This window comes from Canis lupus, chromosome 12, assembly GCF_048164855.1.
Source record: "Canis lupus baileyi chromosome 12, mCanLup2.hap1, whole genome shotgun sequence".
Lineage (NCBI taxonomy): Eukaryota > Metazoa > Chordata > Mammalia > Carnivora > Canidae > Canis > Canis lupus.
This window is the reverse complement of record NC_132849.1, coordinates 6,437,858-6,726,215: the sequence shown is the minus strand read 5'-3', so window position 1 is coordinate 6,726,215 and position 288,358 is coordinate 6,437,858. Positions and strand designations below refer to the sequence as shown.

The following is a 288,358-nucleotide window of genomic DNA, read 5'->3' as shown; positions in this document are numbered from 1 at the left end:
GAGGTATCTACCAGTGGCTAAGGAAGAAGAGTCACCTACCCATTAACCTTTATGATGAGTTCAGGGCTTAGTATGACTATTTTCTCAGACCCTGAGTCTTGAGGCATGCCCCAAACTAAAGATCTGCTTTGGTGCTGTGCATCAAAACTGCTCCACAGGGAGGTCATCATAGTAGAGGAGAGAATATGGGACATGCCACAGAATGTGTAATGAAAAATTGATTGTGGTGATGGATATGTAAGCTTAAATAGTCTAAAAGCAATTGAATTATACACTTTGGTGTATAAGTGTTAAGCTAATGGTGCATCCCTGGGAGCAACACAGAAAAGCAGCTCAATACATTCCTTCTTGACCTGTATAACCAAAGGAACTCTAGGTCTAGAAAATGTAAGCCTGACTTGAATTACCACAGTAGAGAATCTAGGTCAGGATCAACTCAAAGACCCAGAGCCCACTGAGTGGAAGGAAGACAAAGATATTGCCACAGTATGTGCTACAAATCTTTCCAGCCTTTCCCAAGTGGGCCTTCCTATAACTATTTCCCAGGCAACTGTACACTGTGGGGGAAGGAAATTTCTAGACATTTTCAGAGATTACTGAACACTGGCTCTGAGCTAAACCAGGAGGACCCAGAATACCACTCTAACACATAAGCCAGGGTGGAATCTTTTGGGGAGGTATGTTATAAGGCATCAGGGTAGGTGGTATCAGGGTTTTTAAATAAAGGGTATCAGGATACGAGGCTTTACCTCAGGCTTTCTGCCTGACCAAGATGGTAAGAAGGAAATACATGGAATTTGGGGCTTTGTTCATATCACAATAGTCCCAGTAGATCACAAACACATCCCATTTCCCCACCATGTTCCTGAGTATATACTGGGAATGAAGATACTAAAATACTATTTGAAGTGTATAATTCAATAGCTTTTAGACTATTTAAGCTTTAAGCTTATATTAAGCTAAGCACCACAATCAATTTTTCATTACACTTTCTGTGGCACGTCCCATATGCTCTCCTCTACTATGATGACCTCCCTATGGAGCAGTTTCGATGCACAGCACCAAAGCAGATCTTTAGTTTGGGGCTTGCCTCAAGACTCAGGGTCTGAGAAAATAGTCATACTAAGCCCTGAACTCATCATAAAGGTTAATGGGTAGGTGACTCTTCTTCCTTAGCCACTGGTAGATACCTCATTTTTGCATACAGCTCCAGGAGGGAGGGTAGAGTTCTTCTAACTTCCTTTTTTAGGTATCAGCTTACTCAGGAATTCTGATTCAAACCCATTGCCAGGAATGGGGCTACCAACAGGAACACTGGCCTTTATTTATCCTTGCTTGGGTATCAAAACTGTAGTTTTGATGATGTTTATGTATTTTCTCTTTCTGTGGATCATGAGGCTCCAGTCCTTGCCTAGGTTCTTTCCATATATTTTCTTCTCCTCTTTTAGGGTGACAACTTTATTTCTGGTTCATGAAGAATTCTCTTTCTAGTGCTTTACATTTAAATGTTCTATTTATCATATGTGATGTGGAATGAAAGTGTGAGGTTCAGCCTATGCTCAATCCACCCCATTGCTATAGAATTGGTAAATGCTTTTCCAAACAAACTTCTGGCAGTCTTCTCAGATGCTCAAGGTGTTTATCCTATCCTCAACAACCCAGGATGCTCCCAAAAGCATCCCCTATGCTTTGTACCATCATCTCTACAGAGTAGGTTCTCTGGAAGCAGAAGGTTTTTGCAGTCTTGATGCAAGACCCCTGTGGAACTGAAGGACTAATCTTATCTTTCCAATACACTTACAGGCCAGAACTATTCCTGTCCTTTAACTCACTCATTAGCATAAGAAAGTGTGTGCAGGGGAGATGGGTGGGATCTCATCGTGGGCTGCTATCTACCTGCGTCTACAAATACCTCCCTCTCTGATTTTCCAAGACAGAAGGGACAGAAAGAAGCTCATTAAGGTCATACCTGGAGTGGAACAGAGCACCAGACTAGAAGGGAGACATGTGATTTTAACTGATTATATCATAACTAGCTCTGAAGCTAGTGGAAATCGCTTTGTTGTCTTAGCTTCTATGGGAATAATTATAACAGCAGTTTATTATGGCACATTGCTTTCTTTTTTCATTCATGTAGCATGTATTTCAGAGATAGCCTGGCCCATTCTAGTCCCAACTCTACCACTAACTCTAAATCACTTGATGACTAAGGGCAGCTCACACATGATGGGAACTCCATGAGTACAGATTTTAACTAAAAGAAAATTTAGAAGTTGCTAACAGAGCTATCCGAAGATAGGCTGGGTAGTCTTGAGAATGGCATAATAATAGCTAACATTTATTTAGTAATCATTTGGTATTAGGTATTATTTGCTTAAATTACTTTTCATAGCAATCCTATGAATTAGATACTATCATACCATTTCATAGAGGAGAAACAAGAGCTCAAAAACTAGTGTAAGTAGAAAACTGGGCTCTGACCCCACATCTGTGAAATCAAGCTAACTAATCCTAACCATTTTGCTGTTTTGCCAATAGATGTGCTCAGAAAAACCTGGATAACTGTTGGCAGGCAGGGGAGGGATCACAGCTTCAATTAGGAGGTTGGGCTGGGTGACTGCTCAACACTGAATTTCTATAACTCTTCATTCTCCAGGGCTCAGTTTCCTGGAAAGTAAGACTTGAATTTGATTGCTAGAGGCTACTTTCTGTTTTAAAAATCCTATAATACATGTGCTAGAGACAGAGGGTGATAGAAAGAAATGTCATATATACTCTATTATGTTGCAAGGTTTAGTTGGGAAGACAAATCATGTGTGCATGAACCGAGCTGCCCATGGCCCAGTGCTCTGCTGGATTGGCAGAGAAAGTCAGCAGTATAGACAGAAAGTGTTGGAAGGAATGAGCAGAGGGATTGGAATGGCAGGGTCTAAGTGGGTGCCAGGAAAAGGAAACAGAAAGTGTGCATGTTTGAAAAGCCAGGCATGCTTCTTGAAAGCTTAGCTGCCATCTGAGCAGTTCTATCCATGCCCTGACAGCTCCCAGCCCCTGAAGTCAGAGGGTACCTTTCAGTCTTCCTAACCAGCCAAACTGCCCTGGCCTTTCCAAACTCAATACCTCCTCTCCTGGTCTCCTGATGAAGGCTGAGAGAAAGGCCACCATCACTTTGGCTGCCTCCCACCCCCATAAGCCCTTTAGGTGAAGGGCTGCTATAAATATTAAGATAAGAGGCCATTCCAGGTGTGTGTGTGTGTGTGTGTGTGTGTGTGTGTGTGTGAGAGAGCAACTTTTTATTTTCCCCAAATCTCGAGACTGTTTTAGGGATGGAGAAGAAGAAAGACAAATTAGTGATGGTGATGTCTTTGATTAACTGGGGAAGAGAAAATAATTTCTTTCTATACTTTTAATTTGCTTTCCTACTAAAAAGTTGAACAAAAGTAGGAGGTTGTTATGATTTGTGGATGGGAGAGCAGACTTGTCCTGGAAAGAGGGACGTAGGGGCATGAGAGCAGCAACCAGCGTGGATATTTCCTAGGCAGAACTTCCAAAACCCCTGCTTGGGAAAGGGGAACTCTTTGGATAAACCATTGTAGATTCTCATGGTATCTGTTGGAGCATGGTTACATTTTCACACTAAATGGAAGTTTCCATCAGTGCTGTGCACAACCAGTACAAGGAGTAGAAGGAAATGCCCTTTGGAAACTAGTTTGTAGATAAAGCAAGGCAGTGAAAGACAGTATGGAATCCAGGGAAATTAAAGTGAATGACTTTGGTTCAACCTGGCAGATGTTTTCTGGCATCTTTTGCCTACCCATCCCTGCCTAAATGCTGTGAGGCACAGAGTCTTAGAGGTAAGATCTATCCAGGCAGAAAAGACTAACACACAAGAAACTATGGGAATCTCTATAAATGCTGAACAGAAATGCCAGGATTTTTGACCTACATTCCTATGCTGTACTTGTTCTAGAAGTGAAGTATTGCTACTAACCTTGACGTTCCAGGCTTGGTCTGAATGCTATATAATTTTGAGTTGAGTGAGGACAGCTAGAGTTCAAGTAAGAATCATTGGTTCAATCAAGATTCCCCAGGGAGCAGAGTCTGAGGCAGAGACTGATGTGCTAACACTTTATTAAGATGTACAGTTCCAGGAGCAAGAGTGGGACCAAGGGGAGAGAGGCAGGGAAGGAGGCAGAGCCAATAGGGAGTTATATTATGGAGCTGGGCACTGCTAAGTAGGCCCAGCTGTTCAATCTAAGTTACTATACCCTGGAGAAATGCTAAGAACCAGGTCTCAGAACCACCGGGGTGGTAGGGATGGGGTGGAGGAAGCGCTTCTGTCCACTCCTGGTCAGAGGTTTGCCCTTTATTACACAGATTAATCAACAGTTCTGGGTTGTTCATTTGTTGGATAGGTGCTGAGGAGAGTTCTACCACTGTGTCAGTAAGGGAAATCTGGAGGGGTGTCAGATGCACCTGTGTAAGGTTGGTCCTCACCCATGGGCAGCTGGAACAAGAGGCAGGTGGCAAGAATATTCGAAGTGATACCAAAAAAGGGATCTACAATACCCATTGTCCTTCTACTGTATAATAATCACCGTCTTACCACAGATTTCCTCCCCAGGCCCTGGCGCTGCATGAGGTACAGAGCAGACCCACATTATATTTGTGTTAACTAAATGAATGGAATGAATTTTGTTGAAATAAATAAATAAATGGTCACACAGACCTGAAATCACTTCATTATCCCTGGCTTCCTTCTCCTACCACCATCCTCACCGTATACCTAGTTCCCATGGTTGAGGCTCTGTCTATGTTCTCTCATTTCATCCCTGGTTCAAAAGGGAGCCTCATGGTTGACCACAGCCTCCCAGCCTCCAGGGTCTATTCCCTGCAGCCCAGGGATGCAAGCTCCTGCCTCTAGTCAACCTCAAAGGATGCTGATCATTCATCCCACTCCCCAGATGCCCAAACAAACTCAGTAGTTCCTTACTGTCTACAGAGTGAAAGGTACACTCAAGCAATTTCCACAAGTGCACTTCCCACCTCCTGGCCTCATCTTCCCCTCCTGGTTCCTTGTAGCTCCTGGAACATACCATCTTATTCATCTTTCACAGCCAATTTCAAATGGCACTTACTCTATGAAGCTTTTCCTGCGAATATTTCCCTCTCCCCAGGTCCTCACCTTGAACTGAGGGCCTGCACTGCCATTCCTCTAGCCACATTCAGCTTTTCCCTTGGAATATGCAATGGTTCTCTTCTCCTACTGGGTCTGAGCACCTGGGGGCTCTCCTATGGGTATGCTCTTGAGCCGTCCAAACAGGGCCGGCCTGTGAACCTGACCTAATATAGAGCAAGGGCTTCCCACACTCACTCCAGTGCTTGGCCACATCCAGAGGTGCAGCTGGCTGACCATCTACTGTCTCAGAGTCAGCAGCCACAACCCTATGGTGGGTGCCTCCTGCTAATCTTATTCCATTTAAGGGTGGCACTCAGAACCCAAATAAAGACAGATTTTCCCAGGCATGAGAACTGCGGAAATGAAGAGAGGCAGCTCCCAGCAGTCACCCCAAGGGAGCACCAAATTTAGCTTGAAGGTTGAACATAAATACATTTAAAATTTTTTAATTATAAAAATAACATGATAACATTAAAATAGTTTAGAAATAAGGGAATTAAAGCATTCCCACAGATCCGCTGTACTGGCACAACTGCTTTCATTTTTGTTTGTTTCTTTCAAATCTTTGTTCTTTTAATTTTTTTTCAGGTCACATTTAACTATTTTTTTATTTAAATTCAATTAGCCAACATAAAGTCCATTCTTAGTTTCAGATATAGTGTGTAATGATTTATCAGTTGGGCATAACACCCAGTGCTCTTCATATCATGTGCCCTCCTTAATGCCCATCACCCAGTTACCCCATCCCTCCACCCACCTCCTGTCTAGCAATCGTTAGTTTGTTTCCTAGAGTTAAGAGTCTCTCATGGTTTTTCTCCCTCTCTGATGACAGTTTTCCTTCATTCTTTTAAGTGCCTACTTTACACATAATAATCGTGGTATGGGTACAATCTTGTATCTTGCTTTTTTACATAAAAATATATGATAAGCACTTAAGAGAAGCATGCTGTAGACAAAGAGATGAGTGTTTGAATCACACTTCTGCCACCAACTAGCCCTGTAGGTTACTGAATCTGTTTCCTTATCTGGTAAGAGGGCGGGGGGGGGGGGGGGAGGGGGTCAAATGACCTCATAGGATTATTATAAGGATGAAATGATAACTCATAAAGTTAGCACAGGGCCTAGAAAATAACACTTAACAATTCCAAGTTTGTTTCATAATTATTACCAAAATATACGGGGTAGTTTTTTTTAATTGATTTTTACCCAGCTAATGGCATCCTAAACAGTTTTGACATTGGTTTCCAAATGTACAGTTTTGGCTTAAACATTGTAAGCTTAACCCGCTCCAAGTAATATTTTGATCCATTCAAAGAAAAGTCCCAGGAAAGCATACAACAACTTTCCACCCTCATCTGAATGCCCACTATTGTTTGAAGGCAGGCTATGGGATTTAGCTAGGCCGGGCTGCAGAGCCCAGTGCAAGAGCTCTCCTGGGTGGCTTCTTGCACAGCGGCTCTCCAGCTCTCCGGCTCTCTCCGTTTCTTTCAGAGGAAGCCCTTGTTAGCAAGTAAATGTGCCCCATCCTATAGGGCCTTGAGTCAGAATAATGGAAAATCAGCTAGGTTAAAGGGCTTAAGCCTTGTTTCCTGCCCATGACTTCCCAGTGCTGTGTTAGCCTTCCCTGTGGTTGAAAGAGGCACCAACTTGGGATGATTTCAGAGCAGTATCAGATCCACTTGCCAAAAATCATCTCCCCACCTACCACAATGCTTGATGAGGTACCTGGAAGTCTCACTATTGATCATTCCTTAGATTTATGACTTTGAAGGCATCTAGGAAGTCATATATGTTGCCGTCAATAAATGTATTTAGCAACACCTCACTGTAATTCTGATAATAGTCACCCATCTTGTACTCTGTTCAAGACTCTGTCCTGATGCATTGCCTAGTAACCCAGTCCCTCAGGTGAAGCTGAGCTTTGCCCATGTCAACCCTCTTCTCTGAGTCTGGATGCCCAACTCCAAAAAACCCAGATCAGGGCAGTTACCCTGCTGCCTGGAGTCTTGCACAACTTCTGTGGTCTGGCTTCCGTGCTGCTGTGCTCTTCAAACTTCCTCACTGACCCCACCTCTGTGCACTTGATGTCTCATTGATTTGACTCCTTCTGATGCCAGGACTCCTCCAGACCACACCCCTGCTGGTTCTTTCCCAGCCCCCTCTATTCAGTCTTCTGCCCACCAGCCTGGACTCTAGGCAATGGGCCCAATTTAGAAGGCCCCACGCACGTTACAAGAATCAATTATGGTGGAAATAATAGTTGCAATGTCAAATAGCGCTTTTTAGAAAGTTGACATATGATATTTAGTTGTTTTAATTAAGAACTCCCTTCTTTTCTTTGAGTAAAGAGACTTTTACTGAAATAGTATGTGTGCTTTATAACAGTTGGTGCCACGTGGTGTTGTTTTAAGTGCCGCTTGAATTCTTTGTCTTTCAAGATTGTTGGATCAAACTGAAGTCAGGTCACTTGTATTCTGGGGTTTTCTGGAAGAAACTTGGGTTCTCCTCTGGGTTGTTCTAGTCATCATTGGCTGGCATCTTCTCAGCTGTCAGATCTCACTCAGCCTCAATGATACTTCCTTAATGCCCATCCTCTCTGAGGAACGTCCCTCCTCCACCTTTGTTAGCATCTTTATCTGTTTCCTTCTCCGCACTTATCACAATTTGTAATTATTTTGTTTACTTACTTGTGTTAGGGCGTTTTTCCTATTAGACTGTAAGCTCCAAAAGACGGGAATCATATGTTTTATCAAATCGCATTCCTGAAAACTGACATAGTGACCAGTCGAAAGTGGGTGCTCAATAGATGTTTATTGAGTGAAATTTTTCTCTTTTCCAACTGAAAGAACAATAAAAAAAACTATAGATCCTACTCATTTCTGATGACCGTCAAGTAAGTAAGGAGAGGAAGAACTATTCATCCCATTCTATTTACATATCTATCATTTGTAAATTCTTCTCATTGTTCAATCCTTGGACCCACCACAGGGACTTCTGGTATCCACAGGAGGATTGGGAAGTGGGAAGCTTATTTTCAGCACCCCCTCCAAACTCACTGTTTTCTTCATCTGCATATCGTGAAAGCAATCCTTCATGAGACTTGCGAGGTGCCCAGTGCCCTCATTCTTCTGTTTTTCTGCCTGCTGGGTAAATTTGCTATTAAGAAGAAATCTGAAATTCATTCATACTATGATTCTTCATAAGAGTGTTATTAGCATTTAAGCACTGAGATACTTTAACCACAGTAATGAAACACTCGTGGTAGAAATTCTGATCTTATCTGGCACTGGAGGGAAGAAATTAGGAAAGGGGACTGCAGGGGCCTACAACCCAGAGTGTGCTCACCATATTACCACACAGCTAACCCTCCTCAGTGGTGAACTTTTAAAGGGAAGAGGAAGAGAAAATGAGAGCAGATACATGAGGTTGTAATCATACTCACTGTAAAATAAGTCCCTTAGCTTTTGCTGTCTGGGTGTAATACAAATTGTTAAGTGTTAATAGCTATGTTTATAAAACCATGAGATGCACTGCTTCTTTTCTAGGAGAAAAAATGGATCTCAGATGCTTTTTCCACTTGAACGACTCAGGCACCTCTGGGCTGAACACCTTGCCCTTGAACAGATGCCAGGTACACCCCGAGTCTCAAGTCTGTTGTCATAAGAGGTGTTCTATGATCTCCTTGCAAGCACTTTAAAAGAGCTTTCTTGCCCTGATGAACAACACTGATTGGTAGTTAAGATAATACAAAATTCTGCACGTGTTCCCCAGCCTCTGTTTCTCTAGGAAATAGCACCCATGTGTTGCTCAAGGGCTAGGTGGTCCCTTGACCCTTTGTTTGGAACAGGAATAATTTCTCCCCTTCCAAAGAGATGTGCTCTCAATTGGAGAGGCCAATGAGAAGCTGCCACTGTCATGGAAATTTCTTGGGTCTCATTTTCCATGTCTGTAAAATAGGAACACCAAGAACCAGTTGACAGAGTCATCCTTGAGGTCTTCCCTTGTCTAAAACTCCACCCTCTTAAGGCCGGTCAGGTGTTGTCTTCCATGTGGTTTTGTCATACTTTCATTTCCTGGAACCTGTGGTTCTTAGAATGGATAATAAATGAATTCTCATTTAATTCTATTCCAATTGTTTCCTCTGCCTTAATCTGAGTTGATTTGACCTGAGTTAATCTGACCAGGTAGATGTGAATTCCATAAGGGGAAGTTGTGGAATCATCTATAGACATTCCAGGTTTTCAAATACAATGTATTCAACATAATAATGAAAATAATAAAGATAATGATGACAACAATGTCAGTGATTACCATTTAGTGACATTTAATGACATTTAGTGACAGGCACTCTAATGAACTCTTCACAGTTTCTCATTTAACAACCCAACAATGGGCAGCCCCCTTGGCCCAGCGGTTTAGCGCCACCTTCAGCCGGGGGTGTGATCAAGTCCCACGTCAGGCTCCCTGCAGGGAGCCTGCTTCTCCCTCTGCCTGTGTCTCTGCCTCTCTCTCTCTCTCTGTGTCTGTCATGAATAAATAAATAAAATATTAAAAAAAAAAACCAACAACATATATATTCTGAGCCTCAATATACAAATGAGAAAAGCAGGGTTCAGAGATTAAGTAGCTTGCTGGAATCCAGTTGTAAATTAGCAGCTGGGAGTTTTTAACCCTTGCATGCCTAATACCAAAGCTGTTTGCATTACTGATTGAGGGGCCGAGTCTGAGTGCTTCCCTACCCCACAAAGTCTATCATCCTTCTTTCTTTCTTTAAAAAAGATTTTATTTATCTATTCATGAGAGACACAGAGAGAAGCAGACACACAGGCAGAGGGAGAAGCAGGCTCCCCACAGGGAGTCCAATGTGGGACTCGTTCCCGGGGTTCCGGGATCACACCCTGAGACAATAGGCTCAACCGCTGAGCCACCAGGCGCCCCGCCATTTTTTTTCAAGGTCATGGCATGGAAGGGACACAAAAGAGAAATATGTACAGGGCCAAATTTTATTAAGACAAACTACATATATTATTTCCTGTTTCATTCCTGAAAGTCCCCATCACCAAGGACTGATCTCACAGGATTTCTAATCTAAGAACATTCATTTCACAAAACTCATTTCAGAGATGGAAGGAGAGTCTTTGTTTTGTTTTGTTTTGGAGACAGTCTTAATGCCAATGTCAGACAATAGATAAAAAGATGTCCTCTCCAGGGGCCTCTGATGACCAGTCATTCTTCCCTAAATGGCATCTGGGTTAGTCCCATCTACTTCTCTACCCTCATCCTTTTCTCCACCCACCAATAGCAGCCAAACATCAGCAGAGGGGCCTGGAGATGGGCAAGGGGGGCAGAGGCTGAGCCTCCTGAGCTTTCACTCTCCTCTGTCCTCTCCTCTCATCTGTGTAGGCCAATGCCACTGGCAGTAGTGAGGCTCAGCCTCTCCACCAGCTTCTGGAGGTGAGGGCAGGAAGACACAAGTTCATCCAAGGTTTTCTTTCCTTATTTCAAACTCCCTTCACCTTCACCCACTCTATCAGTGTACACACACACACACACACACACACACACATGCATTTAAAAAAGTAATCATCTCCCTTTAAATCTCAGTATCCAATTCTAAGCATCCTTTACTTTCATCCAAAATGGCAACCACCCCATTATGGATGGACTGAACAAAGAAAGCAGGCCAGTCCCTGGGAAGGCAGGGCTTTTCCACAGTCTGCAGTCACCACTGCTTTCCAGCAGTCTCATTAGGAGTACCAGGGAAACATAGGAATCTCTGTGCTCTTAAATGAGGCCCCTGCTAAGAGAGCTGGAGACTCCCTTACTGCTTCCATGCCCCTGCTAAACTCTCCAGGGAGAGAGAGATTTGGGGTCTCCATAGCTGTCATCACACCTCCTCTTGGCACTCTAAGTTGGCAGTCAAAAAGGGAAATAAATAGGAGGGAAAAACAGTTTTCCAGTATTTTCTCTTTTTTTTTTATTTTTATCTTCACAGCAGAATTATTTTTTTCCCAAAGGGAATCTGAGAAGCACAATGCCCTCTTTGTTTTAATAAGACCTGGGGAAATTCCAATGGCCTTCGTGACTGGTGATCTGGTCAGGATCTGAGAAAGGACGATGGCTTCTTGGGCACTCTGGTCAATAAGGTCTTTCGGGGAGCAGTGGGTGAACAGCTAAGGGAGAAAGGGATGGGATGGTTTCTATCATCAGGTTGAGCTGTAAAAGAGCCTCAGGATGACAGGTGGTGGCAAGGATTCCAGTGGAGCCTGTGTATATAGTCACTCTCTGGGGGAGCTTACACCCCCATGGGCTAGTTGTCACCCTGGCAGAAGTAAAGGCTGCAGCATCACCAAGATGGGACATTTGCCAGAGGTACATACCAAAGCACTTGTAAAGTTGAGGCTGCTGGTCAAGTTCCAAGGATGTCTTTTTAAGTAAGACTGGGTAGAGGGAAGGCAGCCAAGGACAGCCCAAGGCCACCTCACCGTCACTCAGGATTTAACCCATTGAGACAACAGATTCAAGAGCACATCTACTGTAAGGTCCTTGATCGATGCTCTTTATTGGCTGGGAACTTTGGGCTATTACTTGCAAGAAGAAGGGTGATCAGGTCAAGGAAGCTGTAGAAACTTGGAGACCATCTGGTATGTGGTGGCTGGTATGTAGAGAGCCATTCTATCCTTCTGGCTATCCCTCCCAGGCCAGATTTACCACTGTTCCCTTTTCTTCCTCTACCCAGTTGACTAAAGAACCCAAAAGCCTTCTACACACACTGAGTAGAGGATGGGAAGGGACAGCAGCCTGAGAGGGAAGCCATGTTTCTGCCTGCATTCACAGAGCCCTGGTCCTACCTTCTGGAATAAATGAGCAATGCCATTGGGACTTGAAGCCCAAAAGGAACAGAGCAGGTATGAGAATGAGAGATGGGGTCAGTAGGGATACATCTTCCCTCTCTGAGCTTCCTTTGTTCCCACCTGGTCCTGGTTCCCCCACATTGGAGGGTCACACTGATAGATCATCTGACCTGGCCTTGCTGCTGGCCTTGCTGAGACGGCGCTTGTCGCTCTGATAGCCATGGGGAAGGCGGTGACCTGGGGAGGCTCCATTAGGTACCTCAGGCTTCTGGGCATAACGGATATGAATGAAACCCTCCCCAGGAATTGGCTCCTGGCCTTGCACCTGCTCAGTGGCCAGATTGTCTGTGTTCTGCTGGGAAGCCATCTTGTTACTGAAGGGATTGAAGAATTTCCCCCCAGGGCCATTTTCCAGACACTGATTGAAGTCAGGGGGTGGTGTGCAGTTCTGGACTATGCCAGCCGAGGGTCCAGGAAGCTGACACTCAGCCATGCCCTGCCCAGACTTGACAAAGCGCTGTCTGAGCTTCTTCCAGCCCAGGTGGTAGAGTTCAGCCAGGCTGAGGAAGAGGGATAGTGCAGCCACAGCCAGCATGAAGACAATGAAGACATTCTTCTCTGTGGGCCGGGATACATAACAGTTGACGGGGTGGGGGCAGGGACTCCTGCGGCAGACATGCAGTGTGTCCAGGAAGATCCCATAGAGAAGGTACTGGCCCACAATGAAGGCCACCTCCATGGTAGTGCGGATCAGGATACTGCAGACATAGGTGTTGAGCAGAGTGCCCTGGAGGACAATCCTTCCATTCACTTCTTCCCAGCAGGACAGCTCTGCCTTCTCGGCCACTGGGTACTCGTAAGAGCCAGCGCCCCGGGCCTCTTTGGCCCTCTCAGCCTCCCGCAGCTTCCGCTTCTCCTGCATGCGCACCGTGTGCATGGCGTGGCCCATGTACACCAAAGATGGTGTGGACACGAAGATGATCTGCAGCACCCAGTAGCGGATGTGAGAGATGGGGAAGGCTTGGTCGTAGCAGACATTCCCACAGCCAGGCTGCATGGTATCACACTGGAAATCTGCCTGCTCATCCCCCCAGGATGACTCGGCAGCTGTGCCCAGCACCAGCATGCGGAATATGAAAAGGACAGTGAGCCAGACCTTGCCTATCACTGTGGAGTGCTTGTGTACTTCCTCCAGGAACTCGCCCAGGAAGCTCCAGTCACCCATCTTGGCTCAGCAGCAGACGGCCCCCGGGACTTCTGTAAAGGGAACAGAGAGAAAGAGAGAAGAGGAGAGGGATGCTTCTGCAAAATCTGGAGGTCCAATCATGCTCTAGGATTCCACTGATCCATTCTTTAAGAAAGTGCAGCTCATGAGTCAAATTCACCTAAAAAGCTCTCTTTTTTTTCAAACCAGCAAAGGTAAAAGGAAATATATTAGAAATTGTCATGTTAGCAAGATTAGAGTGTGATTCCCACACTTGAATGGATCTAGAAATCAACTGAAGAGCATGTTAGTGTGGGTTCTATGCTGCTACCTCCAGAGAGTCTACTTTGGGAGATCTGGGGATGCCCCTGGAACCAGGATCTGCCCCAAGCTGCTGAGGTTACTGTGAGGCAGGCAGTACAAAGACCAAGTCTGGAGAAACACTGGTAAGGTGGGAAGCACATAGGACTGCTCGCTGCCCTCATGAGTCTGGCTGTGTGTCTCACTGAGTCTGCATCCTTGCCTGTAAAAGGGGGATGGGAAACAGCTGCATCAGAGTTTTGAGGGTAAAATGAGATGCGGTACATGGGTACTGAATCATAACTCAAATATTCCTATGTTTGAATGGCTGAGGTGAAAAGAATTATTTTGGTCCAGAAGGCAGAACTAGGTGAAGAGGAGGAAGTGAGGGTAGAGTTAGCAAGTTTGGCCTCTCAGAAGGCATCTTCTAACCTTCAGAACCATCCTGAGCTATATTGGGAGGTGGCGAACAAAACCGTGTTGGGTCACACCACCTCTGGGTGCTGCAGACGAGTGCTCAGATTTCTCCAGCTGGCAGGCAGCTGGCAATGCCCATCTCCAACATCGCAGTGCAATGCAGCCATTCCTGGTGTATGACTTGCCTTGTCCTTCTGCAGAAGATCCCTGCGCACAGACCTGCTCATCCAGAATAAATGCCCCAGACCATTATGTCCCATACAGAACCTTCTGTCAGCAGGCTGTTTCCTGCTTCTTTAGCCTCATTTCCTGTCTGTCCTCATTAGTTCCTTTTTTTCCCCCCACCATGCCACATCCTGGAAGATTCCCAGGTGCCCTCTTCGAAGCCCTCCTACATGCCCTCTTACCCCTCAGAATTTAACCCTTATGGCTCCCTCCAGTGCTCCCTGCTCCTTCAAGCTGAGCCTGTCAGCTTGTCCCTGTGGTGCCCTAGGGACCCTCAGTTCCCTCCTAGCACTTGCCTTCTTGTTTTGTGGCCCCCTGTCCATCTGTGTTCTTCCAGTAGGGGCTCCTTGAGAACAGAGATTGCCTTTTCCTCTGTTTCATCATCATCACCTGGCCCAGAGCCTGACCTGTGGAGTGGGTGCTTAGTAAATCTTAGTTGAGTGAATGAAGGGTGGCACACTCTGGTGTGACAAATCAGTTCCCTAATCCTTGCCTGCATCCCATCAGCAAGGTGAAAAGGCCAGATTTCACTTTCTACACTGCGGTTAGATCTGGTCAAGTATGGCAGGAGTTTGACGTAAAGGGAGTACTCTAGAAACTATTTTTCCATTCCTGGATAAATGGAAGGTTCCTCACTGGAGGTCCCCTCCCACACACACCCCACCACCCCCACTACTTCCTGCCTATGGACAGAGCTATGTGAGCCAAGATGTCTCAGGCTGTTCTCAGAAATGCCAACCAATGCCAATGTCCTGAGGCCTCTGAATCAACTCTTGAATCTCCTACCTCCAGAATTCTTACTTAATGAGCAATAAGTGTCCTTATGGCTTAAGCCTCTAACCAATCCTAACCAACGGAATGACAGAAAGAAAGAAAGAAAGAAAGAAAAAGAAAGAAAGAAAGAAAGAAAGAAAGAAAGAAAGAAAGAAAGAAAGAAAGAAAGAAAAGACCTGAACATAAATATTTCCCTCTTGCAATCATAAAACCTCAGAATCTAATGGGACCTTAGATATTATCAAGTTCAAGCTTTGGCCTTTACATCTTTGCTGCCAATGTGCCCCTGAATCCTATCTGAACATTTTTTAGGCAAATGAGGAAGGACAGGGTAGGGTGCCATATTTCTCCGTGCTGGCATCCTTGATTCCTGAGTTGATACCTTGACAGAGACCAGCCTCCTGGTGCTATCTTTTCCCTGCCCCAGCTTCCCAACCCTGAGAGTCCACACATGAGTGGAAAGGGATTTATCTCTGTTATCCTCCATATCAAAGACCCAACAGGTGGTGAGGCCTTTCCTCTGGTTTGTGATCAGACATCTGCCCTTTCCCTTAAGTGGTGAAGGGTCCCCCTCCCTTCTGCCAAAATGTGGAAAATTGTGGTGTTTGCTCAAAGGGAAAATGGCTGATTAGATAAGAGTTCGAACCATCTGTCATCTCTTCTAGGCACGTGCATAGTGTTCAGCATCTTCAGGGTCATCCACACAGAGACCAGGATGTGTTGAGTGTCTGAGAGAGGGGAGGGGAAGAAGAGGAGGGAGAGAAGGGAAGCAGAGGGAGAGAAGGGAAGAGCAGGAGCAAAAAGAAGGAAAAGCAGAAGCTGGGAATGGAAAAAGAAAGACCAGGTAGTGGTTAGGAGAAGATAGTTTGGGGGTAGCTAAGGGGAGTTCAAATCCCTGGTAATATCTCTGAGCTTGGAGAAGTTACTGGATCTGTATCTCAGTTTCCCTAACTGCAAAGTAAGGATACTCTTATTTAGCTCATCAAGTGTTACGAGGTGATGTATAAAAAGCACTTGGCACAGTGCTCAGGATGTAAGAACTAAAGAATAAAAGGCAGGCTTTACTAGCAAAGAAAGTGTTTGGGGAGGACAAGAATGGAGGAGGAAGAAAGAAAGAGTAGAGAGAAGTGCATTACAAGGAAGAGAGAAACACGGGGAAGACCAGAAGGGAGAAAGTGAAAGGGAAACATAAATGGAAGTAAAAAAGAAACAAAAAGGAAAAAAGAGAAACAAATGTCATATTCTTCCAAAATTTGGGGCAAGTTTTCCAATCCCTGCAGTCTTTTCCCTTGATCTTCTGGCTCTGCCACTCATTCCTTGCAAGTCCCCTGGGAGGTCTAAAAATAGGGCCAGGCAAAGAATGTGACACTCTGGTCTAGTCTGCCAAGAGGCTTGATTGCTGACCCCCTCACTTGTGGTGCAAGAAATCCCACCTGGAAGAAAGGTACCAGAAAGGAACCCTGTGGAAGAGGAGAAAGACGGTTATATCAGATAGGCTGCCTCATCGGGAGGGAACAAGAGACTAGCTGACAGGGTTGGGGGGTAGACCCCCCCAACCGTGTGCCCTGGTGGCAGGAAATAGTGTGCAGGACCTCCCATTTGTGACCTCCTGGTTGACCCAGGTGAGGTCAGAGAAACTTAACATTGCTACCATGTACCAGCTGCTCAGTTTATAATATGAAAGTCAGTTTCCCGGCTACACTGCATCTCTTTGAGGCCCCTACAACCTCAGCCAAAGAAATATGTAGATTAAATACCCATTGAGTTTACTGGGTGTAGAGCGTATAAAATGCTTTGTAGATTATTATCTGTTTCTTGGCAGGAAGTGTGTTAGGAGGGGCAAAGGAAGCTGCCCATGCCATGAATAAATTCTATTAAATACAATGGTCATAATATACCTCACTGCTTTAGCTGTGATCTTCACTGGCTTCCTACTGCTAATAAAGTTCAGACTCTTTAACTTGTACTTGAGATCCTCCACAACACAGCTTCCTATCTTATTCCTTCTCCACTCACATACCCCACACTTAGGCTACATGACTCCCCATACGTGTGTACATGGCCCACACCATCTCACTTTTTTGTCTTAGCTCCTCATTCTCCCTCTGTCTATAGAGTCCTTCTTCTCTTTCATTCATCCATTTAATAGGAGTGGTTACCAGGTGTCATATAAGGCACTGAAGACACAGCAGTTAAAAAGACAAAGAGTCCCTGACTTTACTGAACTAAACTGCCTTTAAATCCCTTAATGAAGGGGAGAGATCAAACACATTGCAAAAAAGCATCATGTGTGTTAACATTAAGGAAGTATAGGGTGCTATGGGAACACATAGCAAGAGGTTGACTCTGACTTAGGGGTTGGGGGGCCTCATTAGGTCAGGGCCCTCTAAGGAGCCCTGGGTAATTGAATTCTACAGCGCTTTGCAACTGATACAAGTTCTGAAACTCCAAGGCAAAAGAGATGGTCCCTAGAACCCATATGAGAATATCCCTACTCTGTAGTTTCTTCACTCCAAAATCTCCAGCATCTACTGTCAATGTGTCATATCCTGGGACAAAACAAACACTTGGGAGAGTCACCAGGGAACTCATTTGGTAATAGTGACATGGTGCTTAGACAAGAGGGAAAGGTCCAAAGGAAGACTTTTGTGTATAATGAGCATGGATCATTTTATTCCCTTACTTTGTGTATTATATGACTACAAATAAAATTCAGGTACCTATCTTCCCAATCTAGTGTTAGCATCGTTGCCTCCCTACACAGACAAAGTTTTCAATGAAAACCACCTTAGAGGTTAACATAAACTCATAGCTAGGACCTCCTCCTCTGACCCCCCAGATCTAGGTAGAAATGGAGAAGTCTTTTCTCAAATTGATCTCAACCCATTTTGGTCTCCTAAATTATAAAGACTCCAAATTACCATTCAGGATGTAGGATACATTCTCACTTATACGTGGCCTTACACCAATTTTCCAAAATTTTCTTTCTATCAGCCAATCCACAAGTACTTTATTGAGTCCCTGCTATGTACCTACCACTGTTCTGGGTACTGAAAATAATACCTAAGAGGTATCAGACCTGGCACAGATTAAGCATTATTCAATGATATCTATGAAATTAACAAAATCAGGCATGATTCCTGCCCTCAAGCATTTAACAGCTTTTCCCTTCAAATAAGTAATTGACTTCTTAAAGTCAAAAGCCCTGTATTCTACTTTGTATTTTTATTGCATTAGGTTCTCACATTAGGTACATAATAAATGCTCTGTTAATGACTGAAAAAATGTTTGATCTAGCAGTAAGATTGCAAAGTGATCCTAGGGAGGATCAAATCGTCCTTCTTAAGTCTAGCAAAAAAAAGAAAAAGAAAACCTTACAGGGCATCTGGGTGAATCAGTCAGTTAAGTGTCCAACTCTTGATTTCAGCTCAGGTTGTGATCTCAGGGTTGTGGGATGGAGCCCTGTGTTGGGCTCTGTGCTTGGTGTCAAGCTTGCTTAAGATTCTCTCCCTCTCCCTCTGCCCCTCCCCACCTCTCTCTCTCTCTCTCTCTCCCTATCTAAAAAAAAATAATAAATAAAACTGTATACAGTTCAAGATGTGCTTCTCCTCCCTTCTCTTGTTGACTTCAAGACGACCATATTTGTTTTGTTCGTGACCGAATAGAACATAGAGACACTCTATTTTTATTGTTAAATGGAGGAATCCTCATAACCACTTTGTGGGGTGATGGTTATTGCCTCTGTTTTTGCAGAGGAGACATCTACGAAGGTAAGAGATTTGCACAAAGAAATGATGATGAATGGAGGTAGAAATTAGACCACTCCAGAGTTTCTGATCAAGTCTGATGCACACCAGAAAGTGCCCTCCATCTTTCCTCTGAGGGTGGAGCCCATCAATTCTTATGTCTCCCCACTTCAGAACTTCAAGAACTCCTTTGTCCCCTAGGGAAGTGCGTTATTTGAGACATGACTGCCATTTAATGATAAGACCTGGCGGTCAGCTTTTAAGCAATGAAGCAAATATTTATGATGCTCCCTTGATATGACCATCACTGGGTGGGAGCGCTGAGGGGGTTATGGGAAAGTACAATTCAGTTCACCTTCACAAACATTTACTGAGTGTCCACTTATTTGCTAGAAGTTAGGGACCCAAAGATCAGTAACACTCTATGTTGAAGGAATTCAGTGTCCAGTGAGGGATATAAACACAACCAAACTTGCAAATATATTGGGCTTTCCTGAAGAGGCAACCCCTGAGTAGGAGTTAGGTAGAGGTAAAGTTTGTAGAGGTGAGGAGTAGAGGGAGGTGCAGGAGAGATGGGGGCATTCCAGAAAAAGGCAACCACATAAATAAATCCACCAAGTGAATGAAAACCAGCATGGTTTTAGAGGACAATGAGCAAAACAGGGAAGTAGTCTGCAGAATAGGATGGAGGGCTTTGGAGGCCATGCCTAGGAATTTAGAGTATTTCTCAACCCCTACGATAGACCATGTTCAGTACATGACTTGTTCCTGTGGGCAGACCCTTATGGTACACAGCCCTCAAATGGGGTGGGGACATAAGGCACGGCCCAGTCAATAATCACCCTGCTGGTGGCAGCCCTTTAGTAGTAGCTGCAGCCTACACTAGGTAGGCTGACAGGTGCCACCCAGTACACTCCTAAAACAGCACCCTGTCTCTCCGGCTCAAGAAAGCATATTGCAAGTGAGCAGGGAGCTACCAGAGGGATGCCTTGAAAATTCTCTTCCTTTTATTCTATCCTCTGGAGCCACACATAGCACTTTTTCTAATTTCTTTGCCTCCCACCCCCACCCCAGGTCAGCAGCTGGGCCTTGGACTGAACTGTAAAACCATTAGGGTTTCAAACACATAATGAGAATTATTTGCTCTACTGACTGTGTATTATCTCTCTAACTCTACCCTAAGCTCCTTGAAGACAAGGCCCATATTTGTTCATCATTGTAGCCTTCCCCTAAGTCCCTGGACCCCCCTTTCCCTCTTAGTGTTTAATACTGTGCCTTGCACCTGGTAGGCTGACTCATGCACTTTTAAAAATCAACAACAGTAAACGAATTACAACATTCAGCTCACTCAAAACATCTAATGTCAGTAGATGGGCTCCCTAGGATGTGACCTTTGGGACCTGAACAATGACTGTGGTGACTAGAACACTGGAGAGACAGAAGTCACTGAGCCTTCCTTCTGCCCGAAACAAAGTCCTCGGCTCAGCCAAGCAGGACTGGGTGTATCTAGAACAGAGACACATCTGCTCACCATGGACTATTTCTTCCCTACCTCCTCCCCACAGATCACTGGGGAGCTCACCCAAGTTTGTCAAAATTAGATTATAAGACCACTCCACAGAGTCTGAGTCTAATTCTGGACAATGACACATGTTCTGTACATTATCTAACAGATCTCTGGTTCTCAATAAAGGTTGTTATTTACAGTAATAATAACAGCACTCTGGGCCCATGTTAGAATTCCACTCCTGACACAATGGAATGTGGTACAGAGCAGGGTTGACTTGCTTCCCAAGTAAGAGAATTCTGTTGTAAAAGGACCCAAAGGGCCTCACTTAAAGGATCCTTGGACAGAATATCACGTGAGTGCAACCCAGTTCAGAAAGTATTTATTGAGCTCCAGTGCTATGCCAGACATCAAAGGTGGCTTTATAAAGTAAAGCACCAAATATAACATCATCTCAGAATTCCTTTGTAACTTATTCATTAATATACATCTTTCTGATTTTCCCTCCCCCCAATAGTTTCTCACTAAAATGGGGAGAAATAGGGAAGATTGCAGAAGAAAGAGGTCTTGATCTTCAGCTACTTCAGCAATTTTGATTATCCTTGGAGATTCTCAGCTCCATTTCCCAGTTTATCTTAAGTTACATAACAAGAAACAAATCTCGGTGATAATGATAATAATAAAATTAAACTATTGAGACCTCTTTGTTTGCCAGACATTCTATGAGTTTCTTGATATATTTTTTCTCATTTGATTGTCCCCTTTATACGGGCTCAGAGAGGTTGATTAAGCAACATCACTTGAGGGGGACTTGCTGCTAAGTGGTGGAGTTGGAGACCAAACCCAGCTCTGATCTTGTCTGACAGCAATACCCCTGCCTTAACAACTGTGCTAGATTCTATCTAAATAACCTAAAGTTCCTTTTTTTTAAAAAAAAAAAAAAACCTTACCAGAGGCTGGCCACTTTGACAGAAGGTGAGTGTTGCAGGTGACTGATGGAGTTGATTTGTAAGTGCTTGGGGGGTAATTCTCACATTTAGAATTTCTACTCTTTTCCTGACTGAGGTTTGGGGTAGCCTCAGGGGAAACAACTAGGTAGGTGATACAGCTACAGCTAGTGAGCTAGGCCTTATGGTCAACTTTCTCAGAAGTCCAGTGGGGGCTTGTACCCCGGAACCTTGATCACTGAAGAGGAGAGAGGGAGACTGAGATGAGAGGAGACAGATGGAGAAGATGAAGTGTCACTTTTGTTTTCCTTTGACTCCAGCCAATGGCAGATAATTAACCTCTCCCAATTACATTATTTTATTCTAGCAAGGACAGAGTGGTTCACTCAGAAACACCCAGCTAGCAGACAATGGTTTCAAAGCCAAGGAGGTGAAAGGGAGCAAAGTGGGGAAGGAGAATTATGCTGGGATAAGTAATTTTCTTGTTAAATTGTTAGGAGAAGAAATACTTAACTGGACATGAGTAGGAGGTGGTGGCAAATGGAAATATTCGATTTTAATGAAATATTGAGAGGTTCTTATTAATTACTCCTAGAGGTTGATTAAAACCTATGCAGTTATTAATGAAAATTATATTTATGAGACACTTAGGTTTCCTTATTATTATTATTCTTTATTATTTCCACCTTCCTGTCATAGATTCATAGTATGGTGGAGCTGAAAGGAATCTAGACATTAATCAAAATCAATCCTTTATTTTAATACAAGCTGAAGACCAGGGTCCAGGGAACTTAAGTAATAGTGATAACAGATAGCACTAAATTGAGTGTTTTCCATGTGTGACACATTTACAACTATACTTTTAACCTTTATATTAACTCTGCTAGGAAAGTAGTTAGTATCCCATTTCACAGCTGAGAAAACTGAGGCTTGAAGGTCAAGTAACTTGTAGAAAGTCACACAAGTGGCAAATGCTGCATAAGTGTCTCGCAGTTGGTGTGCCTGACTCCAAAGCCTACCTTCCTGCTGTGTCTCTAAAAGGGGAAGAAAATCAAAGAGGCCCTGGCATGGACAGCTGGTGACAAACCTGTGACCTGAGTTCTGCTTGGTCTCTTAGCTCCCCAGGCAGGGCTTTTCCCACTCTCCCTTAAGAGGCCCAGGGTTTTCCTTTTAGCCCCTGGCTTATTGGCTAGCCATCCCTTGCATATGCTGTTCCTAGAATTAATGATTCCATCGAAGCCCTCAGCCCACAGTGGTCAGGATTCCCAGACTCTTCAGCATCTGCCACCATTTGGCCAGAATTCACATATAGAAAGTTATTTCCTTTTTTAGCCACTAAGTGCTCTTGGCTGCAGCAGTGTCTACTGCCGGGTTTTTGGCGGGCCAAACAACAGGCTCTGGTGTTCCATTGATGTCAAATTGTAACAAGAACAACTGAAACAAAAATCAGAGGTGGGCCCCCTGTTTCCTACGGAATAGTGGGATTCAAACCCTGCTTCCATGCTCCAGTTGTGCGTCCTTAGGCAAGTCACTTAGCCTCATAGTTTCCTCCTCATCTGAAAAAAGGGAATGTTTATTCATGGGGATTAAACAATATGTGGACGTATGGAAGCGCCCAGAACAGTATCCGACACATAGTAGACACTCAATATGTTAGTTCCTTATTTTCTAATGTTTCCAGTAAAGACTCCTCTCAAGTATGATCCAACTAGCCAACCTGATGCAGAATTTGGCAGTGCAGCAGGCTGGTTAGGGTGACACAACAAGGATGCTCACCAGACACTGGGTGGGGGAAGGTGACTGTCAGAGGTGAGGCAAACACGGGAGGTGGGGAGGATATTAATTTCACTGTGCATTTGTTATTTCACTAGGCATTCAGACCCTGGGGGACAAGAGTGGAGAAGAAGGGAGGTACAAGTCTCCACTCAAATCAGGCCCCTCTTATTCTTGTCATTGGTCCAGAGTGGTTCCAGACTTTTCTAAGTCAAGTCTTTGGGCCTGGAGATAGACTGCATACAAGTCCATACTATAAAATGTGTGCTTCGTGTAACTCCTGCCTTCTGAAATGCTGCAGCACTTTTGAATCTGATCACCACGCAGTCCAAAGGCACATCCGGAAAGTAGGTGTGAAGCTGGTTCAGTTCCTCTTGGTAGAGAAACTGGTCACTTGCGGAGAAGGGCCATCCCAACCGCTAACCACACCTGGCCTCTCCTGAAGTTCTGAATCATGAAGATGCCAGGATGGATTTTCCAGATTTTCTGGAAGTGGGACACCAGGGCGGCTCAGTGGTTGAGTGTCTCTCTTTGGTTCAGGGCATGATCCCAGACTCTGGTATTGAATCCCGCATGAGGCTCCCTGCATGGAGCCTGCTTCTCCCTCTGCCTGTGTCTCTGCCTCTCTCTCTCTCTGTCTCTCATGAATAAATAAAATCTTAAAAAAAGAAAAAGATTTTCTGGAAGTTATCTGTGAACAAGAGCCTTGAAAGAGGGGCTCTTTCGAGTCCCAGCTGTTTCTCTGTGACTCTAGATGAGACATTCCCCTCCATGAGCCTCAGTTTGCTCACACGTAAAAGAAAGCAGTCAAGCTGGATGGTTGCTAGCTCTAAGTGGCCCTTTTAGCTCTAAGTTAGAACATCTAGGGGGTTTGTGACTTGGCCAATTGTGATAATATGGCAAGTTAGTGGCAAAGCCAAAAGACAAAGCTATATTTTCTGACCCCACCTCCAGCTTAAAGATCAACAAAAGTAGTCCCAGAAAACAAAATCTGTGGTCATAAAAACCAAGCAGTACATTCTTAGAATTACATGTCATGGTGAGCCTTCACTGTGGGAAAGTTTTTACATCAAATGAGAAATGGGCTGAGGACTGAGAACCAGGCAACCTGAATTCTACCCTATTGTTCTATTGTTCATTGAGCACTTAATATATTATAGCCATTTTATTTTTTTTTTTTGAATCTTCTATTTATTTATTTGAGAGAGAAAGGGAGAATGAGAGAAAACACAAACAGGGAGAAGGAAAGGGAGAAGCAGGCTCCCCACCCAGCAGGCAGCCCAACTCCGGGCTCGATCTCAAAATGCTGAGATCATGACCTGAGCCAAAGGCAGCCACTTAACCAACTGAGCCACCCAGGTGCCCCTATAGCCATTTTCTTTCTTTCTTTTTTTTTTTTTTTTTTAGATTTTATTTATTTATTCATGAGAGACACAGAGCTTATGTCTGTGTCTGTTATGACTCCATGCAGGGACCCCGATGTGGGACTTGATCCCGAGTCTCCAGGATCATGCCCTGGGCCGAAGGAAGCACTAAACCACTGAGCCACCCAGGGATCCCTTCTATAGCCATTTTAAATACAGGTTTCCTCACTATCCAAAAAAGTAGAGTGTTCTATGAAGCCATTTGTAAGCTGAAATGGCATAAAACGAAGAAGCAATGACCATTTCATAAAAGTGAAATTTCCACCAGTGAAAGCAGGTACTGTAACATAGGTCTTTTGTAAAACCGAGGTGGGATAAAGCAAATGTTGGTTAGTGGGGAAACCTTCGTTTTATTTTACATTATTTTATTTAATCTTTATAAAATCTTACAAGAAAGGCATTTATTAATCTCTTTGGCAGATAAGAAACTGAGGCTCAGAGATATTAAATAATTTGCTCCAGGTCACACAGCTGAAATTCTAACCCAAATGTGACTCCAGATGCCCAGGCTCTTCCTTCTGCCCAATTCCTGAATTAGATAAACTCTAAGATCCCTCTGTGCTATTTTAATACCTCTGATTCTGAGACCTCCTGAGTGCCTTTCTTTATGAAGGTGACTGATTTTTTCTTGCCCAGGGTTTGCTAACATCCAGAAACAACTGAATCACAAAGTGGCATCAAGCTATCATTCTCCAAGAACCCGCAGCTTCTGACTATAGAAAGGGAGTCAGCGGGGAGATTTGAAGCTTCCTGGAAAAATGGGCATCTCTCACCTTTGGAGCCCCCAGGAGGCCAGGCTGCACTGTGGTAACCCTGCCGGCCGCCAGAGCCCAGAACCCTCCACCACACTCACCCCCCCAACAGCCAGCAGAGACGATGAGGAGCAGGTGAGCAAGTAAATGTTGCTGCCAGGAAACAAGGTGGTAGAGATACTTAAATGGAAGAAACAGGGAGGCCTAGGGAGAAACGGAGGCTCAGAAAACACAGCTGAGGATGGAAGTCAGAGGGGCCTGGGTGTGAGTGAGCAGAACAGGATGTTCTCCCAACCAAACTGACCTGACTCACTGCGTCATCCCTCGTGCGTCACTTTTCTTTTCTAGACTTTGTTTTTACTGTTAGTCAAAGAAATGGACAGGCGATCTAATGGGCCTCTTCCAGTCCTAATGGCCTAAGCCTTTTGGCAAGGATTAGAGCGCGGATAGGAGTCAGGCAGCTAGGAGACAAGAACAACAACCACTTTCAAGAGCCCAGCAAGAACATCCATGGGGTTCTAGGCCTGTGGCAAAGCAGGACAACACAATTGTGTCACTGCTGTGGCTCAATGAACTTTATGTACCTGGGTGAAGGGATGGCCAGAGGGTACCAGTTTGGAAGCCAGGGAACACACCTCCAGTTCTTCTCTGTTACGCACACCGTGATCAGGAGACTGCTCTTTGGCAGCTGCTGAGTAAGGAAAATATGTGGAGGGACGCCAGGGAAGCAGGCTCCAAACAGCCCTGCTGCCTTGGGGAACCTGCTGGAAGGTGGAAAGTTCAGAGCTGTCCCTAGGGAGCAATGAATCAGGTTCTCGAGCTGAGCCGGAACTCTGGAGGCCTTGGGCGGAAAAGATGAAGGCCCACTGGTATGAAAGTCAGGCTGGGGTGCCTATAAATACCAGCTGGTGTCCCCAGTGGTGAGCCATGCCACCTGGCAAACGAGGATACTACACCTCCACATACTGGTTTTGTCTCCTCTCCAGTTTTGCTAGATTTCACCTGGGTCTCCTGACTCCCTGTCCAGTGCTCTTCACTCTGTCCTTCCTTGTCTCTGGCCAGTCAGACCCAGTGTGCCAGAGCCCTGTGAGATGCTGAGGAGGAAACACCAGGAATCCCTCCACATGATGGCATACTGGGAGGGGGGATCAAGTTAAAAGTGAACAAGAGCACAGTAAAGATGTGAAATCTTTGTGTTGAGCTTCCCTTTTTCATGGTTTTTCATGGTATATTTGAGCCTAAGGAATCATAACCTTGTACGATGTTACTGCTGAACAGAACTGGAGGGATCTTTCCACTTCAAACCCCTCATTTTCTTTTTCTTTCTTTCTTTCTTTCTTTCTTTCTTTCTTTCTTTCTTTCTTTCTTTCTTTCTTTCCTTTTTCTTTTTCTTCTTTTTCTTTCTTTTAAAGTAGACTGTACGCTGGAGTAAACTCACAACCCTGATATCAAGACCTGAGCCGAGATCAAGAGCGGCATGCTCAACCAACTGAGCCACCGGGGTCACCTGCAAACCCCTCATTTTCTAGATGAGGAAACTGAGGCCCAGAAAGGGGAAGTGTCTGGCCCAAGGACACACAGCCACTCACGGCACCATAACCCAGGTATCTCAACCCCCAATCTGGGTTCTTTCGCCACTGGCTCACAAGAAAGGTCAGGTTGCTAACAGAAACTTTTGTGCCCTGCAGCCATCTACCTCACCCTGTACCCAGGAGGAAAGGCGACCATCAGTGGGCATCTCTCTCCACTTCCACTCTGGGTCTTCACTAGCCTCCTTCCCCCGACAGCAAGAGTGCGTGGCGGCCAGATTGCTCAGAGTACACAGCGGGGACATGATACTCTGCAGGAAACTAAGCAGGGAATATTTTTAAACCACCCAACATGCCTTAGGGGGGAAAAATCAAAACACTCCCGTAGATGCTGCAGAAAGCATTTCAAAAAAGATTCCAAGCCTAGAGGAAGCACAGTAAAACACTGATGGTTTTTGTTTTTAAAGGGCCAATTCCATCTTAACCAAACTTCTTGGAAATGGACCGCTGAGCTGCTTGGAAGATGCCCCTGGAGGGCAGCAACTCGCCAGAGGTAGACCCACTCCAAGGGCCCTCCACTCATATTTCTACAGCTCCTTATAAATCAAGTGAGTAATTTCTCTGCTGCTTCACAACCATCCTCCTCAATATATCCCAACCTCACTCTCCCAGTGACTAGTAGGGATAGAGAGAATAAGCCCCCAGGTACAGAGAAGGAGCTTTGTTGTTCTCCAGCCTGCAACTCCAGGCTCTCTCTTCTGGCTCCTTCCCATCAACTGGTAGTTTCATCTCTTAAAAGCAAATCTATCCTTACCTTTTCCTTGGTCCTCCTCTCTGGAATTTCCACAGGCTTCCCAGCCGCCTCCTCCACTGCCCACTCTTCTCAGCTCTCAGCCTGTCAGTTACTCTCTCACCCCCTTTTGACTCTGTGTCTGTCGCCCTCCCTCCTCCCACTCTTCCTACTCTTTCACTCTCCACCCCCTTCCCCCAGGTCCCTCCCTCCCTGCTCTCCCACTTGCTCTTAGAATCTTTGCTCACTTCAAAAGTTTTCTTCCCTCTACTTCCCTGCAGTCTCTTCTCACTGCTCTTTCTGGAGGAGACAAGGAGACAGAGATGTCTTTCCCACCACTCCACCGCCCTCCCTCCACTGTCATTGTCACCACAGTCCTGGCACCCTCCTTCTCCCTGGCGGGTGGGGGGGCACGCCACATTACCTCCCTAGGCTCCACAGAGCCTCCCAGGTTCCTCTGGCCATCACTGTCTTGGGGCATCAGGGGAAAACTGGCATTACCCAAGAGATCTCTTTTCTCCATCCTTTTCCTGCTGTCAGAGAAAAAGAATGTTCCTTCATGGAACAGGTCTTTTTGGGACCTCCACCCTCCAGCTAGCATTGGAAACAGTCTCACAACTCACAACTGCCAGCACCCAGAATAGACACTGGGGGTAACCAGAAAGCTCCAAAGGACAGAGAGAGGGCATTCCCACTGACCAGGATCATAAGCCTCTCTCCCCTTTCTCAAAAGGAAAGAGAGCGCCTTCTATGTGCCCAACACTGTGCTAGAATACATATATATTCAATTTTTTAAAATTTATTTATTTATGATAGTCACAGAGAGAGAGAGAGAGAGAGGCAGAGACACAGGCAGAGGGAGAAGCAGGCTCCATGCACCGGGAGCCCGATGTGGGATTCGATCCCGGGTCTCCAGGATCGCGCCCTGGGCCAAAGGCAGGCTCCAAACCCCTGCGCCATCCAGGGATCCCTATATATTCAATTTTTATTTCACTTAATCATTCCAGTTTCCAATTCTACAAGGTAGACATTCCTACATTTGAGGATATTCAATCATGGTAATCCAGTTGGCAAATGGTAGGGTTGGGATCAGAAGTTTTAGTCAAAGCCAAAATTCACTTCTGTGCTCCTAGAAAAGCATACAGGTTTCTCAGCTGGAATCCAGTGGATGGAAGTAAGCTTATCTCTTATAAGATCATATATCACAGGTAAGCAAATTTAGAAACTGAGAGGCACCTTTCCCCTCAAGCTCGCCTCATTCTCAATTCCTTAAATTAAGCACTTAGATGGACCCAGTGGGAGTGTGACAAATATCTACAACAGAGGTTGCTGTAAGTGGACTGAACAGAGACAAACCAATGACCAGGAGCCCACATGTTATGACATCAAGAAGAAATCTGCAGAGATCATCTGGAACAGCCATGGAAAGTGAGGCTCAGAGAGTCGAGGCCACTTGTCAGTGTCACGCACAGTAAAGTAGGTGGCAAAGGCAGAACCAGAACCCAGATCCGTTCCTTTGCTCCACATCATCACCATCACAAATAGCACTTTTCACACACATTCCAACATTTGGCAAAAGCTGTTTGTTTCTTTAGTGGGTGATATTTTTCATGGGTGAATAAGCTTAGGGTCGGCAAGAGGGGAAAGAATGTGGGGCCAAATCTCCTCTGTCCAGGGAGGCAGCAGCCCTATTGAAAACAAATTCTGGATTCTGGATCCCTTAGTCAAGTTTCTTTTTATTCCTTTGTAGCATCAGAGCAGAGTCTGGGGCTAACTTGTCTGGGTTTGAATCGGCAGATCTCTACCACTTACTAGCTCTGTAATACTGAGCAAGTTAACTTAACCTCTGTGCATCTCAGTTTTATAAACTGAAGATAATAACTACCTCCTAGGGTTGTCATAAGGACTAATGAATATGTGTAAAGCACTTAGGACAATGTCTGGTGCATGCTAAATGCCATGATGTGATGTCACTGCACAATCAACACAATACGATAGCAGTCTCTTCCTGCCTGTTCTTACCATGGCTGGGCCAATCTCCTAGGATAGAATTTATCATGTGAAACCATAGAGAGCTCTGATAATACCAGTTTCTTCTCCACAACAGAGATTATCCCTACACTATGGCCTTGTCCCTATATCCCAGTCACTCTATGATACCCAGGGGCTCCTGGAAACACATTATTATCTCCACCCAGAAGATTCGCTACTTAAAGAACTCATAACTCTCAGTTGAAAGATAATCTGGCGCAGCGGTTTAGCGCCTGCCTTTGGCCCAGGGCGCAATCCTGGAGACCCAGGATCGAATCCCACGTCGGGCTCCCGGTGCATGGAGCCTGCTTCTCCCTCTGCCTGTGTCTCTGCCTCTCTCTCTCTCTCTGTGTAACTATCATAAATAAATAAAAATTTTAAAAAATTAAAAAAAAAGAAAGATAATCTGGGAGCAGGGAAGATTCAGTGAAGTATTAATTCCTATATCACTGCTGATAGAAGAAGAGGTGTTGCCTCTTCTGGCTTACATTGGTTTACAAAGAGGTCTTACCCATTAAAAAAAATAAGACCAAAGTCAGAGAGGATCTGGAGAGGAAGTCAAAGAATTGGTCAACAACACCTGTAAGGGAAAGGCTGTAGAAGAGGATGGCAAAATAGGCTTCATTCAACATTTACTATGTGATAGGGTTTATGTGAGGCACTCTTCACCTTCTTCTACTTGGAGATGAAAAAACAGAGGATGACCTTCTAAAGATCATATGAACCATCTGTCAGGGTCTCCTGGATAAGGATTTGCTGGCCACTGTGGAGCAGCCTATGCTAAGTATGAGAGAAGGGCCATTTTTTTGTCCACAAGAAGCTGGCATTCTAGTCAGCTATGTAGACAAAACAATTAATATAAATGGCAGTATTCAATATGTATTTGTGCTCAATGCATGATGATATAAAAAAGTTAGGTGAGGAAAAAATGTTTTGGAAAACAGGTTCATATGGTATGATTTCTTTGTTGTGTTTTAGTGAAGGAGAAAAGGCAAGGCACATTTATTAAAGGCCTTCTATGTACTGAGCATTTTCACCTCACAACACTACAAGGTAGATAGAGCATTACTATTTCTGTATTATAAAAAAGAAAATTCAGAGAAGTTTTGTAAATTGCACAAGATTACTCAGTTAATAAGTGGAAAAAAGGCACTTTCTCACCATGGCTATAGAGGAATTCTCATGAAACCCGCTCTGGTCAGAGCGGAGGGCACAGGGCCCTCCAGGTGGGAGCAACAGGCCTGCAGATGCCACAAGAAGAATGGGCTCCAACGGCAAGAGAAACCTGTATTTGACCATGACGATGAAGGTGGCATAGCTCCATCTGAGATTTCCAGACAGAGGCAAAATCACCTTTGTACAAGTCTTTTAAAGGTGGCATTTTGAAACTACTTCTTTTTTGCTTCTCCTTAGAGGCGAGAGGGCAGATGAGGAGACTTTTCAATGTCCCCTCTACCCAATGAATCTCTGACTCCCCAAGTTTCTTTCCTAAGACACTGTAGTCCAGATGTTTAAAGATCCCCCTCCCTTAGAATCTACAACCATAACACATACAGATAAGTTCTGTCAGCATCTAATTATGAGAGTGATGAGTCCCCCATGCCTCACTGGAGGTCATAAAGAGGTAATTGGAGCCATGGTTAGTGGGCTGAGGTCACACTTCTCTGCCGGTAGAGATACAGACACCACAGGCACACGCCGTCCCCTTTAAGACATTTGCTTTCCAGATAGTGGCTAAAATGGGCAAGAACACCCTGTTCCAAGAAGCAAAAGAAACACAGACTTCCTTGCCCCTGGTGCTTTGGTCTATGAATCTACTCTCAATACATCTCAAATTTTAATCCCAAAGAAAAGCTCAAAGTCACATCCATACCTTTTGTTGGGCTTAAGGCAGATGGGATCTTTTGGGATCCCAAACTTAAGAACTCTTTTGTAGTGAGTGTGGGCAAGTGGCCTCTATGGACAGACGTGAGAAGAGGAGAGAAAAGTGGAGGAATCCAGTATCAGCCAAGCCTGACTCTCTCCCACTAAATTCAGGGCATGAAGGCAACAGCTGGATGCAGCCTCACTGGAGTTCTGGAGTCCCTGGACCAGGGATTTCATTTTATGACAAAAATAAGACCTTTGTCTAGGAGATCTTGGGATGGCCTTTGCCCTCTAGATCTGAAAGGAAGTCCTTGAAGGCAAGAAGACTGTGAATTTGATGTTATCTTGGTTATTATATCATTATATGCAACATCTAGAGTTGCAATGAATACCTTGAGCACACTTCTTTTTCCTCTAAAAAATTATGCATCCTTGGTCTATCCCCACCTACTCACCTCACAAGAACCGAGGAAGACTTGCTTTTCCTTTTTCCCCTTCTCCTTTTGAAAAGTGTTCTCAGTCACACCCAAGGTATGATACTAGGTGGTATATTGGCAAAAATAATAAAATACAAGGTCAGGAAACTTTCTACCAAATATGCCATTAACTCAGGTGCCCTCAGACAAATCATGCCAAAATAGAGGCATTTTCTTGCATATAAAATAGAGATGCAAAATCCCATGCCTGTCTTGATAATTTAGACAATAATGTTCAAAACATTTGAACATTTTGAACAATAATGTTCAAAACCTAATTCAACAACAAAGTTTACACCTCCTTCTAAATTAATGTCCAGCTTCAACATTAGCTACTAGGGTCAAATTATTATAGAAGATAAGAGTCATTTAGAAGATTAAGATTATTCCATTTCTTCAAAGTTTCATGTCACATTCAGTCAGCTAAATATTCATGGTAGAATGGATAGGACTTGGGTCAAATAACCTTGTGGGTAAGAGTACTTGGGTTCAGATCTTGGCCCTACCATTCAGCAGCTATATGACCCTCTTTTGCCATGTGGAGAACTATTTGAAACCCTAGAGTTGGTAGGGAGATTATTGTAAGCTGAAGACATTTGAGATTCATCAGACACAGGAAGAAGCCCTGTTGGAACTTCCTTTATCTGACTAAAAGCAGCAACTTCTGGGAAATGAGGCTGCCATAAATCCCCTCTTTGGAGGGAGTTGCATGGCCATGAAGAAGACAGAAAGACCACTGCACCTGCGTAAACAAACATTGTCACAAACTTTCTTATCTCTCATTTGTTCTAAAACCTCATTTGTCTTTCCTAAAGAAACCAATTTGTTCTTCCCATAGAAGCCTTTTCTCCCTCCTCCCTTTTCACTACTAAGTTTAACCTTTAACCTTTTAGTGAGCTAGCTACTTTTGTTAGTTTCCCTATGCATATGAATAAACCTCTTTTTCCCCTGTTATCTATCTTCTGTCACTTTAATTCTCAAGCCTCCAATAACTGAACATAAAGGGTAGAGGAAATTTTTTTCTGCCTGGCAGCCTCATCTGGCTTATTTTTAAAATGAGAATAATATAGTAACTATGAAACTTAGAGGTTGGTTATGGAGGCTGAATGAGATATATATCATGTTTGGAATGTAGTGAGTACTAAATAAATATTCTCTCTCATATATATAATACAGATATATATACATACCCATATAGATATAGATACATATGGGCAGCCCGGGTGGCTCAGTGGTTTAGTGCAGCCTTCAGCCCAGGGCCTGATTCTGGAGACCCAGGATCCAGTCCCACGTCAGGTTCCCTGCAGGGAGCCTGCTTCTCCCTCCCTATGTCTCTGCCTCTCTCTCTCTCTCTCTGTCTCTCATGAATAAATAAATAAAATCTTAAAAAAAAAGATATAGATATATATATACATACATATAGCATATAATGAATCCTGCATCTGTTCTGAAGATTAAAATTAAATAATAGAGGGGAAACTACTTTGAAAGAAATAATCATTTGATAAATGATTAACAATGGGAACATGGTGTTATCATTATTATAGCTATAACTATTATGCCCATCTTCATTGCCTCCTTTGAACAAGGCCACCAGATCTGGCCACATAGATTGTACACTACAGACATCCAAAGGTGTCATTCAAATGTAACCTTCCCTTTGTACCTGAGAGCACAGAACAACTGCTTTTCCAGGTGACACTACACTTCCCTCACAGCATCTCCCTCCAAAGTCTGAGGAATAGCACCTACCCTATAGAGTCATTCATTTGCTAATCATTAATTCAGTGAAGGTAAGCTGAAGACATGCTATGTGCAAGGACAGGGCATACAAAGGTAAAGGAGACGCAGGTCCCTGCCCTCACCTTGACACTTCCCATGGGTCCTGAGCAGCAATAAGTAGAATGCAATGTAGTGAGTGTAAAAGTGGGCATGTGTACAAAATGGTACAAGTGTGTTACATAGCTCCCCTTATTTATGGTTTAGCTTTCTGTGGTTTCAGTTACTTGTGGTCAGCTGTGGTCCAGAAGCAGATGATACCCCTCTGACCTATCATCAGAAGGTCAATAGCAGCCCAACACTATGTCACAGTGCCAACATCATTCACCTCACTCCATCATACAGGCATTTTATCATCTCACATTACCACAAGAAGGGTAAGTACAGTACAATACTATTTTGAGAGAGAAACCACATTCACATATTTTTGTTTCAGTATATTGTTATAATTTCTCTATTTTATTATTAGTTAATCTCTTAGTTGCCTCATTTATAAATTAAACTTTATCACAGTTATGTATGTATAGGAAAAAACATAGTATACATAGGGTTTGGTTCGATCCACAGTTTCAGGCATCCACCACTGGGGGTCTTGGTACTACTATCCCTTGGTAGTAAGGGGGCACTACTATACCAGGTTTCCTTCTTAGTGATAGTAGTAGTGGGGTAGAGGCAGAGTGGTTAACAACAGCAAAAAAATGAGAAAGTCTACTTCTCTTCAAAAATAAAAATTCCCAGAAGCACCATAATAAAAAAAAATTAACATGTCTCTGTAATGGGGCCCACACTGCTAGAGAAAGCCCGTGGGGAATCTTCTTTATTGACAAAAAGGGACCGGACACTCTGTTGAGTGTTCCCCAAATCTTTCTGGCAGGAGGAAGGTTCAAAAATAGCTCTCCTAACACTGGACCCAACCCAACCCCAACTTCGGAGTATGTGGAGGGGGGAGAGGAAAAGGGATGGAGATCTATCACTTAAACCCCATCTCCAGTGAATTTCAAATATAGACTCTTATCTAACATGAAGACTCAGTTCTCAGATGATGGACAAAAATCTGTCAACTTTAGACATAAGGCTTCTCTTTAGATCTACATGTCTCTCTCAAAGAGGCCATAACTCAGAGTCAGAAGACTGAAGATGGACCCTCAACCTTGTCCGTTACTTGTTGTGTAATCTTGGGCAAACCACTGAGCCTCAACATTCTCATCTATAAAATGGTTATAACATTGTCTTCACAAGTTTGTTCTTTGGACATTATACACCATTATTATTATTACATGCCAAGGAATGGAGGTAAGATCTCAAGAGAGAAGCAAAGGCCCAGAAGTCCCTTCCATTCCCATTTGGGGTTTGCATCCCCAGAGCTGCCTGCCCACCAGCCTCTAAGGAGCCTCTGTAACTTGTTACAGAAAGGTAATCTTATCCTGGAGCATTGTGCTACCAAGCTGGTGAGCTCAGCCCTTCCCTGGCTCCAGCATCTTAATTTGTAAAGAAGGAATTCTGAGGCTATCAGAAAGGAAGTCAAATTGTTTTCGGAAAACAATAGCCAAGTAACTACAAGTCATTAGCTTCCTCCCTGGGGCCTGAAATCAAGCATGTCTGGGTAGCTAAAAGGACTGGTAGCACTGTTTACTTAAAGACCTCTGGACAAGGCCCATAAATTAATTCCTGTGCATGACTTTCTGGAATGAGAGGAGGTGAGTCATGGAAATGGGAGAATGTCTGGGAGCGGAGAAGAGATTTCTGTTTCTTCAGAGCACAGCTAAATCCCTAATGCTAGCCTGTCTCTCCTGTTCCTCAGGGTGAGAGGAGAGTTTCATTTCGTTACAGATATGTGCCCTGTGGACATCTGCCTTTCAAGATGACCCTTAATAAGTTTCTTCCTAAAGCAGGAAACAAACAAACAAACAAACAAACAAAAACCAACTCTGTTCCTTGCCTTCCCCCTGAAGGCCTCTGGGAAGCTAGATGCTTCTCAGGCAGGGTGTTCTAGAAATTTCTGTGGACAGGCATTCCCTCAGTGACAGGAGCAGACCAAAGTTATGATCCAGAATCATGACTTCTTAGAGGGTTGTCTCTGCCACACCGATCTCAAGGACTCACAAATAACAAAACACTGGAGCTTGACAAGAACTTAAAGGGCGACTACGTCAGATGAGGACACTCAGGCCCACAGTGGTGAGGCAGCTTGTCCAAGATCAGGAGCAGAAGCCAGATCTTTCAAAGAATTGAGGAAATCTGGGGACTTCCCTTAGGGCAGAACAGACCAATTAACTGATAACAGATCCTCTGACCTCTGCTGGGTCTCTTAGCTGAAAGTCCCTGGAGTTTAACCTATTAAGAACTAAAGAAAAACACCTCTTTGCGTCCTGATACAGCTTGTCTCCAAGATCTAGTGATGACTCTAGATCCTGAAGGGTTTTGAGAGGATACGTAAAACTTTTGCTCTTAAGCTATTTTTAAACACCTCTGGCCAAATCATGAACTTGCTGATTTGGACTTTAGCCAAAGGATCTTCTATTACATGCATGGATCCCTAGAAGATTTATGGTGAGGTTCATGGGGCCTAGGAACCCCTGCATTCATACACAAAATTTTAGGGAAGAGGGACCACAGTCTTGATCTATTCACAAAGCATTCTTCATCCAGATAAAGTTAAAGATCACTGCTCTAGGTTGAGAAGTTCAAGAAAGGTTATTTTTTTACCAACCTCCAAGGTAATTGAAATGGCTGATAAATCTAACAGAGGTCAACATGACCTACCCTTTCCCTGACCTAGAAGCCTCTTATCAAACAGGTTGAAATCTGTTGCGCAGATATGAGGTGAGCTTCTCAGTCCAGTCTTCACCTGTTGGATATTAAAAGGCCCTCTGAGATCAGGTCGTCCATCCCTTCCTTTTATAACTTCTAAAGCCACACAACTACCAAAGGCCAGCACCTAACTTTAATCATGCCAAGGTCAGCACTCTTTAAGCTGCCTCATAACATTTCCTAGTATATATTAATACTTGGGGTGGGGGTGAGGAGATCACACAATAGCTTATTATTCTACAATTATGGAAATTAGGAATTATGGAGACTGAGATATACCACAATATGCCATCTACAAGGTGGAGACTAGGAAAACCAGTGATATAATTCAGTCTGAGTCTGGAGGTCTGAGAACTAGGGAAGCTGTGATGTAAGTTCCAGAATCCAATAGCCCAAAAATCAGGAGCTCCAATATCCAAATATCCAGGAGATGGATGTCCTAGCTCAAGGAGACAGAATTTGCCCTTCCTCTACTTTTTTGTTCTTTTGGGCCCTCAACAGATTAGATGATGCCTGCCCAAATTGGTAAGGGAAGAGGATCTCTTCACTTGAGTCTACTGAATCAAATGCTAATCTCTTCTGAAAACACCCTCACAGACACACCCAGATATCATGTTTCACCAGTTATCTGGGCGACCTTAGCCCAGTCAAGTTGACACATAAAATTAACCACCATAATAAGAAAAAGAGTGCTAGGGAAGACATAAATCACTAGCATAACTAGTGATCCCTGGGTGTCTCCAGCCAACTTGATCAATGAGAAGTAAAAATTTGTTAGTGGTGCCAATCTCCAAGAACCCTTCAGTCTTGAAAACCCTTTGACTAGGTGCTGGGCTAACAAATGCAGCATAAACCAAGGGATTTGTCCCTAAATTTGCAATCTTTCACAAACTAATAGGGATTTTTCAAATACTTAGTGAATAAAGAGGAAAAGGCCAAGTAGGTCTCCAAACTGAAAACAGCTGTGTCCTAAAAGCCCCAATGTAAATTGGTGATGTGCTATTTGGAGTACATTTTCCTGTAGAAATAATGTTGTAAAGTGTAGGTAGCTTCCCAGGCTAGACCCTAAAAGCTTATTTAAGGCATAATGTTGCTTAACTACAGCGCTGAGAGTACTGGAGACTCTAACAACCTAGTTAAGATGGTCTCAGGATGGGAAATAATGATGCCAAGTACTGACTAGGGACTCCAGGAATACATCCCCCTCTCTAGAGTTTCCAAAGAGTCTCTATCCCACACTACACTGAGGCTGGCATCTTCCTGCCTCCTTCTCTTCACAGAGAAGGGAAATAACATATACTTATCTCCTAATTTTGTTAATGAAAGAACTGACCCCTTCCACAATATCTCTTTCATAAAGGAATCTCTGGCCCCAGTCACAAATAGAAAGCTTTATTTTTTCTAACCCTTCTAGTGTTTTCCAAGTATCAAAAGTAAAAGCATATTATGCTTTTTGGTAGTACAGAAAAAGTGTAAACAGGACTTAAAATCCCCTATAATCACTGTTAACATATTGATACCTATTTTTATTCACCACATTTGTATCATTAAAATTTTTTTACAAAACTGAAATTGTATTATGAACATTGTCTTGTAATCTGATTTCCTTTCACTTAACAATATGTCAGGGACATTTTCTATGTTGATAGATATACATCTTCTTCACCTTTTTAATGATTATCAGGAGTATAGTGAAGGAAATGGCACCCAAAGGCAAAACAATCTGTTAATCTGTTTGTGTCTTTCTGTCTAGAAGAATGTTACCACTACACTAGAATTTGCAAAGACTGACACCTGTGTGGTACATCCTAGACTGGTATGTCTCCTATTTCCCTGGTTGAGTCCTTGGGTTACACAGTTTCCTACTCTTTGGATTTACCAACATTCATTTCACTCCCTGTTATTGGGCATTTCAATTTTTTGATACTATAAATATCACTTGTTGAAGGTAAGTAGTACCCTTTTGAATTTCTAAAACAAAGTAATTTGTGCTACTAACATATTCCCTCTCTGCCCCGAGTGAGTTACTCCATGTGATTCTGAGCCCTCATTTCAAAGCCTTGCAAACAGCTCGTGGGAAAAAGCAGAATTTCTGAACAATTCAAAACAAAACAAAAAATACTAGGCTCCCTATCAACCAACCCCTTCCCCACCACATGTAAAACACAAAAGGAAGTGGCTGGGTGAGTGGTGAATAAGTAGAGATAAGAGTGACCTTGACAGAGCCTGAGAAAACTCTGCAAAAATCTTGAGAAGGGATTTCTATGGGGAAACATGGGTAGAATTTTAAATCCTGAGCAGCTAAACAAAACTTTGTCAAAACTCTTGCCTCCTCCGTGGGGCCTGCTGCTCCCAAAACAACTATCTCCTGTGCCTCTTGCCTCCAGCCCTGCCCAGGGTTCAGTGCTCTCCAATGTATCCCTGGAATTGAACAGCAGCTCTGCCCATGGAGGCGAGGACATGTGCAAGACACAAAGGCTGATGGAACAGTGAGAGCCCAAGGAGAAAAGTGCTGATCAGGGACTTAGGAGACCTGAGCTCAGGTCCTAACTGACACTTAGAGTCAAGTGAACTTGAGAAGTCACTCATGCTCTTTGGCCCTCAGTTTCCATATTGGTAAAAAGAAGAGATTGAGTTAGATTACAGTGACTGTTCCTTCCAGTTCAGTGTCTATGATTCTAGACAATTGGTTCTCTCTATACCAAGCCAAAGCTTGGAAGAAGCTAAAGTTTGACTTGAATGCCCAACTTTATATGTGCTCTTGTAGTTGTTCTCTGGGTAGCACAAAATATGTCCTTAGACCTTTTTTATTCCAGCTGGTGGCACTGTATTGAAAACTCAAGGTCATACCAGGTAAGGAGAACAGAAGTAAGCAAACACTTGGAGGCGTGTTTCAATCAGGATGGTTTCAGCTGACAATAAGGGAAAGCCCAGGTGCTTCCAATCACACTGCCACTATACTGTGGGAAAGTAGAGGGTATGTTAATGGCAATGGATGGCCTACTCCTTACTTATCCATGTATTTATTCATTTGAAAACCCCACTGAGTTTAGTACTGTGTTGGGAACCAGATGTACAAGTGACTCAAACATGACATCTACATTAAAAGTCACCAAAACCTAAGGTGTCATAAAGTGTCTGGGGTGCCCAGACCCCTCTGAGAGCCAAATGAGTGGTGTTGCCAGCCAAGAATTCCATGGGTATGGAGAACTAGTTGGAAGAAAAATGGTGTCTTGGTTTAGCTCGCCATGTCTAGGAGGATATCCCTATATCTAGATTGCGGAGGCTGGGCAATACATGCTGTAAGTTGATGGCAGAGGCTATAAAAAGGATCAAGGTGGAGCTCTGACCTTGAAGGAAATTGAAATGAAATTAGGAACCTTGCCCGTTGGCATCTATTCACCCTATACACAAGGGTGCAGAGAGAGAAAGTCACATTCTAGTTCTGGCTTATTAACCATGGATGTGCAAGTGGCCTTATCATGATGGTTGAAGCATATACCTGACCTGAATAGGAGGGAACCTTGACGGGTATGACTGTCAAACAAATGATAATAACAGAAGCAACAATACTAACACAGTGCCAGACAGTGATCTAAGTCCTTAATACATGGTGGCTCATTGAATCTTCATAATAACTCAGTATAAGTACTAGTGCCCCCATTCTACATAGGAGGGAAGCAAGAATAGAGACTTTGTCCAGGGTCACACACTGGTTAGTGGTACAGCTAGGATTTGAATCCAGGCAGCTGATTTCAATGTCTGTGCACTCAACCACAAAATCAACTACACGACAATGTGAGAAATGCCACAGTAGAGCTAAAGTCAGAAGGCTGTAGGAACCGAGAATGGGGCAAGTCACAAAAGTGCCAGGGGAGCTCCACAGAAGGAAAGACATTGTGGTATGTCTTGAAGAGTGAGTAGAAGCTCTCCAGATGGAGAAATGGGGAGAAGTACATCTCGGGCAGTATGAGACAGCATGAGCAAAGGCATGAGGTAAGAAAGAGAGATGGCATTTTTAAAGACCACTAAATAATTCTACATTGTTAGACCAAAAGGTATGTGGGAACTTGGCTTGTAAAGAAGTCAGAGTTTAGGGCCAGATTTTTAGGAGCTTTGCAAGCCACGTTAATTTGTTCTGGAGAGAGCCAAACAACGGGATGAGTCAGGATTGTTTTCCAATTTTCAGGGACTCACAGGATGATTTCTTAGTTGCCCTATCTTGGATCACACCCAATATAAGATCACTTCTGCTTTGGCTCCCTGCTCCCTGCTTTTAGCTTCCCCACCCCCAGCAATTAGAGGCAGAGCTCAGGGCCAAGAATTTCAGTCTTACTCCCAGTCCAGGGCTGGGTGAACACATAGTTGCTTGAAGGCAGAGCTGGGCAGAACACCACAGTAGTCTTTTCCCATGGAATCCTGGGCTCCTCTCTCACCCTAAGACTGCCCAAATCCAAGAAAATCCAAATGGAATGGCAGCAAATAACTTATTTTCTTTAGAATCTCCATAAAGAGCCCTAAGAATAAGCACCTTCATCAGAAGGCTCCCTTGGACTTTGTAAGTAAAGGGATAAATAGACATTATATCTTGATTCCTCCAACAACACATCTTCCAATTCACCAGTCAATTGTCATTCTCTCGAGGACACCCCTGCAGCCTTACTAAACATCATGCATCTTTCAAGTTACTATGTTTCTACATCCAAAAGTTTCCCCTACTTATAAGTAGAATAGGCTAGACCTACTTATAGGCCTCAGGCCACCCGGTTCTTGGTGTCTCTGTGACCATTAAGAAAGAAGCTACTGGAGGTCCTGTGGCCTCCAGGGCAGAGTAACACACTCACAGCAACAATCCAACAGCAGCCCCAAAGCCCCAAGGTATGTCAGAAAGAACTCTGAGCTCAACTCAAATGCAAGCTCTGTCACTTGTGGCTGTGTGAATGGGCAAGATCCCCTTAACCTCTTCAAAGCTAAAGTCCTCATTGTAAAACAAGTATTCCTTTTATAAAAAGACTGTTCTGCCCGGGACAAATCCATCCCAATATTGTAATGAACTAATGTGTTCCAAACCACAAAGTGCCATGCAACCTATATTATTATCAGACTCTTGCTCTCCCATACCATGGGAGAGCTCTTCCAATGAGTGGAAACTATTAGGGCTTGCCAGTAGCATGTCAACAACCAGGAACAGCTTAGCATGGAGCTGTGCCCATAATTGTAGGACAGAACAGGCAAAGTGCAGGAAATATGTCAGGTCAGCTTCTGTATAAACCAGGGTGGGGACTGGTAGGGGAGGCGGGAAGTTTTTCCCACTGCTGTTGTTCCTGTATGCCTTCATGCCCATTCTCCTCCTGATCGCATCTCTATCCCCAGGCCCAGGTAGTGAAGTGGTGCTCAAAGACTCTAGAGTCCAGAAGCTGTTGGCACAGACCATCCCCAGGGGTGGGGGGAAGCCCTATAAGAGGTTTATTTGTGTTTTACTTTTGATAAAGTAATAAGGTAGACAAGTCAAAGACAGATTTGGATCTTTCTAGTTTGATCAGTTGAGATCACAAAGAGGGGCTTGGCCTGATGGGAAGAAGTCCACAGGTAGGACAGAAGGAAGTCAGGCATACTGAACCCAGAGGAAAGAGGGACATGAACAGAGCATGCTGGTATTTGAAAGACTGGCCTAAGAGGAAGATCTGCCTTATTCGGGGCAGCTCAAAAGAGTGGAGCTAGGATCTATGGTAGGAACGAGGAGAAAGAGGATGGTTAACATGAATTTAATCTTATTGGAAATCGAAGTGCTTCACAAGTATCACGACATCAAGTCTTCACAACGATACCATGAAATGGTTACTATTATTACCTTCTATTTTACAGGTGAAGAATCCAAGGCATAGAGGCTAGACAACTTGCCCAAACCACATAGTAAGTAAATGACTGAGCCAGCCTCCAAAACCAAATGTTCTAGCTTCAGAGTCCTATAAAAGCTTTCTGCCTAGTATAAGAAAGGTACTTTCAGAGGTTGTCAATTTAAAAAAGAGGGAGCTGTTTTATGGGAGTATTTAGGCTAAGGCTAAGGAGCCATTTTCATGGGATGCTTTTTTGGCAGAAAGTGTGAGAAACCAAAGCTTCCACTTTAGGCTTGGGGAGGAGGGAGAGAGAGGCTGGGGGTGGGGGAAGAAAATGGAAGGAACATGAGAGGAAAGATGGAGAGGAAGAGGAAAATGAGGAGGAGGGGGGGACATTTGTTGGAAGAATGTTGGGAGTGGAATGCAGAATAAAAAAAAAAACAAAACAATAACAACAACAACAAAAAACTTCTGAAGATTCAGATTTGAGAACCAGAAGGACTGCCTAGGATCCAGGGAACAGGAACGAATTAACCATTTCTTTGGGGCACAAATACCCAAATAAATTAGCTCTAATGGATTTCTGTCTTTTTGCCATTCTGTGAAGGATTCAAATTCCAGGAAAGAACATTCCTTCAGCCTAGCCTTGGAAAGATTGTTTAAAAAAAAAAAAACACTAATATTCGTGGTGTGTTTATTTTCTACCAGGCACTGTTATAAGCACTATATTTACACACATTTTCTTATCACAATAAACCTATGAAGAGGATACTATTTAGTTAAGAAACCGAACCACGGAGAGTTTGAGTTAGCAGTCCAAATGAGCACAGTCTAGTGGCAGAGCTGGGATCTAAGCCGAGGCCATGTGGTGCCACCATGTCATGCTCCCCCTAACATCAACAGGGAAAGAGCATGTCCCTCAAAGCAGAATTTTTTATGCTGATGAAGGAGGGGAATGGATGTGAAGAGATAAAACCCACAGATGTTCTCTTATTGCTTCGTCCTGTTAGAGGAAAAAGGGAGGACTCCTGAGGTGACTTCTAGCCAAGAATTCGACATTCAAGTCTCTGTGCTTACCCTCTGACCATTGCAAGGGGAAGATGAAAGCAAGCTAGGAGCAAAAAGAATTAAATAACAGATGTAGAACAATGAAGTTGTTAGATATCTATAACAAAAAGACCGAATGAAATGCAGATATAAGAGAATTAATAATTTCTGAACAGGAAACCCCCAAATGACAAAATTCTGAGGGAATAAAATCCAAGCCTATAAAAGCTAACTCGAAAGACAACAAAGGAAAGATTCCAAATACGGAAGAACTTTGAGAAACTGAGATCAACTGGAGAAAAGCAAAAGCCAATTTCTCACAAATACTAAAGACATGATGTGAGGCTCTAAGTATTCTAAGAGGCTAGGCTCCACTGAGGTTCAGGATGAGAATTTAGAGTCAGGCTGCTGGGGTTAAATCCTACCCCCAGCACCACCACTTGTGGTGCCTTGGGAAAGTTGCATGATCCCTCCGGGTTCCAGTGTTCTTACATGTAAAATTGTAATAATGCCTATGTCAGAGGAAGGTTGCAAGAAGAAAACAAAGTGTGAGAATGTGTTAAGCACAGTGCCTGACACAGAGCAGGTGCTTACCAAATATTAGCTAGTGGGCCACTATTTGTTAGCTCCTACAGGCCCAACAGTCTTGGGACAGCACACAGGGACCCCTTGGATTGGAGCCAGTCCCTCTTGGATTGGAATCACAAGTAGCAAGCCTAGAACAGCAGAGATCTGGACCAGCATAGGAAGCCAAGGAAGTCAGTGCTGTGAACAGATGAAGACAGGCATGGAAGGGCCCTCAACAGATAGATGCTCAGGGTTAGGAGAGGAAATAAAATCCTCATCTAAGAGTCCAGATGCTGGAGGGCCAGAAATGAGGCTCTGGAACAACATTCCACCTGAACTATAATTGTAAGAGCTCTTTGTATAACTCTCAGAAAACCCCTTTGAGATCTCCCAGGAGTCAAAGAACAGAGCCCTGGGCTGGCAATCAAGAGCCATTCTGTGGCCACAGGTAAGTCATTTATACTTTCAGGGTCTCAAGTTCCTTGTCTGAAAAACCGGGGGTGGTGATATCCACCTCAAATCACTACAGTGCAGATTAAATTAGGTGATGCCTGTAAATCTCCTGGCACATGGTAGATGCCAAATAAATAATAGCTTTCCTCCCTTCCACCCACTGTTATAAAACAAACAGTTATACATTAAACAGGGAGTCTGGTGGGGGCAGAAGAATAAGGTAAGTGGCTGCTTTTTAAACTTAATTTCCAGAACATTCCTGTGTTCCAGCAAATCCATCTCTTTGCCAGTCTCACAGTCTGGAATGACCTCCCCATTTCATCCTATCCCACCTTGTCTAGCAAAAATATTTCATCCTTCAAGGCCAAGTACAAATATCACTACCTCAAGGAACTGTTTCTGGAAATTCCCTCAGCATGTGACTTATTCTCCAGTTTTGCACGTATATCTCTCTGCTGTATGCTGTAATCAGCTTTTGAAAACAGAGACTGTCTTATACACTTTGTTATTATTCACAGTCTAGGCTACATCATGCATTTTTTTAGCACCTTACTTTCATGGGTTCTAGGGAGCATCCTGTCTGGAGTAATACCTAGTACCTCCACGTTGGCCTTACCAATACTCCATAAGAACAGAGGAGGGGCTTATCTAGTTGGGATATTTGGGAACAAGGATTGGGCATGCAAGGCCAACTTGATTGTTCAGTACAGTGGCTAGGGTCCCAAATACTGGTAGGGCCACACAAAAAAGTTTTGATTTCTTTTAAAATCAGAAGAAAAGGGGCAACTGGGTGGCTCAGTTGGTTAAGCATCTGCCTTTGGCTCAGGTCATGATCCTGGGGGTCCTGGGATGGAGCCCTACATCAGGCTCCGTGCTCAGTGGGAAACCTGCTTCTCCCTCTCCCTGTACCTGCCCTTCTCCCTGCTTGTGCTCTCTCTGTCAAGTAAATAAATAAAATATTTTTAAAAATAAAATTGGAAAAAATCTTTTAGGTTGGGTCCAACAAAAAATTATTTTTTAAGATTTATTTATTTTATTCAGAGAGAGTGAGAGGGACAGAGAGAGAGAATCCCAAGCAGAGCATGGAGCCTGACAGAGGGCTCAATCCCATGAGATCATGACCTGAGTCAAAATCAAGAGCCATACACCCAACTTACTGAGCTACCCAGGCACCCCCAAGAAAACATGTTAAAATGTAATGCTAATAAAGAAATGTAATGCTAAATTCATCCTTATGGCAATGCAAATATAATTTTTAGTATTTGTTATGGAGGAGGGGACCTCTGAAGGCAAAAGTGCCTATGACCCATAAAAGTCATGATGCAGCTCTGTGGGCATGGGTGACCCTTACTCTCTCTTCCTCATAGGGAGCTGTCTGCCATCAGTAAGCTAGCATTTAGCCTGCTCCTTCATGCTCACCATTGGACAGGGGTATAGCTATGTCCAGCATTGCTGGGTGACTGGGAAGAAAAGCCCACTGCTGTTACATACCATAGGCTAAGCCTTGACCCTTAGGCTCATCAGTAATAAATGTGATATATTGATGTCTTTCCACCTGGCTGCTGTGCCATTCTCGCCTATTTTTCCAGACTTGGATAGAAAAGGGGATGTCTTTTATTTGAACACCTGCAATCATTGTATCAATCCTTTAAGTGACCTTGTCAGGTAAATATGACCCTTAGTCAACAGATGAAGAGAATTTTCAGAATTGAGTCAAGGTCGGTTAACAAATGGGTTTGGAACCCTGTCTTTTGGACTCCAAGTTAAAGCTCCTTTCTGCCACTACATTAAGAAATTGAGTGTTGAATCAAAATGGCCAGAGGATATTTACCAGGCCCCACAGAGCTTGGTTGAGTCTTTCCCAGAATCGTTAACTTGACAATTAGAAGCTCTAGCTGAAACCTTTGACATTTGCCATTCCTTTAATAAACGCTTTATAAAGTTCTAAATCCATTTTCCTGCCATGAAGACACTTCATCTGTTGGAATATATTTTGACACTCTCTTCTGCTATCTTTATAGGAACAGACTGGGGGTAGGGGTTCTTTATTTACTAAAGTATTTAGGATATAAATATAATGTTTGATTTTCATGGAGACAGACATAAATATGAATAATAAGGTACTTCTTGAAATTAAACTTCCATTCCAGGAGGCCAACACTCAGGATTAGCCCTTTCTACTATGTCTGGTCTGTAATTAAATTTCCCCACTAAGAGATGGAAGGGAAAGAGGCTTTGGGGATGAAACTGACACATGGCTGTTCTTCTGCCATTATTCTTGGAAGACTCTGTTTCCTCTCAAACCAAAACCCAATAGATCAGGGGCCTCAGATATTTGCTAAAAGAAATGTTGTGGGAGAAAGGAATCTCCCACTTTCTTTGCCAGATGGAATTCCAAGATTGTTGGGCAAGATGAAGTAAAGGATTTGCCAGAGGAGAGTCCTTAATTTCCACCTTGGATTTGCATGCATTTCTGCCTCACCTTGTTGCTATCCACCAACCCCAACTAATTGTGAAGCTTGGCTCACCCAAGTGCCTGCAGTTCCTTCACAGCAAAGATTCAGACAAGATTAAGGCAAGCCAGATTCTGTTTTCTAAGCTAGGCTTATGTTCACAAAACATTCTACAAGATGGTTTTGCAAATACAGGTGAAGCATCTGAGCAGCCTAAGTTAGCTCTCTTTGCTGTAAGTGCCATAGACTTTGCATTCTCCTCTCTCCCTCATGTTTCATACACACATACACATTACTCTTCTTCGTCCTTTCTTCCTGTTGGACTGTGAGCTCCATGAAGGCAGGGACCATGGCTGTCTTGTTCACAGCTTTGAGCTCAGTGTGTGGCTGTAGAGAACACAGGTTAAGAACATGGGCTCAAGGGGAAGATAGACCTGGATTTGAATCCAACTGAGCTACTTAATTCATTGTAGGACTTACAGAAAGTGACTCCCTATTAGTCAGTATTCTCATCTGTAAAATGTGGGTGATAATAGTTCCTAGAAGATTAAATTAGCTCACACATATAAAGCATCCAATTGTTTTGGCCCCTGGTACTTTATAAGTGCTTATTTAGTGTATTTTCACTACTAAATGAGTATTTTGAGTAGAATTTTTAAAAACGAGATTGAGCTCAGGCAAGAAGAATGCAGAGGACTGGCCTCATTAAGGGGGATTCTTCTCCAGCCCCCTGGGATATTGCCTGATTGGCTTCTGGGGTGGGAGTGTCCTCACCAAGGAGGCCAATGAGCAGATCCTAAACAGTCCCAGGAGGAATAGCTCCTGCCATGCTCACCTTCCCTCTCCTCCTGCCCCTACTCCCACAGCAGTGGGAACTGAGACCCTTTGTTCAGTGAGACTCCTTGTTCCCGAGAAGAACCTGATCCAGAGCAAGGGAGACAAGTTCCACTCTGGAGGAAGTGTGCCCAGGTCTCTCACCTGCCCCGGGTGAACATCTCAGTCTGCGAGGCTATCAGCTCAGAGCCTGCCCCTGCTTCCCGGGTTTGTCCAGCCCTCATGGCTCTCCTGATAGTCCCCTGTGGGAACGGCTACCCTCAGAGGCCTGGGGCAGGAGTGCAGCTGAGAGGGGGGCTCTCTTTCAAATAAAGACTGGTGGTTGTGGGTGTAGGTGTGTGTGTCATGGGAGGGGCAGACTAAGATGGGGGACCTATGTAAGGGTGCCCCATATTAACATATTGAAAACTCCAATACAAATGTGATAAATTGAAGTTTGGGGGGAAAGAAAAGAAAATGCAAAGAAATGTGTTAAAGCACTCGATTGTCCTCAAAAGGCTAAATTGTCTCCACTCCAATCATAAGACTACAATCAGTCCTATGAAATGTTCAAGAAGCTCTAGAACTTAATTACAAACAAAAGTCTCTAAAGCATTACATTTAAAAACATGCACTAGGGACGCCTGGGTGGCTCAGTGGTTAAGCGCCTGCCTTCAGCTCAGGGCGTGATCCTGGAGTCCCGGGATCGAGTCCCACATGGGGCTCCCTGCATGAAGCCTGCTTCTCCCTCAGCCTGTGCCTCTGCCTCTCTCTCTCTCTGTTTTTCATGAACAAGTAAATAAAATCTTTTTTAAAAAATGCGATAAACGTTTCTTACCTTAGGAGATTTGGGGTATTCTTTCTTTGTTCAGTTACTACATCAGATATTTTGTTAGTTTTTCCTTTTGATGATTTTATCTTTATACCAATATCTGAGTTAGTGTCTTTAGATACTCTCCTTCTCACCATAGAAAGGGCTTTTTTCTTCTGATTATATATATAATACATACTCAACATAAAAAAAAATTCACAATACATAAGCCATAAGGAAAAAAGTAAAAAATTCACCTGAAATGCCACTACCTTGAAATAATAACTATTAACATTCAATGATTATATATCTATGTAATCTATACATCAATATTTATATTTGTATAGATATGCAGACACATATGTGACTTTTCATAAAAGTTGTAGATTTTCAAAAATTATGAAGACCTGTATTTTCTTCAGTGCAGTGTTCTATATATTCCTGACACAAAGATCTAGGAAATAGGGTGGTGTCTGATATGTATCTCAGTTTTATCTACCTATGTATAACTAGATATATGTATCATAAAATATCTATAAGCAAGTAGAGATTTGTATGGCTAGCTATATACAACTGCCTAAATAGAGATCAGCTTATATGACATGTGCATTTTTTTTGGCATCCTAATATGAATTCCTACATTGTCAACCAATCATCCTGTATGTATAACAAAGAATATGATCCATTTTGTTCTTTTATAAGTTTCATATATAATTTGTGATTTGTTACTTTAAAGATTAACCTAGCACATGTCACAAGGCAGTGGTAACATGGCATATATACAAACCTGAGATCATGGGGATCCCTGGGTGGCTCAGTGGTTTAGCGCTTGCCTTTGGCCCAGTGTGCGATCCTGGAGTCCCCGGATGGGGTTCCGCGTCGGGCTCCCGGCGTGGAGCCGGCTTCTCCCTCTGCCTGTGGCTCTGCCTCTCTCTCTATGTTTATCATGAATGAATGAATGAATGAATGAATGAATGAATGAATGAATGAATCTTTAAAAAAAAAAACTCTGAGATCAGGAGATCTTATGATCAGGCTCTAAACCTAGGAGACTGTTTGAAATTCAAAATCCAAAGAGTGATCGCAGCTCAAAGTAGAGCAGAACACAGGGAAAAAATGTCAACTCTGAAAGGAAACTGTGAGATCACCTACTGCAAATCACTCACTTTAGGAATGATGAAACCAGAACCCACTAAAGTGGACAGCATATCTAGTGTGGCTGAACTTCTACTGCTTTCCTGAATCATCACCCCACCTCTTTCTATCAGATTTTTGTTTCCCATTACATGTGGCAAAGCTGGTTTTCTTTTTTCCCAAAGCACATTTGCCCAGGAAATACTTGCATCTGTTTAATTCAGACATTTTCAGAGATTGAGTCAGAGGTGGAAATAGAGGAAACACGGTCCCTGAGAAATCAGATTTCATTATATCTAGAAAGGGCAGACAAGGGTAGAGGAAATAATAGTATTATAACAATTCTAACAATAGCAAGGCTGTGCAGCACTTACTGTGTTTCAAACACTGTCCTCCTACTTTAAATATTAATTTAAGCAAATAATGTACATATATTCTCAGATCCATACAACCACTCAGTGAAGCAGCCACTCTTATCCCTCCTCTCAGGAGGAAACTGAGGCATACAGAAGTTAGGAGACTTTCCAGGATTATATAGCTAGGGAGTGGCGGAGCCAGGATTATGAACTCAACAATCCAGCTCTGAATTCCAGCCTCTTGAGGACCACCCTGCATGGCCCCGCCCAGGGGCAGGAGCACAGACGTGCTGCAGGCGTGTAGCTGAGATGGTGGAAACAGAATTAATGAAGCCCTTGCTTTTGTCACCCCACATGCCTGGCAAGAGTGCAGGCGATTCCAAGGGCAGTCCTGGCCCCTCTCTCAGTTTACCCTGCCTGGGTCTGAGCCTCCTGCCCAGAGCTTCTATAACTGTTTGTTGGCCCTTTCTTGGTTCTTTGCTCCTTGTTTGTTTTTTATAACATTGAGTGAGAAGATCTTAAACATATGCAAAATTAGTCAAAATAATAAAATAAATCCCCATGTACCCAGGTCCTACCAACAAATGTTTTTAAAAACTATATTATTAATTTCATTTTTCACTCTTCTAAAATATGTTTCCATGTGTTGTATAACGTGCTTGTATATTAACACCTCATGTATTTTATAATTTATGGGTAATTAAATGAACGTACATTGCAGGGCCTGGTTATATGGCTATTAGTGATGTCAGGACATAACTGACGTGTCAAAGCGGAAATTGAGCTGGAATATCTGGGTCCTGGTTCTGGCTCCACTGCTCACTAGTGGAGTGAGTGACCTTGTACAAGTCACCTCCCTTCTCTGAACATCATCCTTCTCATCCATGAAATAGGGCTGGTAATTCTATCTACCTCTCAGGTTTGTCATGTTCAGGAATATGAAGAGCTTTACAACAGTATTGAGCCACATAAAGGTGGAGAGCAAATTAGACTAATATGAGGTGGATATCTATGGCACCAACGCTGAAAGCTGAAATCCAAGGCCAGGAGGATCAATTTGGGGATCACACCAGGAGGCATGAAGTGGAGAACCAATTGCTAACCAAAGTTACCTAGGTGGGCTTTATAATATGGCCCCTTTGTCCCTCCTGTGTATTTGAGGCAGCTCGAGTCCTAGCTGGGTGCAGGATCACTTCAGGTCAGCTGGTGCCTTTTGAGCCGCAGAGGTCATGGGATGACCGAAGAAGGGAGGCTGGGCCTCGTTTTATCTCCTCAACCCTCCTTTTTGCAGCCTAGTTGGATGTCTCCTTTGGCTGACATCTCTCCAGAATCTTCGGTGAGGAGTTCCCTACTCCAGTCCTAGCCCACAATATGGTCATCCCCAGTTACCTTGCCAGCCAGAGGGGATTTAGAGAAAGCCTTTCTGTTTTTAACACTGTGGATTCTATTGTTTAAATCATATTATAATGTTTGCCAACTTTCCTCTGACACTGCCTTATTAGGCAAGTGACTGCTTCCACTCTACCTCCAAGGACACAGAATGGGCTGGACTGGCCACCTACAGTAAGTAGAGTCAAGATGTCACCAGGGCTGGTTTCCACTGCCAGTGGAGAGAACACAAGCACACTATTGTCTCTTGATGGCCACACTGCCACCAGAAGACACCCTGCCCCACCCACTGCTGCCCAGGCTGTCCCCAGCCTCTGCAGGGGGATCAGCACCCCCCATTAATGTTCCCGCCCAGCCAGGCCCACCACTTATTTGAGGTAACAGACCTCTGTTCTGAGAGTCTCTTGGCCTCTCACAGAGGAGACACAGTGAAACAAATATAGTCCCTCTGAATAATCACAAGTCAGAGGAACAAATAAACACAGACAGACCAGCTGCCACAGCACAAGGAAGCCGGGAGTAATTGAACTTGTACACATTTTATAAGCCACTTGGAGAATATTTTTAAATTGGGATATTTCTGCCCTCGAGTCCCCCTGGGGACTTTGCTCATGGACATGCCTGACGCCTGAGAATGGCAACTTTCCACCAAGACTTATGTGTTGGGGTTACAAAGGCCACATACTCTGTATGTTTCCCCAGTGATCAAGGCTGGCAGAAACCAAAACGGCTGCAACAGGACCCAGGGAGCAGTCAGTTATATGGGCTCAAGGCTCTGGGCAGCCCATTGTTGCCATATTGGGGTATGAGATTTTTCTCCAACCCCAAATAAGGATGAACATACATCCTCAAGTATGAAGATTGTAGCCTGGGCTATTCAATCCATGACCCCATTACCGCAGGTGTTCATTTCTGCATGTGTACTCATTTAATGCATATTTATATCTCAGTTCCTGAGAAATTACTCAGCTCAATGCAAACATGACAGATGGAAAAAACAGCCTTTTGGGACTTAAAGGTTTAGGAGCTGCCGTGGCATGTGTCACAATTTTAAAATGCGTAATTTAAAAGGATCGTTTTCTTTATTATCACCAGAAGATGCTTAGTAATTACACTTGAGAAACAGTGTTCAACAGTACATTTCTTGAGCAACTACAGTGTCAGGGAGGGTTTACCAAGGTTGATAGACACAGTCTAGCCTTCAAGGAGTCCGTAGTCTAGTGGGACAAATAGGCAGATGAACCTATCGTTCTAATACAAAGAGAGAAAAAAATACTTCTAGGGAACTAGTATAATGTCTGTGAGTGCCAGAACACAGTGTGCATGGAGTGGGATTTGGACATTAGGGAATGCTTTGCAAAGGAAGTAAGAGCTGAAAAGAGGTAAGGCTAGGGAAGGGAGCAGAGACCAAGTTGAGAAGAAACCAATGCAACTACAGGGTAAAGAGGTAGTATGAGTGCTGCTCTGAAAAAATAAAACAGCACTGCATACTTGCCCTGCAAATGCAGCTTCACCATCCATTTCCTAGGCTTGCTTATTCCAATCAGACTGCTACCTGAAGACTCTCCAACATAGAAATGCTAGAATTTCCACCAGGTATATGCCTCATGGTGAGTTTTCTTCAGTATATGATGAGAGCCACAGTAAAATTTTCAGCAGAGGATAGACTGGTCTTAACCAGTAAATCTTTCCCCCAACAAACCACTGGTGGCACCTCTTGGAAATCTGGATCTTCAAGTATGCCACATGGATCTCGGTTGCCTTAATGTGAATTAGAAAATGTCCGCCTTCTTCAAAATGCTTTAATTGTCAGAGAAGCATTGCAATATATTGCTTTCATTGGAACAGATACTTTACTGCCACCTGCCAGAAAATAATCATAATATACAAATCTAGAATGCCTAAAATGTAAACGGAATCCCCTTAGATATGTCATCCAGTGCAGTGTTCAACCTGTACAACCATACATGGCAATCCTACTTCAGAGAAGGGCCAATCCATCTGCTTTGTTAAAAATGAGGCTGCTAAAAAAAAAAAAAAAAAAAAGGCTGCTAGAGACAGGCAGAGATCCAGTGTGGCAATGTTGGGGAGGAGGAAGGGTCCCTGCCAGGTGGTCCATAAAAAGACATAATGAACATAGACACTGTCCTTTGCCTTCTCTGACATCACCCAGCACTGAGGGTAAGCCTGATGTTGGGTCCTGGGAGCAATCTTTCCCTATAGGTTTTTACCCCTTGTCCACACACCTCCACCTCCACCCCACCATTTGTTGTCTAATACCTTTTGGAGACATCCTCATCTCCCTCAGTTTTTGCTCAAATGTCACCTTCTCAATGAGGCAGATTTTACCACCTTCTCTAAAACTGTAAACCCCAGCAACACCCCTCACACAAATTCTCCAGATTTATACACCTTTTGACATACTATGCATTTAATTTATTTATGATGCTTATTACCCATCTCTTCAAATAGAATGTAAGCTCTGTTAGGATAAGGGCTTGATCTGTCTCAAATCACCACTGGATCTCCAGTCCTATGAACAGCACCTGACACCATACTTGGCACTCAGTTATCAGCTAAATGAATTCCTTGTCTTCCTTTTGGTCACCACCTTGCCTGTTTCCGAGGCCTACTCTCTAAACTGCGGATTGTGGAAGCTCTTGTTCTTCTGACTCACAGTGTGATTCACCTAAGACCTAAGGCACCACCCTGCACCCCCATCAGTTTTACTCCCTGGAGCAAGGTGCTGGGCCCTATTAAAATGTCTCTGGGAGGAGATAGTATGCTAAATTAAAGTCCAACACCAGTACCTTTGGTTGGATACTTTGATGAGATTCCTTCCCATTACAATATGACTTAACAATAGCTATTTATCAAGTAGGCATTAAATTCCCTATTTTATAGATGAGAAAAGAGAAGTTCAGAAACATTAAGGAGCATGCCCCAGTCCCACAGGTAGAAAGTATCAGACCCAGGATTCAAATCTAGAATTGTCAGTGCCTAAAATGGGGAGTCAGCTGGACATGTAGCTCTTCTCAACAGTGGTGCTGTCAACTGAATATTTGTTTTTTTTTTTTGTTTTTTTTTTTTTTTTATTTATTTATGATAGTCACAGAGAGAGAGAGAGGCAGAGACACAGGCAGAGGGAGAAGCAGGCTCCATGCACCGGGAGCCCGATGTGGGATTCGATCCCGGGTCTCCAGGATCGCGCCCTGGGCCAAAGGCAGGCGCCAAACCACTGCGCCACCCAGGGATCCCTGTCAACTGAATATTTGATATGATTGGTTCACACCAGAAATTCATAATCAACATTAACCAAGTGGGCCCTATTTTTCTCTCTCCATTACACACAATTTCAATGATAAATCATTTTCATCAAGGCAGATGGTTTCATATCTGGGGAATTGAAAGCAGGGAAACCAAAACAGAATCTGTCACTGTTTAACTTGAACTTGAGAAAAAGATGGGATGGAATAAATTTCAGCCACTCAGATACTCCTTTGAGTAGGTTTGCTTTTCTCTTTTCAGTGAAGTGACAAAGCAGAGAGCTATATTGTGAGCTGTACCCTGATTCCTTAGCGCTTAGCCATTTGTTCAGTGCTTAAAAAAAGAAAAAAAAAGTTAGAGACAGGTGGGTCCAGAGGAGGCACTAGCCTTAGAGAAATGGTCCTAAATGGGCATTGTGGAGAAGCTGTACCAGGGATAGCACCAGGCACCCATTATTCATTGACTGAACAATGACAAAGTACCTGCTATCCCAGATTTAACCGGAGCACACACATACAAGAATATGCTTTGTTAAGAACCAGGTCCTACCCAAACTAAGCTCTAGAATCAGGACCAAAATGGTTGTCAGGTCCACAGGGTTCAGATCCAACATCTGGAGAGTTGTGAAAACATTAAAAGGGTTAATTTCATCCTTGCTGGAGGTAGAGAAATGTCTGTGGTTTATTCTATGGTAAATGGAGAACTTAGTTCTCCAACAGTGAAAGCCTGTTGGTAATGCACAACCCCTCTTCAGTAAGGAATCAGTGACACCTCCTAGCCCTCGGTACCAAAGGACCACCTCAGCATCTCAGTGGTTCCAGATTTCTTGTCTGTTTTCCTTATCCAGATTCTGCTGATCCTTTCCCATGTCCCACACTATGCTTATCCCAGAACGACCTGGGGGCAGGTCACTTCCTCATGTTATGACCTCATTCTTACTTTCAGGAGAATCTCAGCATCTTTACCTGGTTTGGTCTGCACATACACTGAGTACAGAGAATGTAACCTCACAGTTAATAAGGTCTGGATCCCCTCCAATACATGTGACAAACCGTTCGCTGGCATCCCTTCATCATCTTCATGTCTCTCCCTCAGCTGCCTGCCTTCTGCTCCCGGTTCTGTGCTGCCCTACCTGTAATGTAGCAGTGGGGAGAGGCCTTGAAAACCTCTTGCAAAAAGAATAATTGGCAGGTTGGCCAGAGCTGAAAATGGGTCCCATAACTGGAATATAAACTCCATGTGATTACCATTCCCCTTTGACCGAGACCACACGGGACTTCATTTCTGTTACCATTTCATGTCCCAAATTTTATGACCCAAACAGGCTGTGCATTGAGCTCTGTGGCTACAAAGATGAATATGATCCACCTCACCCTTGGGGGATTTCACAGTTTAGCTGAGGAGACAGTAAACAGATGATGACAATCCAAGGTGGGAAGGGCTTATTCCCTGGGGCAGTAGGAGGAACCCTCTGAGCCAGCGACGAGGAAGAAGAAACTTTGCAGTGGCCTTAACAACACATGACTTAACAATAGCTAACACAGTCCCGCCTAAGACCTGACAACTGAGTGCAATTCTAGCCAGAGATTTGAACTGCCCTCTCTCCGAGCTGCCCATGTTTGTCTGCATTCAGAAACAAAACACACTCTAGGAGGGTCTCATTTCCTGATATTCCTGACACCCTCCCTCAATAATTCTTAACTGTTTAGATGGTGAAGTCAAGAATGCAGACATGTAAATAAAGGAGTTTTTCAGAGAGGGGATGTTTCTGTAAGCTGGAGCGCTGGCTAGACAAGCATCAGGACAACTTGGTCCTTAACACACACTGGGAAAGCTGACAAAGATGACATTGAGCCCCTAAGTGATTCTCAGACCAGGACTGGGACCAGCAGTGACTGTGCATGGCCAGTCTCCACCCAAATCTGGTGTCACAAAATGACGTAGGTCTAAACACCAGCATTCTTCTTAAGACAAAGGAGTTAATGGGAGTGACTCTTCATTTCCTCTGCATTTCTATAGATTACTGGGAAATTGGAATCCATCTGGGAAACAGTAGCTCTGCCCCTGAGTTATGTTTTTATTTTGAGAAAGCTAATCAACTTATATGAGATAGTCTTCATATGAGCATGTTAATGCTAATAGAGGTTAATGCTCTTTCCTACCTCCTTCATGGTATTTAATGAGAATGCCTAGACATGAGCATTAGGTAAAGTTTACATGAAGGGTTTATAACAAGAAACTATGAAAATTGATGCTGATCAGCAGTTTATGTTCATCCTCTATCTATGATGTTAAGTGATTGAAACAGAAGAATCACTTGGGTTCAGATCCCAGCCCCACTACTACCTGCCTACCTGCATGAACAGGCTACCTCTTATCTTTGACCCTCAGCTCATCCATATGGTAGCAATAAAATTATTCACTTTGTAATTGTTTTCATTGTTCATTCATGTATTCGTGCCATGAATACTCATTGAACACCTACAATGTGTTATGCAACAAAAGGTAGTATACCTTTTGGGTTAAAAGCATGAACCCTAGACCCAGAATATCTGGATTGCCACTTACTAGCTGTATGACTTTAGGCAAGTCATTTAACTTCTCCATACCTCAGTGTGCCCATGCATAAAATGGATATAACAATAGTATCTACCTCATAAGGTTTATATAAACAATACACTTCTTAACCTATGTAAAGTGCTTATGATAGGGCCTGGAGCACAGCACTTTATAATACTAGCTATTTTTCTAAGTACTGCATTCCTGATTGAAACTTACATTCCATAGGAGGTAAGAGCAAGAGTCATAAATAAATAAACTATTTAATATGTAAAAAGGTGATGAGTACTGAGGGGAAAGAGCAGGAAAAGCAAGATTGTGCAGGGAGTGCATTGCAATCTTTAATGTGGTAGTTAGGGTTAAGTGTCGTTGAGAGGGGACATTTGAGCAAAGAATTGAGGAAGGTAAGGGTGTGAGTTAAGTCTGTATCTTGGGGAAAATATTGTAGCAAAGAGATTAGCTGGTACAAGAGCTCTAAGGTAGGTGTACACTTGATGTGTTTGAGAATAGTGAGTGCAGAAGAGAAAAAACTCTCTTGTATCCTCTTATATTCAGTTTCTGAGATATTGCAAATTAAACTGACAAAAGACAGATCAACAAAAGAAGAGGCAAATAAATTTTATTTGATGTTAATATTTTAACTTTGTTTTAATGTATACACAGGGGTCTTACAGAAAAGGAAATAAAAACCCAAAGAAATGGTTAGGCCTGAGAGCTTAAATATCATTTTAACAAAGAGCAATAAATTTGTGAAGTACCAAGACACAGAAAAAGGATTTGGGTTTGGAGGGGCAGTAAATGGTGGGAAGGTAGATATAAGAGGGAAACTAATGGAATATAAGGGTTATTTCAGTAAGGTTTATTATGCAGATTCAAGTTGGTCCCACTTCCAATATGAGTTGTCTTCTCTTCCTAGGGGAGATTTATGCCCTGCTTTTAGGCAGACAGAAAGAGGACAGAGAGCTCATCCTGCAACTGCTGTTTTTCAATTGTCTGCAGCTCATAATATACATGCAAAAAAATATATATGCCATATTTGGGAGGGGACATATTCTGATTTCCTTCATAAGGAAGACAGTGTGACTAGAACCAAGTAGGGGAGGGCAAGAAGCATAGGAGATGACGTCAGAATAACAAGACCAGGTAGTGTCAGAACACCTCATAGGCCGTTAAGTGGACTTTGACTTTTGCATTAAGAGAAATAGAGAGCCACTGCAGGATTTTGAGCAAAGTGACATGGTCTGACTTATACTGTCTAAAAAGATCTATTTGCAGTGCCTGGGTGACACAGTCAGTCAAGTGTCCAACTTTTGATTTCTACTCAGGTCATAATCTCAGGGTCATGAGATTGAGCCCAGTGTCTCTCTCTCTCTCTCTCTCTCTGTCTCTCCCTCCACCGCTCCCTGGCTGACTCACACACACTGTCTTTCTCTTTCTAAAAATAAATAAATAAAATATAAAAAATAAAATAAAAAGATCTATTTGACTGCCATGTGATAAAACAGACTGCAAGAAAGACCAGTTAGGAAGCTGTTGCAATAATCCAGGCAAGATATAACAAAAGTGATAGCAGTGGAGTGGTGAGAAGTGGTCAGATTCCAGACATATTTCAAAGGTAGAACCAATAGAATTTGCTGAAGGATTGGATATAAAGGAAAGTGGGAGGAATGACTCCACAGAAACATACAACTGCCATCTACTGAGATGAGGAAGACGAATTGATGGTGCAGTAGGTTTGATTGAAGGGATAGGAATTTGAGATGTTTATTAGATGTAGATATGTCAAGTAGCTAGTTTGATATACAAGTTCAGGAATGAGTGAAGTCACCAAGGAAGTGAGGATAAAGAGAAAAGAAGACCAAGGACCAAGCCATGGTTATACCAATATTAAGATGTCAGAAAGAAGGGGAAGAATTCTCAAAGAAAGTGAAAAGGAGGAAAATCCAGAGAATGTGATGTCCTGGAAGGCAGGTCAAATGTAGCCTACAGGTCATTCTAAGATGAAGATGGAAAACTAACCATGGGATTTAACAATGTGGTTGATTAATACACAAGACTTGGTCAGAGGAGTACTCAGTAAATATCAACTCTAATTATTACCCCCATTAGTAGGCTTTATCAAACACCCAATTATATCAGCAGCTCTGCTCCCATCCATCTGCCACTCAGGGTAAAAAGCTGGGTTTGCGTGAGTAGAGCTAGATCTAGCAAGCACTGGACCCAAGGGACAAGGTATTGGAATCCCACAGGGAAAGTATGGAAAACCAAGCATAAAGAACCAAAAGGAGGAATTTGAGTAAGTCAAGCTAAGGGCTGAGGGTTAGAGGGTCAAATCAAGGATAAACAGGGTATGAGCAAAGTGGCCCTGGGAAATCTCAATAAAATTTCTGATTTGGCCTCTGTGGCCTTTATGGACTGGTGAGTTCCTGCAGGGTCAGGTAGTTTTGTTTGTGGTCTTGTTTATTAAAGTATAATAAACATATAATGTTATACTAGTCTCAGGTGTACAATATGTTGATTCCATAATTCTATACAGTATTCAATGCTCACCAAAATAAGTATAGTCACCATCTGTCACCATACAACATTATTACAATATATTGACTATATTCCCTGTGCTGTACTTGCCACCTCTGTGACTTCTTTATTTTATAACTGAAAGTTTGTACCTCTTCATCATTTTTATCTATTTTGCCCGTCCTCCACCTACCTCTCCTTTGACAACCACCAGTTTATTCTCTATATTTAAGAGCCTCTTTGTTTGTGTGCTTATTTATTTGTTTTGTTTTTTAGATTCCACATATAAGTTAAATCATGTGGTATTTGTCTTCCCCTGACTTATTTCAATCAGCATCATTACAGGGTCAGGTGTCTCAAAGAGCCAGAGGCAGGAAGATAGTAAGGCACAGGCCTTTCTAGTCCTCCCTCTCTTAAGACAAAAAACAAACAAAAAAAACTTTTTAAGATTTTATTTATTTATTTATTTGAGAGTGAGAGCGAGAGAGAGCATGAGCAGGGGCAGAGGGAGAGGGGGAAGCAGACTCCACACTGAGCAGGGAGCCCAATGCGGAACTTGATCCCAGGACCCCAGAATCATGACCTGAGCCAAAGGCAGACACTTAACTGACTGAGCCACCCAGGTACCCCAACCAGAAACAAAATTAAATGCAGAGTCTTATTATATGGCTCACTATACATAACTTATATGTCATTGGCTAAGTCGTGTGCCTGAAAATAACAGTTACTAACCCAAAGCACACCAGACCATGAAGCTCTTCTTGTTCTTGTTCCTCATACTTGATTCTTAAAGGACGGGTAGCCTCAGGAATATATGTCCAAAGTCAGTCTATGTTGTGAAATTTGGGGGTTGGAAGTTGCTTCCTACCCCCTGAATCCTGCTCACTGCCCCCCAAAACTCTCTCATTTCTTGGCTCTTATCTGCTTGGGGTTTTCCAGAAGACTTGGTCTCCCATTGTTTTGTTTTGTTTTTTTTAAATTAACGATTTTATTTATTATTTATTTTTTTAAGTTTTTTTTTAAATGTTTATTTATTTATGATAGTCACACACACACACACAGAGAGGCAGAGACACAGGCAGAGGGAGAAGCAGGCTCCATGTAGGGAGCCCGACGTGGGATTCGATCCAGGGTCTCGAGGATCGCGCCCTGGGCCAAAGGCAGGCGCTAAACCGCTGCGCCACCCAGGGATCCCGGTCTCCCATTGCTAAAGCAAGGATAACTAAGGATTGAATGATGTCATGTTTGCACTTACAGGGTTTAGTACAGAGCCTGGCACATAAAGTGTCAGGAAATACTTGTTGGTGTTGCGAGTACTGTCAATCTGTTGTTAGGAGGCAGAGATGCCTGGAAAGAGGAATGCTTTAACCTTGACTCCTGGGGCAAAGGAAGGCTTTTTGAGAAGCTGCTCAGTCAGGGTGGGAACACACAGGAAGCAATAGGCAAAAAGGTGTCAGGAGACTGAGAGTTTCAGAAACACACTGTCAATAAGTCTGTACCAGCATTGCTGTTCTAACTGAAGCAGTACCGTATCTACAAGTACCAAGGTGTGGTCTTAGGCTCTGACTTTGTTGGCATTTTATCCTGCTGAATTATTCACCAGGTCATCAGGTAGCACATCTGTTCTTCTTCTCCAGCCACTACTTTCCACCTCTCACAGCCCCTTGCAAACCTCACTTATAGTTTAGACTTCAGTAAAACCCAACTCCTTGTGGTTCTCCAAGGACACCTGTAGTTATTGCCTTAACATCTTTGCTGTGCTATTCCCTTCCCTGCCCCTGCATCTGGCTGTCTTCCACTCATCCTTCAAAACTCAGCCTAGGTGTTATCTTCCCCAAAAACCTTCTTAATCATTCTTTCCAAACTGAGCACTGAGCCTTCCTCTGTGTGACCACATCACTGTACTTACTAATTTTATAGCACTTAGCACTTTTAATAACATGATCTGTTTACATGCTATCTCCCACTAGGTTTTAAACTCTTCCAGCAAAATATCTTACCTGTCACTCTCCAGCCCCAGCACAGTGGCTGCCACATGGTAGTTGCTCACCAAATATGGCAGTATATATATTTATAGGACAAAGGCAAAAAACAACAACAACAACAACATGCATTTGGGAACAAAGAATGGGGAATAAATAGCCAAGAGATTTTCATATATGTTTGGAAATAATAAAGACAAGAAAGACCAAAATTTCTCTTGTTATTTGAAAAGATTTCACAAAAAAAGGTAGTTGCTTATAGCCATTTGGAAGAAAATGAGAGACAGAGCGCATTTCAGCAGTAGGTGTGGAGTGGAGGGGTAGTTGTGGGAGAGGAAAGGAAGAAGAAAGGAAAAGAGTCAACAGGGCTTGAGAGGGAGAAAGAAGTCCAGCCTTACTCATGGGGGTGGGGGTGGGGTATCTTAGCAACTTCAGTGTCCATTACTCTCTCCCTGCAGAACACATGTAAAAGAAAGTAGCACATGACATGTGGAAGGAAGTCAGTTGGATCTACATTAGAGTGTTGCTTCTTGTCAGTTGTATAATCCTGGACAAGGTGCTTGAATTTTCTGGGCCTCCATTTCCTCACCTACAAAACTGGGTGAGAATACCCACTACACAGGGAAGTACTGGTGTGAAAATGAAATGAAATAATATTTGAAAGTGCTTAGTTAGCACAGAATCTGATCTTTTTGGTCAGATTTTGCTGCAACAACAAAGAAGCCCCAAATCTCGGTGGTTTACAACTATAAACATTTCTTTCTTGCGGACTGGACTCCACTGGTTTCCCACTTGGCTTCTCATTCAGTAGCTCATGAGGGAGGAGCAGCCACTTTCTAAGGCAAGCTGTTCTCACAGTAGAGAACGACTCCGAAGGGGACAAAGCCAAGCTATGCCACTACATCTAAATCTTAACTCTGACATGTCTGCTCATGTGACACCTATCAAAGTAAGTCCCATGGCCCAGCCCAAAGCCAGCGGGTGGGATGTCACCTGCAGAGAAGCATGGCAAACACAGGGGAACCACATAATTGTCAACAAATGAAGCAGCCTACCACACACGGCCTTCCACTGGCCACTGCCTTTGAGTCAGAAGATTCACAGGTACTTGGGAAATGCAAGTAGTCTTAGAGAAGGATGGAGATGTACTGTCCAAGGAGACAAAAGAAAAAACATGGCTATGTCCAAACCTATTTCCACTCCAACCCCACCCCTATGCCATCCCTTTCTCCACACACCTGCTTCATTGTTCCGAATTCCCAGCTAGGGTAAAGAGTGGAAAAAAGAACCGACTGTTCGAAGGGGTTTATGATAATATGTCATCTGTTAAGATCCCTCATTTCTTACTTCTCTTCCCCTCATTCACTTCCTACCAGGCAAGCTGGCCTCCATGAATCCACTAACCATGTTCTCACCTCTGGGCCTTTGCACTTGTTAGTCCATCTTCCTAGAATATACTTCCTAAGTGTCTGTATGACCTGCTCTGTTACTTCTTCAGGTCTCTGCTCAAATGCCATCTTGTTGGAGAGGCCTTCTGTATCAGTCTACTTGGGCTCCCACAGTGAAATACCAGATAGATGGGATGGGTTAAGCAACAGAAATGTATTTTCCCACAGTTCTGGAGGCTGAAGGTCAAGATCACAGTGCCAGCATGCTTGGGCTCCAGCAAAAGTTCTTTTCCTAGTTAGCAGATGGTTGCCTTCTCCGTGTGACCTCGCCTGAAAGAGAGAGGAAGAGTGTAAGCTCTCTAAAGTTTCTTCTTGCAAAGGCCCTAATCCCATCAGACCAGGTCCCTGCCCTCATGGCCAATTTATCTACCAAAGGCCCCATCTCCAAATACCAGCACATTGGGTATGGGACCAACACATGGGTTTGCAGGGACACAAACATTTAGTTCACAACACCTTCCCTGATCAACCTCAGTAAAATAACAAACTTCTTCCCAACCATCCACCCACCCCCCTTGCCCCTTACTCTGATTTACTTTTTTTCTCCATAGCATTTATCACAATATGACTTATTATATGTTTACTTATTTTTTTTGTTACTTATTATCTATCTTCCTCTTTTAGAATATAAGCTCTATGAGAGCAGGGATTGTTCACTGCTACATCTTTAGAACAGTGAGTGACTCACAACAGCTAGTCATTCAATATTTGTTGAATTAATTCCTTGGGTAAATATATGCTGTAACTTTATATAAATTAATCTAATTTAATCCTCATGGAAACTATATAAATATATATATATGGTATTTTTGAGCCTCATTTAATGGTGGGAATATTTACAGAGAGTTAAAAATAACTTGCCCGGGGTCACACAGCTTGGGGCTGCCAACACTACCACACTCCACAAGGAGACAGGCCCTTTAAGCTGCAGCTGAGACACGACAGTGCTTCTTCTGCTTTCCAGGACCAGAATGACAGCATGGAGAGGGTCTCCTATACCCTATGGGCCAACAGAGCCTCATTCCCTGGCCACTCTGTTTCCCAGGGATGGTGATGGGTAGAGAACAGAGTAGCCTCCACTGGCAGGTTGGTGTTGGGGAGAAAGTAGAAGGGGGCCACTGTACACTGTGTGTGACAATGACCAGCAGGAAGAGGATGAGCTTGGAGCACATTAGCAACACTTTTTTAATGCTTCCTCATAATTTCTTCTGTGTGCAGCATCTCTAATAATATGCCACAGCCTGTATTATCTCCTCAGAGTTTCCCTCCCTTCCTCTCTTGCTCCACATAGCTTCCCTCCTGCTCAGGCCCAAGAATGTTGTCCAGCACTAAAGGCCTTAAAGAGGCTGCATTTGTCTTTGACCCTCTCTGAACATGCTCACTTCTGGATGCAGAGGGAGACCCAAGTACTCCCCAGCCAATGATGGCCTTTTTTAAGGCTGACACATGGTTGCTTCATCCTCCATTGTCACTGGTGGCAAGAAATTGTGTTCATCCCTCCCTCTCCATGCTCCTTTTCCTTAGGGCCTTTCCCTTGTTAGATGCCACCAATAGAGAACTATAGAAATAGGAAATCACCATTATTCAACTATAAATAAATTTGATATGGATTTATTGAATACCACCATGATACTTCCTAAGTATCCACAGAGCTCACAGTGCAACAGCCCCCACCAGAGAGCCCCATGCCTTTCCTTGGATGTCATTCTATGGGGAGCTGCCCACCTGGTCCATGCACAGAGACCACTAAAATGACCAGATGCACATGCGAGATCACTTTGTCTCTCATGCTGATTCTTCACCTTCATTGAACTTGCAGGGCCAAGGGAGCCTGCAGAAGCAGTAATCACCCAGAACCAGCACCTCTCCCCAGTGGGTCCTTTCAAGGGCCTCAGAGTGGCCATGTCCCTCTCTTCCTCTGTCAACTGTTCTTTGACCCTCTAGAACACTATTTTCTGAGCTGCAAATTACAACTCATTAGTGTGTCATGAAATCAATTGAGTGGGCTGCCATCTCCATTTTTAATAAAATAAAAGAAAAAAGAAAATATCAGTGTGCATTGCATAAAGGGTAAACGTTTTGCAAAATTTTGTTTTAGTTAAGTACTCTGTGTGTGTGTGTGTGTGTGTGTGTTGAGTATTCTGGGTTGAGCATTAAGTGTATTTTTTTGCTGGGCTTATGACACAATATGCTCATAAAAGAACAGTAACTATTACAGGCTGCAGCAGAGGATCTTCCAAAGCCAAGACTGATGCTACCCACTCAATAAGTGCAAGCTGGGGGTTCCTGAATTGTGGGCTATGAACTCTGTGGGGGGGTTCCTTGCCATCTCTTCTCAGGGGTGTCAATGCATCTGCAGAGGGATTTGATTCACAAGTGAGCCTGAGCGGAGGGTTCAACAGTCTCAGAAGAGGAGAATCCTGGATGCTGAGTGCAAGGATAATGCTAAGGGGCTAGAGGCAGCAGCAAAAACAGGGAGTCTGGTGCAAAATAAGATAAAAATCCAAAGAGGAAGGTATAAGTCAGGCTTTCAGCATCTAGTGAATGTTAATACAAAGTACCATGTTAGGCACCATGGGGCATCCAAGAAATAAGAAATGCTCTGACTTTTATGAACCCATAGCACAACAGAGTTGAAAGCTAGGCAGATCTGAACAGTACAGGCAACATGTGCAAAATAGTATGTTAATTAAGAGTAGACTGGCAACTGAGATATCCTTCAGTAAGTGAGTGGATAAATGAACTGTGGCACCTTCAGGCAATGGAATATTACTCAGCACTAAAAAATAAATGAGCTACCAAGCCATAAAAAGACAGGAAGGAAACTTAAATGCATATTACTAAGTGACAGAAGCCAAATGAAAAGGCTACATATTGTATGATTCCAACTAATGACATTCTGGAAAAGGCAAACTATGGAGATGGTAAAAAGATCAGTGGTTGGTGAGGGGAGACAAAGGTAAATAGGTGGGGCACAGAGGATGTTTAGGGCAGTGAAAATAGTCTGTATGACATTATAATGATGGATATATGTCATTATACATTTGTTCAAACCCACAGTACATACAACACCAAGAGTGACCCTAATATAAACTAAGGACTTTGGGTGACATGATGTGTCAATATAGTTTCATCAGTTATAAAAAATGTATTGCTCCAGTGGAAGGTGTCAATAATGGGGGAGGCTAAGCATGTGTGGGGGCAAGAAGTACGTGGGAACTTGCTGTACCTACCACTCAATTCTGCCGCGCATTAAACACTGCTCTAAAAAATAAAGTTTATATTTTAAAAAGAAAAAGAAGGAGACCTCTTGGTTATAAACTATAGAGTGCTGGAAACAGAGTGTGTAGGCAGGAGGGATTTGAGCAAGGCTCTGAGGGATGTAGAGTTTGAATGGAGGGAAGGAAGGGCATTGGAGATCCAGGGAAAATGGAGCCAAGGCTGGGTGCCACTAGTCAGTGTGATGGGTTCTTGAGATTATGCTGACATTACTGTAGCTGGAACACATAGATTTTTTTTAAAGATTTTATTTATTTCTTTATTCATCACACACACACACACACACACACACACACACACAGAGGCAGAGACACAGGCAGAGGGAGAAGCAAGCTCCCTGCAGGGATCCTGACATGGGATTTGATCCTGGGTCTCCAGGATCACACCCTGGGCTGAAGGCGGCGCTAAACCACTGAGCCACCTGGGCTGCCCCAGAACACAGAGATTCTGAGTAGAGGCTGGCTTCAATAGGGTGAGGCAAGATTATGGGAGGTCAAGGAAATGGATTTGATATTGTAAATAAGATAAAAATCTAATATAACCCAAATGTCAGCTGCAGGAACACCGACCACTTGAAATCCAGATAAGATTGACTTGAATCTCTATTCTACATCCTGTGGAAAATTCAATGCTCTCCCCAACACGTCTACACCTTCACAGAGCTGTGGTCTCTGCTGGTTCCAGGATTAGTTCAGTTTATCAATGTTCACCTCCCAGCACATGTGGCCCCTCTTCTCACCCAGAAGTGAAAACTCGGTCCGTTCCCTTGATTGATTCACACCCCCTACAAATCCTACAAGGCCTTTGCTGACATTTTGAGGAAAATGAAGAAAGGATTTACCTTATAGCAATGCTAATGAATTACAATTTAATAGTAAAAAGTCCCTGTTCTTAAAAGGTTCCTCTGCAATTTCCCCTGAAACCCCAGGTTTCTCCCATCTAAATTGCTGAGCTGCTCCTCATACAGCCCTTTCCTCCCTCCCCCAGGCCCTGCTCCTGTCTCACACAGAGCAGTTTGGTGATACTTGGGTCTTCTTGTTTCCTGCCCACCTCATGATCCTGCTTTCCATCCCCAAGTCTATCCAGGGATTTTCTTAAATAAAGTTGTTTCCTTCCTTTTTTTTTTTTTTTAAATACTTTATTTATTTATTCATGAGAGGCAGAGAGAGACAGAGAGAGGCAGAGGGAGAAGCAGGCTCCATGTAGGGAGCCTGACATGGGACTTGATCCCAGGACTCCAGGATCACACCCTGGACCGAAGGCAGGTGCTAAACCGCTGAGCCACCCAGGGATCCCCAGTTGTTTCCTTCCTAACAGAAATTCTTATACCAGCTATTAAGATTTTTGTAAATCTGCTTCATAAGAAATGCTTCATAAGAAATGTTATAGGCAGGTATAAACACCAGCCTAAGAGGTAGAGAAACTGAATGCAGAGGACAAATAGGAGAAAGGACACAAAAAAGAGGGTGTGAAGATGATTTTGAAGTTTAAAACATTGTCAAAGGAAGGAAAAGAAATGGAGGTTAAGGAAACCCACCCAAGTCACATTTATTTTCCAGAATTTTCAGAGTTGGTTCTTTGAACTTCCACAACGAGACTGGCAGGAAGAAAGAATTTGGAGAAGGGAGTCACGCTGACACGTGGATGTTGAACTTCCAGCCAAAAGGTAAAATGAGACATCTGAATCCTGCTTGTAATCTGCAGTATGATCTCATTTAAAACACTTCCTGTTCTGGGCTTCAGTTTCCTTATCTGTACAGTAAGAAAGTCAGACTAGAGATCTCCTTTCGCATAAACTCCATAATCAGACCTTAACCTTATGTTTACAGTTTATTTGGTTTGATTGCTTTTGCAGGCTTCTTATTAAGAACAGAAGGAGGCATGCGAGAGGTCTACAATTGTGAAGTGGGGAGAATGGGGACTTCTGAAAACATGTGGCACTTAAGAGTCTGGGAATGTTGGCACATTAGCTAAAATGTTGTGTACTTATTCTGGTAGAGCTGTACTTTAATAGAAGATGATGATCCTCAGCAGAAGTGGACACCCACATTCTGAAGCTCAGCTCCTCAGGCTTATAGAAAGCTGGGAAAGGTGGTACACACTGTCACAAATAGGCCTATCATTCTAATGTCACTAACCTCACTTCAACTTCACACATCAAGAAGGGAAAAACCCAATCACTTGTTAGTCTTGAAAATCCTAACCTCTAAAAGGTTTCTCAAAGTATGTGCAGTTAGTCCAAAAGGTGCTCAAAAACCAGAGAACCTTTAATCAAATGTTCTCAGGAAGCACAATCTACCATTTAATTCTTTCTCAGCTAAACACAGTGGAGAAATGTTCTCACCCTTAAAATCCATAAGAATTATCTGCAGTGCTTGGAAGAAATGTAGTCACTCTGATGAAGTGCACATTGTATTTAGAGCACACATCTTACCTGTCTTAATTTGGGCTGCTGTAACAAATACTATAACCTGGGTAGTTTGTCAACAACAGAAATTTATCTCCCGTAGTTCTGGAAGTCAGGGATCGGTGCTCAGGTTCTGATGAAAGCCCTCCTCCGGGCTGCAGACAGCTGATTTGGCCTTGTATACTCAAGTGGCAGAAAGAGAGGTAGGTAGCTCTCTAGCCTGTTCTCAGAAGAACAATAATGCCATTCATGAAGGCTCCAGCCTCATGACCTAATTATCTTCCAGATGCCTCCCCTCCAGATATTGTCACATGGGGATTAAGATTTTAATGTATGGATTTTGAGGGGACATGCTCAGTCCATTTCACCAACTCTTTTCCCTCCTTCCTAACAGAATCCTGATCATGATCAGATAATCCTCATCACAGCCACTGGTGTCATTCATTAGGCTATTCAGAGTAAACCCAAATCATATTCAAATCATATTTTGAGAAATTCAGCTTTAAATCTATGGCAAACAACCCAGCTGTATGGGGAAAACCATGTTTCCATGAGATTGATGATCTCAATGGATTCAGGTGGATACCTCATGTGCCTTGTGCTTACCAGATTTGACTGTCAATCTAGCCTTTGTACGAAACTCAACATATCCTCTACACTTAAAAATTTCTCTTCTTTAAAGTTATTTATGATGGCTTAACATCCTAGGAACTAAATAGCTGGAAATGTTGGTTATAGATGTATTTTTTTCATTCTATCCTTCCAGGGTAATGTGGGAGGATTTCCTGAATTCCACACTACATCATGGAGAAAGTGCACAGTAGTAAAGTTATTTTAGAATCTCAAGACTCTCTAGGGGCTAATCCAATCACTCAGTCCCCATCTATTGATCTAAATAACCTCAAAGAACAGTGAATACTGCAGCTGTTCTTGCTTAGTAGGATCACAGAGCCTAACTTCCTCTCCTAAGCAAACAAAGGCCAAGGATTCTGACCTGTGCTGTCCTTATACAGCTTGAGCTGGCAAGGGAGGGAGGCAGCTGCAGCTGGGAGCATTGAGTAAATGGGGAATTGAGGTCAGCATTTGGGGGCAAAAAAGGGCCCAAGACTCAGAGGCAGTCCAATAAAATGTCCACAGTAGTCTAGAAAGAAAGACGAGGCAAAGAGACTGCAACCTGAATCAATACCAGAGAGAGTGAATGAGAGATTGAGATGGAGTCTCTCTTTTAGGGGAACCTGTGGTTTCCCACATGTGTGAGGAAAAATAATTCTTGTGTGATGCCTCTCCTCTCATTGCTTCATTCCTGACACTTCTGATCACCACATGTGGCAGGTGAGGGGTTTCCCACACCAAGTAATTCTGTGACATCAGTTAGGTATCCTACAATTTAACTCAACTGTGACACTATCCACCTGGACATGGCATCGTATTCCACAGGTTAAAGGCACAGTCTTACAAGATTACCCCCACCACCACCACCATACCAATCACAAGCCCACATTGATACCTATGCTTCTGGATGACCAGCTGTAAATCAGGGGTTCTCACAATCCGCTTCTTGGGTTCAATTAATTTGCTACAGTGGCTCACAGAATGCAGGAAAACATTCTACTTACTCGATTACCAGCTTATTATAAGAGGATATAACTCAGGAACAGCCAGATGGAAGAGATATGTTAAAGTCATGAGACAAGGAGGCCTTTAGGCTGAGGTGGCTCTAATGCCTTGTAGTCTACAGAAGCAAAGTAAGCAAATGGGAACCTAAGCAGGAGTCAATTCCGATAAATGCCTTAAGATTAAGAACAACCAATCACAAACAGCCAACTTGGCTTTCCCAAATTATCATCCCACACCTTAAGCTATAGCTAATCAAAGAATTTCCTTGCTTGGCTTCCCAGTCTTCTCTATAGAAAGCTTGTCCTTAGCTCCTAATGGAGGAGCACTCCTGACCAATTCTGGTTTGGTATTGCCCAATTTGATGTTTGTTCAAATAAACCCTGAAAAATGTTAATATGACTTAGTTTATCTTTTAACAGATGGTTAGGACAAGGAATGTGGGAAAAGGCATGGGGCTTCCATGTACTCTTCAGGCACTACAACTACCCCACTCCTCATATGTTTACCAACCCAGAAGTTCTCTGAATGCTGTCCTTTGGTTTTATAGAGGCTTCTTTACATAGACATACTTGATCAAATCATTGGCCATTGGTGATTGATTTAAATCCCAGTCCTTCTCCCCTACATCAGGTAGGTGAGTGGAGGGAAAAATTTCAATTGCCTGGTTGGTTTCCAGGCCCCATCCTCAGGAGTTTCCCAGAAGTCACTTCATTAACACAAACTCAGGTGTGGTTCAAAGAGGTTTGTTATGAATTTTTAAAAGACACCTTTGTCATACTATCACTTAGGAAATCCCAGGGGAAAAAAAAAAAAAAAAAAAAAAAGGAAATCCCAAGGGTTTTAGAGACTCTGCACCAGACATGGCAAAGACCAAATATACATTTTTATTATAAGCCATAATATTATACCACAGAAAATGAAGAACTGTTGATAGCATTAAGCCAATTTGTTGCAGAGAAAGGGATACCATAACTTGCTTAGTAAATGCATTTGTCTCCCCCCAAACTGGTAAGAAGTAAAGATTCAAATCTTCTGTGTGGTATATATGAAAGATGGCAATCTTGCTGGAAGGAGGCAGAAGGCAGAGATAGGAGATCACTTTAAAGCTCCAAATGACCCTCAGTAATGCACTATATTATCCTGCCACATCATGGAGGAGAACCAGCTCTATCTCCAGGGGGATTACCATATTTTACTGCTTTGTAGCACCACACTATGGTGAATTTACATCTCTACCAGTTGAATCCAGTTGAGCTAAGCTACTTATCAAATGACTCGCTTTGACTTAGAAAGCAGGAAATAAAACCAGGACTATCCCTATGTAGAGGCAAGGTCAACAGGCATCTCTATAGACATGGCATGGGGAAACAAGGGAATTAATTTCATCCTTTTCAAATGTCTTACTTTAGACCATTATTCTTTTGCAATGAAAATAATGAAGAAGATACTATTGTCCTTCCTTGGTATCCTCTTTTCATAAAGTCTCTCTTGAAATTCTTCCTTCCCTAAGACCTACAATCCCACCAGTGGAGACTTGTTCCTTTGAATTAAGTATTGCCCTCTCTTGCCCAAAGTTTAAAATGTAAATACCTCTGGGAGAAGTAACACATTACATCCCTATTACTTTTGTATAAATGCATTTAACCCAGGTTTTCCTCTTAGTAGAAAGGCCTGAGCTCCTCTAGGGCCTGAGAAATATGAAAGAGGAACACAGAACGAGGCCTGGAGAAGAACAGAATGTATGGGGTAGGCGACAATGGTGTTCAAGTACACACTGGCCTCTGTCCCAATCTTACTGAGGTCTGGCCGTGAATAAAACCAATAATAATTGCAGTCACTTTTATTGCTCATTTTGTGAGACTCGTTCCTTCTTGGTAAAACTCCTTTACTTGAAGCTATTATCCCTTTGTAATTAAAACAATATATTGTAATCTCCACTTGGGATTCCTTTGTAATGGCGTGGATAATATGCAATGGCACTCTAAAAACTTTTATTTAGTTTCTCTTGAGTCAAAGCAGAAGCTTCCAGCAAAGATTTATCATGGTTAAGTCCAAAGAGTTATCTCAGACAACTCACATGCAAGATATGGGAGCCCTGGGGGAGATTCAAAGCTCTGTTTCTGGTGTGAAGGAGGTGCAAATATACGACCATCTCAGAAGCTGTCACAGAGCCAAATGACATATCACCTGTAGATTTCCTAGAGGAAGATCCAGGCTATGACACAAGTAGGGCAGAGAAGGAGGGCTTCTCCCTTCTAGGCAAAATAATCTTTCCCTTTTTTTCCTTCTACTAGGAAAAAGTAGTGTCTTTAAAATTACATCTTGTAAAATGAAATTTTGAACTTAAAGAATCCACTGTTCAGTCTTTTTAAGGGGCACCAATGGGGATGGGAGCTCAGAGTCCTTATCTATAAAGTAGATTCATGATGCTGACTTCAGAGGGTAGTTCTGAAATTAGATGAGACTCTGTATGAAGTACTTGGCCAGAGCCACACACAAAAAAGCTGATTCATGGATATTAGTTTCCTTTCCAACTTCTGTTAACTGACTGTAACCCCAGAACTTATTTGGGGGCACTACCATGCCAAAACTCCTATTACATTCCTGACTTCTCCTACTCTGCCCTAAACTCTATTTCTGATAAGGAGATGCCTCTTATAGGGAGGGGGGGGAAAAGATTTTGATTTCTTAACTGTCCTATAATCATATTTTTCAAAACAAAAAATTGGTTTGATGTCACCATATGGGTGATAGGCAGTTTTTTTTCCTCCTTCAGATATGTTAACTTATTTATATGAAAAGTCTTCCAAAGGCAAAATGATTAAGCCACATTCAGTATATATTCAAAAAACTATCATTTTGAAGAATGACATTACATTTTTTTAAAAAAGCATATTCAGAAAAAAACAAAGTCCTTGATTGACATTGGGACTGTATGAGACAGCACAGTCATCACAGACACCCTTCTTCATTTGCTAATCACTAAGGATTGTGAGTGTTGGATGCCAGCAATGCTAGGTCCTCAGCGCCTGCCATGGGTTGACCTTTCTTTGCCAAGCAGCTGGGGACACTTTGGCCCTTGGCCATGTCCGCTGCCATTTCCTCAGACCCACAGATCTTGTGACATACACTCTGAGTGTTACTGAGCTGACATGCCTGGAAAGTGGTCAGTATTCAAGTGATGGGAATGAAGAGAAAAATCCTCCAAAAATAGGAACATAAACAGATGCAATGTTGAGAAATAAGTCAAATTGCTGTGTCATTATTTTGTTTTCGGTGGTTTAATGCTATAGCTCGTTTTTATGTTACGTCTTACACTCCTTAGTGAAGGTAGAAAGACTGGTTATTCCCATTCTCTTCTCCCCTACCTTTCCTACCGTCTCAGATATAAACTGCTTAAGGACAAGGACTGCATCTTCCAATAAATAATTCAGCTGGAAAATACTCATTCAGTGAAAGACATAATTACATCACCCATAAATTTGACCCCCAGTCCAGGCTGGGGGACCTGTGTAGTCATCTCCCCTTGGTTAGCACTGTCCTTCAGAGAGCTAATCGCCGAATCCACAAAGAATTCTCTACAGCTGCTTTCTCTTCCTCAGATGGAATGGCACCAGCTTGACAAGACTAAGAAGCACAGTGGTATCCATCTTGGCTGGGTCAATTCTGAAATCCCCCCCCCATTCACTGGACCAGTCTTATCTATAGCCAGGAGTTTAGCAAAATATGTCTCAAACATTTTTCTTCATGTCTTCTTCTCACCATCACTGGCTGCCCTCCCCCGACTTCCACCAGTGCCCAAGATCCTACCTCTCTTTATCAGAATAAACTCTTTGAGAAAAATTGTATTGGATAAATATATATCAGCTAGCATCAGTCTAAAGGTGTAGGTCAGCTCCTGCCTCTACCAACTATACTCCATCCCCTTAATTAACCATTCTCTCTCCATTCTTAGCCCTGCTCCACTTCTCAGACCCATCCCAGGATAGGTGGGTTGGTTACAAACAAGCACAGACTTTGGAGTCTAGCTGTGTGACCTTGAACAAGTCACATAGCCTTTCAGCAAAATGGGTACAATAAATACCTACATCTTGGGGTTACTGTCAGGAGTGGAATAATATATACAAAGGGCTTTTATACAAGGCCTGAAAACATGGTACATGCCCCCCAAAATATGACTATATACATTACTTTTGATTAAGCAATCTTAACCTTCTTGCCCTTACCTCCCCAGTTCTTGACTCTTACCTCAATTTGGTCTTTCACTTTGACCATTCTCTCCCTGAATCTGCAGCTCTTTGAGATCAGGATCTTAATCTGTCTCTAGCCCCTGATATATAGGTCCCCATGTCTGGCAAAAAGTGAGTGCTCAAGAAATACTGAGTGAATGGTGGGACTGATATTCTGACTTAGATAAGGCATGGCAGGGCTAACTCCTGGGCTCCTTCATCATGTCCTGAGTTTCAGCTCCTCTTCAGCTGGGCTTTTGATCCTTTTTAGTTCCCCACTTCTCCTGAGAGGGCTAAACATTTCCTCCACCAAGGACTTTGGAGTCCTATCCCTGAATCCCATTTCAGGCTGGGCCAAGACCCAAAAAAATTCCAGGCATCAATTGTCTGCCCCAGATTCTACATGGCCCACTTGCTAAGGGGTGGCTTAAATTCAGTCTTTTTAATATCCATCAGCACCTCTCCCACTGATATGGACCATGGTAATTTTCTTAATCTTACACGAAATGTGAATGAAAGTATATTTCAAAAGCATTGCTTTGTTTATTGATTTACACTATACCATCCAAGTAAAAATAGTGCTTGCTATGCAAAAGCAGCTTTAAGATAAGAATCCCAACATCTTCGCCAACCTGATTTCTCTCCCTAAGTGCCACAAATCTGGAAATTCTGGAGTCATCACTGGCCCTACCCTTTGGTCACTGATAGGCCAATTATAGTAAATGGGGACTAAGGCTGCTCCCCAAGCACTGTCATGCTCAAAGGCTGGTTTAGAGTAGGTGCAGAAGGCCTAGTTTGCTGAAAGCAGACAGACTGGGATAGGTGGAGGAGGTTTCCTCCATCCATGGGAAACTACCCTAACCTTAGGTCTTGCTTCCTATGACCTACCATTGGCCTCCAGTCACTCTCATCTTCCTTGTCCAGTGGGTAAGGTGTGCATGAAAACAGCTGTAAAGGGCCTCCAGCTTGAGTATTGCTAGATTCCCACTCACAGAGCCCTTCCCACATGGTAGACTTTTTTCTAGCCAGAAAGGGCCTTCTCAAAGCCACAAAAGCCTCTCCAAGGCGTGGAGAAGGCCTACTTCAGTGTGGGATCTAAGACCTCCTTAACTGCTATGCAGCTCTCCCTGCCTGAAGCTCCCTTCCTGAGTTGTCCTGGGTCACCTGCCTCAGACCTCAGGGCTCCACACACACGTTGTAAGCATTCAATCTACTTGAATAATAACACACAAAAATAACCTCAGGATGGGAACAGTGGTAACAAGTCATTGACTACAAAATCTTTCCTATAATTTCATACTAACATGCTATCATCAGCGATGGCAAGGACGACGGCATCCATAATCAAAAAGGCAGAGCCTGCCCTGGGAAGATGGCTCATTATCTCCACTAATTACTTCTGTGCTTTTGTTTAAGCCATTTCCCTGCCTGGAAGGCCTTGCCCCTATCACCTTCCATCAATTAAAGTCTTACTCATCCTCTAAGACCCAACTCATATGCTACTTTCTCCAAGAAGCCTTTCCTAATCCTCCAGTTAGAGTTAATTGCTTCCCTTTCAATGTTCCTATGACATTTATTATGTAATATTTTATATCATATTAAAATGTTCTATGATATTTATTACATAATATTCCTGTCATTATATTAAATGTTTATTATATAATATTTATTATACAGTATTCCTTTGTCATCATATTAAAATGTTGTCATAATGATATATGGAAGGTGATTAACGCACTGTCTAGCCTATAATATGGCTTTAGTAAAGAGAAGCTACCACTAAGATTTGGATTTATACTCTTCATCTGGCCCAAAAGTTTGAAAAGTACAGAGTTTGAGGAAAAAAACAATTTCTTAGGCAAAATAAAACATAAATCTAGCTGTTCCAGGAACAATCTGAAAGAACATACAGACATAGGGTATACCCCTTGTTTCTTCTTCTGTTGGAACACACATTTCATTTTGTCCAAAAGACATCTCTCATTCCAGCTATGCTCAAACTCAATTCCACCTGAATACTTTTAAGTACCAAGCTTTATCAAATAGCTCTCATATATCAAGTTCCTATGTGTAGCAGGCCATAGGCTAGATGCATTAACATTCAGTTAATCCTCCTGAAAATAGAAAAGTGAAAATTTACCCAAAACGCAGTTAATAAGTAGAATATTTGAGATTTCAAACAAGGCCTAACTCCTAAGCCTGGTCTTACTGTTGTGCTTTCCTGCTTACTTGTTGGAAAGTTTTCCTAAGTTTTGTATTTTAGGTAGAAGCTGAAAGCTCCACCCATAGCTGTGAATTTTATCCTTTGAGATCACCAAAACATACCTAATCACCTTCCACTTTACCAGCATGCAAATAATTAAAAACAGGTGGCCTGACTCCAAGCCGTTTCTTCTCCTGGGTCAGCAACCTTCCGCTGTTTGCTCTCCTACAAAGTGGCCCCAGAATCCCTCATAGCTGGATCCCCACCTCTGGACATGTTTCAGTTTGTCCCTGTTGTTCTTTAAGGGCAACACTCAGAACGAAGAACACTCAGCAGGTGTGGCCCTAGGCTCAGTGAGGCAGGCAGAGCACAGGCACACTGAGTCCCTACTTCAGGGTAAGTCTCCTTCACCTGTGCTCAAGTTATGCCAGGTCACTTCGGGTCTCCACACTACACATACAATTGGCTTTTTAGGGCTAAGTGTATGACTTTCCATTTATCCCTATTAAATCCCACCTTGTTATACCCAGGACATCGCTTTAGTCTGCTGAGAGCATTCTAAATCCTGATGTTGTCATCCAACGTAGTTGCTAACTCTCTCAGCAAATTTGATCACTATGTTCTGTGAACCCATCCAAGTCATTAATAACAATGTTGACTGAGACCCCCGCAGCAAATGACTAGAGACCTCCCTGAAAGTTGACACTGATTCATTAATCATTAGTCTTTGTTTGTGATGGTTCGACCAATTACAAATCCACTTAACTGTACCAGGCTCACAGGTCTATATCCTGCCTGATAACCCCGTCAACAAAGGAAATGAGCTTAGTCTGGCATAGCTGGTTCTGAGTGAGCTCCTGTTGTTTTATGAAGATTAGTCTGGCGGAGCGAATCCTGGACCCACACTGGTTCTCCTGATGGAGTCTATACATAAGCTAGGAGTTGCAATAACATGATAAATCACCTGTAATCACTCCCAGAACTCTAACAGGCCAGAGCTCCCAATTACCTCCCCTACACAAAACAAAAAATACTTAAATGTAAAGACCAGCCTGAAGGTGGATTGCAAAATTTATCTTTGGTTCTCTGACACATTGCTCTGATCCCTTTCCTAGTATGTGGTGTCTTCTTTTCTCTACCCCAGATGAATCCTGTGACCACCTGAAACCCTCTGACATCCCAAGGTTCCCCACCTTGGTGCCTTATCTCATTCCTGCCCTTCCTAAATGCCCTCAAGCCCAAAATTAACTTTTCCTGAATCACTCCTCCCCATCCTATTTTCTTAATGTACTGATCTCAGACAGATATAAAGGAAAAAGCAACTGGGTTGAAAGAATTCATGTTGAAGTATGAACGATTAATTGTCCTGTAAGAATGTTGGTATTTTTGAAACAGAAGCAGTTAGCCCCAAATAATCTCTAGGTGGTGAATGAGAAGCCATGTGATAAAATTGGAGTAAAGAATTGCAAGGAGAATTGATAATCTCTTTTGTTGGGGAGCTCTTGTATTAGTCAAGGGTCTTGAATGCAAACAACAGAAACTCACTCTGATTACCTTAATCAGAAAGGGGATTTAGAAAAAGTTTCACGTATTATCCTCAGAACTGATAAAGAAGCTTGGAAGTGAGACAGAATCTAAGAAAGGCTAAGCAGCCAAGAACTTGTTCAGATCACACAACAAAAACAGGCTGTCTAGAAGGCTATGGCAGGCTCCACTGCTGATGGACTCTTGCTGCTACTGGACACTCAAACTAAGTCTCTAGGCATCTGAATCTCTGCCTCTGCTGCCTAGAAGGGTTTCAACTGCCCCAAAGTTTCAAGTATCAGGGTCAAAACATCTATTGGCCAAGCCTGGACCACATTGCCACTACCCAGTGCCAGGGAGCAGGAAGATGGCTACTTTCCTCTCCTTGGCTTTCCTAATGGGACATTTGTCCTTCTCACTCTCCCCTATTATTTTAGGATTCAGAAGTAGAGCATCTTAGAGCATGAGGAATGTCCAGTAAGATTCCTAGATCTCCTTAAGTTTTACCATGTACTTTTACTGAGAGTCTGCCCCTGGGTTTACTCCTCCTATAGCCATCTGTGGAGGTTGGAAAGAACTTGATAACTTCAAGTCATTGAAGTAGTACTATCACAATGTAATTCTCTTACCTGTCACTGCTCCCAAGCACGGCAGCCAGAACCTTGACAAACCACATTTTGTTTACATTTTTAAAAACTTTGTTAGAATATAGCACACATATAAAGAAGTACATAAATCACAAAATGTATAGTGCTATGAAATTTCACAATGTGAACATACTTGTTCAAAAAATACTGTCAGCACCCTGCATGCTCCCCCATCTTGTATCAGTCCCTACCTCCCAACGTAACCACTGTCCTGACAACTAGCATCATAGATTTGTTTTCCCTGTTCTTAATTTTAAGATATGGAATCCTATAGTTTTTATTTTTTTTTGACTGTCTTCTTTCAATATTTTGTTTCTGAATTTTATCCATATTGTTGGGTATGGTTGACCAACCACTTTCAATATTACTATTTCAATAGTAATTTATTGCACTAGCTGACTATCCCCAGGGGCCTTGGGAGTTACAGATATCATATACTGAGGTCAGCTCAGAAAGCAAAATCTTTAGACATTTGTTACATTCGCAAGAAATTTGGACCCACGCTTAATGAGTTGTAGTATACTTGAGGAATACCACCTTCCTGTTATAATGTGCTAAACTCAGGTTATTATGAGTAATAACAGTAGTGATAAAGATATAAAGGATACCTTAGATCTAGAAATGTGTTTCACGTGAGTTTAACATACTCTACAAAACGTCCTCTTAGTTCCTGAAAATGCTTGCACCAGAAAGAGAATTTAACTTAACACATAGTTAAAGGACTTGGTTTATTTGAAAGTATTTGGAGTGCATGGGGTGTTGGGCTTGTTTTGTGACAGACAAAGGCTGTGCACTTGGACATGGCCGAGTGAGCCATCCTCCTGCCCAGTGCAGTGGTCTCCAAACACATAGGTGATTTGGGGTAGACTGGGCTTGAGGAATCATGATAGCAAGGAAAGGGTTACTGATGCAGCTAAAGATCACAAAACAGGTTTACAAAGAGACTGCTGTTGGAGATAAGGAGATGCATTTAGAGGGGCTGGCCACGGGCAGGACAAGGAACGCCAGTTGATCAGACCTAAAACATTTATGCTCTCCCAAAAATGTGCTCCAGAAAAGCAATCTCCGTGGAGAAACAGGTTGAAGATTAAATTGCACCTCCCTGAGATACCCACAGTCATTTGATAGTGCACTTGTGGGGTAGAGGGATCTAGAGGTGAGAAGCCACAGGGAGGAAAGGAATGGCTAGCAGGGCTTTGTGGGGAGAAGAATTCCTGACTCTCAGCTGTTTGTTCTGTAAATGGAAGAAGTACTTTGCATTCCATAGGTCTCTGAAATAAAGCCTTCACTTTGAAAGACTCTCTGTTCTTGATTAACTCATACCGATGAGACAAAGAGAAGTTGCTGCAAGTCTTGAGAGTCCCCAGTTAGTGAAGAAGGCAGTTAGGTGACAAGTCTGAAGCCTGGCTGCTGGCAGAGGAAAAAACCTGAAGTGCCCAGCTAGCCTCTCCCCAGCCCTAATGTTCCCTCTGTTTCCCATCCCCAGTCCAGCCCCGGACTCAGAATCTTGTTCACAACTGGATGGGAATGAGGGCAGGGACAGTAACATAGAGAGGAAAAGGGAGAAAGGAAAAATAATCAGAAGAAAGAATCTGAGCAAGAAGTACAAGTTGAAAGAGACTGCCAGGATTAGGAAGAAAAAGGAGTGTGAGAAGGGAGGAAGGAGACATGTTAGAGTCCTATGTCCACTCTTTCCCCTGAAAACCATGAACTTCCCCAGTGTGAATGACAGGCAAAGGGAAGCCATAAAGAGACATTGCCAAAGGAGTAGGCAGAGGAAGGCTCCTATGGGCTGAGAGATGAACTTCTGATTTTACACTTCACTGAAGCATTCATTTACATTTGTCTGTTGAAGTCCTTTTGAAAAAGAAACTTGGTGTGGAAGGCTGAGTACCTTTCAAATAAGGTCAAGAATCTCAACAATTATGTGTATCTACATGTGTCAGACATTGTTTTAGAAGTTGCAGGAGATATTAAAATGGGACAGAAGAATGTCTCTGTCCTCTTACCTACCAGGGAATATAGGACAGGTTATGTTCAGGGCCACAGGAAGGATAGATACCAAATAAGACATTGAAGACCAGCAAAGGGAGAGAACTCACCCTCGTAAAGTGAGCAAGGATTCTCCCAAAAGAAAACTATATTTAAGAAGAGCATGGAATGCTGTATCCAATTGCCCAGTGCCATGAAGAAGGATTTATGGATTTAAGTTAATTCTCTTTGTATGACCTTTTCTATAATCTTGGATATTGTGCTTTTAATAAACTCTTATTACCAGTGGGGAAAAAAAAAAAAAAAGAAGAGCATGGAAAAATAGAGGGTGGAATACTAAAAGCCAAAAGGAGAAAAGCTTTGTGCATGTTTGAAATGTGTAGCCAAAGCTTAGAGGGCTACAAGGAAATAGGGCCAGAACGAAGAAAAGCCGTACAAAAAGGCATTTGAATGGCAGAGTTTGGGCTTTATTTAATAAGCAACAGGGAGCAATTGAATGCTTTTCCACAGGAGAGTTTCCATGGTCAAGTTACATTTTAGGAAAAGTGATCTGGACACGGTGTAAGTGATTGTGATGGCAAGGGGCTGGAAACAAGGAGTTCAGTTAGAAGGCTACTGGTATCATCTATGGAGGAGTAATAGCTAGGCTTGGGGTAATGTAAATGGAAGGACAGGATAGATGTACATATATTTTTTAATGTTTCATTGATAAAGTTCATAGAACTTAGCTATTGATTAGGTAGAGTTGGCACAGGAAAGGGAATAGTGATTCCAAGGTTTGTGTCCAGAGCTGATAGAAGCATTATGGTGCCATTAACACAAATAGGAAAATCAGACAGGCTCAGCAGTGTGTGTGTGTTGGAGGGAGGGACAAAAGGCAAGGAGAGAGCTTAGTTTGGGGATGTATTGAAATGTTAGTAGCATTTCTAAATAGCGTAGGAAGAGGTTGAAAGGTGGAAAGTAATTGAGTTGCAGCTGAATACATAGACATAATTACCATCTTCATAGCAATAGGAGAGGCTGAAATCACCAAAAATTGAAATGCTAACACAGCTGAATGCTCACTGTACATCAGGAGCTGTCATTATCCACAGGTACAGAGGCACAAAATTAAGGGTTAGAAAGATAAAGTGAACAAGGATCTGAACTCAGGTAGTCTGACTCCAAAACCTGCGCTCTCTGCCACTAGGCTTGACTGCATCTCAAGTCCTGACAGAGCAAGCTCTTGGGGGGTGCAGTGAATGGTGAGGAAATGGACACAGCACGTTGTGAAAGAAAAAAAAAAAGACACCAAATAACCAAAACCAACAGAACAGAACACAGGAATGGCAGGACCATGGGAAGCAGATATAAATAAGCCTAAACAAGTTTCTAAGTCTGGGAGATCCTGAAGAAGAGCCCAGGACAGGCCAACTAACATAGAAGGCTCTGGATGAAGTGGAATTAATAGACCCAGGAAAAGAGTTAGCCTGGGCAAGGAAGATAAAAACTTCTCTGGAACCAAAGAGGAGCAAGAAGGTGGAAATACAGAGGAATCTTGAGTAGAAGCTGAGAGATCTGAGGAAGGTAGCTGTTAGGGGTTGAATTGTGTCTCCCCCAAAAGATGCTGAAGTCCTAACCATTAGTACCTGTGAATGTGACCTTATTTGGAAATAGAATCTTTGTAGATGATCAAGTTATGATGAAGTCAGCAGAATGGGCCCTAGTCCAATATGACTGTGTCCATATAAAGAGGGGAAATTTGGACACAGAGACAGCCACAGAGCAAATGCCATGTGAAGATGAAGACAGAGATTGGGGTGATAATGTCAACAAGCCAAGGAATACCAAATATTGCCAGAAGACCACTAGAAGCTAGAAGAGAGGCACGGAACAGATTCTTCCTCACACTCTCAGAAGAACGAAGTCTGCCAATACCTTGATCTTGGACTTCCAGCCTCCAAAACTGTGAGAGAATAAATTTTTGTTGTTTAAGCCACCCAGTAGGTGATGTTTTGTTATGGCTGCCCTAGCAAAAGACAATGGCCTTGACCTTCTCAGCAAGTGGAAGATGTGTCCTTTACATCACACAGCCTCTGTAGAGAGAAGCTGCCAGTTCAATCTAGGGCCAACCGGGGTGCTGGTGAGTAGAGATCATACTCTACCGGCAGCCCTTGGCCAAAGTTGAGGAGGAATCAAATGGGAAAAATCTTCTTCTCTTCCCCCTCTAGGGATTAATGGGGCAACTGCTTTCCCTATCTGGCTAGACTCCCTGAGGTGCAGGAATGGGAGGTGGGTGCAGTCTCTGAGCTGACCACAATGGAAGCAAGAGCCATGCATGCAAAGGGTCTCTCTGAGGTAAACTTATGGCTGTGATCTGGGCTCCAGCAACACAGGCTCACTCTGGAAGTGGTCTTTTTTTTATTTTTTAAGATTTTATTTATTTACTCATGAGAGACACAGAGAGAGAGGCAGAGACACAGGCAGAGGGAGAAGCAGGCTCCATGCAGGGAGCCTGACGTGGGACTCGATCCCAGGTCTCCAGGATCAGGCCTTGGGCTGAAGGCAGGCGCTAAACTGCTGAGCCACCGGGGCTGCCCCTGGAGGTGGTCTTTAACATAAGATTGTTCTCAGAAGATACTGTAAGTTACATATGCACCCCTTGAAGTGTTGTTCTGAGACTGACTTTTTTATTTGTTTGAGGAGGAAAGGGAGGAATTAATTTTATTTTCATGTAGCCTATGAGTCTGCTGTCCCCAGTAGCCCTACTGGTCAGGGACTGTGTATTGTCCCTGTGTATGTGGGGACATACACAGTTGACATTGTGTATGTCCCCACAGTGCTTAACCAGGACCTGGCACATAGTTGCTACCCTGAAGAACAGGGAGAGATCATGTGAGAGCTTCTATAGTACTTAGAATAAGGATGATCATTTTGAGGAGAGCATGTTTCCATGTTTTTTATTGCAAATGCAGATTCAGAACACTGAAACTCATTCAGAGAGAAAACTAAAGCTCACCCAATGTTGAGAACTTTCTAACACTATTTCTACCACCTTCCAAGGTAATGAGCCACCATTCTCTTCCATTTATGTGGTACAATCATTTTTTTTTCATGCTTAGAAAAAAAAGGATTATAACAAAATAGGGAGTATTCAAGAAGGAAAATACTGGAAGGCAGAATTTTTAAAAGCAACAACGCACTAGAAGCCTGGAGACTGTTTAAGCACAATTGACTGACAGCCCACAGTGGGGGGGTTGGGGAGAGACAAAGGAGAGAGTATGAAATGGACTGAAATATCAGGCACTTGAAAAACTTCTGTTCCCTGACCAATCAGCAGAATATAAGTGAAAAATAGCCCAAGGTGAGGGAAAGAAAGGGAAAGTTGAAGGAAGTGGACAATTAGAGGTAAAGTAGAAACGAGGTAATTAAATATATATAAGGTAGAGCTTTGCAAAGAACTCTTAAATAAATGAAATCAATCCATAAAAGGGAGGCACCTAGCTAGGAAACCACGGAGATCCACTAACAATGATTCTACAGCTGTATATAGCACATACCTCAACCTAGAGAGAGAGGCAGGAGTTGCTCTTTCCACTTCACAGGAGGGAAAGCTGAAGTTCAGAGATGGTGTGTGATTTATTCAAAGTCACACAGCTAATAAGTGAAAGAGCCTGATCTCTAGCACTCAGAATGGAAAAGGATTTAGTTCACAGACTGAATGAATAGTTTACCTTCTTCTTATCTAGAGAGGTGATAAAGAGTCTTACCTCTAAATTTTCCACTAAAATAGACAAATAGATATATTTTCCTCACCTTGCAGCAGCAAATTGTAGTTAACACATGGTTTAGGGAATCTGATCTAGGCTCCAACCTTAGCTCTTCAACCTACTAACTAGAGACCATGATCAAGCTGTTTAATCTCTCTAAGCTCTGTTTCCATAACTGTAAAATAGCAGTAATACTTCCTACAATTATTTTGAGTGGGGAAAGAAACATAATTAGGTAGGTAACCAATTGCTAATATTAAGTGCTTAGTTTTTCTAGTAATAAAAATATTTGTCTATTGAAAAAGTAAATTTTAAAGTTTTTAGAAACAAAATCATAACTTACTGAAGAGTGTGCTCATTTTATTCTAGCTACCTACACCTGAGCCTGGTGTCAGATCATTCTACCATAAAGACACTACAATGGTCTTCAGATGTTAGGAGCAGAATTACTAGGGATGGGGATAAAGTGCATCTAAAGGGCTTGGCAAAAATAAAATAAAATAAAATAATAAAATAATAAAATAAAATAAAATAAAATAACAACATAAAATAACAACATAAAATAAAATAAAATAAATAAAATAAAATAAAATAAAATAAAATAAAATAAAATAAAATAAAATAAAATAAAGGGCTTGGCAGGCATAAACGGGAGTGGCAAAGTCACACCTCACTGACCTGGAAGATGAGCACCCAGTCCAATCCCCAGATGCTGTCTAATAACCCCGGACCAAGGTTATCCACACTACCCAGCACCTGCATGCCACCCTCTGCAATCTTTAAGTGGCCTTGTGAAGTAACTACTGGTATTAATCTCTTTTCACAGGTGTGAAAACAGAGACCTATAGAGATTGAGTAATTTGCCCAAGATCAAGTTAAATTGGAATTGATCTAACTCCCAGTTCTGTGTTCTAAACCCATGGATTTCATGAATTAGTAACTTTAAAGTTTAGAGATACGGAGTTTCCAAATCATGTGACAGATAAGAATATAATTTCTAAGATATATCATTCATGCATGCATTTATTCAATATGTATTCATTGATGTCTACTATGTCCCAGGCACTGTCTTAGGGGCTAGGATGCAGCAATGAACAAAGCCAAGTCTCTGCCTCCTGTCATGGTCATTTATCATGTTTTGCTACCAAGGATGTTTTATTACCAAAAAGATGTTTAAAAGATGTGTTATTATAAAAAGCATGAGAAATAGTAACACTGTACACAGAGAGATAATAGAAGTCCAAACATAGAAATAAGAATAGGGGCACCTGGGTGGCTCAGCGGTTGAGCATCTGCCTTCAGCTCCAGGTCATGATCCTGGGATCCTGGGATCAAGTTCTGCTTCAGGCTCCCTGCAGGGAGCTTCTCCTTCTGCCTATTTCTCTGCCTCTCTTTCTGTGTCTCTCATGAGTAAATAAATAAAATCTAAAAAAAAAAAATAATAATAATAATAATAATAATACAAAACACAAGAAAAAGGATTGGAAATAATAATAGCAAACAGGAAAAATACCAAACACAGGAAAGAAGGCTGTTTTAAAAGATAGGAAAGAATTTCAGAATAAAAGTAAGTTCTTCCTATGAAAAGCTATCTAGAACCTATGCCGATAAAACACAGAAAAGTACAAGATCAATTTTTATTTTATGGTACTAAACTGTATATTATTGATTGCCAGTTTGAAGGTTTATATTGATCAGTGCACTAGGGTGTCTGGGTAGCTCAGTTAAGGTTAAGTGTCTGAGCATCAGCTCAGGTCATGATCCCAGGATCCTGGAATCCAGCCCCACATCAGGCTTCCAGCTCAGCACCCATGCTCTCTGTTACTATCTGTCTCTCTCTCTCTCTCTTTCAAATAAATAAAATATTAAAAAAAAAAAACAGTGCACCAGTAAGTGGACATTGATAGTCCAACTTGTTTTGGTAGCTCATTTCAAATCACAGTCTTTTTTTTTTTTTTAAAGATTTTATTTATTTCATGAGAGACACAGAGAGAGAAGCAGAAACATAGGCAAGGGGAGAAGCAGGCTCCTCCCAGGGAGCCCAATGTGGGACTCTATCTCAGATCCCGGGATCAGGCCCTGAGCCAAAGGCAAATGCTCAACCATTGAGCCACCCAGGTGTCCCGAAATCATAGTCTTTCTAGAAATTTGTTTCTCATGTATCTATGCACCTAAAAAAGGAAACAATCTTCTAACCCTGTGTCTCAATTTTGGGTAAAACAAGCATTTCCCCACCTCCTACCTCACCATTCTCCCTACAGCTGTAAGAGAGACCAGGGCCCAAGAGAGGGCAGGGCCCATGTCCAGCCGGTTGGGCCGTGGGTATCTGACCACCCATCTAGCAGCAGGTGGGCATTTATCCAAAAGGGATGCTGCAGATGGGTGAGGACACTTCCACAAAGACTAGCAAGGTCTAAGACTCTGCCAGGGAACTGCCCCAAATTTCAGTTCTTCAAAGATTCCATCTCTCTCTTCAGTAGGCCCCCATGAAAATGCAAATATTTCTGGGATGTTAAGCTATCAGCCAACACTTTCCTTATCAGCCACAGCACCTTTGTTATCAGCAAACACCCTGGCTTAAATTATTTGACAACTTTCCAAGTGTGTGTGGGAAAGAAACCCTGCTTTGTCCCCCATAGGGGGAGGTGAAGAGTGGAGATATGGTTTGGAGAATGCAAGGTGGGAGGAGAGAATAGTTACAGGAGGACCAAAGATAGGTCCCCACTACCTTGACATCTTTTCTACTGGCCCTGCACTCATGGGAGAGGGGCAGAGGGAGGGTGGGAAGTGTGTGTGTGTGTGTGTGTGTGTGTGTGTGTGTGTGTGTGCGTGCGCACGCGCACACATAATCTGTGAGCCAACTTCTAGGAAGCAGACAGCAAGTTCTGAAAAAAGGATTGCAGGCAAGTTTATGAGGCCTGAGCAGAGCACACAGGCTCTCAAGGGATGGCTGATCTGTCATTCAATGGACTCATTAAAAAAAAAATCACAGCCAGCTGCTTTCCTAATACCCAGCTGGTTCTTGCTTCCCTTCTAAAAGGCCATTTAAAAATGTACCCTTATCCACTCCAGATCACTTTAAGCACTTAGTAAGTAGTTACAATATGACAAAGTTGTTGACTGGTATGAGATGCTAAAAGTTATAACCGTTCTGGGTAGCTGGGAGCAGTGAGCTCTGGCCAGTGCAGGGGGTTGCAGTGTACTGTTGTCAGCTGCTGACCATTGAACCAGGTCCTGCTCCCCAGGCCACACCTTCCAGCTGTAGGCTTAATGTAGATGGTATCCGCTCCTTCTCTCCATCAGTGGTGTCTACAGGTGTTTACTCCCCCTAGCTCTTGGTGTCATTCATTCCATTTGTTTTCTCCTAAATTCTTCAAGGAATTTTCCATCAATATGTCTTACTGTGGTTTCACAGATCATGAAAAAGGCAATCACTTATTAAAAATAACATTTTAAATACCATTTAGTTCTTCAGATAAGTGGTCACGACAAGATAAGGACAATGATCAATATACAAAATTATAAACATAATGTCATCCCAACACTATAAAAATAAAGCATTACACATATACAAATCTAGGAAATGAAGATAGAAAATACACCACAATATTAACATAGTTCATATAACACTGGTTATCTCCAGGAGTTGAGGTTGAGAGTGACTTCTATTGCCTTTCCTCAAATCCATCCACTTCTCTCCAGATTCCTTGCCATCACCTAGTCAAGTCACTATCATCTCTCACCTGGACTTCTACAACAGCCTCCTAACTGGCCTTTCTGTAGCTATTTTTGCCAATTCGTTCACCACATAGAATCAAAAGTTATCTTCTTCAAATGTAAATCTGGGGATCATGAAGATAGGGTAACAAACTGGCAGCAGCTGCCGGCTCCTTGCATGAAACCCAACCCTGAAATGACAAAGAAACAAGAGTGAGTTTAATGGACCCAATACTTATTGCAAAAACTATTGTTTGTATGCTTGTTTTTTGGTTGGTAGGAAGTCCAAAGTTGGTTAGATCTTGGGGCATGTTGCAAGTTCAGAGAATGGCAGCCTAGAGTAGACAAGGGATAGAAACTTTGGATGGTATTTTAGTTTCCTATCGCTGTATAACAAATTACCACAAACATAACTTACAACAACAAACATTTATTATCACCCAGTTTTTGTGGGTCAGGAGTTCAGACACAGCTTATCTGGAGTCTCTGCTCAGGATGTCACAAGGCTACAATCAAAGTGTCTACCAGGCTCCATTTTGTTCTAGAGCTCTGAGTTCTCTTCCAAGCTCATCTTCTCATTGCTAGAGTTCAGTTCCTTGTAGTTATAGGACTAAGATTACTGCTTTCTTGCTGGCTGTCAGTGAGGGCTGCTCTAAGCTCCTAGAGATCCCCCCAAATAACTGTCATTGGCCTCCTCACAAACTGACCACTTCTTCAAAACCAACAGGAGAACCTCTCTCTCACTCCCTCCATCCCTCTCCAGTCTGCGAAGATGGGATGTTATAAAATGTAAGGTAATCACAAAAGAGATCACCTCATCATATCGCAGGTCCCACTTACACTCAAGGAGAGGAAATTATACAGGAAGAATTCTGTCTTCCACAGAATTCTTGGCCCCCTGGTCCCCAATGATTCATGTTTTTTCCACATGCAATATACAATCACCCCTATCTACTATAGGTTGAACTCTTAACCCCCCTGTACCTAAGAATGTGACTGTACTTGTAGACAGGTCTTTAATGAAGTGACTAGATTAAAATGAGGTCATTAGGATGGGCCCTAATCCAATATGACCGGTGTTCTGAAAGAAGAGGAAATTTGGGCACAGGCAGGTGGAGAGAGAAGACCATGTGAAGACACAAAGGGAACACAGCCATTCATCAGCCAACAAGAGAGGCCCTCAGAATAAACCAACACTGCTGAACCATGATGTTAGATGTCTAGCCTCCTAAACTGTGAGAAAATAATCTCTGTTGTTTCAGCCACCCACTCTGTGTTACTCTGTTATGGCACCCCTCATGGACTAATACACCACCCCATGATCCTTATCCCAGTGCATCATAATCAAAATCTTATCATCTAAATCTAATTCTTATCACCTCATTAACTCAAAGTCCAAAATCTCATCATCTAAATCAGTGCTGATGAAGATCCTAGGTGTAATCTATGCAATACAGCACTTGGGATGCAATTCCTCTCCATTGAAAGACCTGTGAAACTAAAGAGAGAAGGTATCTGCCCCAAACGCAATGGTGTGACCACCTTAAGGATGATAGCTATCAATAGTCTGGCTCAAAAATTGGGAAGATAAGAGGTAAAAAAAAAAAAAGAGTCCCTGGTCCTTCACAGTCCTGACATTCAGCCAGGCAAATAAATGTTAAATTTCCTTGATTAGGTTTTAAGGCATGGGGATAAATTCTGTATGGCTCTCCACCCTCTGGACACTGTGTTCTGCCCTCTGAGCCACCCTTCCTTTTCCACAAAAGATAGCCCATGTTGTAGCAAAGTAGTTTTATTAGTCTCCTTCCTGCCAGGAGCTTGGCGTCCTCACCTAAGCCTGACAGAGGGAACTGGAACTAGAATAGAGAGAGGAGAGCATCTTTGCAGGTGAGGGGATGGCCTTAAAAATGGGAGATTGGTTTCACACTGGGGAATTATTGAGGGGCATTAGTCAAGTAATTAAATATGCTATCAATAGTGAGAGTCAGATTTCTCAACATCAGAAAATGGAATTACAATTACAGAAAAGCAGAAAATCAGAATGAATTCTGTGATGTTGAATTTGGAGCTAGCAGTTTGCAATATACATATTAGATATGGAAATAAATGTAGATATATAAGCATGTATATGTATACATACATATCTTTCCTAGTTCTTTCCGGTGAGAAGTCTTGGGAGTCTTGCTTATTAGCCATAAGCACACCTACTCCAACTCCTGGTTTCTAAATATTATTTTCCACTTAAAAGAAGTACAGCTTCTTAGAGAGATGTCCAAGTTGAAGGCTGGGGCAGGGAAAGTATAAGATGATCCTATAAATTATTTTTTTGCCAGAGGCAAGGAAGTACTCAAAGAATGATAGAGATACACAGATCTTGAAGATTTGTCTCTTCAGCCACCTTGAAGAGACTTCCACTGAGCAAATTGGAAACAATTTGAGTATCAGAATAAATAACAATTGTAAAAATCTGTAATTCTTTAAGAGGGAAAGAAACAATGAATCCAAAAAAAAAAAAAAAAAGAAACAATGAATCCTTATAGATATAAAATAATACATGAGTAAATTAGCAGTTTGTTGGGGTCTAATAGGATAGTTACATAGTTTCGTATTTTTCCACACATAACCGTTTATTAATTACAAAGAGAAAAGAAGTAACTTGAGACTGGAGAAGCCTGAGGGACATCATCTTAATAAACCAAAGTTAATGCCAATTGGTAAGGGGAAAAGTTGAAATTTGCACCACCTGGTATGATGCACTGAGACTAACAGAGCATCATTTCTGTGTTTTCCTTCCAAAGAATTCATAACCTGAATCTAAGACAAGAAAAGAGAATAAATGCCTAAATGAAGAGACATTCTACAAAATAACTGGCCTACAATCTTTAAATGTGGCAAGGGACGTGACAGTCAAAGAAAGATTAAAGAACTGTCCCACACTGAAGTGAACCAAAGAGACTTGGTGCATGTAAACTGGGGTTTTGCACTGTATCTTTTAGCTGGAAAAAGTACAATTGCAACACTTAAACTTTGAGTGAGATCTGACGGCAGTAATGCTTCAAAGTTAATTTTCTGATTTTGTTGACTGTATTGTTGGTATATAAAAGAATGTCTTTATTTGTAGGAAATACCAAGTTAATAAAGAATCGGACTGGCTATCTATTCTCAAATGATTAAGGAAAAATAGTCACTTCTATAGTACTTTGAGAGTTTTTGGAACCTTGTAATTCTTTCCAAAACTGCTTAATGAAAGATATACTCTCAACAAATAGGCTGTGGTCTACCTGGCAGGGTGTCCTCCATCTCTGCCTTGTGGGCCCTCCCCAAACAGTGGGAATGGAAGACAATAGTTTCTTGCTGATCTCACGCTGTGGAAAGGAGCTGCTATTGTCAGCATAGCAGCAGCTGACTGTGGCTCAAGATTTTTCTGTCCACATTTCTGTATTAACTTCACTGACAAATCATTCTCACAATTCTCAGAAGATATGCCCCATCTGTAATATAATCACCAAATCAAAGACCCAGGTCTGACTAAAATCTCTCCCATTCTTCAGACTACAGATCTCTGTCTGTCCCTGAATCTTTCTAAACCAACAAGGCGTCTGGGTCTCTTCAGAAATAGATTTACTTCCTATTATATTATGGGGAATGTTGCTGACTTTTACATGAGATTTCCTGCTTTCTCTCAGCAAGTGACTAAACTGGTTACAGCTAATTCTGCTGGGAGGTAACCAGCTGTTTTTGCACAATCCTGCAGCCATTTCCATGAATTAACTTGGGAGCATTGCAGACCCTTGAAAAGCAGCATAAGACTCTGGTGCCTGACAGCTTTAGTAGGATTTAGCAGCCTCAGCAATGGACTGAATATAAAGAAACATAAAATCTATTAACAGCTGCTCCTGATATTGTCTGTGTAGACTTGGGTGAGATTAAAAAAAAAAAAAATCTCTCTATCCTTGTGGGTAATATGATGATACCACTAGCCCATACCTATTGTCAAGGTGTGTGTGAGGATAAACAGAGTGTACTTAGAGTCTTGAGTTCTTTATTAAAATAACATCATATGGGCACCTGGGTGGCTCAGTGGGCTAAATGTCTGCTTTTGGCTCAGTTCATGATATCAGGGTCCTGGGATAGAGTCCTGCATTGGGCTCCCTACTCAGCAAGGAGCCTGCTATTCCCCTTGCTTGTTTGTCCTCTCTCTCCCAAATAAATAAAAATTTAAAAAGAGAGAGAGAACATTTATAGTCATGTTGCTGTATTTATTCAGTGCTTAAAAAGGAGAAATTTTAAGCCCTAGTTCTACTAAATATAAGAATTATTATTAACAATTACATTATAGGTAATAAGATTGTTTTTTTTTAATTTTTATTTATTTATGATAGAGAGAGAGAGAGGCAGAGACACAGGCAAAGGGAGAAGCAGGCTCCATGCACCGGGAGCCCGATGTGGGATTCGATCCTGGGTCTCCAGGATCGTGCCCTAGGCCAAAGGCAGGCGCCAAACCGCTGCGCCACCCAGGGATCCCAATAAGATTGTATTTAATCATTTGTTTATTCAACACATATTCATTGAGTACAGACACTATGCTGGAACAAGGATGAAGCCATGAATAATAGCTCTTGGAGCATAGAGTCTAGTGGGAAGATATGCAACTAGCCAGCCCTCACAAGTGCAGGAAGGGACAACTAGAAAAAAAACTGTTCCTCAAAAAGTTAAAAATAGAACTACCATATGATCCAGCAATTCCACTTCTGGGTGTCTATCTGAAGGAAACAAAATCACTGTCTCGGAGAGACATATGCACCCCTAAGTTCATTATAGCATTATTTGCAATAATCAAGACATGGAAACAACCTATGTGTTCATCAATGAATGAATGGATGAAGAAAATACGGTGTTATGTATGTGTGTGCATACACACACACACACACACACACATATATACATGCACACAATGGACTATTTTTCAGTTATAAATAAAAATGAAATCCTGCTATTGGGGACAGCGTGGATGAACCCTAAGTGAAATAAGTGAACACTAAGTGAAATAAGTCAGACAAAGAAAGACAAATACTCTAGGATCTCACTTAAATGTGAAATCTAAGAAAAACTCAACTCATAGAAACAGAACATATTGATAAGGGGTGGGAAGTGGGGGAAATGGATGAAGATGGTCAAAAGGTACAAACTTCCAAATAAGTACTGTGGATGGATGTACAGCTAACAATACTATACTGTATATTTAGTAGTTGCTAAGAGAGTAGATCTTAAGAGTCTACATCACAAGACAAAAATGTAACTAGGTGTGGTGAGTGATGTGGTGATCATTCTGCATTATATACATATATCAAATCATTCTCTTGTACACCTGAAATATTTGCAATGTTATATGTCAATTACATCTCAATAAGACCGGGAACCAGACTGTTTTAACTTCAGTGAAAATGACTATTATCAGGCAAGTAAAAAAAGAAATCATGGGTCTGGGAGTCAGAAGAGGATCTGGAACTGAGTTCTCCTACTTATTGCTACATGAACCTCAAGAAATTACTGAACTCTGACAGCCTTGATTTCATTAGGCATTCTCTGAAAATCAGCACAGCAACACCTGCACACCCTCTTTCATGAGATTCTTGGGAAACCCAAATGAGATAATCAATGCAAAACCACTTAGAAAACTCAAGAGATACGAGTTTTGCAGAGTCTTTATACAACATTTGAGCGTGGTTGTTTTTGTTTGCCCTGGCCACTCTGGGTGGAAAGAGCCAGGTGGTACAAATCCTTACCAGAGGTGCCCTTGTCAAATCCTACCAGGTACTGTGGGGATGACTGTACCCAGACAAAACAGATCCACCACTGCTTGACTCTGTCCACTGGTCTCAGTCCTGTTCCGTTCAACATTTTTAACAACAAATTGGATGAAAATACAGGAAGACATTTATCAATGTAAAGCACAAGTGAAACTAAGAATAGAAAATACAAAGATTGACAGAGTCAGGATCCCATCTCTCCAGGATAACAAGATGAAATATAATTAAGATAAATGTAAAGTCCTGTATTTAGAGTCACAAAAATAACTGCAGAGCAGCACAAACAAAAAGACTGGAATATTGCTTGACTCTTCTTTCGGTATTTCACATATAAAGTGTTCTACTATTCACAAAGTGCTTGCCTCTCATTTAATCACTTAGGAAGTTAGCTTTTGTGAATCTGATATGTTAGATAAAAATTTACTTTGATTTATCCTTTTGATTGCAAATTCAGTATTTCCTTATTTAGGCTTAATGAAATCTGAGTTCACGGACAGCACCAAGTATAGCTACATCCTAATCCTTGTCATACCTAGAAGTGTCAATGGTGTGTACTGTGCCCAGGATTCAACAATGAAGCATAGCTGAGGCTAGGATGAGACATAACATTGCCCCCTTAAACTCAGAATCCTACCTTCTCTGCAATCTCCATCTCTTCTAAGAAACTTGTCCCAGTCTTCTCAGCTGCAATTAATCTGTTTTTCATTATAGTCCGTATACAGACAAATGTAGGTATAGGTGTCCATATGTACAGGACTGTTCACCATCTTAAGTTAAATTCAGTTATTCTGCACCAACCAACTCACTCACCCCACATTCAACTCTAGATTAACAAAAACAAACACACACACACACACATCTTACAAATCTTCAATACTCGATCACAGAGATTTGCACATTTTAGGTACTCAATAAATATAAGCAGAATTGAGTGATGATAATAGAATCCATTCTTTGCAGTCACGCTGACATTTGACTTACTGTTTTAACTGTTTACTAAGTTCCATCCACTTACTTTGACCCCCCCCCCCATATTTTGCTTTGTTTTTATTTTCAGCTTCAAAATGGGCATATAATAGCCACCTTATAGAAGATTCTCTGAGTACTAAATGCTAGCAAAATTCATAGGTTATATAAATACTAGTTCCCTTCACCCTTCAACTGCTAGCTCATTGGCTTGACAGAGGTCAGAAAAAGAGTTTCTTTAAATGGAATAATAAGAATAAGACACCCTGACTAGTCTTCCCAAGTTCCTGTAGAGAGATCAGATATCAGTGGCTTCTGGTCCCCAACTGCCCATAGTCCTTGCAGACTCTCCCAGTGCCTGACTAATCCCTAAAGTCACAGAAAGGCAGCTGTTTTTCTATAAGTCAGCCATGCAGGGTTATTTGGGAAGCATGGGGTTTCTTTCCCCTACCGCTGCCCATAACAGCATTCCATCCGCACAGACCTGGACTCTTGGACCTCACAATTGTTTGCAATTCAGCAAATGTTTCACTGCTTACTGTGTTTCAGAAACTGTTATAGGGCCAAAAGAGATTTAAAAGTTGATTTGATTAAAATTACCCTCAAGGAACTCAGTCTACTGAGAGTTGTGGAGTATACTTCTACAAACTAATCTCCCACAGAGCAGAATGTGATAACAGCCAATAAAGAGACATGCCCTGGTGGGGGAAGGGAGGGAGGATTCCCTAGGACTCCAAAGTGGAAGATCTACTCTAGATCTTGTTAGGAAAGGCTCCACAGGGAGAGCGGCACTTGAAATGCACTTAGAAAGATGAATAGGTAGCTATGGGGATAGAGAGGGCATTTGGGTGGAAGGGATACCCTAAGGAAAGGCAGAGAGGTGGAAAATAATGGGAGGTATTCAAGTCACAGCCAGCACACAACTTGGGCAGAGCTAGGGCATACACAGTGGAGTAGCAAGTCAAGAAATTTGGTATAGTAGGTAGCTTCTGAAATGGCTCCTAGTGGTTGCTTCCTGATATTCATACCTTCCTTGTGGAATCCCCATCTCTGACCCCCATGCAATAAGGCTATAAAAGACTGGACTGACTCCCATCTTGTTCCTTCTGTCTCTCTTTTTCTCTGTCTCTGTCTCTCTTTCTCATTCATTTCAGTAAAGCCAGCTGCCATGTTATGAGGCACCAAGGCCCTCAGTTCAACAGCCCACAAGAAACTGAATCCTACCGTAATCATTGGGTGAACTTAGAGGCAGATCTTTCCCTAGTTAAACCTTGAGATGACTATGGTCCCAGGTGATGCCTTGATTGCAATCTTATGACAGACTCTGAGGTAGAAGACCCAATCAAGCCATACTCATCCTCTAGACCCACAGAAACTGTTAGATAATGAATGTATGCTATGTTGAGCCATTAAGTTTGGGGATAATTTGTTATGCTGCAGCAATAATTAAAGTACTTAGAAAGGATTAGAGACAAATTTTGGAGGACATTCAGTAGCAGACTGACACAACTGCCCTATGACTGATATGTTTTGCCTATATCTACTGTAATATATATCAAATGTGAGGTATTAAAGGAATAATGATATGACTAGAGACAGGTTTGTCAAACACACGATGTGGCAGGAGTGCACAAGAGGAACATGGAAAGACTCTCAAGTTTAGAAAGAACTTTTGTGTAAATTAAGAAATTATACAAAACTGTTGATGGACCCAGAATCCTATGATGAGGAGCAAAGAAGACTCGAAAACCAGGGGCTGGGATGCCTGGGTGGCTCAGCAGTTAAGCATCTGCCTTAGGCTCAGGGTATGATCCTGGAGTCCCGGGATTGAGTCCCACATCGGGCTCCCTGCATGGAGCCTGCTTCTCCTTCTTCCTCTCTCTCTCTCTCTTTCTCATGAATAAATAAAATTTTTAAAGAAAGAAAGAAAACCTGGGGCAATGGAGAAGAGAGGGAAGACAGGCAAGGCATTAATCAGACTTGTATGGTCTTAACTGTAGATGGAATGTGGGGGTGCAGGAGAGTAGGAAATTAAATGAAGATCCTAAAGAAAAAGGACTAGAAAGGTAGAAATATGGAAACGTTATTTACAGAGATGAAAGAAAAGAAAGTTTTGAAAGGAAGATACTGAATTCAGCATGGGACCTGTTGAGTTTGAAGTGCCAGTGAAGCATCTACACAAGTTTGATAGTCAAGGCTGAGGTTGAAGCCAGAAGTTCGGGGAATCACCTATATAAAGCTCAAAACCTACTCCTAATGGGAAGTAGGGTTATGAGTCACAGCTCAAGTGACCCAACAACAACCTTAACACAGTGAAGGTGAAGCTGGAGCTCAGGGATCATGGTCATACTCCTTCATGTGTTGTCAGGGAGCCTGGCATCTTGCTGGGAGAACCAAGGGGCTAGTCCAAATGCATCTGGACCCTGATAAAGGGATACACAATTTCCTGCATGAATATACCAAAGACTAGCCCAGGGAGTAAGGTAAAGTCTTCAGGTCTCATTCCAGAGGCCCCTTCAACATGAATGCTCATGTTCAAGTTGTAAAAAAGGTGGGGATGGAAGGTTATCTTACACAAACAGAAAGTTAGAATGGTGATTTCTAGGACTGGGTGAGGGGAAAATGAGGAGTTGCTTAATGGGTACAGAGTTTCAGTTTTGCAAGATGAGAAAGTTCTGGAGATCAGTTGCATAACATAGGAGTATACTCAACAATGCACTTAAAAATTATTAAGACAGTGAAGCAGAGCTCACTAGAGGAGCAGTTTTTTTGGTGGTGGTGGTAGAGAGGAGTTGATCTTTTTTACCTCCTGACTCTGTGATCCTGGTCAAGCTTCTTTAAAGCTGGTCCTGCTGATTCTTCCATCTCAAAGTGTGGCACATCTACACTTTCCCTTTTGTTCTCCTGCTTCCCCCTGAATCTAGGCCCCATGCCACTTGGATGATTGTATACTCCTAGCTGTTCCCCCTGCCTCCCTGCCTCCCTGCCTAGAGACCCTATACACTGCCCCAGATTGATGATACCAGAACACCACTTAGCACATGACTACCCCAACTTAAGAAGACTCCACTGAGCCATAATTAAATCCTGAAGGAGCCCTCTGGGCTAGTCCATCTCTCCACTTCTTTCAGGCTCTCTCCTCTGCTGAGTCCCAGACATGCACCATGATTTTGCCCAGTGCCTCTCTGTTGCTTGCACTCTCTGCACTGCTCATGCCCCCCTGTACATTTATCCACCTGTGGGTGGCCTTTCAGACACAGCTCAGTGACTTCTCATCTCTATGAGGACCTCTGCCCTCTGTAGCTATACCTTTCTTCATACTATAATATCTTTTTTCTCTATTAATCATTTAATCATTATTATTCATTATTGATGACACCAAAAATTATATAAGCTCTTTGTTGTTCACTATGTGCTAGGTACTTTACATACTTACACTTTACACATTCTTTAATACTTACCATTAATCCTTACCAAATTTCCATGAAATAGGTATTATTAACATTATTTTTCAAATGAGGAAACTGAGACCTAGAGGGGTTATACAACTTACCTAAGATCATACCAGCCAAGAAGTGGTCAAGCTGAAAATCAAATTCAGGCCTATGGAACTCCAGAGCCTATGTTCTTTTTATATTATGTTATGTAACTTCTCACTCATTGGGTCATTATTAAGTCAGCAAATAATCACAGTGCGCCTATTATGTGCCATGCATCGTGGTGTGTTTCAAGATGGTCAAGGATAAATTAGACACAGCCCAAGCTTCAAAGAGCATTTCTTTTGTTCTGTATTTTCTTTCTGTCTGAATGCCTGTATTCAGTGGACAATCTTTTCCAGCAGACGGTAAGTGTGTAACATCAAGGATGGGGATTTCTCTTAAGCACTGCTATATTTTCATTATATAGCACAGTCTCTAGCACATAATAGATACTCAAAAAATATTTGTTGAACAAGTGAATAATGAGTGAATGAATGAAAAAATATTAAAAGAGGCCAAGGATGTAGAAGGAGAGAAGGGGGAGCAGGCCAAGGATAAAGCCCTCCATTTCCATGCCCCAAGATTCCCCAGGGGAACAGCATAAATATAGCAGTTTGAGAGCAAGACGGAATTTAGTGCTATTGTCACTGCTTAGCTGATGGATGAGAGTCAAATCGTTCCCATGTTGGCTATCTGGCCCATATGACTGACTGATAGATCCTGTACAATGTCCCCCGCTTCCACACCAGGAAGAGAGGACTTCAGGTCCAGGGGTCCCAAGTTCAATAGCCTTTTCTTTTTTGCCTTAAAAAATTGCTGAGGCATGAGATAGTTCCGTTCTCCACTGGCATCTTTGCACTGTGCCCAGTGAAACAATCATATCACATTCAGGAAGGCAATAGCCAGCAAAGGCAGGGAAACAGGAACCGTCCCCACGGATGTCCTCCCAGGGGAGACAGCCAGGGGCTGGGAACAAATGCTGTGTGAAAAGGAAAGCCAGACTTCACCAGTGGCTCCAGGTTGAGGGGCTGGCCCTTCCCAGCATCAAGCAGGACCCTCAGCCACAAATCCGGGAACAGCATGTTATTCTTAAACACACACACTTTAACTTCCCTACCCCCAGCCTCCCTAAACACACCTTAAAGCTTATGTGACATCTGAACAGGGAGCTTTGTACTGCAGAGCTCTGAACTGCATTCCTACTCCTTAGCCCCGAGGCCAGGCCCTCACCAGAAAAGCATTCATCTTCCTCTCCAGTCCATCTCCAAAAGTCCAGCAGCAGCCTGGGGGCTCTGCTCACTGTCTCCAAACATGTGTCAAGCCCAATCCCACTCCAATCCATTCTTCTCTTCCCCATCCACACACTCCCTTCCCTTCCTCTCTGATTAGCAAATTCTTCCCCTTGGGTCCTTGACCAGAGCATCTCAATCAGAGTCACCCTCTCTCACTTTTGAATTCCAGCAGCACTTCCTGTGTAAGTCAATGCTCCTAATCTTTTTCACGGAATAGAAAATAAGAATATTTTCTTATTGGCTCCCTGGAGTAACACATGGAGATGATCTTAGCCAGGGCAACTAGCCCAGGGACTCCAGATGCCTGCAGGATGAGGGGAACCAATACCTCAGATGTGCCTGTAATCAATTCAAGGTCAAGGAGTGCTGGGAAAGCTCAGGTCTATACGCTGCTTGACCCTGTTCTAGAGCAATCCTACAAGCTGGAACAAGAAGGGAAGTAAGTATATATGAAAGTCCTTGCCTTAAAGCACTTCCATGCTAATTGAAGGAGCAGAAGATGCCTACCTGTATAAATAAACACACACATATTCATTTTTAAGTTCTTTGTGTAACATAAAGAACATAGTCTTTGCCATCAAAGATGTGGAAGTTCAAACTCTGGCTTTGCCACTTACTTGCTGTATGAACTTAGGCAAGTTAATATTACCTCTCTGATCTCACCCTTTCCATCCATAAAATAGAGATAATAATGCCTATCTTCATAAGGTTGTGTTTTCTTAAAAAGATTTATTTGTATATTATTTTAAAGGTGGTGGAAGGGTGGAGGGAAAGAGCAAGAGAAACTTAAGAGGACTCTGTACTGAGCACAGAACCCATACAACACTGAGATCATGACTCTGAGATCACAACTGGAGCTGAGCAAGAGTTGGATGCTTAACCAACTACATCACCCAGATGCCCCCATAAGGTTGTGTTTTCAAATCACCTTTATTTTAGTGAGGCATAACTAACACACAATAAAGTTCACCCATTAAAAGCATACACTTTGCTAAATTTCCACAAGGGTATATAGCCATGTAATCACCACTACAATCGAGATATAGAACATTTCAATCATGCAAAAAAGTTCTGCCAGCTTCTTTACAGTCAATCCCCTCCCTACATTCCCTGTCCTCTGACAGTCATGGGTCTCGTTCTCGTCACTGTAATTTTGCCATTTTTTTAGTTTTTCATCTAAAAAAAATTGTACAGTCATAGTCCTTTGTGCCTGGCTTCTTTAACTTAGGATAATTCTTTTGGAATTTGTGTATATTGTGTGTATCCATAGTTCATTCCTTTTTATTGCTGAATAGAATTCCATTGTATGGGCATACCATGATTTGTTTATGCATTCTCCTGTTGATAGACTCGGGTTATTTACAATTTTTGGCTTTAACTAATAAAGCTGCTGTGAACATCCTTACACAAGTCTTTTTTGCCAACATGTTTTTATTTCTTTTGGGTTAGCATCTAAGAGATAAATTGCTGGATTATAGAGTAGGTTCATATTTAACAGTTTTTCTTCAAGTTTTAAAATTCCAGTTAGTTAACATACAGTGTAACTTTAGTTTCAGGTGCAAGATATAGTGATTTATCACTTACATATAGCACCTATTGCTCATCACAAGGGCCCTCCTTAATACCCATCACCTACTTAGACCATCCCTCACCCACCTCCCCTCTGGCAACCCTCAGTTTGTTCTCTGTAGTTAAGAGTCTGTTTCCTGGTTTGCCTCTCTTTTTCCCCCCCATATGTTCATCTGTTTTGTTTCTTAAATTCCACATATGAGTAAAGTCATTTGGTATTTGTCTTTCTCTGACTGACTTACTTCACTTAGCATAATACTCTCTAGCTCCATCCATGTCACAGCAAATGGCAAGATTTCATTCTTTTTTATGGCTGAGTTATTCATATATATATGTATATATGAATATATATATATACACATCTCACATGCATATATATACATACATATATACATATATGCATATATATACATACATCATATATATGTATATATGTGTATATATATATATATATATATATACATCTCACATCTTCTTTATCTGTTCATTAGTCGATTGGACTCTTTCCATAATTTGGCTATTGTTGATGATGTAATCCCTATCAAAATACCACCAGCGTTTTTCACAGAACTAGAATAAACAATCATAAAATTTGTATGGAACCACAAAAGACCCCAAATAAGCAAAGCCATCTTGAAAAAGCAAAGCAAAGCTAGAGGTATCATAATTTTGGACTTCAAGTTATATTGCAAAACTATAGTGATCAAGACTGTGTAGTATAGGCACAAAAACAGACATAAATCAATGGAATAAAATAGAAAACCCAGAAAGGACCCACAACTAAATGGCCAACTAATCTTTGACAAAGCAGAAAAAAAAATATCTGATGGGAAAAAAAGACCGTCCCTTCAACAAATGGTGTTGGAAAAACTGGACAGCCATATGCAAAAGAATGAAAGTGGACCACTTTCTTACACCATACACAAAAATAAATTCAAAATAGATGAAAGACGTATATGTGAGACAGGAAACCATTAAAATCCTGGAAGAAAATACAGGCAGTAACTCTTTGACCTCAACTGTAGCAACTTTGTACTAGAAATGTCTCCTGAGGCAAGGGAAACAAAAGCAAAAATAAACTGTTGAGACTTCATCAAAATAAAAGGTTTCCTCACAGTGAAAGAAACAATCAACAAAACTAAAAGGGATCTTTTCTGGTTCCATACAAATTTTAGGATTGTTTATTTCAACTCTGTGAAAAATGTTGATGATATTTTAATAGGGATTGCTTTGAATGTGTAGATTGCTTTGGGTAGCAGAGACATTTTAACAATATTTGTTGTTCCTCCATGAGCCTCAACCTACAGAATGGGAGAAGATATTTGCAAATGACATATCTGATAAAGGATTAGTATCCAAAATATATAAAGAACTTATAAAGCTGAACACCCAAAAAACAATAATCTAGTTTAGTAATGGGCAGAAGACATGAATAGACATTTTTCCAAAGCAGTCATATACATGGTGAACAGACACATGAAAAGATACTCCACATCACTCATTATTAGGGAAACACAAATCAAAACCACAATGAGATACCACCTCACACCTGTCAGAATGGCTAAAATTAACAACACAGAAAACAACAGGTGTTGGCAAGGATGTGGAGAAAGGGGAACCCTCTCATACTGTTGGTGGGACTGCAAGCTGGTGCAGCCATTCTGGAAAACAATATGGAGGTTCCTCAAAAAGTTAAAAATAGAACCACCCTATGATCGAGCAATTGCACTAGTAGATATTTACCCAAAGATATAAAAACACAGATTCAAACGGATACATGCACCCCAGTGTTCATGTTTAACTTTTTTAAGGACTTCCAAACACTGCTGCAAATTTGACCACCAATGTATGCAAGTTCCAATTTCCCTTTTTCATTATAGCCATTTTTAAAAGATTTTATTTTTAAGTAATCTCTACACCATACGTGGGGCTCAAATTTACAACCCCAAGATCGAGTCACATGTTCTGCTGAGACAGCCAGGTGCCCCTGATTGTAATTATTCTGGTGGATATGTACATAGTGTTATTTCATTGTGGTTTTAATTTGCATTTTCCTAATGACTAGTGATGTTGAACACATTTTCATGTGCATATTAGCCACATATATATCTTCTTTTGTGAAGTGTTTATGCAAGCCTTTTGCCCATTCTATTTGCTGGATTATCTTTTCACAATTGATCTGTAAGAATTCTTCACATTTATCAGAAAGAAGTTCTTTGTCAGATATAAGTTTTACAAATATTTTTTTCCTAGACTATGCCTGGTCTTTTTATTTTAATGATGTCTTTTAATGAGCAGAAGCTTTGAATGTTGATAAATCTAATTTGTCAATATTTTTTCTCTTTGATTAGTGCTTTTTGTGAGCTAAGAAATATCTTGTGATGCCAAGGTCACAAAAATATTCTCCTATGTTTTCCTCTAGAACTATTATAATTTTACCTTTTATGTTTAGGACTATGATCCATCTCAAATTAATTTTGTATATAGTATGATGTAAGGGTAAAGATTAATTTAAAAAATACATTTATCCTGCTGTTATATCACTATTTGGGGAAAGACTATCCCTTCCTCTACTGAACTAACTTGATAATTGGTCAAAAATCAATTTACCATATATGTGTGAATCTCTTTTCTGTACTCTATTCTGTTTTATTTATCTAATTTGTATGCTTCATAGAAATTACTATATTATAAAATATTAATTACTATATTCATGTAATCAAGTAATGGGAATTCTCCAAATTTATTCTTTTTCCAGATTGTTTTGACTATTTAAGTCCTTTGCATTTCTACATAAATTTAAGAATCAACATGTCAATTTATATTTTTAAGAATCCACTAGGATGTGATTGAGATTGTACTAAATCTATAGATCTATTTGTAGAGAATGGGCACTTTTCCCACATTGATTCTTCCAATCTGTAACCACAATATATCTCTCCTCTTGTTTATGATTTACTTAATTCCTCCCAACAATGTTTTGTGCTCAGTGTTGACATTTTGCACTTCTACTAAATTTATTCCCAAGCATTTTGTTTTCTATATTATTGTAATATTTTTATATTTAATTGTCCAATTTTTTACTGCTAGTATAAACAAATATGATCAATCTTTGTACAATGACTTTATATCATCTGATTTTTTAAATGCACTTGGTGGTTCCAGTACAATTTCGGGTGGGGGAGAATTTATGTTCCTCAGCATTTCCTGAATACACTGTCATGCCATCTGAAAAAAAAAAAAAAAAGACAATTTTACTTCATCTTTCTCAAACTTTATTTCATTTGTTTCTTTTCCATATTGTACTGGTTAGGGTCTTCCATACAATACTGAGTAGAAGTAGTGAGAACACTTGTTCTGATCTTAGGAGATACGCACTCAATATTATACTATTAAGTATGATGTAGCTATAGAATTTTTCATAGATGTTCATTATCAAATTGAGGAGGCTCTATCCCTTTTCTGGTGAGCATTTTAATCATGAATGAGTATTGAACATTTTCAAATATAGCTTCTTAAGGTGAAATGTAGATCATTGATTTTAAACATTTTTACTTTTCTGAAAAAAAAGAAAAAAGCTTTAAATGTGCCTTCAAGTATTTCTTTAGGAGGAAGGGCAAGACAGCATAAGAACATGGGACCCTGTTTCATCTGGTCCCTTGAATTTCGCTAGATAATTGTCAAATTATTCTGAACACCTATGAATTCAACCAGAGATGTAAGAAAAGAATTGCTGGAATTCAACAAATAGAAAAGCAGCCACTTTTTGCAAAATAGGGGGTGTGGAGAAGTGAATCTGAGGGGATATTTCAGAAGATAAACTGCAGTGGGAGGGAGCCTCTATAAGCCAGCTATCGGAAAGTGATAGCAGTGGAGCACAAAATCGGAATTTTTAGAAGTCTGCTCCAGTAAAAGAAGTCCCTGCCTGAAAGATGCTCAAGTAGTAAAGTGGAGGGATCCCTGGGTGGCGCAGTGGTTTGGCGCCTGCCTTTGGCCCAGGGCGCGATCCTGGAGACCCGGGATCGAATCCCACGTCGGGCTCCCAGTGCATGGAGCCTGCTTCTCCCTCTGCCTGTGTCTCTGCCTCTCTCTCTCTGTGTGACTATCATAAATAAATAAAAATTTTAAAAAAAAAGTAGTAAAGTGGAGCAGAATCCTAGGTAGGACAGCATGGTCTCAGGATCCCAGGGTCATAGAAAAAATGGGGTGCCTGAGTAGGCAGCATTCCCAAGCATTCAGCAGGGGAAACCATTATGGTTAGTGAGCCCAGGAGGGAGCTCTCAGCTCCAATCACCATAAACTGGGAACTGCAGCATGATTGGGCAACCACTCTCCCTGCAGGGGCCCTGCAAAGAGCAGAAACACAGTGGCCCTCCACCTTCCGTCAGGAGGATCAATGGGGTCCCACACCACAGGAGTCTGCAGAGTTTGGCACACACAAAAGTGAAGAATGTTTTTCCCTAAAGGTTTACTGAAGAGAGGAGACCATACTCTTTCAGCTCTGGGGCTGGGGGGGTCAAGGTGAAGCCATTTTTTATTTTCATCCTCTAAGGAGGCACAGGAGGCACAGAGAACAAAAGAAAATATAGAGCAACCAGTAACAGCTTACATGGAACCTGGCATTCTGGCAAGGGCAATGCAACTCCACCCAGGCAAAGACACCTGAGAATCAGCACATCAGACCCCTCCCCAAGAAGACCAGCTAAAACAAGAGGTGAATACCAAGTTTACAGAGCACACAAGACTGCAAAATTCCAGGGCTAGGGGAAAATAGCATATAGAATTTGAGGGGTTTTTCTCATGATTCATTTATCTTTCTTTTAAATTTTTTCCTTTTCTTTTTTTAAATTTCTTTCCTTTTCAATTAGTTTCTTATTTTCATCAACTCTTTGCTTTTAAGTATTTTTTTAACTTTCATTTTTTTACATTTACATTTTATAGATATATTCTTCATTCTTGACTTCCTTTTGCTGTATTCCTTTTTATTTTTGTGTATATGTAAGTTTTAGTTCTTCACAATCTGGGGATTTAGTGTCTTCTAATAAACAGACCAAAATACATCAAGGACCAAGTGGATCACCCTGCTTTGTCCACCTGAGAGATTATATTCTCTCTCCCTGCCCCTTTCTTTTCTTTTTTTTTTTCTTTCCTTTTTTAGTTTCTGGCCTCTTCAAAATTGTCTAGTGTGTATTTTGCTTGGGTCATGGTTATTTTGTTCTCTCATTCATCTATTCTTCTCTGGGCAAAATGACTAGAAGGAGGAATTCACAACAAAACAAAGAACCAGAGATAATACTCTCTGCCACAGATCTAATTCGTATGGATATAAGTAAAATGTCAGCGCTGGAATTCAGGATAACGATTATAAAGTTACTAGCTGGCCTTGAAAAAAGCATAAAAGACACTAGAGAATCTCTTAGTACAGAAACAAAATCTAACCAGGCTGAAATTAAAAATGCTTTAACTGAGATGCACTCAAAATTGGATGACCTAACAGCTAGGGTAAATGAGGCAGAAGAGAGAGTCAGTAATACAGAAGACAAGTTGATAGAATGGAAAGAAGCTGAAGAAAAGAGAGAAAACAACTAATGGACCATGAAAGGAGGCTTCAAGAAATCAGTGAAGCAATATTAGAATTAGTGGGGTCCCTGAGAAAGAAGAGAGAGAGGAACAGAAGGTATATTTGAGCAAATCATAGCTGAGAACTTCCTCATCTAGAGAAGGAAAGACATTCAAGTCCAAGAGGCAAAGAGGACCCCTCTCAAAATCAATAAAAATTGATAATATATAATACTAAACATATAATAGTGAAGCTTGCAAATTTCAGAGATAAAGAGAAAATCCTGAAAGCAGCTCAAGACAAGAACTCCTTAACCTACAGAGGTAGAAACATCAGGCTGGCAGTAGACCTGTCCACAGAGACCTGGCAGGCCCAAAAGGGCTGGCATGATATATTTAGTGTACCAAATGAGAAAAACATGTAGCTAAGAATACTTTATCCAGCAAGGCTGTCATTCAGAATGGAAGGAGAGATAAGCTGCCTGAACAAACAAAAACTAGAATTTGTGACCACTAAAACAGCCCTGCAAGAAATATTAAAGGATATCCTATAAGCGATGAGAGACCGAAAGTAACATAGACCAGAAAGAAACAGAGACAATCTACAGAAACAGGGACTGTGCAAGTAATACAGTGGCACTAAATTCATATCTTTCAATAGTTAGTCTGAATGTAAATGGGCTAAATGCTCTAATCAAAAGATATAGGGTAACAGATTGGTTAAAAAAGCAAGACCCGGGATCCATGGGTGGCGCAGCTGTTTGGCGCCTGCCTTTGGCCCAGGGCGCGATCCTGGAGACCCGGGATCAAATCCCACGTCGGGCTCCCAGTGCATGGAGCCTGCTTCTCCCTCTGCCTGTGTCTCTGCCTCTCTCTCCCTCTCTCTGTGTGACTATCATAAATAAATAAAAATTAAAAAAAAAAAAAAGCAAGACCCATCCATGTGCTGTCTACAAGAGACTCATTTGAAACCTAAAAACAGCTGCAGATTGAAAGCAAAGGGATGGAGATCCATTTATTATGCCAATGGACATCAAAAGAAAGCTGGCATAACAATCCTTATATCTGACCAATTAGGTTTTAAACCAAAGACTGTAGTAAGGAATGAAGAGGGACACTATATCATACTTAAAGGTTCTATCTAACAAGAAGATCTAACAATTATAAATATTTATGCTCCTTACTTGGGAATGGCCAATTATATAAACCAATTAATAAAAAACTTAAAGAAACACATTGATAATAATACAATCATAGTAGGGGACTTCAACACCCCACTCACTGCAATAAACAGATCATCTAAGCAGAAGACCAACAAAGAAACAAGAACTTTGAATAACACACTGGACCAGATGAACTTCACAGATATATTTAGAGCAGCCCATCCAACAGCAACAGAATACATTCTTCTCAAGTGCACATGGAACATTCTCCAAAATAGATCACATACTAGGCAACAAATCAGGTCTCAACTGACACCAAAAGATTGGGATTATTCCTTGCATATTTTCAGGCCACAATACTTTGAAACTTGAATTCAATCACAAGAGGAAATTTGGAATGAACTCAAACACTTGGAGGTTAAAGACCATCCTACTAAAGAAGGAATGAGTCAGCCAGGAAATTAAAGAAGTTTTTTTTTAATTCATGAAAACAAATTAAAATTAAAACACAACTGTTCTAAACCTTTGGAATACAGCAAAAGCTGTTAAGAGGGGAGTACATGGCAGTACAAGCCTTTCTCAAAAAATTAGAAGTCTCAAAAACACAAGATAAATTTACACCTAAAAGAGCTGGAGAAAGAACAGTAAAAAAACCTAAACCCAGTAGGAAAAGAGAAATAATAAAAATTAGAGCATAAATCAATGAAATAAAACCAGAAGAACAGTAGAACAGATCAATGAAACTAGAAGTTGATTCTTTGAAAGAATTCATAAGATCAATAAACACCTAGCCAGACTTATCAAAAAGAAAAGAGAGAGGACACAAATAAATAAAATCATGAATAAAAGAGGAGAGATCATGACCAACACCAAAGAAATACAAACAATTTTTAAAACTTGTTATAAGGGAGATCCCTTGGTGGCTCAGTAGTTTAGTGCCTGCCTTTGGTCCAGGGTGTTATCTTGGAGTCCCAGGATCAAGTCCCACATCAGGCTCCCTGCATGGAGCTTGCTTTTCCCTCTGCCTGTGTTTCTGCCTCTCATGAATAAATAAATAAAATCTTTTTAAAAAACGTATTATAAGCAACTATATGCCAACAAATTAGGCAATCTGGAAGAAATGGATACATTCTTGGAAACTTATAAACTACCAAAACTGAAACAAGAAGAAATAGAAAATCTGAACAGACCCATAACCAGCAAGGAAATTGAAGCAGTAATCAAAAATCTCCCAACAAACAAGAGTCCAGTGCCAGATGACTTCTCAGGGGAATTCTACCAAACATTTAAAGAAGAAATAATACCTATTCTACTAAAGAAGTTTCAAAGGATAGAAATGGAAGGAAAACTTCCAAACTCTTTCTATGAGGCCAGCATTACTTTGATCCCAAAACCAAACAAAGATCCCATTACAAAGGAGAATTACAGACCACTACCCTTGATGAACATGGCTGCCAAAATTCTCACCAAGATACTAGCCAATAGGATCCAACAGTACATTAAAGGATTATTCACCACAACCAACTGGGATTTATTCCTGAACTGCAAGGATGGTTCAACATCCACAAATCAATAAATGTGATACACTACATTAATAAAAGAATAAGAACCAGATGATACTCTCAATCGATGCAGAAAAAGTATTTGATAAAATACAGCTTCTTTCTTGGTTAAAACTCTCCATAGTGTAGGGATAGAGGTAACATACATCAATATCATAAAAACCATCTATGAAAAGCCCACAGTGAACATCATTCTCAGTGGGGAAAAACAGAGCTTTTCCCCTAAGGTCAGGAACACTACAGGATGTCCACTTTCACCACTGTTCAACATAGTACTAGAAGACTTAGCCTCAGCAATCAGACAACAAAAAAAAAAGTAAAAGGCTCTAAAATTGGCAAAGAAGAAGTTAAACTCTTACTCTTTGAAGATAATATGGTTCTCTATGTGGAAAGCCCAAAAGACTCCACCCCAAAATTGCTAGAACTCATACAGGAATTCAGCAAAGTGGCAGAATATAAAATCAGTGCACAAAGATCAGTTGCATTTCTATACACTCAGATAGAAGAAAGAGAAATTAAGGAATCAATACCATTTATAATTGCACCAAAAACAATAAGATACCTAGGAATAAGCTGAATAAAAGAAGTAGCAAAGGATCTGCATTCTTAGAAATGCAGAAGACTTATGAAAGAAATTCAGGAAGACACAAAGAAATGGAAAAACATTCCATGCTCATGGATTGGAAGAACAAATATTGTGAAAATGCCTATGCTATCCAGAGCAATTTCCACATTCAATGCAATCTCTATACCACCAAATTTTTTCACAGAGCTGGAATAAATAATCCTAAAATTTGTATGGAATCAGAAAACACCTGAATAACCAGAGGAATGTTGAAAAAGAAAACCAAAGCTGGTGGCATCACAATGCCTGACTTCAAGCTATATTACAAAGCTGTAATCATCAAGACAGTATGGTACTGGCACAAAAACAGACACATAGATTGATAGAACATAATAGAGAACCCAGAAATGGACCCTCAAATCTATGGTCAACTCATCTTCAACAAGGCAGGAAAGAATATCCAATGGGAAAAAAGACAGTATCTTCAACAAACGGTGTTGGGAAAATTGGACAGCCACATGCAGAATATAACTGGATCTTTTCTTACACCGTACACAAAGATAAACTTAAGATGGATGAAAAATCTAAATGTGAGACAGAAATCAATCAAAATCCTGGAGAAGAATGCAGGTAGCAATCTCTTTGACCTCAGCCACAGCAACTTCTTAGATATATCCCCAAAGGCAAGGGAAACAAAAGCAAAATGAACTATTGGGACTTTATCAAGATAAAAAGCTTTTGCACAGCAAAGGAAAAAGTCAACAAAAATAAAAGGCAACCCACAGAATGAGAGAAGATATTTACAAATGTCTTATCAGATAAAGAGCTAGTATCCAAAATCTCTGAAGAACTTATCAAATTCAACACCCAAGAAACAAACCAGTCAAGAAATGGGCAGAAAACATAAACAGACATTTCTCCAAAGACATACAAATGGCCAACAGACACATGAAAAAAGGCTCCACATCACTTGCCATCAGGGAAATACAAATCAAAACCACAATGAGATACCACCTCATACAGAGTCAGAATGGCTAAAATTAACAAGACAAAGACAACAAATGTTGGTGAAGATGCAGAGAAAGGAGAACTCTCATACACTGTTTGTGGGAATGCAAACTGGTGCAGCCACTCTGGAAAAGTGGCTTCCTTTTAACTTCCTTAAGAAGTTAAAAATAAAGCTACCCTACAATCCAGCAATTGCACTACTGGGTATTTACCCCAAAGATACAAATGTAGTGATCCAGTAGGGCACCTGCACCCGTGTTCACGGCAGCAATGTCCACAATAGCCAAACTATGGAAAGAACCAAGATGTCCACAGACAGATGAATGGATAAAGATGTAATATATATATATACATATATGTGTGTGTGTGTATGCATAAGGTAATATACAATGTATATATAATGGAATATTACTCAGCATTAGAAAGAACGAATACTCACCATTTATATTGTTGTGGATGGAACTGGGGGGTATTATGCTGAGCAAAATAAGTCAATCAAAGAAAGACAATTATCATATGGTTTCACTCATATGTGGAATAAAAGAAATAGCATGGAGGATCATAGGGTAAGGGAGGAAGAAGTGAATGGGAAGTCATCAAGGAGAAAAACCATAAGAAAATTAACTATAGGAAACAAACAGGGTTGCTAGAGGGGAAGTGGTTAGGGTATGGGTTAGTTGGGTGATGGGCATTAAGGAGGGCACGTGATGTGATGAACACTGGGTGTTAATACGAAACGGATAAAATATGTTTTTTACGATTTTATTTATTTATCTGAGAGAGAAAGAGAGAGTGTACAAGCAGGGGGAGCAGCAGGGGAGGGAGGAAAAGCAGACTCCCCATGGAGCAGGCAGCCCAAGCCTTAGGCAGGTACTTAAGTGACTGAGCAACTGATAAATTGTTGAACACTACATCTGAAACTAATGATGTACTATATGTTGGCTAATTGACTTTAAGTAATAAAATAAATTTCCATTTAAAAAGTTATTTTTTCAGAAGTATACTGACATTTTTGTTTCATTTTCCAATTTCTCTTATGATTTTTTCTTTAAGACATGGGCAATTTATGCATGTGTTGTTATATTTCTAAGTATTGGAGGATTTTTCTAGATACCTTATTGTTACAGATTTCTAACTTAATTTTACTATAGTCAAATATATTCTGTAAGATATTAATCTTCTGAAAGCACTGTCAGTTATTTTATGCCCCAGCCTATGGTCCAACTTGGGGAATGTTTGCTGAGCACTCAAATGTTTATTCTGCTATTACAGGGTAGAATGTTCTATAAATGTCAGTTAAGTAAAGTTGTTGATTGTGTAGTTCAAAACTTTTTATCCTTACTAACTTTTTAATTTACTTGTTCTATAAATTAGAGAAAGTTATTAAAATCTCCCACTATAATTAGATACTCGTCTATTTTTCCCTATAGTTCTGTCACGTTTTGCTTCTGTTATTAGATGCATTTATATTTAGAATTGTTATGTCTTGGGACGCCTGGGTGGCTCAGGGGTTTAGCGTCTGCCTTCAAGCTCAGGGCATGATCCCAGGATATGGAATCGAGTCCGACATCCAGCTTCCTGTGAAGATCCTGCTTCTCCCTCTGCCTATGTCTCTGCCTCTCTCTCTCTGTGTGTCTCGCATGAATAAATAAATAAATCTTTAAAAAAAGAAAAAGAATTGTTATGTCTTCCTCGTGAATTGACCCTTTTATTATTGCAAAATGTCCCTCTTTAAATATGGAAATATTCCTGGACTTTAAGTCTACTAATACTAATATAGCCACACCAAGTTGCCTCTATCTAACTGTTTATCTTTTCCTGTATATGTATCTTGTATTCAAGCTCTGTCTCCTCTGGATATCATTTACATGCCCTTCTGAAAATCTATCTTTTAAGTAAAATGTTTAGTCCATATTTATTTAATGTAATTATTGAGATCATTAGGTATAAGTCTACCGTCTTGCTTGTTTTTTCTACTTATCCCATCTGGATTTTCCCCTCTCTATTTCTCCTTTCCTGACTTTTTAGGGTTTTTTTTTTTTTTAATTTATTTTTTTTGGGGGGGGGTTTAATTGAACTTTTCTGGTATTCCATTTTATTTCCTCTATTGACAGTTAACTTGTATCTTGAGATTTTTTTCTTAGTGTTTGCTCTAGACATTACCATAGGTTTTGTTCATTTGTCATAATCTACTGAGAATATTGTGCACTTTACATGAAATGTGAGACTCTTGCAAAACTATACTTCCATCTGCTCCTCCATCCTTTGTGTTATTGCGATATGTTATACTTCTACCTATATCATATACCCTACAAGATATTCTTGCCAGTTTTAAGCAGTCACTCATCCCTTAAAGAAATTAAGAGGAAAAACGAAGGTAGTGTTGTATACTTACCTACATATTTACTCTCTGCTTTCATTCTGGTAGATCTGAATTTTCATCTGATATCTTCCTTCAGCCTAATAACTACTTGTTAGCATTTCTTGTGATGTAGGTCTGCTGGCAACAAAGTCTCTTAGCTTCTATTTATCTGAAAATGTCTCTCCCACCTCATAATTTAGGGATATTGTCACAGCATATTGAATTCTGAGTTGACAGGACTTGTTTTTCTTTCCACCTATGAAATATATCATTCCATTTCTTCTCACCTTCATTATTTCCTGTGAGAAGTCAGCTCTAATAGATTTTTTGTGTGTCCCAGTATGTTGTGTCCCCTCCCAGCTCTGGCTGCTTTTAAGTTTTTCCCTCTTCATTTTCTTTAGTTTTTAATTGGTTCTTAAAATACAGTTGACATATAATGCTACATTAGTTTTAGGTATACAACAAAGTGATTCAACAATTCTTTATGTGACTCAATGCTCGCCACAGTAAGTGTAGTCACCATCTGTCACCATACAGTGTGACTATATTATTGACTATATTTCCTATGCTGTACCTTTCATTTCCATGGCTTATTTACTTTATGATTGGAAATTTGTACCTGTTAATCCTCTTCACTAGTTTGTCCATCCCCACATTCACCTGCCCTCTGGTGACCACTTGTATTTAAAAATCTGTTTTTGTTTGTTCATTTGTTTTGTTTTTTAGATTCCACATATAAGTGAAATCATATGGTATTTGTGTTGCTCTGTCCAATTTATTTCACTTAGAATAATACCCTCTAGATCCATCCATGTTGTCACAAAGGGCAAGATTTCATCCTTATTCATGGATACATAATATTTGTGTGTGTGTTTGTGTGTGTGTGTGTGTGTGCATTGTGTATCCCGCTATGCCACATCTTCTTTATCCATTCATCTGCTGATGGACACTTGGGTTGCTTCTATATTTTAGTTAGTGTAAACAGTGTTGCAATAAACATAGTGATGCATATACCTTTTCAAATTTGTGTTTTCATTTGCTTTGGGTAAACATCAGTGAAATTCTGGATCGAATGGTATTTTTATCTTCAATCTCTTTGAAGAACCTCCATACTGCTTTCCACAGTGGTTGCATCAATTTACATTCCCACCAATAGTGCATAAAGGTTCCCTTTTCTCCACATCCTTGCCAACACTTATTTGTCTTTTTGATACTAGCCATTCTGGTTGGTGTTAGGTGATATCGCATTGCATTTTCCTGATGATTAATGACATTGAGCATCTTTTCATGTGTCTATTGGCCATCTGTATATCTTCCTTGGGTTTTTTTTTAAAGATTTCATTTATTTATTCATGAGAGACAAACAGAGAGAGAGGCAGAGACACAGACAGAGGGAGAAGCAGGCTCCATGCAGGGAGCCTGACGTGGGACTCGATCCTGGGTCTCCAGGATCAGGCCCTGGGCTGAAGGCGGTGCTAAACCCCTGAGCCACCCGGACTGCCCTATATGTCTTCTTTGATAGAATATCTATGCAGGTCCTTTTTGCCCATTTTAAAATCAGATTGTTTGTCTTTTTGGTGTTGAGTTGTATAAGTTCTTTATATTTTTTGGATATTAACCTTTTATTGGATATATGATTTACAAATATCTTTTCCCATTCAGTAGGTTGCCTTTCCATTTTGTTGATGGTTTCCTTTGTTATGAAAAGGCTTTTTATTTGGTATAGACCCAATAGTTTATTTTTGCTTTTTTTCCCTCTTGCCTGAGGAGACATGCCCATAAATGTGTTGCTAAAACCAATGTCTATTACTGCCTGTGTTTTATTTTAGGAGTTTTATGTTTTCGGGTCTCAAATTTAGGTCTTTAATCCATTTTGTGTATGGTGTAAGAAAGTGGTCCAGTTTCATTTTTTTGAATATAGCTGTCCAGTTCTCCCAATTCCATTTATTGAAAAGACCACCTTTTCCCCATTATTTATTATTGCCTCCTTTTTTACAGATTGACCATATAAGTATGGGTTTATTTCCAGATTTTCTCTTTATTTTTTATTTTCAGCAGTTTTACTACAATTTCCTCCATAGGACTTGCACTGATGAACATTGAAAACTGGGTATGTTCAGATTGAAGATTAAATCTCTTGAAACATTTTTTAAAATACTTTGACCTCATATTTTCCCAGATAAAGAAGGCAATGAAGGCCTTGGTGAGTATTGAAATTAGATATCTAGAATAAAAAGTTGAAAAAACAAAGCCATGAGAAAAAATTAAAGAAATATTATACTAGAATATAAGAAATCTGGGAAGAATCACGAAGAGAAAATGCACAGATATCTAACAATAATTAAAATGATCTTCAAAAAGATATGTGCACTTCCATGTTCATTGCAGCATTGTTTATAATAGCCAAGATATATAAATAACCGAAGTGTCCGTCAATGGATAAGTTAGTAAATAAATAAATAAATAGATAAATAAATAAATAAATAAATTGTGGTATGTATACAATGGAATGTTATTCAGCCATAAAAGAAAGAACAAAATCTTGCCACTTATAACAATATGGTTGGAACTTGAGGACATTTTGCTAAGTGAAATAAGCCAGACAGAGAAAGACAAATACCTATGATCTCTTTTACATGTGGGATCTGAAAAACAACCACAAGCTTATAGATATAGAGAACAGGTTGGTAGTTGCCAGGGGGTGGGTGGTGGTGAAATGAGTGAACTTTTTAAAGTTTAAGTAAATTGATTAAAAAGGTTTTTTAATATTAAAAAGATTTTTTAAAATTACCTTATGGTTGAGTAAGTCTGCTCCTACATATGTAACCAAATGATTTGAAAGCAGGGACTCAAAAAGAGGGGGCAGCCCTGGTGGCACAGCAGTTTAGCTCTGCCTGCAGCCCAGGGTGTGATCCAGGAGCCCAGGGTGTGATCCTGGAGTCCTGGGATCGAATCCCACATCAGGCTTCCTGCATGGAGTCTGCTTCTCCCTCTGCCTGTGTCTCTGACTCTCTCTCTCTCTCTGTCACTCATGAATAAATAAAATCTTTAAAAAAAAAAAAAAGAAGGAGGAGGAGGAGGAAAAAGAGTTCTTAGAAATTAAAATACAAAAGCAAGAACAAAATAATTCAATAGAGATATTGAAAGATATAATTGAAATGTATCAGAAAGTAGAACAAGAAAACAGACATAAAAATAGAAGACAAAATTAGAAGATAAATTCGGGATGTCCAACTCCTGATAAATTAAAAGTTTTGGAAAGAAAAAATATGAAGGAGGAAATCAGCAAAGAAGTAATACCAGAAAAGTTCCCCAAATTGAAGGACATAAAGTTCCAGATTGAAAGGACCCACCAAAAATCTATGCAATGAATTGATTTACATCAAGCACATCATTGTGCAGTTTAAGGGTGGTGGTGATAAAGACAATATTCCTGGATTTCCCTGGATAAAAGAGAAAAGAAGAAAAATGCGGAGCAACCCCAGTGGCTCAGTGGTTTAGCACCGCCTTCAGCCCAGGGCCTGATCCTGGAGACCCAGGATCGAGTCCCACATTGGGCTCTCTGCATGGAGCCTGCTTCTCCCTCTGCCTGTGTCTCTGCCTCTGTGTGTGTGTGTGTCTCTCTCATGAATAAATAAATAAAAGCTTTAAAAGAAAAATGCAAGATACTTTTTTAAAGTTCAGAAATCATGTGACACCTGAGTGGCTCAGCTGTTGAGCGTCTGTCTTTGGCCTAGGGCGTGATTCTGGAAGTCCCAGGATCGAGTCCCACATTGGGCTCCCTGCATGGAGTTTGCTTCGCTCTCTGCCCATGTCTCTGCCTTCCTCTGTGTGTCTCTCACAAATAAATAAAATTTTTAAAAAATAAATAAAGTTCAGAAATCAGAATAGTAATTACATGTCAAGGGATAATGGACCAATGTCCTCAAAATTCTGAAGAGAAATGATTCCAACCTAGAATTGCATTTCCAAGCAAACTATTGATTGAGCATGAGCTAGAAAAAAAGACATATTTGAACATGCCAGTCTCCTGGTATTTGGAAGTCTCCCAAAGATGTCTGGAAAAAATGTAATATACACAATCAGAATTGTGAGGAAAGGGGGAAAATGTGTGTGAAAAAAGGATAATGTTAAGAAAACTATATTCTTACCTTCTATTGTGAAATAGTGAGATAAATACCAGAAGAAATGCCTAATTGTCCCTGGAAAGTGGGACTTAGAGATAGGATATCTGTTTTTCAATCTAATCTTAAAGTACAAAGTGAATTTAAAAATATGTCCATATATTGCTTCTAGGAGGGACAATAACTAAAAATTACCTACCTGACTTGTATGATAGGCAGTGCTGTATGTTCAACAAGATGATTTTCTTTTTCTTCTGCATAATTGGCTAAACTGGCCTTCTTGTTAGGGTGGAGCTACATACATGTGAGTGGAAGCCACATGTGCTCTTCTCAGACCTGACACATAAAACTCTGCAATAAAAAATGTTTAATCAATCTTTTAGCTCTACCTAAATAAAACTGATTTTAGCAACCAAAGTTGTTCAATAATGAAAGAGACTATCTCAAAGAAGTGAGTTACCTGTTGCTAAAGTATTCAAATAGTATTAGTAAGACTCCCTATGAAGAAGCTGGAGAAGATGGTCCTGTCTTTGACATAGGATGAGCTAGCCAACATCTATGTTTTCATCAAACTCTAGTGTTCTATAGCTCAATTTCAGAATTTTGGGGTTCTATTCATTCATTCAACAAATACTGAAAGCCTATTATGTGCCAAGTACCGGGGATACCATAGTGAGCAGGAAAAATTTACCCAACCTGGAGGAATTTACCCACCTAGCAAAGGTGTGAGAAGAAATCAATCTGAGCTCTAGCACAAAGATTTAGATTAGTTCTAAGGAAGGGCTTGCTTAGCTGTTAAACACAGGAGCTTTGTGATTTATCTTTCTTATAATTTTTTTTTTATGATAGTCACAGAGAGAGAGAGAGAGAGAGAGAGAGGCAGAGACACAGGCAGAGGGAGAAGCAGGCTCCATGCACCGGGAGCCCGACGTGGGACTCGATCCCGGGTCTCCAGGATCACGCCCTGGGCCAAAGGCAGGCGCTAAACCACTGTGCCACCCAGGGATCCCTAAATCTTTTTAAATAGGAAAGATCCTTGTTTATCTGAGATGGTTTAAAATATAATCAAGTAATGCTTATAGAAAGAGGAATGAACTTGATAGTCTGGAAATCTTTCCTAGTCTGGTGAACCAATTATTGTCTGAACACATCTGGGAATATGTTATGTCAATACTTAGACCATTTCATTCAAAGTCTTCATGTGCATTTCCTAATCTTAATTAAGCAAAGATTAGGAGATGAATGGATCTCTTTCCCCCATTAATTAGAAGGAAAACTGAGGCAAACATGATTAAATGATTGTCCAGAACCAAGGCTGAACTTACCATTGATATTGATTAAGTAGCTACTATGTGCTGTGTATGCATTGACCTATGTACCTTAAGTATATTATTTATTCCTTTGAGCAACACAAGGGGTACATATTACAATTCATAGTTTGAAATTAGAAAAACTGAAACTCAGAGAGTAAAAATAACTTGCTGGTAAGCAGCAAATTCAGTATTCAAACCCAGATCTGTCTGATTCTAAAGCCTCTGCTCTTAACCACTATACTGTAGTATGATCATACACAATGTATATATAGCACCTGGGTTTGTAAATAATTCCTTAGGCTCTGCTAGCCAAGAAACATCCATGGCATACTCTCTCAATAAAGACTCATCTTGCCCCAGAACCTGTAGGGTCCTAGTTATGAAGGTTATAGAAGGTAATGGCAGGGCCCCAGGCTTCCAGGGCTAAGCAGCATGTCTCCAAATGATAGCTGCAGTGCTCCTGATGAGGAGATGGATACTACTGCCAATTAAAGTATTTGTTCCAGCTGGATCTAGCCTCCTCCCAGGGCTATAAAGCAGAAAGTTAACCCCCAACTGGGGCAAAGCCATCTTGCCTTCCGATGCCAGGATCATCCTGTGATTTGCTGGGGAAGATGTTTTCCCACTTGATAATTGGATATTAAAGGGTTATCCTTCTCACCAATTCTATAGGAAACCGCTGACATCCCCTTTATAACATGCTTCAAAATATTTTGGAAGATACATCCAACTGGAGAAGGCAGAGAAGAAATCCCTCAGAAGTCAGACACTAAGCACTGCTATGTCCCTCAGGAAGCCTTCCCAAATCCAGGTTGTGCTTTGTATTACACTTAATTGTATGCTGTCTTATAATGTAATAATTAGTGTATATTTCCAACCCACTACACTAAAGTGCAGCTTGTTGAAGCAGACTTTGGAGACAGATAGACCTGGATTCAAATCTAACTGGAACTGGGCAAGTTGCTGAATTGCTGAATTTCTCTGAATTTCTCTGAATCTCCACTTTCTCATATTAAAATTGAGTTAACAATATCTCCCATTAGAGGGTAATTCTTAGGCCTGAAAGTCCTTAGAGCAACTGACAGTTAATGGGCATTTGTCCCAGGTTTAGTCACTATTTGCTGAATGAGGAGAATGCTCTGAACTTGGAATCGAAAGATCTGAGTTTTAATTCCAATTGACTGACTGTGTAACCATGGTCCAAGAGCTTCCCTTGGATGGACCTCAATTTCCTTACTCATAGTATAGAGTTGGTAATACTTACCTCATCTGACTGAAGATGCATTAAGCATAACTGTGCCAAGTACAGTGGTTCTACACCGTTTATACATTAGAATTAGAATGTTGGGAGCTTTTGAAAAATATTGATTTCCAGCTTTACCTAGGTCATAAAAAAAAAACTCTGGGGCTGAGGTGTAGGCAGTATATATATTTCCAGAGGAGTTTCTAGTAGCCAGACAAAGCTGAGAATCACTAGTTTACATAGTGCCTGACACTCTACAAGCACCAATAACTGTTTTTCCTTTCAGGTAGAAGTGATGATGATAAGGGAAATTTCCTAGAGGGAAGACAGGATCCCTATTCCTAATTCATTCCACACAAATCCTATTACTTAGAAATTCAATATTTATTATTTAAAAAATAGAAATGCTGCTAGGATGGCTATATTTATAAATATTTACAATTTAAGCTAGAAGAACTCTTTAAAAACATCTAGTCCAAACCTCTCATTTTGTAGATAAGGAAACTGAGACCCAGAGAGAAGAAGTGATTTTTCCTGTGTCACATAGTGGCAAAAACACAAGTCTGCAGATCCCCCAAACTGCTATTGTGGCACTGGATAATAGCATTTTCCTCAAGCTACTAAGTGACAGAAGGCAAGGAAGAAGTCAGACTCAGTCATTCAACACATGCACAACCCTTATGCAAGATACTGTAATAAGTGCTGTGGTGGCAGGGATAAATCAGGTAGAGATTCCACTTTGATGGAGAGATTACAAATTTCCTGAGAAGAAGAAAAGGAGGTAGTCGGATTCTGACTTCACTTTCTTTGCAGTATTGCCTTGGGCCTGAAGTGGGAGGCAGACTGACCACTGGGTCATGACAAACCAACCTCATGCTACCGTGAGTAACTAACTTTAAGTTATTGTTGTTATTGTTGTTGTTGTTACTTATATTCTTAATATGATATGAACTAATAAGCCAAGTACTGTACAGACCAATCTTTTACTGCCAAGCTCAAAACAGAGAATTATCTGGAAAATTCACCTTTGAAATAGACATCATTGAGCCTTCAGCTGTGGCAGACCAACTTGTACAGACCAACCCTCATTCCAAGAACAGCCAGAAGATCTAGATAAACTATTTGAAAGAAAAACATCAATTGGAAGATTCAGTGAATTACCAAGGCAGCAAGGGCTTAAAGACAAAGATCTCTGCCATGGCAAAGGGGAGTCCAGTGTTCAGCTTCACTCTTCTCCTACAGACATGTGTTGATTCATAAATAGTGAAGCTGGGAAACTGAGCTTCATAAATTCTGGGAGGCTGAGAAACTGAGCAGAGCTGTTGGCAGCCTTACAAAAATTGAGGTCAGCATCCACCAAAGAGGAATAGCTCTGATAACACCCTTGATTTTCACTTTGGACCTCTAAAAGGCTATACTTTAAGTGTAAATGTGAACTAGAAATAGACAACCCCTCAAAAAGAATAAATTTCAGTTTTCAATGAGCTCATTTATAGACTGGATTGAGATAAATTGTCCCTAGACTGATTGCTTGCTAGAAGCAAAAGTATATATCTTCTGAAGTAAAATTACATTGTTAAGAGTCTCAAAACATCCCTTAAATGTTTTATACACAATGTCTAAGATTCAAACAAAAGCGAGACCAAATTTCTCAAAAACAAAAGGGAAAAAAAGAAAATAGAAGCAGACCCATGAGAGATTCAGATCTTGATGTTATCAAACTATAATAGTTGTGAGTAATATGTTCAAAATATAGATGAGAAACTCTCTCCAGAGTACTGGAATCTATTTTAAAAAAGAATCAGATGGAATTCTGATTCCATCATTTGGAATTCCATCATTTGAAATTATAAATAAATACAATAATTTAAATTAGGAATTAAATACAATAATTTAAATAAATTAAATAAATAAATACAATAATTTAAATTAGGAATTCAATGGAGAGGTTTGAAAGCAGATTAGATACAGCTGAAAAGTGTGTTAGTAAACTGGAAAAAATAGATCAATAGAAAATATCGAGAGGGAAAGAGAGGATGAAATAGAAGAGCATAAGAGACATACAGAACATGGTGAAAGGTGTAAAAGATATGTAATTTAAGACCTGATGGAAGCAAGAGAAGAAATGAGGAAGAAGCAATATTAGGAGAGGTGAGAGGTAACAGGTGAGAATTTTCCAAAACTGATTAAGGCATCAATCCACATATTGGAACCTCAGTGAACACAAGCAGCATACATACATAACCAACCCATAGCTAGACACATTATGGCAAAACTGCTAAAAACCATGACCAAGAAAAATCTGTAAGAGCATCCCATTTCCCACGGGAAAGGGAAGGGGAATTAAATCACATTATCCAGAAAGGAACAAAATAAGACTGGCAGATGACTTTCCAACAGAAGTTATAGAAACCAGGAGGCAATGACATATTTAAGCTGCTGAAAGAAAATAACTGCTAGCACTAAGAAAAAAACACTGAAGTTATCCCAGATGGTAGGTTGGAGATACAGAAAGGAAAAAAAGGCAACAGAAATTGTAAATATGTTGATTATTCTAAAGAGATAGTGCATTGTATAAATAGTGTATCATGTAAAGAAACCCCAATTCCCAAAGCTGCTTGTCTAGTGGAGGCAAAACCGTTATAGTAACCCAGGTAATGATTGGAAATGCTTCCACATTTCTCAACCATCACATTTGAGCTGTCTTCTCTTCTTTTTTTTTTTTTTAAGGTTTTATTTATTTATTAGAGACAGAGAGAGAAAATATGAGCTGAGGGGAGGGGCAGTAGGGAACCTGACACGTGGCTCAGTCCCAGGACCTTGAGATCATGAGCTTAGCCAAAGGCAGATGCTTAATCAACTGAGCCACCCCAGGCACCCCGTGCTGTCTTCTCTTCTTAAGCCACAGATGAATCTACTCTCTAACCATCAACACTAAGTTTTATTATTATTTGTTAGATTAGTTTGTCTTTGACCAAGATCTTTTAATCTGTTATAATGACTCTGTTCCAATACATCTAACCGTGCTTTCCCCAACACACTATATATAAAAAGCTGTACAATCTTTGCCAGCATAATTCAAAGAATTCTGGTCTCAGCATCTAACAATATGTATTTAAAAATGAAAAGTCTTCTGTCTTCTTCATCTCCACTTGTTTTCTGCTCCTGCCGTCAACTCTGTTGGACGCTCTGGTACACTCGGATCTACTTCAGCACCACTTGAATTGTCTAATCCTGAGTAACAGCCACAGCCATTTTTGGTTTCACCCAAATGCAAACCTTTCTTCAGGCTAGAATTAGGCACAGTTTTGACAGTGGAGTTCAGGCTCGTCTGTTATATATGCTCTTTCAGTTTTTCAAATCTAGAGTTGCTAGTAGATCATTATACTCCATTGGCTAGTCTATATGCTAGGTATCCAAGATTTAGTGGGACCAAATGTTGATCCCTTTCATTGGTTATTTGCCCATTTTGTTGTCTTTCTAAATAGTTCAACTCACTGCTTGCTGATATTGAGTGAGACAAATTATATGTATTCATTCATTCAACAAACACTTTTTGAGCACCCGATACAGTAAAATCCTGCAATGACATTGAATTAGAATTAAGACAATTGTAAGTTGATTCCTATCCTCCATCCAGCCCCCATTCTTAAATGTAGCCATCTAAATTTCTTATTACTTGGGGGAAAAGAGAGGGAATGTCCAAGAGAGAAGGCAGGACGGGAAAAATTTGTGCAATAGTAGACAAATTTGCCTTTGAAATCAGAGGAGTGGAATGTCCCAGTATCCCTACCTACCTATTTAGGATGTGCCAACAAATAGATAACACTAGCCAGGAGATTTCTGGAATCACTCTTCTTGCCCTGGAAATTCAAACAACAGGATCCAGAAGCATCCATCAATATTTAAGCTAAAACAGACAACTGCCACCAGGATTTGCCAAAACACAGTCAGGTGGTGATAAATTTCAATGGGAACTCCCTGCTGGCTAGCTGCACTGAATGGCCCCAGTTATCTCATTAACCTAATTAATTTGACTTCTCATTTTTTTTTTTAGCGAATTTATGGACACCATTTAATCAAGGATCAGCAAAATTTTTCTTAAAATTAATTTTAATTAATATGCCCTCAAGGAACTTACATTTTATTGGAGGAGCTAGCTAAGCTAACTAATAATCACATGTAATTTAATAAATTCCATAACAAAGGTATGAATAGGATGGGATCATCCCAACCAAACAAGAAGATAACTATTTTTCTTTTTCCATGTTTTTCAAGAAATAAGATTGATCAACTTCACTGTAAACACTTCCAAACTTTGAACAGGTTGTCAAGAATGATGGGTTTTAGATCTGTGTTGGCCCGACAGATAAGTACATTGAACAAATACTACAAATGGATCAACCAGCAGCACCTACTGCAGTAGGGTTTGCTTTCACTGATTATATTCAGTGTTATGATTGCAGTGATTATTATCTCAATTGTTCTTTGTGTGTGTGTGTGTGTGTGTGAGAGAGAGAGAGAGAGAGAGAGAGAAACCTAACATGGGGCTCAAGCTCATGACCCTGAGATCAAGACATGAGCTGAGATCAACAGTCAGCCACTTAACCGACTGAGCCACCCAGACGCCCTTGTTTCAGTTGTTCTTAAGTTAAAGTTAGAGCCACACTAAGTCCATTCTTAAACTAAGCTAATTAACTTCTAGGCAGGAGTAAACACTAACTCCATTGGACTATGCTAGTGAAAAAAAAGACCAGTTTAAAGAGGTTATGAAAAATCATTAAATAATGAGAGAGAGAAAAGATCCCTTTAGGACCAAAACTTTTATGTTTCTAAGAATAGAAGAAATGGCAATAGACAAAAATCACACAATTGGAAGGTTAACATTTTATAAGGTAACTGAAGAAGGCTGTCTGAGGCTGATTTCTTATGGACAGTACAAAGACAAAGGAATATCCGAGACCAAAATCCCTGGACACTAATCTTCTCAGTGTTCTTACCATGCTGTCTCTGCACAGTTCTTTCACTACCTCTTTTTTCCAATCTCCTTCAGCAGTCTGCCAAACAGCAGCCGATTGGTCTGGTTATTTAAAACAAACAAACAAAAAAAGTCCCATCTCAGGAATGGTTACAATGGGGTTTCAAAAGAAAACAATTTACAAGCAAAAATTTACAGCAGGAAACATGAAGGAACTGGGTTATGCATAAACCCTAAGACATATCTCCCAGGGCCCTCTTCCTTAAAAGGTTGGATCTAATTACACAGAGAGCTATGAAGAGGACCAAGTTAGCATGAATGACCCACAGCGCTTCAGGTTACTAAGATTGAAGGACAAGGGCTAGGGAAGGACTTTGGTGTCTCTCTAAACAAAAATAACTCCAGCTTGGCAAGGAGCTATGTGTCCCTTTTTTTTTCTGTGATCCTATGGGTCCTGGTCTCTTTAATGCTCTTTTTTTATTTGCCAGTTACACATCTCAGTTTATTTTCCCCAAGCCCTCTCCTGACTGATTATACTTCATCTCACACTTTAATGGGCATGTGAGGGTACAGGATCTTCCACCCCTGCCTCAGAGCAGATGTCTTATTTCTCAGACTTTCACACTAGGGTCCACCCAATAAAACAAGCTGAACTTAAAATGATGTAAGATCTGCTTCCATCAATCCCCAGTTTAAAGCTAGTTGTAGAGCCTCTCCACCACCACCACCACCCACTCTTGTTTCTTTATCAAGAGAAAGCAAATCCTGTTACCAGAGTCTCAACTTCAGCTGCTATCTCTACCTGTATATTCTCCAAAGGACATTTACCGTGGCATAATGGGAAAAAAAAAAAAAAAAAAAAAACAGGCTTTAAAGTTTAGGGGGGCCCAGGTATAAATTCAGATTCTGCACTTCTTAGCACTGTGACCTTGGACAATTAAACTAATGTGTTTAACCTCCATTTCCCCATCTGTAAAATGGGAATAAAAGAGCTACTTTATAGGACTTTACAGGCTGACTAAATGAAATGATGTATTTTGTAAAAGCACAAGCTCTTACATGTGTATTTAATAAGTGCTATTAGAAAAGAGACTCTTCTGTTTTATGTGGATAACATTTTCATTTCTCATAATAACATTGACATTCACATGCACGTATGTCTAACTCTTAGGATATAACTGGTAAATTAAAACTACATCATGCCAGTCCCTTACAGAATGAGTCACAGACAGTAGCAGACCTTCTTGCTTCTAGTTTTTGATCAAGGAGTTTCTGTAGTCTTATTTCTTGTCCGATTTTCAACCAAAATGGATGAGGAATAAAGCCAGACCAATTTCTCTGCTCCAGTAATTGACAGAGCCATTTCCCAATCTATTCCTATCCATCTCTGAGGCTTTTCCCACTTACCATGTAGTGTCTGGAGAAGGACGTTAGCCTTCTTCAAGAGAGAAAGTTCCAGCAGAAACAGTGGTCTGAGATTTAGGCAGGAGCAAACTTGTGCCCATTTAGAAACTAACTGTAAATCCAAATGAAGCATGGAGTAGGCATTGCTTCATCTTTAATAGCACCTCACAGTTTTCCAAGGACTTTCATGTTTCCAACCCTCCAGGAAGGCCAACTCTTCATTGTATGCATATTTTGCACTCTGAATGCCTGCTTCACTGAGACAATATTAATTCAAGGAATGCTTATGTATATTATTTGTTCAATGCCTTCCTCCAAGAGAATGGGGACCATGTCTAGCTAGTACAGCAGTGTCTTTCCAGCTTCTAGGCAAACACCTGGCACAGAGTTAGTCCTCAAATATTTCTTGAATAAAAAGATGTTATAGCACACATAAGCCCATCACTCTCTAATAAAATATTTGTAACTGAGCTAACAGGTTTAGTTGAAATATGAATTTACTGCCAAACAAATACCATGACATTTTCCGAAGATCTTTTTGGATAATCCAGGTTACCGCTCCACCGATAATCAGCAAAGGACTGCCAATACCCCTAACTCTCACTGCTAATGAATCATCATCCCATTTAAGAAGCCAGGAGAGGATTTTCTTCCCAATTCCATTTCATCAGTTTTACCTAAACAGTTGTCAGCCTTAATAGGACTGAAATAAGAACACTTATTTCTCCAGATTAATCTTTTCACTTTTTTAGAAAGAATGATGGCACATTGCCCTCATTCTGGTCTTCCTATTCTTCAAGATCCTCCTCCTAGAAGACAGTGATATATTTTAGAGATTCTCTTATCACAGTGGCCCAGGACCTAGAAAGCATCTTGAAATTCATAATATATATATTTTGAAATGTTTAGGAAAATTTCAGAGCTTTCTAGATTGTTCTTTCCTGATTCCCACCCACAGTATTTTCTTTCTTTGTTTTCCTTAAAATTTCCTTTTTGGAGACTCTAAAAATAAATTAATATTCAGGGAGGTGTGTTAGGGCCCTGAGATGTGCTTTATTCCTGGTGTTACCCCTGGTTTACTGTATCTCTGCCTAAGGCTGCCAACACGGTTGAATGACACGTCAAACACACTGTCTGTGACCTATTCTGTTTGGCAGTGCCAAAAGCTGCTTTGATTAATTTTTATTTTTAAATGCAATTGGTGTGTGGGTGAAGTATGGATCCTGCCTTTGCATGCTTTGTGCAGAGCATATAATCCACCTCTTTCAACTATTTCTCCACTTGCAAAATTGGTATGACCATATAATCTTTCTCTCCGCATTGATATACAGTAAAAGAAAAACTATCCAGGACCATGGTCAAAAGGTGCCAGACTAGTGCCTCAGAATGATCTGTTTTCTGATCTCCCTGCTTCATATCTTGCATTTCTAACAGGCTTCTCTCAACCATGTTCTGCATCCCTAGCCCCAGCATTTATCAGTTATACAAGCCACAAATACAGATTCATCTTAGTGTACACTAAGTCAAATGAGAAAATAATTCTCCTAAAACATTCATCACCGTACCCCAGAGCCAAATACAGATCACTCATGGATAATCCAAGCCACACCTCTGCAGGCTATGAGGGATACTCTCCTCTTTGGATACTTACCATCTATGTGCTAGGAACTGTTTTCAGGGCTCCATAGGTATTAGCTAGCCAATCTTAACAAATAGGTACTATTATTAAACTGTATTTTATATATAAGGCAACCGAGGCACAGAGAGATTAAATGAGTTGTTTGCTATCACACAGGTAGTAAGTAAGTGGTAGAGTCTCGATTTTAGCCAGTTGGCTTAGCTACTACACTGTACTGCGTTTCAAGATAATGATAGTGACCATTTATGTGCCAGCTGTTGGGCCAAGTACTTTACACAGAGCTATCTGATTAAATCTCCATAGCAATCATCCTTATTTACAGATGATAAAACTGAGATTTCAAAGAGTTAATTTGCCAAATACCACATGGCCAGTAAGTGGTAAGTTCAGAGCCAGGCTGTCTGGTTATAGAGCCTGAGAGCAAAGAAAATACTATACCATGTTGAAAAAGCGAACAATGAACTCCAGCTACAGAGTCTTCCATGCAAAGCCCCCTCATCTTTTAAAAGGACATGAAATTGTGCCTACTAGATCTAGTAGGCAAAGAAATTCCTCTTAAATCCCCACTTTAATAGGTTTGCAGACAGGCCAAGGAGGGAATGAACTCATGAGTAGGAGCCTGGAGGCTCTGTTGATGCAGGCCATCACACTGGCTTTTGATCCTCTTGCAGGCGTTCAGTTGGCAAGTCCAAGGCAGGCAGCTCCCCCAAGAGGAGGCCCCCTACCAACTACCTTCTACAGCCCCAAGAGCTCCACCCAAACCTGCCTCCAGCAACAGAGGCTTCTGGTAATGGTAGCAAGCAGCTAGAGGAGTAAATTTCACACAATCTCAGCTATAACTCTTAGAATGGACTCTCCTTTTCCCTAGCCAGAAGGGCCCAAGAGTACTGCCCAAGAGTATATCTCTTGGGCCTCTAATCTCTGAGGTCAGAGCCTGCCATCTGCTGAGGTTCATCCTTTGCTTTGGCATCACATGAACCAACACTACACAATATACTTTTGCCCTTTTGTAATCAAAAAATTCCCTCAATACAAGCAAGGATACAGTCAAATAGTGCAGGAGCAGAGGAAATAGGGCAGGCCTGGGAGAGGGAAGGGGAATATAGCAGAGAATCTTGGGACTCTCAGGTTTGGTGATTTGGGGAGCCATGAGAAACAAGGTAAATATTTCACTGATGAAAGGAGCTAGTGAGTAAGAAAAGAAAAGGAGAGTGAGGGATACTCTCTGGGGTACCTGCTCTACCAGTTCACTAAATAGAGTGAGGGAGGGCAAGCAAGTATGGTCCCACAATAAATGGTCCCCTAAGTTAAGGCCAGCCTTTGCCCCTTTGCATTCCCATCCTCTCAGCCACTGACATTCAAACCATGCCCTTCTATTCCGGCGCAATGAACAGATTTCACACGACTCAGAGGCATACCTGAAAGCAGCCTCTTTCTTGGCCCACAGTCTCTTAAGACGTCCTAAAACAAAAACAAAAACCCTGCATGGAGCAAAAGAGAGACAGCATCGCCCCCTAGTGATGTGAGGACTATCTTGGTAGACTTCTGGATGCTTTCATGGGCTGCCCAGGTAGAGGCACAATGCTGGAATGGAAACAATCTCCTTAGAAACTCTATCACATGGCACATTTTGTCAGATAGTGAGTTCCCCCAACATCATCACCATGTCCCCTCCAACCCTCCCAGCCAACTTCCAACTCCTGAGCTAGACCCGTCTGCAAATGCCTGTTTTGAAGACAGGTTGCCCCTATAAGAAAACATGTAGCAGATTAGAACTGGGGAGGAGAAGAGAACTCTGATGTCTTTGTTTCCATTTCAGTCCATTCTGCCAAGTTGAAGCAGACTGATTTTCATTTGTCTTAAATCCAAAGGAAAAAAAAAAAAACCTACCTCTTAAACCAAACACCATCACATATGTACCCCTAAGGAATAATGAACTGCCTTTTTAGGCAAAGGAAGAAAGACCTCAAGAACCATTGCCAAGCCCAGGGTGCATTAAGAAGGCTGGGAAGAACTTTGTTGACTGAGGAAATGTCTGGGTCTCCAGCTCAAAAGCCAGGAGAGTAACATGAAGTTCCAAGTGCCTAAGTCAGTGAGGTCCCCACTGAGTGGCACTACCTGCTTTCCCTGGAGCCCTCGACAAACAGGCTATCTTCCCTCTGCACTGCCTCTCTGAGACTATCTGAAGCTTTGCCACCACACCGGGGTCACTCCCCTCCCAGCAGTTCCTCTGCCACTCATGAGAGGAGGGCGGGCACCAGAGGGTGGTCAGGGCACAGCCAGAGCAGCCCCTACATCAGAGCACAGAGCCTGGAGTCTCAACTCACCCTGGCCAACACAGAAGCAGGGAGGGAGAGAGGCAAAAGGAGCCAGCCTGTTTCCATAGATACAGATTTCAGTTGCATTTTATGACAGCCATGCCAGGCTGCCTGGAGAGGCATTGTTTGGATGCCTGGGGACCTGCTCAGAAGGAAAATAAAGAAAGAAACAATTAAAAAAAATATCTAAGTGGTTTTTCTCCCAGTTTTGGGTCAAAAGCCATATCTGCCCTCTAGGGAGCTTCACATTTAGAGTTAAGAGAGGAAGGTACCTGCCTCCCTAGAGCCCTGGACTGGCTGAGCAAAGCTGGCTATGAACTGCATTTACCACTACTAGGAATTTGGAGGATTTAGAATTCCCCTTCTGCTTTGTCAACACTCTTCTCTATCCTTTGCCAGCTCTCACACTTAAGGTAAAATGGAACTTGTCACCGCCATATCCCCCTATACAGTTTGGAGGGGGCACATTTGAAACTCCATAGCTGTGATAATGTCATGAAGGTTAGATGTTTCTTCCCTAGGGCTCCCACACCCTCTATTTACATGTCCAGAGTCCCTTCCTGCCTGTGAGACTGTAAACTGGCTTTGACCTATTTTGGTGGACTATCTAGAGAAAAGGGGACTATCTGTAAAGAGGCTGGCCTCAGCAAGTCACATCAGCAGCACAGAAGTTGAGAGAAATCCCAGCTTCCTCAGTAGCCACAGGACCTAAGGAAGTACAGGACCCTGGGGTAGCAAGTCTTTGGGAAATGGGCAGCCTCTTCCCAGTGTCACCTTGGAGGGTGGGAAGGAGCATAAATTGGCCAGGGACCTAAGCCTCTTCAGCTCAGCATATCACAAGTGTAAGCAAATAAAGACCCCAGTTTCAGGGGTTGGAGGTACCATTTCATGGAAAAGACTTGGGATGAGGCAACTGGAAGGCAACATCCTACCTCAAAAGTATGCCCTGGCACACCTTGGCAGGTAAGTCTACTGCTTAGGAAGTGGCCAAGGTGAGTGAAAGAGTGTGACAATTCCATTTCTGTTTTTAGGGGAAAAGTAAATCTTCTAGTTTTTTTTTTTTAAGACCTCATGCCCAATGGTCCAGAGGCTGTCATGGTTCCCAAACACCGTGCTGGCTGAGGACTGATTACTGTGTCTGCAATTACAAGGAACAAGAACCACCTTCCCACTTCCCAGCCTCTTTTTTCCTGTGGCTTTTTCCTCCTGGAACCAGGTGGATCCCTCCCCAAGTATTTGCCCATTTGAGAAAGTTCACCTTCATTAACCCGAGGAGCCCTATCCTACCCATCTCAGGGACCCTCAAAAGAAAAAGAGAATCTGGTCTCAGAAGAGGAAGAAAATATAAAGAGATTGTGTGTGTGTGTGTGTGTGTGTGTGTGTGTGTGTGTGTGATTTCTGGCAGAGGTCATTTATAGCAGGGTCCTTACCTTTAGGTGCAGCCTGAGCAGCTCTAGACTCCTAATCCCAAATCACTGAAGGTCACTGTTGAAATTACTCTTAGAAGCAGGCCACATCTGGGGCTTCTCTTACAGCTGCCATACAATCCACCCCCTGCCCCACCCCTGTGACCTTCATGATGGCTACTGCTGGTGCTGGTGCTTGTGCTTTGAGAGGACAGGGCTTACCCTGATCTCCAGCCAGCAGCTCAGCCTGGAACATGGAAAGAACTCCCCTTGTTCCTGGACTAAAACCATCCACTCCCTGGAACATTCACCTCCCTTTCCAACTGGTACCTCTTCATCTCCTGCCATCTCTCTATCTCTCTGTTCATCATTCATTCATTTATTCATTCCACAAAGACTCAATGAGTTCTCTCATTTGCCTGGCCTTCCTAAAATGGATATGAGAAAGACACATTCCCTGCACTCACAAATCTCATAGACTGGTAGAGGAGAAAGACTCAGGAATGCACTCTTGAAATCTAACCTAGATGGGGCAGAGAAGAATTCCTGAAGGAGGTAAAGCCCAAACTGAGCCTTGATGGATGTGTCAGAGCCCGGGAGGGAGGTTCAAAGTATCAGGGACTGCATGGACAGAGGCATGGAGGCAAGAATCAAGGTGCCATGTATAGGGAATTGAGGATATTACAGCTGCTAAGGGTCAAGAGCAAAGTTATGAGTGGCAAAATATGGACTGGAGTATAGGCAAGCTTCAGACAGCAGAGGATCCTCTGTGATATGATAAGGATCCAAGCTGCATTCTGTATTGATTCTTAGCCTGAGAGGCAGAACTACAGGCACATTGCTCCCCCTTGATTTGAATGACGTATTTCATACCTTTAATTCAGAGTAAGGTTGAACTTGAAATTAAAATGTTACGCAGAAAAAAAAATTAAAAATTAAAATAAAAAGCAAATAAAAATTTTTAAATGAAATAATGCACAGTATCTCTGCATACAATAGCAAGCTACAGAAAAAATTGACGTATGGGAAGGACATGATCAAGTTTGTGTTTCAGAAAGATCTCTCTGGCTTCTGGGCCCTACTTGGAACCATTCCTCAGGGCAGTCCGTTGCCTAAGAGAAGCTCTGACAGCAACAAATGATTTATAGCAAAAATGAAAGCTTCTTTGTTACATCTGTAATAATTGTTGCTAAATATATTTCATTCATAGGGGAAAAAATGAAGTGGGGATCCCCTTTCAGGACTTGGACTTCAGACCCATGTTCGCCAGCCGTCTGTGTTGATACTGCCATCTAGTGGTGTGGGTGCAGCATAACCCCCCTGAGGTACCAAACTTGCTTCTCAACAACCTTTTTGTCATGTTTATTTTGTAAAATTCTGTATTCTCTTATTTAACCTTCAAAGCAACTCCCAGGTATATCTCATTGTTTATCCATGTTACAGTGAGGAAACTGAGGGATGGACAGAAAACAATACTTGTTGTGAGTCTTCCTTGGACTGGGAACCATGGTAGATGATACACATGAGATTGACACCGTCCCTACTTCAACGACGGAGAAACCGAGTCCCTGGTGGAGAAACCAACCAGACTAAGCCACAGACTGAAGTTTTCCAGCTGCCAGAAGCATGTTCTTCCCAATGAAACTGGTCAGAGTCAAGCCTCTTACTTAAGTCAAAAAGAAACCAAGTGGTAAAGGATTTAAAAAGAGGCAGGCTTTTTTTTTTTTTTTTTTTTTTTTGAATTTCGGGGTAATTGGCCCAGACCACAAAGGAAAGGCAAAAATAAAAAGAAATAGAAAGAGGAAAAGATGTCCTCCCCATAAAAGAGTAGACAATATGCCTGTGAAAAAGAAAATAATAATGTTTATCCTCTCTCTCCACCCATGCGTGTGGTATCTGAATAGAAGTACAGATTAGGCATCCAAAACCATAAAGAGGCAAAACAAAACACCTCCAGGAAGCAAAATGACACAGCCGATCCTTGGGTTTGGTTTTCTGATTTGCAAATGGAATGGGCCCTGGAAAAGGATGATGATGATGAAATCTGTGGCCAAAGGTACCAAGACAATGAATGCAATTTACATAATTTCTTTCTGATTAAAATTAAAAGTCCATGATAGCCAAAACTCAGAGAATAGGCAAGGTTCATATTGTTCTGACAATTCAGTTTTTCAGAGATCCAAGCTTAAATGCTGAACTGAAATGGAATCTACTCTGGCAAATTTCTTTCCTAACTGGTCTTCTGAATTTTAATGAAATGTAGAAGCCTTTCTAAGCCAGGCACAACGTGGAGAAACTGCAAGTTTTTTCATGACAGATTTGATTAGATAAAAATATAAATCCCCTTGTACAACAAAACACACAAAAGCAAATTTACAAGTCATCATATGAAAAAATGTTACAATTCTTATGACAGAGAAATATTAGCCATAGTCTACAAAAAGAGTTTATAAACCAACAAGGAAAAGGCAAATAACCACCACCACCCCTCAAATTAATAAAGGATAGGAGGAGTAGGTGATTCAGAGAAAAAGAAATGCAAATGGCTAGTAAATATATGAGTCATCCGATAATCAGAAAACTGCAAATTAAAATAAAGAATATCTCCTGTTCGTCTGTTGTCAAAAAAAATGTAAAGAGGGACAATAGCTGGTGATGGTAAGGATAGATCATGAAGTGCCCATTCACACGCTGTACTGAGTGTATAGTCTGGCACAGTCTGTTTTGAGAGTAATTGGTACTTACTGACTTTTAGGTCACATCCACCTTTCGAGCAATCAGTTCTACCTCCAGGGATACATCCTCCAAAACTATTCCTACATTTGCCCCAAAATATGTACATATAGATGTTTATCATTTTTTGAAAGTTTGTAATAGGGGCACCCAGGTGGCTCAGTGGTTGAGTGTCTGCCTTCGGCCCAGGGCATGATCCTGGAGACCTGGGATCGAGTCCCGCATCAGGCTCCCTGCATGGAGCCTGCTTCTCCCTCTGCTTGTGTCTCTGCGTCTGTCATGAATAAAGAAAATCTTTTAAAAAGAAAAAAGAAAAAAGAAAGTTTGTAATAGCAAAAAACATGTAATAGCAAAAAACAACCTAATGTCCTCCAGCAGAGAACAGATTGAACAAATTTACAGGATGTCCTTACATGGAATACTATTGCAGGCATTAAAATGATCTATACTGGGATGCCTGGGCGACTCAGTGGTTGAGCATCTGCCTTTGGCTCAGGTCATGATCCCGGGGTCCTGGGGTCAAGTCCCACATTGGGCTCCCCTTGGGGAGCCTGCTTCTCCCTCTGCCTATGTCTCTGCCTCTCTCTGTGTCTCTCATGAATAAATTGATAAAATCTCTTAAAAAACTGTACATATACGGCAAAGCTAGTGCGATATATTAGGCATATATTGTTATGTATATATTAAGTGTACCTTTAAAAAGCAAAAAGCATCTGGAAGGACACACACCAAACTGCTAAGCGTAGTTGCAGTGACAAGAAGATAGGAAGAAGGAGGTAAGCAGGGATCTTTACTCTTTATCCTGCATGTCCCTACCTTGCTTGACTCTTTTCATTGTACAAGCATTCATGCTATACGTTTGTCATTTAAAAAAATATATGGATATGTACAAAGCGAATTACTGTATTTAGAATATATTTGCAGTTATGTGGGGTTTTTCAGAACAACAACAAAAAAAAACTTTTTTAAACACCCAAATGTTAAGTGATTAGCACAAAGACGGGAGACCCCAAATGTTCTGAAAGGTCAGCACTGTAGAACTGATTCTCATAATTAAAGGTGACAGCATGGACAGCCAGAGCAAACATGGGCTTTGGAGTCAAGCAGATCTGGTTCCAGTACTCACCCTGCCCCTTTCTTTCTGTGACCTCAGGAAAATTACTTAACCTTGTGGAGTCTCAGTAAAATGCAGACCAAACTGCCCACCCCTTGATGTAGGTACAACTGCCAATACCATGCATGAACAAAATTTTTTTCTCCCTTTCTCATTTATGATATTATATATGTAGGATGGGCTTATATGGCAGCTGAGAGGGAACTGCAGGGAACTCCACAAGTTGTTTGTTTTCTGGATGGACTCAAAGAAATGTTTCTAGGGCTTCGCAGGGGAGGCAGGGTGTTGGGAAGTGGGGAGTGGGAGAGGGCCATAATACAAACATTTTGGGCACCAGGGCCAGCACAACCAATTCTAGTAGCCAGGCCTACCTCAAGCAGTGGTTCTAAAATGTTAGCATGCACCAGAACCATGTGAGGGCTTTTTAAAACAGTTTACTATTCTCCACCCTCAGAGTTTCTGATTCAGGATGTCAGGTAGGGCTCGCTCCCCTAACAAGCTTCCAGGTGATGCTGCTGCTGCGGCTGGCCTAGGGAACCCCAGTTTGAGACCCACTGACTTACAGCATCAATAACTGCTCCCACCCCAGTGAATATGAGGCTGCATCAGCCTCTTTCCCTACACCTCTTCTGGAATGTTCTCCCTGCACCCCCCCGCCCCCCCCCCCCCCAGGCAGCTAGAATGCCAGGACACTCCCTAGTCTCAAACCCAGCCAATGGCCAGTTTCTGCAGCCTGAGTTCTCTCATTAAGGTGATGGGGCAGCTGAAGAGAACCTAAGACTTTTAGTGGGGAGAGGGGAGGCATTGGCAGGAAGGGGTGAGTGCCGAGAGGCAGATCTAGCCCTGGCCTGGGTCCTGCTTGCTCTGCGTGCTCAGCACAAGGACAGGAAGTGTGTCCCCCTTCTGCCTAAGCAGATTGGAAAAGATAACTTTGTTAGCAGGAGAAGCCAGGGCCAGGGGTCGTGCTCTATAGAATTGGCACAATCTGCTCTCATGCATGAGCTGCTCTGTTCAATAGAGTGCCCGGCCTTGTCCTGACAACCGTCTGTGCGGGGAAATCCTCTCCCCAGTGAAAGTGACCCCTGTCCCCCACTCCAGCCCATCCCTTGCCCCTCAGGGCACAGGAGCCCTTGAATCTCAGCCAAATGGCTGTGATGAAGAAGAATCTCTGGCTCACAACCAAACTGGCCAGGGAGGAGGGACAGACAGGGCCACAGCTTACCTCCAGGCCTCTCCAGGTGGTGCAAGCAAGGAAAAGTGTTGATCCCTCTGCTGGTTAAACAAAGAGCCCTGGCTCTCCTTCAGGTGGTAGCCAAACCTTGTTCCTAATAGTGATGACGGCAGTTACTCTTTAGCAAGTGCTCACTGAATGTCAAGTACTAAACTCAATCTTATGCATATTGTTTTATTGAATCACGGTGCCTCTTGCCATTTTTCACAGGAGAAAACAGAGGAGGAGCTGAGGACAGTCAGGTGAGCAACGCCAGGTGCCGATTGGGGTGGGGGGGGGCGGGGATGGTGATGGTGAACGGATCTCATTCCAAAACCTGGCATTTCATGGTTTCTCTGTTCCTGTTCCTAAAAGATGGAAGCCACAGCCTCAGGTAGGCTCTGGTAGGCTCAGGTAGCCTCAGGTAGGCTCTCGTAGGCCAGACCCCCCTCCTCTGCCAGGCCCTTATCTCCTTGAGCAGACGGGCATGAGGCTTCTCTGTGCACTCGGTGCACTAGGCATCACTGCAGGGCTTGTGCTCCATCCAAGTTTGTGCTCCCAGCACAGCACCAGGCACACACTGACAACTTCACAAAAGCTTTGCGGCAGAAGAGGAGGGCAAAGTTCCACGTTGGAGGCTGGGTATCTCATTTCTTGGTATCATCGAAGTTTTAAAGATGAACAAACCATATGTAGATGAAATAATCAAGAGACAGAAATTACATTTCCCAGCCGATCCTGTCTACACCCACTGTTTCAGCCACACCTAGCCTGCCTGCTGCTGAAAGGCTTGGCCTGGCTTGTTCTTCCCACTACACCCTCACAGAGCTCTCCCTCACCCTCTTTATTTTTTTTTTTTAAGATCTTATTTACTCATGAGAGTCACAGAGAAAGAGAGAGGCAGAGACATAGGCAGAGGGAGAAGCAGGATCCTAGCACCCCAAGATCACGCCCTGAGCCCAAGGCAGACGCTAAACCACTGAGCCACCCAAGTGCCCCCCTCACCCTCTTTAAAGTGTGCTCAAACCTCACCTGCTCAGTGAGGTCTGTGTGAGAACCACCCCTCTCCTCTAATTGGCTCTCTCAATCCCTCCCATCCCCTCCCACCTCCGAACTTTTTCGTTCCGAGGTAGCTCTTATCACCTCCTAACCTACTGTGTAATTCCCTGAGTTATTGTGTTTAAAGAGAATCATCCCCTCCCCCCATCAGACCATCAGCTCTGCTATGGAGGGGATTTTTGTTTTACTCACTGATGTGTCCGAAATACCTCCTACGGTGGGAGCTCAGAAAATGCTTGTGAAGTGACTCTCCAAACATTGCCCACGAAGTCAGAGCCAGGCCTCGACATTCAGGGAAATGACCCAATTCACCCACAGCCCCTGGCCCTGGGTTTCTCAGAGACTCATTCTCCCTTGCACACACAAGCAGCTGAAAGAGAAAGATTCTGTGCCTCCTAATTCCAGTCACTGAGATTGACTGATAACAGTCCCCTCGGGCCCCATACAGCTGTCTGCCTGCCCTCCTGCTCACAATAGGATTTGCCGGGTTCTCCCTAAAGAGGCTTGCTGCTTAGTGAGTCTATACCCCTACATAGAAACATCCAGAGCCATGGAAAGTTCCTGGGCCTCAGAGCTGTACCACAACCTCAGGATGTCATTTCCACCCTGAATTGGTTTCCCCACCTGTAAAACGAGGGATGGAGGCCCACAATTTCTTCTGGTCTTTTCCAGTTCTGACATTTTCCCTGTGGGAGGGGAGCATGTATGATCTTAATCAAGCCAACCCATGATCCTGGGGCACAGGACACAGACAGATTCAGAGGGGGGAGGAGATCACAGTGAACATAACTAACAACTGGACAGGGATTCACAGCATTGCATGGGTTAGATCAATAGCCACCATCATTATTATCAATAGCCAACACCACCTTTTCACAAAAGAGGAAAGGAGGTCATTATCATCTCTCTTCCATAGATAAGAAAACCAAGACACAGAGAGACTGAGCAAACCGCTTACAAATAGAAACTGAAAGGGCCCCACCCAGAGCCAGGCCTTCCCACTGAAAATCCAATGGTCTCCCCACACATAACTGTTTCACTGCTTCCAAAACATACCTTGAATAGAATGCCACTGTTAGATTATCCAAAACATCAATGCTCTAATAATCCATACTACAGAACAGAAAAGTGGTATTTGCATTCAAATGTGGTTAGACCCCGAACTCTAGAGCTTTATTTACATCAAACAATAGAGCCACCACAAGAGGACTTCCTACTGAAAGACCTGAAAAACCGACTCTAATTGCTGCTTCAAACACCTCTCAATAACAGATGAGCCTAAGATGATCCTCTCTCTCATTTTTTTCTCTTTCTTTCTTTCTTTCTTTCTTTCTTTCTTTCTTTCTTCTTTCTTTCTCTTTCCTTTCTTTTTAAGAACTCATTTATTTATTCATGAGAGACATAAAGAGAGAGGCAGAGACATAGGCAGAAGGAAAAGCAGGCTTCCTGCAGGGAACCCAAGGGACTTGATCCAAGGACCCGGGGAATCACACCCTGAGCCAAAGGCAGACACTCAACAACTGAGCCACCCAGCTTCCCCTCCCATCTCTTTCAAAATGTTCCTCGAGAGGTAAGGGATTGAGTGTGTTTTCAAAGACTACAAACAGAAAAAGTGACAACAAAAATAATTCAATCAAGTGGGCACTATTAGCAGAGTGTCTTCAACACCAACAGAATAAATAAGCAAAGAAAGCTAGATTTGTCCAAACCTGAGAGACTATAGTTGGTTCAGAGCCGTGATGACATTCTTTATTTTTCCAGACTCAATCACATCCTCTATGACCATCTCTCACAAAATGATGTCAGGAGGTGGGGCTGCTCTATCACAAGCCAAGTTAGCCTGGAAAGCCCTAAATGAGAGAAACTCATTTGAAAAGAAGTCTGTAGTTTCTGGAATATCTCAGAGAAAGCACAAGCTCCAGGAATCAACATTTACCAAATGCTCTCAAAAGAAACACTGGGTTTCCTTCCCTCTCTCCTCTGACTTCTTGCCTCACTGATATTGGAGAACAGCCTTGGCCAGTTGTTTTTAAATGAGGGATTCTCTAGAAGGCTCTGTCCCAGTTAGAGTAGTCCTTCAAATTTGAAGTCTGAAAGAAATCAGAATTCTAAAGTAAGTAAGATAGTGAACATTATAATACAATTGGAATTGGAGACTCATACAACTTTGGTACCATCACCCTTCCAACAACCACCATCAAAATGTAATATTTCCATAACACCAGAAAGGACAGGAAATGAAGGTTGAGAAGAGGCAAGCACTCAGATTATTTTTTTCCGGTTTACTCTCAAAGTTGCCTTCCACTTAGTAATCATATATTATAGATTTCCTAAAACAATCCCAGTTCCAACTATTTTTGCTCCCTTATTTCCATACATAAACTTACATAATAAGTTTGGGATTTGGAAAATGTGGTCAAAACAATCATTTTTCATATCAATGTAATGGTCAGTCCCAGACAATGGGAAGAGGATGGGCCTCGGGGAGGCAGAGAGCATACATTCATGCCCTCAGAGCTAGCTTCCCGAACATCATTCCTCATTAGGCCACACACAGGCATTTCATCCCGGAGCTTCTTGGTAATGTAAACCTCATGCCCCCATTTTGCAGTTGGAGGCATAAGAGTCTAAAACTGTTAGCTGACCCTGCATAATCAATCTCCCTGACTCTGCAGCTTCTCAAAAGTATTTGTAATTATGAGTAAAACAAGGTGGGAAATATTCTATTGACAAATGGCACCAGAATTCTTCGGAGTATTAAGGCTCCTTTCAAAGGAAGAAACTTTGAGACACAAGAACAAACCCCGAGTAGAGGATGATAGATCAATCTTTGTAAAGGACTTAACTGCTCTTTTTGGGGGGAGGAGGCGCTTTGGCACAGTCTGACTGGGGGCAGGGGGATGCACATAGGTGACCTCTTACTGTCCCTACCTAGGGATTCTCTAAGCTGACGATACTGGGAAAATTGCCCCAGCCTCAGGCCCTCTGGAGAGAAGCCAAAGGTTTTCTGCAGTAGAGGGCCAGTCTGCTGCTAAAAGACACTTTTGGAAGCTACAGAAGCCCATCTAAGCTTTCCCACATCAGCTTTTCCCCACCCTCCTCCCCTCTGTGCCCAACACAGCTCTCCCATTCTCTCTCTCCTATTGTTTTCCAAACATCCCTCCCTTCATAAAAGCTGTCTGGCTGGGAGCTTAAAATATTGCTGGACAGTAAAACCTACCCATCAGTGCCAATCCAGTCATATCTGCTCAGTCATGCAGCACAGTAGGGGCGGGATAGAGAAGTGGGAGGTGGGCTTTTAGGTGCCAAAGGAAAGAGGCCAAAGTTGCCATTTTGCTGCTGAGCGCCAAGAGAGAAAGAGAGCGCATATTTCTCCGGGGGACCCTACTCCTACTGGCAAGTTTTCCTTGGGTTATATTGGTCTGTAGCCTTCCCCCCTGCAACCCCAGCTTCTTTTCCAGCCTAATCTAAGGGCCATATCTGGGCTTCTATAAAAGGAAAAATGTTGTCACTGAAGTTCAGTCTTGGGTTGGACAGGCTGGACTTAGAGTCCAGTTCTGAAAACTCTCTTGGAATTGACCTAAGAGTTGGCAGAGATTTGGGAGGGAAAGGAATGTAGCAATGGGGAAAGGGGAAGGGAGGTAGATGCCCAAAATTTAACCACAATTTGACTTTTTTTTAAGATTTTCTCATTTTTCAGAATGAATTAACATGCATCCAGGAATCCTGAGGGACACAGAACAAGTATTTCGTATTTATGAGTTTTGCACTTTTTTCACTTGACCTCTGTGATAGGAGTAATAGTAAAAACTACCGAGGGCTGTGGGTGTAGAAGGCTTCATGCTCCGCATTTTCAATGTTGGAGCATTTAATGTCACACAAGAACTGGTCTAGCTGAAGACCATAAACGTCTTCCTGGGAGCAGGCTCTGTCGGCCCTCTTGGAGAGCCGCTCTTTAAAGTGGCTGCTCTAGAGACATGAATGGAAGTACATTTACACTCTCTTACCAGCCGGAGTGGTAAGTGGCCATCTATTCCTTCAGAGAGCTGGTTAACAAGGACGTAAGTGTGTCATTCTGCCTCTTTGAAGGCAAGAGAAGACTATACTTTACTGGAAATTGCCCTGGGCTTGAAAAACTGGAAGACCCAGGCTTACATCCCTGTTCTGCCACCAGCTGATGAGCCCCTTTGGCAGACTTATTTAACTTCCCAATCTGCCTTCCTGTTAATGGAGGCTGAATGTGCCTGGTTCACGTGTTCTCAGTCATTCTCTAGACCTGTCAGTTCTGGTCCAAGATGAACCTTTCAGCAGCCTGTAATAATAATGTAGTAAACTATGTAGTCAATTTTTCACCAATTTAAATATGTTTGATTTAAAGGACTTTTATTCTGAAAATACGGCTTTTCTACTTTTGTAGTATGAAAATTCCCCATTTACAAAACGATGGTGAATACAGACTATAGTCATAATTAGTGATTTATTTTTTAAAAGATTTTAATATTTACTGAGAGAGAGAGAGAGAGAGCACGCAGGGCAGGGGAGCAGTGGGAGAGGGAGAAGCAGACACCCCACCAAGTGGGAAGCCTGATACAGGGCTCCATCCCAGGACCCTGAGATCATGACCTGAGCTGAAGGCAGATGCTTAACCAACTGAGACACCTAAGCACCCCCATAATTAGTGATTTAATATGTTTCTTATTTTTATGTCCTTGCTTGGCAAATTAAGAGTTGGTAGCCCTATGTTGGTCACTCTATTCTGTTGTTCTTATACTAGTCTGTGAAGTCCAATTCTGAGAACCACTGGCCTAGTTCACATGGTTGTTATGAGGACTAAAACAAGAAATGGAAGAATTATAAATAGACAAGGGGTACTCAAATACAAGGCATCATTTTAATCATTACTTAAAACTGTAATCCTCTGGTGGGATATTCTGGCAGATACCCTGAGGGTGGAGGCTTGACCTCCACTGGTTTATTTTCTATCTATAAACAGATCTATAAAAGATCTGTTCCTCTTTGAAGAAAAGAGAAATATTCTTCCTTTGGTTTGGATTACTCCCTGCTCCAGTGGAATGAATAGCTTGTTTGTATATACTCTGATCTGACTTGCTTTAAGCATAATTTTCATTGGTAGAAGTCAGGGACCCAACGCACTTACCGTTAGCACCTCTAAAGCTTCTCTTAAAAGCATAGATGGTCAGTTTCAACAGCAAGGAACTGGAAAGATTTTGTCCTAAGTTATTTTCTCTCCTTCTATTATTATGAAAAACTTTGTAACTAGACATTAAAACACACACATGCACACACACACACACATACACATGATCAATCCTGGTATTGGAGGGTGGGGTGTAGAAGAACACAGCTGTGTTTGGCTTTAGTTTGGAAATTACCGATGGGGTGGTCAGGAGGCTCTTCATATTCCATGAATATACGCCATGACATTACCTATCAAGAATCATTGACCTTCCCTGTTTGTTTATACAAAACAGTCCCTTAAAACAGCTAGTTTTGGATCAATTTACTATCTTTTTTTTTTTTTTTTTTTTTGGCATTTAGCATTTCTTTGCAAGTTCTCAGTCTCCCCACTGCTAACTCCAGCAAAGAAGGCTGCAGTTCCCTAGACTTTAAGTAGTACTGGTACTACATGTGTGCTATATGGTACTACATGAGATTGAGAATTTCAGATTTCAAACTATTAATGTTGGTCCCATGCACCGGTATTTATGAAGCACCCACTCTGTGAAGGTCTTTGTTTTGTGTCATTATGATTCACAGAAGATGAAGACAAAATGATCCCTGCCCTCCAAGAGCTTTTGATTCTCAAAGGCAGAAACAAGACTGATAGACATACAGTCCTGAGAGTGTGTGCTTACCCCACACATTCATTAGGTACATAAGTGAAATACACACAGAAACCCCAAAGGACTAATATAGTACAATACAAAGACCATGTCAAAACTGAGTTGATGTATCAATGAGGATAAGACATTAGCAACACTAGATTCAGAGTATGTTAAAGCCAGACTTGATCTTATAGGAATAAGTTATACAAATTGTTGTTTTCACATGAATGTTAGTTTGAACCATGTGATAAGAAACTTGGGTTTTCCTGGCTCTGCCACCAAAAGGATTTATGCCTTGGCTGTTTACCTGATTTACCTGTTTACCTGATTCCATCTGCCAAAAGGCAATGGAAATGACTGCCTCTCATTACAGAGCAAGCACTAGATTTAAATGCACTTGGAGGAGTGTTAATAGTAGAAATGTAACTAGATGCATGTGACTGGGATTCTGAACAGCTGGTTCTGAGTAGAGGACCCTCTCCCACTCTCAGTCCCCCATTCCCAAGAGAGCTACAGGTGCTCTTGCCTGCCCAGGAGGAGAGAAGCTGCTGTTGGATGCCCTACCTCATTGGGAGTTTCTAGGGCTCCAAGAGGAGCAACACCCTCTGCTCTTCAACTAAAAGCAGACAGCAGTCGTGCATACCCTGAGAGCACAGGTCAGGCATTGCTCATGCCTGCAATCACTGTCTGCCACCAAATACTGTCTGGCCAGGCTCCAAATGACAGGTTGAAAGGTGGCTTTAAGGTGCCATTTTGTTTATCTTTTCCTAGCAATGAAAATCACACCTAATTTAAGATACCGCTTATCATCACCCATTCAACTGTCTAACAAATTTCACTCTCATTTAAAAGTGGGCTTTGCCCCTATGAGCTTCCGATCCCAAAGGGTGGGACATGACTGAGAGAAGCCCAGAGTAGCATCTCCAGCATGAACTCTTGCCCTGGTCTAAGAGCTGTGATGAGGAAACACTGTAATTCTAGAAATGTTCAGGCTGGAAGAGCACCTGCTACAGGCTGAGGTGGAAGGGGTTGGTTTTTTTTTTTCTTTTTTAAAGTATATATATTTATTTATTTAAGTAATCTTTACACCCAGCATGGGTCTTGAGCCCACAACCCCAAGATCAAGAGTCCCATCCATGCTCCTTGGACTGAGCCAGCCAGGTGCCCCAAGGTGGAAGTTCTGATCATAATCCTTCATAGATTAGCACATATTTGCACTGGGTGAATGTCCCAGTTTGCACACCCCTGTCAGTTCAATCCCATGTGCATTAGTCATTGCTGTTGCTAGGGGCGTTATATGCTGTCATGTTTAACGGTATTTTTTTTCCTGACCAATTTTTAGCTCTATTAAAATATCCTCATGTTACAGATCCGAAAACCTTTTCATTCTGTGGGACACTAAAAGCGTCTCAGTGGACCTTCCTCACCCTATAACATGATTCCTCCCTGAAGCACTCTCCCCATTCTTTTGGATTTTTATATTATTATTATTATAAAAGAATATTGCTGTTAGTTTGTGAAGCTGTTAAGAATGGTTTCCAGATGTCAACCTAGAGAAGAAAAAACATAAATTAAGAGTCCAGGAGTTGCAGAATTGTGTAGTTCTGATCGAAAGCAATGTATCTCCAGGGTGTAGTGGAAAGAACAGACTTTGGGACCAGGAAGACAAAACTGCTGCTATTTAACCATCTGATCTTAGTTTGTTTAACCTTTCTGAACTTCAGCTTTCTCATGTGTTCAAATCAAATTGGTTAAACATGTTTTGAGCTTTCACTCAGCTCTGGGCTCTATGAGAGGCACTGAGTATGCAGCAGTAAATAAAATAGGCACAGTCCATCGCCTTATGAAGATTATAGCCTAGCAGTATCAGATTAAATAAAATAATGTAATGTCAGAAGGCTGTCAAATAGATGTTGAAAAAATATTTCTTTCCTCCACTTCCCTCCAAACACAGGATCATTATACATTACAACACAGTCAAAAGTAAGATGGCTACAGACAATTTTACACATCCTAGAATTTTGGTGAGGGCCCAAACACCCATGGTATAGGGTATTCTTTCCTCACTGTGCTTCTTGAAGCTTAGTTTAGCTTGTGGTCTTGATTTAAATCCATGTAAGCATAGGTTTCTATTTACGGTCAACAGTGAACTCTTATTGGGGTGGAATTCAAGGAATTATATCCATATTGCCTCATTTATCCTTTCAGACCACCACTTGCACAGTGTCCAAGAACAGGTATTAGCGTTAAACCCACTTTGCAGATGAGGAAGCTAGTGGAAGCAGATTCTTGGGGCGTTCTTGACTCCTCATCCTAGCCTACACAGAGGAAGCACTCCACAGGAGCTGTTTCGGTGCTCAAGCACATTCTGGCAGCTCAGAAAGGAGAGGGACCCCGAGCGTTAGCGAAGAGGGGCCACTGGGGATGGCACCGTGGCCGCTCAGCTCTTGCCTTCTCCCTCCTCCAGGTGGGTGAGCAATGGGTGACTGGAGCTTCCTGGGGAACATCTTGGAGGAGGTGAATGAGCACTCCACAGTCATCGGCAGGGTCTGGCTCACGGTGCTGTTCATCTTCCGGATCCTCATCCTGGGCACGGCCGCCGAGTTCGTGTGGGGGGATGAGCAGTCCGACTTCGTGTGCAACACCCAGCAGCCCGGCTGCGAAAACGTGTGCTACGACGAGGCCTTCCCCATCTCGCACATCCGCCTCTGGGTGCTGCAGATCATCTTCGTGTCCACGCCGTCGCTGGTGTACGTGGGCCACGCGGTGCACCACGTCCGCATGGAGGAGAAGCGCAAGGAGCGCGAGGCCGAGGAGCTGTGCCAGCAGGCGGCGGGCGACGGCGGCGACAGGGTGCCGCTGGCCGCCGACCAGGGCAGCATCAAGAAGGGCGGCAACAGCAGCAAAGGCGCCAAGAAGTTCCGCCTGGAGGGCACCCTGCTGAGGACCTACATCTGCCACATCATCTTCAAGACCCTCTTCGAGGTGGGCTTCATCGTGGGCCACTACTTCCTGTACGGTTTCCGGATCCTGCCCCTCTATCGCTGCAGCAGGTGGCCCTGCCCCAACGTGGTGGACTGCTTCGTGTCACGGCCCACAGAGAAAACCATCTTCATCCTGTTCATGCTGTCGGTGGCCTCCGTGTCCCTCTTCCTCAACATCCTGGAGATGAGTCACCTGGGCCTCAAGAGGATCCGGTCTGCCTTCAAGAGGCCGGTGGAGCAGCCCCTGGGGGAGATCCCTGAGAAGTCCCTCCACTCCATCGCTGTCTCCTCCATCCAGAAAGCCAAGGGCTACCAGCTGCTGGAGGAAGAGAAAATTGTGTCCCACTATTTCCCTTTGACCGAGGTCGGGATGGTGGAGACCAGCCCACTCTCTGCCAAGCCTTTCAGTCAGTTCGAGGAGAAGATGGGCACCGGGCCCCTAGGGGACCTGTCCCGAGCTTACCAAGAGACCCTGCCTTCCTATGCTCAGGTGGGAGCCCAGGAGGGGGAGGGTGAGGAGCAGCCGGTGGAGGAGGGGGCCGAACCAGAGGTGGGGGACAAGAGGCAGGAAGCTGAGACAGTGAGCACAGAGGGGCAGGAGACCATGGCTGTGCTGGAGGGGGAGAAAGCCGAGACTCCCGAGGTGGGGAAGGAGGGCGAGAAGGAAGAGCTGCAGGCTGAGGTTTCAAAGCAAGGGCTGCCCGCAGAGAAGTCACCTTCACTGTGTCCAGACCTGACCAGGGATGACACCAGACCCCTGAGTAGGCTGAGCAAAGCCAGCAGCCGGGCGAGGTCAGACGATCTAACCGTATGAAGTGGTGCCAAAGAAAGAAAGAAAGAAAAGAGGACACCCGAGCTAACATAGGGCAAGATGAAACCTAAAGACACCACCATGATTTGAGTCTTCTGTCCCTCCCCTCACACCCGCCCCTGGTTGGACAGGCGCTGCGGGGGCACAGTACTTGCTGTGCAACTAGGAAACCACATTTCCCATATAAAAGGATGACCAAGATAAACCCATTGTGCCATCAAAGTTCCCAGTCTCGAATGACTGCCCTGCCCCTCTACCCCAACTACAATGGGGAGCTCTGCTTTCATCCCCATTTCTCCATAGAAATCCCTCCAATCAGAACTGTGGTTGCCTCATAGCTTTTTGCCAGTCATGACTCAAGCTCACTAGCTCAGCCAGATTTTTATCACCCCAGCACTTCCCTAGCAGACACCACATGATCACATATCAGAGGGGCCCAAACTCAGATGCCTATGGGATGCAGGCAGCTGCTTTAACCTGATGGGGTGGACCTGTTCTAATGCCACGGGACGTCTAGGGTTGTGAAGATTGGGGGGCTCTGCTACTCAGTACCAGGCACTGATTACTAGGCAGTGTTACCTGACTGTCTGATTTTCCCAGAGAAGCCAGAAGTCCAAACTTTTCAGTGAAATTTTTAATATTGCCAACTAATTTTTAAATATGCCGTGTGGGCCAAACAAAATGTGTACAAACCAAATTTAACCTATGGGGCACCGATCTGCAAGATCAGCCTATACTGGTGAGCCCAGCTTTCCTATGGAATTATTCATATTATTTATGGCTCCCAAATCTCATCTCACCATTTTGGAGTGTTTGGTTAAAATCATCAGTCCAGGGGATACCCAATATTCTCACTGGCCTTTCTTTTGGGTCACTGTAACCCCTGGGTTCTGATTCAGTTTTATCCCTTGAATTGGTGGGGATTCTGCCTTGGGTACCATAAAAGAAAGAGAGCAAGACACTCCCCCTCTCCCTGAACTGAAAGAGCCTTGTGAGTCTGGTCACAGTTTTCTTCCCTCTCCTCTTCCAATATCAGCGGTCAGCCTGAAATCCACACCCCCTTTCATCAGGGGATGGGAGCAAGCCAGTCTGAGCCAGCAGATAACCTGCCCACTGGCCTGTCTTGAGGAGAGTCAGCTCTCAGGCCTTACCTAGACACAAGATGTGTACAAAGAGGACTATCACAGTGATACTAGGGAGAGCCTCTTACAAAGTGGGAGCTCCAACAGTCAGAATCCCAAAGTCTAGTCCCAGACCAGGCCTCATCCTGGAAGGGTCATAGAGACTAAAGGTAACAAGGGGGATCTCGAAGTTCTCCTACCCCTTACCCTCACAACCAGCCTTCCTCAATCATAGAGCCCAGTCCAGGGAAATCCTCAAGTATAAGTACATATTCCACACAGGGAGCAATTTTTACCTGGAGCCAAACAGTTCCCAGAGCTGTGGGACAAAGTGACAAAGTGAGAACCAAGATGATTTCTATAAACCAGAACTATGCTTCATGGGCTGCAGTGCCAAGGCTAAGGAAGGAGGGATAGAAACCAAAATAACATGGCAGAGATCTGGACAGGGGACTACCAGGGAATCCAAAAGAAGTACCCAGAAAACTGCCTTCATTCTATCTTTCCCCCAGCCAATACTATCCCAAAGTACATGCAGATCCCTTGTGCTACCCTCTGGTTATCCCCTTCCTTTTTTGATAATCATTCTAGATATGCTTTTCCAGAGCAAAGCCTCCCCCAAAACTATTCCTCTCCAAGTGACAATATTCCCATTCCTTAGTGCCCCATTCCAAAACAAAGTGGTCTAAAAATTAAATTCATCCTAAGGTATGATTGTTTGATAACTACTCTGGGAAATTTTACATTTTAAAAGACAGCCTAAAATGTATTTTACCTAGGTTAATCCAAAGTGACAAACTTTCAATGAAAGAACGTATCAGGCAGGGGGTAGTTGAAGAGAAGAGATACATTTTAGCTCAAAGAATGTGACTTTCTTTCTGGCCACTGCTGGAATCTGCCCCTTGCCATCAACATTATTCCACCCAGACCTTCCGGATGATGAGACAAGTAGCACAGTCACAGGCCTCAGAGACTGTGTCACTGTACTCACCCCAAAGGCCACACTATTGCTCCTACAGTTTTACTCCCGAAGACTCATTTTTAAGAAGATATAAACTCAGAACCTGAGAATAACTTATCACCAGAATGGAGTGTCCTGTCTCAACTAGGACCTAATCCGAAAGAGAAAAGGAAAGGAGAAGTGCACCCTGCTCTAAGTGAAAGCTGCTTGGTGCTGTTTAGAAGCGGTTGCAGAGGCATGGGTGAAGGCTGCTGGTCTCCTTGTCTGGGCTGGAACAGAAGCCTGTGAGTGAGTGTATCTCCTTGGATGAAGCAGCATCCTGCCTCACTGTCTGTACCCACCCCCCACCATGGAAGTTGCCATTTTTCCTATTAGTCTTCCCAATAAAAGAGGAAGACTATTTGGGGAGAAATTGACCCAGGCATCAAGAGACCAGGATTTTTTTTTTTTCTATTTCTGCCATTTAGTAGCTGTGTTACTGTCATCCCTCTCTGTATCTTGGTTTTCTGTCTACAAACTCAAGATGGTATTCATGACCAACCTACCTCCAGGGGTATCATAAGGATTAATGAGTTGGCTGCCAAGTCTAGAGGCTGCTGAGTGTTGCCACTCCTTGAAAGATTCCTCTAGCAGCAGGGAGACCAGGAAGAAAGGGAGGTGGGTGGTTTCCATCCCACCCTCTCAAGCTGCCTTGAAGTTACCTAGTGAGAGTTTCTCAATATGGAATAGACACTCTAGAGATCAGTTTTCTCAGAGAAGCAAAATCTGGACCCCATGTGTTTAGTATGAACCTGAGGCTCTGTGATCTTGAGAAATGACTAGAGGACAGATTGGTGATTACTCTCATCCTCTGGAAAATGTCCCAGGTTCCATTCACAGGCAGCTGTGGGTCCGTGAGTGCTCTTACCTATACAGCTGGATTTCTCAGTGTCTGTTTTGAGGCAAATAATTGTGACTGACTCAGGATTAAAAATCCCACCCTGGGCTCCATTAGATACAGCTTTAAATCCTACTCCTGGTCCTTTCCTTGTTAGACTAAAACCCTTATGGCACGTAGACCTGTTGATAAAAAGAAGCAGTGGACAGTTGGATATCCAAAGTATAGCTCATTCCAGAGAAAAAGAGCCAGTCACTTACTAGCAGCTATAACACCTCCATCAGGGGAGGTCTGTGACCAGGAGGGACAGAGTTACTTGCAGTTCAGTTAGAAACTTCAAACCTGGCTCTGTAATCCCCAGGCCTAGTATTTGGGGCATCAAAAAAAAAAAAAAAAAAAGCCTATCTGCTTTTCACCATGACTTCATCACTTGCCATACAAGTGACACATCCAACACAAAATATATAAATACTCTTAAAGGTCAGGTGACCTGGGGATAAGATTTCCCACAAACAATGAAGTTCAACTCAGAAGTTTGGCCGCCCCTTGTGATTCTCAGGACCCCAAGATGTCACTTACCTGCTCCCAATGATAATCTTCCCTAGGTTAATTGGGGGTAGCAAACGTTGCCCCTCCTTCACAAGATGGAACAAGTGGATGTATATCCAGGAAACACAATGAGCATACTAGAAGAAAAAAGGGGGTGTTTTTAAAAACTCATTAATTTGGAAATAAAAGGAAAGGGAGGAAGGCCTTATCCAAATTTGTAAGAAGTCCTTACTGTTAAACGTATACTGAAGCAATGACACTCACCACTTTCAAATACTGCACAGATTGTTGACTAAGATCTTGACAAAAAGTGAGCTAATAAGTAAAGTGAAGGAAGCAAATGAGGGGGGATATGGTCAATATTTCTGTAGTCCTGAATTCCTAAGAATTACACTATGAAAACAGAACATTTTTAATCATGCAAGAATTCATTGTTCGAGGTGGTGCTACAGATAGTCAGCCTCCTAGGGCTCCTGTGTGGAGATACACCAGCCCCTGAGACCCTCTCTGACTCATGGCAGAAGTGACCCCCTGGCTATTGAAAGAACTATTTGCAGGAACTCCTTGGTTTAGCCATGTGGAAGACCTGGGGCAAGGCTAGTGTGGGCAGTTGTTCTTCATGAGTTCCTGAGGAGGGTCATCAGGTCATGGTCAGGGTGAAAAGGCAGCATACCTCCCCCACCCCAGGAGATCCCATCCCACTCCACATATTTCCTCCTCTCTCCTTCCCCAGATCCAAATTATCCCCCCATGTATACTGTGTACAATTGACCACACAACCCAAGTTAGCAAAGTTTAGACAAAAAAGATTTGCCAGGTTAGATGGAAAACTCCTCCACACGTAAATGGAATCTGTAAAACAAAGTAAATGTGTGCCTAGAAGTGATACTGAATAGTCAGGGAGGCTTTCCATTCTTGTAATTATCATATTTTAACAAAACGTGTAACTGGGAAGGAAGGAGGAAAAGGAAACAAAACTCTAGGTTCTGCAGTTAGAGAAGATGAAAGGAAGATGTTTATGAAAGACAAGTCACTCTCCACTGCCCTAGACACTGCAGCTCCCAAAGTTGGCCACCAACGTAGCAGTGGGATATACCATAAGCTCCAGTCCCACTTTCTTCTGGAAGTTCTTGCTCCAGGGTGGATAAAGAGAATTCTGGAAGAATACGTGAAGTTTCCTGGAGGGAAAACTTGATGGCTTTATTGCCTTTTTCTGCAAAATTTTCCATCTATGATAGGATTAGTAAAGACTCAGCTAAGAAACACGTTCATAACAAACTTCCTAGGGAAGTCCATGGCAAGGGAAAGAGGCATTATTGGGATTGTGTCCTGAATTCTCCAACCCTCTGCATTGTTATGTTAGAGCTAATAGTCACATGTTAGACTGTTACAAAACAAATAAAACTAACTTGACTTTTCGCCATCTTTGTTTTTTTCTTTTGACTTGTCAACCAAGCTAGACTGTGAAGAGACTGCTCCCCTTTCTAGTTATTCTTCCTTTGGAATTAAAGGATTGGGGAAAAAGAAGACTGAGGACTGGGGAGGGGGGCAGTGGTATTCTGATAAACATTCCACAACCTGCTCTCTGAAGAGTAAAGAGGTCCTGGTGTATAGTGTTTGCACTTTCCTTGGTGTAAATGTTCCTACCATTGACCACTAATTTCAGGCTCCCAACATGATGTCGCTGAACAGACAGCTGAGGAGAGATGTATAGTAACACAACCTTATAAAATATTTCCATCTTACCATAGCTACAAATAACCCATTAGGACAGATAACAGTAAAATAATTAAGAAGTGATGAGCTTTGAGTATTTATTACCCTGTGTTTTATATTTAAGTTTATGTAGTTTGTTAATAATGACTGTACTTAACTATTGGCTCACAAAATTCCAGGAAATTTAGCAAATGATTCTTATGGGCCAGTATAAGTCAGTTCCAGCTCACCACTGGGTAGAATGGAGGAGACTCTGATTCAGAAAGAACATGAAAACTCTCCTTATCAATTAGATTTGGTCACTTCATTCTCTCTCTTTCTCTACACAAAAATCAGGAAAAATAAAAAAGTATATACTTGTTTGGCCTTATGGGAAGAGGCAGAAGAATAGGGTTTGTTCTCTTCCATGTCTCTGACAACTATAGGAAGAGTTGAAATTACTTATTACAGGTCAAAATAGATAACTCAAAATAAAATTGGCCCAAAAATTCTTCCTGGGATTTACCATGTCACTTCTCTGCTTAACATCCTTCAATAGTTCTTCATTATATACCCAATAAATTCAAAATTCCTCAACACAGCTTACAAAGCTTTTATAACTGACTTCAACCCACCTAGATAGTACATCTGTTTTAAACTGTTCTCCAATCTGTTCTCCCTTCTCTGATAATAACATCTTGATTTTATCTGGGGGGAAATACACTTCCTCAGTTAGAGACAGTCTTGGTAGAGCTCTAAGTAATGTTTATCCACTTCTTCTGGTCAAGGCTCAGGTCTTTTTTACCCAAAGGGGCCAATCATACCCTCTTCTCCCTTGAATGCAGATCTTGAGTGAAGTAACAGAGAGACTGCAATTTGACTGGAATTCATTCATCTTGACAGAATCCCCTTGAACAGACCCACAACGAGTTCCTGCTTACTTAGATTTCTGGGCCATGCCTGATTTCTCCTTTTTCCAGATCCTGGACACTAGCCTCCCTTCAGTTTGCTGAATGATCCCAGAGTCTTGTTTGTTTGTTTTATTTAGCTTAGCCAAAATTATTTCTATTGTTTGCAAGGCCTTGATTGTCATACCAGCTTTGTAGCCTCATCTCTCACATCCACCCACATGCATCTGTGCTCCCAACCTTCTGGAACCATTGGCCTATCCTTAGTATAGACAGGCCTGGCCCATGGTGATGAATGAATTCCATGATGTTTCAGGACTCTGCCCTGGCCTGCCTTTTTCTCCATGGTCAGCTCCTTCTTACTCTTCAATATTCAGCTCAGTTTTCTCCTTCTTTATGAAATTCCATGAACTTCTCACACTACAGTTAGCTGCTCCCTCCTTTGTGATCCCTCAGTATTTATGTACACTTCTACCATAGAGTTTATCAAATTGTTTTATCTCCTTTTCTCTCATCTGGCTGCAAGCAATCTTAGGATAGAGGTTTAATCCTATGTAACTGAATATTCTTTACTTAGCAGAGCTCCTGGAACATAGTAATGTTTGGTGAATGCATGAATGAGGACTGAGACATCTCCCATGCAGGAAGGAAATAATTGGCCAAGTGCTCCCCATTACCAAATGGGACGTACTGTAAGCTGGCACTACATAGGAATATATCTGAGGAAGCGATTCCCTAAAGTCCCAGGGGTTCCAGGCTTGAAAGCAAGCAGGCTTGCTTTGTCATAAATAAAGGAAGGAGGGGAAAGAGATTTTTATCTGAATTGCTGGATGTCATCACCCAGAACAAACTTGGAAGTCATATGCTGAAGACAGCAGTCAGAGTCTTTGAATGATTGTAGATCAGAGGACCTTCCCATCCCTAGCAATTTCTAATTGGACTTTTGAACTTTTAATTAAATTAAAAATAAACTTTATTGTGTTAGTCCTCTGAGCCCTCAAGATTTATCTGTTATAGGATCTAGCAAATACCTTATCTATTTAAAGAAACTGAGATTAGATGTGGTTTTAACAAAAAACCTAAAATTTACTGTTGCTTTGACTTACCAGTTGAACAGTGAATGGTGAAGAAATGAAAATCAAAGGTACAAGGTTAGAGCTCCAGGCTATGCCATGTAAATATTTAGTGAAAATGTCACCTGTGATGATTGATGTATTAGCTATTTATTGTTGAGTAACAAATCACTCCAGAAATTAATGGCTTAAAACAACAATCAGCTTTTATCATCACTCACAGTTTCTATGGGTCAGGAATTCTGGAGCAGCTTGAGGTCTCTCAATAAGGTTGCAGTCAGATATTGACAAGGGCCTGCACCTGGGGTGATAGGATCGACTCACTCACATGGGTACATGACTAGCAAGTTAGTGCTGGCAGGTCGGTTGCCCTTGGGTCTGTTTGAGGGTCTCGTGAGCTGGTGGCTGCTTTCCCCCAGAGCAATTGATCCAAGAGATCAAGGAAAAGTTTCCATGTCTTTTAAGATCTAACCTTAGAAGGCACATACCAGTAATTACTTCCATCATATTCTATTGGCCACTTTCCCTCAGACCATCCAACTCCCATGGAAAGAATGAACTATCAAGGAGCAGGATTTGAGGTAAAGACATCAAATATTACTCCTTTTTCTTTGTTTTAATGATTTCATTGTACATATGTGTTTTAATCTGCTTCAAATGCTCTTGGAAGTAGGCAGGATTTGAATAATGCTAATCCAAATTGCTATGCAGTTGCCACCATGAGGGGAGCTTTTAGCTAAGAATAGTGTGCGGTCATGACTCTTTTGGCCAGAACAGAGTTTTGAGAGGCTTTCCCCAACTCTAGCTTGTTTTCTCTAACACTCAGCTTTCCTGAAAACTGGTCAGTTTTTCTAATTCATTCAGGTTTTCCAGGTATATTTTTATATTTTTCTCACTTGCTACAGCTATCATCTCTACAGGTGGCTGGGACTATAGATTGAAGAAAGAACAAGGATCAAACAAATGTGAGTTGAACCACTTACAAATCACTCCAGAAATTAATGGAACAAATATAATGTAACCTAAAAATCCTCAATCGTGTCTTTAAGCCAGACACAATGACAAGAGATGGTCTTATAGCATTACAACAAATATGAATATCTGTAATGTCTCTCAGATCAGAACTTCAACTTTCCTCATCTTCTTTTTTCACAATTGTATCAGACTGAAGCCATAATTTCTAGGACAACTCTGCATTATTCTTGAATTGCATACTAATTGTCTTCCCTTTAAATGTTTTTTAGATCCTCATTTATCCAGTAGTCTTTCTAAAAACCCCGTTGAGCTAATTACTGTGTCTAATTAGGTTCCACACATATCCTGGGACAGATGAGACTCTCATCTTTACATATGAGTAAGAGACAAGGAAAATAACAACAAAGAGACGGCTAACAACCTAGAGAAAACAGAGAATACCAAAAGTAAAAGAGTAGCATAATTTCAAAAGATATTTACTTAAAAAATAAAAGTAGGCTTAAAATCTGTTTTGTACACTCAAAAAATTTAAAAAAAACATGGACTCTGTAAAGCAAGAAATGAAACAGAAGATAATAAGATAGACTGAGTTGGAAAAGGATTGGGAGGGGTAGTAAGCAAAGCCACAGCAGAATTTAAGAATAAAGAGCAGAATTAGCAACACATAAACCCAAATCAGTACTGTAAACAATTGACATCAGTAATTTTCCAAGAGGAGGCCAAGAGGAGGAACAAAAGGATGAAAATTATCACAGAGGAGATAACAGACATGGAGAGAAGGCCATAGAAATCCAACACATAAATATGGATCCTCCTGAGGACAAGGGAACCATAACCATCAAAGATATAATGAGAGAAAGCTTCCTTAGAAAGTCTGATAAAAGACCCGAAATCACAAATTGGAAGGAATTCATCATGTCCCAGGAGAAAAAAATCTAGACAAATTTTGATTTGCAAGTATAAAGACATAATCCTACCAAAGTTAGAAATATAAGAAAACAACCCCTGCTATTGTTTGTGTGCTGCTGATTACCAGCTATGTTTTCACATTCTTGTCTGTTGTGAAGGTAGGGTATGATCCCACCCTGTTCATAGAGGTGAGGGTTTCTGTGAAGAAAATGGATATTTTGATGTCAAATCCTGAAAAGAGAAAGATTCTAGGGTAATAAAAGAGGACTTGGAAATAGGAAGAAGAGGGAGCTTTCTCCGTCTGAGCCTCATTCACCTAGGCCTGGAATCCAAGGAGTGACAATGTGCTCAATATGCTTCTAAAAGAAACAGAAGAATCTTGTCTACCATATAGAGAGGCAAGTCCAGGACTAAGGGAGTTAATGACTTACTGTATGCCAAGATCTAAGAATAATATCTGGCACATAGTAAGCACTTGGTAAATATTAGCTATTATCACCATCATAAATATTATTCTATGTGATAAAATAACTGCCATAGTCTTGCAACATATGACTAGCAAAGTTTTATTGTTAAATGCTATACCTTAGACTTTGCTGGGTTACAGAGATTTAAGGGAAGGGTTTGTGCACTTGGTCTCAAGGAATTGAGAGGAGGGATCTCCTTCCTTTTAGAGGCCATTGTTGGTCATGGGAGTTGGTAATAGCTCTGATACAAAAGAGAAGCTAAGGTGAGGACAAAAAAGCAAGACTGGCTCTCAGTTTCAGCCATCCCTCCCTGTGTTTTGAAAGGTGAGTCAGTTGGACATAAATCTAGTGTAAAGGTTTCTAGGCACATTCTGCAACCAAAAGCAAGGGGTAGTAGTTCTTTGGGTCACTGGGGCCTGGTCTTGACCTGGAGACAGGTGTTACAGTAGGGAAAATCCTGAATGGTGCCATTCAAAGCTTTGCACAGAGCTGGGGCCAGTGGGACTGCATACCTTTTCTCTGCTATGCCAAGGTCACTGAGACCCTGATCCCCACCATGCATCCCAGTAAGCCACCAAGGTAAACTGCCTCGATATGCTCTCCCAGAATTCTGCACTATCACACAGCCTTGAATCTCAGTTAGATGAGATTCTAATTCATTATGTGTAGGTGAATGCCTACGCAGTAGCACCTGTGTGAGCATCTACCTGCATCCCTGATAGATGTAGCCAGGGACACAAAGTTCTCTGGTTTGACTCTCCCATAGTAGGGCTACCTCCATGGCTTCCTAGCCTTCTATCTAAACATCTGACAGGTAGTTTGGGCAGCTTAGTATGGCAATTCAATTCTAAGAAAGAGAGACACCTTCCCTCGTGTGTAATACATTTGTAAGTCTCAAATTACTCAGATTGCAGTAGTCTAAACACTCTGGCCCTCAGTGCCAGTGTACTCAAGTCTATGCTTCCGGGTACGGGCTGCAGCTGCTCCCACGCTGGGTCATTGCTCTCTGCTAGTGCTACGAGAGTATAGGAACTACAGGACTAGCTAGAGCCCTAGAGCAAAAGGGTAAGCCTCACAGCAGTGCATTAAGCCTTCATGCAATGAGTATCCTCCGATGCATGAAGTAGTGATTCAGTCTATATTTGTGCAACTCCAAGGGAGGGGGAACTATTTCCTAAAATAATTCATCTTCAGACCCTTAAAGAATTATCCCTTGTTTTAAATTAAAGCTAGCTTCATTTAACATCCAGTCCTTTGTCTTACATATACCTCCAGGGGCCATATCAATTCTACCCATTCTTTCAAAGACAACTACCATGTTCCTGAGTCTCCTTACTTCAGCTCCTTCCATCGGTCCTCATCTGGTGGCTCAACTCTGAGCATGCTCCAGTACATCTCTGTGCCTCTTAAGTGTAGTACGAAGAGTGCAGTAGTCCGAGTGTGGGCTGGTGGGTACCAACTACAATGAGATTTATCACTCTCTTGTTATAGACGGTGTGCTTTTTTTGGTTATCATATCAGAATTTCACTTGGTTAGCTAAATTTGCTAAAAAATATCATCTGCCTTTCCACTCTTCCTCACCTGTAATTAAGCAGTTGTTTGTGCATCGCCAGGTAGAAGTCGTACCATTCAAAGCACAATGCCTTAATTACGGTTTAGCTCACTATAATAATCATCGACTTCATCCTACTAGGCATGATCACTACCCAATGGAATTACCACTTTAGATGTTAGCTCAGGCTCCACCACCTTCGGCCCCAGAAATGAAAAGCTACCGGGCATTACATCAGCTCGGGGATTTTCGGACCAGCGAATTCCGGCCCGCGCGTTTTAGCCAGGCCGCCCTTTGTTAAGCCCCGCCTCCAGGACGACCTTCCTTGGCCCCGCCCCGAAGCCCGGCGGGGCCGCCGATTGGCTAGCTGGGGCGCCAATCCTAGCTCCGGGGCGGGCAGTGCCGGATAGAGCCGCCGATTGGCTAGCTGGGGCGCCGCTTGATGGCGTCGGGCTGGGGCGCCGCTTGATGGCGTCAGGCTGGCCCGCCGCAGTCCCGGCGGTGGCCCGGGGGCGAAGGCCTCCCCTCTGAGAGGGCCTGCGACCCCAGCTTGCTGCGGCTACGGGGGGCGGAAACTGGAGGCACAGGCCTTCCCTACACTTCGCCATGAGTTTCCTGATCGACTCCAGCATCATGATCACCTCTCAGGTGAGCTACTGCCTCCCTCCCCAGAACCCCTCAGCCCCTCTTCCGTGAATTGTCTTCTCGGGGTTTCGGAGATGCCGGCTGACCCAGGGTCTGTCTCGCCCTTCTCGTCCGCCGCCTAGGCCTGCCTCTGCCTCATCGGTTTCCGGAGCGCGGGGAGAGTGTGGGACCTGCCCTCATAGCGGCCGGCCGCGCCCTCACCCCGCCTCTAGCTCCCCGCTGTCTCGTCCACTTTGGGGACAGTCACGGCGCCTCGGTGCTCAGAGCCGCTGCCTCGAAAAGAGCGCGGTCCCCGAAGCGCCCCCGAGCTTGTGGACCGCGCCGCTGACCCGGGAAGAGTGGTTCCGGGCGCGGAGTACGCTGCACGCCAATCGCAGCTGGCTCCCGGGGACACGTGGGCACCTTACTGGATACTTGGCAGATTCTCAGTCCAGATTGGCAGCACTTTGCTGTGGTCAGCTCAGAGATCTTCAAAGTACTGTAAGGTTTGGTTTGTGCACCAACACCGCATCCTTTCGTCCTTTTTCTGCTGCCCATGCTCCTCGGATCTTTTTCTTGACCCTCCTTTCTGACCCAGTGGGCACCTTCATTCATTCCTGCAGTCAGCCGACTTTTATCCACCATCGTATAAAAACTCTTGTGGGTACAAACGCAAATAAACACTAACTGCTTGTTCCATAGAAGCTTTGTTCAGGAAGCCTCTTGCTTTTTTAAAAATTTAAGTTCAATGAATTTACGTACAGTGTATTACTAGTTTCAGAGGTAGAGTTAAGTGTTTTATCAGTTGCATATAACAGCCAGTGCTCATTATATCACGTGCCCTCCTTAGTGCCCGTCACCCAGTACCCCATCCCTCCCATCTCCCCTCCAGTAACCCTCAGTTTGTTGCCTATGGTTAATAGTCACTTATGGTTTGTCTCCATCTCTGATTTCCTCTTATTCTTCCCTTCCTTTCCCTATGATCCTCTGTTTTCTTAAATTCCACATATGCGTGAAATCATATAAGTGTCTTTCTCTGTTTGACTTATTTTGCTTAACATTATACCCTCTAGTTCCATCCATGTCATTGCAAATAGTAAGTATTCGTTTTTTATGGCTGAGTAGTATTCCAGTGTGTGTGTGTGTGTGTGTGTGTGTGTGTGTGTGTATCACATCTTTATCCATTCATCTGTTGGTGGACATCTGGGCTCTTTCCATAGTTTGGGTATTGTGAACATTGCTGCTATAAACATTGGAGTACAGGTGCCCCTTCGAATCACTATATTTGTATCCTGTGGATAAATCCCTAGTAGTGCCATTGCTGGGTCATAGGGTAGAAGTCTCTTGCTTTTACTGGTTTTCATTGTTGAGTTACTCTGGTTTTTTGTTTGTTTGTTTGTTTGTTTGTTTTTCTTCACAGCTTTTACTGTAGCACTAATACTTATGTAATTATGAATTTATTTTTTGATGTCCTGTTTTATCCAAGCCTTAATTCTGCCCCCCCCCCCTTAAGTACAAGTACTAAACACAATTATTTGCTGGCCAACTGTTAATATTTGTAGAAGCTCAGATTATCTAATCATTGATTTTTTTCCCCACTCTCCCAGTAGTTGAGTATATTTTCTTGCTCTTTTTTTTCAAGCGGCAAATGACAGAAACAGTTCATCTTGAACTGTTCAAATGAAACTAAATCTTTGACCCAGTTTTCATATTCCTTCATCCAAATGCTTCTGTCTTTGGAACAAAGCACTGTCCGTGTCTCTTGAAAAACTTTAATTATGGCATTTTTAGAAAGTATGAAACAAGGAACACTCTAATAAGATAACTTTTAAATTTTACCCTTAATATAGTTTTCAGAATTGTTTTTATTGGCTCATAATATTCAAATGTATTAACACACAAAAATCTGGACTTATAATTCTCTTGCTTTTCTAACTTTTCTTAGTCTTTTCTAATTTTTTCAAGGCTAATTGCCCTTTCTGACAATTCAGGTTTGTTTTTAGCCCAACTACCACCTCAAGAAAAATGACAATATTTCAGTAATTTTATTTTTTCACTCAATTTTTTTTTAAAGATTTTATTTATTTATTCATGAGAGAGAGAGGCAGAGACACAGGCAGAGGGAGAAGCAGGCTCCATGCAGGAAGCCTGATGTGGGACTCGATCCTGGGACTCCAGGATCACGCCCTGGGCTGAAGGCAGGTGCTAAACCGCTGAGCCACCCAGGGATCCCCTACACTCAATTTTTAACGGGAATGTGAATGAGGAGATTGGCATTGCATTATAGCCTCTAAGATTTTTTAACATGGATATAATTGATAAGTTGATGCAAAAAAACAAGTGGCTTCCTGATTTTTTTTACATTACTTTAACTTTCATATGTGCTTTCACACACAATATTAATTTTTTTAATTTTATTTATTTATTCATGAAAGACACACAGAGAGAGAGGCAAAGACAGGCAAGGGAGAAGCAGGCTCCATGCAGGGAGCCTGATGTGGGACTTGGTCCCGGGACTCAGGATCATACCCTGGGCCGAAGACAGGTGCTAAAGCACTGAACCAACCAGGGATTTCCCAAAATTTTAATACTCTTTACAAATGAGGAATTAAGACCCAAAGAATCGTTTGTGTTGACTATTCTCTGCCCATATATTTGTGTAGCTACTTCATCATTATTTTGGTATCAGTAAAAATGTCAGTTTAGAGAGGTTTGTCCTGACCTCCTACGCCCAACACAGTAGCACCCATTCCAGCCACCTTCAATCTCATTTTCTTGTTTTATTTTTTTAGCCTCTATCACTATTATTTATGTCTGTTTGATGTAAACTGCATGCGGTCCAGATTATTCTCTTTCTTGTTCTCTGCTGTATTCCCCAGCATCTAAATCAGCTGCTGAGGGGATCCTTGGGTGGCTCAGTGGTTTAGCGCCTGCCTTCAGCCCGGGGCATGATCCAGGAGTCCCGGAATCGAGGGCCACATCAGGCTCCCTGCATGGAACCTGCTTCTCCCTCTGCCTGTGTCTCTGCCTCTCTCTCTCATGAATAAATAAATAAAATCTTAAAAAAAAAAATCAGCTGCTGATATGCAGAGGCCCAGTAAATATTAGGTAAATAGTTAGTTACGTTAGAAACCCCTCTTCCTCATTTTTCCTACTTTGTGTGAACTCAAAGATTTATTTTAAATGAAGTCTGTGGGGCGCCTGCCTGGCTTCATCATAAAGCATGTGACTCTTGATCTCAGAGTTGTGAGTTTGAGCCCCACATTGCATGTGGAGATTACTTAAATAAAACCTTGTTTTATTTTATTTTTTTTAAGATTTGTTTATTTATTTATTCATAGAGACACAGAGAGAGAGAGAGAGAGGCAGAGACACAGGCAGAGAGAGAAGTGGGCTCCATGCAGGAAGCCTGACATGGGACTTGATCCTGGATCTCCAGGATCATGCCCTAGACTGCAGGCGGCACTAAACCGCTGCACCACTGGGGCTGCCCAAAACCTTATTTAAAAAAAAAAAAAAAAGATTTTGTTGATTTGACAGAGCAAGAGAGCACAAGCAGGGAGAGCAGGAGAGGGAGCCCAATGCAGGGTTTGATCCCAGGACCCTAGGATCATGACTTGAGCCTAAGGCAGTTCCTTAACTGACTGAGCCACCCAGGCGCCCATTAAATAAAACTTTAAAAAATAAAATAAAATAAATAAGTAAATAAAATAAGACTGGGGGCACCTGGCTGACTTAGTCAGTAGGGCATGCGTCTGCTGATCTCAGGGTCATGAGTTTGAGCTCTATGCTAGACATAGAGCCTACTTAAAGAAATAAAATTAATTAAATAAATAACTATTTCAGACTTCATTTATTTTTCTTGAGACAATCAGGTGTTTGTTCCATTCCCCTCATAATTTCTCTGAATCTTTATCACTGTGCTCAAAGCCCCTTTTCCATCCTCATCTCTTGAACTCTTAGCAGATGACCTTGCCTCCTACCATATCAGTAAAAGTGAGGACAAAAGATGGTCTCACTACGTTCTAGGTCTTAGTCTAAGCAGTTATATATGTCTGCCACCGTTCCCAGCTGCCTTCCTCCCCTGTCAGAAAATAAAGTGCCCCTTAGTCTTTAAGGTTGTCCTCTCTATCTGTACCTTTGATCTTTAGCATAACTTATGTAAAATGCTTAAAAGCAGAAGCTTTGGAATCAGCCATACAGACTTCAGATTTGATCCTGATTTTGACAATTATTATCAATGAATTCACTTCTCTAAACCTCAGTTTTCTCTGAAATGAGGATAATCACACATACTTTAGATTTTATGATTTAGTGAGATTATAGTGCTAAGTATTTAGAGTTCCTGGAATATAGTAAATGGTCAATAAAGTATAGTTGCTGCTAATCAGAGTAAATTATTAACATCATCAGTTCAGTTTCCCTGTTAGTTTTCACCACAACTAATTGGCCATAAGGAAATTTTATGTAAAAGATAAACTCCCAAAAAATAAAATGGAACATTCATTTAAAAGGACATAATGAAATGTGAAAAATGAAAAACAAAATTAAAAAGGTTTATTTGTGAAATACAAAGTATTTGAATACATCCAAATGTGTAGTGTAGGTTCGTGGTGATGCTATACCAATAAATGAATTTAATTTGTGGATTGTACCTAAGTCGTTCATTCATAGCAGTATACTTTTTTTTTTTTTGCTTGTTGAGTTGTCTTCTCATTTGATATCACATTTTCTTTTTCTTTTTTCCATAGAATTTTTTCCTTCATTAAGAAAAGTATCATTTACCAAATACTGGGATTTGTACATTTGTAACTGATCTTTGCAATGCACTGTGAAAACCTTCCACAATACTGTCTGTTCTTGGTGCATTGTCACATGCCCCTTGAAGATGGTGACTATCTTTCTCATCTTTGTATCCCCAGCATTTAGTACAGCACATGTAAGTTATCACTAAAAAAATTGAAGTTGAGTGTTCTTTAAGAACAAACCGTCTTTCACTGTGGACCATTTACCTATTTAGCAAACGTTAACGGAGAGCCTGCCATGTGCCAGGCATTGTGCAGGAGCTAAGAATACAGATTAGCATTCAAATATCCTTGTCCTCACAGAGTTTACAATCTAATGTCTAAGAAAGTGTGTTTAAATTGTACATTGCAAAACTGTGTGGCAGGTGCTTTGGAAATACAGGATAGAACAGGATTATATAAAAAGAGCGACATATCTTTGAGAGGTCAGAGAAGGCCTTCCAGGGGTAGTAATTAAGTTAAGACCAATAGAGAATGGAGAGAAGTTCCTGTCAGAGGACAATGTCCATAAAGTTCTTTATGTGAAAGAGTATTGTGTCTAAAGACCCATAGGCAGTTCCATGTGGCTGAAAATATGAGTTTGATGGACAGGAGGGACACAGCAAGAGGCTAGAGGAGCCTTCTAAACCATGCTCAAGAGTTTGTGCTTCCTCCTAAAGTTCATGGGAAGGCATAAAAGAATTTTATTCTGAAAGTTCCCAACCAGTATAAGAAAAGGGGAGTTTTGGGGCACCTGGTTGGCTAAGTTGGTAGAGCATCTGACTCTTGATCTCCAGTTGGTGAGTTTGAGCCCTGCATAGGGTTTAGATATTTAAAACAAAACAAAACTGTTTAAAACCCTGGGTGGCGCAGTGGTTTAGCGCCTGCCTTTGGCCCAGGGCGCGATCCTGGAGACCTGGGATCGAATCCCACGTCGGGCTCCCGGTGCATGGAGCCTGCTTCTCCCTCTGCCTATGTCTCTGCCTCTCTCTCTCACTGTGTGCCTATTATAAATAAATAAAAATTAAAAAAAATAAAGTTGTTTAAAAATAAAACAGAAAAGAAGAGCTGTGTCAGAGTGTGTGTGCCTGTACAGAGGATTCTGCTCACCAGTAAAAAACAAACCAGCTTTTAAGAACACTGAACAGTGCTATCATGTGGCTACTATCTCTGATGCCAGCTTGAATCAAAACTGACAAAGTGGGATCCTGCAATCTCTTGGTTTTACACTGAGAAGGAAACCATTTTATATGGATCAGGCAGGATTTTGGAGAAGATAGGAAAGTTCCGTGAAAGAAAATACATTTAAAAAAATCAGTTTTGGGGCACCTGGGTGGCTCAATGATTGAGCATCTGCCTTCGGCTCAGGTCGTGATCCTAAGGTCCTGGGATTGGAGCCTGCATCTCCCTCTGCCTGTGTTTCTGTACCTCTCTCTGTGTGTCTCTCTTGAGTGAATAAGTAAAATCTTTTTTTTAAAAAAATCTGCTTTTCTATCACTTTCCTTTTTTTTTTTAATTTTAACTCCTTTCCCATAAAGTTTTATTTTTTTAAATATAAATAGGCATCTACTCGGTGTCCATCGAAAGATGAATGGATAAAGAAGATGTGGTTTATGTATACAATGGAATATTACTCAGCCATTAGAAATTACAAATACCCACCATTTACTTCCACGTGGATGGAACTGGAGGGTATTATGCTGAGTGAAATAAGTCAATTGGAGAAGGACAAACATTATATGGTCTCATTCATTTAGGGAATATAAATAATAGTGAAAGGGAATAGAGAGGAAGGGAGAAGAAATGGGTAGGAAGTATCAGAAAGGGAGACAGCATATGGAAGACTCCTAACTTTGGGAAACGAACTAGGGGTGGTGAAAGGGGAGGAGGGCGGGGGGTGGGGGTGACTGGGTGGCGGGCACTGAGGGGGGCACTTGATGGGATGAGCACTGGGTGTTATTCTGTATGTTGGCAAATTGAACACCAATAAAAAATAAATTTATTATTAAAAAAAAAAAAGAAGGTGTAAATGCATGCTTTGAGTTTGTGTCTGTGTGTTGTGATATCTGACCAGGGATAATAAAACCTGTCTTTCATACCCACAATAAAATATATATATATATATATAGGCATCTAATGTAAAGAGCAAGTTTCACTGGCTCATTTTTTGATTTGCTAGCTTCTCTAGCTAAAATGATAATCATAAGATTACAGGAAAAAGTATATACTTTCATTTTTGCCTAACTTAAACAATGTTCTTAAACATGGATAATTTCAAAACTTGAAGAGCATTTTAACATCTTCTTCCAGTGTTATGGACTTTAATAAGTAGATCTTATATAAGTGGATCTGGTCTTTAATCTCTGAAATAAGTTAACTGGTTAGCAGACCTTTTATCTTAAAATAGTCTGTATTGGGCACTTCTCAAAAGATAATATGTATTAATATTCTATCTTCTTTCTCTCCAGATACTTTTCTTTGGATTTGGGTGGCTTTTCTTTATGCGCCAACTATTTAAGGACTATGAGGTAAGAGGAGATCATTTTGATTATGAGTCTACCAAATGAATTTAGATTGTTGTAAAATGGGCAAGAATGGGGTACCTGGGTGGCTCAGTCAGTTGAGTGTCCAACTCTTGGTTTCGGCTCAGGTTATGATCTCAGGGTCAAGAGATCAAGCCCCCTGTTGGGCTCTGCACTCAGCATGGAGTCTGCTTGAGATTCTCTCTTCCTCTCCCTCTGCCCCTCTCCCTTCTTGTGTGTGCACTTTCTCTCTCTCTAAAATAAATAGATCTTTAAACATAAAAATAAAATGGACAAGAAAAATGCCTCTGTTCAAGGAAAGTCATGATCACTTCCAAGATAGGAAGTTTTAGCCAAATGAGTACTATATAATTCTTAAGTTGGAGAATATGATTAGGCTTAGTTGATGTTAAAAAAAAAAAAAAAAAGCAAATCCTATGTAGCCCAGGAGCAAAACTGACATGCCTTAGTAATATCAGTATAGTAGACAGTTATTTTTTGGAAGAGAATTTCACTTACAGTGTCTCCTAAATGTTCTCATTTATTTGGGTATCTGACCTTCAATGTTAAGGACTAATCTTACATCCTAAGTTAATACCAAAATCTTAAGTCTAACCTGGTTCTTAAGCCTTGAGTTCATAGAGGAGTACCTGGGTAGCTCAGTCCATTAAGCATCTGTCTTCAGTTCAGGTCATGATCCCAGGGTCCTGGAATCAAGCACCACATTGGACTCCCTGCTCAGCGGGGAATCTGCTTCTCTCTCTCCCCCCTCTGGTACTCTCTCTCGCTCTCAAATAAATAAATATCTTTTTTAAAAAAGCCTTGAGTTCATACAAACACCAACCTAGACTAGACATTTCGTAATTAATCCTCACTTAGTAATAATAAGCTCAATGGTTGTAGACTACTTTTAGATCATTCTAGATGTTCACCATTAAACCTCTCCAGGGAGTTTGGTTTGTTGTCTGAAAGAGTCCAGGATTCTAGAGATTCTGCTCTGCTGGATACTTTAAGCTCTCACCACCACCACCGCCCCCCCCCCCCCCCCGCCTGCCCTGGGGTAGGTTCCAGAACTGGTTTGAGGTCTGCAGAGTATTGAAGAAACTGTTTTAGCACAAACCTATATATATGTAATAAATCTGTCCTTTTTATGTCAGTGTGCATCAGGAATTCTGAGTGCTGCTTCTGACCCTGTCACTTCATCTTGTGCTTTAAATGTTTCATCCACAAGAGGATGATGGTAGTAGTGACCCATAATTTAAAAATACTACCTACTTCCATCTATCTTTTTAGCTCCAGGCAAGTTTATATTAGGGCCTCATTTCCAGTGACTTGAGAATTTTTTCATTAAGTTTTCTGACTTGTGACCAGATTATCAATTAAATATTTCATGCAAGGAAATGACTTGTGTTCTCTGTTTGACTTTTAATAGGTACGTCAGTATGTGGTACAGGTGATCTTCTCTGTGACTTTCGCATTCTCTTGCACCATGTTTGAGCTCATCATCTTTGAAATCTTAAAGGTATTAAATAGCAGGTGAGTGAGTACTAATTAGCTCTTCTTGTGAAGATACCTGTGTGATCAATCAGGTGGAAGCCTTAACCTGAGTTCCATTGTTGAAAAATCCATGTTTTAGTTTAATCTCAGTAACTAAAAATCATAGCAAATATGTATCCCAGTCACCAAATAACTGGTTTGACACAGATTGTGAAGTAGACAAAAAAAAAGGTCTAACCATAGCTCTGAGGAGTTGAGATTGTGGCTGTGAGAGCCTGGGTTCCAGGCTTCATTCCTAGAAGTTTTATTCTTCTCAGGCTATTCTTTGAATCCTGCTAATGGCCCTTCCTCCAAGTTAGTTATGTCTGGGCTTCTCTGAAGTCTGAACCCAGCTTTCACTAACTGAAGTTACCTTTGTTGATTTCAGGGGCATGGTCAAGTCTGTCTGAACTTAGTCTTCTTTATTTATTTATTATTCCTTTTAAAAGATTTTATTTATTTATTCATAGAGATGCAGAGAGAGGGAGAGAGGCAGAGACACAGGCAGAGGGAGAAGCAGGCTCCATGTAGAGAGCCTGATGTGGGACTCAATCCAGGGTCTCCAGGATCACGCCCTGGGCTGCAGGTGGCGCCAAACCGCTGCGCCACCTGGGCTGCCCAACTTAGTCTTCTTTAAAGCATATTTTAAAAGCAACTCCTATTCCCCTCCAAATAACAAACCTATTGTTTATTAGACAACCTGTCCAAAATATTTCTTGCTTGTTAAACTACAAACTTGAATTTTTTTTGTTTTTTTGGGTTTTTTTAAGATTTTATTTATTTATTCATGATAGACATAGAGAGAGAGAGAGAAAGGCAGAGACACAGGCAGAGGGAGAAGCAGGCTCCATGCAGGGAGCCTGACACGGGACTCAATCCCGGGACTCCAGGATCGCACCCTGGGCTGAAGGCAGGTGCTAAATCGCTGAGCCACCCAGGGATCCCCCCAAACTTGAGTTCTTAAAGACCATTGTTTGTGTGTGCATTATATCAGCTATTTTATGATGACTTTGTAGTTTTTATCACTGCATGGAAAAATCTTTTAATAAAGTGGCATTTGACTCTATAGTCAGGAATCAGTGCTGAGCTAAGTTGTATAACTTACTTCAGACTTGAGACTTACGGAGAGACTGTATTCTCAGATTCATTTGAGAATCAGAGTTGATAATTAATGTCTCTTGATGGATAAATCAAGAATTCATAGCATGTTAAAACAAAGTATGTCCTGACTCTTATATTAAACTAGTTCTTTAATAATCAAAACCTTTCTTAGATAAGCAAGATACAGGTCATATGACTAATGAGAATAGACCAACATTCTTTAACTTGCTAATTACAAATAATAAATCAGGGATCCCTGGATGGCTCAGTGGTTTAGTGCCTGCCTTTGGCCCAGGGCGTAGTCCTGGAGTCCCGGGATCGAGTCCCAGGATCCCAGGATTGAGTCCCACATCGGGCTCCCTGTGTGGAGCCTGCTTCTCTCTCTGCCTCTCTCTCTCTCTCTCTCTCTCTCTCTCTCTCTCTCTGTCTCCCATGAATAAATAAATAAATAATATTTAAAAAACAAAAAAACAAATAATAAATCACAGTTGGGAACTTTGCTCTCTAACCAGAGGTCATCAAGTAGTTCAGTAAAGCGCTAGATAATAAACATTTGAGGCTTTGTGGGTTATACAGTTTCCATAACAGCTACTCAGCTATGCTGTTGTAGAGTGAAAGCAGCCATGGGTGATGTATAAACAAATAGGTGCGGCTCTGTTCCAGTAAAATCTCACTTATAAAAGCAAATGTTAGGTGGTTCAGTGGTTTAGCGACGGCCCAGGGTGTGATCCTGGAGTCCCGGAATTGAGTCCCACATCAGGCTCCCTGCATGGAGCCTGCTTCTCCCTCTGCCTGTGTCTCTGCCTCTCATGAATAAATAAATAAAATCTACCTCTCTCTCTCTCTCTCTCTCTCTCTCTCATGAATAAATAAAATCTTTTTTTAAAAAAAGGCAGATGTCAAAAAAGTAAAATAAAAGCAGATGTCTGGCAGGTAATAGTTTGCTGACCACTTATCTAAGTGTCCAAAGAAAAGACTATGGCTCAAATATTCTACACCCAAAATTGTGTTTGGTAGGAGATGTCTCCAACTTTTAACTCATTTATAATTAATTCATATAGTAAGACACATCACTCAGTTACTTTGATATATATTTCTTAAATAGTTTATCTTAAAGAATATAGGAAGTTGCATTGGTGAAATCTGGTTGTTATTTGGGTGCTTTTGGGGGGCTTCTGTTTGTATAGACTAAGACATATTCAGTTACACCTATTTCCTTCATACTAACATTTGGCCCTGCTGTGTAACAGAGTAAAAAGTTGTCAGTAGATCTAGACTAAATGGTATTGGCTTTCCGTAGCATAGCTTTTAATGAATAGCTCTTTGTTTTATGATGCCTGCCCGTCCATTTTGAGGGGAACAATTTTGAGGGAAAACAATGAAACTCGTTTTCATGTTTCTCTTGAAAGAATGTTGTTGAAGAAAGACCTTGTTAATTGCCTTCACATTCTCTTTAGTAAATCTTTGGAGAAATTTCATTATGGTCTTGGTAATAATTCAGTAATAATAAATCACTAATAATTATGTTTCCTTGAAGCAATTGGTTTTCCTATAGCACTGTCACTTACATTTAACTGATCAGATTTTCTGTTTCACATCAACCATTGGAAACTTCAAGCTAAATTTATGATCCACTCATATCAAGTTTTTAGAACTCTGTGGTGTGCATTTTCATAATAGTCATCAGGCCTGGCCTGCTTTTATACCTATCTTTTCCCACTTTCTTACAGTTAATTTCATCACCCTGTATTTTATATATCCTCATAAGCCACTTAACTACCTAACTCTTTGAAGACCCACGTGTAAGTTTAAAATCTGCAAATACAAAAGACAGCATCAATAAAGTGAACAGATTCCCCAAGAACGAGAAAAAATTTTTGTAAATTACTTATCTGATAAGAGACGTCTGTCTAGTATATATAAAGAACTCTTAATAGTTCAATAATAAAAAGACAACACATTGAAAAATGGATAAAAGATCTGACTTGGCATTCCTCCAAACAAGATACAGATGGCCAGCGGGTCCCTGGGTGGCTCAGTGGTTTAGCACGACTGCCTTTGGCCCAGGGTGTGATCCTGGAGTTCCGGGATCGAGTCCCACATCGGGCTCCCTGCATGGAGCCTGCTTCTCCCTCTGCCTGTGTCTCTGCCTCTCTCTCTCTCTTTCTCTTATGAATAAATAAATAAATAAATAAATAAATCTTAAAAAAAAAAAACAGATGGCCAATAAACACATGGAAAGATGCTCAGCATCATTAGCCATTGGCAGGGAAGTGGCAATCAAAACCACAATGAGCTACCACTTGATACCCACCAGGATGACTATAATCAAAAAGACAGTCACAAATGTAGGCGAGGCTGTGGAGAATTTGGAACCCTCCTATACTGCGGGGGAGAATGTCAAATGGTGCAGCCACTCTGGGAAATAGTGGCAGGCCTCAAAAAATTAAGTAGTTATCACATGACCCAGCAGTTCCACTCCTGGGTATATCCCTAGACAGAAATGAAACATGTCCACACAAAAGTTTGTACCCAAATATTCATAGCATCACTGTTTATAATAGCTTAAAAGTGAAACAATCCAAATGTCCAGCAACTAATGAATGGATAAACAAGATGTGGCATATCCATACAATTGAATGAATATTATCTTGCCATAAATAGGAATGAAGTATCAATAGATGCCATAGCATGGGTGAACCTTGGAAATATGCTAAGTGAAAGAAAGCAGACATAAGACAACGTGTAATGTCCAGAATAGACAAATCCATAGTGACAGAAAATAGATTAGTGTAGGAAGTTGGGAGAAAAGGAGAGCTAATGGGAACAGATACACTATGGAGTGATGAAATACTCTAAAACGTATTTTGGTGATGGTTGCACAACTTTGTGAATATATTAAAACCATTGAATTATTTATACCTTAAATAGGTGAATTATATCTCAATAAAATTGTTTAAAAAAATCCACAGATGGGCGTTGGGCAAAATGGGTGAAGGGGAGTGGGAGATACAGACTTCTAGTTACAGAGTGTGTTAAGTCAAGGGAATAAAAGGTATAGCACTAAAAAAAAGCCCTAAAATTTTTTTTAATCAATTCATAAAATACAGTTTATAAGCAGTAATAAAAATAATGATGTAAAAGAAATATTTAAGTCTTTATAGTACATATTACTATTAACACTTATTTTCTTTTAATTATGAGACTCCCAGTGGTAAGTGAAACGATAGTCATTCTACTACTGATAGTATATGTTGTTATGTTCTTATACACTGCCTATGAATATAACTAGAGCATTAACATTCTCATTTGGATAGGTAAAATTCTTAGGAAGTTAGGATGTTCATCTATACGTTTCAGAACTCTAAAATATATTCTTTAACCTCTATAAACAATCAGACAGGAGCTTGCTTACCTAATTGAATGGGATATATTCGGTATTGAGTTCAAAGAGCAAGAGATCTTTTAGAAAACTGAAGAGAAGGAAAGTTCCTGCCTTCTTCCCCTCCTATTGATATTCTTTGATATTTATTTCAGTTCCCGTTATTTTCACTGGAAAATGAACCTGTGTGTAATCCTTCTGATCCTGGTTTTCATGGTGCCTTTTTACATTGGCTATTTTATTGTGAGCAACATCCGACTATGTGAGTATTTATAATCGTGAGTATTTTACCCTCTCGTGTCAGCACATAGATCGAAATGAGGATTTGTGGGGATTGAGGCTTTGGAAAGCTCCATTTCTATGTAACTTTCAGTAGCAACTGTTGTTTGGGGTGCCTCACACACAGCCTCTTAAAAAGTTTGGCATAAAATCAATGTTGAATAGTTAGGTAATTGGTGCTACTACAGCTATACTTCTGTCTCTACTAGAATATCCCCCTTAACTCAACCCCCATCTTAATTTCAGCCAAATTCTTCTTACAGTGATTAGGATGCTTTCTCTAAAATCTGTATTACTCCATCACTCATTTGCCAAGTGAACAAGCCAGTCAAATATTAGTTAGCATGATTCCATGTACGTAAGTAGAGCAAGCTCTGAAATACATATCTATTTAACCTCACAGTCTCTCTCTTCCTTCCTAGTGCATAAACAGCGATTACTCTTCTCCTGTCTCTTATGGTTGACCTTCATGTACTTCTTCTGGAAACTAGGAGATCCATTTCCTATTCTCAGCCCAAAACACGGTAAATGTCTTATGTGGTGGGGAGGGGGAAATAATTTTTTTTATCATTTTCTAATTTTGAAAAATAATGACTATTTATAAACTTCTGATTATGGCACATATAACAAGTTATTTCTCTAAAAACAGTCTGGTTGTGGTTTTTGTTGTTTTTGTTTTTGTTTTTTTTAGATTTTTTATTTATTCATTCGTGAGAGAGAGAGGCAGAGACACAGGCAGAGGGAGAAGCAGGCTCCATGCAGGGAGCCTGACATGGCACTCGATCCCGGGTCTCCAGGATCACGCCCTGGGCTGAAGGCGGTGCTAAACTGCTGAGCCACCCAGGCTGCCCAACAGTCTGGTTTTAAATTGAATTTCCCTTCATTCTAGGAAATACCAAATGCTGGCTTTGGAAACTACTTCTGTGATTTTAGAGCAGGCAGTTTTGACCTTAGGTTAGTGAATGAACTTCAGGAGAGCAAGGGGTAGGGGAAGTTGTCTTTAACTTAAAACTTCTGATATTGTATGCAGAATTATGGGGAAATATTTGTATGTTTATTTGGAATTAAAGTATCCATAAGCTTTTATAAGACTCTGAAAGCAGTCAGTGACCCAAAAGGTAAATGACCACTGCTCAAGTGATGATATATGTTGTCTTTAGGGAGTATATGTAAAATTTGGGAAAAAGCAGTGACATAAAACATAAAAATAGTAGATAAAGAAAAGCTTTCTAGGAATCAGTATGTCTCCTTACACAAAAAAGTTCATTTTAAATACAAGAGCAGGGGCACCTGGCTGGCTCAGTTGGTAATGTGTGCAACTCTTGATCTTGGGGTCATAAGTTTGAGCCCCACGTTGGGGGTAGAGATTACTTAAACAAATAAATACTCAAAAAATATATTTAAATATAAGAGCAAATCATAGAGCCCTAATTTCTGTGCTAAAAACCATGAATAGTAAAGTGTCAGCTAAAAGCCCTTCCAGAACTACTTCAGAAATATATATGTGAATATAGATATATATGCCATCTGTAAGGAATATACTGGTACTTTGATACTGGAGATTTTTTTTTTTAAGATTTTACTTATTTGAGAGAGACAGAGATAGTGAGAGCAGGATCAGGGCAGAAAGGGAAAAGCAGGCTCCCTCCTGAGCAGGGAGCCCAACATGGGGCTCAATCCCAGGACCTGGGATCATGACATAAGCCAAAGGCAGATGCTCAACTGACTGAGCCACCCAGGCACCTGGAGGTTTAAAAAAACACATACATCTATTCATTTTACTCTCATGCTGTATCAGGATTCTTATAGCAGAAAACAGAATCTACTCTAACAAGTTTAAATCAGAAATTTATTTCAAGGCATTAGGGAGTTTATAGAATTTTTAGGAAAGCAGGACATCAAACTTAAATGCTGCATAGTGAAGAGTAACATACAATCATACCACAGTAGTCAACTGGTTAAAAACCCCACTGAAGTTGTCACTGCCCCTGGGGACCTGTGACATCAGGGATCAGATAGAGGACCTCTGCTCCAGTGGCCGCAGATCCCAAGTGCTGTCCACACTCCCATGTTAATTCACTTCTACATTTGAGGTCTCACATAGGCATGTGAATTTGATACAGCCCAGGTACATTCAGAACCTTAGCTTCAAGGAAATCTGGGAAAGAATATTTGGCTTTCTAGATTCTGTAATACAAGAAGACCATGCTAGAAAGGAATCAGAGTGAATGTTGAGTAAACCAGTGTCTAGAATCTACCATGAATCCATTTGTGTCTACTCCTTGCCTGAAGCAGGGATCTGATGGAAAGAGGTTTTGAGATTATGCTGCAAGAGGATCAGAGAAAATGCACAATTTTAAAAATCATATGCAGGGGTCCTTGGGTGGCTTAGTCAGTTAAGCGTCTGCCTTAGGTTCAGGTCATGATATCAGGGTCCTGGGATTGAGCCTGGTTTCGAGGCTCCCTGCTTAGTGGGGAGTCTGCTCCTCCATCTGTCCTTCTCACTGCTTGTCTGTGTGCTCGCACGCACTCACTCTCATATAAATAAATAAAATCTTTAAATAAATAAATAAAAAGCGTATGCACTATCCTAACTTTTTTTTTTTTTAAGATTTTTATTGATTTAATCATGAGAGAGAGAGAGAGAGAGAGGCAGAGACACACAGGCAGAGGGAGAAGCAGGCTCCCTGCAGGGAGCCCGATGTGGGACTCGATCCTGGGACCCCGGGATCACTCCCTGAGCTGAAGGCAGATGCTCAACCGCTGAGCCACCCAGGCGTCCCTATTCTATTTTTAAATTAGAAATAGCTATTATGAAATTTCAAATAACATTTAAGAAGGTCAAAAAAGTTAAACACAGGCAGCCCCGGTGGCACAGCGGTTTGGTGCCGCCTGCAGCCCAGGGTGTGATCCTGGAGACCCGGGATCAAGTCCCACATCGGGCTCCTTGCATGGAGCCTGCTTCTCCCTCTGCCTCTCTGTCTCTGTGTGTGTGTGTGTGTGTGTGTGTGTGTGTCTCATGAATAAATAAATAAAATCTTAAAAAAAAAAAGTTAAACACTAGGTTACCAGAAACATTCAAACTATTAGCATGGTCTACGAGACCTTCCAGGACCTGACTACTGCTGTCTTTCTCTCTGTGTCTGTCCTATAGCCCTACTGAATTACTTGAAGTTTCTAGAGCTGTTCTGTTAGGACATTCCTTCACCTCTTGTTTATCTAGAAAATGCCTATTCTTGCAATATTCAACTCTTGTCAATTCCTCTTAAGATCTTTTAGGCCATCACTAGGAGATATTAATTGTTCCCACTTCAATGTACTTCTCTCACCTCTAACCATTATATTACTTGTTACCTTTTCTGACTTCCTCATTATCTCGCAAGCTCCATGAGGAACTTGGGGTCAAAATCTGTATCTTGTCTTTGTATCCCCTGTGTCTAGTGTGGAACCTCGCACATAAATGTTTAGTGCATGTTTACTTAATCAGTGAATAAAAAAAAAAAAACAATTTCAGGCTCTCCAAGGTAGTAGAAGAGTTTAAGAATGTAACACTCTGGATAGGAATTTAGGGTTTGCTAATATGATTAGCATGCACATGTCCATGTAGGGAAGGATTTGGAGTAGAGAGGCCTTGACAATATAGCTCTCAATATGAACTATTTCAAATAAGCCCAAGAGAGACAAATTCGTAATATCAGAAACAAGGCACAAGAATGATAAAAGGCCCCCAAAGCTGTTTACAATGATAGCACACACGTGCAGCCCAAAGACAAGACTCTGATATCTGTCTTCAGCTTTTTCCTTGTGAGCAGTGAGTTCACGTGACCAGTGTAGCCAGACCAAGCCTCAGGAAAGATGAAGACCATCACATCTTTTCTATCTTAGTCCTTTTTTTTCCAAATTCTATAGAGATATTGTAAAGAAGACACTGGGGGGAAGAACAAGGAGATAGTTTTAGTTTTAATCTTTCCTTTATGCTCCAGGAAATAAGCATTTCGATTTTGCATCTGGTGTCTAATTGACTGGACTCAGGGAAGTAAGTAGGAACAAAGTTTTAGGCAATGGATGAGAAGCAGCCAGGCTTACCCTGCCATCCTTGAGCCTTTCCAGGACTATCCCAGCAACCAGTATGACTTATTACTGTGGAGACCACAAAAAGACAGTAAGACCTAATTCTTACCTGTAATGAAAAGATGTCTGTAAAAGTACTCCTTGTGCAGTGCCTGAACCTAGGAATGTTGGAAGGCATTCCATAGTGGAAAAGAGTAAGGGAGGCTAAGAAAGTACATGAAGTGCACAAAAATTAATAAAAATTAAGTGTATGCCACTTCATCCATCTGTCTTTCCATTTATTAGCTAGAAAAACAAGTAACAATTGACCTTAACTTCATAGAAATGCTAGGATTAAATAAATAGTATCTTCAAAGTTTTAGACCAAGAAAAGATATTTAATAAAGGGACATCGCCTTAAAGGGAATAAAAGTAGAGGGGACATTTTTCTAGTTTCTTATGTTTAATAACCTGTATTAATCCCTTGGGCTTTTTTGTTACTAGATGAAAATTATATACCTACAGTCTGTAAACATTTGCTGAACATCTCCCATGTGCCAGGCAGTAAGAAAAACAAACATCAATAAGACATGATTTCTTCCTATAAAGAGGATGTAAAGAGGTATGTGGGAAGTAGAATCAACAGAATTTGGATGAGGATTTAGTCATTCATTTAACATTCCACAAATATTTTTTGAACACCTAATTTTACTTTAAGTACTGGAGATACAGCCATAAACAAAACAAACTTGGTTTCTGCCCTCCTGAAACAGCCTTTGGTAGGAAGGATTGAACAGTAAATATATAGACAAATAATTGCCAATTGTGATCGTTATGAAGGAGCAAACAGATTACAGTGATAGACAACAATGCAGATAAGGATGTAAAATTAGATGCAAGTGCCTAGTCAGCCTTTCTGAGGAAGTATTTTAAGCTGAGATTTAAAGAACAAGACCAAAGATAGACCCAGCAATGGCAACAGCACAAGACACATGTAAAGCCGTGAGGCAAAAAAAAACAAACAAAAACAAACTAGTGTATTCAAGGGGAAGTAAAAGACAATGGAGACTAGTGGTATAGATTTTTCTGTTTTGGTGACTAGATGGTTGATGATGTCATTCTCTAGGATAGGTTATGCAGAAGAAGGAGGGTAATTCGAACTTGGGATATGTTGAATTTGAGTTATGCACATCCAAGTGACGTTCAATGTGCAGTTGGATACACAAGTTGGCAATTTAGGAGAAAGGTATGGACTTATTAGTCCTCCTGGAAATAACTCCAGGAATCTAAAAATTTAGGCACCATTAGCTAAATGCCATAGATGAACCTGGGGAAATAGGCAGAATTACCCATGGAAAATGTATAGAGTGAAATGATGGAGGATTCTGGCCCATTCTGAGCAGAGAAAGACCAAGAAAATAAAATAACTAGAGAAGTAAAGGGGATGACTGAGGGAAATGGTGTAAAAGCTAAGAAAGGAAAATAATTTTAAATAGTATCACAAAAGATTAAACAAAGATCAATTCCAAATGGATTGGAAATATCATTGAATTTTGCAACCAGAGGAAAATTTGTGACCATATTACAGTAATGGTTAAGAGTATAGGCTGTGGCGCTTGGGTTTGAATCCTAACTCCCATTTACTAGCTGTGTGGCCTTAACTAAGTTACTTACCCTCTCAGTACTTCTATGTCCTCATCTGTAAAATGAGGTTTTTCGATAATACCTGCCTCATAGGGCTATATCATGAGGAGTAAATGAGTTAATACTGCTTCAGGCAGTGCCTAGTACATAACAGGTGTTTGATGGATATTGCCATTACAATTATTAGTGAAAGCAGTTTTCTTCAGGTAGGAGAATGGGATGAAAGTTGAATTGCAGCCAGTTGATGAATTAATGGAGGTGAAAAAGAGGTGATAGTAAGTGTAAGTTCCTTTCAAGAAGTTTGGCTGCAAAGGGTGAAATAGAGGATTGACAACTAGAGGGAAACTTCAAGGCTAAGGACAGACTTTCTTCAGAAGGAGACTTGAAACTGAAGGAAAGAACCAGCAAGGAAGAAAAGATTGAAGATAAAAGAGAGAGGACAGGTGATGGAACAAGATTCTAGAAGAGGTAGAAAAGGAATAAGATCAAAGCACAAGTAGAGAAGTCTTAGCTTCTTGGCTCAAGCTTACTCTTGTTAGGAGGGAACAAGTTGGGAGGATGATTGCAGTTGTGAGTATAGTAGAGTGAAGAGAGTATATGTCTAATGACTTCTGTAATAAGGACATTAGCTAAGGAGGGCAAAGACTGGGAAAATGAAGTTTATCTACTGGGGTGGGGGGATGGCACCTGGTGGCTCAGTCAGGTACATATTCGACTCAGTCAGGTACAGATTCAACTCCTGATTTCAGCTTAGGTCATGATCTCAGGGGGGCTCCGCACTCCTCAAGTCTGCTTGAGATTCTGTCTTCCACTCTCCCTCTGCGCCTTCCCACCCAATGGTTGTACTCTCTCTCTCTTTAAAATAAAAACTTTAAGATTTTGTTTATTTATTTATTTGTTTGAGAGCAAGAGCACGAGCAGAGGTGAGGATGTGGGGGCAGAGGGAGAAGCAGACTCCTTGCTGAGCAGGGAACCTGACATGGGGCTGGATCCCAGGACCCCAAGATCATGACCTGAGCTGAAGGCAGAACACTTAACTGACTGAGTCATCCAGGCACCCCTAAAATAAATAATCTTTTTTTTTTTAATTTATCTGCTGAGGGGAGTGGGAAGAGATGGCTGACCAAGGGCAAGAAAAGGGTTCCTCAGTAGTGTCATAAGCTCTGTTAAGACTAAGACCATAAATCTGTAATAGCACCAATATCCGAATGCATTCTACCAGTTTTAGCAGCTCAGGCAGAGACGCAGGGAAGATGGAGTGTCAGATAGATCCAAGATTGGGAGTTTTCAGGATCAGCGCTTCAGAAGGAGGAGAGTCAAGACAGAGTCCTAATGAGAGGAGTTGAAGCAACCAAGTGTGGAGTTCAGGCTCAATGAAGAAAAAAATGGAAGGTAGGAAAAACCAAAAGACCATAGAGACCAGAGGTCACAAAGATCTCTGAAATGGTGTAGTGGAAACACAGGAGCCGGAGGACTGGAATGTTGGAATTTCAATTTCAAACTAACAAAATTCCTGAATGGCAGCCCTGGTGTTAGGCCAGAGTGGATAATGCTGAAGTGGATTCCATCCTAGAAATAGGAAGTGAAAACAAAACTAGTTTTGTCCTGTGATTCCAAACTTCCTGGCTTTTTCTTCAGCATTGCTTTCTCTCATTTATCCCAAATATCAACAGCATGAATTTTAACTACTAATTTTCAGCATTCTCAAATAATAGGAAACAAGTGATAGTTAGAATACAACTGATAATTTAAAACTCACATGTCTGCCTTGAAAATACTCATTCATGTATGTATTCAGCTCATTTGTTAGATGCCTTATATGTTTATTGACAAAAATGAATAAGACATAAATAAGCTCATAAGACCTAAAGAGCTTATGATGACCTAAGGGGGAAATGTATATATTGATGGTAAGTATAATGGAAAGGATTACCTGGTATTTATACTTTTCCAGCAGATTTACTTTCCTAAAATTTTTTTGCCCAACTTTTACTAAAAGTACTTTGTTTTGTTAGAGTTGACACTACCTTGAGTAAATAAACAGTCAAAAAGTATTTTGACAAATATTATTTTAATATTACCATCACCCAGTAATAGAGATGATTCTGGAAGCATATGGGAGAGGAGGAAAATCAATAGACTTTTATACATATATAATGGACGATGTACATACTGCTAATAAAAAATTTGGCTTATTTAGTATGTAATGGTTGATTTCTGTGATGTTTCCTCTTGCAGTGCCATTTTGTCTTTTTCACCTGACATTAAGGTGCTTTGATGTTTTTAGGGATTTTGTCCATAGAACAGCTCATCAGCCGAGTAGGTGTGATTGGCGTGACTCTCATGGCTCTTCTTTCGGGATTTGGTGCTGTCAACTGCCCATACACTTACATGTCCTACTTCCTTAGGTAAAAAGAACGTCTCTTTTCTTTTTTCCTATTACTTCATGAATATGTGTGTCCTATCATGCCATCATCATTAATACTTAAATATTAGATCCGTGACACTGCCTTTTTATTCTTTCGCTCTGTCCTATGGACATTGTCCTAGGAATCTCTCAAAATAAATAAGTCTTATCACTTAGATTGTTTGCCCTTTAATTGTCCTACATTCACTGATTTTAAAATGGTTATTTTAGAGTGTCTGAGTGGCTTAGTTTTTTGAGCGTCCAACTCTTGATTTCAGCTCAGGTCATGATCTCGGAGTTATGAGATTGAGATCGAGCCCCCTGTCAGGCTCTGCACTCAGTGGGGAGTATGCTTGAGATTCTCCCTCTCCTTCTGCCCCTTTCCAAGACCACAAGCATTCATGCACATTCTCTCTCTCTAAAGTAAAAAATGTTTCTAAAAAAACAGTTATTTCAATCAGATCCTCTTTACTTCCTCTTACACTTTTTAAAGGCACATTTCTTGTGGACAGCAATGTTAGCTAATCCCTACTTCAGTAAATCAGCTCCTCCTAAAAGTAGAAAGTAGAAGACCATATGCCAAATTGCAGGTGTTCTTATATGTACATCGTAAGTGTCACTGGATCAAAGCTAAGAAAGACCATAAGAGAGCCAGTTACCTTCCACTGCCCTGAGACTGCAAAACTTTTTGCTCTCAAAAATGACAGCAGAGCTCACTTCGGCAGCATATATACTAAAAATGACAGCAACTATATAAAAGACAGCAGTCTTTTTATAGACTATAAAAAGCAAAAATGTTTTTGCTTAAATTCTCTAGAAAAAGGTCCTTGAATTACTAACAACTGAGGTTGATATGTTTCTCCAGCTGCTTTGTATTTATTATGCCCAAGGATGGATCCCAAAACAACTGCTAACAGTTTGTGCTTCTTATAGAAATGTGACTGATGCAGATATTGTAGCCCTGGAACGGCGACTGCTCCAAACCATGGATATGATCATCAGCAAAAAGAAAAGGTAAGATGTCAACACGTTAAAAAACTTGTCCTTAGAATTTTTCGACAAGAAAACATGACTTTGAATTAGGGCTAACAGGGAATTTCATCGTACTCGTTTTTATAAGTTAAGGTACCATCAGAGATTTAGTGTCTAGTCTTGCGTGAAAGAAATTTTCAAATTCCACTATTTCCTGACTTTAGATAAATTCTCTTGAGATAAACTGTTAAAATAACTTTTACATTTGAAGGTATTCTTCACTGGATACTTTTAAAGTCTATTGTCCTACATTTTTACAAGCTTTTGCATCCATGCCTAGTATCAATCTTTCAACTTCCTTTTCTCCAACTACTTAAAAAAAAATCCTTCAAGACTTTTAGCTGTTGTCATTTTTATCATTTAAGAAGTACTTTTACAGTGTATGCTTTTAGAGTGGCCTTTCTAGAAATCTTTTTTTTTTTTTTTTTTTAAGATTTTATTTATTTATTCATAGAGATGCAGAGAGAGAGAGAGAGGCAGAGACACAGGCAGAGGGAGAAGCAGGCTCCATGCAGAGAGCCTGACAAGGGACTCGATCCCGGGACTCCAAGATCATGCCCTGGGCTGCAGGCAGCGCTAAACCGCTGCGCCACCGGGGCTGCCCCTTTTCTAGAAATCTGTATCACAGTGGGTTACAGCCTAGGCTGTAGATTCAGACTATCTGAATTTGAATCCTTGGCCCACAATTTAGTGTGGCCTTGAGGCAATTACTTTATGTCTTGGTTTCCTCATCTGTAAAATGGAGATAATAAGTTGACATGTAGAACTCTTAGAATAGTGAACAGTACAGAGCTAAGGAAAACTATTGAACTTACTAATAGTCTCTGGGGGACAATCATTAGGTTTTAGTGCTTTGTCTTTATTCATTCATGTATTTTCATTCTCTTAATAACTATAGGAAGCCTAATTTATGCTAGGTATTGCACTAAATGCTGAACTCATAGAGATAGAATGAGGAATGAGATAAGTTACCGGGGTACCTGGGTGGTTCAGTCTGTTAAGCATCCGTCTTCGACTCAGGTCACAATCCCAGGTCCTTGGGATCGAGCTGTGCATTGCTGAGCAGGGAGCCTGCTTCTCCCTCCGCCTCTGCCCACCCCACCCTACCTCCCCAACCCAAGCTTGTGTTCTCTTTCACATGCCCCCTTCCAACAAATAAAGAAAATCTTTGAGAAAAAAAATATAATAAATTACTGTTTTCATGAAGCTCATTAGTGTGCTTTTTTCAAAGTTGTATTCCCCGGGCAGTCCCGGTAGCCCAGCGGTTTAGCGCCGCCTTCAGCCCAGGGTGTGATCCTGGAGATCCGGGATCGATGTCAGGCTCCCTGCATGGAGACTGCTTCTCCCTTTGCCTGTGTCCCTGCCTCTCTCTCTCTCTGTGTCTGTCATGAATAAATAAATAAAATCTTTAAAAAAATAAATAAACAAATAAAGTTCTATTACCCAAATAAAAACAGTGGCATAGAAGTTTTAAATTGCATGAGTCTTGGGCACCCTGGGTGGCTCAGTGGTTTAGCACTGCCTTCAGCCCAGGGCCTGATCTTGGAGACAGGGATTGAGTCCCACATCAGGCTCCCTGCATGGAGCCTGAGCCTGCTTCTCCTTCTGCCTGTGTCTCTGCCTCTCTCTCTCTCTCTCTCTCTCTGTCTCTCATGAATAAATAAATAAAATCTCCATAGTCACGTCAAAGAAGGCTTAATGTAAAAAGGTAACAATAGACTATAGAAGATAAAGAGGGCCAGACTGGCCAGCTCATTATTTGTCTCCACTTGTGTACATTTGTACTAGGATATTGAAAGTAAATACACATGTTGTATATACATTTATTCTTTGCATTTTGTTTACATTCATTCTATACGGCTTATTTTACATAAAAATGTGAATGTAGATTTAAAAGACATAACAGTAAGAGCTACATTATTCAATACTGAAAGATAATTATAAAGGAATAATACTATTTTGGTTCCTGGGATTATTCTCTCATTTACTATATTTCTCGCATTCATACGGAGAGATGAATGTAAAGATATGAATGACCCCTGTCAAGTATGGATGTACATTTTTTACAGATTGTATTTATTTATTTGACAGAGCGAGCGTGCAGGAGCAGGAGGAAGGGCAGAGGGAGAGGGAGAAGCAGGCTCCCTACTGAGCAGGACCCTGAGATTGTGGCTTGAGCCAGAGGCAGGTGCTTAGCTGACTGAGCCACCCATGGACCCCAGATGTACATTTTTAAAAAATGTTTTATTGAGGTATAGTGGACATACATTATGTTCAAGTATACACTACAGTGGGGATCCCTGGGTGGCGCTGCGGTTTGGTGCCTGCCTTTGGCCCAGGGCGCGATCCTGGAGACCCGGGATCGAATCCCACGTCGGGCTCCCAGTGCATGGAGCCTGCTTCTCCCTCTGCCTGTGTCTCTGCTTCTCTCTCTCTCTCTCTATGTGACTATCATAAATAAATAAAAATTTATAAAAAAAAAAAGTATACACTACAGTAATTGAACAATTCTATACACTATGCAATGATTACTACAGTAAGTGTAGTTATCATCTGTCACCATGCAGTGTTATTAAAATATTATTGACCATATTTCCTAGGCTGTACTTTTCATCTCCATGACTTATTTATTTTATAACTGGAAACTTGTACCTCTTAATTCCCTTTGCCTATTTTGCCCATCACCCCCATCACCCTCCCCTCTGGCAACCACCAGTTCTGTGTATTGGAGTCTTTTCCTGTTTCATATGTTTATTTGTTTTGTTTGTAGACTCCACATAGAAGTGAAATTACACGGTATTTGTCTGTCTGACTTATTTCACTTGGCATAATACCCTCTAGATCCATCCATGTTATTGCCAGTGGCAAGGTATCATCTTTTTTTTTTTTTTTTAAAGATTTTATTCATTTATTCATGAGACTCACAGAGAGAGAGAGAGAGAGAGAGAGAGGCAGGGACACAGGCAGAGGGAGAAGCAGGCTCCATGCAAGGAGCCCGATGTGGGACTCGATCCTAGGACTCCAGGATCACGCCTTGGGCCAAAAGCAGGCGCCAAACCACTGAGCCACCCAGGGATCCCCAGGTATCATCTTTTTTAATGGCTGTGTAATATTCCTCTGTGGGTATAGTGTGTGTGCGTATGTGTGTGTATACCACATCTTCTTTATCCATTCATCTATCGATGGACAGTTAGGTTGCTTCCCCCTTGGCTACTGTAAATAATACTGTAGTAAACATAGGAGTGCATGTAGCTTTTCAAATTATTGTTTTTGTTTTCTTTGGGTAAATACCTAGTAGTGAAATTACTGGATCCTCTGGTAGTTCTGCTTTTAATTCTTTGAGGAACTCTATACTGTTTTCTACGGTCATTGCATCAGCTTACATTCCCACCCCTGGTGCATGAAGGTTCCTTTTTCCTCCACATCCTTGCCAACACTTGTTACTCTTATTATTGTATCCATTCTGACTGGCATGAGGTGATATCTCATTATGGTTTTGGTTTGCATTTACCTGACTAGTGATGTTGAGTATCTTTTCATGTATCTGTTAGCCATCTGTATGTCTTCTTTAGAAGAATGTCTCTTCATGTCTTCTGCCCATTTTTAATCAGATTATTTGTCTTTTTGATGTTGAGTTGTATAAGTTGTTTATATATTTTGGATATTAACCCCTTATAAGGTACATCATTTGCAATTCAGTAAGTTGCCATTCAGTAAGTTGTCTTTTATTTTATTGGTTTCCTTTGCTGTGCAAAAACTTTTTATTTTGATGTTGTCCCAATAGTTTATTTTTGCTTTTGTTTCCCTCAGTAGAGGAGACATATCTAGAAAAATATTTCTAAAGTTAATGTCCAAGAGATTATCACTTGTGTTTTCTTCCAGGAGTTTTATGGTTTCATGTCTCACATATAGGTCTTAATCCATTTTGAGTTTATTTTTGCATATAGTGTGAAAAAGTGGTCTAGCTGCATTCTTTGCATGTAGCTGTCAGGTTTTCCCAGCACCCTTTATCAAAGAGACTATCTTTTCCCTTTGTATATTCTTGCTTCCTGTGTTATAGATTGAGTATTTAAGTGTGGATTTGTTTCTGGGCTTTCTATTCTGTTCCATTGATCCATACTGTTTTTGATTACTGTAGCTCTGTAGTATATCTTGAACTCTAGGACTGTGATACCTCCAGTTTTGTTCTTTCTCAAGATTGATTTGGATATCTGGGGTCATTTGTGGTTCCATACAAATTATAGTATTACTTGTTCTCATTCTGTGAAAGAGGCTATTGGTGTTTTGATGGGGATGTCATTGCGTCTGTCTGTAGGTCGCTTTGGGTAATATGGACAGTTTAACAATATAAATTCTTCCAATCAGTGGACATGAAATATCTTTCCATCTGTTTGTCTTCTTCAATGTCTTTTATCAGTATTTTATAGGTTTCAGAGTACAGGTTTTTACTGCCTAGGTATTTTGCTATTTTTTGGTGCAGTTGTAAATAGGACTAGTTTTTCTTTCTGTAAATAATTTTACTTCTTTCCTATGATTTTGGATTCCTTTTACTTCTCTTTTTCTTGTCAGATTGTTGCAGTTAGAACTTATAGTACTGTGTTGAATAAAACTGATAAGAGTGGGCATCCTTGTTTTCTTCCTGATTTTAGAGCAAAAGCTCTCAGTTTTTCACCATTGAATATGAGGTTAGCTGTGGGTTTTTCATATATGACCTTTTTTACGTTTAGATAAGTTCCTTCTGAAACTATTTTGTTGAGAGTTTTTATGATCAAGTATTGAATTTATCAAATGCTTTTCTATTAGGATGAATATATGATTTTTATCCTTTATTTTGTTCATGCGGTGTATCATGTTGATTTTGTGAATACTAAACTGTGTTTGCATCCTTGGAGTAAATCCCAATTGATTGTGGTAAATGATCCTTTTAATGTAGTGTTGAATTGAGTTTGCTAATGTGTTGAGGATTTTTGCATCTATGTTTATCAGGGGTATTGACCTGTAGTTTTGTGGGTTTTTTTGTAGTGTCTTTAGGTGTTTTTGGTATCAGGGTAATGCTGGCTTTGCAGAATGAATTTGGAAGCCTTTATTCCTCTTCTATATTTTGGATAGTTTTCATAGTTAACTTTTATTTGAATATTTGGTAGAATTCACCAGTGATTCCATCTGGTCTTAGACTTTTGCTTATTGGGAGGTTTTTTTTTTTTATTATTATTACTGATTCAGTTTTGTTGCTAGCAGTTGATCTGTTCAGATTTTCTATTTCTTCCTGATTGAGTTTTAGAAGATTGTATGTTTCTAGGAATTTATCCATTTCTTCTAGGTTGTCCAGTTGGTTGGTTGGCATATAATTTTTTGTAGTAGTATCATATAATTTTTTGTATTTCTTTGGTGTCAGTGGTTGTTCTCTTTATTTCTGGTTTTATTTATTTGGGTTCTCTCTCTCTCTTTCTCTCTCTCTCTTTCTCTCTCTTTTTTCATGATGAACCTGGCTAAAGGTTTATTAATTTTGTTACCTTTTCAAAGACCCAATTCTCGGTTTCATTTATCTTTCTATTTTCATTTTTTAGAGTCTGTTTCATTTATTTCTGCCTGGTCTTTATTATTTCCTTCCTTCTACTAAACTTGGGCTTTGTTTATTCTTTCTCTAGTTCATTTAGGTGTAAGGTTAAAGTGTTTAAGATTTTTCGTATTTCTTGAGATAGGCCTATATTGCTATAAATATAGAACTGCTTTTGTTGCATCCAAAAGATTTTGGATGGTTGTTTTTCCACTTTCATTTAACTCTATGTATTTTTTTGCTTCCTCTTTGATTTCTTAATTGACCTTGGTTGGTTAATAGCATGTTTAGCCATTATGTGTCTCTGTTTTTTCCAGTTGCTTTCTTGTGATTGATATCTTGTTTCATACCTTGCAGTCAGAAAAGATGCATGTGATCTATCCTGGAGAATGTTCCATGTCCACTTGAAAAAAGCGTGTATTAAGCTGTTTTAAGGTGGAATGCTCTGTGTGTATCTGTTAAGTCCACCTGGTCTAATTCAGAAATATTGTTTATTTATTGATTTTTGGCCCAGATATTCCATTCATTGAATGTAAGTAAGGTGTTAAAATTCTCTAGTATTATTATATTACTGTCACTTTCTCCATTTATGTCTGTTAACATTTGTGTATTGAGTTGCTTCAATGTTCTGTGCAAAGATATTTACAGTTGTAATATCCTCTTGTTGGATAGATTTCTTTATCATTATCATTATCATGCCCTTTTGTGTCTCTTGTTAAAGTCTTTGTTTTAGAGTCTGTTTTGTCTGATAAGTACTGCTACCCTGGCTTCCTCCCACCTCCCGTCCCCAGCCCCACCCCGCTCTTTCATTTGCATGGTATATGTTTTCCAGCCCTTCACTTTCAGTCTGTATGTGTCTTTGGGTCAGAAGTAAGCCAAGTAACCCATCTGTATGCTGCCTACAGATGGGTCTTGTCTTATTTTTACCCATTCAGTCAATCTATGTCTTTTGATTCAACCATTTACACTATTTACTTTTTTTTTTTTTTTTTTTTTTTAAAGATTTTATTTATTCATTCATGAGAAACACAGAGAGAGGCAGAGACACAGGCAGAGGGAGAAGCAGGCTCCATGCAGGAAGCCCGATGCGGGACTCGATCCCAGGACTCCAGGATCAGGTCCCGGGCTAAAGGCGGTGCTAAACCGCTGAGCCACCAGGGCTGCCCACTATTTACATTTTAAAGTGATTATCGATAGGTAGGTACTTACTGTCCTTTTGTTCATTGTTTCCTGGCTATTTTTGTAGTTCTTCTGTTTCATCTCTTACTGTCTTCTTTTGTGATTGATGACCTTATTTAGTGTATGCTTGGCTTTCTTTCTCTTTATATTTTGGTTATCTCATATACATTTTGGTTTTGTGGTTGCCATGAGGTTCATATATAACATCCCAAGTATGTAGCAACCTGTATTAAGTTGCTAGCCACTTAAGTTCGAACATATTCTAAAAGAAATTTTTTTACTCCCCACCCCCATTTTATGTATATGTTGTCATGTTTTATATCTTTATATTCATCATTTTCTTCTATTTAGGGAGGGCCTTTTTTTTTCACTTAAAGAAGTCCCTTTAACATTTCTTCTAAGGCCAATTTAGTGATGATGAACTACTTTAACTTTTGTATGTCTGGGAAACTCTCTCCATCAATTCTGAATGATAACTTTGCCAAGTAGAGTATTCTTGGATGTAGGGTTTTTTTCCTTTCAGCACTTTGAATATATTATACCATTCATTTTTTGTTCTGCAGAGTTCCTGCTGAGAAATCAGCATCATGATAGCCTTATGGAGTTTCCCTTGTATATTTTGCTTCTTACTGCTTTTAAGATTTAATATTTGAAATTTTAATTACAGTGTGTCATGGTATGGACCTCCTTTGGTCCATCTTATTTGGAACTCTTTGCTTCCTGGGCCAGAATGTCTATTTCCTTCCCCAGGCTAGGGAAGTTTTCTGCCCTTTCTTCTCTCTCTCTCTCTTATTCTGCGATGCCTATAATGTGAGTGTTTCTTTTCTTGATGTTTTCAAGAAATCCCTTAACCTGCCCTTATTTTTTTAATTCTTTTTTCTTTTTGCCATTCAGCTTAGGTGGCTCCCATTACCATATTCTAGATCACTAATCCATTCTTCTGCATCCACTAATCTGTTGATTCCCTCTAGTATATTTTTCATTTTAATTATTGTATTCCTCAACTCTGGTTCTTTTTATATTTTCTTTCTTTGTTGAAGTTATCACTGAGTTCTTCTCTCCAGTCTGGTAAGCATCTTTATGATCAATACTTCAAGTTCTTTATCAGGTATATTGCTTGTCTCCATTTCATTTAATTATTTTTCTGAGGTTTTGTCTTGTTCTTTAGTTTGGAGCATATTCTTCTTTCTCTCCTTTTGCCTGCCTTTCTGTTTTTGTTCTGTGAATTTGATGGAACAGCTACTTCTCCTAAAGTTAAGAGAATGCTCCTCTGAATGGTCACCCTCTTTGTAGGTTGTGTGTAACTGGTAATTTTGGTTGACTGTCTGGAGCTGTGACTAGCATGGGCAGGGGCTCTTGGAGCACTCTTTTCTGCATCTGCCTTGGTGGGATTTTTAGAGCTGAAGTGGGTGTGGGCTAAGATGGTCCTGGGCCTCTGCAAAGACAGTGCCTTGTCAGGACAGCTGAAGCTAAAGTGGGTATGGGGGGGGTAGGGGGGTGTCCTAGGCCTCTCTCTACAGAGGGCCCTGGCAAGACAGCTGAAGCTGAAATGAGTGCAAGTGAGGGTGTCCCAGGGCACTCCATGCAGGAAGCACCCTGACAGGTGGTTGCAGCCAAGGCTGGCACAGGCCAGGATGCTCTACTCAAGTGGTGCCCTGGCAGGACCACTGGAGCTAAAGCGGGCACAGGCCAGGGGTTCCCAAGGTGCTCCACACAGTCAGTGCCCTGGCAGGGAAGCTGGAGCTGGACTGAAGCATCTGTGAGCCAAGAGGTCCCAGAGTACTCTGCACCAGGGGAGCTCCAGCAAACCATCTGGAGCTGAACTGGTATGGCCCTGGAGCATTCTAGGGTGCTTTGCACCTGTGTCTCCTAGTGAGATGGCTGGAACTGTAGTGAACACTGGCTGGGGTGTCCCAATGTGCATTGTTTTGGGGCTGCCTTTGTGGGACAGCTGGGACTCACTGAGGTGGTGGTCTGACTGGGGTGCCCAGATAGTGCTTCTATCTGTACTATCAAGGTGGAGGGGGAACATAAATTGTGGTGCTTGCCAGCCCCTCCCACCTGGAGGTAGTTCCAGCAGCTCCCCTGCTGTCTGGTAGGGTTCTAGAGCTGGCTCCTTTATATTCTTGTTGCTATTCTAAACCACAGCTTTTTTTTCTGTGCCTCAAGGCAGACAAATCTGCTAATGGTCCTTTAGTACTATTCCTTCCCCCTGCCCAGCCTCCCCAACCCCACATTTCACAACATTGGGGGTGGAGGGTTCCCTTTAATACCGAGTCTCCATTTGTTTTGCCATTCTCTATGTGGTCTATCTTTTGTTGTGCAGAAGCTGTTCAGTCACCCTTAGTTATTCTTCAGGAGGAATTGCTCTATAAATAAGTGTAGATTTGGTGTGTCTATGGAGGAGGTAAGTTCAGGGTCTTCCTCTATCGCCATCTTCAACCTTTTCCTTGGATGTGTACTTTTTAAGCCATTTCATCATAATGGTTAGGAATTCTTTTCCTGTGGTTGGGAATTGGCCTTGATCCATACATGTATCCTATAGGTTTTTGTCTAGTCAGAATCTGGGATGGTTTGTGGTCCTGCAGTAGATCTCATTAATTTGAGTGGCTCTCAGAAGAGTCAGCCTCCCAACTTGGCCAGGTGTTAGCCCACTTAGCACAGCAGTGGAGCTAACAGGGCAGATAGGCTGCTAACATGACAACACTGGGGCCCTTGGAATTCATACTAGAAAAACTATTTTCACAACACTCATAGTTGAGAGGAGTAATGGCCAGAAAACCATTTTTAATATAACAGCAGAGGGCCATAGTGAGATGGCATATAAGAAATATAACATCTGTTATGTGCAAAAGAGTTGAAAATGAGGGTGGGAAAGAGGCACGCTGTGTTCTCGCTTGGAACACTAAAAAGAAGATGAGGTTTATAGTATTTAGAAAACATTCATCAAAAACCTTGTTCAGTTAGTAAGAACATGATGGTTTAGTGATCAAAACCTTCAGTTTTTTTCAGGTTGAGAGAATTAAGTCATCTGTTACATTGTTTTGTTTCTCTGTTGACTTAGGTATTTTAGCTTTTGTTTTAGGTATTAAAGTTTATATTCACAAATAATATTAATACGATTTTGAAATTTTGGTTTTCTGGAAGATAGAAAATACAGCTATGCAACTATACCATGGTATAATGAAAAGAACTTAAACTGGACACTTTATAATAAGCGTGTTAAGTGATCTTGAACAAATACTAGACTGTCTTAGTTTCCTCATAAAATGACAGGGTTGACTAAAGGGTCTCTAGGATTCCTTCCAGCCCACAAATTCTGAAGTTATAATTTTTCAGTTTGTAACTTACAAAAAAAAAAAAAACTAGAATATTATAACATGTAAAAGTTTAATGCATGCTATTACTATGAAGAAAAAAATCTTAACCTGTACTCTTGAGTTGGGATTTTTTTTAGGTTCTCTTTTGAAAATTTGTAGGGATGGGGCAAAAATATATTCACTGATAAAATTTTAGCACTAGCCACAACCACCCTCAAATATGAGAACTAGCAAAGCATTTAGAAATTTTGGAGAGATCCCTAGAAACAAAGGGACCAGAGAAGGGATAAGCCTTAAAATCTGACTATAAAATCTTTTCTGATTCTTTGTTGACCACTAACCTGCTCAGGCTCAGCAGAGACCACCAGAATCAAGCTAAAAAGAGAGCAGCTGGATGCTGAAAAAACTGAGTAGACATTAGTTGCTGCACACAATAGGTCTGACCATTTCACAGCTTGAGCCCAGGGAAGTTAACTTTTTTATTAGAACAACAACAACAAAGTCCTCAGAAAAACAAAACAGATTCCATAGTACTGCAACATAGTATCTACGGTGTTAAGTTTTCAGCCAAAACTTACTAGACATACAAAGAAATGGAGCCCTGCAATCCATATACAAGATTAAAAGCAGTTCATTGACACTTAACTAAGTGGGCCCAGGTAATAGATTTAGCAAATAGACTTAAAGCAGCTATTATAAATTCTAAGAAATGAAGGAAAGCATAATATTAGTGAATAAAGCATTCCAAAAAAAAAAAAAAATGGAAACTATTTTTAAAAGAAAACAGAAATTCAAAAGTTGAAAAGTACAGTAACTGAAATGAAAATTTTATACGTAGGGTTAGCAGAAATTGAGACAGTAGAAGAAAGAATCGAGTTGAAGACAGATCCATAGAAATTATTCAGTTTGAAGAAAAGAGGGAGAAAAGACTGGGAAAAAACGCACAGTATCTCAGTATAAAACAAAGTCAATTCAACATGGAGTTGGAGTCCTAAAGAGTGAGAAAAGCAAAAAAGCATGTAAAGAAATAATGGCCAGGAACTTCCCAAATTTGGCGGAAAACGTTAATTTACAGATCCAAAAAGCCTAAAGAACCCCAACTAGGATAAAAACTAAACTACACCGAGGTTCATTATAGTCAAACTGCTAAAAGATACAGATAAAAATATCTTGAAAGCGACAAGAAAAGAATGATATATACAGGGGAACTAATGTTTGTTTAATAAGAGTGTAAGGTACAAAATAAATATACAGAAATAAATTGTATTTCTTTATACTGGCAGTTCGATACAGTATCAATTACAATACCAATTACATTCACTCAAATGAACTACTCAGCTGAGTCTAACAAAACATGTACAGGACTTACATGCTGAAAAAGATAAAATGCTGTTGAAAGAAATCAAGTATCTAAATAGAGAGGCTGGACACCTGGGTGGCTCAGTGGTTGAGCATCTGCCTTCCGTTCAGGGTGTGATCCCGGAGTCCCAGAATCAAGTCCCACATTGGGCTCTCTGCATGGAGCCTGCTTCTCCCTCTGCCTATGTCTATCTCTGTGTCTCTCATGAATAAATAAATAAAATCTTTATAAATAAATAAATAGGCATAACCTGTTTATAGATTGGAAGGCTCAAAATAGTAGAGATGTTAATTCTCTCCACATTGATACACAGGTTTAACATATAGCAACAAGATTTTTTGTAGATCTACACAAAATTGTTCTATTATATGGAAAGGCAAAAGTACTAGAATAACTAAAAAAATTTGGGAAAAGAACAAGATGGGAAGAATCAGTCTGATTTCAGAACTTACTGTACAGCTATACTAATCAAGACTGTGTGATATTGGCAGAGATATAGCCGTATCAGTGGAACAGAGTTGAGAACTCAGACCAACATAAGTATGCCCAACTAATTTTTTACAAGGATACAAGAGCATTTCAATGGAGAACATATAGCTTCTTCAGCAAATGATGCTGGAGCAATTGAACATCCATAGGTTTCTTTTAAAACAAGTAATATAAATCTCACATACAAAAATTAAACCGTAAAACTATAACTTAGGAGAAAAAAAAAACATAGGGATCTAGGGCTAGGCAGAGTTTGTGACACCAAAAGCATACTTTATAAAAGGAAACATTGGTAAATTGGACTTCATCCATACTAAAAACTTTTGCTCTGGGAAAGACTGTGCTCAGAGGATAAAAAGACAAATTACAGACTGAGAGAAAATATTTGCAAACTACATATCTGGAAAAAAAACCCTAAAGTATATAAAGAACTTTCAAAATACAGAGTTAAAAAAAAAGTCCAGTTAGAAAATGGGCAAAAGACATACACATATTTCATTATAGAGCATATACAGATGGCAATTGAGTACATGAAAAGATGTTTTAACATCATAAGCCATTACAGAAATGCAATTAAAACCACAAGATAACCAATATACACATACTAGAATGGCTAAAATAAATAGATGACACCATATTCTAATAAGGATGCAGAGAAACTGGATCACGCATACAGTGCTGGTTAAAATGTAGTAATAGTAATTCTGGATCAGATTTAGCAGTTTCTTTAAAAATTAAACCTGCAGCTACCACACAATCCAGTGAATTGCATTCCTGGGCATTTATCCCAGAGAAATGAGGACTTATGTTCACACAAAACTTGTACATTAATGTTTATAGCAGTTTTACTTATAGTAGCCAAAAATGGAAATAAGCCAGATATCCTTTAATGAATGAATGGTTAAACAAAATGTGGCACATCCATACCATGAATACTACTGAGTAACAAAAAGGAATGAACTATCAATAAAAGCAGCCTGGATGACTCTAGGAAATTATGCTGAGCAAAACAAGCCAATCCATAAAGGTTGTATACTATATGATTCTATTTATGTAACATTTTTGAAGGGGCAAATTAGAAATGGAAAACAGATTTGTGGTTGCTGGGTGTTTAAAGAAGAGTTGGAGGTGAAGGGGGGAAATGGGCTCCACAAGGGCAACGTGAGGGATTCTTGTAGTGATGGAAACTTTCTTTATCTTGACTCTACCAGAGTCAATACCCTGGTTGTAAAACATACTATAAATTTACAAGATATTTCCACTGGGGAAAGCTAGGTATAGGGTACTTGGAATCTCTCTATTTTGTTAAAATAACCACGTGTGAATTTACAGTGATCTCAAAATATTTAATTAAAAAAGAAGAGTAATATCTAAATACCTACTTTTCTGGTTTCCGTGAGAAAACAATAGAATGGCACGGTTAAACCACAGTAGACCTTTTCAAGCCTCTTGACTTGCTACCACCAAACCTCAGCCAGGTGCATGTATTTTTCCTGACTGTGGGGTTTTTTAATGGCATTCAGCTAATAATGAATAGATAATTTCTCAATCTGGACTACCCTTGTTATAAAGAGGCAATAGGGACGATGATCACAGTAGGTGGAGGTAGTGATGATAGTGACAAAAAGTTCAATATAAAAGTTACCAACTTCTCTGGTACCTCATACTATTTTTTTCCTTTTTTTTTTTTTTTAACCATATCTCAGGAAGTTTGATATTGTTACTGTTTCTTTTAAAAATAGATATTAATTTTCATCTGCAACTTCTTCAATAAGAACAAAATTGATTCAGAGTTCAGTGATGAAATTAAAAGTGAAAGTCAGTTGTTTAAAACAAGGTTATGCTTGCTGTGTGGATAATCTTCACTTTGAGTGGATTATACCTTGCTGCCAGTTATGGGGCCATGATACAGTGTCAGTCACCTTTTTATAGTCAACCAGTTCCACTCCACAGTTGGTCATTGCGTTTGTTGTACTGTAGACATTAAAACTAAAGATAATAGAAATGGGTCTCTGTTCTCTCTCTCCCCAGTGCCTCTCCTTTAATCCAGCAGGGTAAACTGAAGTGAACCTTTAAGCAAGTGAGATAGAACCTTTTCCTTTTCATACACATGTTCTAGCTTTTCTACCTATGAAGATGGGAAAACTAAGGGTTATGAGTCTTGCCAAGTCAGAATCTCCCCAGGCCTGAGCCTCTTCTTAGTTGTTAATTACATTTCCAACAATGCTGAGTTACAATGAATGTATGTAATTAAAGAAAAAGACAGCTAAAACTTAGAGCTCTATTTCATTCACTCAGTATCCAGGCAAAAGTCATTTTGAGGAGGAAACAGTTAAGTCAGCATGGCCCAATACACCTAATATTTTTTTTTTAATTTTTATTTATTATTTATGATAGTCACAGAGAGAGAGAGAGGCAGAGACATAGGCAGAGGGAGAAGCAGGCTCCATGCACTGGGAGCCCGACGTGGGATTTGATCCCGGGCCTCCAGGATCGCGCGCCCTGGGCCAAAGGCAGGCGCCAAACCGCTGCGTCACCCAGGGATCCCTACACCTAATATTTTTATTATTTATATCATTTTAACCTGTGGCTTAAAGAATCAGCCTACAAAATACTATTTGGTACCATTGGTATTATTTTACATTGGTTCCAACAGGAAATATTAATGCAGCTTCTTCCTCCTTGCCACTTATCTCTCATGTCACCCAAAAATCTCTATCTTCAGTTCAGTTTTTCTTTAGTTCTACTTCTCTGTTACACTTCACGTGCTTTATTTTAGGCTGGTAGGCCGTGACCCACTACACCCTTGAAGTAACCATTTATTATGTACAAGAAATCTTTTTTTCCTTGCAAGGCCCTGTTCTTTTATTATTATTATTATTTTAGATTTTATTTATTTATTCATGAGAGACATAGGCAGAGGGAGAAGCAGGCTAGGGACCCTGGTGCAGAACTCGATTCCAGGACTCCGGGATCACGCCCTGAGCCAAAGGCAGATGCTCAACCACTGAGCCACTCAGGTGCCCCCTCAAGGACCTTGTTCTTAACACCAGTGCGGTAAGCTGGAACATGCCAGCAACTGCTACTGAGGCAGTGAGGCCTCCATACACTGAAAGGACAAGAGGAAGGAATAGTAAGTTTCTTGGCTTATTCAGTAGTTGGTGGGGGGAAGGGATAGCATTAGAGAATGATGTTTTAGAAGAGACTAAGTGCATGTGATTTTGCTGGATTTACTTTTTGTTCTTCTGTCTGCTTTTGCAAAGGAAAGAAAACATTTCTTTTTTTTTTTTAAGATTTTATTTATTTATTCATGAGAGACACACAGAGAGAGGCAGAGACACAGGCAGAGGGAGAAGCAGGCTCCACGCAGGGAGCCCAATGTGGGACTCGATCCCGGGTCTCCAGGATCACGCCCTGGGCCAAAGGCAGATGCTCAACCACTGAGCCACCCAGGCATCCCGGAAAGAAAACATTTCTTAGTTCCTATCTGAACCTGGTCCTTTAGGTGTGTTAACTATTTTGTCCTTAAATAATGGTAATAGTTATTAAAATATACATAGTGCTTTGTAGTTGACAACATGATTTCTTATGATTACCCATCCAGAGATGAGTAAATAGAAACTCTGAAGTCTCACAGCTTCTCAGTTAGAGCCAATCTCCACATTTATTGTCTTCTCCAAATTCTGTGCTCCTTTGCCTAGGCCACATTGCTGCTTGGGAGTGTGTAGTTTCCCCTCCGCTGTGAGTAGTGGAAAAGCAGGACTTCAGACTTTGCATTCTTTCCTGAACAGCTCAGCAAGAGAAAGGGGCAGTTATGAGACTAGAAGGTAGATGAGAATAGACTATGAGGGTCCAAGCTCCCTTCCTGAGGTTTTATCTTTTCTTTCATTTCAGGATGGCAATGACACGGAGAACTATGTTCCAGAAGGGGGAGGTGCATAACAAACCATCAGGATTCTGGGGAATGATAAAAAGTGTTACCACTTCAGCACCAGGAAGTGAAAGTATCCTTTATTTATCCCTCTGTTTGATTCTTTTTTCTCAACTCTGGACCAAGGCCAGAAGAAAAAAGTAGTATTGGGGTGGTCTCTCCTGAGGTACCTGACTGCATCAGAGTCCAGCTGGGCAGGGCTAGGCTTAGGAAATACAAAGTCATCTTTCCAATACCCCTAAAAGATCATAAAACCATTGTCCTTGAGCTAAAAAAGTCCCAAAAGTCACTCTTTCCATTTTATAGATAAGAAAATAGACCCAGAGAAATTAAGTCACCCTGTGGTTTGTGGCAAAGATAGGGCCTCCTCTTGGTTCTTTCCCCTGCACTATTCTGTTTCCCAGGTGTGAACAAGCAGCATAAAACACAATGGCTAAAAACACACACACACATACAATGGGTCCCTAAAATGGATGGTTTGTGTATGTATGGGATGGTAGGGACCTGTTTTCTAAAGCAGTCAGTATTTCTAAACACATTTTAAGCAGCGCTGTATCTTCAGTGACTTTTGATTTAAAGAATCAAAGAGACTGGGTTAATGGACTAGTCCTGGCCCAGCTGGTTGCAGTGTTAAACTGATGCCAGAAAAAAAAAAAAAAACTGATGCCTAAATAGAGTAACAAAATCTCTCTGTGACTACCAGGCTCTTTTTTTTTTTTTTTTTTTTTTTTGAGATTTTATTTATTTATTCATGAGAGAGAAAGAGAGAGAGAGGCAGAGCCACAGGCAGAGGGAGAAGCAGGCTCCATGCAGGGAGCCCGTCGTGGGACTTGATCCCAAGTCTCCAGGATCAGGCTCTGGGCTGAAGGTGGTGTTAAACCGCTGAGCCACCCGGGCTGCCCCTACCAGGCTCTTAAGTCAAAACTCTGGGGCATTGGGGGGTGTGGGGGGGTTGCTGGTGTAAGATAGCATATTCTTGCTTCTTTCTCTGGCCTGAGGAAGCACAAATTCCCTTTTGCTTCAACTGGAAGAAAAGGATATAATCTGTTCTTGCTATAAATTGTGGCATATCTTTCTGGTGTCAAAAGTAGATAAGAATTAGACCAAAGAAAGACAGGATAACATGACTAGGAGAGAGAAAAAAAGGTTTACATTGAATGCATTTAATCCAAAAACATTTATTTCACGTCTCCTATTTCCAGGCAGAATCCTAAGGGATAAAATGATGAATAGAGGGCAGCCCGGCTGGCTCAGCGGTTTAGCTCCCCCTCCAGCCCAGGGCATGACCCTGGAAACTGGGGATTGAGTCCCACATTGGGCTCCCTGCATGAAGCCTGCTTCTCCCTCTGCCTTTCTCTGCCTCTCTTTCTGTGTCTCTCATGAATAAATAAATAAAATCTTTTAAAAAAATATGATGAATAGAGTATACTCTCTCTCCTCAAAAAGCTGGCTATCTAATCATGGGAGAGGCAGACTTGAAACTTAGTTACACCCTGTTGTTTGCCTGGACCATGCGAGTAGCAGCCACTACTGAGAAAGGAGCTGAAGGGCACTTGGTAATTTGAGTACTACTGGCATACCTAATACTTACCTCAGAGATGTTACAGGTTTGGTTCCAGAACATCACAATAAAGCAAATATCACAATGAAGCATTCAGATGAAGATTTTTGGTTTCCCAGTATATATAAAAGTTATGCTTATACCATATCTTATTGAGTGTGCAATAGCATTCTTTAAAATATATATATATCTTATATTTATATATATTTTATATTTATATATATATTTTATATATATATATCCCGTGTGTGTGTGTGTGTATAAAATACTAACCATCATCTGAATTTTCAGTGAGTGGTAATTACTGATCATAAATCACCATAACAAATATAATAATGATAATAATAATGAAAAAGTTTGAAGTAAGGTGAGAATTACCAAAATGTGACACAGAGACACAAATGGTGCCAATAGATTTGCCCAACATAAGATTGCCACAACCTTCAATTTGTTTAAAAAAAAAAAAAAAATCTGCAGAGGGCAACAAAATGGGGTATGCCTCTAGTGAGAAAAATCAGAGTAGGGAGGATTTGTATCAAAGTGGATCTTCCAACTTGGGCTATCTTCAATATTTTTATTACTTAAAAGTCCATAAAAACCAAAGTAGGCTTAAGCTATTTTAGCAACAATATGTCAAGTCTAAATGGAGAAAGTAATAGGATCTCACTGAGTTCTTTGCAAAGTAGCATTAGTGTAATGGAAAGAACAGGCCTTGGAGGAAGGCAGATCTGACTTTGCATCCACACCTATTAGCCTCATGACTTTGAGCAAGTTATTTGACTCTGAGTTTTGCTTTCCTTATCTACAAAATGGGTGATAACACCTATCTCATGAGACTGTTGGGAGAATAATAGAAAATAATGTCTGTAAGAACCAAACAGGGTCATGCTTATAAATCCCAGCCTGTATTAGAACTCAGTAATGTTAATTCCCTTTCCTAATAATATATTTATTCAGATATTTTAGGGAAAAACTATGCTTTTATAGTTACCTGTGTAACTATTTGAGATTTCAAGGTTATATTTGACTTACTCTAACCAAATCAAAGAAAAACAACAATGAACAGAACCATCTGTCTGAGCCACTTGAACTAGTGAAAAACTGAGTGGTATGTGTTTGATAATGCTCTTGCTGGAGAAGTTTTACACACCTGTGTTGGAGATTGGGAAAATTGCTCTGAAGGAGTACTGTTGGCCAGTGAAGCAGGAAATTGAATAAATAGGTAGTTTCTAGGATTACTCTAGGAGAAATCAAAAGCATATGCTTTCTTCATTGCTATTTCTTGAAACTTCCTTATGATTTAAACCTTGATGCCCATTTTGTGCCAGATCTTACTCTTATTCAACAGGAAGTGGATGCTTTGGAAGAACTAAGCAGGCAGCTTTTTCTGGAAACAGCTGATCTATATGCTACCAAGGTACAGATTAAGGAAATGGAAGTGCTGTTTTTACCAGTATGATTGAAAAGAGAACAAGATTTAGATTTAGTATCCTCTATGGCCAAGCTGTGCAAGAGAGACCTCATAGCTCTAGTATCAGCCATGAAGCATTAGGAGTCAGCATTCTTCATGACATTGCTCCTACCCGTAGCAAAATTCTTACTGGAACACTCTCAATAATAGAAATTATTGGGGTAGTCAAGAGAGGTTTTTCAACATCAGAAGGTGGCACACACTACTTCTACTGATTCAGGGTCAATATGATAACTCTTCTGATTGCTTTTTATTCCCTTATAAATTAGTAATATTGTAAGAGCAGTGCCATGATCTAGCCATGTTTTAAAGGATCCAGATCAAGTGGCACCTGGGTGGTTCAGTCAATTGAATGTCTGACTCTTGGTTTTGGCTCAAGTTATGATCTCAGGGTCATGAGAATGAGCCCCTTATTAGGCTCACACTGGGTGTAGTGCCTGCTCAAGATTCTCTCTGTCTCTCTCTCCCTCTCTCCCTCTGCCCTTCCCCCTGCACCCTCTCAGCTCTCTTTCTCTTAAAAAGAAAGGAAGGGAAGGGAAGGGAAAGGAAGGAAGGATCCAGAGCAAGAAGTGACCTAATTGTAAGAAGTAACTTTACAACTAAAATACAATTTAAATAAGCAAAATCTAGGGGGATCCCTGGGTGGCTCAGCTGTTTGGCATCTGCCTTTGGCCCAGGGCGCGATCCTGGAGTCCCGGGATCGAGTCCCGCGCCGGGCTCCTAGTGTGGAGCCTGCTTCTCCGTCTTCCTGTGTCTCTGCCTCTCTCATTCTCTCTGTACATCTATCATAAATAAATAAATAAATAAATAAATAAATAAATAAATAAATAAATAAATAAATCTTTTTTATAAATAAATAAATAAATAAGCAAAATCTATTAGTTAAGTTCGTTTGAACTATTTTTATACTTTTCAAGGATCACTTCATAGGAATAGCCATATAAGATAGAAGTTAACATGGGCCTTGAAGACAGACCTGGGCCTAAATTCCCCAACTCACTGGCTGTGTGACCTTGGGCAAATTATCTAATCCCTGTAAGCCTCAGTTTTCTCATGTGTAAAATTAAGATAATAGAACATATAAGAGTTGTTATAAAAATTAAAGTAGATAATGTATGTAAGGGGTTTATCTTAGTATCAGGCTTAAAGTAAGCATCAAGTAATAAATATTGCCCACTAGTATTATTTTAATATTAATATCACGTGTGGGTTTTTCACCCTGGCAAAGCAGTGATTTCATAGAGGCAAGAATGTTTTGGTTGAGTATTAGTTTACATTTTGCTGAGACTAACCATGTTTTGTTGTTTGTTTCTCTCAGGAGAGAATAGAATATTCCAAAACTTTCAAGGGGAAATACTTTAATTTTCTGGGTTACTTTTTCTCTATTTACTGTGTTTGGAAAATTTTCATGGTAAGTATATTTGTTTTAACTATCAGGGTTTAGGTTATTTTCCCTGGTAATGACAGAAAGAAAAGTGGGTTTGACTAAGGCACAGAACTGAATACCAAATTCAGTTGAGTCAACAGAGAATGCTGCCTATCACATGGCCGAGCCTAACTCCTACCCCTCTCTTTTTTAGATCACCTAGAGGGTGCATTTTCCTTCAGTCAGATATCATTAATAAGGCCATAGCTTATAAATTATATGAAGGGAATACGAAAGTTTCTTATACTCTGCTTTCCCTATTACCCTTGAATATAGCTATGTGACATAATCCCTACCTTCAGCTCAGAACAGAAACCACCTCTCCTTTTTAATCACCTGTATATATCTTAAAAACTTCAATCCACGGGGCAGCCCGGGTGGCTCAGTGGTTGAGCGCCACCTTCAGCCCAGGGCCTGATCCTGGAGACCCGGGATCGAGTTCCACGTCAGGCTCCCTGCATGGGGCCTGCTTCTCCCTCTGCCTGTGTCTCTGCTTCTCTCTCTCTCCTGTGTGTCTCTCATGAATAAATAAATAAAATCTTTAAAAAAAAAGTTCAATCCAAAGTAAATTGTATAACTAAAACATATTTCTAGAGATAAATTCATCTTATGTGCTTTTAGCTCTTATTCTTTCGTGGCTCTCTCTTAACGTTCTATTCTTTATGTGCATTTTATGTACATTCTTGTGACTCCTCTGTAGATATTCATGGATTTCAGTGTGATTACAGAAAAGGCTGAACTTTCTGGTTCTGTGACTTCCCTACTAGAGCTGTGTTTGCACAAAGAGGAGCTTTGTCAGCTTGTTAATTTTGATCGATAGAGATAAATGGAAAATTCTGGATTTTAATGGATCTAACATTATAATAAATTGATGTCAGTACCTATTCAGAGAACATTTTTAAATTTTGATTCATTCAAGTTGAAGATGATAAGTGAAGATCATATATGTTCAATGAGCTAAGCTACTAAAAAGTTTTTCTTGAACTATAGCCTTAAGGGGAGCATATCATTTTATCAGCTTTATTGAGGTATAATTGACATTCACTAAACTGCACATATTTAAAAGGTATAGTTGGGTAAGTTTTGACAGAGGTATACATCTGTTGCAACAGCTATCACCACATTTAAGATAGAGAACATCATCCATCCATCACTTCCAAAAGCCCTGTAACATATCTCTTGCAACCCCACTCAACCACCAATCTGTTGTCATTATACATTAGTTTATATTTTCTAGAATTTTATATAAATGAAATCTTAAAGTAGGTATCCTTTATCTGTCTGGAAGTTTCTACTCAGCATAATTTTTTTTTTTTTAATTTTTATTTATTTATGATAGTCACACAGAGAGAGAGAGAGAGAGAGGCAGAGACATAGGCAGAGGGAGAAGCAGGCTCCATGCACGGGGAGCCCGACATGGGATTCGATCCCGGGTCTCCAGGATCACGCCCTGGGCCAAAGGCAGGCGCTAAACCGCTGCGCCACCCAGGGATCCCTCTACTCAGCATAATTATTTTATGTTTCATTTATGTTATTATGTGATCCTCATTGCTGAGTAGTATTCCGTTGTATGATTATGCCACAGTTTATCTATTCACCTGCCAATGGGTATTTGTTTCTGCTTTGAAGATATTATAAATAAAGCTGCTATGAACATTTGTGTGCAAGTTTATATGTGGACATATGCTGTCTTTCCTCTTGAGAGAAAACACTTAGGTGTAGCATGGCTAGGTCACATGACAGATGGATGTTAAACTTTTGAAGAAATGGCCAAACTTTTCCAAAGAGACTGTACATTTTACATCTCCACCTGCATTGTTTCAGTATTTGATTTACTCCACATCCTTGCTGACATTTTATAGTCAGTCTTGTAAATTATAGACATTTTAGTAGGTATGAGGTGGTATTGATTAATTTGCATTTTTCTAATGCCTAATGGTGCTAAACAACTTTTCATGTGCTAATTTGCCACCTGTATATTTTTAGGAGGAGGATAGATCTATTCAAATTTATTGCCCAATTTTTAAATTAGGTTTTATTGTGTTTTGCAAGTTTTTCACTATATTCTGGAAACCTTTTATCAAATATGTGATTTTCAAATATTCTCTCTCAGTCACTGGCTTAGCTTGTCATTCTCTGCACAGTGTCTTTCTAAGAATTGAAGTTCTTAATTTTGATGAAGTCTAGTTTATCTCTTTTTTTTTCTTTTTTTATCTTTTGTTTTCTATTATGGGTTATGCTTTTGGTGTTGTACCTAAGAAATCTTTGCCCAACCTGACTTCATAAAGACTTTTCTCATGTTTTATTCTACGAATTTTATATTTTGAGATTTTTACATTTAGGTGCATGATACATCTGGAGTTCATTTTCTCAGACGATGTTGGAATGTGGATCCAAAGGATGCCTGGGTGGCTCAATGGTTAAAGGTCTGCCTTTGGCTCAGGGCGTGATCCCGGGGTCCTGGGATCGAGTTTTGCATCAGGCTCCCTCTGCCTATTGCCTATGTCTCTGCTTCTCTCTCTGTGTCTCTCATGAATAAATAAATCAATCTTTTTAAAAAGGGAAGGGGGGTAGCCCCGGTAGCGCAGCGGTTTAGCGCTGCCTGCAGCCCGGGGTGTGATCCTGGAGTCCTGGGATTGAGTCCCATGTCGGGCTCCCTGCATGGAGCCTGCTTCTTTATCCCTCTGCCTGTGTCTCTGCCTCTCTCTCTCTCTCTCTCTGTGTCTGTCAGGAATAAATAAATAAAATCTTAAAAAAAAAAAAAAAAAGATCAGTTTGATCTTCTTGAAGCTTATTTTAAAAATAATAAAATTAAATTAAAAAATTAGAAATTGGGCAGCCCCGGTGGCGCAGCGGTTTGGCACCGCCTGCAGCCCGGGTTTGATCCTGGGGACCCTGGATCGAGTTCCACGTCAGGCTCCCTGCGTGGAGCCTGCTTCTCCCTCTGCCTGTGCCTCTGCCCCTCTCTCTGTGTCTCTATGAATGGATAAATAAAATCTTTAAAAAAATTAAAATTAAATAATTAATTAATTAAAAATTTTAAAAAAGGAATGTGGATCCAAGTTCATTTTCTTCATATAGATATCCACTTGTTCTAGCACCATTTGTTGAAAAGATTATCCTTTCTCCATCGAATTGACTTTACAGTTTTGTTAAAAACTAATTGACCATATATGGACAGGTCTGTGTCTGTACTCTGTTCTTTCCTTTTTTTTTTTTTTTTTTTTTTTAAGATTTATTTATTTATGATAGACATAGAGAGAGAGAGAGAGAGAGAGGCAGAGACACAGGCAGAGGGAGAAGCAGGCTCCATGCAGGGAGCCCGACGTGGAATTCCATCCGGGTCTCCAGAATCGCGCCCTGGGCCAAAGGCAGGCGCTAAACCGCTGCGCCACCCAGGGATCCCTGTTCTTTCCTATTGATACATATGTCTGCCTTTATTTATGCCAGTACCACTCTGGCTTAATCACTGTAGCTTTATAATAAGTCTTGAAATCAAATTGTTTAAGTACTCTAATTTTGTTCTTTTTTAAACTCATTTTGGCCATTCTGTGTCCTTTGCATTTCCATATGAATCTTAGAACCAGATTTTTAATGGTGCTAAATACAAAAATACCTGCTGAAGTATGTACTAGAAAGTCACTAAATCTTCAGATCAATTTGAAGAGAAGTGACAATCCTAATATTGAGTCTTCTAATTGATAAACAGTGTAACTTCATTTATTTAGATCTTATTTAGTTTCACTCAGCAATGTTTAGTTTTTAGTGTATAGATCTTTTACATCAACTTTATCTCAAGTACTTAATATTTTGATGCTATTATTTATAATATAATTAAAATTATAGTTTATATTTTTATGATTTCAGTTTCTGAGTATTACTAGTATATAGATATACAATTGATTCTTGTCTGTTGATCTTATATTCCACAACCTTGCTAAATCCCCTTATTCTAAATGCTTTTTATAGATTTCATTGGATTTTTTATACATAGACAATCAGATCTCTGAAAACAAAGACAGTTTTGCTTCTTTGTTTCCTATCTGCATGCCTTTTATTCCTTCCCTTCTTTTCCCTTCCCTTTGTATCCTATATCCCATCTTTCTTCCTTCTCTGGCCTTATTGCACTGACCAAAACCTCCTGTAAAAAATTAAACAAAAGTGTTAAGAGCAGTCATCCTGATCTTGTTAAATACAGGGTTAGATAGGTACCCTTTATCAGGTTGAGGAAGTTACTTCTATTTATAGTTTATTGAGTGTTTTTAATCATGAAAGCGTGTTTGTTTTGGACGGTGCTCTTTCTGCATCTATTAAGAGGATCATATGACTTTTTAGTCAACTAATATAGTGAATTACATTGATTAATTCTTTAATATTAATCTGGCCTTGAATTCCTGTAATAAACCTTACTTGACCATGGTGTATATTGTTGGGTTTAATTTGCTGACATTTTCTTAAGAATTTTTGCATCAATGTTTATGAGGAATATTGGAGTATGGTTTTCTTTTCTTTTTTTAAGATTTTATTTATTTATTCATGAAACACACACACACACACACACAGAGGCAGAGACACAGGCAGAGGAGAAGCAGGCTCCATCAGGAGCCTGACATGGGACTCAATCCCGGGTCTCCAGGATCACACCCCAGGCTGAAGGCGGCGCTAAACCGCTGAGCCACCGGGACTGCCCTGGAGTATGGTTTTCTTGTAATGTCTTTGGCTCTGGTGTCAGAGCAATGCTAACCTTAAAGGTTAAGAAGAATTCCTTCTTCCAATATGTGGAAGAGTTTATGTGGAATTATAATTTCTTTCTTAAATGCTTGGTGGAATTCACCAGTGAAGGCATCTGAATCTAGAGTCATCTTTGCAGGAAAATCATTTAACTACAGATTTAATTTCTTTAATAGATAATAAGGTTTATTCATGTTATTTGTTTCTTGAGTGAGCCTTTGTAGTTTCTGTCTTTTTGAAAGAATTTGTCCATTTTTATTGGAGTTGTCAGTTTTATTAGCATACGATTGTTCTTAATATTCCCCTATTATCCTTTTAATATCTGTAAAATCTGTAGTAATATTATCCCTCTCCTCTTTTTATATAACAACTTTATTGAGATATTCACAACAAAGCAATTCACCTGAAAAGAAATTCCCATTAGCAGTCATTCCTTATTTCTCCTCCAGCTTTAGACAGGCACTCATCTATTTTATGTCTCAATAGATTTCCTATTCTGGACATTTCATGTACCTTGAATCATACAGTATGTGATCTTTTATGATTGGCTTCTTAGTAAATGTTTTTAAGGTTCGTCTATATTGTAGCCTCTATCAATACTTCATTCCTTTTTCTGGATAAATAATATTCATTCCATTATATAGATATACCTCATTTTATTTACCCATCTATTAGTTGAGAAACATTTGCGTTCCACATTGGCCATTATAAATAATGCGGTTGTGACCATTCATATATAAATTTTTATGTGGATATATGTTTTCATTTCCCTTAGGTACATACCTGTGAAAGAAAATTGCTAAGTCAAATGTCAACCTTTTGTTTAACCTTTTGATAAACTGCCAATCTGCCAGGCTGTTTTCTGAAACAGCTGCACCAGTTTACATTCCCACCAACAGCATAAGAGTTGCTATTTCCCCACATCCTCACCAACCCTTATTTATCTTTTTATTAGAGTAATTCTAGTGGATGTGAAGTGGCATCTAATTCTTGGTATTGGTAATTTGTGTCTCTTTTTTCCTGATCAGTCTGGATCAAGATTTATCAATTTTATTGAACTTTTCAAAGAACCAGCTTTTGGATTAATTGATTTCCTATATAGTTTCTCTGCGTTCTATTTTATCAACTTCTGCTCTGGTCCTTATAATTTCTCTTCTTTGGCTTATTTTGGGTCTCCTTCTAATTTTGTAAAGTCCAAGCTAAGATCATTGATTTACAACTTTTAATATAGGTGTTTTCATTTTATAACTTTCTTGCTAAGCATCTCACAAATTGCAGTGTTTCTGATGTGTTGTGTTTTTATTTAGTTCAGTTCAAAATATTTCTAATTTTTCTTCTTTGACTCATGGGCTATTTAGAAGTATGTTATCAAAAAATATTTTATCAAATATTTGGGGACCTTATTAATATTCTGTAATTGATTTCTAATTTAATTCCATACTTAGTATGATTTGAATCTCTTCAAATTCATTGAGACTTGTTTTCTGTCCAGAACGTGTTCAACTATGGCTAACATCCCATGTACAATTGAGTAGAATGTGTATTCTGCTCTTGTCGGTTGGAATGTTGTATGAATGTCAATTAGGTCAAGTTAGTTGGTATAGTATTGCTGAAGTTTTCTCTCTTTGCTAATTTTCAGTCTATCTTATCAGTTATTGAGGGAAGGGGTGATAAAATTTCAAACCATTGTTGTGGATTTGTCTTTTGTTCTATCAGTTTTTGCTTCATGTATTTTTTTTTATCCAATTGTAGTTAACATACAATGTTAATTTCAGGTGTATAACATATCAATTCAATAATTCTATACATTACTGAGTGCTCACCATAAATGTAGTCACCATCTGTCACTATACAATATTATTATAAGATTATTGATTATCTGCTTTATGCTGTACATTTTATCTCCATGACTTATTTTATAACTGAAAGTTTATGCCTCTTAATCCACTTTATCTATTTCACCCATCCCTTCACTCATCTCCCCTCTTGCAACCACCAGTTTATTATTTGTATTTAAGTCTGTTTATTTCTGGGCAGCCCCAGTGGCACAGCGGTTTAGCGCCGCCTGCAGCCCAGGGCGTGATCCTGGAGACCCTGGATGAATCCCACTTCGGGATCTCTGCATGGAGCCTGCTTCTCCCTCTGCCTGTGTCTCTGCCTCTCTCTCTCTCTGTGTCTCTATGAATAAATAAATAAAAATCTTTAAAAAAATTTTGTTAAGTCTGTTTATTTCTTTGTTCATTTGTTTTGTTTTTAAGATTCTGCTTATAATTGAAATCATGTGTTATTTGTCTTTCCTTGTCTGACTTATTTCACCCTGCATAGTACACTCCAGGGTTGTTGCAAACAGCAAGATCACATTCTTTTTATGGCTGAGTAGTACTCCATTGCATATATACACCACATCTTTTTATCCATTCAACTATCTATGGAAATTTGGTTTGCATTTGGAAATTTGGTCTGTATCTCAGCTATTGTAAATAATGCTGCTGTAAACATAGAGGTGCATAAAGCTTTTTAAATTCCCAAATCATATTCTTTTGGTAAATATCCGGTAGTAGGATTACTGGATCATATGATACTGTTCTATTTTGTTCCATTGATCTATATATCTGTTTTTGTGCCGATACTGTACTATTTTGATTACTACAACTTTGTAGTATATCTTGAAATCCAGGACTGTGAGACCTCCAGCTTTGTTCTTTTTCAAGACTTTTGGCTATTTGGGGTCTTTTGTGGTTCTATACAAATTTTAGGATTATTCTAATACTGTGAAAAATGCTGTATAAACATAAGATAAGGATTGCATGAAATCTGTAGATTGCTTTGAGTGGTATGGACATTTTAACAATATTAATACTTCCAATCAGTAAGCACAGAGTATCTTTCCATTTGTTTGTGTTGCCTTCAATTTCTTTCATCAATATTTTATAGTTTTCAGGGTACAGGTGTTTTACCTCTTACATTAAATTTATTCTCAGATAATCTTTCTGGTGCAGTTGTAAATGGTATTATTTTCTTAATTTCTCTTTCTGGTTCTTAATTGTTAGGGTATAGAAATGCAGCTGATTTCTGTGTATTAATTTTGTATCCTGCAACTTTATTGAATTCATTTATCAGTTCTAATAGTTTTTGGTGGTGTTTCTAGGGTTTTCTGTATTATCATGGCATCTGCAAATAGCAAGTTTAACTTCCTTTTTCTGAACGCTATTTCTTTTTCTTGTCTGACTGCCGCACTAGAAATTCCAATATTCTGTTGAATAAAAGTAGTAAGAGCGGACACCCTTATCTTCTTCCTGATCTTAGAGGGAAAGCTCTCAGGTTTTCACCAATGAGTAGGATGTTAGCTATGCATATTTCACATATGGCCTTTATTATGCTGGCATGTGTTCCTCTAAAGCCACTTTCTTCCCTCTAAATCTACTTTATCATGAATAGGATAGGATTGTAGTTTGAATAGGATTGTAGTTTGTCAAATGCTTCTTCTGCATCTATTGAGATGAGCAAGTAGTTTTTATACTTTATTGATGTGGCTTATCATGTTTGATTTGAGAATATTGAAAAACCCTGCTATTCCTGGGATAAATTCTTTTTTATTATTTATTTATTAATGAGAGACACACACAGAGAGAGAGAGGCAGAGACACAGGCAGAGGGAGAAGCAGGCTCCATGTAGGGAGCCTGACGTGGGACTCGATCCTGGGTCTCCAGGATCAGGCCTTGGGCTGAAGGCAGCGCTAAACTTTTGAGCCACTCAGGCTAACCCCCTGGAATAAATTCTACTTGATCATGGTGAACAATTTTTTTTAATATATTGTTGAATTCAGCTTGCTAAATTTTGTTAAGGAATCTTGCATCAATGCACATCAGAAATATTGGCTTATAGTTTTCTTTTTTGTAGTATCTGTCTGGTTTTGGTATCCGAGAGATGCTGGCCTTGTAAAATGAATTTGGAAGTTTCCTCCCTCCTATTTTTTTTTAAATCCTCTGAGAAGAAGGATGCCTGGTCGGCTCAGTTGGTTGAACATCTGACTCTTGATTTCAGCTCAGGTCATATCATGGGTCATGAGATCAAGCCCCACATTGGGCTCTGTGCTCAGCGTGAAGTCTGCTTAGGATTCTTTACTTCCTCTCCCTCCATCTCTCCCTCTCCCCCCTCTAAAAGAAATCAATAAATCTTTTTTTAAAAGTTGTTTGAGGGACACCTGGGTGGCTCAACGGTTGAGCGCCTGCCTTCAGCTCAGGGCGTGGTGCCAGAGTCGTGGGATCGAGTCCCACATCAGGTTCCCCTTGAGGAGCCTGCTTCTCCTTCTGCCTGTGACTCTGCCATTCTCTCTCTGTGTATCTCATGAATAAATAAATAAAATCTTTTAAAAATAATAAAAATTTAAAGTCATTTGAGAAGAATAGGTATTGTCTTCTTTATTGTTAGTAGACTTGACACACAATGTTACATACATTAATTTATTTAAGGTGTACAAGTATAGAAGATCTTTCCATTTGTTTGATTCATCTTCAGTTTCTTTCATCAGTGTTTTATAGTTTTCAGAGTACAGATCTTTCACCTCTTTGGTATTAACTCTTTGTTAAATGTTGGTAGAATTCACCTGGGAAGCCATCTGATCCTGGGCTTTTGTTTTGGGGGAGTTTTTTTATTACTGATTTCTATTTTATTACTAGTAATTACTAGTAAAATCTGTTCAGATTTTCTATTTCTTCCTGATTCCGTTTTGGAAGATTATGTTTCTAAGAATCTATTTCTTCTAGGTTGTCCAATTTGTTGGCATACATTTTTTCATAATGGTCTCTTATAATCCTTTATGTTTCTGTAGTGTTGTCAATTGTTATTATTTGTCCTCCTTTATTTCTGATTTGATTTGAGTCTTTTTTTTTTTTTTTTTTTTTTGAGGAGTCTGGCTACAGATTTATCAATTTCGTTGATCTTTTCAAAGAAACAGATTCTGGGTTCATTGATTTTTTTTTTTCTATTTCATTTATTTCTGCTCTAATCTTTATTGTTTCCTTCTGCTAGCTTGTCTTTGGTCTTTCTCTAGCTCTTTTAGATGTATGGTTAGGTTGTTTACTTGAGATGTTTCTTGTTTCTTGAGTTAGGCCCATATTGCTATGAAACTCCCTCTTAGAATGGCTTTTACTGCAACTCAAAGACTTTGAACTATTCTATTTTCATTTTCATTTGTCTCCATGTACTTTTTTGTTTCCTCCTTGATTTCTTGGTTGACCTATTCGTTGTTTAGTAGCATGTTACTTGGCCTCCATATATTGACATTCTTTTAGATTTTTTTCTTGTGATTGACTTTTAGGGTCATACCAGTCTGGTTGGAAAAGATGCATGATATGAGTTCAGTCTTCTTAAATTTATTGAGACTTGTTTTGTGGCATAAGTTGTGATGTATTCTGGGGAAAGTTCAATGTGTACTTGTAAAGAATGTGTATTCAATGGTTTTTGGATGGAATGTTCAGTATGTATAGTATATAGTTCATCTAGTCTAATTAATGCATTGTTCAATAAGGACCTGTCTTCCAGATTGCTGATCCAGTCTGCATCCTCTAATCGTTGATTGCCTCTAGTGTGTTTTTTTTTCTTTTTTTTCAGTTATTAAATTCTTCATCTCTGACTGGTTCTTTTTTATATCTTTGTTGAAGTTCTCATTGGACTCATTCATTTTCTTCTTAAGTCCAGTGAGTATCTTTATGACCATTACTTTAAATTCTTTATCCAGGCATATTGCTTATCTCCATTTCATTAGATCTTTTGCTGTGATTTTGTCCTGTTCTTTCATTTGAGACATATTCCTTTATCTTCTCATTCTGTCTAGCTCTCTGTTTCTGTGTATCAGAGGCTCAGCTCTGACTCCTGGTCTTGAAAGAGTGGCCTCGTGTAGAAGAAGACACCAGAACCAGGTGCCCCAAGGGTGCCTCCTATATGGGTAGCATGCACCCTACTATTGTGGCTGAGTTGCATTTGCCTTAGTTGGCATCAGTGACCTGCTTTGCCTGCTGTGGGCACCCTGGGCAGGGTTTGGCCCCTACACACCCAACTAAGAGACTCAGCTATTAGAACTGTGGGCACACTGATGTGGAGGGTTCTCTCTCTCTCCCCAGGGCTGTAGTCAATTTAGAGTGGTGTGGGTCTCTACTCAGTCTGCTTGCAGGCTGTGGTGGGGCAGGAACTGTTTTAAAGAGCCAACCCCTGAGGCAGGCAGGTCCCGAGGTGAAAGATGGGGCAGGGCATGTGGTGCCAGCAAGATAGGTAGAGAGTAGTATTAGTGCTGGTTCCCACAAGCATCTGGCTGTCTAGGCTGGGGGAGGAGAAGAGAAATGGTGCCCACCAGCACTTTTGTTCTTGAAGTCTCCTGAAGAGAAGACTCCCTGCCCCTCCAGCACATGTTGAGATTAGTAAATGAATATCCTTCGCATATACCCAAGCACTTTTCAAACAGCTATTTCTATACTCTTAAGCCAAGTTATTTATTCTAAATCTTTAAGAGCAGGGACTAGTTTTCTCTTGCCCTCTGACTCTCCCAGAATTAAGCCCTACTAATTTTTAAAGTACCTAGACTTAAGCCCTGCTGACTTTAAAAGCTCCCAAAATTAATACCTACTGGCTTTCACAGCCACATGTTACTGGGAACTCATCATCTCACTGCCAGGGGTGTCTAGCTTGGGATCCATCCTCTCTACTTCTCTGTGCTTGTAGTGTCCCTCCTGTTTTTGGTTAGTCTCAGGGGGTTTGGCTCCCAGGTATGTAAGCCCCTCCACCCTTTTCAATATGGCTTCCTCTCAACAGTTAACTGTAGAAGGTCTGTTCTGCCAGTTTGCAGGCTGTTCTCAGACTTGCACCGAGGTAGCTGTTCTCTTGATGTGAGAGAAGGTGAGCTCAGGAACCTCCTATTCCACCATCTTCCTGACACCCCTGCTTCATGTATTTTAAAGTTCTTTTATTTGGTACATATATCTTTAGGATCATTTTGTACCCCATTTTGTATCATTTCAATAAATGATCCTTTTATTGTTCTGAAATGACCCTTTTAATCCCTGGCAATATTTTTTACTTTGAAATCTACTTTGATATTAATACAGACCTTGCAGCTTTCTCTTGATTAGTGTTAGCATAATATATCTTTTTCCATTCTTTTACTTTTAACCTATTTGTATCTTTATACTTAAAATGGTTTCTTGTAAGCAACATATAGTTGGGTCTTGCTTTTTTTATCCAATCTTATGGTCTCTGCCAGTTAATTGGCAGGTTTAGACCAGGATTCAGCCATCTAGAGCTCATAGGCCAAATCCAGCCACCACCTATCACTGTACATAAAGTTTTATTTGAACACAGCCAAGCGCATTCATCCACATACCATCTGGGGCTATCACTACGGTGATGGAGTTTGCCAACCCCTAGTTTAGACTATTTACATGTAACGTGATTATTAATATGGTTGGATTTAAACCAACTGTGTTGTTTTATGTTTTTAATTTGTCCTATCCTTTTTTCCATTTTCCTTTTTTTCTGCCTTCTTTTGGATTAATTGGGTATTTTTCATAATTCTATCTAATCTCTTGTTGGCTGTAATTCTCTTTTCATTATTTTAGTGATTGCTCTTAGAGCATTCAGAAAATAGAGTGTGAATGACCCTGGAATTCTTGATTCTCTTACTCAAACTTCATCCACCAGAATGTTACCCATCTAACTTCCGTGAAATTAAGGTGTATATACCATAGCCTTTTCTCCCTTTATTCTTTACAGAAAAGAACAATAGGGTCTGGATAAGGACTTTTGTTTGTCTATATGTGAATAACCAAAATAAATGTCTTATATATGATTTAGATTGAGAGTAGAATTGCATTTTTAGGAACATCCCACCTATAATATATGTTATATTGATTCATTATTTTAAGTCACTTTTTGAAATAGTAATTATTGAGATGCTCTAATATAAAGGTCCATGTCTTTGCAGGCAACCATTAATATCGTTTTTGACCGAGTTGGAAAAACTGATCCTGTCACAAGAGGCATTGAGATCACTGTGAATTATCTGGGAATCCAATTTGATGTGAGTTGTATCAAGATCTTAGTTTCTTTTTTATCTGCTGTAAATTAAAATTGTTAAGATTCTAATTCCTTACTTCATTCTGCCTTTGTTCTTCACTCTCCTCTGTTTTTTTGACATATTCATATGGCAGATTTGTTAAGGACATAAAACCATAAGTGATAGCTGGTACTTATTACTGATTATTATTATTATTATTATCAATGCTGATTATTTCTGTAGCTCCTCCTCTGCTTTTCTATAGCCAGCTTCCCAGCCCAGTTTTTTCCCCAAATACTGGGTACATGAGATCTCTGATGCATGAGATTTTCAAATCCAAAACTCACCTTTGATTCCTCTAGTAGAAAATTAATCACTAATTAGTGTTCCATGTTAGAAGTGAAATCATGCCTGCCGTAAAAAGCTATCAATTAATGTGAACTTTGAGCTAAAGATGGTAACTGTAACCTGTGCCTGTTTTATAATATCACTATTGTTAAACACACTTTTTTTTTGTATATGTTTTTATTGAGTTCAGTTTGCCAACATAGAACATGACACCCAGGGCTCATCTTGTCAAGTGCCCCCCCCTCAGTGCCCATCACCCCATCCCCCCGCCCACCTCCCCTTCACTACCCCTTGTTCATTTCCCAGAGTTAGGAGTCTCTCAGGTTCTGTCACCCTCACTGATATTTTCCACTCATTTTCTTTCCTTTCCCCTTTATTCCCTTTCACTATTTTTTATATTCCCCAAATGAATGAGACCATATAATGTTTGTCCTTCTCCAATTGACTTACTTCACTCAGCATAATACCCAGTTCTATCCATGTTGAAGCAAATGGTGGGTATTTGTCGGTTAAACACACTCTTGTCCCAGTTTAAGTTTAATGTCTTTATTTATAGAAGAATATATTTTCCAAATACGTGCATGCGTGTGTGTGTGTGTGGCCAGTGAATCAGCACTTTGGTAGTAAGACCAGAATCATGCTATGATTCTAGTAACAGACTGCATGCTACCCCCAGCCATCCATCTCAGCTGGATATTCTCCTAGTAGCTAGATAAAATGAAAATTAAACACAGGAAATTGAGCTTCAGTCTTTGAAAAACAACTCAAAGCACATGTTTTTTGATGATAGGTCAATAGTGTAAACTTTTTCATGTGAAGGAGCATGGTATCTTTCCTCCAGGTAGTTTATAAATTCTACCATAAAAAAGGCTTCACTATTCTGCATATGTGTTTTCTTTTCCTCTTTTAAAATTCTTACTGGTCTCAATTATTAAAGTGTTCTTCTTCATCAGTGCTTTCTGAAGCTATTTAAGTTGCTGTAGTGTCTGTATATTTCATCTATAATCCATCTGTATACTCCACGTATAATACCTTTTAGATGTTAGTAGTAGCAGTTCCCCCATAGATACTTTTCAGACCTGAATCCAGCACAGGGTCCCACAGTGAAGCAATCCAGGAGAAGAAAACTGTACTATCATGTAATTCAAGTGAAGGTCAACTGTTTATTTCCCAGACCATAGCTGAGAATATTTACATAGTCTTTCATTATAAAAGAAAAATTTCTCTAAGTTTTGGATGATCAAGGGACTATCATTCATGGATGTCAAAAATAATTTAGCTGCTAATTTCCTTCTAATCCATGCTTTTCACTTAACACATTGAAGCTGTGTCATTGGTTCTGTCTGTTTCTTCAAATTGACTGGTGGTGTTTTCATCACTTCACTGCACTTGCTTGCTTCCATCCTAAGTTTTGATTAAATCTTCTTAGAAAGCTATCCACTGCAGTCTTCCTAGGTGCTGTAGTTGCCCCTTACTCATTTTCCTCCCACCCTAAATTTTTTTAAAACAGGTAGGGCCTAATGGAGTTCTCTCAGTCATGTAAGTGATCAGAATAGCCTTCACATGTCTCTCAACAGAGATTTCACACACACTTCTCCTTCCTTTTATGGTGGCAGGTGAAGTTCTGGTCTCAGCACATTTCCTTCATTCTGGTTGGAATAATCATTGTCACATCTATCAGAGGATTACTGATCACTCTTACCAAGGTATGTTGTATCACTAAGTTTAAATGGCTTACTATTTGTGATATTTCGTGTGACACCATGAGATAATTTTACCTAATAGAGATTTCAACCTTCTGAGATCTTACATAACAGTTCACAAATATTTAAAAGACCTGCAATAAAGTTTTTTAAAAGTGAAACTGTTATATAAACTGATGTTGATGGGTTTACATAATACACCAATCAGTTGAGTGCATTTACCAAAGGTCATAGAATGAGATCATGGTCTGTTTGTTCACTGATACCGCATCGGCACCTAGCAGTAGAAACTAGCACATGGTAAGAACTCCAGAGATACTTGGAATGAACAAACAAGATACGTATTTGAGGTTAGGGTAACTTTGAAAGTCACTTGTAAGGAGGACATATAAGTAGGAGAATCAGAATATTTGACTGTTTTCTGATCAACATAGAAAGGCTTTACGGAGGCAGAGGTAAATTTTCTCTTAGAGAAGAGGTGTAGGGATCCCAGTATCCAAGAATTGTTTGAATGAAAGGAGTGAAGAGGTTAGGAGGAGAGAAGAGGAAAAGGGCTCTCCAGGCATCTAGCACAATTTTGGAAAATGCTCAGGAGCCTAGTAATAATTACAAGGGCATGGAGTGGCCTGGAGTAATCTGTTTTAATGTTTTATAGTGATATGAAAGTCATGTGTATCACCTAGTTTCTGAAAAATTTGACAGCGATTGGAATCCTTTCATGTCATAATGTAATTCTTAAAACCACCAGCTGTCCTTCTGGGGACATTACAGCTAGATCCTTTGCTCTCAGTCTCTTTCTCTTCTTCACGGCATTAATCTTATCAGTTGTTCTGTACTGGATTATTTGTGTGGAAGAGAAACTTTTAATTAAATGTTAACTATGGTACTTCATGTTCGTGACACAAGAATCTAGCAGTGCTGAATGAATTCTCCCTTTCTTGACAGTTCTTTTATGCCATCTCCAGCAGTAAGTCCTCCAACGTCATTGTCCTGCTATTAGCACAGATAATGGTACGTTTCATGAACTAGTTTTATGCTTATGACTGTAAAATACCAGAAGTGTTTATACTTCTATGTATTTTAACAATTCCCTTTGGCCCTTCACCACATTCAGAGTGACTTCTGGATTAACTTACAGGGCATGTACTTTGTCTCCTCCGTGCTACTGATTCGAATGAGCATGCCTCTAGAATACCGCACCATAATCACTGAAGTCCTTGGAGAACTACAGTTCAACTTCTATCACCGTTGGTTTGATGTGATCTTCCTGGTCAGTGCTCTCTCCAGCATACTGTTCCTCTATTTGGCTCACAAACAAGCACCAGAGAAGCATATGGCACCTTGAACACGTGCCTGTTACAGACTGCGACAGGCCAATGGTGTCAGGATTTGGATGTAAGAGGAAAAAATGGAGGGGACCAGGGCGTAATCTTTTTTAAACAATCAAAATGCTGAGGTAGCATATTCTACCCTCAGCTTATGCCTTCCTCCTCAGTGGATACTATGATCATGAGTAGCATTACCTAGAACATGAGAGTGTGAAGTAAACTCAAGCTAGCACTCAGCAGAGAGCATTCCATGGGGGTTTGAAGCTGGTGCAGCATCGGGACAAAGAGGTGGGAAAAAGCCAAGAAACTAGGTGGTGGGAATACACTGGAACCTGGGGAAAGGGGCAGTCACGGGTAGCTGTGCCAGACACCCAGATTTTCTGTTCAAGGCTCACAGGGAGGAGGTTATGGCTTTCCCTTAAGATCGACTATCATTAAAATCAGATTGTAACTCTTTGGCTTTAGCTTCATTTTATCAAGGGTAGCTTGGTGTAGTGTGTTTATGCAATCTAACATGAGTTGGCATTCCCCTGCCAACCCCTGCCCCATTAAAATAACCAACAGGTTCTCTGTTCTTGTCTGGAGATAGGACAGTGTGCTACTGAAATCGATTCTACTGAGAGCATTCAGGTATATCATCTTTATTGATTTCCTTTTAAGTTAGTATCACCTGAGAATGAATTACTGTACATTTAATTTGCTGATGTTGCCTCGTTTTTTGTTTTTTGTTTTTTTCCTTCCATCTGCCCTTCATGCTGTGGGGGTAAAACAATGAATAACTGTTAACTGGAATAAGTCATTTTCCTATCCTAGACCCTACTCTCTCATCTGTCAAAGCACAATGCTAGACAGTTTATAGAACACTGCGAAATGCAATTTGTGGAAAGCCATCCTGAGTTTTATTACCAGGAAGTCTCTAAGATCTTATGCTGAAGTTTACTGTGGTTTGGGTTTCTAGAGGCAAAATGAAGGGTAAAGCATAAAAGCAAGTTTACAAAAAACAAAAGCACTATTAAGGTTTTATCAGCTAACAGGGAAGATTCAAGTATACTCGAGAGGCATTTTTAATGGCATCTATTTTAGCAATCACAACATTCTTACAAAAGCATAATTTTAATAGGCTTATCTGCTCAGATATTTTATAGCAGCTCTCACATATACAGATTTATGAATCATCTTTAGTGCACAAGAAGCCTATAGAATTAAGAAATATCATATAGAGAAATGTAGTGAAGTTGAAGCTTGAAAGAGATCACATGTAAAGAATCTGGTTGCTGCCTTAAGTTGACCATAAATAAACCATCTATTGCAATAGTCACCCCCAAGACAAATAACAACAGAAGACAGTCAAACATGATGAAGCGGTTCCCAGAGGAGTTCTTCTCTAATAGAGACAGTAAATGGGTGGCAGCTCATTCCTCGGGAAAGGATTTGTACTAAATACCCAGAAACAGCTGTCAGCCAAAGCCATTATTTGCTTTCATCACATCTCTGTGTCTTCAGAATTGGAAGAAGAATGTGAGGCTGTACTGTGAGCCTGTGCAAAAGAAAACAAAGGATCTGTAAGTGCGAGAGTGTGAATGTCAGCAGTTGAATGACTTAAGGCAGGGAGTAGAGTCACTCACTAGAAGCCAGGTAACCTGAATTTCACACTTGGCTTTGTTTCTACTTTGCTGTTTGACAGTAACAAATTTCTTAATGTCTGTATCTCTTTTCTATAATTGCCTAGCCCTATAACTGACTTGCTATAGAAATAGAGAATTCTTTAAAGACAAGTAGAATGCTTTCTTTGCTAAGCAATCAAGAATGGAAGGTCAATGGCTATTGTGTGTGCTATGGTCTAAATGTTTGTATCTCCCCAAAATTCATATATAGAAATACTAATCCTAAGGTCAGGTGATATTAGGAGGTAGGACCTTTGGGAGGTGATTAGGTTATGAGGGCAGAGCCCTCATGATTGGGATTAATGCCTTATGAAAAAAGGTCCCCCCAGGGCTCCATATCCCCGTCTACCATGTGAGGACATAGCAAGAAGTTGGCCATCTCCCACCTGGATGAGGGGTCTTCCCCAGTCACCAGATCTGTCAGTGACTCAATTGATCTTGGACTTTTCACCTTTTAGAACTGTGAGAAATAAATGTGTGTGATTTATAAGCCACCCAGTCTATGGTCTTTTATTATAGCATCCCAAACTAAGTGTGTATTCATTAACAAGTAGTATTTAATTTATATGACCAATCTGTAAAATTAATGTAAATGGAGTAGAATTAAATATAACGGAAAGAAGAATGACATAAATCTTTTGGAGTTTTGGCTTTGCCGTTCATTTCCTTTATGAACTTGACAAAAATATAAAAGACTTATCAAGGAATTTAATCCAGAGTAATGCTTTTTCCTATTAATAAAACATACATACCTGCCAATTATCTTAAAAAGAATGTCTCTAACCACTACCATTCAGTTTCAGGCTTACCATTATTAACCAGGCACTGTTTGAAGCACTTTAATAGTCTTAGTTAATAGGAAACAAACAGGGTTGCTGGAGGGGAGGTATCTGGGGGGGATGGGGTAACTGGGTGATAGGCATTAAGGAGGGTACGTGATGGAATGAGCACTGGGTGTTCTATGCAACTGATGAGTCATTAAACTCTACCTCTGAAACTAGTAATATACTATATATTAATTGATTTTAAACTTAAAATTTTTTTAAATTAAAGAATAGTTAATATAATCCTAATAATCCTATAAACTATTCTTGGTTTACAAGTGGGGTAAGTGAGGCAGAGAGAAAATAAGTCCATTTGCCCAAGGCTGTTAAGTGACAGAATCAGAATTTGTACACAGTCTGATTCAGGTTCTTCTGGTGGTTCCATTATAATTTTGATAAACTTTTATTAATTGATTTTTCTCCAGACAGTTACTGTCAACTCCATGCTATGAAAAAGAAGCTTGTCCTCATACCACTTCCTCTCCACCAAAATAATTTAACTTGCTTGTTCTCTTTGTAATTTTCCAGTATTCTAGGAAATGTGTGGTCAACACAGACCTGGGGTGTACTTATTAAGGACTTTATCATACCCTGATAGGTTAGATCACTAAAAGAAGTCTGTCATCACTCACTCGTTCTTTTGCCACATGTGACTCGAGCTCTGGTTCTGCCAGTGTTTCTTCTTTGGAATCAGGAGTTTCATCCAGTGGATCAGCCATGGAAGAAACAACAGGGATTTTCTTAACCTGGAAATAATCATAGGCCTTCTTTCCACAGACCAAGAGTGTGACATTCTTCCCACTGCTCTGGATTCTGTCTACCACCTTCTCATAGGGTTCATCCACCACCTTTGCTCCATTCACTTCAATGATGATATCTTCATCCTCCAACCCTGCCAATTCAGCAGGGCTGCCCTTCTGTACCTATGAAGAGAGGTTCTAAATTATCACTTCCTGACATGGATAAAGGAATTTAGTTTAGCTTCCCTTCAGAGGAGAGAGGAGTTTGAAAATGTACTCTTAACCATGTTATTTCTCCCTAAGGTACATAAGAAAGGTGCTCTAATGCTTTTCCACTTCTGAAAGATTCAACTTCCGTTCTCAAATGAATACCACGGTAGGAGGGGTCCGACATGACAGCACAAAAAGACTCTGAACTCACCTCCTCCCACAGACACCAAATCGACATCTACATAAAGAGCAATTCCTCCTGAAGAACTGAGGGCCAATTGAGCAGCTTTTACACAAAAAAGAATAGACCACAGAGAGAACAGCAGAAGAGATGGAGACACAGTAATGATGAAACCCCCACCCCTGATGCTACAAACTACAGTAGGGAGAGAGACCACTGAGGAGTCAGCACACAGTTTCCCCAGACCTGGGGCACAGAAAAATAGTAGCAGTTTAAAGAGCAACTAGAAAAAAAAATAAATAAATAAAAATTAATTAATTAATTATTTAATTAAAAAAAAAGAGCAACTAGACTAATCGAAGAGAACCAGTTGACTAACCCGAGAGCATCTGCCAAATGGTAGAGAAACTGCTGAAATTCTCAGGGGCACAGGGTATTAGCAAGTACCACTGTTAACATTCCATCTCCACCTTGATAATGCAAGATAAGCCCAGATGCTCTAGCCATCCTCAACAAGCCCTGGGACCCTAGCCCACACCAGCTCAATGCAGGCCCACTATGGCACACACCAGGACACCCTCAGCTACCTCACCAAAGCAATCATGGCATAAAGCACTCCAAATCAGCCCAGCCCATGCCTGCTTCAGCTATGCCACCAGAGCTGGCTCCACCCAAAGCTACTAGGCACCTGCAGTCTACACTGGGGACATTTCTACACAAGATCACTCCTTTAAGACAGGAAGATGTAGCTGTTTGAGACAAAGGAATATGTTTCAAATGAAAGAATAAGACAAAACAAGAATTGAACAAAATGGAGATAAGCAATCAACCCGAGGAAGTTCAGAGTAATGGTCATAAAGATGCTCACCAGACTTCAGAGAAGAGTAAATGAATTCAGTAAGAACTCAAAGAAATAGAAAATATATTCTTTATCTCTGATTCATTCTTTTTTATAATTAAAATTTAAAAATACATAAGAGGGAATTAACAGATGATACAGAACAAATCTAGTGATCCGGAAAGACCAGTAAGCACTCAAGCTGAACAACAAAAAGAAAAAAAATTTAATTGAGGTTAGGTTAAGGAATCTCTGGGACAGTAACATTCATGCCATAAGAATCCCAGAAGGAGAACAGAGAAAGGGACAGAAAGCTTTTTTTGAAGAAATAATAACTGAAAACTTCCCTAATCTGGGGAAGAGACAGACGTCCAGGAGAACCCCAAGCAAGCTGAACCCAAGAAGGAACACCAAGACCTATAACAATTTAAATGTCAAAGATTAAAGATAGAGAATCTTAAAAGCAGCAAGAGAAATGCAGCTAGCTACCTATGAGGGAAATCTCGTAAGGCTATCAGCTGATTTTTCAGTAGAAACTTTGAGATTATATATACATATAACATATAGACAAATATATGCCATTCCCCCTCTGGCCTGCAAAAGACCAAAAGAAAAAAACCTACGTGCAAGGATGTTCTACCCAGCAAACTCATTTTCAGAACTGAAGGAAAGAGACAGTTTCCCAGACAAAAGTTAAAGAAGTCACAACCCCTAAACCAAACTTACAAGAAATGTTGAAGGGCCTTCTCCAAGTGGAAAAGGGCATAACTAGAAGAAAATTATGAAAGGAAAAAATTTCACCAATAAAAGAAAACACGTAAAGATAGTAGATCAATCACTTAAAATCTAGTGTGAAGGTTGAAACACAAAGGTAGTAAAACCAATTATATCAAATAAATAAATAAGAGATTTACAGAATAAAAAGATGCAAAATAAGACACATTAAATGTGGAGGGGAAGGAATAAAAATATAGTACTTTTAGAATATATTTGAATTCGGGATGCCTTGGTGTTTCAGTTGGTTAAGCATCTGACTTTTGATTTCAGCTCAGGTCATTTTCTCAGGATTGTGAGATCAATCCCTGCATTGGGTTCCATGCAGGGCATGGAGCCTGCTTAGGATTCTCTCTCTCCCTCTGTCCCTCCTCTCCCATACTCACTTGTGCTCTCTCTTAAAAAAAAAAAAAAAAAAAAAAAAAAATATATATATATATATATATATATATATATACACACACACACACACATACATACATATGTTTGAATTTAAGTGACCATCAACTTAATATACACTGTTATATATTTAGGATGTTATATAGGAATGTTATATAGTAACCATAAATCAAAAACCTATAATAATACAAAAAATTAGAAAGGAATCCAAGTGTAACATTAAAAGAAAGTCATCAGTCATAAGGGAAGAGAGCAAAAGAAGAAAGAACGTCATCAGTCATGAGGGAAGAGAGCAAAAGAAGAAAGGAATAGAACTACAAAAATACCCAGGAAATAATTAACAAAATGTCATAGGTACATACCTATCAACTACTTTAAATGTAAATGGTCTAAATGCTCCAATCAAAAGACAGGGTAACTGAACAGATATAAAAGCAAGATCCATTTATATGCTGCTTATAAGAGACACTTCAGGCCTAAAGACCCAGGCTGAAAGTGACAGGCTAGAAAACATTTACCATGCAAATGGAAGCCAAAAATAAAAACAAAGTAGCAGTGCTTACATTAGATAAAATAGATTTTAAAACAAAGACACTGGGGCACCTGGGTGGCTAACTGGTTGAACTAGAAATCACAAAAAAAAGTCTAAAAAGAACACCAATAGGGAAGCCCAGGTGGCTCAGTGGTTTGGCGCCACCTTCAGCCCAGGATATGATCCTGGAGACCTGGGATCGAGTCCCACGTCGGGCTCCCTGTGTAGAGTCTGTTTCTCCCTCTGCTTGTGTCTCTGCCTCTCTCTTTCTCTCTGTCTCTCATGAATAAATAAATAAAAATAAAAATAAAATAAAATAAAAAATAAAAAGAACACCAATAACATGCTACTAAACAATGAACGTGTCAACCAAGAAATCAAGGAGGAAATAAAAAAATAAATGAAGACAAATGAAAACACAATTCAGTCTTTGGGATGGAGTAAAAGCAGTTCTAAGAATCTCATAGAGCTACTGCCCTACCTCAAGAATCAGGAAAAACCTCAATTAAACCTTGTGCCTAAAAGAACTAGAAAAAGAACAAAGCCTAAAGTTAGTAGGAGAAAGGAAATAAAGATCTGAGTGGAAATAGAAACTAAAAAAAAAAAAAAAAAATAGGAAAGATCAGTGAGGGATGCCTAGTTGGCTCAGTAGTTGGGGATCTACCTTTGGCATAGGTCGTAATCCTAGGGTCCTGGGATTGAGTCCCGTATCAGGCTCCCCACAGGAAGCCTGCATCTCCCTCTACCTATGTCTCTGCTTCTCTCTGTGTCTCTCATGAGTAAATAAATAAAATCTTTTTTAAAAATCAATGAAATCAGGAGCTAGTTCTCTAAAACTGTATACCTTTAGGCAGATGCAGCAAAGGAAAAAAAGAGGACTCAATGAAAAATGAAAGAAGTTATAACCAACACCATAGAAATACAAGGAATTGTAAGAAACTGTTATGAAAAATTAGAAGCCAATAAACTGGACAACATTCCTTCTTGCCACTTTTATCCAACATAACAGTGTGAGACTTAGCTGCAAGGATCAGATAAGAAATAAAAGGTATCCAAATTGATAAGGAAAAAGTAAAATTGTTATTATTTGCAAATGACATATTATACAAAGAAAACCCTACAGACTCTACCAAAAACTATTAGAATAAATGATTTCAATAAAGTTGCAAGATAAAAAATTAACACAAGTCAGTTGTGCTCTACTACTAATAAAGTAGTAGGAGAAAAAGAAATTTAGGAAGTAATTTTGTTTACAATTGCACCAAAAAGAATAAAATACCTAGGAATAAACTTAACCAAGAAAGTGTAAGACCTGTACTCGGAAGACTTAGACATTGATGAAAGAAACTGAAGATGACACAAACAAATGGAAAGACATTGCATGCTCATGTTTGAAAAAACAAATATTGTTAAATATGTTCATACTACCCAAAGCAATCTATAGATTCAATGCAATTCCTATCAAAATACCAACAGCATTTTTCACAGAACTAGAACAAATAATATTAAAATTTGTGTGGAACCACAAAAGAATGCCAAATATCCAAAGCAATCTTGAGAAAGGAGAACAAAATTTGTTATACCACAATCCCAGATCTCAAGATATACTACAAAGCTACAGTAATCAAAACAGTATAGTACTGGCACCAAAAAAATAGATCAATAGAACAGAATAGACAACCCACAAATGATCCCACACTTATATGATCATTTAATCAACAAAGGAGGCAAGAATATACTGTGGAGAAAAGATAGTCTCTTCAATAAATGGTGCTATGAAAATTGAACAGCTATATAATGACCACTTTCTCACACCATACACAAAAATGGTGAAATATAGAACGAATACGTCATGGGATAAAAGGTAAGACATAGATAGGGAATATGGTCAATGATACTGTAATGTTGAGTGCTGACAGATGATTAGCTACACTTGTGGTTGAGCATAGCATAACATATACAGTTGTCAAATCACTATGTGGTACACCTAAAACTAACATGTCAACTATATTTCAATAAAAATAAATAAGTTAGACAACCTAGAAGAAATATATAAATTCCTGGAAACAGAATCTTCTAAGGCTGAGTCAGGAAAAAATAGAAAATCTGAGCAGACTAGTAACCAAATTGAATCAGAAATCAAAAACCCGGGATCCCTGGGTGGCGCAGCGGTTTGGCGCCTGCCTTTGGCCCAGGGCGCGATCCTGGAGACCCGGGATCGAATCCCACATCGGGCTCCCAGTGCATGGAGCCTGCTTCTCCCTCTGCCTGTGTCTCTCTCTGCCTCTCTCTCTCTCTCCGTGTGACTATTATGAATAAATAAATTTAAAAAGAAAAAAATTAAAAAAAAATCAAAAACCCTCAACAAACAAAAGTCTAGAACTAGATGGCTTCACAAGTGATTCTACCAAACATCTAAAGAAGAGTTAATACCCATCCTTCTCAAGGTATTCCAAAAAAAACAGAAGAGGAAGGAAAGCTTCCAAAGTCATTCTACAAAGCCAGCATTCTACAAGACAAGTTTTTGATACCAAAACCAGACAAACACACCACACACACAAAAAAATTATACATCATTATGCCTGATGAACATAGATGCAAAGTCCTCAAAATAATAACCAACCAAATTCTACAACACAGTAAAAAGATCATTAACCATAATCAAGTGGGATTTATTCCAGGGTAGCAAGAATGGTTCAGTATCCACAAATCAATGTAATACACCACATTAACAAAATGAGGGTTAAAAATCTAATGACCACCTCAATAGATGCAGAAAAAAACATTTGCCAAAATTCAGCATGATAAAAACTCAACAGAGTAAATTTAGAGGGAACATACCTCAACATAAATAAGTCTCTATATGACAAACCCTCAGTTAACATCATACTCAATGGTGAAAAGCTGAAAGCTTTTCCTCTAAGATCAGGAGTAGACAAAAATATCCACTCTTACCTTTATTTGATGTGGTACTGGATGTCCTAGCTACAAAAATCAGAAAAGGAAGGGTGCCTGGTTGGCTCAGTTGGTTAAACTGATCTTGGTTTATTTCTTGGTTTCCACTCAGGTCATGATCTCGGGGACATGGGATCAAGCCCTACTTCAGACTCCAGATTCAACAGGAAGTTTGTTTGGGATTCTCTCTCCCCCTCTGCCCCTCCTCACCTCTTTTTCTCTCTCTCTCAAATAAATAAATCCTTTTAAAAAAAATCAGAAAAGGAAAAGAAGGGTCATCAAATTAATAAGGAAAAAGTACAACTGTCACTATTTGCAGATGACATGATACTACATGTAGAAAAACCCTGAAGACTCACCAAAAACTATTAGAGTAAGTGAATTCAATAAAGTTGTAGGATACAAAATTAGTGTACAGAACTCTGTAGTGTTGGTGTGCACTAATAACAAAGTAGCAAAGAAACTTAGAAAACAATTCCATTTTGGGGCACCTGGCTGGCTCAGTCAGAAGAGCATTTGACTATTGATCTCAGGGTTGTGAGTTCAAGCCCTACACAGGGTGTAAAGATTACTTAAATAGGGTGGTGGAAGGGGAGGAGGGCGGGGGGTGAGGGTGAATGGGTGACAGGCACTGAGGGGGGCACTTGACAGGATGAGCACTGGGTGTTATTCTGTATGTTGGCAAATTGAACACCAATAAAAAATAAATTTATTATTAAAAAAATAAATAAATAAAATAAAATCTTAAAAAAAAAGATTACTTAAATAAAACTTTTTAAAAAGAGAAAGAAAAAGAAAGAAGAAAGAAAATAAATCCCATATATATTTGCATCAAAAAGAATAAAATATCTAGGAATAAACTTAACCAAGGAGGTTAAGAAGGAGGTTTGAAAGACCTGTACTCTGAGTTAAAATGTCCATACTACTCAAAACAATCTACAGGTTCCATGCCTTTCCTATCAAAATTCCAATAGTGGTTTTCACAAAACTAGAACAGAAGGTCCTAAAATTTGTATGGAACCACAAAGATCCTGAATAAGTAAAACAATCCTAAGAAGAACAAAGCTGGGGTCTTACAATCCCAGATCTCAAGGTATACCACAAAGTTACAGGATTCAAAACAGTATGATACTGGCACAAAAATAGACATATAGATCAATGGAACAGAATAGAGAGCCCAGAAATAAACCCATGCTTATATGGTCAATCAGTCTACAACCTTTGTTGTAGATTGTAGGCAAGAACATACAACAGTGTCTTCAATAAATGCTGGTAGGAAAACTGGACAGCCACATGCAAAAGAATCAAACTGGACTACTTTCTTACACCACATACAAAAATAAAATCAAAATGGATTAAAGACCTAAATGTGAGATCTGAAGCCATAAAACTCCTAGAAGAAAACATAGTAATTACTCTGACATCGGCCGTAACGATATTTTTCTAGATCAGTCTCCTTAGGCAAGGGAAGTAAAAGCAAAAAAGAAACTATTCTGGCTATCTCAAATAAAAAGGTTTTGCACTGCAGAGGAAATCAACAAAATGAAAGGGCAACCTACTAAATGGAGAAGATATTTGCAGATGATATATCTAATGAGGGGTTAATATCCAAAATATATAAAGGACTCGTACAACAACAAATAATCCAATTAAGAAGTGGGCAGAAGACCTGAATAGGCATTTTCCCAAAGAAGACATGCACATGGTCAAGAGACACGTGACAAGATGCTCAACTTTATTAATCAGGAAAATGCAAATCAAAGCCACAATGAGATTATCACCTCACACTTGTTAGAATGGCTACTACCAAAAAGATAAGAAATAAAAAGTATTGGCAAGGATGTGGAGAAATGGGAATGAACCCCAGTGTGCTGTGGGTGGGAATGTAAATTGGTGCAGCCACTATGGAAAATAGTATAGAGATTCCTCAAAAATTTCAAAACAGAACTACCATAAAACCCATTGATTCCACTTCTGGGTATTTTCCCAAAAAAAAACAAAACACCAATTTGAAAAGATTTGTGTCCCCCTATGTTCCCAGCAGCATTATTTGCAATAGCCAAGTTACGGAAGCCACCTAAGTGCCCATGATGGATGAATGGGTAAAGAAGATGTGTGCATGTGTATGTCACAATGGAATATTACTCAACCATAAAAAAGAAGGAACTCTTGCCATTCACAACAGCATGGATGGGCTTAGATAGTATTCTGCTAAATAAAATTAGTCAGACTGAAAAAGACACATGCCTTATGATTTCACTTATACATAGAATCCAAGAAACAAAACAAATAGACTCACATCCAGAGAATAAAACTGGTGGTTGCCAAAGGAGAGGCAGATGGGGGATATGGGCAAAATAGGCAAAGGGGATTAAGTACAAACTTCCAGTTATACAATAAATAAATCACAGGAATTAAAAGTACAGCTTAGGGAATATAGTCAACAATATTTAATAACTATGGTGACAGTGGTAACTACACTTACTAATGATGAGCATTTGTAATATATATAATTGTTAAAACACTATGTTGTACATCTGAAAATAATAGAACATTGTCAACTATACTTCAACTTTTTAAAAAAATTATTAAGATCATCAGAAGAAAAAATGAGTAGCATTGCAATGGTTAAATACCTTATCATATGTCTTCTGGGTTGAAGGCATTAATTAGATTTCATAGGTTCCCTTTCTTCATTCCCAACTTGAGAGCTATAGGGATAGACTTCGCACTGTCAGTCCCTATAGGCTAGGGACGTTACGCCAAATGCACAAAAGTAAATAATTATCACTCTCAGAGCTGATAGTGACTGTCAAGTACAGTCATGTTGATTCACTCTACTTGATTTGAAAGTATCTAAAGACAGTTAGGTGTTTAAGAAAAACAAAAGATGTGAGCTTAGGATGTACTACTCACTATCTTAAAGGGTACGGGACCATGACATTTCTTTAAAACCAAGTGAGACCCTCAGTGTAGGTCTTCAATGCAAACTTTTTACTAAGCCATGGATGAGTGGGAGAAACTATGGCTCTCCTAAGTGTGACTGTGGTCAGTGGGCTGCTGGAACCAGATTACCATACCTCTTTGATGAAGGAGCCTGGCTGACCCTGAATCGCATTTAAGTGGAAGCCATAGCCATTTTTGCCTTTAACCAGCCTGCAGAGCTTAGGCTTATGATTTCCTACTTCCTCTGTAGTATCTGAACTTGAAACCTCTGGAGGAGCAAGAGTAGGAGCTGGAGCCTGCTTGACAGCACCATTAGGCAGTTCTTGACTTTGATAGTAGAGAAATGGAGAAAAATGAGCCTTTTGAAAATAAAAGGGGAAAAAAAACATTAATTGTAAGTATGAATAGTTATACTTTATTAAATGTGGTAGCTTAATTTACAAGGTATCATACATGTTCCACAACTCTGGCAAATACATTTGATTGGGGGCAGTAAAATTTCTCTACTACCCCAACCAGGAAACGTATGAAGAAAGATTGAGCTTGGCTATGGAGTAATATGTATAAATATGTAAATAAATGCACATACACATAAAATAAAAGCAGTATAGAATGTTGCATAAAGATTCAAAAATAAGTTTAAAAAATTGCTAGTTTCTTTTGACTTTGTGATAGTAAGCAAGTCACTGACCAACTGTAGGCAGTCTCCCTGTGGGAGATTACACACATCAAGGGACTTGCTCTGTAGTTCATGCATAATAGGTTCCTATAGCCCTTCCTCTTCAGTAAGATGGTCTTCAGAGCTCCTTAAACACATCAGAGAAAGTGAAACAAAACACTATTTTTATCACCATCTTAAGTACACACAGTAATTTGTTGTACTCATTTTACTATTGTAATCTTTAGCTGACACTTGTTATGCCAAACTCTTCACCAACTTTTTTTTTTTTTTTTAAGATTTTATTTATCCATTCATGAGAGACACAGAGAGAGAGAGAGGCAGAGACACAGGCAGAGGAAGAAGCAGGCTCCACGCAGGGAGCCCAACATGGGACTCGATCCCAGGTCTCCAGGATCACGCCCTGGGCTGAAGGCAGCGCTAAACCGCTGAGCCACCCTGGCTGCCCTGTTCACCAACTTTAAATACTTCTACTCCATCTCCACTCTCAGACCATCCATGTGAAGAAGGGAATGATGGTCTTGAATACAAAAGAGACATAGAACAGGAAACATATGACTGATTTTTTAAAAGAATTAAGAGCTTAGTACACTGTGGGTTTTAATTGAGAGAATTAAAAGGGTAAATTTGGGTATGGTAAGAGCTGAGATCAGCAATTAAATTGCTGCCCACGAGTATACAGGACATTTGTTAGGCAATGAGTAGAAAATCAAGCAATTGAAAGTGAGTACAAAAAAAAAAAAAAAAAAGAAAGTGAGTACAATGTGTGCTCTGCCCCAAGTCACACTGTTCAGCAGCCTGGTTAAAATTAGGTTGGGGTCCTCTGATTATCATCTCTCTAACCACAAGACCACATCTTCCTTCCTAAGCAAGAATAGCACAGCTAAGAACTTCCTAGGTACCCAGTTCAACTAAGTTTCAGACATTTCAGTGATATATTTGCAAGTGTCCCACATTTCTTTCTGTCTTTAAAATGTGGAAAGTTATCAGTGACTCTTCACATATAGAAATACTGTTGAATCACTATCCAACACGCAAATCAACTGTAAGTGATAGTAGCAGCTAATCTTGAAGACAAGTACAGTAATGTTAAACACTTAATGAGTTTTTATTCACTTTCAAATATTTGAGTTAGGCATTTGTTTTATTCACTGATAGATCTCAAAGATACGCCCACCCCCACACACTCCTGTATGGAACCTACTTTAATTTTTTTTCAAGATTTTATTTATTTATTCATGAGAGACACAGAGAGAGAGAGAGAGAGAGAGAGAGAGAGAGGCAGAGATACAAGGCAGAGGGAGAAGCAGCCTCCATGCAAGGAGCCTGACGTGGGACTGGATCCCGGGTTTCCAGGATCATGCCCTGGGCTGAAGGCGGCGCTAAACCACTGAGCCACCAGGGCTGCCCTGGAACCTACTTTAGAGGAGATTTGGAGAGGAGGAGGAAGAAGATGGGGATAGGCATCTTTTTAGATCAAAGTTCTCTTTCATATTAACCAGAACATTATTTACATCATTGTCATAAATTTAGGAGGGACTGGAAAATAATTGGTGCCTGAATCCCCTTTACAACAGCCAGATCAGGAACCTCCTGACTTCTGCCTGAACTATCCACCACCTGGGAAGTCACCACTCAGCAAAAATGGCTCCCCCTGTTCCTGGCAGCTTCAGTGGTCCTAAGCCAAAAGCTATGTAATAGACTTCTGAATTCTTTTATATGTATATATTTACATATATATATAAATATAAAATATATATACATATACATTTATATACATATAAATATATATATTTATACACACACTATTTACCACATTTTTTTAAGATTTATTTATTTATTTATGATAGACATAGAGAGAGAGGCAGAGACACAGGAGGAGGGAGAAGCAGGCTCCATGCTGGGAGCCTGATGTGGGACTTGATCCCAGGACTCCAGGATCACGCCCTGGGTCAAAGGCAGGTGCCAAACTGCTGAGCCACCTAGGGATCCCCTATTTACCACATTTTAAATCCATTCATTTGTCAGTGGATACTTGGGTTGATTCCATCTTTGGGCTAATGTGACTTAATCTGTGGTCTAGCATATGGTCTATTCTGGATAATGTCCCATGTGCCCTTGAGAAGAATGTGTTCTGTTGTTGGGTAGATGTGCTCTGTATTTCTGTTGGATCTAGTTAGTTTCATTTGTTCAAGTCCTTGAGTTCCTTATCTTCTGAGTGGTGGCTCTATTCACCATAGAGAATGGGATATTGAAATCCTCCAACTATTATGATAGAATTGTGTATTTCTACTTTCAAGTTTGTCAATTTTTGCTTTATGTTTTTTCCAGCGTCATTAAAGTATAATTGACAAATTGTATATATTCAAAGTGTACAGTGTTATTTGATAACATTGTGATGTGACCACCACAGTCAAGGTAATTAACATATCTATCACCTTACATAGTTACCATTTAGCCTTTCAAGTTACTTGAGGATATTCTCCTTTCTTCCCCAAAGCCTATGCTTATTCGAGTTAAATATTCACATGGTGATTTCCAAAATCTCTGCCCTGATTACCTTTCTTTTTTTTTTTTTTTTTTTAAGATTTTATTTATTCGTTAGAGACACAGAGAGAAAGAGAGGCAGACACACAGGGAGAGGAAGAAGCAGGCTCCATGCAAGAAGCCCGACATGGGACTCGATCCCAGGTCTCTAGGATCACACCCTGAGCTGCCGGCTGTGCTAAACCCCTGCGCCACTGGGGCTGTCCCCCTCCCCCCGGGACTTCCCCCCCCCCCCCCGCCCCGGGGGGCTGCCCCCTGATTACCTTTCCTGACACTGGTCTTCTTATAGTCATGTTCTCAGAACTGGACACAGTGTTGACTTAACAAACATAACATTTCTATGTGCCAGGTATTATTCTGAATGTTCTAGATATTACCTCATATAACCCTTCATAGTAGCTATCCCCCATCTTACCACTAAGGAAACAAGCACAAGGAGCGTAACTTGCCCAAGATTCCATTACTAGTCACTTCAAGTATGGTCTGAATAACTCAGTACAGTAATACTATCTTCTCCAAAAGCCGAGTGTCAGTTAAGGTAACTTTAAATTGCCTTTTGGGGATGGGGGTAGCTATTTAGAGTATCATCAGGTTTCTGGTCTTTTTTTTTTTTTTTTTTTTTATAGTCCTCAAATCAGGTCTCACCATTTGGTACTCATACAATTTAGTTTTAAGTTAGTTTAGTACCTGAAGCTTATTTCTGTTTAAACTTAAACTTATTAGTTTTTATTCTTCTATCCTGACTACATATTTTGAATATTATAATCTCTAGTAAATTAATTACCCATCAACACATTAAGCCATTTGTACGAGTTAAGTATGTTAAACGTTTTCCAGGTCTCCATCCAAATTTGGCAGTAAACTAGCTTATGATAAGAAGTATACCACTGGAGACATCTATTCAGACTGACATTGTTCCAATACGAATTATTCTTCAGGTATGGTTGTACAACTACCTAAAAAGCCATTAATTGTTCTATCATCCAGTTCACTCTTTAATCTTCTTTACACAAGTATCTTGAAATAGCTAATCAAAATGTGCTGAGAATGTATATGGTATAATGAATTAAAAACTTGGGTTTAAATACTGGCTGAGGTATTTAAAAAAAAAAGTTTAGAGAGACTAAGAAATTGGTAATCTATAAAAAGGAGCCAATGCCACCCCCTATCATATTCCTCCCTCTGTATCAGTTATGTACATTTAGATGCTTCCATTATTGTGTTATCACATGGAACAAGTCCATCTTTGTTCATCTTTGTGACTGTCACCTAGCAAGACAGATTAGGTATGTAGAAGGTCCCTAAATGTTTGTTAAACTAGACTGAATATCTCAGTTCTTGTGATAAAATTTAAAAATTATTAAAAAGCAAAATATGCACGTTAACACCTGTTGTGATTAAAAGTGGCAAGCAAATAAGGTTAGTTTGATCCTAAGGTTAGTTAGTCTTGGTGAATCCATGTTTCTCTTTCCTTGCTAAGGGCTTAGAAGCTATTTAATAATACTTTCTAGGCTTTTATGTGGGGTTAATGGAATTTATTGGTCTATAATTTAAAATCCAATTGTTTCCTATTTGGGAAAGTTAGTGCTACATCTGCCTATTTCCAGACTATTGTTCATAGATTTTTCTCAGATCAACAAGAGTAATTCTGTAGTTATATTTCCAAATTCTTTCAAAATCTTAAATTTAAGGACTTAAAACTCATGTACCAATCACTTGGCATTCTCTTATGACTACCAATTTGAACTTCAGTGCAGTCTTAATGAGGATTGTTATGCCCTTCCAGTTTGAAAATCAAAGTGGTAACCTAGCCAAAGTTTGAGACTTGAGTGAATTGACCCAACCTTAATGCATGAATATGCAGCCTTAAATTACTTACCAGTCTGTACATGTTGTCCGTCTCTTTGTCTACCACCAGCAGCGAAGTCTGATCTCCGCCCTTTCTAATCATTTCCACCACACTGTCATGATCCAGGGATTCCACAGACTCGCCGTTGACAGCCACCAGCAGGTCATTGTTCTTCAAGCCAGCCTCCTCTGCTGGACTTCCGGAATCTATGTCCTTGATGACTTGACCTAGCCTCCCAAAAAAATTAAACTATCAGAAAGACTTATAGATTAAACTGAGGAAGTTCTGTGGGAGCCCACCACTTTAATAAAATGAATTTGGAAGGTGTGCTGAATCCTACTGCCCCTCCCACTGGCATCCAAGGATGACAATAAACACCCTATCCAGCCTCATCCCCTGCCCACAACTTACTCCACGAACAAACCCAACCACTACCAATGAAAGGATCTTACAGAAAAGAATCATGTTGTTACTAAAAGTGTGTGAGATTCAGTCTTGACAAAATAACATCCTAAGCATTAAGAATCAGCAAATTCCCAGGAAGTCAGTGAATATCTTTGTGCCCATACATCTTACGTAGAAGCTAAGCTATTAAAATGAGGAAGAAGAAAAAAGAACGACACCAAAGAACTCAGAGCCTAGGAAACACATGCTAGCATTTTAGTAGCGATTGGGTGTATTCAACTGTGAATGTGCTTGTATGTGTGTGCCTCAAGGATGTGTCTTTACCCTTCCTCTCCTGACTTGAACTGTCTTCATGAGATGCCTTCAGGTCTCTCACATTTTTTTGTCCCTCCCACTATTTTGAGAAGTTCCAGTTTCACTTTTCCAGCTAGCTGTTGGGCATCTCCAGCTAGGTAGCCCATAGATCCCTCAAATGTAACATATTCAAACCAAAAGTCATCTTTGCCCATCTCCCCCATCCCAAAGCTCTTCCCCTTGCTCACTTGTTCATGGGAGCATTATCCCCTCAGTTACCAACAGTTAGCATCAATTATTCCTCAGTATCCACTCCCCATATTCTAATCAACTGCTAGGTCATTTGATGCTACCTTAATATTTGACACATTTCTTCTCTGGTCCCACTTCCTCTACCCTAAATGCATATGGTATTAGTTCTGGCCTTAAACTCTACTGGACTATAGCACCTTACCAACTGCTCTCCCTGTCCCTAATCCTTGCCTTCTCCAATACAGATCTGCCTTCAGATTCATCTTTATGCAACATCTAACCAAATTATTCCCTGGTCCAGCAGCACAAGCGTGGGCTTTAGAACTGAACAGACCTGGGGATCCCTGGGTGGCACAGCAGTTTAGTGCCTGCCTTTGGCCCAGGGCGCGATCCTGGAGACCCAGGATCGAATCCCATGTCAGGCTCCCGGTGCATGGAGCCTGCTTCTCCCTCTGCCTGTGTCTCTGCCTCTCTCTCTCTCAATCTCTCTCTCTCTCTCTCTGTGTGTGTGACTATCATAAATAAATAAAAATTAAAAAAAAAGAACTGAACAGACCTGAATTTGATCCCAGTTAAACCACAACTATTTGTCCTTATAGTTACTGTATCTTCTCCCAGCCCTCAATTTCAGAAATTCTTCTTGCAGAATTATTAGGAGTACTTGAGATGTGTAAAGCCTCCAAGATATGGTAGGCTTAATTTTTTCTTCCTACGCTGTTGAAAAAACTTTTAACTCCACATAAACTACAGAGCCAGGTCCAAACTCTTCAACCTGGCCTTAAAGGCCCTCATCATCTCTTTCCAACCTTCCTTTCCAATGTGACTTTTTGTGTCATGCATTAGATGCCAATCAAACTACGCCCATGCTTCCCTGCTTTGTTCACACAATCCTCATGGAACGGGCTTCGTTGTCCCCATACCATCTACTTGTCCAAATTGTATTCACACTACAAAGTCTGAGCTCAGGTGCTGTCTCAGGTGCTGTATGAGGCCTTCCGGTTCTTATTTAGTAAGAAAAATGTGCTCCAACTTTGAATTCCAATTGTACTCTACCCCATATGACGGTGCTCCTCACCACTCACCTTCTGTTATATGTGTTGTATCTCCTCTACTAAATAGTGGGCTCCTTGACTGAAGAATCCCTGTTTGATTCTCTTGGTATTATATAAGGCTCTGAAGATATTTTTATATAATATGAATCAAAATTAATATTTGACAAATTAATGTAAGTATACATAATGAAAAGAAAATATCAACGTCTAGAATGACAGTTTGCAAATGGCCTGAACCTGCATTCTTTTATGTCTTCAGCTTCCCAAGAAGGACCTTAGCTCTTTCCTTGTTGAGTTACAAGGAATCAGAAAGATTCCCAATTCTATTTGATTTGATTCCCAGATCCCAGCCGACACCCGTCTCAGATCTAGTGGTGTATTGGAGCTGGCTCACATAAGCTCATGAGAACCAATTCTGTTCAAGACTTTTCAACTTTGCATTCTGTGACAGAACATTGGTAGCTTGAAATCAGATGTATTGGGAGTACCCACACCACAAAAAAAAAAAAAATCAACAAAAGCTAGAAATCAGGGTGCCTTTTTTGTCCAAGAGAGCAAATTTACAACATACTGCTGCCCAGATCCAAAAGTCTGCCTTATCATTCTGTTGAGGAAACCTTCAGATGCCTGTCATGCTCCCCCTAGAAAATGACCCAGCTATATTCTTTAATCTCTCACCGTACCCTCATGCAGCTGGTAGGGACTCAGGGGCCTAACAGAAGCCTGGAGTCAGATTGGGTGAAGAATTACATGGTGACACCACCAAGTTTTCTGCTCTACTAGTGCCTTACCTTTCTGTTCTGGACCTGCCCTCAGATAGAAACCATAGCCATTGCCTCCCTTCTTCATCTCTACGACCCGAGGCTGGCGGGGTAGCAGTTTCAGGCTGGCTGTTTCTCTCTTGAATTCTATCTTCTGCTCAGTATGGAGCTTGTCAGTCTCCTTGTCCACCAACAGGAACATGACATGGCTTCCGGAGTTCTTCACCTACAACAGCAGACACAGGTAACCCCATGGCCAGCTGCAAGAACAATGCTGGAAAGTAGGAAAGTCTCTGCCTGGAAGCACAGTCTCTAGATTCAATAGAATATAGAATGTAAGTCCCAAGTTAAACTGTGATACTGTTTCCTACCATCTCACTGATGTTGATCTATCTCCACATCCACAGTTGTGTTTCCCTTTGTTAAGTATGACCTCACCCACACAGGTGCTAACTGAACCCAAGTGAGAGCTAGAACTCCAAAAACCCAGACAGGTACTTAAGTGAGGTACTCAAGTCTAGAAAAGGAGTTTGGAAAAGCAAGTAAAGGTCTACTTTGAAAAATTATTCTACCAAAAGAAGACGAAGTTGGTCAGTTTTCAAGGTTCCATATTATCTCAAAGGAAAACCTCAGAGTGTTATCCATGTATCATGGAACCGTGCTGGGACATAAGATTCGGGGTAACAGGTCTTCCAACACTCCCCATGTGTAGCTCTATATTCATAACCACAATTGGTCATCTGCCAGCTTGTCTTAAAACATTTTAGTAAAATGTTTTTACTAAAACTGACTTTATTATAAATTCAGAGGGGTCTCCCAATCAGGTACAGATAAGATCCAAGAGATAAAGTTAACGATTCTTTAGAATACTTTTCTCCGAAAACCTGAAACTAGTAAAGGCCTTATTCCAAAACCCTATCTTAACACTGCTGATACCACTAGTGAGTCTGTTCATTCTTAATACAAAGGGTTGGTTAACTTCTCATCGTTATATTCCTCCCATCATAAACTACCATTCCTGTTTTCGTGTCACTTCTAATAAGAGTAGAGTGAAAAGTAAGTATCCCTATGGGCTATACCTTTGCAACCACTTCCTCATGGCTGGCATCTTCTACATTCTCTCCATTCACTTCAATCAAGTGATCACCTGCCAGGACACCAGCTTTCATAGCCACACCTTGAGGTGTTATATCAGTCATGTACACTCCCTTTTTCCCTGAAAGGACATGGATAAGCATTACAACCCTATTACACAGAAAGTCCAACAATAAAGGGTTTTCTCCCAATAATGTAATATACAACTTCTAATTTTATGGCTAACTCAAATAGTTAACTTTTATGGCTTCTGATCTAGAATTAAAATTATGGCTCCTAATACAAAGCTTGACACAGACATTATTCAGTTGGTTCTTATTGATCTGAATAGAATTCCTGAGCCCAACTAAATGCAAGGAAGGAATCTCAGAGGGCAGTGGCCTCTTGAATCAGAAAGCACCAAGCCATACCCATGCTGTATCATTGTGTCTTACTCCCGTTCTTCATATTTGTGGAATTAGAAGGTATCTGTTCCATTCTGTCCTCTTTAATTAGTACTATCACCAAGCATCACATACTAATGAAGTCACTAAATCTCACTTATGCAGGCCTAAGAGGACAGAGGCACAGAAGGGAGAGGATGTACACACATATACAGTCAGGTCTGGATTACTGGATGGTGTGATTTAGGTGCTTCTTATAGAAATGCTGTCAATTCTTTCAAGATACTAATACTACAACCTAGGCAAAAGGTAGCTTCATAATGATAAAATAAATCATTTGTAGGGAATAACAGTATAAACTGCTGCCTTAAAATTTCTCCTGTTACCTTGTTATATATTTGTCATGAAGAAAACATTTTCTTCAATAAGCTAATTTTAAACCATTCATTATGTATGTTAGCACAAGGGTCAAATGAATAGAATCTGAATTATTATTTTTTTCACCATTTTGCTGATAATGGACTTCTAAGAAATGCCAAGCTTCCCTTGACCACCTACATCATTATGTTTAATAACAGAAAAACTTGAGAAATACCTCTTATAGCTACTTTATATCTCTTGCTATAGGTTAAATAAGCCTTGGAAACAACTTTATTTATACTCTTGTTCTGCTCTTTATTACTTACCCAAGACCAGTGTTTCTCTAGTATCAGAAAGAATGTGGGAGGAGCAACATTCAAGGTGGAACCAAAAGGCTAATATAGCTTCTATGGCTCCAACCTAAATCCCAGAGACACCATTACAGAACCACAGTCAACTGAGCAAAGGTCAGCGTACATCTCTGAAATCCTAGAAACAGAGCTTCTAGTACTTCCTGATGATTGGGGCTTTTCAAATCACTATGTACCTCTCAGAAGTCAGGGACACATCTCAGAGCAGTTGAGGCTGGGCCACAGTGGAAGGTACTATTTCAGTGTCACAGGAGGGTGGGGATTAGTATAGCATCCTTGGCAACTATAACAGGGTCTGGCATATCAACATACTCAAGAATGTGTTGAATAAATGATCACCTGAGCACTCAGTAGTAAAAAGATATCCTTATTCAAAAGTAGCTATTATGAAGAATCTTCTTTTTCTTGCCTTTTATTCCCACTTCTCCCCTCCACTCTCACCCTCAAGAAGTGAGGAAATAATAACAAAGGATCGGCGGTCCTCTAACCCCCTGCCCTCCAAGGCTCAGCCTAACAAACACTGGGGGACAGAGTGCCCAGTGGTCCTCCCCACCCTGTGCTGGCTCCAGTGTTTTGATTCCTCATTGCACAATTGTCAAAGCAAGGGAAGGTCCAGGGAGGGAGGGAAGAAGGGAAAGAGGGAGGGAAGGAGGGGGAAGGAAGGAGGAAGGGAGGGAGGGAGGGAGGGAGGGAGGGAGGGAGGGAGGGAGGGAGGAGCTGCAGTTGGATAATCACAGCATCTGAAGATTTTGTCAAAGAAGTCATTAAACAATTATATCTTTCTCCTGAAAATCCTACCCTCAAGCTCACCTTGGACGGTTTTCAGAGAGAAGCCATAGCTGTTCCCTTCCTTCACCAGGTAGCAGAGCCTGGGTTGGGTCCAAGTCTGTGCTCCTTCATTCACCACGGGGGACAGTTTCTCATCATTCAAACTCTGCTCCTTCTGATTTTGACCCAACTCTTTCAAGTCTACCTGTTTTTTCATTGCTTTCTCATAGGAATCCCCATCCAGGACTAGTAAAGTCACTGAATTCCCACTCTTTCTGACCAGATCCACAACCTAGAAGGAAGAAAAAGATAACTTTAACCAAGAACCCCATCAGCCACCATAGAGGATGTTCACCATCTGGCTCATTCTGGGGACCTAGAGATTCTGAATGCTGACCTCTGGAGCCCAAAGAGTCAGCAGGTAGTGCTCCAGCCATCTGTACCCCATCCCTCCTAAGATCTAGGTGCTGATTGGAGGGGGCAGGGCTCTAGCACTGGTGGAACCTAGAGTGGGGCCCAATCCCAGTTGGACTAATGGAAACAGCATGGTATATTGAAAAGAGCATCCACTAGGAGGCAGGCAGAACTGGGATGTCAGACTTTCACGTGTGTTCACTGCATGAACACATTAGCATGCGTTCTCGGAGCCTCTGAGCTCTCTTCTGTGAAGTGGTGATATGTAGCTCATGGATTGTATTCAACAAAATAAGGAATATGAAATTGCCTAGCATGGTTCCTGGCATATAGCAAACATGATGCCTATTGGCTCTGACACTATTCAATCCAGGAATACTTTTATAGTTTCCAGTTAATTTGGAGGGGATTTGATTAGCACGCAGAAAGTATAGCCATAAAGGTGTCTGCCTTGCCAGTGGCAGCCGGGAAATCTCTGATGATCCCAAAAACTAATCAGCAGAGATGTGGAGGCTAGAGATTTTTCTTTTTTAAGATTTTGTTTATTTATTCATGAGAGACAGAGAGAGAGAAAGAGAGAGAGAGAGAGAGAGGCAGAGACACAGGCAGAGGGAGAAGCAGGCTCCATTCAGGGAGCCCGACGTGGGACTCAATCCCAGGACTCCAGGATCAGGCCCTGGGCTGAAGGCGGCACCAAACCGCTGAGCCACCCGGGCTGCCCAGGTTAGAGAGATCTTAGAAGAAGAACCCCAGATGTCCCACTCACCTGCATATGCTCTTCCTTGTCCACAAAGACACCATTGATCCTAAGAACTCGGTCTCCATCCTGGAGGCCCGCCTTCTCTGCTGGGCTACCCTTCTCAACCACCCGGACCAGGTGGCCATCAGTGTCCTTCTCAATTCGTAAGAAGAAGCCATAGCTTTGCCCTTCTTGTTTAGACAGCTCACATTCTCGTGGATGGAAGGTGGAAGCCATTTCTGGAATGGGAAACAAATGAATAAACCCATGGGAAAGAAAAATCTACTAGGAGAGAGAAGCTTTGTCCTCCATCTCTCATAATCCTATTCTTCTAATCACGCTAAACCTAGGCCATAGCAACACTGGGAGGATAGAAGGCTGCCTTCCAGGACTTGCTAATGATTTCCAAATCTATTTCCCCAAGGATGTCCTTTTTACAGGAGTTTCAGATCCACGTATTTGGCTGGGTCTTGGGCAGATTTTTCAGTCTCAGTAACTCCAAAACTAAATTCCTCTTTGTCCCCCTGATCTAAAGAAAGTAGGTCTTAACATCTGACCTAAAAATTTTAAGAAATTCCAAGCCCATTTTCATTCAAATATTTGGAGAGCCTCCCAAATACTAGGCCTTGAGGATAAATCTGCAGACAAGACGGAACTATACTTTGCCTCTCACATCAGAGAGAATATATTTTTACAACAACACATGGTGAATGATACGCTAGGGAAAAACAGAGTGATAAAGCAGAATATAATAAAGGGTGTTGGAAGTAGGGACTGGGATGAGCAGAATTAAGAATGGCTTCCTGGAAAAAATGACCTTCTTAAGACCTGAAGGACTAGTCAGACTCAAGTGAGGTAGGACAGGATCAGGAAGGCTTCAAACAATTAAAAACAGAGAAACAACCCCTTCAGAGCTGGCCTGATCTATTGGAGAGGAGATGAGAAAGTGGTTGACCAGGAGCCCTGAAGTTCTAGTCAGAGCAGAGTAGGGATGGCCCATGGAGAAAGGACTCCTGTGGCCGGGTCCACTTTCTCCCGCCTGAAGCAGCTTCCATTTCCATCCCTCCTGCCCGTCCTTTTGCCCCACTTCTGGAGCAAGGTCCTGGGCCACAGAAGAAAGGACAAGTGTAAAAACCACCAGCTGGGCCTTTGGCACCCAGTTCCCATGGGGAAGGCTCCTGCCAATGTCATCAATCCCTCCTCGCTTAAGCATTTTCTTTTATAGGTGAATAAGATTGGAGGCCAGAGCGCCAGGTGCAAGGCAGACGCCCAAAAGCAGAAGGCTGGACTCTGCTAGTTATACTACCTACAGGGTGAGCCTTGTGTGTGGCTCATCACAGTTCCCTACCAGGAAATCAGAGAATAAATTGTCTGTGCCTTCCCTCCTGGATGGACAGGAACAGATGACCATGTAGGGAATGGATGGTGGGGTGGAGGAGAGAGGGCAAAGTGCTCCAGGCTCCCTAGAAGCCACAACATGGTGATTCCAGAGCCATCTCTGACCTTCGTGCCCACAGAGACATACAGTACAAACTGGGCAGAAAGGCTCCCGCTGCCTGACAACCTGGCCATTGCAGATAGTAGTCTTAGCAGAGCCTCCCAGCCATGCCACCAGAGGTACCAACAACTAAGCAGTCAAAGAAACAAACAAACAGACACTGTTTCAAGTGATCTCTGGCCAAGGGCCCAGGGCCTGAGCCCTCCCCATTGCATCTCCAGGGAAGAGAAAAATAGAACTACAATCCTGTGGTCATTGGCCACCACCCCTGGCAGAGCTTAGCAGCTCTCATAGCATGACCCTTCACCAGGAAAACACCACTTTGGGAAGAAATGGGGAAGGATAGTGGGGGGAGGGGACTGGGCATCACCAGAGGTGGGGGGCGGCTTCCTCATGTGCAGGCACCTGGGATCCCTGAACCTTTACTTCTCTTTCTGCTTAGCATCTGACCTGCATGTATCAGTTCCATTTTCCAGCTCAAATCTACATCTATCCCCAAACTCACCTCTAGATCCTTCTCAATGTTCAGTTTCATAGGGTTGAAAATTGAAAAACACCAAAGCCCTCTGAAATTTGGGGGTAATGATGGAGAAACCTTAACCATGTCCTACAAAATCTGCAACATGTCCTTATAATCAAAATAAAAACCATTCAATGCTGTGTTTTCATCAAAAGAGGAGACAGTCTGCCATCAGCATATGCATGCTCGTGTCTAAGGCACCCTCCCCTAAAATTTAGCAATCTTACACTCTGGGTGTAGCCACAGGATCATAATCTCTTTCTCTGAAGATCTGTAAGGATAGAAAGTGAACCTTGCTAGCCAGACTAGTCTCATGTTTATCCCAAGGGGGAAGGGATAACATTTTCCTAGGTCTCAACAGAGACACACAGGAAAGACAGCTCTATTTCTTGGCAAAACCCCAAGTTGTTTATTTGTTTGGTGAAAGTTTTCAAACAGCCAGACAGCAATCACTCAGATCTGAACTTACGTGTTTGAAGCCTCGGATGCTGGCTGGGAAACAGCTGCCACTCTGAACCCCCTGCCCCCTCCTGCCACCACATCAGCCCCTCCCCACAATGCAGCCCATGAAGGATTAATGACAGTGCCCACCCCACACTGATGAGATATTTAACACCTTCAACCACAGCAACAGAGAAAAGCAGACCAAAACCCCAGAAGCCGGGCCCTCCCATGGGGCCCTTGGGTCCCTGAAACTATTTCCTTTGACATCTTGCCAAATAACAATTCAACTAGGATCCCAACGCCTGGGCTCTGGTCCAGCTCCAGACCTGGATACGTCTGGTGTTACACTGGCCCCTAAGTCAGGGCTGGGACCCATGACTTTAGCAAGACTATCACTGCTTTGTGACAAAGATGCCTGGGACTCTGGAACACAGGGCCTCATGGGAAAGATCTTTGTATTTAAGGATACTCATTCCTGTTTCCTCACCCCCAACCCCATCTTCTGCTTCCTGAGAAAATCCAGATTGGACCCCTATGGTGGACAGGTATTTAACTAGTGAAGGTGTAAGGATTTCTATAATACCATATGAGCAATCATCCAATGCTGGAATCCATTAAATCTTCAGCAGCCTTTACCCCCAGTTCAGATAGCCAAAATAAAATACTGGAAATAAAAGAAAGCTCTAGGCCACTGCTGAGCTCTGGGAGGAAAGTCAATTCTTGGCAACAAAGTTGCTTGTCTGTGGGAAAGAGAACAAAGTGCTGGCTAGTGGACAACAAAGACTCAGAGCTGAGAGGCAGAGATTTTTTTTTTTTTAAGATTTTATTGATTTATTTGAGAGAGAAAAAGAGAGAAAGCATGAGCAGGGGGAGAGGAAGGAACAGACTCCTTGCTGAACAGGGAGACTGACCAGCAGCTGGATTCCAGAACCCTGAGATCACAACTTGAGCAGAAGGCAGATGCTTCACTGACTGAGCCACCCAGGCATCACTGTCCCCCCAAGATGTTTTTAATCAATCTTAATTATTCATCATACCTTTAGACTCCACCTTCTTCCAAAGGAATTAGATTATTGCTACCAGGAAAGAGAATAACATGCTACCGTCAAGAAGAAAAGTTCTGCACACTTTAGAAGTTGGGAAGGCAGGACAATGACAACAGAGGTGTCAGAGACTTGTGGATGTGACCAGAGAAGAAAGAATTGAAGCCACTGGGCTATTTTCCACAGGAAAGAAATAGCTGATGAGACTCAGGGAACTCAAGGCAGGCCAAGGTTTCTCAGCTCCCAGGCAGCCACCAACCTGTGCCGGTCTCTGGCCCCGAGTCAGCACCACTCACCAGCAGCCTGCACACAGGACAGAAGTCTGAGCCAGAAAAAAAAAAAAAAAGAAGTCTGAGCCAGGAGCTGTTGCTGAAGGGAGCATGATCTACATAACAAGACCCAAAAAGCCAGGAGAGTTCAATTCAGTTGGCCACCACTGAGAAGTCATCTCATTGTCCCCTCTGCGTGCATGGGGCTCGTAGCTGTGGGACTCTCCTTAGCAGAACTAGCTGGGAAAGCAGGGAGACTCCATTCAATTGATTCCAATGTCACTGGGACTTGTAGTGAAGTATGCCTGCCCTGACACCTTGCACATCAAAAAGTTCTCTGTTCTACCAAAAAAAAAAAAACACTCAAATAATCTGATTTTAAAAAATGGGTAGAGAACCTGAACAAACATTTTTCCAAAGAAGACATTCAGATGGCCAAAGAAAACTGCTCAACATCACTAATCAGGGAAATGCAAATCAAAACCAGAAGAGGTATCCTGTTACACCTGTCAGAATAGCCAGTTTTATAGATGTATATTATATATATATGTATGTATATATTACTCAGCCATTAAAAAGAATGGGATCTTGCCATTAGCCACAACATGAATGGACCTAGAGGGTATAATGCTAAGGGAAATAAGTAAAAGAAAGACAAATACCATAACATTTTCCATTATATGTGAAATCTAAAAAATGAACAAAGAAGAAACAGCCCATAAATACAGAGAACAAATGGATAGTTGCCAGATGGAAGGGTGTGGGAGGATTGGCAAAAGGGGTGAAGGGGAGTGGGAGATACAGGCTTACAGTTATGAAATGAGCAAGTCATGGGGATGAAAGATACAGCACATGGGGCACCAGGTGGCTCAGTTGGTTGTGCATCTGCCTTTGGCTCAGGTCATGACACCAGGGTCCTGTGTTCGAGCCCCATATTAGACTCCTTGCTCACTGGGGAGCCTTCTTCTCCCTCTTCCTCTGCGTGCTATCCCCCCTGCTTGTGCTCTCTCTCTCTCTCTCTCTCTCTCTCTTTCTGTCAAATAAATAAAATTTTATAAAAAAAAAGAAAGGTACAGCACAGAGAATATAGTCAATAGTATTGTAATAGCACTGTGTAGTGACAATTGAGCACAGCATAACATATAAAGTTGTCGAATCACTATGTTGTACACCTGAAACTAGTATAACACTGTGTCAACTATACCCCAATAAAAATAAATAAGAAAATTCTCCATCCCATAATAATGGTTATAAGTGGAGATTTCTAATAAAAACTATCATAAAGGGATGCCTAAAGGGATGCCTGGTGGCTCAGTAGGTTGAGTAACTCACTCTTGATCCTAGCACAAATCTTGATCTCAGGGTCATGAGTTCAAGCCCTGTGCTAAGCTACATATTGGGCATGGAGCCTACTTAAAAAAAAAAAAAAAAAAAGCAACCTATCTTAGGCATGAATACTCATAAGTCTACCCACTGTAGGAAACAGGGGTGGGAGTGAAGAAATTTAAAGCCACTTAACTCATCAAAAATCTATGATCTAACAATATTTGAGAGTCTCAAGGTCAGTGGGAGCCTGACAAAAACACAAAGAGTTTCCCAGTACAAAAGTGAACATTTCCCAATACAAAAGTCTCTGAAACATTCCCTACTCCAAAACAGAGTTATTTGTCTAACACCTGTGAGCTTCCAGGTATTATTTGGTAAAGGAATCCTGAAGTTGCTAAACGAATCCAGGTATTATTTGGTAAAGGAATCCTGAAGTTGCTAAAGATCAGATACAACACAAGTCAGTAGAGAGCAAATTCTTCTGAGGAAGGAAAAGAAAGGACAGCTCCTAGAAAAGTAAAGTAAAGCAAGAATTATAGGATCTTCATTTATCTCCTCAATCCTGGGAGTTGTCCACTCATGCCCAAAGGCATCATCTGGTTTTATCTGAGCGAACAGAAATATTTAGCTGAAACAGTATAAATCTATAGGCCTTCAAGTGATGCCTGCAATAATAAATCACTTTGCCATTTGAAAACTCAATATGTGTCAGGCATGGTACAGAATCTCACTGAACCCTCACGTTCACCTTACAGATTTTATTTTTCAATTCCCAATGACCCCCAGAGATTTGTAAAAATAAATGCTTATGCCTCACCTCAGATCTACAGACTCAACCTCTCTGCTTGAAACCTGAACATGCCCATTTTGAGAAACCACCCCCTCCACTAGCTTAAGACATTTGTGCTTAAAACCACCCCTTTCTGCTCCTAACTGCTGTTTTCTCTCCTCAGTCTTGGGATAATACCCTCATTGGGTCAGAGAAGAATGTCAAGGTTGGGTGAACTATTAACAGCTACCTTAAGCTCACCTTTACTCAACATGAGAAACCAAGGGGGCAGCTCAGTTAGGCCCTTGCCACACTATGCAGTCCTTGGGATCCAGCTCTGATTATAGCCAATGCCCTGGCCAGCAGTATAGAGGGTATGGTGACCTTAAGTCTGTGCCTTGCGCCTCCCTTCCCAAGTCCCAGTTTTGAGCCAGACAAACAGAATCAAGCAGATGAAAAAAAACCTTGAACAGCTTCCATGTGTTCTTTATTCTAGGAATTACATCTGTGGGGCCACTCCCCATCCCCTAAATCTAACCACCTTAAAAGCAGAGGCCATGCCTCCTCCCCCATCACCCTGTGGGTAGAGTTTCAAGTTCCATTCATATCTCAGGCTCTACTGGTCATCCTGTGAGCTCCTAAGGAAAAGTAGCACTTGCCAGCTCTACCTCATGGTTTCTTGTTCCCTGCCAACCTCTTCCTCCCCTTAGCTTCTTCAGTTAACATACTGGACTGGGTAAAGTCTATCTAGGATCATGAACAAAGGTCCTTCAACTTTCTCTTGAACATCAAGACCTATGACTCCAAACCTGATTTCATTTGTCCATGCCACCTTGGATTGGCTCACATTCAAATGCAAAACACTCATAAGTGGTTGATGGAATAAAGTTGAAAACTACTCTATTCTCAAGGGACTTTATAGTTGAATAGAGGTGAAGGAAAAGTTTTAGTACAAAAATAGCTACCAGTATGAACAGAGGATAAATATCATAAGACTTCCAACATGGAACAAATTCAAAAAAGCTTCACAGATTAGGGAGGACTTGATGCAGACCTTGACAACAGATAGGTAGGATTTCAGTATGTATGCAAATAGGAAGAAACATTCTAAACAGAGAATGTGAACATCAGGTATGGAAGTGGGAACGCTTTTGTGTATGATCAAAGAAGAGTTAAAAACTCAACATGAAAAAAAAAAAAAAACTCAACATGACTGAAAGCCAACTTTCTGTCATGGTGACACATTAGCCTGTAAAGGCCTTGAATGCCAGCCCAAGGATCTGGCCTTCGTTTGGTGGTCAGCAAACTCCACTCAAGGCTTATGAGCAGAGGAATGACAGGACCAGAGATGGGATCCAAGAATAGCAGGTGGGATGAACTGGAGCAAAGGTACACTGTGGGAAGTCCAGGTAAGAGACTGTTTTTTTTTTTTTTTTTTTTAAGATTTTATTTATTTATTCATGAGAGAGAGAGAGAGAGAGAAACAGGTTCCATGCAGGGAGCCTGATGTGGGACTCGATCCCTGGACTCCAGGATCACACCCTGGGTTGAAGACGGCTAAACTGCTGAGCCACCTGGGCTGCCCAAGAGACTGTTGTAATAACCCTCCTCACATGCAGCAAGGCCTGGACCAGGATGGCAGCTGTGAGAGTAGAGTGGAGGTGACAGTGGCGGAAGAACTACAGTGAGGGTGGATTGTATCAACTCTTCAATCCCGTTCCCTCAGATTTCTCCATGACAGGTGGCCACAGACGGGACAGTTTTCATAACACAAATGTCCAAAACACTTAGGTGACCAGTGAGCAGGACATACAACAGATTTGCGGCCCCCGGCAGTGTCAGGGGTCCCTGGTCCTCTCCCTAACATAGGCTTCCCTTACTCACATGCTGCTTGCTTGTGGCCTCTCCTTCATCAGGAAGGGGCCTCTGCTGCACTCGGTGGCACATGCACAGTAAAGTCTGCTGAGGCCACAGCTCTATTTGAACAGAGTTCTGAGTTTCTGTTCAAAATTATTTCTGTGTTTCTGGCTCTTCTCCGTTCTGAGCTACAAGGATACTACAGCCCTGGAGCCATCTTCTCATTCTGTCACTGCTCCATAAAGGTCATTTGTTACTTAGATTTGCTGCCTTACCTCAGTGTTTCCTGCTGATCCACTCTGACATCTTTCCTATTTTCAACCCTAGACTCCCCTTCTGTATGGACTGAACCAGGTCCCTCTCAAAATTCTTAATGTTGAAATCTTAACCCTTGAGGTGACTATATTTGGAGATTGGGCTTTAACAAAGAGATAATGAAGGGTAGGTAAGGTCACAGGTTGGGGAAATAATCTAGTAATCCTTATAAAATGACAAGACACCAGGAGTACATGCACCCAGGAAAGGCCATGTGGGCGCATGGCAAGAAGGTGGCCATCTGCAAGCCAAGGAGAGAGGCCTCAGTCTTCTGCCTGCCAACAGAAGAAATCCTGCCAACATCTTAATCCTGGACTTCCAGCCTCTAGAACTGTAAAGAAATAAATTTCTGCTGCTTATGCACACACACGTTCCACCATCCAATCTATGGTATTCTTGTTATAGCTGCACAGAGACTAATGCGTCTTCTACTTGGGCTGGGTGTTGCACAGGGAAGGGGTCAGAAAACCAAGCTCACTAACGGAAAAGTGACACCATTAAAACATGGTGTCACCATGACAAATGCAACAGCCACATTTGAGATGGGCTTAAATCAGAGGACTTGCAGAACATCCTGCAGGTAGATAGGAGTGTGGCTGGAGCTCAGGGACAATGGATTGGGTGTGCACCACAGAGTTAGGTGAAACCCACCCCCCAAGTAGGAACATGGAAAGATGGGGGCCCAGGATAAGGCCTGGAGTAACCCTATATCCAGGCAACCAGAAGAGGAAGCAGAGAAGGAATAATCAGAAGGCCAAGGTTTTATGGCATAGTCAAACTAAAAGAAGAATTTCAAGATTGAGTGATTAGCAAGGCAAAATGACGTCATTACAAAGTAAAGAGAATGAAAACTGAATATGTCACTAAGTTTAGAACATGGAAGTCCAGGACGGAGAAGGCTCGAGAAGCTAGTAATAGAGGCAATGAATCTAGACACATCTCAAAACAGATGACAGAGAGAATCGGGATAGCAGCTTGAGGGGAAAGCAGGGCTGATGGTTTTATTCTCACGGTGAAGAAAATGAGCAGTATGTTGATGTATCAGGGAGGATACGAGGAGCATAGGAAATGGGTTCCACCCCGATGGGATGGAATATTTCCACTGGGGCAGAAGTTTTTTAAAAAATGAGATAAAGAGGAAAATAAAGTCACTTACCTCAGCTTCAATTCTTCCCGCAGAGTAACTGACACAAACCAGGAACTCTGAGGATATGGACCCAAATGTCCAATGGGCTCAAACTGACAAATCGCTGAGGGTGCCCAAGAGAGGCCTGTGGATTTGCTGCTATTAGCACCAAAAGACAGCTGCTGGGAGGTAATAGGAACCCGGAATGCCGGATCTCCCAATTTCTCAAGAGAATCTGGAAATCCAGCTTTATGCAAAATGTCACCACTGTAAAAAGCTGACAGCTATTTCAATTTTTTTTCTATTTCAAATCTTTAAGAAACTCCATGTAAACTCAACAGAATTGAGACCCTGAGCTGGCAGTTTATAACCACTGGCCAAAAGGATTTCCAATAGCCACAGCATTGTTTCACTACAATGAGTCAACAAATCGAATCCATTTTTCTAAGAAACAGCCTAGGGTGATTTTTTTTCCCCCATTAGATATATAGGTAGATCTCATTAATTGATAACAGACCAATCAGAATGGCTTCTCAGGGCTTTTCTCACCACAGTGTCCGCCAAGAATAGAAGGAGAAAGTAGTAACTTTTATCCTAATTTCGGGTTTGACATGTTTAAAAAACAGAAGGCTCAGAGATGAGGATTTCTATACATACGATGAGCACAGAGCTGGAATGTTAGACCAACATGAGTTGGCAGGTATGAGAAGACAGAAGGTAGGGCTGGAGAGATAAAGTGTGTTAGGGACTGGTTCAGCAGGATGAATGGGGAGAAGGAAGAAGAGACTGAATGAGTAGTTTCAAAAATTAGGGGGGTCACCTTAAAAGTCATCTTAAAAGACCTGTAGAACAGAGTAATTTCTAGTCATGAAAAATCTAAAAGAAATGTCTAGGTGTGTAGCTGCTGTGAAGGGAATCAGTATTTTTATTCCATTGTCCCACAATCATTTGAGTCTGGGTAAAGGACATCACTAAGAACAAGCGTTTTAGAGATAACCCAGTTTGTAATTCCAGCATCACCACTGACTAGCTGTGAGAGCATGGGTGACTTCCTTAACCTTGAGCTGAAGACAGAAGTACACCTGGAATAGGAAATGCACACAGTGAAGGTTACTTAAGATTGACTATGTAAAGCATCTAAGCACAGTATCTGGGGCAGAGAAGTCAATACATGCGCATCGTCTTCCTGTCCTCTGGTGGGAGCCCCGATGCCATGGGAACCCCTCTTTCTGTGAGAACACTTGAGCAGTGTTTCCAGTTTTCTCTCTGAAGCAGACTGGAAGGGATGGGCTGGGGATCCCCAGGCACCTTGATCATCAGGCCAGCGATTCTCTACCTGCTGCTTGCAGTCCACCCTTATAAAGTTAGCATTAGCTGTCAGAAAAGTCAGGGCTGCAGATCTTGTTCCTCATGAAACAAAACTCATATAATGAATTCAGATTTCTCTGAACCCAGAAGTATCATGTAAGCCTGAAAGCCAGGGAATTGCAAAAATAGAACCAAATACCATATATCAAGGAAGTATAAGTTTCTTGGGAGCTTTTATAAAACTTCAAGACTAAGTGGGTCAGGAGGTGCCACCCCTGGAAGCAGCTGAGCTCTAACTGGTGTGTGTACCAGGTAACCAGCACAGGGACCAACGAACAGAAAGGTAGAGCAGATAGAATGAGGAAAGCGTGACCTTACATACGGAGAGCTGCTCCGGGGATGGACCATGGTAGCCAAGGAATAAGTAGCGAACAGGCTCATTTGCCAGGCAGCATCATTGAATTTCCAAAAGATTAAAGAAAGGGTATGGAAAAAATGCATTCTGTTTGGAGGCAGAAAAACAGAAGGGTGCTGTCAGTGACAGACAACCAGGTACAATGACTTCATCAGGAAAGGGGTCCCAGGGACTGTCTTCCATCTAGGATGCAGCAGGATTATTCTACAAACATGGTACCCAACTGCTAGTCACGAACACTATGGATCCAGCACCATCTTATCTAATAGTTGGGAACCAATGGTGCAGTTAAGTACCAGACCACAAAGAAAACGGTCTCTCCTCAAAAGGCTCTTATGTAACCAACACTCAAGCCATGAAAAACTACACAGCAAAAACTTAGCAAGACAGCAGGTAAATAATGTTTAACCCTAGTCATCGTGACTGTGGATGGATATTTGACTGTATAACTAGGATGTACCATAGAGGAAATTATTTCCGTTTCATCAAGTCATGAGAGGAAGATAGGGTGGGAGCCCAGGGTAACATTCAACCTGGATGGTATTCACTTTGCACTGAATTCCTTGCTGGTCTATAAAACCCTTGGAACTTCAGCAAGGAGAAGGCAACATTCCCAGGAAGTTTGGCTGGGCAAATCGCACATTGTGCCCTCACAGAGAATGCTGTTCCTTCACTACTGGTGTGCATCTGTGTAATTAGACAAGCAAAACACTAGATTTCTGTCAGAAAAACACAGTTGGTATAGACTATGAGAGATTAAGTCAGCACCTGTGAATGGGCCAAGAATCCCTGCTAGCCGTCGGCCGTGACCAAGGGCCTCCTTGTGCCCTCCTCTTGCCCTGAGCCGGCATGTCCACCTTCTTTCAGGGCCAGCCTCAGAGCCTCAGACATGCAGTTGCTTCAGACAGCATAAGAGGAAACCCATTGTGTCGCAGCTGGTATTGACTGATGTCTCCAGCAAGGAAGAGATAAAGGCCATTCAATTTCATCTTTCTTCAAAAACATTTCACCTAGAGCAGATCCTATGTCTTTGCTGCAGATAATACATTTAAGGCCACCTGGATCCCTTCTTGGAGAAGCAAGACCTATGGAAACTCAAACACTCAAGTGTATTCATTTTAAAGAATTAGTGTCAAAAACAGAAGGATAAGTGGGGCCCTAAAATATGTATTTGCTAACTTTACTTTCCCATTGTCACAATTACCATTTGGTCTTAGCCAGCAAGAGATTTCACATGTGGGAAATTAATGAAGTGCATTCCATTGAGCATTATGTGGAAAAGAATGATCCCAGGCCCAGTGAGTAATTCTTATTTCTCGTTTATGATAAGGAATGAATCTGCTTATCTCAAAGTTCATTTGGCCTGCCAGCGCTAAATACTACCCCCCAACCCCCAGGCATCATGAATGATACTTTGTTCTATATGGCAGGACTCTGGGCTGGAGGTCAAGGTCTTTCACACTTGACTTGCTTACCTAAGAGTTCTGCAAGCTGGGAGAGAGACAGAGTCAATATTTTGTAGGAACAAAGATGCCCTTAGAGAGGATACCCTTTTGCTGCTGGTAAAGCTGAAAAAAACCTGAAAATAGCCAAACCGTCCTGAGATTTGGCTGGAACAGAGCTATCCCCTCAAACTGGCATCTTGTTCTACAAGACCTCTTGACCTTGCTTTTCTACACATTCATTGTTTACGTATGTTAGGGAGTTCTCCCGCCTCCAGGCTCTCCCACTCACTGCCTTGAGATCTTGCCGTCATCATGTCAGGTTCTAAAACAATCATTCAAGGGGCACCTGGGTGGCTCAGTCAAGTGTCTGACTCTTGATCTGGGCTCATTATCTCAGGGTTGTGACATCCAGCCCCATGTTGGGCTCTGTGCTGATCATGGAGCCTGCTTAAGATTCTCTCTCCTCCTCCTCCTCCTCTGCTCTCTCTCTCAAAATAAATAAAATAAAATATAAAATAAAATAAAATAATAAAATAAAAATAATAATAAATAAAAACAAAACAATCATTCAAAAAGCAGAATCCAGACTCCCTGCTCAGGCTATGAGCCTCAGCATAATCCAGCCCTACCTCATTACCCTAGGCTCCTCAGCAGACACCCAAATGGCCTATTCATAGTCACCCACACCCAGCCTACCCTTGGCTCATGCCACCTGCTCTGCCTGGAGTACCTTCCTCGCTCTGATTACTTATTCATAGTAGATCCTAAGTAAACATTCTTTCCAAGTGATGAATTAAAAACCTACCCATTTTCAAGGCTCAGTCCAAATGTTAAGTTAAACACAAATCCTTTCCTGACCACCACAGTCTGAAGGCATCACTCCATTGTCTGAATTTCAAGTATCATTTCTATAATCAACAAGTTATATTTTGTTCCTACCATGGGGCAGACAGATACCAAGGCCCTAACCAGACAAGACACTGTCTTGCCCTCACAGAGCCCAGGAGTGCAGTGGGGAAAGTTATAAACATAATTACCCAACAGTGGCATGAGTGCTGGAATATTTAAAAGAAAATGTCTTACTATTGTTATACATATTTACTGAGCTCCTACCAAGTGCCAATCACCAGCCTAAGGTGCCTTTCATGAGCTTACATTTAATCCTAATGGTCCATTCCACAAGTTAAAAAAAAAATTCTGCAAAGTTCAGTTGATTTCCCATAGCTATCTGGATAAGCCCCAGAGCCTAGATTCAAACCCACTTGAGTCTGGGTTCCTTCCACCATCTCCCCAGCCTCCCAACCATGAGGTATATGCTGTGTTAGGAGACACAAGTAGTTAGACTGGAAGGACCGAAGACACCCTAGGTAAAAGGAACAGCACAGGTGTGTTCAGAAATGGTGAGTGGTTCAGAAAGCCAGAGAATAGGTATACGTGGAAAGGAAGAAGCAGGTCAGGTTAGACTGGGAAGCACCGTAGGCTCATTCCTACAGATTATGGAAGAGCTTCAGTGTTTGTGTCACGTGAGGCTTAGAGCCTCAGAAGCTGGAGGCCATCTCAGACCAAGAGCAAACTGCATAGCTGCCATCAAGTCACCTAGCGGATATCCTTCCTATTTATCACAACTCCTTGCCACTGCCTGGGCTCCTTCCTTCCTGGGGTCATGCTTATTGCAAAGTTGTCTGAAGATCATCAGAACACTAGCACCTATGGTGTGCAAGGCCCTACGTGCCTTCTCCCATCTAGTCCTCCCAACACTACAATGAGGTACTATTGTGCCCATCTGATGGGGGAGGACAAAGAGTCTCAGAGAAGAAGAATGTGTCTGCTTGCAGTGCAGGCTTCCAGTGCCGATGCCTATGCTCTTCATCACTTAGCCACGACCACCAAGTAACAGGATTAAGAAAATTTGGGCAGTTCCTCACGAAACACAAAGGACAGATGTTGCTGAGATCTTGAGGAAACATGCCTAGTTGAACTACTCTTATCAAACTCCTATGCAACAAATATGAAAATCATTTAACCAAGATGTGACCAGAGACGCACATCTCCCACATGATCAAACCCAGGATCTTAGATGATCTGAGAGTATCAGAGTTCTTAAGCATCCTCTCCTTAAGAGCAGTTTATCAAAACACCATGATTCTATCCTTTCAGCTCATTCCCTGCCACACTAACTTCAATTTAACCAAATATCTAAACATCTACTCTATGCCAGGTAACATCCTAAGAATGAGGATTGCAGCAGGTAACACAAAGGACAAGATCCCTGCTCTCCTGAAACTTGACATCAGGCAAGGGTGACAAGTAGAAAGTAAACGAGAGGACTTCTGGTGACAAAGGCTATGAAAGATGGAGATGCGGTGGTGGGACAAAGGGAGAGGCTGGCTTGGAGAGCCCTTCCTGGGGAGGTAACATTTGGATTCATACTCAAATGACAAGAAGGAGTCAGCCTTCCAAGCTGCAGGATTATGAGGTCCTCATACTTAAAGTTCCAGTGGGCTGGAGAGGATGTTAGCAGTGATCTAGTCCCAACTCCTGATTTACAGAGGAGTAAAGAGAGGCTCATTGAGATGCAAACACCAGGACAAGGTGCCCCAACTGACTGCAAGCCTATTTCTTCCCACAGATCCTTTGGACACACACAGGAGATGTACATGCCTTACATTTGTGCCTCTAATCCCCTCATCCTGTTTATAATTTTATTTTCAGCACAGCCCTGGGGAAAGAGAGGCCCTCACTGATAGATGGTGAAATTGAAGCTCCAGTTGGCTGACTTGTCTAATGGTCTGTCACTAACAACCAAACCACAGCCTAAGCTCTTTGCATTCCAGTCCTGTGTCCTTTCCCCTGGAGGAGAGGGAACTGTCTGGCCAGAACACAAGACATCATTACTAGCAGCTTCATAGTTTATGGTGCAAAGAACATGCAAAAAAGCCAAAGATAAGAACAATTTACTTAGTCATAACACACAAACTCAAAGTCCCTGAGTTATTTGCCGCAGGAGAAAACATGTGACTACAGGTGACTAGACAACCAGCTCCTGTGACTTCTGGATACGGAACCGAGAGCAAGCACGTCGGTGCAACATTGCAGAGACAGCTGAGGAGGAAGGAACCAGCCCAGACCAGAAAAGTCTTTGGCTGGTGAGCCCTTAGACGAATTTCATATTTAAGTCCCTTGGACTCTTCTGCTTAGGAAGTGGCCAGGGGTTCTCTAACCAGGCTGCACACCAGAATCATCTGGAATGTTAAAGAAACAAAAATTTTCAGACCCACACAAGATCCAAAGAATTATAAACTCCAAACGGTAGAGCCTGGGGAAGTTGCTTTAAAACTCAGCCTAGAAACCCACTGTCTTTTCTTCATTTCTTAGTGCTATAACGTGATGAAAGGAGGAGGTGTCTGTTTTTATTATCCAGTGGGAAAATTAAGTTAGGTTTTATTCTTTAAGGGCTGCTTCCAGAAGAAAATCTCTAAAACACAAAGCCCTTGCCTACTGGGGAGCTCCGAGGAGTATATCCCTGGTGACCTGGGAGGTCTTTTGTCACACTCCCTTTTGGCTGCACATCAAACTCCCAGGCAACCCTTGGAAAGCTTTTTCTGGTAAATCAGTTTACCAATTCCTTTGTGAAGCAGACCCTAACCTGCAAGGGTCAGACATCACAAGCAGAGAGAACCTCAGAGTGTGGCCCATACCTACCCCACCGACCACCACCACCATCATAAAAGGGCCACTGGCTTCCCCATAAGCCTCCCTTCTGCCCTGGACAGCCAGCTACTGCTTGGAAAAGGAGAAAGGAAAAGAAAGAAGGTGGTTCAGGCCCAAGCAGCTGGCGCCCTAAGTCAGAGGGACAGAGTCAGTTCTTACCTGGAACTGGGAAGAAGAAGAGCCAGTCCGTTCTGGAAGTTCTCTCTCTGCTAGTGAGCTCCAGTCTTGGAACTCACTGGACTTTGAACAAAGATTGATTTAAAAGCTGATGTATTTAACAGCGACCTGTGGTCTGAGTTCAAGTGACCTCTGTCCTGCTTCCTGCCAGCTGGTGGGCCCTGAGCAGAGCAAAGCTGAGACATCTGCAGCAAGCCCAGTGCTGGGCCCGCCTGCTTCACCCCATGGGGACGCTGTTGCTCACCTGCCCCTCCCAAAGAAGAGAAAGGAGAGGAGGGAAGGGGCAGCTGAGGAGGAGGAGGCGCCTCTGCCTTCTTTGCTTTTCTCCCTTGGCAGATGCGTCAGTCACACCAACCAACACTCAATGCATTAAGAAGCTCCACTGTGCCCTGTTCCAGGGTCAGGGCTTGGGGTACCACCTGAGCATCCTCACCCACTCAGGCCTCCATGGGGAGCAGGAACCTCTGTGACCCCTACCTAGTAGAAGGCCTGTGTGCCAACAAACCATAGTAAATGGAGCAAAACCCCTCAGGCTCCCTTCTTCCTCCCCTGGGAGTTTTTACCTACATGCAAAACCCTGGTCTTATTTCCCAGACCTCTCCTCTTCTTACATGTTCTCTCTTCACTCCCTTCTGTTACCTGAGGGTACTGTGTTCTATTCTCTAACCTAGTAACAATTGTCTTCCACTGCCACCCACTCAGAGCCTCTCAGGCAAGCCCAGCAGGGGAAGGTGGAAGGCATTTCCACAAGCTCCTCAGCATGGCTGCCTGGGCAGTGGGGAGGGGCCCCGTGTTCGGCCCCTTGCCCCAGCTGCCCTGGAGCAGCAGCCGATCCCATCAGCAACACCCACACAGGCAGACCGAGAGCCAGGCTTCTGACTGACCTGGGTTCTCAGCCCACACTGGAAATCAGGGCAAGAAATTGCTCTAGGCAGTAAGGCAAAGCAAACCCCAAACTGAGGACAGGGTGATCTCATCCTCCTCCACCTATGCTGGGCTACTGGTCTTGGCTGGGCCTTAGCTTTTCCCAAGAAAGGCCTGGCCCAAGCCAGAGGGTAAATGGTCAAAAATGATAAACATCTGAGCAGCCAACTCAAATCAGATTATGTCCACCTGGATTGCCATGCCCCCTGGGCCTCCTGTGTCTCTCCCTAAGTGGCGAAGAAGAATGGAAAAATCTTGATTTAAGATTAGGATACCTGTGTTCAAATGTGACTCTGCCATTTCCCAGGTGTTTGATCTAGAGTAATTCATTTCTAACTCTGAGTCTCACTTACCTTCGTCATCTGTAAATAATTGTTATTATATTGTTTTTAGAGATTTTTAAAATATTGAGTCAAAAGGTCTCTCACTTCTGCCCATAAATCCTAAAAGTTCCCTCTGGAGCCACTCTGAGTCTATTCTACACAGCAGCTCTTCAGATATTTGAAGGCTGTTATATCCCCCATAAGCCTTCTTTTCTCTGGGATTCAATGAATGTCCCTTATTCCCTAAGGTGATCTGCCTAGGCCATGACTTCAGGTCTTCCCCCCCCACCCCGGCTCCCAGACTCTAAAGGGGGAAACTTTAAGGTGAGAGAATTGTTCTATATCTTGAGTGTGGGAGTGGCTATGCAACTGTCTAAAATTATCAAACTTCATCAATCTATACACGTAAAACAGGTGAATCACATGGCATGTAAAAAATACTTTAATTGCTAAGAAGCCTAAATCAGTAATATTTATTCTTGACACTTCTAAAATTTAAAAACTTTGGAGTGACAAAAAGAAAATAAAATAAAGACAGCCCTCACAGCAGAGCATATTCTCATCAGGAGACTTCTCAGACTTCCCCTTCATCCCAGCACAGATGGAGAAATAGCCACAAGGTTTGAACCTATGAATGGAAAAGACCTTGAAATGCAGAGAAAGTAGGGTGCCTCGGTGGCTCAGTCGTTTGAACATCAGACTCTTGACCTTGGCTCAGGTCCTGATCTCAGGGTCTTGGGATCAAGTCCTACATTGGGCTCCACTCTCAGAGGGGAGTCTGCTTGAATTCTCTTTCTCTCCTTCTCCCTCTGCCCCTCCCACTGCTCACACACACTCTCTAAATAAATAAATAAATAAAACTTAAAAAAAAAATAAATAAATGCTGGGACGCCTGGGTGGCTCAGCTGTTGAGCACCTGCCTTCAACTCAGGATGTGATCCTGTGGTCCCCGGATGGAGTCCCACATCGGGCTCCCTGCATGGAGGCTGCTTCTCCCTCTGCCTATGTCTCTGCCTCTCTATCTCTCATGAATAAACAAATAAAATCTTAAAAAAATAATAAACTCAGAGAAAGTTTTGGTTCAAAATCAAAGAGAAGGGCAGCCCCGGTGGCTCAGTGGTTTAGCGCTGCCTTCAGCCCAGGGCGTGATCCTGCAGACCTGGGATCGAGTCCCACGTCAGGCTCCCTGTGTGGAGCCTGCTTCTCCCTCTGCCTGTGTCTCTGCCCCTCTCTTTCTCTCTCTCTTTCTCTGTGTCTTCCATGAATGAATAAATGTGGATTATTTGCATGATCTAGAAACACTAAAGCAAGTTACATAAAATGACCCTGTTGTTAGTGCCTTTCTTCATTATTCTAGGGGTATGGAGAGGTGCTACCTCACAAAAACAAAAGCAAACCCTCCACTAGGGCTGCCAAGGATTCCTAGAGAAAAAGTATAAAACTATCAAAATTATTAATGGTAGAGTTAGGATTCAATACAGCATTTGTTTGATTTCATGCTCATAAGCCCATGCCCATAACTCTTACCTACATGCCCAGCGTTTTTATCACTGCATCCCAAGTGCCTGGAATAGAAGCCTAAATTATAGCAAGCTTTCAAAAAATGAAATTGAGAAAGGAGTGAAAAGATGCATTTCATTTTGCCAGCTTGGTTTTTATCTGGCCCTTTCACTAGGAATGTAGATTTTTGAGGGTCTAATCTCCTATCCCAAAGTGATTCTGTGAGAACAAATTGCTTGCTTACTGTTTTTTCAGTTTCCTCTTCACCTCTAGACCTTAGAGATTTCTTTCCTTTCTTCTAAGTTTAACTCTCTGTTGAAAAAAATACTTGATATATTTAACCAGCATTTCTATGGACTTTGTAGAAAGAGGATTTTCAGGTTATCTAGTCTGCCATGTTTCCAGAAATAGTTCTATCACTTAGCAGTTACTTTTCTTCTCAAAGCTCCAGCTTTTTGTTTTATAAAATATAGATAATATTAACAATCTCATAGGATTTTTAGGAGACTTAAGTGAGAAGACTTTTGTAGATCACCCAGAACCTAGTAAATGCATAAATAAATACATAAATAAATAAATAAATAAATAAATAAATAAAGCAAGCAAGCAAGCATATAATAACATTATTACTATTGTTTTTACAAGTCATGCTCTCTTGATTTATGGGCACATATTGTACAGACAAGCTCATGCAAATAAACAGGCTAGGAGTACACCTTGGGCAAGTCAGGAGTTCAGGATGTTTGGGGGCATTATGGATGACATTCTTGCAGACCCATGATGCATCATTCTGTGCAACTGATCAGAAACAGAAAACTGCAAAGACTTCCCAGTGCTTCCCAATACTTTCCCACCATGTCACACAGAGAAATTAATAGTTGTGTAGTTCCCTAGGGTAAACAGATGAGGCTTCTCAAGACTGGAGTGACCCACCTAGGACCAGCTGCCCCAAGCTCTCCCAGACTCCTCAAAGGTTAAAGGGATTGATATTTTGTCACACTCATAGGAAACGATAAAACATTATTGAGAGCAACTAAAGAAAATTTAAGGAAATGAAGATTATACCATACTCATGGACTAAAACTTCAGCACTATAAAGATGTTCATTCTTTCCAAACTGACTTACAGATTAAGGTATTTCCCCATCAAACTTCTTGCAGAGCACATGTGTTTATTTATTTGGTTGGGGTTTTTTGGTGGAGGTTGACATGCTAGTTCTGATAAATAAGACTAAGGAAGCCCTCCTGGGTAACAAGACAGTGGAGAGACGGTAATTATTACAATATGCTTGGGCACCAGATGGACAAATGGGCTAATTGAATAAACTAGAAACCCCCCAAACAGACCAGTACAAATAAAAACAGTTAATTTATGACAAAGAACACAGGGAAAGGTTGGTCTTTTTCAATAAATTGTTCTGGTGTATTCCTTTTGGTTTTGGTTTATTTCATTCACTGTAATTGTGAGATACATACCTATTGCTCTGTGTAGCTAGAGTTCTTTTTTTTTTTTAAGATTTTATTTATTTATTCATGAGAGACACAGAGAGAGAGAGAGAGAGAGAGAGGCAGAGACACAGGGAGAGGGAGAAGCAGGCTCCATGCAGGAAGCTTGATGTGGGACTCGATCCCAGGACCCCAGGATGATACCCTGGGCCAAAGTCAGGCGCCAAACCACTAAGCCACCCAGGTATCCCCATGTTCATTTGTTTTCATTCTAGGATTCCAGTTATGCAAGGCCCAAATGTCAGGCAGAACTTTGGGTGATGTCTCTAAGGTGTTAGAGACCTAAGGATAAATAGAAACACTATTCTGATTTTTTAAAAGATTTTATTTATTTATTCATGAGAATACACAGAAAGGAGAGAGAGAGAGAGAGGCAGAGACACAGGCAGAGGGAGCAGCAGGCTCCACGCAGGGAGCCCGACATGGGACTCGATCCCGGATCTCCAGGATCACGCCCTAGGCTGAAAGCAGCGCTAAACTGCTGAGCCACCAGAGCTGCCCTCTATTCTGACTTTTGAGATGCTGGCAACATTCTAGCTCTTGAGCTAAGCAGTCGTGAATAGGTGTTTATGAATGATTAAATATTGAGCTATGTATTTTAGTTTTATGCATTTTCTCTATATATTTCACAATTTATAAGGTTAAGAAAAAAGAAATTTTAAAAAATATGTGTAAGACATACTGGGGTAAACAGAAAAAGCTCTTCAGGGCTGAAGGTGACCTACCCTGAGGGTTTCAGCTGCCCTGAATCCTGCCTGGCCTGTCCAAAATTGGAAGGGATCAATTTCTTGGCATTACCTCTACACCTTGGCCAGGAATCTGATCTCTCCAACTCAGGCTTTTTGTTTTTTATTTTTTGTTTTGTTGTTGTTGTTGTTTTCACTGCAGTAAAATACATATAACATAAACTTACCACTTTAACCATTTTTGAGTGTATTAAGTACATTCCTATTGTCATGCCACGATCACTACTATTCATCTCCAGCACTTGCTCATCTTCCCAAGCTAACACTCCATGCCCATTAAACAATAAATGCCCATTTTCATCTGCCCCTAGGTCCTGGAAACCACCACTCTAACTCTGTCTTTATGAATTTGGTTATTCTAGGTATCTCACATAAGTGAAATCATACAGCATCTGTTTTATTGTGACTGGGTTATTTCACCCAGCAAGCGTCTTCAAGGTTCATCCATATTGTAGCATGTGTCAGAATCTCCTTCCTCTTGAAGGCTGAGTAACATTCCATTGTATGTACACACCACATTTCATTTATCCATTCATCTGGCGATGAATTTGTTACTTCCACCTTTTGGCTATTGTGAACATCGGTGCTATGAACACAGGTCCCCACTTTCAGTTCGTTGGGGTATTTACCCAGAAGTGGAGTTCTCAGATCATATGGTGATTTTACGTGTTTCTTTGGCACTATCCATACTCTTTTCGCACTGTTGTACATTCCTGCCAGCAGCACAAAGTTCCCAATTTCTCTACATCCTCACCAATACTTGTTATTTTCTGATTTTTTTATAATAGTCATCCTAATGAGTGTGAGGTGACATCTCATTTGAGTTGCATTCCTCTAAAAATTATTGCTGTTGAGCATCTGGTCACATGTTTATTGATCTTTTATATATCTTCTTTGAAGAAATGTCTGTCCAAGTCTTTTGCCCATTTTTTAATCTGCTTGTTTGAGGTTTTTTGTTATTGAGTTGTACTGCCTCAATTTTTTGACTGAAAATGAAACAAAGACCCAGAGAGTTGAAATGACTTAGCCTAGGTCACCCCAGCTTCATAGAAGAGCCATGGCTACAACCAGACGCTTTTATCCCCAAGGCCGAGGCCCTTTTCTCCTCCACCTGGGTATGAAATTCCAGCCTCCGATCCTCACATCTGAGGTCCATTCCTGATGCCCTCAAAGTTTTACTCCAACTTCAGATCTGATCATCCCTGTCTTACCTTGTCGCTTTAGTAGTTCATTAACTTGAAGCCTAGCTTTTTAAGGTCCAGTGAGTTTTTGTCCCTGTCCTGAGTCAGTATTTATGACGGTCCCTGCCCCACATTTGAGTCCCCATGTTACTCTGGCCTCATCTACCACCTGAAGAGGCATCCTGTGTAGTTTGCATACCTTTGGAGGAATTTATTAGGCCAGGGTCCAGATGCAGAACTGAGATAAATGTTTTACAGCAGTGCAAGCAGTGCAGGCCACTCTCCTCTGCTGCATGGCTCACTGGAGCCCCACATGACTGCTGATCTGAACTTTCTCGTTTTCCTCAGCACCCAGGTGGCAGGTCAAGGGAGGCCTGAGGACCCCTAGAGAGCTGTGAATTATTAACACTTGCAAGCTGGCTGCAAATGATACTTTAGTAGTCATTCCTTTCCTTCTTTTTTCGCCTGAGGGGAGCAGAATACACAATACTTTTGTACTAAAAGGAAACTGTGGTACGGAAGCAGGACAAGCCATGCCCTGGGTTCCTGCATGGGCCAAAGTCTGGGTACTCTCAGAGGATGGATTTGCGTCTCCACCTGCCTCTTTCCGACAGACACAGAAGCAGAAGGAAATCTGGGACTTAGGAAATCTGGACCCTTTCTCAGGGGCCCCAGAGGGACAAGCTTGGGAACAGGAGGACAGCAAGGGAAAGTGCCAGTCACCTCAAGGCCACAAACTCAGTCTGAGTCTACCCCTCACAGAGAGACTGGAGACCAGCCTACCCAAGGGGAAAGGACCAGTGAGAGAGAATCAAGACTAGGAGCAGCCTAGTGGCCCTAAGTCTGTGACATCATCTAAAAGCCACCCTTGCCTCAGTGGCAGTCAGTGAAGCACCCGACTCTTGATCTCAGCTCAGGTCTTGATCTTAGGGTTGTGAGTTCAAGTCCCACTTTGGGCTCCACATGGGGTATAGAGCCTACTTAAAATAAATAAATGAATGAATGAATAGCTAGAACTAAGACACTCCTGCTTCAAAGTATTTCCTCCTCCAGGATGGTTCTGGTGCCTCCTGACATTCCAGGTTTTTTTTTTTTTTTAGAAACTTTAGAAGCTTTATTTAGATTGACATTCCAGTTTTGAGCGCAACCTTAATCTATGCACACCCTGTTTTTTCTCATTATTGAGAATTCTAACATGCCAGGAAGATAATAGCAATGTTTGCCTTCATGATCCACTGGAGAATGTACATTTTCTTCTCAGAAGCCCAAGTCAGAACAAGGACAGTCTCATCTGATCTGCCTTAAGGTGGAGTGCGGCCTCCATGCCCAGCTGGTTAGAGGAGTACCTGCGATTCCATCCTTGGCAGGGATCGTTTGCTAAATACTATATTTTACCTTTCCCCTAATCAGCCTGGAAATATCCTGGAGGACAAACTGTTAGTCCCTGATTCCAAGAAATAGGCATCAGGAAGGCCTGAGGTTCCCAGGAGCTGGGGGAAGGCTGAGAAAGTGCAGATGTCACAAAGTAAGGGAGGCTGGTTTCCTCAACGCCTGTGGCCAAAGACAGCCCAGCACTGGATTCACAAGCTGCTCTCAGCAGGTGAGAAGGAGAGGGAGGGGGCATCAGTAGCTGTAGGGCCATGTGCTGTATGATGTCAGTGTCCAGGAGGCAGTGTGACCCTGAGCTGCAGAGAGGAGCCTCTTTCCTGTTTGTTCACACAGCACAGTGTGGTTTCTGGTAGGGTGCAAGGGCATGCTAGCCCAGAGGACACACAGGAACTGTGACTGGAGCCATTTCTGCCATCAGGCTGTGTCCCGGAGAAACTCACATTACCCCTGTGCAGATCTGTGGGTGGAGAGGGTGGCAGCATTTGGACTGCTGAGCCAGCGGTCCTCTGGGCCTGGTCCTCTGTTAGCACAAGGCCTGACATGGCTGGTGTCCTCAATGACCAGGGAGAGACAAGACAGACTTGCTAATGCACCATAGTGACTGGAGCAGATTTTCTCTGCCTTCTATTTAAATGGACAGAACTTTAGGTCAGTATTCCTGGTAAGCCATTCACTACAGACTGGAAATTAGAATTGAAACTGAGAGAGATACTCTTCCCAAGGCTTGTTCTGTCATCTTGATACTCAAACCCCTGCAGCTACCACCTGGTCTCCATCATAAAACAGCCCTGACTCCCTCCTCATATATTACCTAGGACTCTGGGCAAGAAGCCAGTGGGGACAGTGGTCGGGGATGGGGACTGAAATACCTACACAGCTAAGTGCCTCTGGCCCGGAAGTTTGATTTCTTTCCAGAAAACTGTTGGCTATGACAGAGGGGTCAGTTCATCTTCTCTCACCAAGCCCCTGGAGTTAAGAGGGGCTGAGGCCAAGGCAGAGAAAGGTATAGATCCTTCAACCTCTGAGGTACTGCCTCACAGTCACCTGGCTGCTGACTGTCACACCAGTCACGAAACAGGGGCAAGCCCCACGTCCAATAAAAAATAAGGGGTGTTCTCCCCAAACAACACCCTCACAACCTCACACACGTAAGAGCCATATGTGGATGCAACCAGGTAAACTTCAGGGGGGAATGCGACAGAATGACAAAATTTTCCCTCTGCATGCAGACATGGTTCCTGGCTTCCTCATTGCCTAAAAGCCCAATATGGTCAAGTGAAATGTGGAAATTCGTCACGAAAGTTAAAGCCATCTTTGATTGCAGTGACCAGACGAGTCTCTGACTATGCTATGCAGATGGCAGGTCTGAGCCCCACACATACTTGACAAGGGAACCTGACAAACTAGATTACATTCAGAGAGAGTGACAAGGCTGAAGGATATATTGACACTGCACCATAAGGAATAGTTGAAGGAGCCAGGGACATTTAGCCCTGAAAGAGAAATGTTAGCTAGTAGGATTAACTTTCTTCAGAGATTTGATGGACTTCCATGTAGAACGGGAAGTTCGGTAATGACAATAACATTTATTGAGTACTATGTGCCAACTACCACACTGTTTTACATGCATTTTCTCATTGAAACTAGCCATCAATCCTGTGACAAGAGAGTTATTATCATGCCCATTCCACAGAGGAGGAAATTAAGAAAAGTTGCATGACTTGCCCAAGGCCATCTACTAAACAGTGGAGTCAGAAGATGAATCTCGCAGTCTGACTCCTGTGCCTATGACTTAACCACCATCCAGACACACGTTCTGTGTGGAGCCCTCAGAAGAATGGGGAGCAATGGTTAGAAGTTAATGGGAGGCAAATCTGAAGGCAACATGAGGAAGAATTTTTAAACTGGAGGTGTTCAAAAAGAATACTGGGTGGGTGCTCTGGGTGGTAATGAGCCACACACCACTAGAGAGATGAAAGCAGAGTTGGCAAGAGGTATTGCATAAAGCAGTTTGCAATGAGCAACTCAATAACAGTAGCACCTAGGAACTTGTTAGAGACACAAATTCTTGGACTCCACTGCCAACCTACTGAATCAGAAACTCTGGGGCAGGGCCTAGCCATCTGCATTTTAACAACTACCTGGTGATTTTAATATACACTCAAATTTGAGAACCACTGGCATAGAAGTTTCTGCACCCTGCCAGGGACTGAACTAGACCTCACAATTCTACAGAAGCAAGATAGGATTTAACATCCAACCTGATCTTCTTTTAATGTTGAGCACTTACTAGTAATACCTTAAACATAATGTCCTAGTTGCTATGCTGTGTAATTCGCTTCATGTGCCTTAGATATCTAAAGGCTGAGAGGATAAATATGTGGGAGGCTGTGGGCCAGGGGCTGCCCCTGAAGCCTCCCAATGGGAGGCAGCCTATATTCCAGCCACTTCAGTTGCTTCACTGGTTTCCAAACAAGCCTGTCAAGTTATTCCTATAACTGAAAAATGTTTACCCCTTCCTTTGAAATCCTACCCTCTGTAAAAGTCCAATTCAAATGTTACTTCGTCCACTAAAGTGCCTAACAGTATCTGGCACAGGGGCAGTCTCCATTTCCTCCTCCTTTCCTTCTCTTCTTCTGGGCTTCCTCTCACTTGTGGGTGCTTATGGCACATTCGGTCTCATCCCGCACTTTGTTCCTTTCAACAAAGCATGCTCTCTTTGAGAACAGGCCAGCTGGTGCTCAGTCATGTCAACCCCACAGAGCCTAAGACACAATAACATTCAGTGACGAGGGAACAGAGGCAGCATTTTATAGAAATCATGTTCACAGATATTTGCATGATGGACAGACACACTCTGACTGGTGAGAAGGAAGTCCTCTGCCATTCAGTTTCAAGACTGAGGTCTTTGCAGAATTTTGAGGGTTTTGCAAACAACCAGTGTGAACACATAGGTGTCTGCTGGTGCTCAAGGGGCCCCAACCTTGCAGATCCACAGTTTTATCTTCGACTCCTCTTCACATTCAACATCCTCTTCATTGTTGCATAGCCTCTGGCTAATGAGAAAGACTGGCTGTCATGGTCAAACTTGTGGGTGTCCACAAGTGTGAACAAATCTCTATTTCAAAGAACAGAGAAGCCATAAATTGATCACTGTTGTAGGGACTGGGTTAGCAAATACAAGGCCCTGTTCAGCAGTTCATGTCTGTGGGGCCAAGTGTCCTATGGCTGTGATGGACTAGTTCTGTGCCCAGGATGATGGTGAGAGACCTGTAGATGGGAAGAGAGTCTCCCCACACCCTCAGCAAACACTTGACAGTGGTTTCCATCCCCCAGGAATCCACACATTCTATTGCAAAAGCTGAGAAGTCTAACAGAATAAGGAGATGGGGGCTGATGCCCATCTCACCTGATAACACGATGACAGCTTCGGTGGGGCCCTTGAAAGGACCTCAAACACTTACCACTCTGTGGTCCTTAGGCCTCAAACTGGTGGAGCCCTTGAAAGGATCTCAAACCCTAAAGCACTTTACTGGTCTAAGGACCACAGAGTACTAAAAGCAGGAATTCCCTGTCCACATATGAGTGAAAGTGACTCCAGATTAGTCATGAAAAATTTCCCCAACCTCACTTCTTATGACACCCCTTGGGCTCTTGGGCTCCACTGGTTGACAATCATGCTGGGTGTTCGTTTCAGAACCATGGGGCTTCCTGTTGTGCTGAGTCCCCTCTGACATGGGGCCTGTCCCAGCCTTGCAGAAGTTAGAACCCAAAGCTTTTCATTCTTAGACCAATGCTCTTTCCACCAAAGTGCATGACACTAGAATTCAGGAGTAATCACTGTAATCTCCCTAGTCACCAGTGACCAAGGAGGAACAGAACAGAACAGAATGGAAATGGATCGAGGTGCGGTCAGAGGTGCGGAAACAAGGTCAGCAATCCACCCGCTTATCCCTCCATACAGGACCATTTGGACTGCCCCCCGCTCCATCTCCCATGCCTCCCCAGCCTCCCTCACAGCCCCACCATTCTCCGCCTTCAGCCTGGAGCTGCTCTCTATTCTGTCCTGTCCTTAAGCAAAGCCTGCTCTCAGGAAAAGACTTGACACCCTTCTTCATACTTGAGAGCACATGCTGTCCTTATATCTTCTAGTCATTCTATCATCAGTCTTACCCTTATTATGAATTACCAAGTAAAAAATCTGTCACCCAAGGTGAAGAAAACAATTTTAAAGGGTGCTTTTTCTCAGCCCTCTCAGCAGATAGTCAGATAGAGTCTGTCTCTATTACACAAAATAAAGTAAAAAGAGAAGGCAGCAGAGGATAAGGTGGAGAAGAAAAAAAATTCACAGTGGGGGTGGAGGAAAGAGAGGCAGGAAGACCCTTGACTGCTACAAAAACCCATGCTGTGGTTTTCAAAGAACATATATACCAGTAATGAAGGTGTGAGCAGTGACGGAAGTGGGAGATGACCGAAGAATAAGTCAGAGGCTGAGAGCTCATTCAAAGTGCCTTCACCAGAGCCCCCAGCCTGAGAGCAAGAAAGAACTTCTGTTCTGAGGTAATGAGGCCCCCTGGGGACCTGGGGTCTGGGAGCAGGGATGGGACAGTTGACAGAACCACTCAGGTAAGGACAGGCTTCCAGTGAGGTCCCTGAGAAACTCTGATTTTTGAAATGACCTTTACCCTCAGGAGCCTGGGAAAGAGAAGTGTTACTGTGCCAGCTGGGCTGCCATGCTCGTTCTTCCCCAGTAGGCTTTCAGGGATACAGGTACCATTCTGACACTTATCTTACATGGGAAAGAACCGTACTGTGCATTCATAGGAGGGAAATCCAGGTGAGTTTCTTCAAGTAACATACTTGATGGAGCATAAATCTCTTATGTTGTTCTAAGTTCTCCAGGCCACTTTTTTGGTTCAGTGTTCATGGGGGATGAATGACAAATGGTCATTCTTCTCAATAAAAAGGAGATAGTCACTAGAGGACAATTACCAAGTTTTGGATCAGCTCTCCTCTGGATCCCTCAAAGCCTGACCTGGGCTCCATGGAGCTTCAGGCTGGTCCTGTGAGGCATGCCTGAGGGAAGTTTACATCCTAGATGTATGCTCTGGGGGTGATGCCAACAAGAGAGGCTTTGGGCCAACTGGCATGTTTTGGCAGAGTAAATGTGAGAATTCTAGGATGAAAATAATGGTTTAGAAATAGTTTTCCATGGGGTACCTGGGGGGCACAGTTAGTTGAGCATCTAACTCTTGGTTTCAGCTCCGTCATGATCTGAGGGTGGTAGGATCTGCTCGCATCAGCTCTGCGCTCATTGCAGAGTCTGCTTAAGATTCTTTCTCCCTCTTCCCCTGTCTCTATCCCTCCCCCTTACTTTCTCTCTCACTCTCTTTCTAAAATGAATGTGTAAATCTTTAGAAGAAGAAGAGGAAAAGGAAGAAGAAGAAGGAAGAGAAGGAAGAAAGGAAGGAAGATAGATTTTTTTTTTCCTATGAGTTTCAGAGTTATGCACCTTAGTGGAAGATCTTTCATCTAGAAATCAGGAGATCTGGTTGCCTCAGTTTCCCTATTTGCAAAACAAGGAAACTATTCTACAGGTTCTTAACTGGGGGTCCATTCATGGGATTTGTGAATCTGGGGGAAACATTGTATCTTTATTTCTACCAGTCTCTAGCTGAAAGTTAGCATTTGCTTCAATTATGAATGTAGGCAACAAACTACAATAGAATTTGCCATCAGTAGAAATCAGAAATGTTTTCAAATCTCATTACAGTTGTTACAAATTTCTCAAAATGTCACCTATGCTCATCACTACTATGAAGTTATGACAATTACTGATGTTAGATCTAAAGAAGCACTTATACTATTCTATCACATGTTCTTCTAATGTTTGAACAACTGTTTTGATATAATTTGTTTCCTTTGTTATCCTTTGTATTTTATTTTATTAATTCATAAATATTAATGAGAGAGGATCCACAGGCTTCACCAGACAACCAAAGGTGGCTGTGGTGCATTTATGCTATGGTTCAGAAACCCGGCTCTGTATGTCAAGGGGTTTAAGAGCCACAAGTCTGAGAAAGCAGTCAAGAGCTCCAAGGGCCTCCTGAGGCTAACTTCAGTTTACTTACTAATCTGATTCTATTAAGGAAGCTGGGGTTGTAGTGGTTGGTGAAATCTCATCTTTGGGTCCGGGGTGTCTTTTTTCAGCTTGGTGGGAGATTTGCAAACAAGTATCTGCAAACAAATATTTGTGAAGCTGATTGCAAACCTTCCAGCTCCTCTGAGAGGCTAGATCTGGGCTTTAGTAGCAAAAAGAATAGCCTCTTCCTTACCATCTTGTACCTGCCAGAGATGATCCACACTCCCCAGAAAACTCTGGGCACAGATTCATGTTTCATTTAACTATCACAATATTTATTCACAGGAGCAAGCTTTAAACACAAGAGGAACGTGAGGCTGAGCAAGGTTAGTAACATGCCTGAGATCACATGAAGCTTGGATCTGAATCTGGGACTCCGGGTGCCTCCCACATATAAGGTCAGGAGAAGGAGGGTATTTATCTCCAGAGGCACATCCTCAGAGTCCATAGGTCCTGGGCACCAAGCACAGTTCAGGGGCCCCGAGGAACGCTGAAAGATGAGGATGCCAACCTAATCTGGATCCTCATTCTTGCCAGCCCTGGGGCTCACCACATCTCATGAGGAAGAGGAGACCTGCTTCTAGCTTGTGGGCCCCCCAAACCCCACACTTCCCTCCACAACACTTCTTCCCGCTATGGAGGGCCAGTTGCGACTCTAGCACAGGCTGTGTCCCCAGGACCCACCAGACCTGATCGTGCATCCCTCACACCTCCAATACTACTAGTTCAGGCTTTCCCCTGCGGCCGGCCTGCCCGCCCTGCCCCAGCACCGGGCGGGCTTCTCCAGGGCGTCTCCGGCTTCAACTGGAAGGCAGCGCCCTCTAGCGGTCAGGATGCAGAAGCCGCGGTGCCTGCTCTAACGGGCCCTGTCTGCATCAGGTCAGGGTGCTACCCCTCCAGGCTCCAAGGTCACCTACTCCAAAAGCACCTTTTCCCCCATTGCCCCCACCTGCCCCGGGCCTCCTGAACGTCCTACGATCAACTTACACGCACAGCTCGGCCCCGGGTACCGCGAAGCCCGGCCACTCCTGCCTCAGCAACAGTGAGCCTGACCGCCACCGTGCAGCTCTCTTCTTGGAAGCAGTCCTTACCCTGCCCCCTCCCATCCCGCTGCACCAGTCCCTCAGAAGACACGCCTGGAGAAGGAACATGACCTTCCCAACATCTCACAGCTAGCTACTGCACAGCCGGGACTGGAAGCCAAATCTCCCCAGCCCATTCCCCACCTCACCTCACCACAGGCTAGGAAACATCTGTCAAGGCCCAACTGCACCCCCGTCTTGCAAACTTCAGAATTTCTCTTTTCCTATTCCTCGATATGCTGTATGACTTTATTATTGTTATCACAGCCCTCCTTGAATTGCAAGTGTTCCTGAATAGCTGGATGGCTGTGAGAAATGAGGGACAAAAGACATGCATCTCCAAGAGAAAGACCTGCATAACTTGGGAGTTAGAATCCTAGCTCCTTCACTTAGAAGCTGTGATTTTAAGCTACTCACAATGTCTAAGCTTCCATATGCTTGGGAAAATTGACAGTTTTTAAAATAACTCTAGTAGCTGTGTTTTATAAGAACTAAACACAATTGTGGATATGGATGTGTTTGGAACACCACAAATTGCCTCAAATATGAGGAAGCATAAAAATAATCATAGCTAACATTCACTGAGCTCTTACTCTACACCAGCCACTATATTGACATTATATCATGTAAGTAGTTTATATAGGTTGCCTCCTTTAACCCAAAGAACCCTGGAAAGAGAATATTATCATCATTTTATAGCTCAGTAAACTGCTTTTCAGAGAGGTTGAGAAACTTGCTTAACATTAAGCAGCTAGTAAGTGCCAAAGCCAGATTACATACCTGTCCTTCTGACCTAGAGGCTGCAGAGAACCACTGAGATAGTCTGCCTCTATTTTAGTCACCTTTCTGTGCACTATGGTGCCTGACACATCATAGTTGTTCAGTGTTTGTCAAATATACCCATTTATTAAGGGCTGAGCATAGTTCCTGCCCCAGGAGCCTAAGAAACTTGTCTGTCACACAACTAGTAAGTTTCAGGACCAGGTTAGACACAAGTAGTCTGCCTCCAGAATCCATGCTTTTAACCACAAATCTAGGCTAAATGAATAATTGCAATTCTTCACTATCTTACTTTTCAAACCAGATAATACTTTGTAGCTAGACACAAAAGGTATCACTAAACATTCAACGTTTCGTTTCAAGAGTCAGCAGGATATTCTGGTGGAGACATGGAATAGCATGAAAGTATGACAACACAGGAGAGGAAACAAGAGGTCAAGATGGCTAGAGCAGCAGCACGAGGGGTCAGATCACTGGGATTTTTCATTAGGATTTAGATAATACAGGGAAAATTAACAATTTTCTTTATATTTTCTTTTATGTTCTTTAATAGCACTTCAAAGGTTTTATCCTATAGATCCTAATAGAAATCTTGTTACATTTTAAATTCCTGGGCATTTTATGGGAATTTATTGTTATTGTCACTATCAGTGGGATTTTTTTCTTCTATCATATTTTCTAACAGTTATATCTAGGAAAATTAACAATTTCACATGTTTATAAGTGAATACCTGATTAATTTTTATGTTGTGTTTTCTATATTTATCATTTATATAAATTATAAATACAATTTTATAATTATAAATTTATTATTTTATATAAATATTCCATACTATGGATATGCCATAATTTATTCAACCATTCTCTAATGGGTCTTCACCTTTTTCTAGTTTTTTGGTATTATAAATACTGTTGCAGTAGATATTCTTGTACATATATTCCAGCACACTCATGTTTTTATTTCTGTAATATAGAGCCAAAGTTATAGGGCATATTTTCACCTAGAGTGAACTATTGTACCTATTTCCTCAGATCCTCAGCTTTTCTAACTCTTTAGCTTAAGGTAACAAAAAATATGTTATCATTTTTAGTTCTACTTACATTTATGATATTTCTTCTTTCTTGTTCATAATTTTCACTTTCTTCCTTTTTCCCTATATTCCACTAGTTTATTTTTTTTAAGATTTATTTATTTATTTGAGAGGCAGAGAGAAAGATAGTGTGAGTTGAGGGAGGGGCAGAGGGAGAGAATCTTTCAAGCAGACTCCACTCAGTGGAGGGGCTCGATCTCATAGCCCATGAGACCATGACCTGAGCTGAAACCAGGAATCGGGGCTTAACCAACTAAGTCACCCATGCACCTCTATTTTATTTTATTGTGGTTTCCTCTTACAGTGCTGTGAGTTGGAATTTAAAGGATGAATAGTTTATCAGGCAGAGACAGAAGTCATCTCTGGAAGAGTAGACAACATGGGCTGAAATTGGCACCTGTGAAATAGCTTGGGAGTATTCGGTGAATTGTGTCTTGGATTGGCTAAAACAATGATTGGGGGGTACAGGGAGGAAGCACTAGACTATGAAGGAATCCCACCAGGGAGTATCATTCTACCACCACCTCATCTTTGCAGCATGTCCTCAAGATACAAAGGCCTGATGAAAACATCTCATTAACCCCACCCCAGCTTTCAGAGCATAGGAAGAAAGTGTATCTGGTCCTTTGAGTTCCTGAAGACAGTATCAGCCTTCTGCTTTCTACCAGTACTCACAGAGAGGTACTGAAGAGAAAGAAGAGTGGGGCTGGTTCTACCAAAAGATATTAGTGGTTAGCCAGTAGGAAAGACAAATACCAACTACATGAAGTCACTGAAATCTTTTAAGTGGGGAGAATGTCAGATTCAGATCTGTATTGTTGAAGGTTTGCTTTTTCAATATTCTGAAGTAGACAGCCTCCCCATCCTACAGATAAGGAAAAGGCCAGGTGAGGACCTGAGACAAGCCCAAGAAAACAGAATCATCAAAAGTTGGAATCAGAGTTTCCCCAGGTTTTCTAGGTTTAGGAAAATTTAAGAAATACTATGGAGGAAAGGAATGCAAAGTATCCTTCCCTGAAAAGAGGAGATATCTGTGAAGATTAAATGATTTAATGCATATAAAGTACCTGATATGTAATAGGCCACTACAATTACAGTGGCTTTCTCCCTGTCCTCAATCTCATTTCTAAAATTTTTCTTTTATAGATTACACTCTTGCATATAAATCTATAATTTGAAAAGATTATTTCAAATTAAAATACTTTCATAGGGTAAAATAAATCAAGCAAAAGAGTAATGAAATGAGAAAAAAAAAAGGGCTCCTTATATTTATCTGCCTCCCAATCCACAGGAACCACTCTTCCCCCTCAAATTTCATCACTTTTAATATTTTCCACTTAACTCATGGATACAAGAACAGAATGGTGGTTGCCAGAGGAAAGGGGCCTGAGGGGTGGGTAAAATGGATAAAGGGGGTCTGGAGGTACAGACTTCCAATTGTGAAATGAACAGGTCATGGGGATGTGGTGTGCAGCATGGTGACTACAATGAATGATATTGTAGTGCACATTTGAAGGTTGCCAGGAGAGTGGATCTTGAAAGTTCTCATCAAAAGAAAAAATTTTTTTGGTAAATTTCCATGTGATGGATGGTGACTAGACTTACCGTGGTGATCATTTCACAGTGTATACAAGTGTCAAATCATTACTTGTATACCTGAAACTCATATGATGTATGTCAAATTATACCTCAATGAGAAAATTAGAAATAACCAAAATGCTCACTGGTTGGAATCCATGAGAATAAATACACATAATTATTAATACTGTGCAGCAGTTTTTATAAAGGGAAAGCTGTTTATGTTCTGAAATGGAATGGTCTCCACAGGACAAACTGGTAAATTAAAAAAGCAAAATGTAGAACATAGCACATTGTATACTATCATTCATGTTGTTATTGATGTTTTTCACAAAAGGAAAAATATGTAATCTCTTAAATATGCAGAGAATATCTCTAGAAGCATCCACAATAAGGCAACACTGGTTGACTCTGGGAAAGGGCAATAGATCACTGGGGGTGAGAGTAAGAAGGAAACTTTTAACTGTACACCTCTACCCTTTGAACTCCATGAATGTAATTACCTACCCCCAAATTTATAAACTACAAAAGTGTTTGTTTTTAAAACACTTAGAGAGGATTTTTAAAAATAAAAATATTTATTTTATATGCATAGCTCTGCAATTTGCCTTTTTTGACATAGAATTCTATATTATTGATCTGATCCCCCTTCAGGCTCATATTTAGAGAACTCATTCTTTTTAATATATACTATTCTACTGTATGAAGGAATTATGTAACCATTTCCAACTGATGAAAATTCAGGTGTTATCTTGATTTTGCTTTGGGTTCAGTTTGGGGTTTTGGACATAAGAATTTTTCTTAGCTAGGATTAGAAGATATAAAAGGTAAAACAATAAAAACATTGGAAGAGAAGCAGAACTCCAGCTTGAGGGAGACTTTCTTAAGCAATACAGAGAACACAGGTGACTTAAAAGAAACGATAGATGCACTGTATTTAACTACATACAAATGCGAATTTTCCTGATGGAAAGAAACATCATTCAAGAGACAAACAATGAATCGAGAGAAAGTATTTATTAAAAAAAAAGTCTGACAGGGTAATATCTCTAAATAGAGGAAAAGTGATTTTTTAAAAAGTTGACTTTGAAAAAAAGTGCAAAGAATATGAACAGGCAATTCACAGAAGAGGAAATACTAATGACCAATAAATGTATGAAGAGATCCCCACCCTCACTAATCATGGAAATGCAAAATAAGACAACAGTGAGACCTAATTTTTTATTCATCAAATTGGCAAAAATGTAAGACAATATTCAGTGCTGACAGTGCATTCTTGTTGAACATCTGAATCTCAACCGTATTTCTGGAAAGCAATGTGATTATACATATAGAAAAAAAATTTACTGTTCATATTCTTTGATCCAGTAATCCAACTTAATTTGGAAAAAAATATGTGAAAAAATAGGCTTTAGTGTCTCCCTATGTCTCTTCCCTCTTTTCTCCTTTCTTCTCTCCAGTACACCTCACTTATTAACTGTCTCACTTCCATGCCAGCTGGGCTCTCAGGCTCAAGCCTTCTTCCACCTCACTCTAGCCAACTTGAGCTAGTACCGGGAATGTGGAGATGGTCTTGGAGCCCTGGAAAGCCTTGTCTAGGAGTCCCCATGTGCTTTCAGGAACGTGAGGCCAAGGACATCACTGGAGTCAACATTTCCTGCAAGTTCCTGTGTCTGCTGACAATGTACAGGACACTGATGGCAACTGGCAGAGGCTCCTTGGCCCTGGCCATTCTGCTGGCAACTATGGACATCCAGCTTGGTGGTGAGGACAGGCCGCCCATCCACATATCCCTATGGCAGGGACAGCCGTTAGGGAAAATCCTGAACTCATGAGGAGGAATGGATCCCAAGGTTTTTTTCTCTGCTGGGGAAGAAAGGGATCCACTCCCTCTTGACACTAACAAAAAGGGTGAAAAAGATAGCTTTCCTCTTTTTGTTAAAACTAATACTATTGCCCTCCCCCATGAGACATTCTGCTTCTGCTATGTGTTGCTAAGAGCCTGGTAATCTGCCCTCAGTCTAAGATTCTTTCAGGACCTTATACATTCAAAATTTATGAAATCTAGGCCTGAGATCCACACACTGCAATATGTATCGACTTGGGATGCCTGGGTGGCTCAGTCAGTTAAGAGTCCAACTCTTGATTTTGATTCAGGTCATGATCTCAGGGTCATGAGTTCAAGGCCCGCATCAGGCTCCATGCTAGATGTGGGGCCTGCTTAGGATTCTCGCTGTCTCCCTCTGGCCCTCCCCTCTCCTCTTTCTCTCTCAAAAAACAAAAAAAGAATTATATATATATCTTTAGCAACCCATTTAACCACTATGTACCTCAGTTTATAAAATAAAAACAATAGTACGTGTTTCTAGGGCTATACCAAGGATTAGATGTAGATAAAAGCACTTTGATAAAGGTCCTATACAAGTTCCATTTGGAGAGTAGAAATAAAATATAAACCTTCTCTGAATTGGGGCGCCTGGGTGGCTGTCGGTTGACCACCTACCTCTACGCAGGTCATGGCCTCAAGGTCCTGGGACCGAGCCCTGCGTTGGGTCCCCCACTCTGCTGGGAGTCTGCTTCTCCCTCTCTCCTTACCCCTCCTCCCAACTCTCCCTCTCTCTCTCAAATACATAAATAACATCTTTAAAAAAATAAAACATTTCTGAATTAATGAATAACTGGGATTGCAAGGTCTCCCTCAGACATGGGTAGAGCCAACAGACCACTCTTCTAAAAGGTTGGTGTTTAATGTCTATTGGGCAGCCCCCACTTCTGCCTTGACATTTCTACATGAGTGAATTTAGTCTGCCATAGATACCCAGCTTTTCATGGCTAATTCTTCCCCCTTCCCATTCTAGGGTGCATCCACATCCACAGCTCAATGTACCAGAAAGGGAAACAACTAAGCCTGACCTGTACTTTGTGGTATAAGGCAGAAGAGGCTGAGGGGGTTATAGTGTTTTTGTGCAAGGACAGGTCTTCGGACTGTTCCCCTGAGACCAGCTTGAAGCAACTGAGACTTAAACGGGACCCTGGGAGAGATGGTGTCAGTGAAGTATCATCTCATTTGGTGTTCACCATAAACCAAGCCACACCATCAGACAGTGGGACCTACCAGTGTTGTGCCAGAAGCCAGAAGCCAGATATCCGCCTTCAGGGTCACTTTTTTTCTGTTTCAGTCACAGGTGAGCTCTGACATCCCACATGCCACTAGATGAGATAGTAAGCAGGGTTGATAGCTGGAGACAGAAATAGTTACTTCAGGTCCTGGATAGGCAGTCTCCTTGAGGGAAGAGTCCCTCCTATTACTCAATCATTTCCCACCAGTCCCATGGGCAAATGCTCACAGCATGAATACAAAAGCAATCTTGTTTTGTCTTTTATTTTAAAAATCTTACTGAGGTAAGTCATTCCATTTTTGTTGACACTGAGACTGGGTTACATGGAGGTAAAGTGATTTGTTCAATTTGTCTCACTGACCAGTAAAGCATATAGAAGTCTGGAATTTAGGCTTCCTGATTCTAAATCAGAGATCTCTCAGAAATATGGTTCTATTTCTAAATATAGACACTGAGACAGAGATGGATTTGAGATAAAATGGATGTTGTCTTAAAGAGCATTTAGTTGTAAGAAAGAGAAAACCAATCAAGCTGCCATAGGTTAAAAGGAACAAATAATAAAGCAGGAATAAAAGAATAAAGCCCTCATGAGATCCAGGTTCTGGCATCAGAAACTAGAAAGCCAACAGAACCTCAATCTTTCTAGGGCAACAAGGCCTCTCATCTCTGCATATTTCCTTTATTTTGTCCATACTCCCCTACTCTGTTAACTACTTTGACAAAACCTAAATATAATCACTCCAGCCTCAGCTTTATAAATGACTTCCTCATATACCCAGCAGTGACTCTTGTGTTTCTATATTTCTATATTTCCAAAGGAGCAAGGCTTCAAAACAGAGAACTATATTCTAATTGGAATTCTATACCCAACCAAACTACCAATCAAATGTATGTGAAGAAAGAATAAAGACAACAAACATGCAATAACTTAAAAAAAAAAAAATTGCCCTCCGTGTGATCTTAAGAAGCCACCAGAAATGCTTGAGAAAAACAGGAAAGCGAATAGATAGAGTGGCTAAAATGGGATCCAGGAAAGTAAGGACTCTAATAGGGGATGGGATATAAGGAAATTCTAGAATGAAAAAATAGGCAATTAGTCCAAAAGGAACAAGAGAAAGACGGCTCTGGAAGATCTCAAGGAGGTAAAAACAAAATTGATAAATCATCTTTCTAAAGGCCTCTGACACACTGGATAAAGATTTAAAGATATGGCTATGGAAAATTCTGCTTGGTTAAAAAAAAAAAAAAAAAGGTGGTTATCATCTCTAAAGAAAACACTAAATTTTGCAAAAGGAAACCTGATCATGGCACACAACTTGGCTCTGTAATAGGTAACATTTACAGAATCCGAATTACATTAAGCATTAATTTAACTAAAATGTGTAATACAATGATTTATTTGTGAAAGATGAAGAGAAGGGGAAGCGGATAGAGGTTTAAGAGAAACATATAAAAAAAATTTAAAAAAAAAAAAGAGAAACATATCCTTATTTTTAACAGATAATGTCTAAACTTTATCATCAAGAAGTGGTAATATAAGCATACTATTTAGGAATACCAGTGAAACATCTCAGAGTTGACAGGGGTTATTTCTGGGGAATAAGCCTAGGAGGAAAAAAAGGAGACTGCTATTATTCTTCATGAACTTTCAAATACTATTGTATATTTTAAGAAAACTAGAAATAAATTACATTCCCTCCCAAATAAAAACTTAGCCCAGAGCCTTTTAACAGATGTTGTAATCATCTCCTGTGCTTAGCCATTAATCCACATTTTCTATGTCAGTCTAGATTGATTTCATTTTCTTCCTTGCTACCTGGGTCTTCTCCTCTGACCTCGTTACAGCATCTAGCACTTCCATTCTCTCCTTTATCAAACTCCCATCTCTGTTGGCTTCTGCAACTCTCTACTTCCCTGGGTTTTCCCACCTTTCTAGCTGTTCTTTCTCTCCTTCTCTGCCTCCATTTCCTCCTCCCACTTCTCAAACATGAGAGAATTCATTTCCCCAAGACTCATTGCTTACTTCTCCAATCTTTTCCCTACCGTTTCTCCTAAGTTCTCACTTACCTTCATGATTTTTAACCAGCATCTTCTTGCAAACTGACCCACAAATCAACTTTTCCAGCCCTAACCCGTTTCCTAAGTTTCAATTTAATATTTTCACTGATGACTGAACTCCTAGCTTCTGACTGCCTTGCCATCTCCTCAAACCTATCCTGAGACCCGTACCTCTGCCCATGATTTACAGTTGAAATCTTGGTGTTTTTCTTTTCCCCATCCAGTCAGTTACTAAGTACAACTAGTTCTCTCCACTTTCATTCCTTTCTTTCCAAAGGGGTTTTCCAAGTCTTCATCATCTCACACTTAAAATATTCCAACAGTCTCCTGACAAGCCCCTTGAGATCTGACTGGGTCTTGTTCATCTTTATATCTCCCCCCACACCTACCTCACAGCCTGGCACTGAGCTGTTGCCTTAAAAATGATCCATCAACTCTAAATATTATTTCTCCAAACCAAGAAGCCACCTGACCTCTTTCTAAAATGCTACTTTGTACACGCCACACTACCATTCAATTTTAAAGGCTTTTCACTATGGGACAGTCTAACTAAATTGCTTTTGCCGAGCATGAGAAGCTCTATAAAATTTCATTCCATTTATGTGAATACTGTTTCAGTTGATCTCACCAGTGGAAACTCTTCTATCATTCTTCTCACACTTCTTATATTGATTGTGCATGCCATAGGCACAGTCCTAAACTTGGAGAATAGAACGGGCGGAGCAGTAAAACCCTTACTCCTTATAAGCTAATCTATACATAGTCTATAATCTAATCACATTCTCTTAATATGCCCTAAGCATTTCTACTTGTGATGGCTCTCCCTAAAATTCCTATCTCATCCTCTCAGTATATTTAAGTATTAGAGTCAGCACATATGGATGCTCACCAAATGCAGAGATGACAAGTCTCCTCTTGGAAGATGAAACTAACAAAGCCGGACAGGTAACATATAATACCAGTAAACGTCTACCATTTACTAAGTGCTTACCGTGTGCCAAGTATAGTGCTCAATGATATATAATTTCATTTAATCTTCATGGCCTTTTTGAGGTTGCCGCCGTTGTTGTCAAGTGAAAAGTTAGCTCTAAGGTAATTTGGGGTAAGTTTATTCAGCTAGTAAATGGTGGATAAAAATCCAAAGCCTGAAGTTGTTGTTGTTGGGGTTTTTTTTTTTTTAGATTTTATTTATTTATTCATGAGAGACCCAGAGATGCAAGCAGAGGGAGAAGCAGGCTCCCCATGGGGTACCTGGTGTGGGACTTGATCCTAGGACCCTGGGATTAGGACCTGAGCCAAAGGCAGATAGATGTTCAACCACTGAGCCACCCAGGTGCCCTTAAAGCCTGAGATTTTAACTAATGCTAAACTTGACACACTCCAGAAGATGGTTTTTAAATGAGGGGGCACCCAAGTCTGAAGTGACCATTTCAGCTGTCTAACAAGACTTTAATGTTCCCTCAAGGTAAGCCTGCTTGCATCTCCAGCATGACACAGATTCTTTAAATATTTTTTGCTGCTTAAGTACCTCATCATCACTACCCATAAATGTAAAAAATACTTGGACAATAAATTGTGCTGAGAGCTATCCCTGGATATCAAAAAAGGTATTCTGGGATGATGCAAAAGGAAGTGTTATGATTTCTGAAACCCTCCTCTGATCAACTGATTTTCTTTTGACTCAGAGACAGGGAACTACACAGAGGAAGGACTGAAACATACAGGACAGCCCGAGTTCAATCACAATAAAGGCACTCTCAGTTCAGGCTTCCTGCAAGAAAAAATCTGGGTGATGCTGGTCACCAGCCTAGTGGCCCTTCAAGGTACGTTCAGAAGACACTTAAGCACCTCAGGCAATGAGGCTACTACACCTCTGACATCTTGATTATCCTTCAGGAAGAGAGGGGTAGAATGGAGGCCTGGAGTGGGAGAGTGAAGTGCTGTTCGAGCCCTGGCTGTCTACAGGAAAACATTAAATCAACATGAGGGCAGGGCTGGTCCAAAGGGATTTGAGAATTTATACTAACTAGAGGAAGATGGATGAAACACATTTCTACTGGATAAGGAGGTTAGACCTATTAGGAAAGAAAGCTTTTAGAAGAGGGAAATAAATACAGCTGCCTCTACTCACTGGGTAACAGATGTTTGCCTATTACATGAAGATGAACAAGGCAAGAGACAGACTAAGTCTGGAGGTGGGTTTTAAACATGCAACTCCTGGGCAAAGGGTGATGGTCAGATTGAGTAAAAAACACTTGTAGGTGAGTCCTCTGAGTATTAATATAGATCATGGTTTTCCCTAACAGATAACAGAGATTGAACTTACAATGATTTACCACTACATTTTTGCATAATCAGTAACTAATGCAGCTTTTTACCTGTCCTTGGTATTAATTCCATTTTTTAAGCTTTCCTCTAATCAATAACCACCACTGTTTGCATGCCACCAGAATGTAAGCTCTATAAAAGCAGACAAAGCAGGGACTTTGTCTCATTTACCCCAACAGGCACATAGTAAGTTCTCTTAAGCTCTTAATAAATTTATTATAGAATTTGTATGATGGGCTAGGTTTTACATATGGTGATTCTAACCCTATATAATCCTTCCAGAGAAACATTCCTGATTACTCATCAGGAAACAAGCACAAAAAGCTTACATGCTGCTCCAGTTCACAGGAAATAACACAGGACCTTCTCACTCTAAACTGTCTGCTCTCAGTAATTACCTACTATCTGCTAAGTACCCTTTCTTTCAACCTCTTCACTACCCTCCTCATTATGAGATTGCTTCCTCCCCTTTCCAGAAACAGGACCACCTGACACTCCCTTATTGCAGCTTCTTTCTTAACTGCAAACAATCAAAAGAAAACAGACCTTATTTGTGATCCTTGGCAAAACCTGCCACATGTAAGCCTATGACAATTGTCAGGAGGAAACTGGTAAATACCAAGCAGTCTGACCCTTTAGACCTAATTCTTTATTGAATCTAAATTCCCTCAGATGGTTAGCTACTCTGTTAGAAAAATAAATTGTATTTCTTCATAGAGAAATAACAACTCTGAAAAAGGAAATTGAATCTAACCATGCAATCTGACCACTTACTACCTGACTCCTAAGTTATGCGAGAGCAAAAAAATTCCTCAGCTCTTTCCCCTTTCCAATCAGGTGAAGAGAATGAACTTTTGATAGTTGATGCTTTTTATCCTTCTCCCCCCAACTCCAGGCTTAGCAGAACTATAGAAGAGGTAATGTTCAGTAGAACAAAAGGTGACACATTTTGTCAGGCACAAAGAGATCACGTAGATCAAGTTATGATGCTTACAGGTGATCAAAAGGATGAGGGAATTTCCTGGTTCTCTGGGCTTCCCTCAGCTCATGAAAGCACCTTGAGTGAGTACCCTTGTCCTATCACTGTGTCAGCCTCCAGTGCTACACATGGAAAATCTACCTGGAATGTTTTGGATGGCATCTATTTCTTGTTTGATTGTCCTACCTTCCCACAAGAAGACAACAAAGGTTGGCTTCCTCCCCTCTTCCACCAGGACCAGTCAGATTTACTAGAGGTCACAACTGCAACTTTAGCAGTAAGATACAACTCATACAACCCCTTCCTTTTCCCCATTCCCTCCCTAGTCATCAGGGTCAAATGACGAATTACATCAGGTATCTAAATTGTATGGCAGTAATACAACTTTCCTTTTTCTCTCTACAGCTTTTGTAAGCCTCGTGCCAGAACTTTAAAGAAAAGTTACAGCAAGATAAACTTGACTCTTTAGCTTGCTACCTTTCACATTACAACATACACAGAGAAGAAAACAGCACAGAGGAAGAGATGCTAAATATGCCAAGAATCTGGGGAATATAAGGTGGGACAAATGAATGTATTCCTTGAACTCTCCTTCTCACTGCCACAGCAAGCCTGTCCTTCTTCTCACCTCTGTCACCAGTTGGGGAAAAAAAAATAAACAAACAAACCTGCTTTTCACAAAAGTGGCTGGTGGACAGTTCTCATTCAAATATTGGATAAGTATGTGTTTTTGTACCCAAGAAAAAGTTTTCCCCCCTCCTCCCCCACACAGTAAAATAAAGCCAAACAAAATAAGAACACCAATTTTTTTGGAAGAAATTTTTATTTAACATTATAAAGAAGAGAGAAGAAACCAGCAAAGATAGGTATGCTAGGAAAAGACAGCCAGAGCCAGTGACTGACCTGGCATGAAAATGAAGAAATGGGGATCCCTGGGTGGAGCAGCAGTTTAGCGCCTGCCTTCGGCTCAGGGCGTGATCCTGGAGACCTGGGATCAAGTCCCACATCGGGCTCCCTGCATGGAGCCTGCTTCTCCCCCTCTGCCTGTGTCTCTGCCTCTCTCTCTCTCTCTCTCTTTCTGTGTCTCTCATGAATAAATAAAATCTTTAGAAAGAAAGAAAGAAAATGAAGAAATGGAGAGACCTTGGCATTCAAGAGCTTCCTCACAATGGCTGGACAAAGAGGAAGCTCTGTGTGCCCAGGTGCACAGAGCATAATCAGCTTCAACCAAGTACTTGTCAGCCTCTTTGGTCATATCTCTTTCCTTTTAAATAAATGCCCAGGGCGGTATTTGCAGCCTTTACTTTTCTCCTAAATTAATAAATCCTCTTCTTTCTATTTGGACAGATGACCTCTTGTCATAGTGAAATGCAGGCAGCAGGGGAACTACATGAATAAAGAAGTTAAGACCACAGACAATTTAACTGCACCTACAGGGCAAGCCATCAAAAGAAACAGACACCTTACCTGTGATACTTGGCCAGAACCTGCCAAATGTGGGAGCTAAGGTTTGTGGGAAGAGAGAGAGAAAAGGCTGAAAAAGATGGGTTAAGACCCCTATTAGTGATGGCACTGACCCTCAAACTAAGGACTTTTTGGGTTTTCTGCCTTATGGAGGTAAAAAAAGACTAGGTATAGAGTCAAAAAACACCTGGATTCAGTTCTGTGTCCTTGGACAAATGAAGTTTTGAGATGGTGTTTCTGTCTACTTATCTTTAAATGGTATCTTGACTACTCTATCTTCTGTTTCCCCAGGGTCACTCTAAGGATCCAATCTAAGACTCTAGATTTTAAACCCACAGCCATTTGAATTCCGACTCCAAAGTCTCCAAAGCTTTCTCCATTAAATTATGTTCACTTTAATCTTTCTCTGTTTTATGTATGTTTTGTGTTTCCAACTAAATTTTAAGCTCATATGGGTGGAGATGTCTTTTGCTTTTTACTATTCAAAGAATCTTCTGAAATTTCTCAACATTACACAATCACTGGAAGTCTCACAAAGAAGCCACATCCTACTATAGAAAAGGTTTCGTCCATTGTGCTACACTAATTATAGTTCACACATAAAAATTTGCAAAAGGATACATGATCACTGTTCAAGCTTATTAAGACATTCAAGAGCATTAGACTATTAGCTCTGACTTGAACTAAGCAGAATAAACAAAGCAACAGTTAGTCAGAAGTCCCATTTCTAAAGAATTTGTTTTATGTATTCTGCTTATCTCAAGACTTGGTTAAGCAGAAATGTGAAATACTTATATCCCGGCTTTAAAAATTATTGATACCACTGATTTCAAATAAGCCTACAAATTTCCATGCAGGTAAGTTTTCTGAACACATGTCTTAACCTTAACCCATATGAGTGATTCACAACTCACACATGGAATTTGAACCTCTGTGGCATGGAGTTATCACAAGGAATCTGTATAAGCACTATTGTTAATCTAAATAAATATATCAATATTTCTTACAAATATTTATATGCTATATTTCAACTGGATGCAGATTATGGTGTTCCTGGATAAAGACAAATTGATTTAAAAGCATTACTGAAGGATGCCTAGCTGGCTAATTTGGAAAAG

General features: G+C 41.1%; 5 protein-coding genes and 1 long non-coding RNA gene across 44 annotated transcripts; 3 read left to right on the top strand and 3 right to left on the bottom strand.

Moving 5' to 3' along the window:
* Positions 1-10,161: 10,161 nt before the first annotated feature.
* GJA5 (gap junction protein alpha 5) lies at positions 10,162-49,981 on the bottom strand. Of its 2 annotated transcripts, XM_072769477.1 has the most exons (3): positions 49,871-49,981; positions 49,150-49,297; positions 10,162-13,287 (listed from the first exon to the last, which is right to left on the bottom strand). In XM_072769477.1, the coding sequence occupies exon 3, from the start codon at positions 13,253-13,255 to the stop codon at positions 12,179-12,181; it is 1,077 nt and encodes a 358-aa protein (XP_072625578.1). In that variant the 5' UTR covers positions 13,256-13,287; positions 49,150-49,297; positions 49,871-49,981; the 3' UTR covers positions 10,162-12,178. The 2 variants fall into 2 exon arrangements, with proteins under 2 accessions (XP_072625578.1, XP_072625577.1); XM_072769476.1 differs by lacking the exons at positions 49,150-49,297; positions 49,871-49,981 and adding an exon at positions 27,443-27,588.
* A 10,070-nt stretch (positions 49,982-60,051) lies between these two features.
* LOC140601024 (uncharacterized) lies at positions 60,052-159,339 on the bottom strand. Of its 8 annotated transcripts, XR_012004078.1 has the most exons (10): positions 159,013-159,339; positions 151,434-151,540; positions 140,191-140,344; positions 139,964-140,104; positions 137,208-137,848; positions 118,037-118,188; positions 88,405-88,569; positions 85,930-86,086; positions 62,982-63,284; positions 60,052-62,714 (listed from the first exon to the last, which is right to left on the bottom strand). It is a non-coding gene; the product is annotated as an uncharacterized lncRNA (long non-coding RNA). The 8 variants fall into 8 exon arrangements; XR_012004079.1 differs by lacking the exon at positions 85,930-86,086 and having other exon boundaries at positions 60,053-62,714; positions 159,013-159,338; XR_012004082.1 differs by lacking the exons at positions 60,052-62,714; positions 62,982-63,284; positions 85,930-86,086; positions 88,405-88,569 and adding exons at positions 101,215-104,722; positions 138,447-138,624; positions 138,879-138,940 and having other exon boundaries at positions 159,013-159,338.
* Positions 82,658-152,824, top strand: GJA8 (gap junction protein alpha 8). Of its 19 annotated transcripts, none has more exons than XM_072769446.1 (8): positions 98,835-98,998; positions 119,823-119,961; positions 120,889-121,118; positions 121,207-121,274; positions 133,349-133,463; positions 133,582-133,785; positions 137,427-137,458; positions 146,568-150,087. In XM_072769446.1, exon 8 carries the CDS (start codon positions 146,579-146,581, stop codon positions 147,896-147,898), a length of 1,320 nt encoding a protein of 439 aa, XP_072625547.1. In that variant the 5' UTR covers positions 98,835-98,998; positions 119,823-119,961; positions 120,889-121,118; positions 121,207-121,274; positions 133,349-133,463; positions 133,582-133,785; positions 137,427-137,458; positions 146,568-146,578; the 3' UTR covers positions 147,899-150,087. The 19 variants fall into 19 exon arrangements, 18 of the variants coding, with proteins under 18 accessions (XP_072625560.1, XP_072625544.1, XP_072625541.1 ...); XM_072769444.1 differs by lacking the exon at positions 120,889-121,118 and adding an exon at positions 100,677-100,835 and having other exon boundaries at positions 98,837-98,998; XM_072769459.1 differs by lacking the exons at positions 98,835-98,998; positions 119,823-119,961; positions 120,889-121,118 and adding an exon at positions 82,658-82,859 and having other exon boundaries at positions 146,568-147,574; positions 149,944-152,824.
* Positions 159,340-159,411: 72 nt separating the features above from the next.
* Positions 159,412-220,954, top strand: GPR89A (G protein-coupled receptor 89A). Of its 4 annotated transcripts, none has more exons than XM_072769436.1 (14): positions 159,413-159,631; positions 166,860-166,919; positions 168,346-168,449; positions 173,088-173,194; positions 173,634-173,735; positions 181,193-181,313; positions 182,246-182,326; positions 198,144-198,253; positions 201,052-201,158; positions 202,531-202,623; positions 215,346-215,441; positions 217,382-217,471; positions 218,414-218,479; positions 218,607-220,954. In XM_072769436.1, exons 1-14 carry the CDS (start codon positions 159,590-159,592, stop codon positions 218,811-218,813), a joined length of 1,386 nt encoding a protein of 461 aa, XP_072625537.1. In that variant the 5' UTR covers positions 159,413-159,589; the 3' UTR covers positions 218,814-220,954. The 4 variants fall into 4 exon arrangements, with proteins under 4 accessions (XP_072625539.1, XP_072625537.1, XP_072625538.1 ...); XM_072769437.1 differs by having other exon boundaries at positions 159,414-159,631; positions 201,070-201,158; XM_072769438.1 differs by lacking the exon at positions 168,346-168,449 and having other exon boundaries at positions 159,412-159,631.
* On the bottom strand, positions 219,845-259,693 carry PDZK1 (PDZ domain containing 1). Of its 3 annotated transcripts, XM_072769434.1 has the most exons (10): positions 259,034-259,477; positions 246,593-246,655; positions 242,856-243,067; positions 241,718-241,967; positions 239,778-239,914; positions 238,729-238,924; positions 235,965-236,161; positions 230,994-231,218; positions 221,917-222,207; positions 219,845-220,333 (listed from the first exon to the last, which is right to left on the bottom strand). In XM_072769434.1, exons 3-10 carry the CDS (start codon positions 243,063-243,065, stop codon positions 220,280-220,282), a joined length of 1,560 nt encoding a protein of 519 aa, XP_072625535.1. In that variant the 5' UTR covers positions 243,066-243,067; positions 246,593-246,655; positions 259,034-259,477; the 3' UTR covers positions 219,845-220,279. The 3 variants fall into 3 exon arrangements, with proteins under 3 accessions (XP_072625535.1, XP_072625536.1, XP_072625534.1); XM_072769435.1 differs by lacking the exons at positions 246,593-246,655; positions 259,034-259,477 and adding an exon at positions 259,619-259,693; XM_072769433.1 differs by lacking the exon at positions 246,593-246,655 and having other exon boundaries at positions 259,034-259,465.
* Positions 259,694-271,037: 11,344 nt separating this feature from the next.
* Positions 271,038-286,580, top strand: CD160 (CD160 molecule). 8 transcript variants are annotated; one of them, XM_072769474.1, is made up of 6 exons: positions 271,039-271,179; positions 273,047-273,087; positions 278,912-279,056; positions 280,151-280,477; positions 284,155-284,292; positions 286,182-286,580. In XM_072769474.1, exons 3-6 carry the CDS (start codon positions 278,975-278,977, stop codon positions 286,208-286,210), a joined length of 576 nt encoding a protein of 191 aa, XP_072625575.1. In that variant the 5' UTR covers positions 271,039-271,179; positions 273,047-273,087; positions 278,912-278,974; the 3' UTR covers positions 286,211-286,580. The 8 variants fall into 8 exon arrangements, with proteins under 8 accessions (XP_072625570.1, XP_072625571.1, XP_072625575.1 ...); XM_072769471.1 differs by adding an exon at positions 271,311-271,456 and having other exon boundaries at positions 271,044-271,179; positions 284,155-286,580; XM_072769469.1 differs by having other exon boundaries at positions 271,038-271,179; positions 284,155-286,580.
* Positions 286,581-288,358: the final 1,778 nt, after the last annotated feature.

Excerpts from the sequence above, each read along its gene's own strand:
- GPR89A (XM_072769436.1), top strand. The coding sequence starts at position 159,590 with ATGAGTTTCCTGATCGACTCCAGCATCATGATCACCTCTCAG. Across the intron at positions 166,920-168,345 it reads AACTATTTAAGGACTATGAG|GTACGTCAGTATGTGGTACA; the intron begins GTAAGAGGAGAT and ends GACTTTTAATAG. Across the intron at positions 202,624-215,345 it reads GTGTTTGGAAAATTTTCATG|GCAACCATTAATATCGTTTT; the intron begins GTAAGTATATTT and ends ATGTCTTTGCAG.
- PDZK1 (XM_072769435.1), bottom strand. The coding sequence starts at position 243,065 with ATGGCTTCCACCTTCCATCCACGAGAATGTGAGCTGTCTAAACAAGAA. Across the intron at positions 241,968-242,855 it reads ACAAGGAAGAGCATATGCAG|GTTGTGGATCTGGTCAGAAA; the intron begins GTGAGTGGGACA and ends TCTTCCTTCTAG. Across the intron at positions 220,334-221,916 it reads CACATGTGGCAAAAGAACGA|GCTCACAGTACAGCCTCACA; the intron begins GTGAGTGATGAC and ends TCTTTTGCACAG.
- CD160 (XM_072769467.1), top strand. The coding sequence starts at position 278,717 with ATGTCTCTTCCCTCTTTTCTCCTTTCTTCTCTCCAGTACACCTCACTT. Across the intron at positions 279,057-280,150 it reads TATGGACATCCAGCTTGGTG|GGTGCATCCACATCCACAGC; the intron begins GTGAGGACAGGC and ends TTCCCATTCTAG. Across the intron at positions 280,478-284,154 it reads TTTTTCTGTTTCAGTCACAG|AGACAGGGAACTACACAGAG; the intron begins GTGAGCTCTGAC and ends CTTTTGACTCAG.
- GJA8 (XM_072769451.1), top strand. The coding sequence starts at position 146,579 with ATGGGTGACTGGAGCTTCCTGGGGAACATCTTGGAGGAGGTGAATGAG.
- GJA5 (XM_072769477.1), bottom strand. The coding sequence starts at position 13,255 with ATGGGTGACTGGAGCTTCCTGGGCGAGTTCCTGGAGGAAGTACACAAG.